General features: G+C 35.6%; 10 protein-coding genes and 1 long non-coding RNA gene across 22 annotated transcripts; 5 read left to right on the forward strand and 6 right to left on the reverse strand.

Moving 5' to 3' along the window:
• The first annotated feature begins 54,011 nt into the window (after positions 1 to 54,011).
• LOC124646058 lies at positions 54,012 to 54,606 on the forward strand. The gene is made up of 2 exons (XR_006986300.1): positions 54,012 to 54,139; positions 54,308 to 54,606. It is a non-coding gene; the product is annotated as an uncharacterized LOC124646058 (long non-coding RNA).
• A 24,255-nt stretch (positions 54,607 to 78,861) lies between these two features.
• Positions 78,862 to 115,468, forward strand: LOC124646241 (sodium/hydrogen exchanger 9B2-like). Of its 3 annotated transcripts, none has more exons than XM_047186351.1 (11): positions 78,862 to 80,117; positions 86,392 to 86,452; positions 86,580 to 86,683; positions 94,392 to 94,629; positions 95,883 to 96,052; positions 96,624 to 96,838; positions 97,255 to 97,426; positions 104,035 to 104,189; positions 105,589 to 105,753; positions 112,491 to 112,677; positions 114,294 to 115,317. In XM_047186351.1, exons 1-11 carry the CDS (start codon positions 80,093 to 80,095, stop codon positions 114,323 to 114,325), a joined length of 1,524 nt encoding a protein of 507 aa, XP_047042307.1. In that variant the 5' UTR covers positions 78,862 to 80,092; the 3' UTR covers positions 114,326 to 115,317. The 3 variants fall into 3 exon arrangements, with proteins under 3 accessions (XP_047042307.1, XP_047042306.1, XP_047042308.1); XM_047186350.1 differs by lacking the exon at positions 114,294 to 115,317 and adding an exon at positions 115,352 to 115,468 and having other exon boundaries at positions 78,865 to 80,117; XM_047186352.1 differs by lacking the exon at positions 114,294 to 115,317 and adding an exon at positions 115,352 to 115,468 and having other exon boundaries at positions 78,869 to 80,117; positions 86,392 to 86,456.
• A 4,119-nt stretch (positions 115,469 to 119,587) lies between these two features.
• Positions 119,588 to 137,429, forward strand: LOC124646331 (putative SLC9B1-like protein SLC9B1P1). 2 transcript variants are annotated; one of them, XM_047186454.1, is made up of 11 exons: positions 119,588 to 120,034; positions 124,807 to 124,870; positions 125,082 to 125,206; positions 126,748 to 126,976; positions 127,271 to 127,440; positions 130,243 to 130,457; positions 130,861 to 131,032; positions 134,425 to 134,579; positions 135,371 to 135,529; positions 136,330 to 136,522; positions 136,774 to 137,429. In XM_047186454.1, exons 1-11 carry the CDS (start codon positions 120,025 to 120,027, stop codon positions 136,785 to 136,787), a joined length of 1,506 nt encoding a protein of 501 aa, XP_047042410.1. In that variant the 5' UTR covers positions 119,588 to 120,024; the 3' UTR covers positions 136,788 to 137,429. The 2 variants fall into 2 exon arrangements, with proteins under 2 accessions (XP_047042410.1, XP_047042411.1); XM_047186455.1 differs by lacking the exon at positions 119,588 to 120,034 and having other exon boundaries at positions 124,807 to 125,005.
• A 1,437-nt stretch (positions 137,430 to 138,866) lies between these two features.
• LOC124646212 (sodium/hydrogen exchanger 9B2-like) lies at positions 138,867 to 182,168 on the forward strand. Of its 6 annotated transcripts, none has more exons than XM_047186310.1 (13): positions 138,867 to 139,263; positions 161,729 to 161,970; positions 171,912 to 172,003; positions 172,504 to 172,603; positions 173,579 to 173,727; positions 173,913 to 174,144; positions 174,420 to 174,589; positions 175,278 to 175,492; positions 176,698 to 176,869; positions 177,428 to 177,582; positions 177,846 to 178,010; positions 178,305 to 178,509; positions 180,296 to 182,168. In XM_047186310.1, the coding sequence occupies exons 1-13, from the start codon at positions 139,030 to 139,032 to the stop codon at positions 180,472 to 180,474; spliced, it is 2,310 nt and encodes a 769-aa protein (XP_047042266.1). In that variant the 5' UTR covers positions 138,867 to 139,029; the 3' UTR covers positions 180,475 to 182,168. The 6 variants fall into 6 exon arrangements, with proteins under 6 accessions (XP_047042266.1, XP_047042267.1, XP_047042268.1 ...); XM_047186311.1 differs by lacking the exon at positions 138,867 to 139,263 and adding an exon at positions 152,014 to 152,133; XM_047186312.1 differs by lacking the exons at positions 138,867 to 139,263; positions 161,729 to 161,970 and adding an exon at positions 166,977 to 167,360.
• A 177-nt stretch (positions 182,169 to 182,345) lies between these two features.
• LOC124646213 (probable G-protein coupled receptor Mth-like 3) lies at positions 182,346 to 203,599 on the reverse strand. The gene is made up of 8 exons (XM_047186316.1): positions 202,104 to 203,599; positions 199,590 to 199,834; positions 197,225 to 197,408; positions 195,558 to 195,636; positions 191,713 to 191,897; positions 188,398 to 188,590; positions 185,313 to 185,503; positions 182,346 to 183,994 (listed from the first exon to the last, which is right to left on the reverse strand). Exons 1-8 carry the CDS (start codon positions 203,164 to 203,166, stop codon positions 183,861 to 183,863), a joined length of 2,274 nt encoding a protein of 757 aa, XP_047042272.1. The 5' UTR covers positions 203,167 to 203,599; the 3' UTR covers positions 182,346 to 183,860.
• A 4,365-nt stretch (positions 203,600 to 207,964) lies between these two features.
• On the reverse strand, positions 207,965 to 214,859 carry LOC124646178 (protein 60A). The gene is made up of 7 exons (XM_047186263.1): positions 214,154 to 214,859; positions 211,394 to 211,583; positions 210,729 to 210,883; positions 209,711 to 209,911; positions 208,875 to 208,948; positions 208,513 to 208,647; positions 207,965 to 208,255 (listed from the first exon to the last, which is right to left on the reverse strand). Exons 1-7 carry the CDS (start codon positions 214,524 to 214,526, stop codon positions 208,130 to 208,132), a joined length of 1,254 nt encoding a protein of 417 aa, XP_047042219.1. The 5' UTR covers positions 214,527 to 214,859; the 3' UTR covers positions 207,965 to 208,129.
• A 3,648-nt stretch (positions 214,860 to 218,507) lies between these two features.
• On the reverse strand, positions 218,508 to 220,575 carry LOC124646239 (protein CWC15 homolog). Its single transcript, XM_047186349.1, has 5 exons — positions 220,413 to 220,575; positions 220,098 to 220,242; positions 219,593 to 219,872; positions 219,338 to 219,442; positions 218,508 to 219,220 (listed from the first exon to the last, which is right to left on the reverse strand). The coding sequence occupies exons 2-5, from the start codon at positions 220,226 to 220,228 to the stop codon at positions 219,083 to 219,085; spliced, it is 654 nt and encodes a 217-aa protein (XP_047042305.1). The 5' UTR covers positions 220,229 to 220,242; positions 220,413 to 220,575; the 3' UTR covers positions 218,508 to 219,082.
• Positions 220,576 to 222,119: 1,544 nt separating this feature from the next.
• Positions 222,120 to 226,937, forward strand: LOC124645965 (RNA-binding protein 39). Its single transcript, XM_047185960.1, has 8 exons — positions 222,120 to 222,273; positions 223,260 to 223,314; positions 224,364 to 224,443; positions 224,767 to 225,445; positions 225,524 to 225,790; positions 225,880 to 226,095; positions 226,324 to 226,448; positions 226,536 to 226,937. Exons 2-8 carry the CDS (start codon positions 223,261 to 223,263, stop codon positions 226,822 to 226,824), a joined length of 1,710 nt encoding a protein of 569 aa, XP_047041916.1. The 5' UTR covers positions 222,120 to 222,273; position 223,260; the 3' UTR covers positions 226,825 to 226,937.
• Positions 226,938 to 228,768: 1,831 nt separating this feature from the next.
• Positions 228,769 to 237,398, reverse strand: LOC124645957. Of its 4 annotated transcripts, none has more exons than XM_047185949.1 (4): positions 237,112 to 237,398; positions 229,837 to 230,035; positions 229,196 to 229,547; positions 228,769 to 229,007 (listed from the first exon to the last, which is right to left on the reverse strand). In XM_047185949.1, the coding sequence occupies exons 2-4, from the start codon at positions 229,905 to 229,907 to the stop codon at positions 228,804 to 228,806; spliced, it is 627 nt and encodes a 208-aa protein (XP_047041905.1). In that variant the 5' UTR covers positions 229,908 to 230,035; positions 237,112 to 237,398; the 3' UTR covers positions 228,769 to 228,803. The 4 variants fall into 4 exon arrangements, with proteins under 4 accessions (XP_047041905.1, XP_047041906.1, XP_047041904.1 ...); XM_047185950.1 differs by lacking the exon at positions 237,112 to 237,398 and adding an exon at positions 230,151 to 230,173; XM_047185948.1 differs by lacking the exon at positions 229,837 to 230,035.
• An 868-nt stretch (positions 237,399 to 238,266) lies between these two features.
• LOC124645956 lies at positions 238,267 to 240,633 on the reverse strand. The gene is made up of 4 exons (XM_047185945.1): positions 240,452 to 240,633; positions 239,920 to 240,363; positions 239,021 to 239,186; positions 238,267 to 238,528 (listed from the first exon to the last, which is right to left on the reverse strand). The coding sequence occupies exons 1-4, from the start codon at positions 240,522 to 240,524 to the stop codon at positions 238,300 to 238,302; spliced, it is 912 nt and encodes a 303-aa protein (XP_047041901.1). The 5' UTR covers positions 240,525 to 240,633; the 3' UTR covers positions 238,267 to 238,299.
• A 923-nt stretch (positions 240,634 to 241,556) lies between these two features.
• On the reverse strand, positions 241,557 to 244,633 carry LOC124646224 (2',5'-phosphodiesterase 12). The gene is made up of 8 exons (XM_047186331.1): positions 243,854 to 244,633; positions 243,380 to 243,503; positions 242,992 to 243,131; positions 242,742 to 242,904; positions 242,359 to 242,647; positions 242,151 to 242,271; positions 241,810 to 241,961; positions 241,557 to 241,722 (listed from the first exon to the last, which is right to left on the reverse strand). Exons 1-8 carry the CDS (start codon positions 244,509 to 244,511, stop codon positions 241,615 to 241,617), a joined length of 1,755 nt encoding a protein of 584 aa, XP_047042287.1. The 5' UTR covers positions 244,512 to 244,633; the 3' UTR covers positions 241,557 to 241,614.
• Positions 244,634 to 246,533: the final 1,900 nt, after the last annotated feature.

Consider the following 246,533-nt stretch of genomic DNA (forward strand, 5'->3'; position numbering starts at 1 on the left):
TCGCGCCTGATGCGATCACACACTTTACGATCCGACGCCACCCGCACCTGATCGAACAATGTCATTTCATGTCTGTGACAGTATAAAAAATGTGATGACTCAACAGAAACCGACCTATACGACCTCTCCCTGATTTATCCAAACTAATATTATAAATGCGAAAGTAACTCTGTCTGTCTGTCTGTCTGTCTGTCTGTCTTTTCTTCACGCCTAAACTACTGAACCGATTTGTGTGAAATTTGGTACAGACATAGTTTGAAACTTGAGAAAGGACATAGGATAGTTTTTATTACAAAAAAAATAAAAATAAAATTATTCCGGACATATAGCGCCATCTATTGGTCAAATAAAAAATCTGCTGGTAGTCACTATTCCACGCGAACGAAGTTGCGGGCAAAAGCTAGTAGCAAAATAAATTAAGAGGATCATGTATTTTTTAAAGTGTTAAATATTTTAAATATAACATTATTTATCGTTAGTCGGTAGGTTTAGGTTCTAAAAATAAACGAGCCCTAATTAAATATTTGGATTACTCTATTATGAGTCTACTAAGCGTATAACTGTCAAAATATATAAATGAAAGATTACATTAAAATTAAAGCTTTAATTCAGAGCTTAATGTTTCTGTGGCTGAACTAGAGGGAGACTGAAAGATACCGTGCCAGGTAGAAGCAACATTCCCGAAGCTGATAAAAATGGAAACGCCTGATTTTCCGTGTAAGAAACTATAAGACCAATAAGTTCGATCTTTGGTTTATTAAGAAACTGTGCGTCGAAAATTTGCCTTTCTTGGAGTTGGCTTTAAAGCGTAAGAAGCATTACGTTCTATTACCGGACCTGCCTCGTTGGTCTAGCTGTCGCAAGTGCGGCTGCTGAGCACGAGGTCTCGGGTTCGATTCCCGAGTCGGGCCGAAATCGCTTTGTGGGTTTTAGAAGACTTTCACAAAGCAGCCCGGAGCCTGGAAGTTGGTGATTGATACACCCGTGCATCGGAGAGCACGTAAATGTCGGTCCTGCGCCTGATCTCTCTCCGGTCGTGTCGGATTACCGTCCCATCGGGCTATGAGAGTTAAGGAATAGTGAGTGCACCTGTGTCTGCGCAAATGCTCGTGCACTATAATATGTCCTGCGTAGTTGGCTAATCTCCTTACGTGAGAACAGCCGTCGTAGCCGATAATCGGCTAGGAGGACATCATCATCATCATTACCGGAACTCCTTTGATAGAGGAAAATAATAGCAATACCTAGTGAAATTATCATATTCACATAAAAGAAAGGCATTTTTAATTAAGCGTACACCTAGTTCCCAGTGCCTTATTGGAATTAAAAGACGAGACCATTCGATTCAAAGGGAATCCCTACACCTGAGAGCTTTGTGCAATCACCTCAAATGACTTTTAGACAAAGAATTTTATCATCGAATGAGAAAGAAAAAAGGGTTTGAATATTAATATGAGAGGTGTCGGAATTTAATATTTGACGCAGGACAAGAAAACAGGGGAGGAATTCCGTTCCTGAGTTTTGAGTATTTTTATGAATTGTATTTGGTACCTACTGAGGTGGGTGAGGTGCTTCTTTATGGGCACGAAGATAACAAGTTGACGATATGACGGCACATTACGTTAATAGCCTTCTAACTTGCTTATTACCCCATATGTTCATTTTATCTCCCGATAAGCTAAGTATCTCAACCAACTGGTAACAAAGTATCTTGCTATTAACAGCCAACTGAAATGTTCCTGTTGTTGTAAAGAACATACATTTAGAGTGAGAACACGTTATTTATACATTTGTGCCCCACAATAAAGATAATAAATATAGAAGTTGTAAGTTGTTAAGAGCGTTATTGTGGCTCTCTCACAACAGGTGAGGCTATTCTTTACTCAAGTATCTACTCACCGTAAGTAACCTTTTACGTGGCCACCATTCGTTCTTATTACACCTAGCCATACGTTTGGCCGTCCGCGCGAACTTTAAAATTCTATTCGAGTATAAGTTCGAAAACAAAACACAATTTGGTTGATGTGAAACAGAGAGAATGTGTCGTGAAGTTGGCGAGTTGTTCCTTTACAATGTAAGATATCATATTAATTCCACGTTTTCAACTTTGCTAAGAATGTAAACAGTACTGGGACTGCGACAACAAACCATTAGTGTGGTCGTTTCTCATCGCAAAGTGCGGAGGACATTAACTAGGTAGGTCTGAGTGGCGATGTTGGCGCGTCTCAACCAAATCGCTCGCTCTCTAATTTACGTTCCAACTTTGGTGACACGTGTGTTCTATTGATTTGGTCTACTCGTGGGTAGAAGCCCTGTTAAGTGCTTTGCTTTTGATTGTCATCCAATTTTGGACGTGATCTAGCTTAGTTTGGAGATAAATTTTATTTCATTCAGCGATGGATCACTTAAACTTTGACATAAAATTGCTATAAAGACCTATTCCTTCCCACACATCAGTGCCGTCTCAGGAACGGAACAGGACTACTCTAAAATATTTTTTCGTGCATTTGATTTAAGTAAATTGCTAACCCAGTTAGTTGCTAACACTTTCTTTATCCAATTGTCACCATCGAATGTAACAAAATAATAATTAAAAGAAACTTTTTACATAAAAACATGTGAAGTGACTGTACTAACTTGTAATACTTTGTTTGTATCTTATTTTGTTGTTGAAGTATCTAGATATAAATATCGCGAAGTTCTTGGAAAGAAATATCGTTTTAAGTCGTTCCAAGAACACTGAGTGGTTGACATATTTTGGTTCCGGTAGGCACGCTAGCTGTTTATATGAATATTCTTTTGTTACTACATATATCTTGGCAAGTTATTTTATGCTGTGTAACAAAATAACTCTTGAACTACATAAACTTCTGCAGCAAATGTATTTTATTTAGAACAAATATTTTAGCAGCTCTACTTGACAACCAATCACATATACCTATCAAGTGTGAGTGGGATAGGGTTGGTAACTTCGATCTATTTGAATCAGACTCAACATTTATACTTTAATAACATTAAGGTACACTTATATTGTTCTTATTAGTTTATGAAATCATTAGCATATGTCATTTCTCAGGCTCTTGGCTATGCTATGTACCAAATATTGTTCTGGCGTGAATGGTAACAAACGAGAATTTTTTCGTCTTTACAGGTACCTAATATTAGTAAAGATAGTAGGGATTTTCAATAGAATAGGGATAATTTAGGATAATACTAATAGGATAATCAATTAGGGGAAAAATGTATTGTCTATCGCCCGAAGACCCGGAAAATATAAGCATAAACTTTATAAGGTAAACTACCTAAGTACGGTGAGGCTTTACCAGATATAATTTTGGCCCAAGGCTAAGCCATTTACCATTATGATATGGCAGTATTGCCAGGGCGTTGGGTACATTTTATGTTGTCATCGAAAACAAATACGTGCGTTTTTCTTAAAACAACTGTTAATTATGAATTCACGTTCCATTTTCAAAGTAAGCAAGTTAAGTAGGTACCTTGATCTTAAATGTTGGAACCAGAATTAAAGCTTTAAGGTATAATACATGAAATTGAATGACAGTCTATCAGAATGTCTGTCAAATGACTGGGTCTGGTATTCGCGGCAGCCGTGCGTGACTTGCAATCAAACCAATTCTAAAACCTTGTCATTTAAATTTCGTACCATGCACGATACTGAAAATTAAATCTGCCGAGTTAAACCGAATAATTTTAAGTTCAAATTGTTACATTAATCTAAAATGAAATTATCAAGGTGTTCTCAATCAAATATTAGACTGCTGATTGAAAAAAAAATTGTTTATTTTAAGATTCAGCACAAATTCTTATTATTCATGCAGAGGACATAAATACTGCAATTACTTTTAAGCTTTAATAAAATTCGGTAAAGCTTCACAAACATTTTGAATAATTATAGAATGGTGCATAAAATGATTTTTTGTAGATTGATATATTTTTTTATGACACAGAATCGAATATTATAAGATCGCCATATTGTATCTGTTATAAAGTCAAAAGTCAAAATTGCCAAAAGGCTAATAACATAAACTTCGAGTATACCATTTACATTATAGAGGAACTAATTAAGTTTTTGGCCCCTCCGGCTTCGGTAAGTTAGGTGTCGCACTGGCAATGAATTACCCGCGGGACCAGAAAAACTGTGGGTATCGAAACGCCATCCAATCAACTAGGAGTACATTTAGCTACGGACTCAGAAATTAAATTGCTCCCCAGTGTGTATGTTTTAATTATGACTAATTAGTTAAGTACGGGTATAAATCGTAAGGTGCTTGAAGAGCTTTTAAAATGAGAATCTCATAAGACGGTGCTTGTTGTGCAACGGGGTGGTAAATGTTGTTTTAATGAAGATGATAGGTATAGAAAGCATTTCAGTTATGTATAACTATTCTTAAGTATAAATCTTATATGGGTATGAATATTTAAAATAAACATTAGATATCTTGGTGTAAAATAAGAACCTGCTAACTACATACATCAAATATAAAAACACATTACATTTTCGAAAGTCGGTACAGAGTACAAACGCAAGAAATAAAAATAAAGTTAAACAAAAATTAACTAGAAAGCGTAGAGATAAAATAGCGTTTCAATTTGGCATAATCCTCTATCAGTGCCTGTACTGAAGCAGGCTACCTCCAACAAATATGTTTGCATTTTATTTGTAGGAAATTAAGATTCGCGGCGAACCAACCCTGTGTGCATCGTTCAAGCCAGCACCCGTTACCTCAACAGCGGTGCAATTTCCATCCGCTGCAGATAAGCAGAGCAATATTTCACATTACATATGACGTTATTTCCCGAGATAAACTGTACTAACTTCTGTACATTCTGTTGCTGGTCATTGCGTACTTACAGTTCTTAGATCTGGGTTAAGATAGTGTTGAACTTGTTTCGTTTTTTTGCTAGCTTTTCTGATTATCCTTTTTTGTGTTTCGTTTTTTATCTGAGTAGTTTTATATAGCTGAGGGGTTTGTTTATTTATTGTTAGCTAATTTAAAGTACTACTAGACTGATTTGAAATATTTCAGCATAAGATAGATCATTTATCAAGGAAGGCTACCGTCTACTTTTTATCGGAGTGTGCGGTGTAGTTCTCACGGGACGTAGTTGACACAGCTGTCGGAAGCTAGTTCATAAACATTAAACATTGTTCGCAAAATAACGAAACAGAAAATTAAACTTATTAGAATTCAAAATAAAAGACAAATCACAATCCGATTGATTAGGGAATGAGCCGGATAATCCACTTTTCACGGAAATACGATTATTTATTATAAATCAACAGGATAATACTAAAAATAGCTGCAAATATAACAGAACCGTTCTTTTACTCATTTTACGACAAAATTACAAGAAAATTAAGTGCATATTATTGTGTTACACAGTCGTCATGACAGCAGAAGACGGGGACGAAAGAATTTGACATTAAGTTGTCAGTTGCCTTTGTAAGTAATGTCATGGACAGACTTGTCACCCCACACACACTATTTCCACGTAGAAATGTCGTCACTCCTCTCGCACGAGCGCTCCTCATACAAAAGACAATCGGCTAAGGTATCTGTTACGTGTCAGAGAGAAACAAAAAAAACTGAAAATGATTCACTATTGTCGCTGTACTTGAATTCAAGCGGAAAAGATTGTTGTATATACTCCTTTGTTTGTTATGAAAAACGGTTGACTTTATACATAAACTTATTAGACTTACGGATACTGTTTTGTACATTTGTGTGTAGTACCTACTGTACCTAGCAAGATTATTAAATGCAGCAACGACCAAGATCCGAATGACCAATGTAAATAACATAATGATGGATATTAATTTATTTTGTGAATGTTGGTTAACCTATAATTGGCGATTGTGTAAGTCCTAGTCATAACAAAAACTGTATTTTAAGCTTTTTCTACACAGAAGCTGTTGATAAACCTTAATAAATAAATAAATAAATATTGATTTGACAATGATAGTCATTTATGACATCGTTATTGGTATATATGGTACTTGCTGAAGTAGGTATCTTTCCTGATGATGATCTGCAGGTATTTTTCCTGAGATTGAGTGTTTGTGTTTTTCGAATGTACAAACACTCACTTAAGTGTTTGTAATCCCACTCAAGATAGAATTCAGGAGAAATACTTATAAATAAAATTAAATATAAGCTCAGAACTTTCATGGTTTCTCTTTATCGATACACATAATTGTAAATAGGTACTTCGACAGAGTTTGTCTTACCTTTTAATTCAATGTTCCGTATAATGGATAATTAATCGCTAAATATGAGCTGAATAAGCAATCTCAAAGTTTGTTATTTGATGTTTGCAAAACGTCAAATTAATTCGTGTAACTTAGCTTCAACTATAGACTTAACTTCTTAAACGACTCTGAAAGAACACGAATAAACCATTTAAGCAGTGCGAAGGTTACTCCACGCTCGTATTTTACAGTTTACGTCCCATCGATCACTATTAATTTAATTCAGACCCTTTCTCGGTGAAACCTAAGACCTACAAACATACATATGTAGACCACACACCTCTATCAAAACCCTTCACACTTCTAGCAGATAAATAACCCTGTGGTTTTATTGTAACAAACTAAAATTGAGAAAATAACGGGTGAATACTGAAACTCGTCTCTTTTTAAAGACTTCTCAAATATTATTTTATCTCTGTTACAATTACCTACATGAATTTATGAAATACTTTTAAGTGAAACTTAATGTAAACTAACGTTTGAGTATTTCTAAATTAATAAGATTCCAAAACAAGTACTCTTGTTGAACGTGATTAAAACAATTTGGGTAAAGTGTACGCCTTCAAGTTTTTACGTCGTATTCCGGACCTAATTCTGACAAAAACCACTAGTACCTACCCTTCTTTTAGGGCTTCGTAGACAAATTAGGAAAACTTACTTGAGTACACTTTTTCGGTAGGTAATACAAGAATAATTAGTTTTTTCCTTGTTATAAAAAACGTGTTAGTTTATATAACTTCTAATAATGAAAACCCTTCGAAGTAAATAAATCTAAGATTATACTTTACAACCGTTATAGATCATATACAAAACTTATAAAATAAGGTATAAATTAAATGCTAGCTCAAGTCTTCTGTGTAGGTAGCAAGAGTAGTACAATACGTATGTATAGGTAGAATTATCAGTACATTGTACAAATCTGACAGAAGAGCAGAGTTTAGATAAACTAATAATGCTGAGCACGCATAGACGGCACACAATTTTAGCTATACAAATATCGTCGTGTGTTCGAATAATAGATAGGTGCTGCGTTATTTTATACCTACGTATTCGATGTTAAATTCACACATTGTGTGAATAGAGAACGCTACTATGTGAAAACCGGTGATATAACATTAGAGTTTGAATGCAATATTGTATTAATTTTAACTCTGGGTTAGAATTTATAATATAAATATATGTCATATTTTAAACACGTTTAAGCTGATTTTATCTGGGAAAATTATAACATTGGAATGAATGACACAAAAATAAAAACGGGGAAAGGCTTCATGAGACAGCTGCTTCAAATAAACAAAAGAAACGTTTAACTTCATAACGACTGCGAGTATATTGTTTTAAAATCGTAAAAAATAAAAACATTTATAAAATTAAACTGTGCATACACAATTGGGATTAATGCTCCGTCAATTACAGAAGAGCCCGCAGCGATACAAAATGTGAAAAATTATTGGTTAATGGGCCGCAATCACCGAGTATTTTGTTTCACTTCTCAATGGTAATAAATAAACACTTTCCCGAGAACTTTGCAGTTTGCAGCCAAGGACAGCAAACAGTTGTGAAGCAGTTTTTTAATTAGACACTTATTATCTCTTATCTCTTTTACCTTTGTTTATTAAATTTATTAACAGCGTGTATTCATAAAGTATTCATTCAGATAAATACAAAATGTATTTTTTTTATTCTTTAGCAGCTAATTTTATTCAGGATTTATTCAGCATTTTAATTTGTGTGGGCATTGGGATACGTAGGGATTTGTTACAACACCTACGCCTAAGGATTGTTTATAGGGTATACCGTTTCCAAAAATATGATTCCTAACTTCTATTATACGTTTCATATCACATCCTCGTGTATAGAATTGGAAATACAAAGTACTAATACAGGATCATTTTCCACTATCAATTGATACGAGATCCACTTCTTTTTATGGCAGGGCTAAAATATATGGGAAACCTAAATTATTATTCAAAAAGTTCTTAACAAATTATGAGTATTATCAAATCCTGTTAGTTTGCTTCAAACAATTTCAATGAAAATCTTTATTATTTGTTTTTGCGTACGAGTCTACGTTATTAGGAAGTTCTGTAGAGATATTTGTCCTCATATGAATATGTAGATGAATTAATTATGAAGTTTAGCCAGCTCATGATGATATCAGGAGGCTGTGCATGGAACTAAACTCATAACAAACACGCATATCGCTATAATCCCGTCGCTAGCCGACAGTAATGAATGTTGTCGTTAAATCTGTTCGTGGTTTCATTTAGTTAACTCGACTATCATTGGATACTGGTTTGTAGTTTTAGGTCTATTTTTGATTAAATTCAAATAATCTAAAAAAATATATTGAAAAAAAGGATACTTTCATAATCTTCATTCAAAGGATCCTGCTTAATTGATCAGTAGTCATAAGCTACAAGCTATAAGTTTGTACAATGGTGGCCAGTCACAGGTTCACACAAACAGCCAGTATCATCAGATCTGATCATAATCTGGCAGATATGTAGACATATAAAAATGTAATTCGTTCGTTTTTGCTTACCAAATAGACCAATGAAGAACAAGCAATTACCAATTACCTAACGAAGTCACCTATTAATTTTATTTGCTGTCATAAAATAAAATTGGAATTAATGATGTAATTACATTCATCGGGATAAGAACTGTTTGTTTTCGATACCTTGAGAAAATTTAGCGTCGCCAATAAACTAGAGCAGTTAATGAATGAATAAGATATAGTTTTATTATTCTCGGGCAGACCGTAACTCCTTAGCGATAACGAGACCTCTGTCTCATCGCTATGTTATTTACGCACTTGATTGATAGTGATGAATATTCAGACTGGCGGCGCGTCGACAAATCTACTGGTTCGTCTATAGTTCGCAGTTTCACTCACACCTTCTTGGATTGCAACATAAATCTTTGTCGAAAATGGATACTTTGGTTCGCATCATTGCCCTTGTAGTCATAAATAATACCCTGTAACAGTATTACGTTGCCGGATTAATCATTAATCTCCAGCCTTAGTGATCCCGATCCGGACAGATGGCGTTGCTGTTTAATTGTATTTTGGAATTGCCAATATACACAGTCAACCACTTTTTATTTCGATTTATTAGCGTCGTTTATTATGCTGATTTGTTATTTATTTATTTAGATGTTAAGCTGGGAATTGGATAAAAACAAATGGGCGTCATTATATGTATGTATATTGGTTGGTTGCAGGCTTCACAGATTGTATGTAAGATTGTCAAGTAAAGTTATCTTCACAATTGCAAGTTGTGCAAGGTCCTACGATGAACTAAATTGATTACTCTTGTAGGATACGAATCGAGGGATGGACGGAATTCGTGGACCATTGAGCAGCATTGTGCACCATTGCGCACCATTATGTAGGTACAGCGTAACGTAATTCCCCGTATAATGTAATGCAAATTGTTCGCTTGCACGCCGATAAGGGCGGTGTATTTAATGTTTGCGCCAAACTTGCGCTGACCATCAGATGGTTTTTGTTTGTCCATAATGGCGTACGTAATGTAAGTAACGTTTATGGCTTGGCTTTTATCCGTATTTTACAGGGTGGTAGACTTAACTGGCCGAAAAACTCAATATTGGCTATCATTGTATTAATGTTAAAGTACGTTTTTATTGTAAAATTATTTTAACTTGACACTGGTATTAAAGTGTATCTACTGTAGACACAATTCACATATTATGTGTGAAAATGTATGTCTAAACTGAATAGGTTAGATGCATGCGCGTTCACAGTGAAGTTGAAACATTTCTAAACTTTGGCCAAAAGTCGATTACGGTAGAGTCACAAGTCACCGTCACCTCGCACTATATCCTCGGCATTTAGCTCACTGTCAGGTCGACATCATAAATTAACTCCAGAGAGACTAGAGAACGTTGGCAAGGACTCCACTTGGAATCCTACCAAATTTAAATATCCTTTTCGTAATCATAAAGATCAAATTACGTATGACAAAGGATACTGCATCGTTTACTTTGTGCATTATAAGTAAAACAACAGAATACTCATTCAAGAAAATTAAAATAAATAGTTGTTGGTAAGCAACATTTCCATAATGTAATGAAGGAAGGGAGCTAACACTTGACAGCATCGTTGCGTGTATATTTTATGTATCCACAGTAAGTTACCGCTCCAAGTTTAGAAAATATTCACAGTAAGTAAGTTGAATGGTCATTCAGTGCAGACAATACCGAGTCTTGGGACCCCAAACTCGGTTTAGAAGTGTATACTCCAGATGCAAAATACGGCAACAAGAGATTGGAGGCAGCCTTTGCGGTTTAAGGCGTTTTCTCATAACGTTTTATGTCGACAATTCACCGAGGTTTAGCCGGAGGGATCTGCACAACAATTTGTTTGAACTCCCGCTTTCTGGGCATCGTAAATAAGACCCAACATAGAACAAGGCAAAACTATCTGACACGTACGTTCGGTGCAGCATTGCTGTAATAAAATATTTTATTACGATTTTATATTCACTTGGAATTACAGTGCCTAGTAAAGCAACTTTCTCATTAGGGAGCATTTTTGTGTTCCACGAACTTGGCGGGTTAATACAAAAAGGAATGCCTAGTTTTATACCTATCATAAAATATCTGATTGAAAACTTTGCTGTGCCAAGACATTGTTCGATGTGTTTTCTTTACGTGTAGATTCTATGGAAATTCATTGGTTGGCAGTCGCGTATCGCGTAGTAACAATGTAGAAGCATTAATGAGTTTTCTTGGCAATAGTGGATAACATGTGCTTCGTCTTGTCGCCACCCCAAATGCACCGTGGGGAGCGGTATGGGCTGCGAGCTTGGCTCGTATATTTCTATATTGCGGAGTCAATCCAATTTGCGGTGACAGCTGAGTGGCCGCTACACCCGGCTTGATTTGTTCAACGTGTTTCTCACTGAACGAAGAGATCCAATATAGCCAACTTTGTACCCTATTATATCTTAGGCAATTTAACGCTATAACTTATCATACAGACAAAATTATATCAGTATATGAAGCGAATAAATGTTAGAAATTGTTTCCCAACTTGAAAACAAATCATGATAACTCTCAACTTGAAAACCGTAAAATTAGAATTCGTGCTTGAAACTTCAATGAGCGATGGGTACGTAGCGAGTTTCATTACAATCAGTTGTATTTTCATTAGCTTTATGACGAAACGCTGTTGGTGTTTGTCTTTGTGAATCTCGTTTTGTTTTTCATAAAGTTTGGATCTTCTCTCGTTACTTCAAAAGATCAGTCAAACACGATTATTAGTTTGTACTTAATAAACAGTAGTATTGAAGTTTAAATCAATGTTTATTTTGTTAAGTTGTTAACTATACATAATACGTATGTGTTTCGTACCAAGTACTTAAAATCCATTTCAATAACATTTTTTAGGACACGAGTTTGTTTTTTCGTTACCTAGAGATCCAAACAAAAGGTCGATATTACTAATTTGTATTTTGTTTTGTGCTGGAGCAGACCGCTATTACTGAAAAATACAGAATAAAATAATGTAGGATTTTGTAACTAATTATTCTTTATAATGTTTGCCTACCCTTGTAAACAGACTATTAGAAAAATACGAAAATAATTTTCCTTGTAAGGGAAAGCAGTAAATAAGGATAATAAACTCATATTTTAAAATTAAATCTCGATCTTAGCGAAGTGAGTATAGGGTGAGGTAGTTAAAAAGTTTTATCTTGGAAAATAAAGAGTTGAGGAGGTTCAGCCCGGTCGGTGGCTGGCGGGTCTCTGGGGCCTGCTTCCGAACCGGCACCACTTCTGAAAGCTATCCGAACAAAATTGCACTTTCTTACGAATTGTGTAGTTGATACATTTTAACAGTACTTTTACGAAGCGGTTATGCCTTTTGTTCATAATGTATAATATTACTATAATATTACTGGCTCGCTGTTCTTCTAATATTCACAATGGTGACTACTAAGCATTTGTATATTATATCTTCTGTATTTTAATACCTAATAGTCTGAAATCAACAACCCGAATTAAGCAAGCGTTGTGATTAACGCTCAGTCCTTCTCCGTGTGAGAGGAGGCCTGTGACCAGCAGTGGGACAATAAAAGCTCTAACTATTTTAAAACCTATACAAATAAAATAGCAAACATTTTTGGACCACATAGAATGCTATAGGCTTCCTTCGAAAATAGATAACATTGTTCCAAATAACTTGCTTGCCTCATAGTTGGATGGAACAGAAAGACGGCAGCGATGCCCCAGGGCTAATGATGTGACAAAAACTGGCGACTTGCCTTAGGAAATAGTCTGCCCTTGCGGTTATATATTGTTTGAACTTATTGACTTTCTTTTCTTGTTCAAACAGCTTTTTGAGGTCCGCATCTGGGTCCAACCTTTTTGTATGAAAACCTATCTCGGGATATTAATACACTCTATGAATTCTGCCTATTGAATTAAAAATGGATTTCTATCAACTTTACTTAGGTAAACCGAATTCGCGTTGGTGGATTGGAATAAAAATTATGTAACTCAAATCGAAGCAAGCTTTGAAAAGTTACATATCCAATATGAAGCATAAATGTCTTTTTAGGATAGCGATAGTAAAATATTTAAAACCGATTTACATTGTCCCGCACTACGTAACTACGTAATGTAATGTCATTAATGTCAAAAGCATTTTCGCGAATTAAATCGATATGGATAATTTAATACACACCACACACCTACGTGAATACATTCCTCCACCGTACTACATGATCCACTTACAACTTTACATGAAAACGATTAATTAAAAATTTAACGCTGAAATCGTAAATTCATAATTATCGTTTTCATTAATTTGTATTCTGAAAGCGAATAATCAAGAGCAGTCCCGCTGTTCCAATTATTACAATAATCACGTTCAGGCACGCCACGGCTCTGTGACGAACCTTTATCAAAATTTAATTCGATCCAACCATTGACATTGGATCTTCAATAATTGTGTACCTTTATGTTGTCACAGCATGCGATCGCGTAAAGTCTGCTACCACCTTTCCAAAAATAGAACTAAACATCCGAACGTGTACAAAATTAGTTCTGTTACGATATATTTGGTTATATATAAGCTGAGAGAAAAACCAATCAAAGCAATACTTTTGGTCTAGGTTATATGAAAAGTTATTGATGTTGCTACTTGAATTTATGCTTATACTAGCTGGTGCCCGCGACTTCGTCTGCGCAGGTTTAGTATTTCGAACAATATGTTTACAAATTGTAGCCTATGTGTTATTCTGATGTATAGGCTATATTATTGTAAAGTTTCATTAAAATCCATTCAGTAGTTTTTGCGTGAAAGAGTAACAAACATCCATACATCCATACATACAAACTTTCGCGTTTATAATATTAGTAGGATTATGGAATTGACTGTCATTTTGATATGTTCATCGGAGATGTGCCCATTTCCTTCACATAGAGTGTACCTAAATTGAACAAAAATGTTTAACAAACAAAAACCTTTGCTAAACCATTGAGTTTAAAACGAGCATATGCGTAGAATCTCAGTTACGCACTTGAGACAAGATGTTCCGGCTTATAATTTGCATAGCTATCACATTAGACTGATGATATGGAAGGCGAACAGTTTATTCATTGAACAGGCTCAGGATACAAAGAAAATCGTTTTCACCGCATAAAGGGCCGTTAAGGTGCTTTAAAAATACTGACGTAAGAAAGGTGAAGGATTTTGGGTCCTGATGGCATACCACATAGGGGCTATAATATCAATGTTACATGAGCCCCTTATTACTTGCGATGTTCAAGTACTGCTTGCGTGTTCTAACATTATGTTGAGATATCGATTGATTTATATTAGGAGACCAATTGAAGTATGTTTCTTTATTACAAAAGCTCTTAACTTATCTGTGCTTAGTGTTATAAAGTTGCAGAGTTAGTTGGTTTGCTTGATTGCGCAAATCTTAGGTACTTCATTTATCGAAACAGGCTTCTTTTTATCTGGTTGAGCAAAAGAGATACCTCCCAAAGCGGTCGAAACCTCTGGTGGAAGGTAATTAAAGTATATAATCAGCCCACCTGATAATGAGCCTCTCTCGCATTCTTTCTTCAGCGTCATTTCCACTAGCAAAATACTGACTGGTTCCAAAATTATTATATGTTAAATTCTCTTTAATTTTTCGATATCAGAAAATGTTATTATGAGTTTACTGATGTGTTTATTCATGACCTAAACCTGTAGGTAGTTCAACTGTTTGAGTATACTAAAGAAAATCAAACTGTAGTATAGGTTCAAGTCGCCTTGAGCGGATATTATCTAAAGCTGTCAGATTGACATTTCAAAGGAAACTGAGTTGAAACAACAATAACGATAGCCTTTTGTTTCCCATTTTTACGATTTCCACTTCAATTCTACATCAACGATAGTTCAGGTCCCTTTATGGATAAATCGTAGGAACATTTGTTCCAATATTGATATTGTAAGACAGATTTACGACAAACTGTCGGGGTAACATAGTTCAAAATTGGATATCAATCAAATTATAGGATCCTGTTTAATGTTTGGACATTTGCTGAAACTATTCGTCGTTTGTGTCCATATTCGCTTTAAAATCAAAGGTGTGCTGGCAGTTTGAGATACAGCCATGGATATGCAAATCACAGGAAGTGAGGCGACCGAGTTTCGGCTCCCGAGGTTTATCTGACACAATATGCTCACCCTTTCGTCTGAGGTAAGCCTTCGTATAGCTAGGTATGTATAAAGCCAGATAAAGTGCTGGTAATGTTAACAATGTAAGTTGAATGCGATATAGACATTACAGTAAGTTATAGATTTTTTTGGTACAAATATAGTAACAGCATTTTGATAGTTGTCCAAAAAAACCTAGTGATGTTTGTCCTGTGTTTAATATGTCCATGGATATTGCGTAAGAGGCAGCACATGTATACAAACAAACGCTGGAATTATTACGGTCCGGACCTCGATTTCCATAAAGCTACGTTAATACATTATATACGGTAGGCACCTGAATAATTTCATATTTGCATGGGCCTATAATTCCTATTCTGATTGAATTTTGTTGTGGCTGCAATAACGTTGTTTTTAAGTCTATGAAATAAGGATTTTTGAATATAATTTGAAATGCGTGGGTCTTTACATTGTCTATACCTTTATGCTTCTTTAGCGTGATGGCCTTTATAAGACCCTGTAGGTGTTATAGTTCCATAGATCAAAGCTTTCATAGAACTAAATTAAAATTTGAATCTATATGTACTTAAAGGAACACAGTATGTAGAACTTACGTTTTCAATAAGGCCGGCTTGAGAGAATTTCGTAGTAATTTAAAACAATTATGTAAATAAGACATTATAGCGAAAAATGCAGGCACTCTCAGTAACATTTGCAGGCGTTAACGACACATTATCCACCATGGGCCGAAGGTCGTTATGGCGTGAAATGGTCACTTTTATGAGGGTATAAAATAAAGAAAATCTTCTCATACTTCAAGCAGATCCCCTCATGACACTAATAAGAAATGATAACTATTGTAAGATCCATTCCAGACTACATACGGATACTATAATAGAAATGGTTATGTTAACGTAAACAAGCTTTCGACGATTCAATAGTGTAAAGTGTGATGATAACACTTTTTGTAGTTAAGGAAGACGTAGCTGCGAAGGTTTCGTGATGAGAAATGTGGTATGAACGCTGCAGATACTTTTTATGGAAATTTTCTATATTTCATAGTCTTCAAGATTTTTACGACAAAAGCTACACTTTCAAGTATAAATGTACACATTACAATGCATTAATAAACCTTATTAATTACAATGAATTTTAAGAATTATACACTGGTATGGTTTGTAAGAAAATAGATCTCAGTGGCGTGCACTTGGAGAGGCCTATGTCCAGCAGTGGACTGCGATAGGCTGATGATGATGATGATGATGATGGTTTGTAAGTGTTCGTTTAAATAAAATCAGTCTCGACATAAATGCTGGTTCCTGAAACAGAGACCGCGTCTGCCCGCCATCATTGTTTTATATTACACAAAGAGGAACAATATGGAATTAAGAGTTCCACGAATGGTTGCGGAGCCCCATTAAAAAGAACATACCTTATAAAAAAGCTGTTGTTTTTTAAACACAATTGAAGCGCTCTGTGGCTTATTTTGGAAACCTTTGAAATAAACTTTCAATTGTAAGATTATCTTTGAATCATTCGATAAGCTTCGTCATCGCTTTCCCTGCGTCAATAAATTAAAATTCAGAGAAAACTGAATCTCAATTTTCTTGAAACCAATTAACGTTTAACTGAACTGAAAAAAAAAGATTTTTATTTTTAATTCAATAAGCAGTGTGGTGTTGCATTATAATTTAACTTAACAGCTGTGAAAAGGCAAAGTCTTGGTAAAATTATATTTATGCTCCTTGGTAGCATTAAGTTAAAAATATGGGGGGTGACCTAAGTAATAGTGAGACGGGCTAATTACTCTCTTGAGTGTTTTTATTCCATCAAGCTGCGAAAGGAGAAGCCATATAAGCTTTGTATAATACACCGAATTTGTCTGCGGTTCGTTCACCAGGAAGTTTTCCAAATTGGAAAAGTTGTATTATTTGTACAAACGTTTTATGTTAACTAAAAGTTTATTCATTTTGTTTATCGACGAACCATGAACATAAATTAAAAGGTAAGCTTTTACCTTTTGTGAACGGTACATAGAGTTGGTGACATTTGCGTTTGATCCTTTATGCAGTATGATGACCTTTCTTTGCTAAAATATACCCAATTGGGCTTAAAGCCTCCACCTGGTTGCACTACAATAAACCTCTTGACATAAGTAATTTGTGCTGATAATTTTTCATTTTCGTTTTTATTTTTACTTATTAATAATTTGACATTTAATTTAAAATTCGTCAGCATAACCTTTGGAAAACATACAATGGCATACGTAGGCGTGTCGTCGGTATTGTGATAAATATTCGCGGGGCATTGCCTTCCTCAAAATCAATTTATCTTCCGGTTATTAAGCTGCCAATCTTTTCACTTGACAAATACATTATTAGCCGTTTTTCTCATGCGTGATTTAAGCGTTTTTCCCTTCAATTTGGGAACATATGTTACTGTAAATACGCGAGTATTTTTGGTAACATTCCCTGTAAATAACTCCAATTTATTTCTTGCCTTTAAATCTGAGTTATTTTAAATAATTGGCACAAGTACTTTTCTGGGTTTTATTTAAAAGTTCTGTAGTAGTAGTGCGTAACAAATATATCAGAAGAAAAGTTTGCCAAAACAAAAATAAGATCACATTTTATTATATACATAGTACATTGTTAGTAAAAAAGTAAATCATATTTGTTATTTTGAATATACGCCTAGATACGTTTAAATAAAAAAAAATGTAGGTACTTAAGTAGTGTGTTCAAGTATTTATTCATCTTAGCTCATAGAAGTCTGCAGAGGAAAAAACAGGCTCGTAAAGTGGGGCACCAAAATGCTATTTGTTAGTGTAAGATGCATACGTAGTTTCGCGTCGTGTCAAAATTAGCGCTTCCAAAGAAAGCTGGCATCGGTTACCCGTGCAAATGTGACCCGGTTACCACTGTCCCAATTGACGACGTTTCCCCGAAAGAAACCGGTTTACTGACCCAACTTGGCAAGCTGTTTCGTACTCCATACTTATTGGACTCGGGCGAATTAACGACGCCGCCCACCGTACCGAGAAATGGGTTTTAAACGTCTCGTGTTGTAATTTCCGAGAAAAATGTTTAGAGGTTATGGGATAGGACGTAGATTGGTCCAAAACAACTAAACATAACTTGCGAGTGTCTTTTCGTTGTTAAATAACAGTGATGCAATATTTAGGTCCGTAACTTAGTTGTACTCGCGTCAAAACGACCTGTAGGTACCTTTACTACCTCTACATTAATCGTTCGAAATACGTCATCACGAACATCTTTCAAAGAGGCCTAGCTTTGTTCCAACATGAAACCAGTTAAGCCAGCGAAGCACAAAAGCAAATTTTGAAAAGACAATTATTTGACAAGGAGCGACCCAAGCCCCAAGGCCAGCGAGGATACTTCCGAAGCGATGCAAACTTGAGCGTTTAAATCATTTTAATGCAAATGGGTAATTTTGTTTTTCCTAATTATAAGCCGAAGGTGAATCTCATTACGGTACTTAGATTAATAATGACGGTCGGCCTGTCCCAACTTTCTCTGTTAGTAAACTCTCAGTGAGTAAAATTAATTGAGAAAATTTTCACTAAATTTGTGTAGGCAAAACGTGATAAATTTCTAAAAGTTTGAAGTACCTATTTCAGCCAAATATCAACTACCTATCGGTAAGTTCAGATATGTGTGCTTGATTTGTCCAGAGAGCTCGTCACAGTGTTGACAATTCGCGAAGCATTTACTTACATTATGACAACAAAAGAACTCGATAATATCAGGTGGCATCGCTCGATACTTTAAAAGTTTCGTTCACACATGTGACCCCGGTGTGACTCGTACGTGACTCAAGTGTCCGACTCTTAACTCGACGTAAAAATATTTGATTATTATCGTTAAGTTTCTCGAGATCGTACAACTCGTTCGGAAGTCGGATAGTCTCTTAACCAGCTCTTTTCTCGTTGTTAATTAGTTTATAAAGTCAATCAAAACAATTTCGCTTGGCCTGCAGCAGTTTTAGACAGTGTAATTACTGAGCTGATTAAAATAAAATGGCAGTGTTTATTAACTATCGGTAACGATGGTTTAATTGATTTTTGTTTGTGGATCTTCTTGTTTCTCTAGTATGTTTTCTCTTATTTTATATCCAGTTGATAAATATTGCCTGAGATAACTCAATTTCCCGCGATCAACATACACGGTTCGAAATAGGGCAAGCTCTAAATCAGGTTAGCTCGGTAAAATAGGTACAATTACGCAAGCAAAATATACCTATACTGAATGTCTAAGTCAATTTCAAGCTGTTCACCGAAAATCCAATTGATAGGATTTAAGCGTTTAGACATAGATTTGGAGTGAGATTTCCACGTGAGTAGACAGCGAGGTCGGAGATACGTCGCCTCGGGTCCTTGCAGGTGCTACCTCGTAACAGCGCGCCTGCGACCCTTTGACCTTTATGGAGCACGGTGTTACGTTTTATGGTTCGCCTTGAAAATGTATCTACAACAGTGTATCCGAGTACATCAATAAATTACTATTAACTGTAGGATGTACGACACAGGATTTGCTATCATTATTGTTTTTTTTTTTAAATAAGCAAGTTTATTAGTTGGGCATAATCGAGGTTTTATTACGCTTTTTTATTAAATATTGTATACATAACACACAATGTAGTTACAAAACCACATAACTATTTTAAAGCAATTTCCAATAAATTAACTTCGTCTACTATCAGCACCAATAAATTATCTTCGTCTACAGATTCCATTGAAAAATTTCAAACTATCTTCACCTGTAAAGCGACAGATAACGTTCATTAGTTACATTTAACAAAGTTTATTATGTGTTATCTGAGCTTAACTTACCCGCCTGATCAGACTGTTGTAAACCTTATTCATCCGTACAGTTTGTAAAGTCGTTTCAGACGAAAACGCTACATAAAGGTTTGTTCACCTCAAAAGAGTAAAGCAAAGTAAATGTAACTTTCACAGCAATTACTCACAAGTATTCAAATAAATACAAATGTCGTCTGTGGGTACATAAAAAGCTTAACGTCCCACCGAATATGTAATTCCAGCGGAAAAATGTTATCCGTGGAGAAAATGTTCATAGCCGCTAAAACTTCTTATATTAAAAGGTTTTTTTAATCTATTCAGAGAGAATTTAGAGGGCCGTTAGTGTCAAAGCTCGCCTTCACTCCTTTCAAGTCTTTTCTTGTGACGCCGAGAATGTTATCGGAATTTTTTGGGTATCACCACATTTCATGCGTGATAACAATCACTTTATACAAGTACTTTGTACTAGAACGATATTAAATTTTCATAGTTTATTTCGTTTATGTTATAGACGTAAATCATTTTTATAGCGGTCTCTGGGTTGTAAGGTTACAAAAAATGTGTTTAAGAGTGTTTTTCTATCAGATACCTTTGTAGCTGTGTACGTAGGCATAGCTTTTCAAATAATCTGTACAATATTGAGAGGTGTTCTATAATAATAAGAAGGAAGATTCCACAAGTACGGTTATCGGACTGAAATCTAATAGCAGTTTGTTGACATAATATTAGGTACATATATGTTAATGACTATAGATAGATGTTATCTCTGTTTTCCCAACTCAGATTCATTTCGGTGATGTTTGTACTAAAATATCACAATCTTGAATCTATCATCATGTTATTATTAGGTACGTAACGTCCACTACCGATCATAAAAACGAATTATCTTTTAATCGGAAAACTTTTTATGAAGCAAGTATGCTTTAATGGCGTTTATTTATCGTAAATAAATAACAGTGCGCGTGTGGGTTAGCTAATAAACTTAAAAAGTAGGTAAGAACGTACGGAATGAGACTAGTGTGGATTTAATTAAACTAATAAATGACCACGGTCGGTGTGGAAGCACTTATCTGTCGGGTGCGCAAGTCGCAAAGTGAATCCTCTTAATTGCACCCAGAAGTAATTGGAAATCTTCGCCACATAATATCGAATCTTCTCAAAGAAACTAACCATGATCCGTTCATTAAGATTTCAACTTCTGATTAAATTAAAAGTTCTATTTTTAACTTTCTCTTTTTTTTGCTTCTTTCTTGTTAAAGAAGTGTCTTCTAAAGAAAAACTTCGATCTATGGACAATTCTTTTTAATGTAAAGCGCGTTCAAGCCGAAAATCAATTTAAAACAACTTGTAAGTAAGTAACTCCAAAGCATGTTGTCTAATTATTTTTTGTAAAGAACATACGTTACAAGTAACTGGAAACAACAAACAAAAAGATAAACAAACAGTTTCGCTAGTAAAGAGGGTCACCCAATGACGCCCATTCCCAACTCAACGTTTTAAACTAGGGTATCATTTATTTCGATGGCCAACAGTTTCTAGAGATGGTGTAGCCGGATATCGGCTTATAAATCAGGGTCTGCATCCGGGCGCGATGTACACAGCACGACGCGGCGCGGCGAGGCGCGGTGCGGTGCGGCACGACACTGCACGGTCATGCCGTGCACCCGCCAGATCCCGTGTTGACATCTTACCTGCAGTCCAACCAATTGTTTGTTCATACACTTCTGAAAAAGCAATACTAACTTACATCGCACATTACGTTACACCTACATTATGAAACAAATTCAATTATGATGTTATCTGCAACAAACAATCAAAACATTTTCACATGATGTATTAATTAAATTTTAATCCCGTTAAAATATTTTAATCAGCAATAGATGAATAACATCAAATGGACAAGTGCCAACCAAACTGGTTAGTTCAAAATTATAATTGTGTAAAGTTAACAGACAGGATTGTTCATTTCGAACTGATGGCTTCTATTTCAATAGACCTTTTAAATGAGCTTCACATTGTTTTCAGTTGAATGCTAATTAGACCTTGTTTTCAATTCGCATGTTCTATAGAAAATCCGCAAACGAGCATTCATTCAAAGGAAAAGATATGAAATTATGTAGTAACAATGCTATGTAATTGACACTAGTTTGTTTTGAATATGGATGTAGAAAAAATGGATACGGCTTCATATTGAGCGATGGTGAGTGAGAAATGCAAAATAAGTTAACAAAGAAAAGCGGGCACCATGAAATATGCAGACGTGCGCAACACAAATTGCGCTAACTTGAGAATGAAATGCAAAACTTGAACGTTGCGGAGGCCAAGCGCGAGTCAAGTGAGCGCCGGCTCTGTAAATAGGACGGACAGACTTGGGCGAGTGCGCGCCGCTAACTCGCCTACAATATTATTGTGTGCTGCTAACTAACTTGTTTGTCATTTCAGACACAGGCATGACTAGTGTGCCACGGTCCGCACGGAATGCCTCGAGGAGCTATTCGGTCGGTTTGCTCGAGCTCGCTATCCTTGTGGAATACAATGTAAATCACTTTGATTTATGTGCTTTAAACGATAGTGTGACGGTGAGAGTTGGATCTTTTCTTTGGGGGCGGACCTTTGTCCTGCAATTTTTCTTTTAAGTTGAATAAATTGCTCCATTGAAAATTCCTTTTTTTAGTATCTCCGTCTAATTGCCTGCATGGTTATAAAATTGTTTTTAATTCACTTTCTCTACAACCCTCTTTTTCATTTACAATATTTTATAGAAACATCTATTCAAATGAAACCAGAATTAATAAATTCCTCTCTCACCTAGTACACGTTAAATAATAAAAAGGAGCTCTCGTATACCGGCCTCCACAGATACGGACGGGTGCAGACACATAATTGAAAAGTTCAAACATCTTTCATAATATCTGTGGCACTCGTCGTCGGTCATATTTCAGCAATCTTGTTGTTCATTGCAGTGCAAGGAAATCTTTTCAGACGCGAGCGTGTCCCACTTTTTTAACGTTGTAGTAATGGCGTCGACTTGAGAGACTTTTATTGGAGTCCATTCGGTTAGGGTTTAGGGGCTGTTAGCGTCATATAACAGCAATTTTGCCGTTCCGCGTGCGTCACCGCAATGTTTTCAAATAATGTTAAAATTACCACATTTCATACGTTACGACCCGCTCACGCTGTTATTGTCGGGGAGTTTCCGCTCTGAACTCTTCATATTACTTGATAGATTTATTAATAAAGCACTTACATTAGAATTTACCGACCGCTGCTCAAATTATATACCTATATTTCAACTACTCAGGCAAAACAAATCTGGCAGGAAATGTAGGTGATGCTAAGCATTCAAATTGATATAAACTGCATAGATTTTCTATGAGTGCAGATCTAACTGCAATACCTAGTACATATCGTGAGAACTCTGCCATTGCCGGTCCCAAGCCCGGATGAAAAAAGAGGAGGGTTTGCTGAGAACAGCGAAGTCTTACCTACTAACATCTTGGAGAAAGTCAGCTGTAAAATGAAATCGCTAACGCCGAGTCATGGGCGGCGGTAAATAACCCATTAATATGGCCTGCCAATGACCATGAGTGACTAAATATCCTCAAAAATATTGGGTATACGCGTCTGGGAAGCGTGTATTACTACCTTCCCACCCCCCTTTTTTATGAATATGGAAAATGAAGAATGCTATTTGTCCTGCGATCCGGCTAACCCCCGGCGCCATGAGGTACCCGGGCCTTGTGGTGTGAAATCTGTTACCGAAGACTGTCCAGAGGTGGGTAACCAGGCCTCTGCTTCAGTAAATGCTACTGGAAGACGAATATTTGTTCAACAGGCGTTCCATCCTAGCTTCTTCACAAGAACTAGAAGTTCATCACTCGGAAATATTTCTCAGATAGAACCAAGACAAACAATACTAGGCAAAAATCTAGAAATAATGACCCTTAAACCACCAGACTGGCAAAGAGTCCCAGTTCCTAGAAACCACAAACGGAAAAAAATATCACAGTCTCCATCTCCGGAAGGCTTAAAAACCCACAACCGCTTTAAGGATTTACCTATGGACGAAAAAGAGGATACCAGTGAACCAAAAACAAAGCAACCTAGTAAACCACCACCAATCATCCTATATGGCGTTGAGGATGTTAACAGACTCACAGAACTACTGGAACCTGCTGCTGACCCAGACCTATTTACATACAAAATTGTAAACAAGAATCAACTGAGAGTCTCCTGTAAGGACATTACCACCTACAAAAAAATTATAACCATTGTAAGAGAGAACGGACTTATAGGTCACACTTTCAATATTAAGGACCAACGTTGCTACAGGATAGTAATAAAAAACCTCCACCACACCACTCCTCACAGTGCGATCACAAAGGAAATTGAACAAACTGGGAATAATGTGTATGGTGAGATCATCAACGCTAAGTATGGGCCAGAAAAAAAACCTACATCTACCTTTTTCGTAAATATCGCCCCTGGACCCAACAACAAGGCAGTCAAGGACATTAAGTACATATATCACCAGTCTGTGGTAATTGAGGACCCCAAAAAGAGGACTACACTGCCCCAGTGCCAGAGATGCCAACAATACGGTCACTCAAAAAATTACTGCATGCGACCATATCGATGCGTAAAATGCGCCCAAGGCCATAAAACTGCTGATTGCCCGAAAAAAGATAGGACCACACCGGCACAATGCGCTCTCTGTGAAGGTGCACATCCTGCAAACTATAAAGGTTGCGAGGTATATAGGGAGATCCTTGCTAGAAAAATGCCACAGAGGGCAATACAAAAAAACATAAATAGAGCACCTCAGGATACCAAGAAGGCCATACAAAAAGAGCCTGAAATTCTCAGTGGAAATAAAGCTCAAGACACGTATGCTGAAAGGTTAAAAAAGAAAACTAACGAATCACAACCAGAAACAGGAACATATAATAAACTAGAAGAACTGATATCTAAACAGTCTGAAAAATATGACCTTATCCTACAACAAATGAGTACCCTCATGTCACACCTTATCCTACAACAAATGAGGTCTCATAACAACACTGCTAAACAAGCTTTCAAAATGAATACTCTGAGGCTAGCCACGTGGAACATTAATGGTCTAGCCCCACATAAATCGGAGCTGGAGACACTCATTGCAGATAACAAACTTGATGTTGTGCTCATATCTGAAGCGCATTGCACAGAAAAAAGCAACATAAAAATCAAAGGGTGTTATACCTATGTTACCTGCCATCAGGATGGTACTGGCCATGCTGGTACTGCGATAGCTGTACGAATGTCCATAAAGCACCAAGTCTTGCCCGAGTACAAAACAAACCATATCCAGGCAACTTCAATCGTAGTTGAAAGTAAAGATGGGCCTTTAAATATATCTGCGGTATACTGTCCGCCAAGGTATACCATAGACAGCTCGAAATTCTCGGAATTCCTTCTTACTTTGGGTAACAAATTCATTGCTGGTGGTGATTGGAATGCCAAGCACACTTACTGGGGATCCAGATTAATAACAACAAGAGGCAGACAGCTTAAGGCGAGCATCGATGCTAACGGTATGCACTCGATCTCATCCTGTGAACCGACATACTGGCCTGCGGACCCAAACAAAAAGCCTGACCTGCTGGACTTTTTCATCTTCGGAGGACTCTCGAGACACTATTTGAAGGCCGAATCCTGTCATGACAGTAGTTCCGATCACACCCCTGTAATTCTGACCATAAGCACGACTCTGATATGCTATGAAGAACCCGAATCTCTATATAACAAATCAACGGACTGGGAGGAATTCAGAGATCGTCTGGAGGAAACTGTACATCTGGAAGTATCTCTAAAAACATCAGAGGAAGTAGAGGAGGCTGCTAACTACATAACTGCCTTAATACAGACTACATGCTGGATATGCACCCCAACCAAAAAGAAAAGGGCCTCAACTGGAAACATACCTCTTGAAATCAAAGAGAAAGTGCTAGAAAAGAGGAGACTTAGAAGGGTCTGGCACCAATCTAGGCACAAATCTGATAAGACAGCCCTTAATAAAGCTATCAAGGAATTGAAAGAAATGCTGGATGATATAAATAATGAAACACTACAAAATAAATTGCAAAATTTAACCGCTACTGCCGCCTCTGGATATGCTCTCTGGAAATTCACGAAACAATTCAACAGACCCCAACAGTTTAAGTCTGCGATAAGAACAGATTGCGGAGGCTGGGCTAGAACAGGAAGAGAAAAGGCAGAAACATTCGCCAAACACCTGGCTAACGTATTTAAGCCTAATGACAGTGAATGCCAAGAATTCGAAATAAGAATAGACGACCACCTATGTCAAGACCTACAATTATCACTCCCACCTAGACCAGTAACAGTGCGTGAGCTTGTATGGGCTATCAAGAATATGAAAAACAACAAAGCCCCCGGTTTTGACTTAATTAGTAAAGAAGTTCTTGTACAACTTCCTAGAAAAGCTTTAGTATTCATTACTACGCTTTTCAACTCAATCCTGAGGGTGCAACATTTCCCAAGTATATGGAAAGTATCTATTATCTCCATGATCCACAAGCCAGGAAAACCCCCGGACCATGTAACTTCATACAGGCCAATAAGTCTTCTCCCTATCCTGTCCAAAGTGTTCGAAAGAATTCTATTGAACAGGATGATTCCGCTGTTGGAGAAAAATGAAGCAATCCCCAGACACCAATTCGGTTTTAGGAAATACCACTCTACTATCGAACAGGTTCACCGTGTCTGCGATAAAATACGACATTCACTCGAAGCTAAAGAATACTGCTCTGCTGTCTTTCTCGACATTCAGCAGGCGTTTGACAAGGTGTGGCATAAGGGCTTACTCTCAAAAATAAAGGCGCTGCTACCGCACTCTTATTATAACCTTATGACATCCTACCTGTCAGACCGCATGTTCCAGGTACGAGAAAGTGGAGACACGTCAGGGTTCTATGATATTCGGGCAGGAGTGCCCCAGGGCTCAGTGCTCGCGCCAACTCTATACAATCTCTACACTGCAGATCTCCCCCTATCATCTCAAGTAATGAATGCCACATTTGCCGACGACACTGCATTGTTGACAAGTAGCACCGATCCACAAATTGCCTCAAACATCCTGCAAGAGAGCCTCAATAAAGTAGATGACTGGCTAAAGAAATGGCGCATTAAGGCCAGTGCATCGAAATCCTCTCACATCACATTCACGCTTAGAAAGGGCAACTGTCCACCTGTGCAACTGGGAACCAACACCCTTCCCCAAAGCGACTCAGTCAAATACCTCGGTATACATCTGGATAGGAGACTGACATGGAAAAAGCACATAAAAACTAAGCGTGATGAAATAAGCATCCGGTTCCGGAACATGTACTGGCTGATGGCACGTAACTCAAAACTTTCAACGGACAACAAGCTACTTATATACAAAATGGTCCTGAAACCTGTGTGGCGGTACGGAATACAACTCTGGGGTAGTGCTTGTAACTCCAGTATTGCCATCATACAAAGGCTACAAAATGGCATATTGCGTACACTATCAAACGCTCCATGGTTCCTGACCAACTCGGAAATCCATGAAGTACTGAAAATTGAAACAGTGAAGGAAGAGATACAACAGTCATACACCAACTACAGAAACCGGCTCGACAATCACCCAAATGAACTGGCTGCCGATCTGAAAAATATAAAATATAATAGACGCCTCAAACGTTACGACATCCAGAGACTGGATGCACGATGGTGAAAGGAAAGGAGTGTCTCCCGATGGGGAGACCCCTTGCAAAGATGAACACCACACAACCAATTTGCTTATAGTCCTGGGACTGATTGTAAATACAATTATATAAAAAAAAAAAAAAAAATATCGTGAGAAATTCGCGGAAATGGAGTGGATGTTACTATAATGTTCAGATAATAAATCCTTATGGCGGCTCCTCGGCCGACCTCGACCTCGGTATTACCTTGTTCCATCTGCCTTTAAAATACATGAGGGTTCTCAGTTAATTAAAAATCCTACATTTTCTTTTACATAGCGGTTTATCTGATTACGTATGTGAGATATGAATGTAACTTCGACGTAGATGCTTATAATCTTGTGGCAGTAGTTCATCAACACAGTCTTCCGAAGTAACCTCATGTAGAAGCTCTTCGCGACATTATCCAAGCATCATATTCGCATTGTGACGTCATCCGCCCCCCGTCAAATCTCGCCGCCGCCGTGCCGCTCATTGTACCCGTCCCACTTTTTAATCTGGAGACGTCGAATAAAAAAGCACAATACTAAGATACATCTTGCTCGGCATTTGTTCCTCTTTTAATCAGCAAGTACTCAAATGTTTATTTCATAAAACATATTTTTGAATCATATTTTATGTCAACCAGCCCTTCTATTGGGTTGTCATAGCCGATACATATCTTAGTGGGGAGCACATAATAAATGACGTTTGGTGGAAGAAAAATATTACACGTCCAATATTAGCGGCGAAATATTAATCTCAGGACGAGGCAGCGTGGTGCGTCGACAACACGTCTTCTGGTGTAGGATTGTCTGCGACGGGGGGATAAATCATAGCCATATTACCAAGTCAGTATGTGGCGGCTCGTAATATATCAAGAGGCATAAAGGAGCAGGCTCGCGGCCCGAGTGCTGCTGGAGTTCCCACCTCGTCGTGCCGCGTGACGGGAATGCGCTGCTGTCGCGAGCCCGCCGCTCACACAATTGAGATGAATGTTGCAGGGATCCGGCCCGCCACTGAGCGCCATATACTTATATATTTCAGTCCGTATTCTTACATTGTCTCTACAGTCACGAGCCTCAGTTTCATGTCCACAAACGTCGATTGCGACCATCCGCAGTGACACACAGCCGAGTTGTTAACATGTAGGTAAGAGGAACTGCGATGAGACAAAGTTTTTGCAAAAGCATCTGTATGTGAGCGAGCGCTTTGTATTAGCAACAAAGCCACACCGGGACTTGCATCGCTGGAGCTTTTAGGCGGGCAGTTATCGTGCCAGCCACAAATGCGAATTTACGCTTTGCATTTTGAAAAATTAAAAGCGACATTTTCAATGCAATTGCGAGCGTTCTTTCCGCAGTCGGCGCGGGTAATGGCCACTCCAATCCGAAATTGCGCGGTCTTTTTTGTTGCCGACGCTTTCGTAAACACTCATTTGTACCTACTATTTACAGAACTCTCCACTTTTACTAAATTACAAGTAAATCACTCCATTTTCAATCAATCACTCCGTAATGTTTAAGTCTTTGAAGGTATTCGTTTTAACTTTTAATGGTGAGGCAATCAAACTTTGTGTAATTTTATTAACAAACTAATGACAAGATTGCTTTTTTGAGTAGGTATATACTTGTGTAGATTAGTGAAATTCAAAGATGCAGATTCCACAATTCTCCGTTCATTAATCGTATTTTGTTGCCCGAAGAGTGATGGCAAACATTAATGGACCTGAATTATTAATTAACATAATGTAAACAGAATTTTACTACGATTTTTAACCGTTATTTGTATAATAAAATTAAAGTACAATCCATTTGGAGGCACCCTTTCAATAGCAACAGTGTAATGATGGCAATCAGCTTAAATACTCCATTTAAATAGCCAGCTGTCGGTCGGAGTGTGCGTCGGCGACGGTTCGCAGCCGCCGGGCGGAGCAGTGCGCGCTGCCAGCCGCGGGATTCACGTGCGACTGCCGCCGAGACCTACAGCCTCCTTAATAGCCACTAATAATAAAAGCAAACGAGCGAACGACTTGTAACAAATTGCATTATCTGCCGAAATGGCCCTTGGAAAGCATTCATGTCGCCGCTCCGTTACGTTAACTCTTTCCCGTTTTGATCTTCGCAAAATTGAGTTTGGAAAAGCGGATCAAGCCGCTGTGTTTCTAAGAAAATTAAGTAAATTCATCTTGTTACTTATTGGATTAACATTTCAGTAGAGTTTTCCGCCACGCACACCAGCGATATTTCACACAAATGCTTCATTAGTGCCACTAAGGAAGTTAATGTATTTAAGAGTAAAACTACTGACTATTTTCCGCTTGTGACAATTAAAAACTACTCAGCTGTTTTTATAGTAGGACATTAAATTTATCTTCTTAATTTTTTTGCAAAGTGGAAACCTTCAGTGGAGCAAGAGATTAAATTAAAAAATGGTATAAAAAGTTGACTTTCCGGGCGAGGCTGCATTGCAAGATTGCAACGACATTCATTCAAAAGTCGCCGCCTAGAGCAAATTGTCAAGCTGAGTGCAGACACGCTGCGCCTTATTCCTCGCCAAGTTTAGAAAGCTAGATAATGTAGGTGGCAGTCTGAACATTACTTTATGTTCCACATTAATATGAAGTAATAAGCCAAAGTAATATGTGGCGCCGAGTCGAGCACTCAAATAATTGTGTTCATACTTGTATGCAGTGTATACTGATATTGGCACTTTAAATTCTGCAGTATAATTCTACACAACAAATAGGTAAGTAATAGAGCAATAAATAAAACTAACAAGGTGGGAATGTATCAATATTTTGTTCATTATTATCGGCGGTGTACGTTGCGACTTGGCAAATACTTGCATTATGATGTCGTGCAACGACACAATAACTGTTTTGTTACGAGTTCTTAATTCTTGCAGCGAATTGTAGTTCACTACTGGCTTCAAGGGAACGTTGTGTAAATAAAAAATAGAAAAATTACAATAACAACATATAATAAAATATTTCATTGAATTGTAAAAGTGTTTCCTCTTCATAATTAACTCTTTTGATCTCTTTAGCAACTCTTTCCTTATATATTTTTAGCGTTAACTATAATAGGTACACTTGTTTAAATAAATAACAAAAATCATTTATGTCCATTGATCCATTGCTTACATTCGACAGTTACTTCTCAATAGATATTTTACAGTTGAGATAACCTTTTGTATAACGGTCATTGGTCATTCTTGTGACTATTTTTAACCCACGACATTCATAAGCGGGTCCGCTATGAGAGTACGGTAAAGAGGCACTTTGTTCTCGTTTGATTGTTGCAAGAACACGGCTTGAATATAATGTATCTTTTATGTATTTTAAGAACGAGGAAAAACGTTGAATCGTTGCAAAGGAAGTTAAAGAAGTGCGCCTTTTTCTGGCCGGATAATCTCATTAACTTAATCTGTAAAGAACCTTCATTGGCTACAGTCGGAGAATTCAAGTTTTTACTACCTCAAAGAACTGTATAGTGGCTGAAAACTCTTTTGTTTAGGATTCTTATTGATTTTTCAGTTAAAACGGTTTATTCGGAGATATTGCACAGTATTACAATAAGTGTATGGTCGCTACTGTTTTAATGATTTTAAGTATGACGTCGGAATGATTGAAAATTGTAAACGCAAAACAATCTGTATGTCACGTCGTTATAACTGAGGCCTTATAAAAAAAGATACAACCAGATTTCTGTTGGCTTCAAAACGTAGTGGAATTTCCTCAGGTTAGATAACTCGTTTTATTTCTACATTCCAAAAGGAAGTAAAAGCAAGAAACATTGCCGGTGCTTATCAGGAAATCTAGTTATTGTCGCGCTCTGCTCTATAACTATATTTTATGTTCCACTATTTCTTTTGCGGAATTATATGGCAACACTATTTTTTAGGTCAGTGTTCTTGTCAAGCCAAATATACATTCACATATTGAGTAATCCATGTTGTTCTTGCTTCACATTTTATGTAGAATTCATGCAATTTAATGTGTTTGCAAATTGAATTTTATGTACTAAGCGAAAGGTTCAAATTACAATAAAGTAAAAATAGGTGAGTATATCTATCTAATACAAAGCACGGTAACAATATGGTGAAATAAAAAAGCCGCTAAAAGCGTGTGAAATCCCTGCGTGCTGCGTTAGTTTTATTTTTGGGCAACTATCGTAGCTCGTAGCGCGTAGCCCGTAGTAACCGTAGCACCTGTAGCAATCGTAGTACATTATTCATTCGGAATGTTTGACGTTTGTCGTTGAGCTCCCATTTTTATTTAAACAGAATTAATAAAACTAGGAAATTATAAAAAAAACGCTTTAAACTGTTGTGCATTGTGGTGTGGTAAACTTCTGGGATAATAAGTAATTTTGTTTTTACCCAAACTCAAATAACATCAAATTATTGTGTATTGTAGAAAAAATAATTAGTTTTTTTTTTAATTAATTAAAATACCACGCACAGCATCCTGCAGGTCGACGAATCCCGGTTAATGCCTCTCTATATAGCATAGCGCAGATCAGGTCGGAACCGCTCGGGCCACAAGAAATGGTAGCGTACTTAGCAGCGTCTTACCCACCTACCGGCTTACTGGGGCTAAACTTTACCGACGGGATCCACCGGATTACGATGCATACTGATGCTACCTGCTATTCTGCATATAAGTGTGATTACGTCGCTGGATGAAATTTGCCTCATAATTAAATAAAAAAATCATAATATAATTTGCACATATACATATAATGTCATAAAAGAATATTGTATTGATGCCAAAAAGGAGTCTATTTTTTTTAAAGACAAACAAAATATATACAGTTTTGACTCAAAATACTTTACATAATACAATATTAATATGTAATTCTCAGTAATATCAAAAATGCAGAAATCAATTTATTTCACGTCCTTTCAATGCCACGCTTACCCATATTCGAATTTGGTCACACACACATGGACGTACGGAAACTTAAAGGACACTTTTCATTTTCATACAGATGAAACTGTGAAAACTGACAGTATTGCTTCATAACAATCAATACCGAACTACTTAATTATGAATAGTGATTTCACGTAACTGTAAGGCTTTGCGCGCACTATATTTTTTTATCGTGCGACCATTTTATACCAGGCTTCGTATGAGTTGGTATGGGAGCGCGCACATTGTAATTTGTGTGCTTATAGAGCGCGATTGTAAAATCGTGTCGCGCGACTAAATGTTATAGTGTGTGCCTAGCCTAATTGTAAATCTGTCGGTGAGCTGTCATGATTGGACGTGTCATCGAACAGTCACGGGTTTTGCGGATAAAGCGATGATCGCGATCATGTAATTGCTTAATTAATTAACACTTTCGGTAATGCGTAGCTCGTTTGACGTTCCTGTGATGATGTGGTACATGGCTCTTGATGTAGGTGCGAAAACATGTAAGGTGAATTGTCACATTTAATTTAAAAGCTGTTTTGAGTAAAAAAATAAAAATATTTTTAATTTCGTTCAATTTGAAATAATTTAGTTTTAGTGGTAGAAAAATCATTTAGTTAAATTTACGTTAAATAACAAGCAACAAATTACTTTATAGGTATTAAACCTATTCAGGGCTATTCGAATTCAATTAAATAATGGTAGCATTTAGAGTTACAATTTCAGAATGCATTGCAGAATTCATTTTCAGACAAATAAAGTTATTTCCACATCTCAGTTTGAAACTGCTAAATGATGTTATGATAAAGTATGTTACATTGCGTAGCCATAAATTAATTTGGCAAGGTTCCAACAGGCCTTACATCGAACCTCCTATAATAGCAGCTTTCATTTTAATTCAAATCCAACCTCAAATATTGAGGGAAAGTTGAATAGTATGGTTATATGGCACGTATATTTCCGAAATTAATGTATTATTTTCCTGGAGAAAGCGGACTTCTTTTATTCCTCGTTCTTAAATTATTTAACCAGTTCAAAATACATTTATTTATCCTTATTCTTGTATAATACAATTAAACTTCCGCAATACGGTTTTTCTATTTATAATATTTACGTAATTAAAAAAAAAACTGATGATTAAAGTTACGGTGTATCTTTTCTGTAAGACGCTTTTAGTAAATAAAATTTTATTTCGAATTCTTGAATATTTTACTGTCTAATAAAATGGGTTAGTGGAGGTGATTGAAATCTTATTCTAGATAAAATCTTTTATATATCCTCCAGTATATCACTTGCGGTAATTCTTGAACAGTAAGCAAATAGAAAAGCTCTCACGACAAAATTAAATTCCATACTTGTCGCCAGCATTCAGCTGCAACATCTGAACCGCTTTCGGCGCGCATAAATCTCATAAATCTCTTCTAATAAAAACATTCTCATTCCACTTCGCATTGCAAGAGAAATATTAAAGTATTAGCAATATTAGAATTGTGTTGTGGTTTTCATGCTCCGAAACTTTCAATATCTCGATAGCAAAATTACATAATAATACATTCAATAAAAAATCCACTAAAGAGTAAAGTAGAGAAACTCATAAATCAGAAGATTATGTCGAAAAAATAAAAGATATTTTAAAGACAATATTTCAAAAATATTGAAAACAACAGATCTACTGCGTTTACTCGATACTTAGAGCTTTTAGATCATTGAATATAAGTTATTGCTAGATGTAACTCGATTTCTAAACCGTTCGCATATCAATTTGTCACAGTCGCACCGTGACAAATGGAGATAAAACTCAATTAGATATAAATAATGTGAAATCAAACGAGAATATTTGTCAGCTCATTGCATTATTCGGTAAGTTAAATTTAAAATGGCGAACCATTTGTCCCAAACCCTCGTTAGTAGTAAATTAGACTAATTAACCCCAGTGAGAGTAATAACTGTTTACCAACTCCAATTACAGTATTCGGTTCAAATTATTGAATCGGTAACATATTAAGCGGATACAATTGTTTTGATCGTTTACTTAAACGGCCGATGCGATTGTCGGCCATTAGATGTTTTGGTTGGGGAAGAATACATTTTACGTAAATATTTGGGTTGCTTTAGTTATAACACAGGTTTGCTAATTTAATTTAAAGCTTAGACTGGCTTGCTTAGGTACATGCATATCAATGGGTACATGTTAACCACTAGCACTCATCTGCAACCAATTATACAGGAACCCAACTCCAACATTTTTGGAAAAAGACAAGTTTGTTTACAGTTATATATTGGTTTGAATAACGAACACAACGTTTAAATATTAAAATAAGTGAATTGTGAATAAACATCTCGTTGCATAAATAATATTTTACAGCTAAATAAGGAGCGCTAAACAAATAGCATTTAAAATAAAATCTATTAGCATTTCCATAACTCTGTTGTACGCGGTAGTTTCTAATTAAGAATTTACGAACAGTTTTGCATATTCATAAAAAATGCTTGGTACTGAAATATTGCTGTGTGACTGGCGTCAATCACGGCTGGACAGGTCTAAAATACTCGGTGAAACAGTGAGATTAATTGAATTCTATTGCCGCTAAAAATATCTGACGACCTATAAATAAATATTCAGTTATATTTTTGACTGACCGAAGCGACCCGATGTTCAAAACACGGCTGTTAATTTTTGTTACACACAATCAGTGTAAAAATAGAAATGAAATAGGAATATTCGGTGTTAAGTGGTTGCAGTTTGCTAAAGTGTCAGCAGATTAGTGAGCAGGGCTAGTTCGGTTCCCAGGTTGAGGTGCATGGCATGTAGGTAGTACCTTAGTTATTCAATCAGAAATTTCTCAGAAGCAGCTCGGATCCCGCCCGTTGATGGCATTAAGCTCGCCTCCTGTGAGATGTGAGTTTAACGTAAGTGATACGATATGCATTCCTGCATACTACTACAAATAATATCTATAGTGCTGTATAACGTTTTGACGTAAACACATTACGTTTCGATGGAATTCATACTTCCAATTATAAATTATTATGAATTAATAAACTGATTTTATGTTAACTAGAATTTGAATCAGTGCAATTATTTTAACAGTTTAACGGAACCAGTTTATTCAAAATATTATGCGGTTACCTGAATTTTGGATACAAAATAATTGATAATGGTTTGCAATATCTGCAATTAGAGTAACTTGTAGTAACGTTTATATACTGTATCCCTTAGAGTGTGTCCCGAGTGTCCCGAGTGTCGGCGGCATTTGGGTTCAGTACATTCATGGCAGCATACTTAACGACACTTCTGCTGTTGGTAACAAAACATCACCCAACAGTACTTAGGTCTGTTGTTATAAAATCTAATTTGCATTACGAACGTAACAACCTGTTTTCAGCCGTTTCGCTCGGTGACGTCACAAAGAACTCGACTAATTACTTTATAGTTTTATGTAAATTGCTACGTTACTTCCAGAAGTGCTATAGTTAGTCATGAATTTAACACTTATTTTACAGAACGTTTCAAGTATAATCGGTAAAGTTTTGTTAGCAAAAAGCCTTTTGGTGGCTTCAAATAACCGGGGCTACGCTTGTTTAAGTTTTGATAAAAAATAATTGAGCAGACTTGAAACTTTTGATAGCAAATAAAATTATTATCAAAAGATGATATATTAGGGGTGGGTTCTTGTACTTATAATATAGCGATGATGGAGTAGTTTTTATTGTTACATTTTGGAAAGTTTGCATATTTATAAAGTGTTAAAGACATTACAGATTTATTGAAAAAAAATACAAAAGTTAAACTGTTGAATATTACCTACTTTCAAAAACCTACTAAGCGTTTAAACATCTCTCTCAAAATATGTTAATCTAATAATAATCCTATGAATCCTTGCTTAGGTATTATCTTTCGCGAACATGACAGCAGCTGTCACACTCAACCTGAAATATGATTAAGATAGATTAATGGGTGCGCGGGCGAGGTATTACTCATTGATGCTGGATTGCTGGCCACCGACCGATGTTTCATAAAAGTCAAGTTCGACTGACCATAAAGTTCGAACAGAGAGTGATAGACAAAGATGTATAGAGAGAGCAGAATTCTTAATAAACCTGCACAGGTGTACGGATAACGTTGTCTCATATTTTTAGGTAATTGATATTCTGTTGTTTTTGATAGGTACTTTAAACTGTTGTTTACTTATATTCTTTACCGAGTGAGTTTCTGGTGAATGGAATGGGTTTTTTTCGGAATAATTCGATTGTACTTCCACTATCTGTAACTATATAGAACGACAGTAATTTCTTCATTAGACGTCTTAATTCATATTTATAAAGGATGTGTAAATATTCTAGAAAAAAATACCTACATAATATCTCCATTTCGGTTAGCAATACTGAAATACCTTTTTCCCTGCAATTCGATATTATACACGTCCCTACTTTGCATTAAACGGACAATAGACATACATATAGGTACATACGCAGACGCCATTTTCCTTCCTACCCTTTTTGTTTTTCCTGAAGAAGTGGAGTAAGTTAGGGTTCGCTTTTGGCCTTCGGTAGTGTCTCCCGTGAAAGAAATATGGCGGAAAGATTTTTGTGAAAAAGTGGATGAGATTGGATTTTTTTATCACTTGGATTGGTATTTTCTGTTGATGCAAAAATGTTAAATGAACTATTTTTCAGAAACTCGATAATATTAAAACAAATAGTAGACACATATATATGAAAAACGAATAAAAGCAATCGTAAGTACAATGCGCAACTCAAATGTCTGCCAAATCGTAATATTACGTCGCCAAGAGGTTTTAATAGTATTATAAAAACGGATTTCAGCACCAGACCCAATTGAATTTTGCATACGGCTAATTAAAAGATCCTGGAGATAGTCGGTGGCCAAAATCGGGTTTATTAATATTAGGCCGGTTTTACGAGAAGGGGTTATTGTATGAAACGATCTAGTTGGCTATCTTTTCGTGCAAAATGGTTTACTTCTCGGCTCTATTGAGAGAGGATCGTGGAGGCAACGTCTTTACAAATTTTGTGTATCGCCGAGGGACGGAACAGTTCCCGATGTATCCCGGCCGGGCTTTCCGAATACGAAACTCCGAACTTGAATAGAAGATCCAGTTTGTGAATATACGATAGACTTGACTATCCGTTGTATACTTGCCATTCGTATGGTTATCGACATCCATGGTCCGCGCTTAGTTTTTGTACTTACTTTGATATTATACATAGGTGTGTCATAAGCACGATAGGTCTAACCCAATCTAAAATAATTTTTCAAATTGGACCCGTGGTTCCGAAGTTCAGCGTGTAACAGTTACAGTTACAGCCTTTTTATCGTCCCACTGCTGGGCTGCGGCCTCCTCTCACACGGAGAAGGATTGAGCATTAATCACCACGCTTGCTCAATGCGGGTTGGTGATTTCAGACTATGTAGTCCAGGTTTCCTCAAGATGTTTTCCTTCACCTTTATATCAGCCATTGGTGTCTAAGATATACTTAGAAAGTACATACAAACTTAGAAAAGTTGCATTGGTACTTGCCTGACCTGGATTCGAACCCGCGCCCTCGTCGTGTAGCCACACATACAAACTCTTCAACTTTATCAAGAAAGAAAATAATGTAAATATATAATTTTAGTGATTTTCATACAACGCTTAGCTATGTAAGGAATCAGGAATCAATCAAACTGAAAAGGAAGCAAATTTATATAAAAAATTGCCGAAGCTCGATATTTTCATGTTCGAAAAGCCAATTAGCATAAATTTTCGCCAATACCTATGAATTAAACTTGTATAGCTTTAATATTATCGAGGTGGATGCTGGGCACTGGACCCGCTATCATCTCGTACGCACAAATAGTTGGTAATTATAACTTCTGAACTAGCGATTACCCTAAAGTAGTTAAGTCTAATTTGTGTTTAAACGGTGTTACTATGTCGATGGAGAAATAACATACACACGACTATATGATACACTCAGTTCTAAACTTTGGCCACGCTCTATAGATAGTTGTTTCGAAGTATATTTTGAACACATTAAACTAGGCAAAAGGGTGCTTATTTATTCCCAAACATAACAAATTGCAAATATTTTTTTCATAAAAATACTGTAGAATTTCTCTGAGCATAAAATATTGAAATAAAAATCTGCTAATAAAATATACGTCATATTCATCCAATGACATATTCGTTTGCTTTTTTGTTAATTCAGCTGGTTGCATAAGCCCAGTGGATGAAATTCTGGGAACTAGCCACAAAAAAATCGTACAGCCAGAGGCAAAAAAATCTGCGACTGATGTTTTGAGCTCATGTGAAAAGGAATACCATGGTATACATATCAGTCGAATTTTTAATCAAAACCATCGGAGGATCATGCTTTTATGTCTGGTTAATTTAAAGTTGCCGTTCATTCATAAAATATTGCTCTAACCTACAAAGTTTCATTAATATTCATCGTAAAAAGGCCGAATTTCATTTTTGACATTGATTTACGAGTATGCGCAAAGTAACGCATGCACCACTGTGCCCACATTATAGATCTAACAGATTTGTTCTAAGCGTTACGCATACATAAGAGTTATCAAAGTTGCAGCATTATCATTAATCATTTCAAATTCACGTACTTTCATACTCAATCATAAAATACGATTTTTTATGGAAATAAACTAGCAAACGAAAAAGAATATAAATTGCTGACTATGGTCACTTAACAAAGTGTGTGGAAGTAATTACCCGTAACATTTATCTTTTTTCTGCAATAAATACAGACAATAAAAAAAATCTAGATACAATGGGGGTTTTATTGGAAAATGCATCGCTTTTTTATAGTTAGTCGCTGGCTGTCCGTGTATTTTTAACTGAACATTTTTATGTAATGTTTTCATTTGCTTTATATAAAAGTCTTTTTGTAATCAGATTGGGTATTGTATCAATATCGATACTTTTTTAAACAATTGCAATTCTAATTACTGATGTGCTTAAATAAAAGTTTTTCTTACTGTTAAATTTTTTGATTCATTGGAAAGTTCTCATTTAAGTTCCTCATTTGAAGATCACTATAAGTACTCATTAAACCGTATTTAACTTACTTTATGACACACCTGCCCATAAATCGCACTTAATTACCAAACTCTTTGCAGTAAATAGAGTCGGCAATCAAGTTGAACTTAAGATTGCCGCTAGTAGTTGAACTAATGTAAATTGTGTGTGTCTCCGAACGCACGGAGGTAGTAAATTTTCCCGTATGCGACTTACGTTTCCTTTGAATGATTCGCCAAGTTGGCTCATAAATACACGAGACCGTCTCGAAACTACTCGGGGCTTATGAAATACTGTTACACGTTCAAACTAATGTCATGACGTCGCGGTTGCTTTCATGTTTGTGGACAACTTGCCCATGTAATTGGGTACGTGATTAAACTATTTATATGAAAGTTTTTTGTGAAAAGACTGGGTCGTTACTTTGATTTGCATGAGATAGGTCTCTCGTTTTTTCAGAGTATTTATATTGCGTGAAGCGTTACGAGAATTTTAATAATGTTATTTTACGTAGAAATACTATTATTTTTTGTACTGGGTTTTAAAGTGCGTAGACGTGGTCACGTAGCATAAAATACGCTTATTTCAAAATGTCTTTTATATTATGATATCAGGGATAAAGTAAAATGTATTCGTTTGTTAAAGGACTATAGACAAAGGCAGAGAGTACTCTCATAAAAAAAGGAATGACAATATTGATAGTTGTGTCTGTATACTTTCAGTTTTTGTATTCCATTAACTATAAACTATTTTAATATACAGGGTTACTGGTAAGTAGACCGCATCCTTTCATGAGGTGATAGTATAGGTCAATACGGACAAATTTGACCATGGGATACACTGGGCAAAAGTTAACCCGTTTCAAGATAATCGAATTCCAAGATCAGTCGTCTAGGTACACGTATAAATTTTCATTATTAGTCAAAAGTCTCGTTTTTGTGGATTTTTGTGTGTTTTTGGATAGAAGATGAATCACTTCATAATAACACACCATAAAACAGAGGAAATTATAGCGAACAGCAATTACTTTTTTAGCTATTTTCTCAAAAATTTACTCTTCATTTTTTTGTGCAGAATACTTAAAAAACATCAACATTTATCTAGCTATCCAAAACGGCACAAAACACACAAAAATCCGCAAAAACGAGACTTTTAACTAATAATAAAAATGTATACGTGTACCTAGACGACTTGTAAAGAAAAGATCTTGAAATTCGATTATCTTGAAACGGGTTAACTTTTGCCCAGTGTATCCCATGGTCAAATTTGTCCGTATTGACCTATACTATCACCTCATGAAAGGATGCGGTCTACTTACCAGTAACCCTGTATGTATATGTTAAGAAAATGATGCAATCTTTACACAACATTTAGTAAAAGATGGCCTCCCATAACTCAATACTATTTATTTAGGTATCATACAATCAGCCAACGAGAAAACAAAATCGATAAGCGGTTGGGATACGTAAAAGCGATATCATAAACATACCTTGACTATTAGTTATTCAACATATTTTGATTTCCGTAAATATAGAGGAAACTGTAATGAGATCACTCGTTTTCCTGTCATAGTTGATTTTCTATAGCTTGATAAGGGTATTCCGCATCTCTACGTTTACAAATATTACAACCACGTTTCAACAGGTTTCAGTAAAAAATAGACTGATCGGGGGAAGTTATTGAGAATGTTTTTAAATAAGTACATCTTTTCTTTGTTTTACCATTAAATAAAAGTAACTGTGTACCCATCATAACACTTGTCACTTTAATTATATTTTGTCGTGTTATGGTGTTGTCATAGTCATCAGTGTCAGTCATTCATAGTCTGGATTGGCCTTCAAAACCTGTCGCGATATTGAGTGAAAAAAATAGACTATTTGTCTTAGTCTGCATCTGTTCTTGCATCTTATGCTACTGACAATATCAAAGTGCTTGTGTAACAGAATAAATATTAGTAAACAGCGGTACATTTATAAGAACAGTGTAATAAGTTTCTAGTTAGTTAATTTCATAGTCACGATGGTCACTCCGGTGTCAAACGCTAACTGCAATTTAGTTTAATTACAGAAGTAACTACTTGTAAGTTATTTAAACTGTCGCTTCTTCGAACGATACTAAAAGTTCGTGTCGAAGAAAATTGTTACTCTTTTAATGAATACAGAAAAGGTATATTTATGTAATGTTAAAGTCCTTTTTTTAAGTTTTACGAAGTTGAAGTTAGCAGTTCATGCATAATAATAAACGTTAAGTACGGATTGTGTTATTTATTTAATGATGTACATTAAAAGATACACAACAAATACTTTGTACATATGTTTACAAACGGCAGTATTTTCGTCAGAAGTTTTTTTTACACCAATTTTCAATTAAATTTTTATCCTATGGAAGTGTCTATAATGTGATGGTCTACGGTGATAGTTTAGTTAAATAAATTATATTTTTGCTATAGAAAAATACTACGCGTTTATTGACAGGTATATCTACATTCCTTATTCACTACAATATTTCTCGGCATTTCTATATTCCTTATTGTAGTCCACTACTTTTACCGTACAACGATCAAAGGTCCGATTAATATTAAGCAAACAATTATTGGAAAGAAACATCCAAATAATGGAATACACACCAATCTACTGTTGATACAAGAAAAATAACAACATAAATAATATTAATAAAACAGAAACGAGAAACAAAGCATAGAAGGTATATATTAGCTCGGCAATTTGTAAGAGTCAACCGAAGTAAATGAATTACAGGGGTGCTCTCATAGGATGGTAAGTAACTACTATTTTCGACTTTATCATAGCGTTTTCCCGTTTATTGAGAGTAAAAGGTTTCCTTAAACCAGTCCCCATAATTACCGAACCGTTGTTATTGTACGGGTCATTGACGATTGACATTTATGAACGATACTTACTCAGGTATTTTCTAGACTGTAAATATTATGTAAGTGGGTGTCTGGGTAGTTACACCACAATATTTTCTCTTTAGTTTGTAGTGGAGGAAACGTAACATTCTATTTTAAGAAACGTCTTAAATTTTAGACTCCGAAAATAAGTAGTATTTTTTTTAATTACTTGTTTTAATAGTTCCCAGTGAATTATATTTTTCAATGTGTAATTCAAAACTTGTGTAAACGAACTCTAGAGTTTGACAGTGGTTTTTTAATCATGTAAAGCAATGTATAATGAACTTTAATATAACATGGCCGAGGACCCGTTTTCCAAAAACGAGGTGCTACGTACAGGGAACGCCGCGGGCCAACCTGTCTGTTTTAAATACAAATTGGAGCGAGTAATGCTGACTGAAGCTTTTCTGGAAACTTCATTAACAGAGTGCCAACTATTGGTTCAAATTTAGTTAAAATCACGTTTAAGTATGTTGGGTTACACTAGATTTTTTCCGAGTAGTTTCAGCAGAAATCTGCATAAAATGCTAATTTTCTCCCAAAAACGGTCCCATCTAATCCAATTTTTACAACTAATTCACTTTTTATTTACTGTCAAAGTGTAACAAATGAAGTAACACTTTAACACTAAGTATCTGATTTCAGTCGCTCGTATCAAATCTAAGCCTGTATGCGTTGCACAGTTTGAGCGATCATAATCTCGATTATGATCTCTCGATTAGTTTACAATTATTTGCATGTGTCAATGGTGTCTAAGTATATCTTAGACACCATTGACTGTGTTTCGGATGGCACGTTAAACTGTAGGTCCCGGCTGTCATTGAACATCCTTGGCAGTCGTTACGGGTAGTCAGAAGCCAGTAAGTCTGACACCAGTCTAACCAAGGGGTATCGGGTTGCCCGGGTAACTGGGTTGAGGAGGTCAGATAGGCAGTCGCTTCTTGTAAAGCACTGGTACTCAGCTGAATCCGGATAGACTGGAAGCCGACCCCAACAGGATTGGGAAAAAGGCTCGGAGGATGATATTGCATCATACGAAATTTCTTGGAAAAAGTGAGCGAAAAATCCGCTGGTGTGAAAATACTCTTAATATGTTTACTTGTCGGTGTTAGGTAGGTACAAACATCAGGAAACTTCTAAGAAAGACATGAAAATGCCACTTAGCTTTGAAAGCTGAATTCAACGAAGTAATTGGAAAAATAGATTTCCAAAAATAATATCCTGGAAATAGACCTTATTTTTAAAGGGAATTGTTTATTTGACGACTTAGAAATACTAGGTAACGTCGTCTGATTTTGAAGACAGCTAAGAGGTATAATAAAAATTTCCTCTCATTCTCAGAGTCTACGATCTCACATCGCAATTTTCTGGCAATAAATTTTTCATACTTACAGTTTTTATATTACTTTTCAGGTTGACTACTTACGACATAAGGTGCTCCTTAATGCCCTAGCTCTTAATCGATTCCGATCGTTAATAGCACTTATAAAATGCAAACTTCTCACAAACGCTCGTAACGAAACGAAAAATCGATTATAAAACACTTAATGTTAGGAAGTAGTTGAAAGTTCTAGCATTACTCAGACTACGCCGGTCACTTCACTACACATTTATTTTAACGATTAAACTCCAATTATAAAAACTCCCTTTGTAAAAGTCTCGTACAGCGCAGTGTTTGATTTTCACGTTTCGAGTAGTTCGCGGTGCATTAATTATAAACGAAAAACCCCAGGTAAAAGTTTAATCGCGAAAAAAACCAGTTTAACAATATTTCAGCTTTATGAATTATATTTTCAATCTGTGCTTATGCGCGCCCGTTTGCAAAGCACTTAGCATTCAGCCGGCCCGACCGGTTACTTTATAGACAAATATTTCACTCTAACATACGAGCAACGCAAATAAAGCCCAGCATTTTTTCTCCACATTTATTATTTTCCCTGTCCTTTGAAGTTGGCAGTTTATTTAATGCCGTTTTAGTTCTTATTTTTCCACTCCGCAGTACAATAGACACCTTTAAACTTTACGTACTTAAATTGAAATGATTGTCGTACGTGGCCACTTTGAGCGTATTCTACACTTTCAACTCAAGTCGTTACGTTTCATTTGTGCGTCGAAGTAGTGGCACTCCTAGAAGGCTAAATAAGACTTAAACTCTCTTATAATAGACACCGCTATTTGTCTCAGCACTAAACAAGCACAATTTAGCGTTCGACTTACAACTTAGTCCGCGAGTTAATATTCTAACAAAAACAAAGACGTAATTTCCTCGTCTTTGACTGGCTGAGAACTTAAGTACAACAGCGAACCACCCGCCACACGAAATACTCGCTCCCAGTTAAATTGACTGATTTAAATGTGATGATAATGAAATGCTTATTTATTTCATTAAAGGTGGAAGATCATGTAAGGGCAGTGTTATGATTTATCAAATGCATTTGCACGCTATTGTAGATTAGATTGCGGTCATTTAAAGTACAAATACTCACCGATTACATAATAAAAATGTTACGCGTATTCAATCACAGTCCTTTACTTACGACATTACTTTTACGTTATAAGTCACTCTACGACTAAGCTTTAACAATAATTAATAATCTCGACTAGAACAGTCGTGTCGAATGAGTGGCTCCGGCACAAGTGTCGTTGTTATCGCTCATTATAAACACAATGATACGACAAGCATAATTATGAGCATCTGTCTATGAGGGATGATGTTATGTACTGTCGAGTGGATGCTCTACCGACTGCCGAGAACCCTCCACCATTTACACAGAACATTATTCGGTGATGCTCAGACTACTTGTCTCGAACCACTTAGTACCAACCGCAATTGAGAGAAAGAGAATTCAAATGTATTTAATGCTCAATACTACCGGCTTTTAAGAGATAATTTGTGAACAAAAATGTTCAGTCACACTAAATGATAGCTGTTACTTGCCAGCCATTAAGTGTTTTTCGCTTTCCCAAATTATTTCGCTGGAGTTCTTTTCCGATTTAAAAATGCGAAATGAATGTACTTATAGTTTATCTTTCTCATTTATTCTCTTTATACAGCTAGTTAATATAATTATTTTCTACGTCGTTGGCTGAATAAACAACTTGTAATTAATTTATGAATCAGTATTGGTTTGTTCATAATTCCAACTACGAGAAATATTAATTTATGGTTGGCAATATCAGTAGGTAATACAGTTGAGACTGCTCGGTTAAAGCTCATTATCTACGAATGAGATGTTTCTCATAGGTATAATGAGTTCTAACCACCAATATATTGTGTAAATATTAATAATAGTCCTTAAAATTGAATTTAATTAAAAATACGACAGGCCATGGTTTACGCCGTGTGCAATGTTCGAGGTTTTTGCTAGGCCTGCAGGCGGGGGTAGTCAATCCGTAACCGCAAGCATTGTAACGGACCCGGCAAAATAAACACAAATAAAAGAGGAATAATATTTTGTTTCGGCGTTGACAGTGCAGCCAAATAAACTTTGGTTGGTAGGTGATGCTTGATGTTCACATATATATCTGGATGATGTAAAAACCCTGTACTGTAACAAAATGACTATTTCGATGAAAATCTCACTACACCTATCGTCAGCTATTTTACAGACAGGAATGAAATTGACAACCTGTGACGATGCTTTCGTGAATTTAGAATGTTTGTGTCAACAGCAATGGATTCGAGCAACTCTTGTAGTAGTCAAAAGTGTATGTACCTGTAAAGTGGAACAATTTCATAGCGCATAAAAGCACATATGTAGTCATTGCACAAAATAAATTCTACAGGGATAATATTACGAAAAAACATTTAACAAAGAACTGACACACTATGCTTTATTATGGAACTGATATAACAGATTCCAAACACTTATTATAACTTCGTGCCAATTCTATTCGAGATACTTACTCGTTGTTTAGAAATGCTTGAGGCTCACAACATTGTGGACACGCCTTTTTGCCGTACCCTTGATACACGGCACCCCCTGACACCGTAAATAATAGTAAGTGTTCATATAAATATCCGCAATCATTGAGACACACTCCAAGATATGTTTTTCAACTTCACCATTAAGCAAACAGGAAAATTTGTCGATTTACTTTCCGAATAGTTTTAATTTGTATTTGCCTTGCTCTTGGTGAGTGAACGATCAAATAACAAAGAAGAAAATAGGTTAGAAAAACACAAAGGAAGCGATTCGAATGAACAATTTGACGTATTACGGGTGTTTGAAGGTAAATTGATTGTAACAGCACATTTGTAGCGGTGGTCGAGTTAATGTAAGACCTATCATCATTTTGGTATTAAAACCTTCATGAAATGTTTTGTTGATTTTTGATAACTGATGCATTGTACGAAATAACTTGTGCAACTGGAAAACATACTTTTGATGTACCTACTATCTACATTCATAACGTTTATCGTTTAGTTCAACAAAATCAAATATCCTGTTATTTGGATAGGTAATAAATATAAAAATAACAAAGAACTGACACACTATGCTTTATTATGGAACTGATATAACAGATTCCAAACACTTATTTTTTATATTTTTAAATGTTTTTTATTTTTATATTTAATATTTAAAAATGTAAATTATATGCTTGAAAATAAACTAATAATAAAAATAAAAGTTATAATTTCATTGTTCTGAAAATGGGCGCTTAACATTACAGTTTTTAGGTACATTACATTTTAAATGTTCTGCTGTAAATTTTATAAATTCATAGCTCATATCCGTGTACAAAATTCAAAATCATTGCCAGAAAAATATTCATGTTAAAAAAATAACTTTTGAGCTTTTATTGCAGGTAAACCAAAATGTAATGGACTGAAAAATAAAATATGAAACTCTTTTTTATAAAACGTTTGGAACAAACAAAATAGTCTAACGTATTTCAACTATAAAAATAGTCACTACAAAGTCCCTTGGTTTAGTAAATAAAGCCACCTTTTATAGTTTCGTGCCCTTTGTTTAATTGGAAAGGTACCCACACCTAGGTATATTTACTTACTCGTCGATGTTTCTTTATTTACGTGGCCTCCACCTTCTATCACAACAGTGAAGTTCTAACAAGCGAAAGGTGATTTAATTAGTGTTGTTAGCACAGTTGTGCGGTGCTTGCAAATAATCTCCGTTTAGTTCGGAGCAAAGAGGTTGCCACGGTGCGCTCAAACGCCTGCCTTTTCTTGATTTCTAACACACAGTGTCTTGCCAACTCTTGAATAGAGATTTTGAGATGCAGTAATTATAACATAGTTTAGTCAATTTTAATGACGATTAAGATACCGTACATACCTTGATACTTGACAACAGAATAATAGATATGGCAAATTAATGTAGAAATGGAACTTATGTAAATGTTCTTTCATAAGACGGTATGCTAAAAGAAAAATATTTCAAAAGTAACGACATACGAGAATTGCGCAATAAATTAATTAATTACTCTAAAACCATTCATTAACACGTTTGTCGTCATCTCGAAATTGAGAGTCTGTGAATAAACTTTAATAATATGCCTCTTTAAATTACCGTTTTCAACACTTACTGCTCTTGCTCAACGGAGGCTTGGCAACCCTTTCAAGCAGTAAACTTCCTAGCACCCTGAATACAATAAGTATCGCAGCTTTTCCCTCAGTTGGAATTTAAAACACCTGATAACAGCGGCTTTGAGAATAAAGTAACTTTATCGATAATAACCGCATTTCCTACTTTTACCTTGCAAGCCACTCTAGTTAAGTAGACATTTATGACAATGGCACCGGCGTAATACCTACTCCTCTGTCATATTACGTTTTCACTTCATGAAATATATCTGCAACCCTACTGGGTACACATCTACTTCCTTAGAGAGCATTTTATGTGTATATCTAGATGTAGGTACTGCACCAAAGATACTACATTCATTTCAAAAAGTTTTCAATTAACACTCACATTGCGTCTACCTCAATCATTCATTATATTAATACAGACACCTCTTTATGCTCGCTGATAATTTAAAGAAGGAATCAAATAAAAAACGGAGCCTCCCAGAAATAATCTATTTGAAAAAATCTGAAAATAATTTATTGTGTTTTTTCCTCCGGTTTATCTCGACGGCTATAACAGTGTTATCTTTGACATTTCTTGAATGACAAAGCGGGGCGGCTCAATAACCATCCAATTTGCATAACCTAATTTCTCGTGGCTGCGTCAAATTGCTGACAGATCTCAGAGCCCGCACTCCGATCATAATGGATGGGACGTCGATTCCGATAAGACCGTAAACTGACAAGAATATATCTGGTCATTAACGCACGCTCAGACGTATCTATCGATATCGCTTACTGGTCAAACTGCCTCCTTATAATATGAGGCTAATTTTACCTATAAAATAATTCATAAGAATCTCGTTTATACTGGACTCAGAATTGGTAGATATTGACCGTAGAGTTTGCTGTACAAGTTTGCTTTGTAAGAAGGGGTGAAGTGACTTTAAAAGGCTCAAACAAAAATATTGTAATAAGGTGCATAGTTATTGGTATTCAAGTTCACACTCATCAAAAACAAAATTGTGAGTTCTTTAATTATTTCGGTTTTGTTGACCGATTTATACATACTATATGAAAAATTGGAGCATTCACCGTGACCACATTCCACTTAACTTTCCTGTCACGGCTGCGCGTCCTACTTTACATGCAATTTTTAAATACATTGTGGCAAAATATACCTACACTTATTTGCAATTCTATATGCCATATATTTTATTTTTAATCAAGTTAACCACGTATACGTAGTAGGTTTGTGGAACGGGAAATAGGTATACCTATAAAATGTGTCGGTAGCAATATCAATTTTGTAAACTTATCTGTGAATCCAGATCGATGTAATCTAAACTTCTTGTTGATAACCAAGTACATGCTTGGTTTTTAATATTTAGGTAAGTAAGCAAACAATTTATCATCACGAGAAATCCTGGGCGTAACGTTTAATAGCATCATTAGCATACGGCTAATGTATGGGGCTAATGCATGTATGTATCCCGCCGCTCCTATATGTTTTCTGATTGCGACAATCATATAAGATGATCCTTTCTAAAAAAAAATCCAAAGAATTTTCACTTTGCCTCCTAAAGCCCTTTTATAACAACTGTTTACTGAGAAAATTGAAAGTAAAAATTATATTATCGGTGAATTTGAGACAAAAATTATAATAGAGAAAGTATGAAGAGAAGTTTAAAGTTTGTGTACTTAAAAAATAACATTTTTACTACACATAAGCGCAAAAAGAAGGGCTGCTGTGGACCGATCTCTTTTTGTTGTGCTCCCGAGATATTTTCGCGAAAGCAGACTGATGGCTTCCACGATGTCATTCCAACTTTGAAAAAGTGAATGTAGGAAAGTGCATCCTTACTGAGAAAAATGCGAGTCACAATAGAATTTTTGAAAGTAGTTGTCCAATACTTCGTATACTTTGAAGAGTTCTCTGAATCGGGTGACGACAAATTGTTAAGGTTCACTTCCTGTTAGCACATACTTGAGATGTCAGTGTTTATTTAATGTGTACTTCTGTATTATAACTATATTATATGCTAAGATATTGTTTATGGTTATAGTTTATAATTGCTTTTTACCAGTCTGAAATAGACGGATATATTGATTGTATAGACTCATTTGCAACAGTTTGCTAGTTTCATGAGTCATAAGCAAACAGACGCGAGGCAGTTCAATGGCACGACAATAACAAAGTCAAAGAACCAAAAAATCTGCTCTCTCCATTGTTTCTAAATCACTCATCAACGTTTGTTCTCCTTTGATGTTTCAAGCACTTTGTGTCGTTTCACGCCTGTTTCATTTCTTAACCCAAATAATTTGTCGTTTGTAGCCCTGTTTTGCTTTTACGTGTACATACATAGTTATTTCCTATTAGTGAGAGACAAGGCATTATTGTTAATTGCTGGGTCCTCGCAATATGATTTAATCCAGTGTGTCACCAAATTGCTCGTAGAAATGGACGGTACAGGTGGATTATTATCCCTTTAGCTCCCTCTATCACTTTACGATATGCCTGTACGATACCACTACAATCGCTTGATAACATGGTGTGCTTGGTTCCAATTGAAGCCTATGCAGGGGTCTTAGAATCTGTATACCAATTTTGGATTCTCAAAAATCAATTTTGGTAGTAGTGAATTCGTTTCAACTAAGTGAACTGTAGGAACACTGGTGTCCAACTTTTTTGGGCGAAAATATTGGCATGTAGGCGTACGGTTGTGCAAATAAGCAAGCAAAAGGTAAAACTATGATATGTGCGTCCCAATCTATGGCTAGCAATATCGCTTGAAGGATCGCAAAAACAAATGAAAGGGACAACGTTTGAAATTGCATGCATCAGAGATTACAGTGCCGTGAACATGCGCATAGTGCACAATCGTACATGTGGCTCGAGCTATTTCGGTAACAATAGTGCTATAAAAACAATAGGTGGTAGTAGTGTATATAGTGAGTGGTTGTAGGTGTGTAAAAGGCAGATATGGTAGCTTCGGTAGAAAAGATTATGACGCAACATAACATCATGCAAGTTATTTTCCTTAGGGGTGAGTAGAGAATATATTTAAATCAAGTCGAGCAGCTTATGAGAAATTAATATCCGAGAAAAGTTTTCTTTGATTTTACATTTACGTTTGTCAAACATAATTATCATAAACGCTATTTCAGTGAAGTCAAATATAATTATAGTCGTAATCTGTTAAAACAATAAGAGAATGTATTCGAAAAAAAGCTGTTTTCTTAAGTTTTCTTCGGTTCTCTTTTAATTTGAAGAAAACATTTCAACGCGATTGAAACTTCTCATGTTTGCACAGTTTGAACGATTTTCTTCTGGTTGCGGATAATGGATTTGATTCTTGAACGAATGAATCGAAAGTAAGTATTGTAAAATTTTGGCTACTTCTTAACCATAAATGCATGAAATAAAATTATAGTTATTAAAACTTTATTTATTTAAAAAAATCTGGATTAAGTTTACGACAAAATGTTCTATATTTTTGAGAAAAAATATATATTTTCGCATTCTGAAGCTATAACGTGAAAACTATTTTCTCTAACAGATATTCAGCTGCGAGAATGTCTCACAGGTCGTATCACTGAAGTAGGTGCAAGTCTTGAAAAGGATTTACTTTTAAATTCAGTTTCTGTTCAATCTTCATGTTTGCACTAAACTGTTGCCAGGGAGATTTGATGCATTCGCAAAATTGTATACTTGCGAGTAAATAATTTTGACAAAAAATATTTTCCTTGATATCATTTCAAACTCAAACTCAAACTCAAATTTATTTATTGCAAACATAGGTAATAAGTACATAAGACATGATGAAGCATACATAATATAAGTCCGCTATGTTTCGCCTGTCGGCATGCAATTTAGAAATTAATTAATTATTATAAATTAATGTCAAACATTATACTTGTCCAGTCTATAGTCACTTTACATTTATGTTAACATTGTCTTTTGTCCATAATAGTACCATAGTATTTCGAATAATATACAACTTTATTTATAACAAAAATAAAAAATACGGATTAAAACATAAACTTATAATAACAATAATATTGTGCATAAATATAATTAAGTAGGTATGGTATGATTCTTTGCTAGATGGATTTATCATGTAGATACTCACCAACACTATAATAGGCCTTGTTTAGCATTATATCTTTAATCTTGCGTTTAAATAAGTCATTATTCTTAATCTCTAATATGTGCTTTGGTAGGTGATTATAAATTCGTGGTCCCATGCAGAATATACTTTTATTGAACATCATTGTGCTATGCGCAGGACAATTGATTTTGTTAAATTGACGCTTACTTTTGTAATTTTTATACTTATTTAAATTCGTCCTGATGTAGTTTATTACCTCATAAATATATAGACTAGGAAGTGTTAAGATTTTTAGATTGATAAAATGGGGCTTACAGCTGTCAGTCTGACTTATTTTGCAAATACTCCTTACGCACTTTTTCTGCGCCAGAAACACTCGTTGCTTATCCGTCGAGTTACCCCAGAAAAGGATACCATATCTGAGTATAGAGCCCACGTATCCGTGGTAGGCCGTAAGTACCGTTGACTGACTAGCTACTCTTGAGAGCATGCGCAAGGCATAGGATTGTTGATAAAGTTTCTGGCAAAGGTTGTCAATGTGGGCTTTCCAATTCAAGCTACAATCTATCGTCAGTCCTAAAAATTTTGTTGTGTCAACTTCTGTAATTTTAGTTCCCATATGGTCAATATTAAGATTAGTAATAATTGGTTTTAAATTTCTAAACGTCATTAGGTGTGTTTTGTTCAAATTTATCTTTAAATTATTGGATGTCAACCATTGTATTATATTATTAAGAGTATTTTTCATGTCAAGTATAAGTGAGCTTGTATCCTTATTAGCAAAAATAAATGTACTGTCATCTGCAAACAATATGCTTGGTTGAGTGGATATTTTTGGTAAATCGTTTATATATACATTAAATAGTAGCGGTCCTAACACACTACCTTGTGGAATACCCACTTTAACTTCTCTGTAAGTTGATGAGTGTTGTTTTTCTATTCTAAAATTCCGGTTTAAACGGTTTATTCTAGTGCATTGTTTCCGTTTACTAAGATAGGATTTGATGAGGTTGAGTACGTTTCCTCTCACGCCGCATGCATGTAGTTTATTTAAGAGTATTTGATGATCTACACAATCGAAAGCTTTTGTGAGATCCATATAAAGTGCACAAACGGGTGTCTTCTTATCAATATTGCTAATAATGGTTTCGAGGAAGTTATAAATAGCTGTATTTATGGATTTATTCTTCCTGAAACCATATTGCTCTTCAGAAAGTATGTTATTTTTTTCAAAGAAAGTGTAGAGTCTGTCATGTATAGCCTTCTCAAAGATCTTAGAAATAGTGGGAATCAACGCAATTGGTCTATAACAGGTCATTGATGACTTATCATCTTTCTTAAAGAGAGGCTTTATAATCGTTATTTTTAATTTATCAGGAAAAACCCCATTTGTAATACATAAATTGATTATATGGCTCAGTATATACGATATTTTATGCGATACGTGTTTAAGTATCATTGTGGATACGTCATCATAACCGGTACTGTTAGTGTTCTTTAGGTTGCTAATTATGTCAAATATTTCCTTTGGAAATGTAGCTGACATATATAATGAATTTGGGATACTTGGAGGATAAACAATTTTATTATTAGAATTAATATGTGTTACCTGGTCAATAAAAAAGTCATTAAAAGAATTTGCTATAGTCTTGGGATTAGTTATAGTAAGTGAATTGTCAATTTTTATGTCAGTTATTTGATTTCTGGGTGCGTTGCACTGCGTACTGTTGATAACCCTCCAAGTCGCTTTGCACTTGTTGCTAGAGTTGCGTATGAATTCATCATTTTGGGATTTTTTCGTAGATTTTATTATCCAATTTAACCTGGCCGCTAAGGTTTTAAATTTTATTTTGTTTGTTGAAGTTCGTGACCTTCGATATTGATACAAGTATTCTCGTTTACGTTTGCAGCACAGTTTAATACCTTTTGTTATCCACTTTGGACGTTTTTGAGCTTCGAGTGCATTCGGGGCCGAGACGCAGGAGACGACCAAATTGCATCAGACGTGACGGCTGTGTCACACGTTTTTTTACTTGACCTTCAGTATTGCGTACCTGTCTAATTTCTACTTATTTGTGCTAGACAAATTATAATCGGAAATCCCGCTGGGGTAAGTTTCCATGCATTGCTTATGTTCTATTGTAAGGTGTTCTTCTTGCTAAATTTCTATCTAAAGCAGCTGTTCTTTGTTCACTTTGTTTGCTGGGACACTGTGACCTTTGGACCCGGCAACGTGGCCCAAGCTCTGCTAATGCTAGCCTTGTCTCTGCGCTTCCAGGATTTATTTCTACGTTGGATTTCTACGTTGGATTTTCTACGTTCGAGTTTTTACATTCTACTTTAAACCCTCGCTACGCAACGTTCTACCTGGCGGCGAGTGAAAGACCAGACCTGATCCTGTCTGGAACTACCTGGGTCCTGCTGGAGACCTGGAAGTGCAACCTGGGAAGGAGCTGGGCCGTCGTCGGAGCTACACCACGGTTCAGGCCAGTGTTCCCAGTGTACCTTCTACCTCGAGATCTATTCGTGGTTAGGGCAACAGAAGTTGGCTTAAATAAAGTCTCAATTTCTACCAAATTGTGTACTTTATTTGGACCCCTACCTACCTACCTGTCGGCCAGCCTGACTACCAGGTATACCTACGGCCGCAGTGGCATTTCTCACATGAAATATTAAATTATTATCAAACACACACTAAACTTCTGTTTTAGAAGCATTACAGGCTGCTTTTTACAAAATTGACCAACCTATGAGTTATGTATCTGGATTCCTTTTCATCAATTAAGTTTATGACTCATTGAAGATTAAGTCACAATAAATCCGACATCCGTTCAGACTAGTGTTAAAAATCGTCTAATTCCAAACTATAGTGAACAGGAAACCTCAGCCCCAGTTGAGATTGCGACCACTAACGAGGTGTCAGTGCTAACCCTTATAACAAACTTGCAGGAATGGGCGTGCCGTGCAACTAACTGGAGTAATAGCTTCCGATTACTTCACCTGAACTGCAATGTATTAATAACTATTCTATCCTGTTTGAGCGGTTGAGGATTATGGCTTCTATGTTTGAAAAGGACCCAGGATATAAAAAGGTCGATGATGGTGAATGATATTACACACATAGGTATCGCCTTACAACAGTTATTTAATTTTTCTACAGTTTAATAATGCAACTTTAGAAACTGCTTTTTCTGCATAGCATATGTTCATGCATGTCGGATTTACTTTATTTTTAGAACTAACTTTGCTCAGCGATTTAGAATTTTATTTGGTATGCCTAAAAACAACAATCCCTAGGTACATACTTACGCGTCCTAAATAGATGCTGGTATGTGGATATACCATACGCAAATAAACTGTTTTCCCAAATCAATTCATGTTTGTAATTCGATATACCAGATTCTTTTGGGACCTTCAAAATATTTAAACACCGCTTGGATTTTTAGAAGATTGTAGCCCACAATCATGTCTTAAAAACCTACCTTTAACATAAAATGAAAATTGTGTGAAAAGCATTTAGTTTGGATTTGATGCGGTATTATCATACATTTCAATAGTCATAATTTGGCACATTGCGGTTGGACGGACCACGGATTACACGCAGTGATTCCTCTCTGAAATGAAGCCATCAATTGCTATTGATTTCCCACATTTATAACACGTACTAATGTCGGACATTTAAATGCAGAATTATTATCTCTAAAATCCTTTGAATTCCGTTCATTGCGACATATTAATGTGGTGTAATTTAATTTAAGATTTGTGGGAAACTGTGTTTTGCCTATCAGGTACATTTTATGTAGTTACCTACCTATGTACCTAAAATATAAAATCTAAGTAATAGGCGTTTCTGATATGTGCTTGATATTACGATACAAACTGCGTAAGCGTCTTTCATCACCTATGTCTAATAGGTGATGAAAGAAACATCTCCAAATCTACCAAAGAAAAAAATATTATGTACCTAGAACTTTAGTAAATAAATACGACATTTCTCATTCTATTCATCTGTACAAAAATATGGGACAATCGCCTCGGCTCTATTGAATATCGTCGTACAAGAAATCTGTATTCATGGGTCAGCTAGCCGTAAATTGAATACGTCGTGACTCCGCGGCCACTGTCAGGAATCCGATGGAAAAATTAAATTCCTTGAGACGACCAGCGCGCCCAATGCATGCACTCACGTGCTCTGTACACAGCGACCACAGATCAATTAGTGGTGAGATGTGACAATAATATAAGTATCATAACGTTTTATTTATTAAAATATTAAGTACAGTTTTAATAATTAAGATTGAATATGACTAAAAGTATTAGTATTATGTAGGTAGCACAATTACAAAACAAACCACGAGCATTTCAGCACTGGATCTGTAGCGAACGTTCCAAGAAATAGGGTAATAAGCTAAAAAGGTAATCTATTAACTTGGCCAGTACCAGATAAGTAGATGAAGAATTTAAAAGACTGAAATCTTTAGCAAAGTGAGCAATATGAGGAGAGGCTCAAGGCGACTCATTGTAATCCGGCTTCGTTGTGCAGACACTTCATAATATTCTTTTTGTAATGCAGTCAAAGTGGGGCGGCGGCTTAGCGTCCGCTGTAAGTTGTAAGGCGCTGAACAAAATTAATGGCTTTCCTGCAGGCTTCTTGCGCGCCTGCAGGCTTAATCCCGCCAACACGTGATGCACTGCCCGCCTTCGATCACGGTGGAAAAAAACTTCTACAAGTTTGCCGTAAGAACTTCGTGAACTCTCAAGTTTTAAGCGAAAAAGGCAAGTCTTACGTCACCGAACTATTCATTCGTTTTTTGATCGGTGGCGGTGAAAGTATGCAATTTTTTTGGTTCTGCGGCGCTTCTTTGCAACATTTTAAAGTCAGAAATAATTAAAGTCTTTCGAGCATCTTACATAATTATAATTTAGTTGAAGACTCACAGTGTTTGCTACAGTCCAGTTTCACACCAAGAGGATTCACAAGGAATTATCGTTTAAAATGGAAGCTCCTTGCGTTACACGGTTTTATCCCTCTTTTATTCAAACATTGGGATTTAGAATACGTAATGGCGAAGGAATACTAATTTAGTTCCCAACATTTTACTTACGAACGTGCGGGCACTTTAGCGTCCAAGTTTTAATAGACCTTAGACGTATAAATCTATGCAGGCACATACATTGCCCGCGTACGCTCACTAACTCTGCAGTGGATTGTAAACACGTAAACACTATTATTCATTTCGTTCCAACTCTGGTTTACATGTCATATGGTACGATGCACGTACTTTTAGTAAAGGTTTAGGCAAATATAAAAAGCTAACCTAAATGATACTAATTTATTTAATAGTCAGATAATAAAAAATGAATTGTTTAAACCTCAAGATTTGAACTTGAATAAGAAATGAAACACTCTTGTGCAACATAAACTTTTCGAAAAATAAAGTAGTGCCTATTTAAATACATAAGATTCATAATTTAAATACATTATATTATTTAAAGACTAGCTGTTGCCCGCAACTTCGTCTGCGTGGGCAATATAGAATCGTCAAAATACTACTTATCCCGTAGGTGCATTCTTTCACGTGACAGTATAATTAGGATTAGCACTTAGCAGTCGCATAGATTCCTTGATCAAGGTTGTGTTGTGGATGTGACCATTTATCTAAACAAAAGAAGTAAAGTTTGTGACGTTGTTCAGCCAATTTGGAAAATTATTACGTATGGTGGGTAAGTAATTTTCACAGGAAACAGCTATAATCTATGTCTACATGCTTTGAGTCTGACAAAGCTGTCATTTGTACATTTTCTGCAGCTGCTGCGACTAATCAGAAGCCAGAAAGTCTGTCAGTCTTGTGTAGTTGACTGGATTGAAGATAGGTAGATAGGTAGTCGCTCCAAGCAAAATATTGGTACTCAAACAGATTCGGTGACTGGAAGCCAACACCAACATAGTTGGGGAATAGCTGGATGGATGATAAAATGGGTCATCATCATCAGCAGGCGCATAGGGTAGGATAGTTTCACTTACTCACTATGGTAAGGCTGACCCCACATTAGGCGTGCGCGATCCTCGGGCGTGTGAGTAGCGCGGGCGTCGCGAGCGCGCTGCGTGAACGTCGCGTTTTGCTGCCCTGCGGCACGTGTGAAGAGTGCAAGCGACGCGCTCGCGGCGAGCACGCGGCGCTCGAGTTGCGTTCTTACCCCTTCGCCCGCTATCCCCACCGCCCGCTATCCCCACCGCCCGCTAAACGCCTTAGCAGTTAAACGTCAAGGAGAGCGGCGCGTGCGCGCCGCGAGCGCGCTGCAAATGCCACAGGGCAGCAAAACGCGACGCTCACGCAACGCGCTCGCGACGCACGCGCGGCGCGCGCGCTACTCACACGCCCGAGGATCGCGCACGCCTAATGTGGGGGAGGCCTAAGCCGGGACTCCACCGAAATGTTTGCATTAGTTCACGAATAGGCAAAATGTACGTATCTGTGAGACTCCACTTCATGTGTTCGTACTTGAAACCTGCAGTTTTGCCAAGATTTTCTTGGTGGAGCCAGCAAATCAAAAGAAACATAAGTGTTGTATACTGTGCGTCACTACCGCACACCGGGAAAATTTCGCTCTTGCGGAGGACGTTTATATACCATATTTTGTGTCACACGTAAACAGGACGACAGTAAGTATCCACCGAAACACTTTCAAAGATCTGATGAACGAACAAATCAGACCTGACTTGGTCACCTGGGGCCAATCAGAGCTCTATGAAGCGATAATACGCTTTGGCTCCTACTGTTATTGTGGTTTCTGAAAATTTATTCACCTCATTCAACGATGAATGTAATTCTGATCATACTATTAAGAACACTTGCTTAGCGCAGAAGCTGACGTTGGCAGGTCAACTGTTTTGACTTCTCGAATAGGATACCATTGGTTTTTGTGCAATGCACACCTGCAATGCATTCTGGATTAGGATAGGATATAGGTGGATAGGATTTGCAACAGAGAACAATTCTGTCTTTGTGATTAAATGACATCAAACGTAGTTTTATATAAAAGGTGTTTTCTAGGGTTTTTAGACTTGGCTCGGGTCTTACTGAGACTGTTCGTAATCGTGAACAGTGTATTTGCGATCAGAAGTTGAAAGTAAGCATGTCTCTGGTATGCGGCGCGTAATTTGTACGTTTTCAGACGCATAAAGCATTTTACGTGTGTATGGTATTAAATAGAGAGAGCTCCCATTTCTTATCTGCACTTTGTGTCTGGGCTTGTTTTTAAAGCTACAGAATCCTACATTACCTACCTCACGCTTAGCAGCGCTTGCGAGAGATAGATCCTCATTTCTTCTAGGATTAAGTTTACATATTTTGCATCAGAAAAAATAATTAAGGTCTACTTAATACTACTCACTTAAAGTAATTTGTTTTAAGGCCACCACATTAGTGGAAGATAAGCTAAACTATGTTTATGAAAAAATCCTGATATGAACTCCATCTGTAACTTTAAATGATAATTAATTATTCCACTAAAGTCATCATTTTTGACATAATGTTCAAAAAATAATTTAGATGGCACCGTTTTAAATTTGGCTGAGAACTATTAATTTTCTTTTCATCAAGGTAATAATTATAGTTGGATTTTGATGTGGCACGGCAAACTGACAAACACTATTGAAATGTCTATCGAAAAATTACACTACGTGTTAAAATATGGTGAATTACGGAAAATACACAACTCCATCTGTTGAAATAATAATCCTCTATAAAGAATGTATGGTAATATTGTCATTTACCACCTCGCTCCTTTGACAAATTTGATGTATTTTATTTACCACAGATGGAGCTACTTTAACCTTGGCTAAACAAAATTGTCATATTTTTTTTTTCTTCCGAAGTTACTTATAAAGGTGTGATTTTCTGTGTAAAGATTAATAATAGGGCGATCAACTACTATAAGTACAACATTCAAATGTACAGTTTTGACAAATAGATTGCGTGTCGTAATATTTTACATCTTGAATTCACAAAGTTAATCATATCTTTTGATAGAGTGAATCGATTTCGATGAAACAAAAACTAAGTAATACCCCAAGTTCCGTAGAATTTTTGTATATAAGCATTGTCTGCATTGAATTCGTAGATTTTACGTGAATCGCGAACAAACAAACAGATAAACAGACAAACAGACAAACAGACAAAAATGACAAAAATGATGGAAATGGGTTCTGTTAGTTATCCTTTAAAATGCTGGCTATTTTTTTGTCAATTTCTTCAATGTACAAAAATTACTTTTCTACAGATTTATTATATGTATAGATAGATATAGATAATTTCAATCCAACATTAAATTGTACGGACAGGACAATATTACAATGCACAATTATCGACAACGTTCAATCAGTGAACAAGTGACTCTCGAAACATTACTGTTCGTGAATCTTATGTGCTTATTTATTTAAATCAATTTATTAAATGCCCAACGAATATTATAAAATCAGTTATGTATTTTCAATGCTGATTAATCAGTTGCACAATTATTGCTGTATAATCAAATTATGTATCTGAATAAACGTTTAAGCTGCTCTTTCGTTGAGCATGGTCACGCTTGCTACGTGGCTACGCGTGCTGGTTACGTCATCCTATTTGCACTTAGGGTTGCCCACTAAAGCTGCTGTCCGAAACTATGTGGAAAGTCTTTATTCGTCTAAAGATTTATGAGGGCTGGTATAGTGCACGCTTTGCACGCAATACAGGCTTAGTTTCTGTCGCAAGTGACGTTATAAAACCACGCGGCGGTGCGTGGGAGGCAGCTGCGGAGCTGTGGCTTTACACTAATTACGCACAGAGGCGACGAACGTGAACATTCTGTTTCTTTATTCTAAGTATAAATAACGTAGAAAATTACGTTAAGAAATGCTGGGACTGTTGCTGAACTAACTTTCCACTCGTAATGAGTAATTTCGCAAGAAATATGTAGGTGTAACTCCATTTTCATTAGGAGAATATTTATAACGAAATGCTCCTATTTTGTGTAATTAATAAACATAGGATAACTTTATTTAATTAAGGACTGCTAAAATGAATACCTGCTTATTATCTTGGGGAAGTTAAAATTAGTATTTATGAGATAGTTGTGCCGCAGCATACTAAAATGATAAGCCAACAATAGTTGACCGGTCATAATAACAATAATGTTTTTTGTTTGTCCACCTGCGAGACAATATGATTTAAAACACTATTTCCTTTTGTTGTTTGTCGCGCATGTGCCATCATTTTAAACTGGATGACATTGCTTTATAAAAAGGTACCTACTACAGGCAATTTTGAGTCAGTGTCCTATACGCAGAGGTAAGTTTCAATAGTGTACGTGCTTGCCTGACCACTACGGCGGCATTGTGACTGACAAGTCTGGATAAAGGACCAATCTGTTCTGCATACTGATCGTCTCTTCTCGTATCGTTTCCAACTGAGAAAATGCTGGTATAGTTCGGCCATTCAGAGAATGCGTTCCTGACACGTCGCGATTGAACTGACGACGTAATAACATTCATTGATTATTGATATAATAATGTTGTTTTAATGCTCCTCAATTGTTAAAACGGTAAACAACCAGCAAAAATATTTTTATCGTAACTGCAACGCCATTGCAAAGTTACGTCGTCAGTTCAATCGCGACGTGTCAGGAACGCATTCTCTGAATGGCCGAACTATAGTATCTTTATTGTATGTGAACATAGAATTTATTTCAAATAACTTATAAACCATTTCGTCTTTGAATGTCTTAGGATCCGTAGGCGAAAGATTTTATCACCAGTTTAAATGGAAGAAACTTACGAGTATATACTATGTTATATGTTGAAATCAAAACATTTTATAACGCGTCTATGTTCGTCTGTTTGTAATAAACTCAAGACTACTGCGCCGATTTTATAGCGATTTTCAACACGCTCCGAGAGCGTGATTCTAAAGGAAGATTTAAGTATATAATTTATGTCATTTACCAACTCGCGGTCGACCGCTAGTGTAAAAAAAAGTACTGCGTTACTATCATATTGTATAAATTACTATTAAACGCATGATCTTCAATTGTGATGAGGAAGAACCAATTGGCACTGTATAAGATAGGCTAAAGACTAATGTTGACATTGAAAACGTAATATCTACACTTGCACGTGCACCTGATCAATGCGTGTTTGGGTAATATAACCATTCATTTTGGCGTTAGTATGGCTCATTGTCTTACTTATCTGGAAAATACCGGTTTCTGATACTGAGGAAGGAGTACGGAGATTATAAACACATGGTCCTTCCTGGTTTTATAGTTAGCACATGTATAGACAATTGCTATGAGAATTGATGCTATTATTGTACTAAACTTCATTAAGGGTATTCATATCATATATTTTCTTTCCACAAGTTTTTACAGGTGTTACGTTTGGCTTAAAGCTATGAACAATTGTGCACTCTGTCAAGGCGCTGGGCCACTCTTAAGTGTAGGTATGACACGTTGCTGATATCAACAAACAAAAATTCCCGCCTTTGAGACATACAGAAAATAACTAGCAATATTCGAATAAATACTTAATAATACTTAATCTATCTTATTTTACGTATCCTGTTAAAATTAATTGCAACCTTTAAGTGCAACATTCGCCGAAAAGCCATATTTTTCTCGGTACTTACCTAATAATAATATTTGTTTTGTAATAAAGCATTTCTCATAATAATATTCAGTAAGCGGGTTCTTCAAGCACAATCCGAGCTACAATTAATAAAGCATCGAAGCTATTCCGAGACGCCGAGATGTTCTGGGAATATTTCCTGATTGTCGTCATCGCGAATGTCGTAAGACATCTCAAGATTATGACAAATGCAGCCGTGATATCAGTTTCGTGGAACAATAATAATGACGAGTTGACTTATGTAGATTGTCTGATCATGACCAGCTTAGTATATAGTTAGAAATAGTTTTTAAATATTGCAAAGTTTGAATTCTGGTTTGGATATGCAGGTCTATGTATCTATACTAATTAATAAAGGGTTTTTGTCGTTTTTACGCCCTAAAAGCTCCGAAAGTACTAAACCGATTTGGACATTTTTTCACTGTTTCACTGGTAACATAATAGTCTGTATTATATCCGGGTCAGGGTAAAAATCCCCAGGACGCGAGTGAAACCGCCGGCAAACAGCTAGCAGTATATTCGTAATATCTTAGTGAATAAATAATACTTTTAGTGGTCCAACCATTGAAAATGAGTTCCTTTAGGATCTGACTCATATTACAACGTCCTTCTAATTTTAATCCTAACAGCAGCAACTTCAGCGGCAGACAGCGCCATCTGTCTCATATGATATGAATTACAGGGACGCGCGACGCCTGTATGAGACCGCGTAGATTTACATTCAATTAAAACATCCTTCTACCCGGTTAGGGATTAAACACGGATGATGTAAAACCTAACCTATTATTACTTTAGGTACAAACGTGGTCTGTTTTCCTAATTCCTATTTGAAATTCAGACCCTTTTTGCTGCTACAAATTATTAGGCATTAGACGTAAGTAGTTAAAAGACAACATGATTTTGTAGTACCTAAGTAGATTTTGCAATAACATCAAAAAAGGCAGCATCAAAAGATTAAGTTAAATAATTCAAATGTTTCGATGATCGACGTTTATAATGACTTTCCTCAATGGATTCTCGATTTCTCGGATTAAATTTTCCGCTGTAACGCTTTTCATGTAAAAAGTTGTCCTTTAATACTGATTTTCCTGGACGTGTCATAACTGAAACGTAACTTACAAACTGTCCACTTCATAAATAAATAACTCATTTGTTACAAAAGATATACATATATAAAATGTATTTGCTGCATAATTCATATTGACAGAACAACCTTCCAGTAAATAATGTAGCCGATATAAAACTCAGTTTCTTACTAAAGACAGAGCATCAACTTAAAGCCACGTACAACGGTAATGTATTGTGCTGGGTTGAAAGTCACCGTCCCGCACGTCCGTACTACCGTGCTATCCGTTCCTCCCAGTTGGCTTCACAACTTGCTACTCTATTTCGAATTAAAACACGTTTCGCCTTACTTCGCAGAGGTATGAAACTACTTATGTGAACTTAAAACCTATTCAGTTTGAACAAACTAGGTCTGTTCGAACAATGTTTTCTGAATTCCTGCTTTTCGGATCTAAAGTTAGAGGTCAAAATTGTACACTTATGCTCCTACAATTTGACTGGTTAAAATTCGGTTAAAGTATATCTATTCCTTATAAACTATATGTATTCTATAGACGACTTTATAAAGGTCGCCGGAAGACGCTGGAAGCAGGTCGCCTCCAACAGGTATCTGTGGAGATCTAAGGGGGAGGCCTAGGCAACAGTGGACGTCCTATGGCTGAGATGATGATATCTTTTCCAGACAAGCAATCGATACCCAAAACATTATATTATAATCCGATACCGACCGATACCTCTTATTTGCTGCAAAATCCATTTAGGTACTCCTGTGTATCTACAAACCAATCAAATATAAACCTTTCTGAAATTAGGTATGATGAACGTTCTTTTTCTCATCTATGAAACGCGGAATTAAATCCATTCAGTATTGGCTCCGAGCTTCAGGGAGGACGTCACTACGCCAAGGAGATTTGATTTATTACATCAGGAAATATAAAATGGCTCTCATCGTAATGTTAAAAAGCTTTTTCATCGCTGAAATGCGACACATAAATGCAGACATGGCTTCTCAAATCTTTCTCCATAATTGATTCTGTCCTGCGATGTATTTTATTCCACTATTACGAAACTCTGGGGAGCCGATTTGTTTCCCTAATTTTTGTTTTGCGACGAAACTTGCTTATATAGTTATTACAATAAATCAACTATACTGCGAGAATTATTGCGTGTAACTTGTGTAGGTGTTCCGTAACATTGCGAGTTTATTATAGTTCCGTAATTCTTATAATTAATCGGAGTTGGAAATTGATGTGCGGGTATTTGTTAGTTCATGTTTTGGCGACTTTTTAATGGCACTTGTCCTTCTCATCGGGGAAATACTAAAGTGAAAAGCCTGAAACAGATAACTTCTTTGTAATTTGCTTGATGGTTATGGCTGCCCGCACATATCTGACTCTTTGTTAGGACGGATAGTCGGGCCGATTTTTGTAGGACTTTCTGACCAACTTTTAGTAGGACGTGTGCGTTGCACTATTGTTATCAGTGTGTTCTACCTTTCACCTACAAAAAACAGGTCACCGATTAACTGACATGGCCGGGCAGCTTAAATCGTCATGGTCACTGCTTTTCAAAATCGTTCCCAATACTTAGTTGTTTATCAGCTATGTTCTGAAAGGAATCTTCAAACACTGTTTCGCCGCAATATTAATACAGACAAAATGAGCAAGCCACAATTATGACATCCCAATAGTTCCTAATAGCGGCAAATACAAGCAAAGTCGTTCTAAGGCGTGCGGGTGTTAGCCAACTTCTACCGTTAAGTTCTATTGGAACATTCGATTACTTAGTTTCAGTGGTTCTGGCTGTTTGAACTATGACTTACTGACTCCTTATTTTTGAAAGTGTTTGTACGTAGAAGGTCGAAACATTATGATAAAATTTTAAACAATCCTGGTGAACTTACAAAACAGCTTTGTTTGCACGTTTGTCCTACATTTCTGGTATTACAGAGAAGGTTAATGGATTGCACCAACCAAACAGAGTAATCTCTTAGACGATTTTCAATTGTTTGTTGGTGTAGGCTTCAAACGAAAGGTTTAGCTAATCGGTGAATACACATCTACCATATAATCCTGGAGAATAGTTACAAGAATTATGTGGAACTTTTCCGTTTTTTTTTTTTTTAGAGCGTACAGCCATAACACCTAAGGAAACGGTCACCAATATACGCTTTCAGGAAAATTGAATCTGGACCATAGAGTCCATAACCCGCAGCACAGCCAGCTTACCGCTTATATAAAAGCTGGTAGAAATTTGATAAATATTAATGCATCGAATATTTCATTTTGTGACAAATCTGTTATATAAAGGGACCGAGGAAACCGCCGTCCGGGTCCCACCCACGCGTTCGAATTCGGTTTCAGTGGTATTTATGGGCGATGATAAATAAAACCGCTCAGAAATAATAACTACTTCACCGAGCCTGAACGAAATGACTTTTATTAATTTCGGACCACGTATTTATGACAATTTTAACCACAATGTCCATAAACATTTCAACCGGTTTTTAGCCGCGCTTTAAATAATTTTATAGTATTAATCGTAGATCAGAAACTCGGTTGCAAACAAGCACTTTTACGCTATTGCAGTGCTATTTTGTAAAAACTCCCTATCCAGCTATTCGTATCTGCATTGAAAGCAGAGTTTTTAAACTGACAATGACAGCGCGGACACAAAAGGGAGTTTTTAACAAAATAGCTTAGTAAATGCGATTCGATATAAAACATTTGAACGCTGGGGTCAGAATCGTAAAGCCTTATAATATATAACCAGATCATGGTGGCGGTCGGACAATTCAGTGGTCCATAAATTAAAAATAAAACATTGTGAGTACAAACAAACGTCACGTTTTGGTACATTTGTAAAATAGTGAGTTTGAACGTGAAGTGCGCGGGTTTACGATGCGCCCGCCGCGACAGATCAGGCCGCCCGTAAATTACGCCGGTTCGGAACGACGGACGTGCCCTGTGCCGTGTGAATAATTATGTGTACTCGTACCTGCGTGCGCTGCACCCTGCCTTATTCACAATCACTAGCTGTAAGCCCCTAAATATCTAAGGAATGCCTAACAATGGATTCCTTTATAATTGTTCTCACTAACAATGTATTAGGTACATTGTTCTAATAAACTAAAACATGTTTTCAATTGAGAATGTAACACTATTTGAACCTACGCGCAAAACACAATTGATGACTCGATCCGGTTCTTCACAGTCATTTGATATTTCACCAACAATATAAATACGCAATGCAACTTGAAAACAGCTTTAAAAGTTTTGAAGTCTTAACAAAATTTAGAATGGAGCAGTAAAATATTTTTGTATTTTCATCGGCATTGTACTTACAACGTAAACCGTTTGAGTAAACTCCGTAAGCTAGATCTGCGTGAAAGTTTGCGGTAATAGGGCAACTCTTTCCTCGTGTTACACGATTTCGTCCGCTCACAGTTTTTGAACTCACTTTGGTAAAGCAGTTCCGAATTACTCTTGTAACTTTCATTATTCTACTCAGAATAGGTGCGGACTTCGAATCGTGTAATGAAGACATAACTAAATTAATGAAATATAACGATTATCTCGGCTTAGTCCGTATTTGAATTGTCTACCGAGGCAGATTTATTAAATTAATTCGGTTCCCGGCCACTAATTGTCTTTTGTATCAATTCAATTGGAGGATTAAATTTGAATATTATTGCAAAATAGTTCTAAGGGCATATTGACCGCTGTTTCCCACAGATATGAAACATGAATGTGGCGATTACATATTCATAAAGTATGCGTGATAACAATGAGAATCGGTAAAAGGGAATTCATTAGCGGTATGTAAAATAGATAACATAGTTCTTTCATTGCAAACTGTGGAATCGATAAACAACATGGAGCGTTGTTCACGAGTAATTGCTATACCTAGTCGTTACAGGAGTTAGTTCGACTGCTCGTTAAATTTACGCAAGTGCTTTGTTGTACGGAGAAAACTAAGTCTGACTTAGGGTTGCTTCTAGGTGCTTGACTCAGAGGCCTCAAATATCCGAGTAAACTTGAGAGCTACTCGAGAATACCGCAGTGCAGTGACTTTAACTTGTAAACATATGAATATGACAAGATAAATATTTTATTACAGGCGTCTAACGGAAACTTATTTCTTTGTTGTTCTGAACATTAAGATCATGTGTATTCGAACATTACATTTCTGAGAATAAAGTTTATATGGTTATGGAAACACGAGGGAATCATGTGGGTGGGCATTGAAGAATCGTGATTGTCTGATCAACAAACAGTTACAATGTCTCAAGCAATATAATGCATTCAAGAGTCTAAGTCGCTCTTAACTTAATACCTTACCAACAAATTAATTAATTATTGTCTGTCGCCAAGCAAGTTCATAATAACTAGTTCGAGTCTGACGTCCGAGATTGCATGTAACTTGCCTTTCAGAAGTTGTGTAACAAACTGACCGCTTATAGTTGCTTCTTTTATATATTTTTATATGTTTTATGTACTCGGGCGTAGTGCCCAGTTTGTTTTAAACGTGGACTTAGATTTATAACTGCAGTTATGTCGTTTTGACTGACTTTGTACGAGTATATGTTGGATTCAAGTATTTTTCGTAACTTTTATCATTCTAAAGATAAACGTGGTACTTTAAAATGAATATTTGTAGGAGTTGGTGTTTAGTAGTTGAAGTAATTTGAGTTCGTCCAGCATTCCCTGAGCGTTGAGCGTCGCTTCCAACTTTACTTACCTACCAAGTATCTAATGATTTTACGGCGACTAAGCCATTTTCACAAATCATAATGAATAAAGCAATGACTGTTGTGAGAGTGGTAGTACGTTTTGTTTATTTTATAAACTATCAAGCAAATTTTCCAACATAACGTATGATTCATCGGATACATTGAGACAAGCCTACCTAATTCTGTGACACTGTATAGTACTTTAACATGATTTTAACTGAAGTTGATTAGTTACTTAAAATAGAATTCTAATATTAGTAACCTTATGTCAAAGGATAGAGTCCCTTTAACGTAAATGTCAAGTGATTAAATTGACATCGCTCTAGCAAAGTAAAATATCAATATTTAACTGATTAATAGTTACCTCTACAAAGTAAAAAAAAACTTTTACCTCTTTAAGCAAAGCATTAAAATCCATTTCGTAATCTTTCGGTGCTCGTCAAAGTCGTCTCCCGCAAATTATCTTAGTTTTAATTAGTACGAAAGCAATCAAAATGTTCCAGCTACCCAGACTTAACTACATTGAAGATAATTTATATCTCCAATGTAGTTATGAAGGACACTCGGGTTCTTTTACTCAGACTGTATTATTATTATTAATATTTAGACACACCCCAAAATTACTTCGGTTTTAATAAAAACAACGAATAAGATGTGATAAAATTGCCTTGTCTCGCGCGATACTTTTATAAATGTAATAAATAATTGGTTATTTATCTAGAAATCTAGAATTTCTGTGTGAATTTCTTATTTTGCGATTTCAGCCGAAACTTCAGATCCAAAAAAAAAGAGAGGGTATCTGTTTAATATTGAATGAAATTTCGGTTTTGATACAATTGATTGTTGACATATCTATTCATAAATAACGGCGACTGTTTAATAAAACAGTAAAAAGTATAGAATGAAATGTATGGTTTCAATTCGATCAAAATTTTGAATCCGAAAATTATACGTAGTTGTTTTTTCAGCATGTAAAGGGATCGGCTTCTGAAGAAAGAAATAAACAAAAGAATTTTCGTATAAAATAGGCTTAAAACTGAGGCCATCTTTTATTTGTGAATCCGTGACTTTCTTAAAACAAAGTTCGATAGGGCCATTAGAGCGACTTATGGCGTAATGTACCGTAAGCTTTCGAGTATTGGCCCAACGATTTTAAAACAAAGAAAAATACATAAGGGTATTTGACAAGATGCCCTTTTAAAAAAATCTAAGGATTTATTTTGCATTATAGTCTTTTATCGTCTGTGTATCTTAACCCCATCCTAAGAATTAGATCGGCTTTTATCTCTCTAGGTATTTGGTTTAAAATAAATCTTTCATCTTTCGCTTCTCTAAAAAAATCTTTAAGTGATTGTTTCGTCATGGCACCTTCGTTTTACATCTATACTAATATTATAAAGCTGAAGAGTTTGTTTGTTTGAACGCGCTAATCTCAGGAACTACTGTTCCGATTTGAAAATTTCTTTCAGTGTTAGATAGCCCATTTATCGAGGAAGGCTATATGCTACTTTTTATCCCGGTACGGGAAGTAGTTCCCACGGGATGCGGGCGAAACCGCTGGCAGAAGCTAGTAATAAATGTATTTTCTATTTCTCATGGAAATCATTCCCCCAATAGGCATATAAGTAGCGCAATTATTAAGATGCAATCCTAGCTAAGCTGTGTAACTCCGATTACCATGTCTCTAGTTGGTTGTAAAAAAGTCTAACAAAGGATAAAGTGCTAATCGATAAAAAGTTTTGTATTAACCTTTACTGCCCCATTCTCACCGGCTGGGCGAAGAGCTTTATTTATGTGTTGCACTTACTACACTCACTTTATGTTTACTTATAGACTTTACTGACTTATGTGAACAACTTTGTGTTTATATCGCTGCTCTGTAATGTTTATTGTCGGTCTAGGTATATTTTTTTTAGTTTTTGGTTCAAAAATTAAGTAGCGTAAGTTGTAAACTCTCTAGTTTCTGTCGGTAAGTACAGTAGTGTCTATGCTTCAAACTCTAGGTCATCTTATTTTTTAAAATAATATTTCATTAGCATCCCTAAGTAACAGTAAAGTATACGCGAAGAAAATAGACACCCTCCCGATCATATACCTACACTTAATAAATCTGCATAAAGATCTAAACCGTGGTGGGCGGGTAACATAAGGTACTATTCTGCTTAGAGAAAAATGAAGATGTTGTGTTTTGTGAAAGAATACCTAGTTAACATTGCAATACTTGCATCGTGTAAGTCGCTTACGGTTCGTTAGGCACGACTTTGCTCTAAGGACCAATTGCTCTGCGCGCCACACTACCACGCCACGGTGTAATGCTGCTAAGATAAAATGCACCTCCGTAAGTAGCAGGGTTAAGACGTAAGTCTTGTAAGCTTCTTATATTTCTTAATCTGTTTGTAATTTTAAATGAGTGACTTTTTTGCACTTCTTTTGTGTTTCGTTAGACGAAATATAGCCTTAAATCCTGACATATAAACGCATTTCAGCATTTACATAATGTATTATTTAGTTCTACGTAGTATTGGGAGTATCTTGCTGCTTCTATTATGTTCTAAGAATTTTAAAATAAAATATCAAAATCTCTAAAAGCACATACTCTGTGTGTCGTGTAATAGTACATAAGTAAAGTAAATTGAATTTTGTTGAAATCGGATTCTTTTATAACCAATTTTCCGCTATAAAAGGTCTTGACTCTTTTAAGTTTTGTTATCATAAGTTTCAAGGTTTTGTCTAGAGGGCAATTGAATCACATTTTGTTTCAGAGACTTAGAGAAAATATTTAAATCGCAGCTTAACTTGAGATTTCAATAACAAAATTTTAAATAAAAAATTTCAAGAGATAATGGTTTAGGATCAAGAATAATGAATCACAAGAGGATAAACTTACCTGAATTTAACCTGTTAGTTCTACCTAACTACCCAAAAAAAAAAACAGTTTTTTTTTTACTAACGTTACAAAACATCTCACCTATATTCCCGGGAGGAGTTCCTAGTCAAAGGTGTTCCAATATGCGCTTCAATATTAAAAGTTCACATGTAACAGAGACGAGCTCACTGTACTCATTCGCTCAGCACAGCAATTTAGAAGAATCCAGGTTCCTCCTGAGATCAAAACAATTTTTTAAAAGAAATCATACTTTGAAAGCACAGATAGAAAAAATAAAAATAAAGCTTATAAAATAGTATACAAAATCAGATTTATCTTAAACTGAAAATAATTGGCAACTAGAGAGGTACTGATTAATAGTTATGAAGTACCTTTGACCAGGAGTTATAGCCGAAAGCACTATCGAGTGAAACTTAGGTCAAATTCCTAGATGCTCCCGATGGACCCTCGTTGTTAGTCGTCGCTTATTCTTGAAGACTTACCGAAGACACCGTTATTATTTCACATTTGTGTTGAAGTTACTGCAATAATGTAGGATGACATGTTTATTGGTCTTTGTTTTTTGTTTGAATCAAGTTTGTCGTTTTGGAAGGTTAAAAATGGAATTATATTCAATATCTTTAGAGGCTATTATGAAGAACACCTATATGCAATAGAAAATTGGAGTACTTACCAGGAAAATACATTTATAATCAAATCTTCTGATCATACATAATATCCCCTTATTGTATTGCAAAACCATAAAGCTACTACGATGCTATGATTGCTACGAAATGCTAAGTTTAGCCGTATTAATTTCCAAGAAAATTTAAGAAAGGTCATTAAAAACACATTAAGCACGTGTAACATCTAGCCGAATATTCATTCCCTACAGCTGACGTCACCGTATGAATACTTATTGTTTCAAGGCTTTAGAGAACACAGGACAATTTTATTCTCGTTGTCTCAGACGAGGTTAGACTTAATTTATCTTTACTGTACACAATTTGACCTAGTACTGTCATCATAATAAAATAACAGCCTTTCATATATGAAACTTCACATTTGAACTCCTACATTTAACGCTTATATCCTAAAGGGGGATTTTATTCTTGCAATGTGTAAATTAATATATTTACTTTGTCATGATGGGCACACGAGCGGTGCTCGTGCTTCTAGCTGGCATCAGGTGGGCCTAAACAAAATGTAAATAGGCCAGATTCCGCTCTCGACATTTTGTATTCATTAAAGTCAGCGGAATAAAACGCTAAGTACGTTTTACGCTTAATTTCACTACTTTGTGAACAGTCGTGTGACAACAAATGTGATGTATTTTGTATTTGTCTTTACGTGTGCGATCCCATTTCAGTAAGTAATAGGAGGAGACATGTGAGACTACATAATTTACAATGTACGAATTTCACATAATAACTATATTACCTACTCGTGTTTCTTTGTATACCAACTAACTTTTAAAGAACAACCAAAAGGGGAATAATTAAAATTTCGAGTATTTAAGATCATCACACGTTGGTTTGTCAAATACATAAATTGGAAGCCATATACTGAGAGGCTAGATACGCACTTGCATTGCTATGAAAAGTAAAAACACAACACCTAGAACATTCCGTGTCATATAATAAGGTTACAATTAATTTAGTCTAGCTTTATTTTAATTTAGTCGACTAAACATTTACATTCCTATTCTAAGCCAACGAAACCAAAACCTGAACTTTTGGACTTAAAGCATAATAAGTTCTTAACAAAATTAGCATAATAATATAGGGACCGAGAGGAGATTCCAACAATATAGTTTATTTCAGTAATGTTATTCTTTAAGTTTAAAAGAGGCGTGTAGGCCTGAATTAGATAGTCTTGAATTAATTCATTAGCCTAGGAAAGCGTCTGCTGCTTATTTAAATGGTAATTTCTAGAAACGTCTGGGTCTTGCCAAAACTGCTTGTAATATTGATGAGTTTTTCAATATTGCTAAATAATAGCCATTTTCTTTTATTTATTACATGATTTATTACCTACACCGAAACCGAGCTTGTTACTTATTTTTACAATTAATAGCAAGTGGGTGTTTTTTAGAAGACAATAAAAAAAACAATACCGAGTCAAAAGTCTACTAAGTAAAAACATCACATAATCTTTAGCTTACGTTTATATAATAGTTTTATTGCAAACGTTTGATATACCGAATGAATTTCCAGTTTCAAATAAACTGGTAACATAAATGCAATACTGACAAATAGCCCTCTCATAAAAATAAAATATTATTTTACGAGTTCGTCCGTAAGTATTTCTTGGGCTGTTTCCCCAGCTTTTATTTGTTGGATAGTGTACGAGTGAATGGGAAGGCGGTTTAGTGCACTGAAACATCGGGTGAATAGGGTGGATGCACCTGTAATTGGCAGGTTCCTCGCACCCACGCCAACGCCCGCATCCTGTGACTTATCAGTAACTAGCCCCGCCACCTTTATTAAATAAACTTCTAAAAGCGCCCGTAATTATTTTGAAAGCACGTCCTGTAATATCTAATTCAGCTTCTGAACTAAAAGATTGCGTTTAGATAAACGCGTTTTCTGTTTTTAACTGAAATGTATGGTATTTTGTGTTATGAAACATTTTCTAAACATAAGAGTATTAGAACGACTGCACATTAATATGAAAAGATAATACTTCATTTCCCTTCAAGCGGCATATTTATGAAGTAAACAAGTATAATAAAAGTTACTTACATACATATTTATGACGCTGCAGATGTATTAGATTTCCGTCTTTAGTTAACACCTTACTGTTATGTACGGTACGGTATGTATGAATCACGAATACTTACCTTGTAAAATAAATTGTATCTTCACCTGAGTGCCTACTTTGTCTTGAATTATACGAACCTATCTTAACTGTTATAGTTACATAAGCATAGTGCGCCAGTTGAGCTTAGACTAACTTAACGAGATAGTTTACATAAAAACGGAAGTCTTTTAATAAATTGAGGTAAAAATTCAATAATATTGAAATAGTTAATTAATGCAAGTCTCACGCACATTTTTTAAATCATAATATTTTAATTTATTTTACTTTAATTTGTATGCAAAGTTGTGCAGGTGTTACAATTCTCAGGTATTGCCAATTGGCTTCTTGGTACTGACTATCTATACGTGCCTATAGTGTAATTTATACTTGAACAAGTAAACCTATACCTACCAAATTACTATCTAAATATCAATCCTACACTTTAGTTTTCCTAGAGTCTAAAAAACCTCAATAAAAGAACCTCCTAGCTGAAAACCGTCAAGATTAACTACCGGTGTGCCTCTAGAATATCGGGATTGGTCTTGCTCTCTCTGTGATTTGCATGGCCATTCAAACCGCTTCCCAGTTGCAGTTCCGAACGGCATACGGAACCAATATTTGTAAGTAAAGGCTCGGCAATCGAGCCAATTCCTTTGACAACTATCGTCATTCATTGTAGTGAGATTATCCTGTGATTGATTGATAGCCATATTGACGAAAAACCATTCCTAAAACACCGCTGCGATGCATTGCAGTTAATATTGATGTTAACATTTTATTCGAAAAATTAAATCAAGAAGTTATTAATACGTAAGGAACGTACTTATAAATATTGAGAGTACATTAGGGAGAACGCAATGGTAACCTTTTTGATGATTCCACCTAAAAAAAGGTGGCAAGATATTTAACTAACGACATCCGTAGTACCTAACTAAAGTACTACAGCCACTTTTAAGTTACCATTCGTTTCCCGCACTAAATCACAAGTTTTATCATCACTTTTACTGATTTGATATTCATTAGGGTTGTCCACCCCTTCCTACGTCTGCCCTCATACATAAACTGAGTCACTCAACAAGGCATACAGAACAATGTTCAAACTTCTCCTAACTAATAAAATACGGGGAGGGAAAATTGGTGAAAGAAAGTTACCGTCATAGCTCAAAGAATTAGTTAAGCCACATTGCTTGTAGAACCGATAACAGCTGTGAAAGAAAAGTTCTGCATGTCGACCAGAAGCGGAAAAATATTACGTACCTACTTACATAGTTCTAGAACAAAAACTGTAGGGAGAGCTGTTTTATTAGGGGGAGCCAAAGGGAGAGTAGGTACTATTCAGATCCGTATGCCCAGGTGTTACTTAATAAGCTGGGACATCAATTAGAACCGTAATGTGATTTTTTGCAACTAATTGTCTTTATTATGTAAAAAATATTGCAAACGCTATTTTAGTAGCCCCAATAACAAATTAAGTATGTTTGAATAGGCAGACTATGTTTAGCTTTTAAATTTTAATCTAGGTACCCAAGAAATTAAAAACTCAGAATATCAATCCATTCCAAACCGCAATCAGCGCTGTAAAATCCTACAACATATTTCAAAACCGAAGCGGATACTATTTTCAAAATCAATAACTATTCATACGGCCCGCTCGGTGCCTATACAAACATTATTCGAGAGCTGAACTCTTTGATAAATAAGAATATTCTTCAAGTCGACGTCGCGATGTCTTTACGTACCGCAAGAAAATCCGTCGGAACAAATCGAGGACCGACCGCGCTTCTATTATACAACCCTTGTAAAATGGTTTAGCTCACTCAAACGTGCCGGTTACTTCACAAAACTTAGGAAGGGTCTAATCGAAATTATCTTATAAGAAGCTTACGTCATTACGTCTATTGAAATAAAGGTGATAGCTGAACTGTGAAGCTGATTTAAGTATGCACATTTATTTTGGGATTGACCCAGTCTTTGACTTTGCGCCATAAAGGACGTGGCACATTACAGCAGCACCGCAACAGCACGGCTCCACACCAGCATTTAAGTTGTCATTCAATTTAGAGCATTAAATCGTGTATATTATAATATATTTCGTAATGTCAATATGAAAAAGCCAACGGCGAGCAGTCAGCGTGCTTGCCGCTTCCACACAACTCGACTCGCCGCCCGCGTGCTGCAAGCGAGCGGTCCTCATGCGTACAGCGCGCCGACGGCGTGCTAATTGCCCGCCGACTCCGAGCCGGCAGCGAAACAACGTCATTACGTCGTGTTCAATCATAACATCAATCATAATCGTCTTAAAATAATATTGAGTTTGCGGTGACAGCAAGCTTACACCTCGCGGCCGGCGCGCGGACGGCGCGCCGACGGCGAGCGGACGGCGCGCCGACGGCGAGCGGACAGCGCGTGGTTGGCGCGCTGTCCGCTCGCCGTAGTCTTAATTCGAGGCGACGCCGTGCTGCAGCCGTGCTGTTGCCGTGCTGCTATAATGTGCCACAAGCTTTAATCAGGATAATTTCGTGAAGTTTTTATAAATCAATGATTTTTGCACTTTTTCAACACAAAAGGCAATCTAAAGGCAAATATCTTAAGAAAACATTCATGTGCGCTTTTAAAAAGGTGAGTATCGTCGAGGGTATTTGCAACTCTTGATACAAAAATACAAATAAAATGTTCGCAAAGGGATCCATTACTGTCAAAGCTAGAAAGTCATCTAACACCTGCATGAACTCGTGCATATTTTACGCGGTACACTTCTGGTTTTCCATTCCAGAAATGAATAGCAAACATGATCGACATTTCCTGTGGTTTACTAAAGGCTATTCAGTGAGATGAGTTGAAAAATGTAAACAAGTTGTCTTTCAGAAGGGTTTGAAGCAAGCGTGAACCTGTAAGAGTATGTCCACTCAGCTTGAACGGTGTTTGATGTTTCATGCTAGGGCAGCACCGGACCCACGTTACCGGTTTTTTTGAAAAAAGAACGATAGTGAGGGAAGATATGAATAACCATTTACCAATAGCCGGTAGAAATGTAAACGGAATTCATTCTGAGGTAAAACAAATTAAACTAAACTAACTTCTTTATTGGCGTTGTAAATATATTTTTATGCTAAATGTATAAGTAAAAATTAATATCTCATTTTGATCTACTCTATTTTGGTATAAGGAATCTATTTTGTAGTGCATAGAACTCGGAAAATGCTTATCTTTGATCATGAACCACGGAAGGGTCAAACGGACTACGTTGTTGTTTCAGAGACAGCCATGTTTGTGCCATTCAAACGTAGGTACTATCATTTGGTGTGGCATCGAATTGAGATCAGTAAAGGCTTTTAATCCGCTTCGTAGGCCTATTTATTGTCTAAATATACCGGCATTTCGTAAATCGTCGTGACTACGAAAGCTTGCATAATTTGGTACGCAACTGTACTGTTTACAATAGGTATGTACTGTTTTGTAAAAATAAACCTCATAGGTATGCAAAATTCTGCTCCATGGGGTCAATATAATGAAAGTTATCTCACTAGCCATAAAAGGGATCAACTGACCGCCTTACAAAATAGTTACGTACTTTTTATATTAACTAGTTTAACATTTCTTGTGGCTCACAAACGTCGTAATTTGAAGATCTGATTAGCCGCAAGCACTCCATCGGGTGACGTGAGACGCATTTGTAACCAAAGAGTTCATGCATGTTAAATATGCTAAGGAGGTCCACAGTCGCCGAGATAAACGACCCCCTTTTTTCTTGTAGAAAACCTTATTTTTGTGTTTGGATGCAGATTTAAACGAACAACGCATTTTTGTACCCAAAAAGATCATCTACCTTACATTTCTGCCTTATTGAATCTAAAATGTAAAATGTCCTAACAAAAGCTGATCGTTATATGTAGCATCCCTGAGGTAAAGATGTAATGTTTGTGTCGCTTTACAATTTCATTCTTGGCTACATAGCTACAGCCGAGACTCGTTGGTAAACCAAGCTCTTTGCATCTTATAGAGACCTGTAGATTTCAAAGCGTGTTGCCCTCGGCCTGTCTTTCAAAAGTTCACAACTCCTTTCATATCTCCGCTTCAATTTCGTAGCGCAATTTATATGCACTTTGTAGCGGTGGTCGCTCAAAAGCACCTCACCGCACCGTTTATTCGTAGAGAGTGCTACTGTTAAACGGCGTTTTTTCTCCCGAAGAAGAGTCGTTGATGACGGCGTTCATAGTTAATGAGCAGCTAGTATCCGGCGGGTGTTACTGCGCAAATTGCCCGCTCTCTAAGGCTCGCCGTTTGCCAACTCGACGGGGGCCGTCTAGCGTGAAAGACGTTTCCGACCCTACGTTATTGTTTACCGCCGGAATGACTTCCTTTTGCTAGCGCATCTAACCAACACAGAGATTGCAAGTTGTTGCAGCTGCACAAACATATCTTTTTTGCGTACCATAAACAAAATATAGTCATCAATGCGGAGCTTTCCGCGTTAATAGCTCGTTTTGTGTGGCCAAATAGCTTCAGGCTTTGAATACGTGACGTTTTGCCAAGGCACACTATTTTATTGTTGGGTAGGGAGCATCGTTTCCTAGTTATTACGTTGCTGTGCAGAGAAGTAACTTCTTAACATTTTATTTTTGTTTAGTTAATTGCTAAATTAACTCATACCGTTCATGAAACACATTTGTAACGGCTCGGAAAAACTAAAAATAAAATTCTATTGAATTTGTGCCAAGTCAGTTGAACTAACATGGTTGATAATCTTTTTGTAACAAGGACAGTATATATAAAAAACACGTATAGTGTGTTGAGGTATACCGAAAGTTAATTACTTAATTAACACAAAAATGTTTGTAAGAAACAAATATCAGTAACGCTAATGTCTTTTAAACAATACGTGTACATTTTATGTAAATAAAGGGCCCCGCGTGATGAATGGGTTTCGGTTAATTAATTATGAAATAATTGACATGAAGCTATATAATCGAACTATGAAGTGCAGCCCCGTTTTAACTCACTATCGACGAGTTGAAGTCCCAGTAAGCAATAAAATATATTTTAATTTTCCTTTATGTTTTATGCTTTTCAGATAATACGGAATAGAAACATAAAAAGTAATGTATATGGCAAGTGCTAAAACATCGATTGTGCGTTCAAATTATTTTAAAAACAAACCCTGAAAATAATAGACATTATTCGTGAGTGCACGTGTTCTCAGTTCTCACACATTGAAAGAATAGTTAAAATGTTTTCATTTTGTGTCTTGTTATCAAAGTGTGTCAAGTTTATTGTATCTGTCTAGGAATGCGAATGTTTTCAAATTGCTTGCCCTTAACATTTGCATATTATTACATTATAGTCCACATTAATTTCTTTGAGAACCTACTTCCGATACACCTAATAATTATTTCAATAAACCTAATTAAAATACATAAAGTTTTCTTTAAACTTTGGTTGTTGAGCCAAATTCCACTGAAGCAACGAAACGGCAAAGAATGTAAAATATGTAAATGTATTGGGTACTAAAATAAATCAACGTCCACTCATGAGAGTCTAGTAGGTACGAGTACAGTGACGCTGAAGCATCGTCATCTGTACGAGTGGCGCACACGTTTCTTGTTGAATAACTACTACGGGCTTATTTTCAAACTGAGACGATTGTGTGCCCACATACTTGTAGCATCGACATATTTCAACGTCCAGTGATTAATGTATTTTCTATTATGGCAATTGATCGTAGTGCGCATGCGACGAATTGTATTATTAGAGGGACGCTAAACGTGATCACACGGGTTCGTCGGTTGGGCCGACTCACGAGTTAAGTGCTCGCCGTGCTTTCAATGCAAACTATGTGCTGTCTACGCTAAAGCGCTTCAGTTCCATGTGTTCTTTTTTACGTAAATAAGAAAATAAAAGTGTATGTTTGAGTTGTGAAAAAAGTGACGGAAAGATGACCCCCAATAACTGTGATATTGGTAAGTTTGTTTCATTAATTTAATATTTTTAACAAACAAAAAAAAAAGTTATATGGTATATATCGGGTGTGTCGTTCATAATCACATTAAATGAAATGCGTTAATGTACTGGTTGATATATGTCGATTAACACAAAGAAAAAAGAAAAATACGTAAAAATAAAAAAATGCATTTTTCAAACAAAGTAAATAGAATAAACATGTGCGAAAATTAGAACACCATATAGAAGTCAGTCATTACAAACAGCTGAAATTCTCCCTTGAAAACTGACAGCTGTCAACTGATCAAAACATTCGATACTCCTAACTTTATCTCTGCTTTACACATGATGTTGTAAATTATGAAAACGAAAAATGAGTCCTGTGACTAAACCACTGAATGGATTATGTTATTTTTTTTACAATTCGCTATAGAATATCATGAAGTACATGTGATAGAATTTAATGTGATTATGAACGACACACCCGATATGTAAATTAATATACACAAATGTATAAATTAAATTAAACATTATTGTACATACATTCATAAACATTGTCGTAAAAATTAGTATCATACGAAACATCACAACGAAAACGCGCGCACTTTTCCGTATTGTTTACAATTAAAAATTATATTAGAAAATATGAACTACCAATTTACATACAAAATAACCCTTGACGACATTGTTCCTAAGTTATAAGAAACATAGGGAACAGGAAAAAACCGGGAAGTAGTAATATTTTGGAATAGTATTGTAATCATAATTGGGTTGGCATTGTTCCTCTACCGGTTGCCCAAATTATTATAGAGCGTCCTATGTTTTTGTTTTATTAGATAACAATGGTCAGTAGTAGTAGATTGTCTCGACGAACCGTAGTTAATTATGGGTAATAATTGAATTCAGCTTCATGCTTATCAAAACTCAATGTTTTCACTGATTGTTTTGGATTAAGAATAAAAAATAGTGATTAACGTAGTTTGATGATTACAAATCCATTCACTATACAGCTCGTTATTTTACGCAACTCTTTAAATAAGTATTGAATTACAAACCGTTTTCTTACCTACTGTTGTTATTTCATTGTTGATAAGCCACTGAAAAGTAACTGTTTTGGTTTGTATGTATTGCGAAAGAAAATTGTATGACGATAAAGGAACGCGGAATGAACAGCTGCTTTCAAAACTGCTACTTACTACCTTCAATACATGTAGGTAATTAGTGCCTACAATCACTCACTCCTGTTTAAATACGGAAGCAGGTAGATCATTACGCACTCTAATTGTTCTTTGATTGGAATTTAAACGGTGTATTTAGTAGGTAGGTGTCGCATGGCTTAACCTTACATAAACTAAAAGAAAAACGTATGAAATACGTTTTCTATACTTGCTCGAATAGGTACTCGAAACGTAAAAATGAATAGAAAAACACTACTTATATATTTTCAAGTAATAAAAAGAAACCTTAACTGACTCAAATTCTTATTCACTTACAATTGTGTGTTAATATAATTAAAATAAAAAATAAGAATCGATTCTGAAAAGACAAATAAAATAAAAACAATAATGAACATGAATAGATACTTATTTATTTTACACCGTGAATTTTTAGCCCTAAAACTGTGCGATCAAAACATCGATGAAATTAGCATGAATGCTCAATTTTATTCAAGTATATTTTTAGTTGCCCTCATTAGATTGCGAATCTTAATATGACCCTGATAAATACGCTCATTACGTAAATTGAAATAATGAATTAAAATTTCACGAATTTAAATACTTGATTAGCGTTTTACTGTTGTCATGAGAATTTAGTCTTTTAAAAATAACTTAATTCAAAATCAGGCTGAAAATCAGCACTTTATAAACGTCAAAAAATATGCGAAAAGAACACCCTTTCAAATAAAAAAATAACATCCTATTATACCTACATATTTCATCAAAATAAAGAACAACGTAAAGCACTTACAATTCAAATAAAAGTAAGTATTAAATACCAAGTGAGTACTATAAGTAACATTTAACACTAAAACAAAAGTGTATTGAACCAACAAATCAGGTTAAATTACATGCGTAAACAATAATTCTGCACATCGCCTTTATCCAGTCACATGTCTATGTGACTCGAAGCATTTTCATGTAGGTATAATGATCATGCTAATTGGTCACCTAAAACAATAGTCAACGAAGTTATGATCAATTTCCACACGACCCTATCTCCGCACGACCCCATAATATAGGTAATATATAAGTATCATGAAAATCGTTTTGTAAACCCAAAGTTCGTCAAATACAGGATAGTACACCTGAGTGTTAATTTTTGGAAATATAAGCATTACTAAGTTCTAATAAAATAAAGTGTTAATTAGTCAGTCTGCAGAAGTGCTTAACCTAATATAAATTCGTCAATAAAACAATTGATGAATACACTCGTAAACGGATTTCAAGCGCAATCCGGGGATAAATCCATCATCGAAGTCAATTTCGGAGTGAAGTGTTATCCATAATGCCATTTATCATGTATATGATGCTGCTTATTGAAGGTACTATTTGTAAACTTTATTTTTGAAACCAAAACGAGCTTCACCAGATTTTTTATCACCTAAAAATTATTTAAAATCAGTGTGCATTTTCTCACTGTGAGAATATTTGAAGCCATTCTAACGGAAGCACCGAAAATATTGTTAGATCCAAAAAGATATGATCCTACTGCTAAGAACTGCTCCATGCCGCCTCAGAGACGCGACACACTGGTCCTTTGCCAACTTTATCCTGATCCTCTAAAGAATTCAATTCACCGTATATAGCTACAATATATTTTGTCATGAAACTTTTAATGTATTATTTTTATGGTAGTCTTATAACATAAATCAACTTGAAGTCCCACGGTTTCAGCCTATTTCGGCTTTTTCCGGATTTTTTGTCATTGTGTCACCTTGTGGATACAACACGATGTACACGTGTTGTCTGCTCGCTTCTAACACAAGTCGTAAGTAACATGTAGACATATGCCCACCATATGTAACATGTCCTTTCGTAATAGGTCCGAGGCTGGAATTAATATGTTTTCAGGCAAATATATGTTAAAATAATCCCACGCAAAATGTCTGATATTTATATAACTTTTCGGCATCAATGTCACAAGCTAAAAAAGTGTCCCTTTATTTTATAAGAAACAAACTGTCAGTCTTATACCTACTTTTAAGGTGCAATAAGACGTAATAACTATTGATCAGACAGACTTCACATGCAAGATAAGCTACATCATAATTAACTTTGAGTAGTAGTGGACGAAAACCACTTAAAATATGACATGTGAATACTTAAACAACAATATATACACGTTTGTCTCATATTACTACGAGCAATAAAAGTTAACGTGATGCACGAATGATAGATAAATATTTTAGAGTGTCTGCACATGATCTGCTTAGATATTAATAGCCCACGAAACAATTTAGGAACTCTTCAATTGTAGTCGACACCAGAAGTCAATTGAATTGATACTCTCAGAACAAATCCCCATTTTAGTTTTGTATAGCAACAGTAACTAGTTAGGTCATATAAAAGAAAAATCGATTAAATCTCTGTATTCAAATGTTGTAAAAGTACAACATACCAGTAAATTGAGATTATAAGGGTGAAACATTTTTTATTTCAATTTAGGGAAATGATCTTTTATAAAAATCTCGGTCCCTAATTATTTGCAAACTTTCCTTGTCATCACCTCGACGGAGTTAACACCTAATGTAATTAACAATACTTTTAAATGGTCGTTACGTTGATGCCGCGTAATGACTTTTGTTTTGTTTTCTTAAATAAGTCGACAGAATTAATTTGTTGTACACGTAATCTGGGACTCATGTAATGAAAATATATTACTCTAACTTTTCTCCAAATAAACATCGCCTATTTACTCCAGTAATCGCTAACTCTATTTTTATACTATTAAGAAGAAGTTATATGTCAGTGTTTCCGGTGTCTTAAAAGCTGATGCAGGAAAAATTGTATTTGAAACATCTACTACAAACTGTGTTAAGTTACCATTGTATGTCCTGCAAATGCAAGTGCGTTGATTTACAATACACCCTTGTATTGTAAATCAACGCACTTGCTACTTCGTTGTTTTTAAAAAAACTCTAATTTTTTTAAAAAAAACGAAGTTACATATGGATATGGAATCTTTTTTTTATTTTTAAATAGTGTATAGATTGAAATTAACGAAAATTAAGTTGGAACGCCAAAAATATAGCTGGAATAATAAATAACTGAATACATAATGGAAAAAGCTATGTGATCACTTCCAGAATGTGACTCTATTGAGTATGATATTAACAAAAAACTACACAAAATAGGTATTATTAATATTTTTATTACTAATTAAAGAAAGCAATCTTGTCAAAAGGAAAAAACACAAAACACGACAATTCTTTGAACGTTTTATAACAAAAATCAAACTTCAATTTCAATTATGTGACTTTTGATGCACATCGGATATTAATTTTTAAAATATTAAGTTATAATAAAAATATATTTCTGCAGTGATCCCTAGTTATGAATCAAAATTAAATTCCTGTCCATCGAGCGAAAACAGAACAAAACAGTATTTTATAAAGAATTTTAAATATTTTAATGTTTAAAATAAAAAACAGGGACAGTCACACCACTGAACGCCTGAAAAGGATAAAGCTTCATCTACATGGACGCTATTATTATTATTATGTAATATTCCAGATCAACATTTAATAATAATCAAGAAATACTATATAATACTATATCTTTTTAAAAATGGAACAAATAATAACAAAAAAATATTGTACCTCGTTTACATAAAGATTGTAGACATGAATAAAATAAAATTGATCCCCACAGAAAACTATTATTCTGAATTTCTGAAACAACATCACTGTTTTCCATTTAAACTTAACTTTATAGGATCAATCATGTTGTGACTTTGAGCTCAGCCCGTATGTGACCATAGATTTGGTCACAAAACGGAAGTGACATTTTCATACTTGCCGATTAAAAAAAAATTTGAAAAAAATATTTGTGGTTCTTTTCCATTTGATGTCATTTTAAACAGTAACTTAAAGAAATGGCGGTTTCTAGAAATAAACAGCAATCCTAATATTTGGTTACGCTGTAGTAAAATTCAAACACATATCTGAACATAAATTCTGTTCTTGTACGGGGCCAGCAACAAAACGTCTACGTTCCTCAAAGTCCTTTTGACTTTAATAGTAAAGTAAAGTAAAACGCAGTAGTATGTTTAAGTAGTGCCTGTTTCAAAGTATTAGGACCCAAAAATTGTGGCTTAAAGTACTATAAAATGCGGTCACAATACTGAAAGTTCAGGGTGGATCAAAATTTCATCATCGTAATTTTATACGTTTTTTTATGTAAATAAGCCAGAATATTACAAATGAATTGATGAATAATATTAAATGATGACATTTAGAAACTAAACCCCTTAAAAAAAGTATATCGTCCGCAGAAAAATCGCTAAATATTCTTGATCCAATCATACAAATTCAGCTGGGGACAAGCAAAAAAAGCCTACTCCTGTTTATTCAAATGCTGTTAAAACAAAATAATGAATAATTAGAACAGAAACTAATATTATAAATTAAAATTAAATGTATTTTCTTTGGTCCAGTATCTTTAAAAACTCAAATAGTTAATGGGTTTAAGAATGAAATTAGTTCAAATCCGGGGGACAAGCAAAAAACGCACCTTACACAAATAAAAAAAAAAGCTCATATACAGTTGTGAACGCACTTTGTGCTAAACAAAGTGACTTCTTTACTTAAGCGCCATAGACCTACAATAGCATTGTGCAATATTACAATTAAAATAATTTGCAATTAATATTCCGGTCACTAAAAATCATCGTCAAAAGGGAGCACCTAATGATAGCCCTATACCAAGAACGATAAAAGAGATCCAATCAAAGAGTATCTTACCTCCGAGACACTTTATATACAGCATTCCTGGAATATGTTCCAGGAATGCTGTACATGAGGTATGCCTCATGTTCCAAATTCGAAAACCGCGCCATGGATTTGATTTTCATTGTTCGAAAGTTCAAAACTTCAAGGTTCTTTTTTTGAAAGTAATGACCACATTTCCATGCATTTGAGAAAAATATTTTTATTTATTCTCCAAGGCTTGAAAAGTTAGACAAAGTCCTCTAATTAAAATATAAGTTCAAAATAATAACAATCAGTCATACTTTATTTAGAAGAAATATGATTGTAGAAATACGATTATTAATATACATTTTGTTGAATTTCAGATAAAAATGAAAACCTAAGGGCAACAAATGTAACCACCTTCGAACTAGGATCCGCCAAAACGTGAGTAAGTACTTGTATGTGTATATAATATTTCCATTCAATCCCTACCTTCCTAATCTTGTAGTTTGTTACAACAGTAAGCTTTTGAGGACAAGTTTTATATGCCATCTTACATTCTCTGTTTCAGTACTCATCCTGAGAAAAATGAAAAGAAAATATTTCTTCGAAAGTTGTTGCAGACACTTCCCTCTGTGTCCGAATTAAAACAATACGTCGGCGTCTTTCTTTGTGGTAAGTATACGAACAACAATGATGACAATATCTCCGCGAACAATAGACTATCTTATTCCAGATTAGAAACTCCCACACACCTTGACCGAAGTAGGGATTCCAATATTGAGGATTGCAAATGTTTGACAGAATATCTAACGCAATATTATCATAGATCAAAGACAATATATATACTACGCAAAGTGCGTATATCATTATAGGTATAAACAAAGACCAGCACCTGCCTTAGCTGTATACAAAACAATATTAATCGCCTTTATTAATACAGTGTTTTCCAAATAACGTTATTATTTCTTTTGTATCTAATTAATTAGCGATCATGTTGCCGTCACCGAAAGTGCCGTCCCCGATCGAACGGCTGGAACATTTTTATTAAATATTCCGTTGATCCGTGTAATTGATCTCTGGCATGTAGTTTATGTCTAGGGTTGCCACCTCTGAGAAGAGATTATCCCGGCTGAGCGGACAGTAGCACTGGCCTGTGAACTAATAACGTTACTGAGAGATCACCAAGCTAACAGACAAGCGTGATGATGTCTGCAAAGACGGATCATGCCTTGCAACAATGCATGTGTCTGATAGTTTATTTAGGTACCTTTAGGAGAACTGTTATACAAATAAACATTTGGAATTAAACTATGCACCCAACTACAAAACAAAGATTAATGCGAGGCACAAAAAGTTCAGAGATTTAGACATTTTCCATAGATTTTTACCATTGATACCTACTGCAAGCATTTTTAATTGTTTCGATCTCAATTAACTGTAACATTCACTTTATAATTTGGGCTATGTTACAGCGCCTGTGATAGCACCTTTTAGCACTCATGTGATGAACTAATGACATTTACTATTAAGTGGCCTCTTTATGCACTTCCTGTTTGAAAGGAAACCTTTTTGAAAGTAAAATGCAGGTAATGATGAACTAAATACAAGACAAACGTATCTTCAGTTAATAAAAACAACAATATTAATGCATACAGTTTTACATTTCAATTAACAATTACTTTAAGATAGAAAGATGTTCTTCCCATTTCCAATTTGTTTTCGATTACTTCTTTACTGAAAGGTTCATACTCCAACTGACATACAAATATTCAGTAAGTACACAAAAAAACATCGTGCATTATGTAATGTCCAACACCCAGCTATTTCGCTGAACATCAATTTTTCACACTTGGCAGACATATATATCATAAAATTAACAAAGACCTAAAAATTTTACAACTAAACACCAACGCGGTTAAAAATAAAGTAACAGAGTGGCTACTAGAAAGGGACTATGCCTACACGGAGTCTCTACTTACATACATCTCCTAAATTCTAGCGCACTTCAATTTCTTTAACTTTCACACACTGAAATATAAGCGCACGCACCCCCCGCACGCTTCACCTTGTCATACACACACACTGTCTCTCAAAATACTTACCTTACACACCATTCCACATACACCATACACACACACGCACACCATACACACACACCCCATCATACAGATAAAATATACACCTTACACAATTTTGGAACACATACATATTGTAGCTGAGGTTAGACGACACCGTCCATCAATTGTTGTAAAATAGCATTAGAGTTCTGAGGCTTTTCACTGTTCCTCAAAATACAGGTTACAACCTAGTTTGAGGGACAGGGCTGTAAAAATATTTAGTACAGTTTTACAACATTACTATATATCTTAGAATTGTGATATTGTAAACCTATTCTATATCCTTGTGCTTCTTTATGTATCTGTACATTTTTGGTTGAATAAACATATTATTGTACATTTACAAACCCATAATTCAAAATGAAGTTTTATGACATTAATCCCATTTAAGTAATACTGGCAATAAACTATAGGGCTACACCGCCAGCCAATTAAGGGCACAGAACCTTGTCATAATATTTGACGTGCATATTAATTAGTTCTACCTCAGTGCAGCCGTGACTTAGAACATACTAGTTTGTATTGCCGAGCCCACAAGATAAACTCAATTCCAAGTAGCACTAAAGTAAGCTTTGAACACATACGAACACAAACATCAGGTTAACGATGGTAATAGGTAGGTAGCAACCTCATGCAGCCACCTCATTATACAGAACGTTACAGCAACCACACGGTTAAACAGTGGTTACACTTTGTCACATTTGTACCAGTATGTTTTCTCTAAATGAACATAAGATTTTTGTACAAAAGCGCTTTACAGTTTGCAGGCGTAACTGTGCCTTAAGCGTTTTATGTTTAGCATATTATGAGCATTTAATGTAATAAAAAAAAAACAATAGTGCACCTGAAAACGTGCACAATGTACGTTGTAGGATTTATTGTGACTTTTTTGCATTTTTGTCATTATTGACAGTGAAAAAATGCAATGGGTTTTTCCGATCATGACATGTTGACAGAGGGTACTGAATTTGAAAAATAAGGAAGATGCCTTCAGTAAAGTTATTCCTCTTAAAACCATCTTCATATTCTCCGTCCATTTATCGATGACTTAATGTAAGTAGCCAGTATGTATTACTGTCGTTCTACTTGGTATCCAGAGCATTACTAATTATCCCTTCATAAGAAAAAGAACTTTCGACCCACATTCTCACAAAGGGGTGCGTCGTGTGGGCCTCGTCGGGACAGTAATGTCTTTTATTTTGACTATCTGCGCATAAGAGGAATACATTTTATAACATGATTGAGCTGTGTCATCACTTGATTAAGCTATAGCGACATTGTTTAGTATTTACTTTCTTACGATTACGCTTAGTCTGATTCCATATTCAAACTTCTTGATGCAAGCAAGGTTTAAAGATAGATCTGTCCAAGTAGCTGTATGTCCAAGTAGCTGACATACAGCTACTTGGACAGATCTATCTTTAAGTCTAACAACAAACAAACAAAGGTGTAATGTCAATTGTTGCTATACTTCAGCCAATTGTGATAATTACACTACATCTTAGGCTCATCGTTATCAACACGAACTATAAATCAACATTAAATTAAAAATAATTAAAGTCTCGTGCTCTCAATAACATAAGGTACATTTTGTCGTTTAGCAAATTAATTGTAACAAGCAAGAAAGTTATTTCAAAGACTTCAGAGACAATAAACAGAGTTCGAAGAACTTATGTTTCTAAGTGTAAGTTCAATTGAGACCTTAGAAAATAAAGGCCACTTCCTCACTTTTAATTACCTTTGAGCATAACTTCGCAAATTGATTCCGTATTTTGCGAATAAATTGATAATAGAAAATAGTTCTTGTCCTGCGCTGTGATAATTACGTTTCAGTCATCAGTTCCTTGAATGCCTGCTTCAAAAGAACACAATTAATTTTAAGGGTTCGCAGGAAGTTTTCCTAAGAATAAATTACCAAATCACAAAATATCATTGTAATTAGTCACTCAACTGAATCATTATTGTTTGATTCTATCTAGCTAGAACTAGCTTCTTCTTGCATAATCTCACACATGTAAGCACTCGTATGTAATCACTATACTGTGTCACTAGACAAGATAAAAATCTCTTACTTTTATGTTCACACCGTTTTATGCTAATAAGTGATCACCATATTCATGACGTTTTAATATCATAAATGAGAAAATATTGACGACTTGCACTAAAATAAGCTATTATAAAGTCAAGTGAATTTAAAATAAACATACAATCAGAAAGTTGTAAAATGGCGAAGTTCTTTAAAGTTACAAATAAAATGCAAACAGTTTAAAGGACGGTGAGAAGTGTTGAGAAACTGCTACGGGGTTAAAAAGGAGCGGGAAACGGTCAAGTTTACAATAATTAAGTAGGTATTACAACTTTGTTTCGGAGTCGATTTTGTAATTTGTTACTGAATAACCTTTATAGGTATTACTCCGATTTTTACTAAAAAGGAAAATGAGTAACTACATTGCACGTATTTTGTAGATACTAGAGAACATATTAAATTATCACTTTTCGTGAAAAAATACTAAGCTCTGCTGAATTTGAGAAAAAAATAGCTTCTGGTCAACGGTTCGTCTTTTAAAACAACGGCAACAGATAAAACAAAACACACTACATATACTACAGGGTCAAGTTGTTATAGTAAGCCATTATGAGCTAATAGCATTGTCTAGGAAGAAAACGACCATGACTCCCCGTTGTTTACAAAAAGACTTAAAGAGGTATTTCAAAGCAATTGTCGATCTACAGCTGCAAGGATTTTGTTTTAATAATGTTGAGTCTAACCATTGTTGTTACTGCACATTTAATTAAGTTCTAAGTACATTTTTTATTCTGAATTCATTCTTTCTGAACAGTCGCTATAGCTGTGAAAAAACAGCAGATACTATTTTGGGCTCTATTCGGGTCCTCCGAGAGTAAACAAGCCTAACCTAAAAATATCCAAATTGGTATGTATAGATGTAGATGGGATATCTAAACTGAATCAATTTGAATAACTGGATGTTACATTCGCTTCGGGCGCTATCACGTTGGCGTATGCAGAACGCAGGCGTTCGCCGTAAATATCCACAGTGTAGACGCTAGGCAAACAGTGCGCGGGTGTGTCCCATACCTAATATAGCATCGTGTCCACACAGCAGCCTAAAAACCAATAAAAATGTTTTTTTGATGGCGAAAGTTCATTCACTAGAATATTCACTTTTTCACCGAGGAAGCAATTTATTCGGCAGTAATATGCAGGCATTTTTATGGGAACGCTTTGCTAAGTAAATAAAAATCGTTCGTCGAGATTTTCAAACGGGATTAAATGTGCATATCAGGTACTTTAGAAGTAAAAATGTAATTTCAAAAATAGCAAAAATAAAACTTTTTATGCGAGTTCACTTCTTCGCCAATCGAACTCATTAAAGTCATGACCATATATTATCTTCGTCTGGGCCAATAACCAGCGGAAATCGTAGTAAATACGTGGAACTACGTCACGAGTCCAACAATAGCCCAATTGAAGTCAATGTCCACGTGATAATTGTAATGTCCAGGCGCCGCAGAAACACTCGTATCAGAGAATATTTCGCTTCTGAATCGAACACAATAGGTAATTTACACTTTAACGAGCCTTTCATTAACGATAACAGATGCATGTGGTGGCTCATACATAGTTGTATGTGTCCTGAGCCGTAATATAACGTGCCTAGTGATAGTAGTCCATAACAATATCTGCCTTTTCCCGACTATGTTGGGGTCGGCTGCCAGGGTCACCCGATGCACCTAAGTACCAGTGTTTACAAGGAGAGACTGCCTATTTGACCTCCTCAACCCAATTATCTGAGCAACCTGATACCCTGACTGATTTTCATTGCCATGTGATTACTTTCGATAACGATAAAATATACAAACAGTCCGAAAAATATGATTGGCAGCCAAAACAATTTCATTGCCAATTGGCCTCGTTGTCAACCGTGTATTGTTATTGTGAATCAGTGCTCATGAATTATTTCGAATTGCTTCCACATTGTCTTGTCAAGTCGTAAACGCAGAACAGACGCTGTCATAATATGGCTACTAGACAATAATTTTATAGCTATTAATAGAAACACTACAGATGTAGTTAAAACTTTACATTACGTAGGGACTTACCCAGTTACATACTTCTAAAATAAACCCCGCTTACCATCTTCATACTATAATAGGAAAATCTTGGGCATCACATTACCTACTTCACTTTTATTATTTCTCGCCCCTATTCCATGAAATTGTCCTATTGCTGAAATATTCTTTCAAGCAAGACTCGAGACATAGGCGTGGGTTATAAAATCGGGGTTCGGGTTTTATTATAATGTTTCTATACCTGCTAACATAAAATGTCTAGCTACATTACAGACTGAAAAAACGAATATCAAAGGATTTCCGGTTTGGGTGTTTCAATCAACCAATCAAACTAGACCAGATTCATAGTTTTGTGTGGACGTGATTAATTCAATTGGTCTATGCTATTGGGATTGATATGCTCGATATCAAAGCTGTTTTTTGTAATGTATTAGATACAAACCAAAAATATGTAGGTACATGACATAAATGTGAAATGAACTAATTGAACATTTTGTAGGAGATTTTGTTCTTACTAAACCAACAACGATTTTTTTTTTTCATAAAAACATACAAATAATTTAAATTCTACAGTGGACTGCCATACTTTTGGGAATACATAAATCTTTCCCCATATCGTCTGATTGATAAAAATATTATACTTACAGGCGTACTAACTTTGCAGGAGATAAGACAGACAAGAATAGTGGATGAGACAAGAATCCTTGATTTTATTCCTCTAAACAAATATTTTCGAGATCTATGTCACGGCTATTATCACTCTAACAAAAACACAATCTTGCACAAATGAATTCTCATCATTTTCTTTTATTCAAAATTGATCTGCTTCTCCCACTTTGTATGGATAATGGATGGGGTGACGGTGGCTTAGTTTGTCATTTGACAGCCAGACGATTGTAACAATTCCTCACAGAAAACATTATAAGGCCCATTTGAACAGATAACAAGCTAAGATTATGAGCACAGTCGGTAACTTCGCTCCATATTTTATTTGAGAGATTAATAATATTTCTTGGTTGTTTTCATGTCGCCATAAATTACTTTTCCGACAATAAATTTGGGAGTCCGCAAATGGCATCAGACAACAGCTGGTTATTATGACCCTTGCTTCTAAATCGTGATATTACTGGACCTTATTCTGAAAAGCTTGGTTTATTTAAATGAATTATGTTAGTACTTGCCTACTTAATTAACTAACGAAACCATTAATGTTTGTTGTTATGCGAACTGAATTTAATAGTGCTTTTAGTTTTCTATTTCGAATTCTGTTTAGGTTATCTATACATTGAACTTAATATGTATTAAGTGTAAACAAAAAAGTACTAAATGTGCAGGATACATTATAACTTATATGAACTTCTTCTTGAATACTTTGAAGGTCTTAAAGTCGCGAAAATAAAATAATATAAAGTAAATAAGCAGATACAGGTAAACTGTGTTACTAAGATGTGGAATTATACAGACTAAATGTTTATGTAACAGCGCTCCTTTCTATATTCTCGGTAGAAATTAATTATATAGTATTAGAGCGTTAATAACGTTATTATTACCTAGGTAAAGCTTTGGTTACGAAAGTAATAATAAATTACTAACGTTTAATAAATAAATTAGAATGACTTGCATAGGATTGTAAAGACCTGGACAAACAGATACATGAAAAAAGCTATTAACTATATGGGAAGTTTTTATCAAGGTGTGTAGTGATTTTTAAAGAAAAGTAAAACAGACTGATGACACTATTTCTATACCTACGTAAACGTCGAAAAATCCTCCAGCTCAGTCTATACATATCCATCAACAATGGAGACTTATTTTTTTATGTCTCAAATTTTCCTCACGAGATTTTCTGGCACCTTTAGTCAAAGGCGTCCTAAATAAACTGGTAAAGTATCTCATATGATATTTTAGGCACATTTTACTTAGTTTTTGAATCGCTTTTCTAGTGATTTAGTATGAGCCTGATTTAGCCAAATTACGACGATATTTTCACGTTAGTCGGAATAAAACAAATATTGTTACCTACCATTACGACATGTTACTATTATAGAAAATGACTATGTATAAACAGTGATATCTCTATCTTATTAGCTTATAAAATAAGGAAGGTTTTTACCCATATTTGCTTACTACATATTGTGTAAGACTTTAAAATATTTCTTCCTTTTTTTCAGGAGTAACGCTATGGGGTTCATCATGGTTCTTATTAAAAGACTCCGTGCTCCCAGACGGATACTTATTCAAAATGGCCGGAGTAGTCATAGCAGGGTATATGTTTGGTCAAACACTAGAACGATACACCACAATCAATCCAGTCGTCGGGATGACGTTAACTGGAGCGCTTTATAGATATTTTGGACCACCGAACTTTCTAGAAAGTCCCACAGCTGATCTCATTGATTTTCATTTAAGGTGAGTTTTCTATAATGATATAAAAGTTGATATGTAATGAAGTATGAGACAGGGGTAAACATTCGGTATAGGTTCGCTTTGAGAGTGCGATCATAACATCATAGTTTTGAAACAAGTCGTATGACACTGCTAGGGAAACCAAGGATAATGAACCATTTGAAGTAAAAAAAACTGAACACCATAACTTCATAACGACGTAAACACCTGTACACAAAACTTTGGTAGTTAATTAAACAAATTGTTTAAGCCTCAGCTTTCTTAATGACGTAATAAATGAGTCTGCTTAATTGATTCGGATCTTGCCACATCGTAATTTTGTAACTTAATTATGTGTATGGGTACTTATAACGAGTTGCCGACTCATAGGATGGCTGATAATTTAATGGGGGACTTACGTCAATTTTACTAATAGTAGTAGGTACTACATGATGCTAGGGCTGGGGACCCATTAAATTAATTACCGAGCGTCAACGCGCTCATCATCCTCACCTGCCTTTTCAGAGAAAAATATACCCATATAAACTTTGAAATATTTTTAAAATATTATTTTACTTAAAAATAATTTCACTTTTCGAAACATTATTGGGCATTACTCACTTTAAAAAGATAACATTTTCGCATTAAACCTGCGATGCTTTTTGGTTATTATTTAAATATGAAATATTGAAATAATATTTAAAGTGATTCAGAATACCATTTAAATGTAGACACGCGGAGTAATTGTAAACCTATTTATTTATCGGCAAATGCAAATACTCGCAGCTCTACGTAATTTTATTAAAGGGCCATAGTGTTGGATTATGCATGTCAATATGGATGAATTCACATAAAATCCCTTTTATAGTAATGTGAAAGTTTCAAAAGCAAAACTTATTGTAAGACCAAAGTGCAACGGAAATTCTAAGAAACAAACATATTGTATAGTGATACAATCCTAAAGGCTGGATTATGTGAAAAACAACATGGCTACATGATTACTTGTTAGACGACGGCCTATACGAGTAGAAGAGTGTGTAAGAAGAAGATATGCTTCATCAAACCCAAATAGCATTGAGATAATACCTACCGAGTTTCCAACATTTCCCAAAAGATTTTCATTCGTCCTCATAAAAGACATTGTCTTCAAAGAGCTCACAAAACTACAAAGCATAAAAGTATGAATTATCCCAAGATATCCACCAGACTTCCCAATAATTGAAGTTAGTTGAAATTTCATTAGCTACACTTGAATGACCAAGTTTTTATTCTTTCAGGCGAATCTACCCCGTCATTATCCTGACGAAGGGCCCGCTCACTTGGAACTGGGAATATATAAAAAATAATTCAGTAAAAGTTTTCTCATTGGCCACACTGCCTTGGACCGTCGAGTGTTTATCTACCGCCTTCTTCGCCCACATACTACTCGAGTTTCCTTGGTACTGGGGTAAGTAATACAAACTTTCAATCTCTCTAATGAACTATAATGACTTGTAGCTTGTTTACCCGTACTACAGTTTTTAGCGAAGTTATTTTCCGTGATAGGGTATTTTATAGTCATTCGAGTTTTGGCAAACATGCAGGCAGGCCCTCATGCGTGCTGCGGATTTATCAGATATTTCTGGCCATACTGTGGCGCGTGTGACGCCCATAACTAAATATATATAAAAAATACATGTAATATACAATGACTATGTTGGCAGCCCGCATGCGTGCCTACCCTGCATGCGGTCTCAAACACGCAGAACAATAAAGAGACCCATAGTCCCTGTTAAACCTCTCGCTGCTAACAAACGGTAAAGCTCAAGATGAAAACGTGCACCGGTTATTGCTTGAAAACGGCTCAGTGACTTCATTCACACAAATCCGCATTCATCTGACGACAATTGAGCCTTGTGTGAGTCAAGTATGTTGAATAACACAAAGCTGAATATTTCAAAGAAAGCACCTATGCATGTAGCGTACCAATATTTCAATCGATTATCCTGTTATTGAGAGATATTTGCTTGTGTTCGCAGGCTTGCATCTGGGATCCATCTTAGCATCAGTGTCGCCAGCAGTAGTTGTGCCAACAGTGAACGGTTTCTCTGCAAGAGGTCTAGGAACCAAAAACCAAATAGCACTCCTTGTAGCGAATGCCGGAGGTCTTGACACTGCATTCACAGAAGGCGTGTGTGGAGTCATTAATAGTGCCATATTTTATCCAGCGCCACTTGTTTACAGGATTGTAAAGGTAATTCAAAGTTATCAAACAATTTTTATTTCAATAAATTTCAACAAAAGCAATAAATATTTACAACGCAATTGTTACGATTTATGTGGCATCATTTATTTTTTATCACTCAAGCTATTAATGCTAATGGACTTGCTAAATTCAGTTTCAACGCGTAAAACCATTATAAAACCTAAATATTACAGCAACATGCTTTATAAATAGGCACGTCCATCTCTAAAACATTTCTATTTTATCGAAATGTATTTTTATCTTCAAAAATAAATTTAAATTTCGGAATCCGGCCGTACTTATCCACACTTGAGATCGTTTCAAAGAAACACTCGCAACTACGTATTCTTTAAAATCAAACCGCTTTCTCTCAAGGTTCAATTTAGATATAGGGCGCTATACCTTTTTGTTCGTAATTTTGGCAGGGTTTGCTGGCTATATTCGTCGGTATCGTCGTCGGAATATTCTGGGGAGTGTTATCAGACAGTCTGCCGGATCACAGTGACATATACGCGCCAACTATACGAAGCCTGCTCATTTTTGGTGGCGGTGTATTGTTGACTTACGCCGGTGGATATCTCGGATGGGGTGGTACCTGTAAGTACTTGCGAGTTTATTAACAGTTTACATAAGAGAATTATCCCTGAACGTATTTTAAGAGCAATGTATCGTATCTACACTAAGAACATTATAATTCATCAGTTGGCTGAAATCTAAAACAAACACTCTTCGCATGAGAATTTGCCCTATCAAATGTAGATTCAGCTGCAAGTATGTATTTAATCATAAAATGACTATACCTGAAAGAGAACCCTATTCTGTGAAAGATAAAAAGAAATGTGATAACGGGCATGATTATTTGTAATCTGTTGACCGAACTGCTTACATTACATAAAACTACAAACTTAGGGGAGCAGTGCAAATAACATATCGATAACTAGCATACTAGAAACATTGTGGATGTAAGATTACGTCGCCAGGTAAGTATACCTATTCAACTCGATGAAACGCATACCAGGTGTCAGTTTCGGTCATTGTATATTACAGCACATTAATAAGTATACACCTACCTACATAATTATTGGCATGTTTACGACATTTGGTCTAGATATGTATCTTACTAGAAATTCTCAAAAAAAGTAAGAATTAGATAGTTATCTTCTATTCCTAGAAATTCTCTAAAAAAAGTAATAAGAATTAAATTGGTTTAAGGCTATGCGAATCAAGTGGCAACATTTTTTATTTATTTAAACATCATCCAAATACTACCTACTTGTGCTACATGAAGACATAAGCATATACAAAAAATATATATGCCGAAAAAAAAACTGCTGTACTTTAAAACTACTATCAACTGCAATAATAAAAAGAGAGCTGCATTAGCACTTCAATGCGTATCACTTACTTTTCCGCTTACAAATAATAAAGATAATTGTGTTCACAATGCAAAAGAATCGTCTTTATTATAAATAGCTACTGTATGATATTAGTTTACCTGAGTAAACACGGTAATACGAGAATGTGCGATAAGAAAATGTAAATGTGTATGTATAATGTGTGTGTGTACGTCATCATGGGAAATAGATGGCAGCTCGAGATAATGAATTGTTCCCTCGGGTTACGTAATCATTCTCGAATTGTCACAGGAGCGTTTTGTCATAGAACTTCTTATTTTTACAACACAAGGGGGAACAAATCAGAGTTCATTAAAAAACAAAATCTGCCAAAGCCACAATATATTTTTTTATTAATATGGTACTGGCCAGTTTCCACGTTTATTTACATTTAATTTTATGGTTAATTTTTATGTACATATTTATTTACCTATTTATGGTGTTTAAATTCGTGCACAAAATGAAGCAAATAGAATATTATAACAAAGTATTTAAATTTGAAGTCATCATCATCATCATCATCATCTCAGCCATAGGACGTCCACTGCTGAACATAGGCCTCCCCCTTTGATCTCCACAGATACCTGTTGGAAGCGACCTGCATCCAGCGTCTTCCGGCAAATTTGAAGTACAAACGCAAAATTGTGTTAGCTGTGAAAATAGAAATAAAAGAACGCTGCATTAAATTAAAAAACTTTTGTATAAAATTGGACTTTACTAGTTAGTCGATGACATAAGCACATAATACATGTAGCTAAATGCGATTGGTGAGTTCATCTTCTTTTAGGTACCTTAGAATTTTAAATTTTCTCAGAAATTAAGTTAAGCAGATGATAAACCTATAGATAACAATAGCGATCATTAATCAGTCAAAGTCAAGTGTAGCTGAGTCAGACGTGACAATAAAATAAAATGACTGATAGGTATACTGAATATCTTGTACGCAGTGCGATAGAATTACGTTAACACGTGTTGAACTTAAACATACGTCGTGTTTGATTAGTCAAGCTGATAGCAAATAATAATTGTGTACTTTTGTTGGGGTAGCAAACATACTTAACAGTGTACCAATGCTTGTGGGCTAATATACTTTTAAATAGTAAAACAATTCTTTCCAAAATCTATTTTTTCTTTTCAGTACAATGCACAATAATTTTAAATATAAAGCAATTAAGTTAGTTACGAACCGGGTTAACTAGTTTAACTTTAAACGACTTTCGAATAAAAAAACAGCATTTTAATTTACATTTTGATTTAATTTAAGCATCATGCTCGGTTTGTTTTATATAAAGATTTGAACAGAATTTTCAAGTTTGAAGAAAATCTTAAACGAGTACATTCAGAATCGAAGTTCACTTTCGTTTACGTTTCGGTGCATCAAATGGCTAAGGATTCGCTTGTGCACTACATAGGTACGAGAACATGACTACTCTTTATGTCAAGCAATGCACAGCTTGGACACTGCAAAGCGTATACGTTCACCACGAACGTCCAGGTTCAACCTCAGTCAGTACAAGACTACACATGGATGACCGTTTTATTAACATATCGGGTGGTTTCGATATATTGGTTGAGACATGTCACGGAGGACCACAAAATGCCTGTCCTGCGGTCCTCCTACCCTGTCGTAGCCGATAGGTGTCACATCGGACAATGCTAGTGTGAAATAGAGGGTACCCCTGTATTTGGATAGAACCCCTTAAAAGCGTAAGGGTATTTCTGGGCTTAACTGCTGTAAACTGAGATGTGGTTTCCAAAAGGGTTATAGTTTCAACTGGATATAAAATTGTGGGTCGATTATGAACATATATCGGACTGCTTACAATATTAAGATGATTAATGTATTAATCTAAGTCGGGCCCACTTATAAATCCAGTCACGTATTAAGAAATCCTCTGCTTTCCTACCGAAGCAAATTGTAATCAAATAAAGTTACTTAATTGGCAATACTCAAGTTTCCTAAGTATTTAATATAATTAATGAACGACACAGCAAATTGTACAACAAATAAACGGTTACTTCGTACCAAATATTTATTTAGCGAATTAGACAAGTAAGAAAAGTTGCACGTTAGAAAATCTAGATAAATAAAATTCATATTAAAATACAAATGTCTTCCAAAATAAAAGTATTACAAGACTTTTTGTTAACAAACGTATTCAAGAGGTATTTTCCGTAGTAATAAGATACGGTTGTAATTCCACGCCTACGATCAATGGTTCTGTTTATAAGGAAAACTATTTTTAGCTATGGAAGTTTACAGCTTGAAAGAGGTAAATCATAGGTACCTACTACCTGAACTTCTAAAATATATACATAGTTCTAGGTAGAAAAAGGATACCATAGAAGTTAACCTTATTTTTTTTTAATGCTCCTTTCCGCTGCCAATAATGTTGTAAGGAACGGGTTCGTAATATACCACCAAATGTGTACAACGCGGCAACGTAACAATTATTAGGAGTCTCTGCACGATTCCGCCCATCCATCCTCAGTTTGACAGCAGCTGCCGCAGTTTAGTTGTCATCGAAAGATTTTTATGTCTATTCCTGAGCAAGTTTATTTTCATAAACTAAGATTAGCGACACCTATTGTCGAAGGTAACCTTACCTAGACTAATAATGAAATTACGAGAACACAAAAGCAGCCAAAGTGAATCTTTGTCTAAAACCCTTCCTCAAATTATTTTTGGGTTCGGCAGTTATGAAGCGACGCGAGGATTTGGCTCTAGCGGGTTATGAGCCTGACTCAAGTAAATGCGTATAAAAAAGGAATTTCACTCATCGTTCTTATGCACGAAGGTTGACGTTAAGAAGACCCAGGAATTCCGTCGTGAAATATTACCGAAGACATTCGCCGTGAACACGTCGAATTTTTTAGAGTATTTGTAACTTATATCAGTTATTTAGTGCCCTTCACCATATTAAAATATGCCTACTGTTTAGCAAACTAAATAAATAAAATTCATATTAAAATACAAATGTCTTCCAAAATAAAAGTATTACAAGACTTTTTGTTAACAAACGTATTCAAGAGGTATTTTCCGTAGTAATAAGATACGGTTGTAATTCCACGCCTACGATCAATGGTTCTGTTTATAAGGAAAACTATTTTTAGCTATGGAAGTTTACAGCTTGAAAGAGGTAAATCATAGGTACCTACTACCTGAACTTCTAAAATATATACATAGTTCTAGGTAGAAAAAGGATACCATAGAAGTTAACCTTATTTTTTTTTAATGCTCCTTTCCGCTGCCAATAATGTTGTAAGGAACGGGTTCGTAATATACCACCAAATGTGTACAACGCGGCAACGTAACAATTATTAGGAGTCTCTGCACGATTCCGCCCATCCATCCTCAGTTTGACAGCAGCTGCCGCAGTTTAGTTGTCATCGAAAGATTTTTATGTCTATTCCTGAGCAAGTTTATTTTCATAAACTAAGATTAGCGACACCTATTGTCGAAGGTAACCTTACCTAGACTAATAATGAAATTACGAGAACACAAAAGCAGCCAAAGTGAATCTTTGTCTAAAACCCTTCCTCAAATTATTTTTGGGTTCGGCAGTTATGAAGCGACGCGAGGATTTGGCTCCAGCGGGTTATGAGCCTGACTCAAGTAAATGCGTATAAAAAAGGAATTTCACTCATCGTTCTTATGCACGAAGGTTGACGTTAAGAAGACCCAGGAATTCCGTCGTGAAATATTACCGAAGACATTCGCCGTGAACACGTCGAATTTTTTAGAGTATTTGTAACTTATATCAGTTATTTAGTGCCCTTCACCATATTAAAATATGCCTATTGTTTAGCAAACTAAATAAAACAAAAAACTCTAAAAAGCTGTTAACAATATTTAAACTATGTAATAACAAAACACACAGTCACTGAAGTATTGTTATGCTAAACCTAAATGTTTTAATAACCAGCGATTCATATTCTATAAACTTTCAATGTTTTTAGAAAAGCGGAAACATTAATTACAACTTAAAATTCAATCTATCATTCATATTTATCATTATATCATTCATACTTTAGTAAATCTTCTATGCTATGCAAACATTTATAGCAGTTCAATTGTTTTTGTATGAAAAAGCGGCAGACAGACAGACTAAGATTAAGTCCACATAACTGCAATTCTTATCTAGTTTTCCAACTCTGTGTAACAATCCTTAAAATAAATTCGGTTGGTACTAGTGATTACTGATTACTTTTATTACGTTAATAATTGTAAAATTAATTTTGAATGTTCATTTATTGCCAGTATTTATTATTTCATGACACGTAGTGAAAACTTCATCCATTAATGATACCTCGTATTTTTTATATGAATGCAACTAGGTATATGTATTAACTTTGACTTAATGATAGATGATTTATGTCACTGATTATCCTATCGTCCTATTGCTGGGCTTTGTTCGAAGTGACACCTTTTTTCATCTAAAACGTATATTTCAACTACTATGATCACCGTTGTTGGTAGTAGATAATGGAAGAAGACATATTTATTTTTTGTATTGTGTAACTTTTATATCTTGTACAAAGACTTTAAAATACTGCAAAGTCATGTTTGGTGTTTTTACCGTCCATACCTATAACATTACATAAAAAATGACAGCGTCAATACTTTACTTGGTTTCATCAATCAACCAATTGGTTATAATAATTATTTACTCAAAAGATATCAAGGAAAGTTTGAGTTCAAATAGATTGCATTTATACCTCTATAGGTAGATAACGATCATTGTACCTATCTGCTTGAAAACTGAATGTTTCAAATCAACTTACTCGATCTCCTACTCCTATCACCAATAGGTGCTATTATAATTGCAATTTCACAATAAGTAAACATAAAATTCACTACGTACCAACAGAACACAAGCACACTCGAAGTTCACGTCATCACATTAATTAATTCTCGCTTATGTTAACCTTCCTTCCATTTAACCTCAATCAAACACAATAATTTTGTTCGAGTTTCTCATGATGCGATTTAATTTTTGGAATTCCTAACGACTGGTCAAGAGAAGCCATTGTATTGGTGTACTTATTAATTATGTCACGTCATTTTTTTAATCAATGTCTGAAAATTATAGTTGGCTGTAGGTAGGTAGGTAGGTAAGGATAGACTGTATTATTTTATCCTGTTGAGATTTCTTGTATTGTCAAAATGAAAGATTGGCTTGAGTTTTCTCGATTCAAGCATACGAGTTATATTTCTCAATGTATAACGAGAAATAAGCAAAATGCCACTTTGTTTATTTTTGATGATTAGCTACAAAAATATCAATTATCGTAACACCTTATATCTTCTGAAGAATCTAGACACACGGCAGTGTGTCCGCCAAGTTCGAGCAAAAAAAGCGACACACCGGCCGTGGGTTATATTACACGAACCATTTCGGGCCAAATTCGACCCCCCTGTAACTCAAAATCTATTTTATTTACGCATATCAAGTTACTTTTTAATAGTTACTTTTTAATGATGTTACTTGGCAAGTTTTAATAGAAAATTAAATACTTGATTCATTGCGTTTAGTAGGTTTATAACAAGGTGTATGAAAACTTTCCAAGTAACATCATTAAAAAGTAACAATTTTTAACTGAGGTATGTGTATGGAACTTGGTACTTATTCAGATCTCACTTCTTTTATAGGCGAAGCATTCCCATATTATCGAACTTGGCAGTCTTTCACATTTTTGTTTTGGGTGGGTAAGATTTATACCATACCATAGACCTTACCATTTAAGAACAGCAACATTCTTTTTATACAGTTCAAGTATGTAGATTCTATGTGTTTCTTTTTGTTCTAGCGGGTGTCGCAATCATGGTGTGCGCAGGCGCCGCGGCCACACGATGGGCCCGAAGAGACTGGCCGATCGCCGATAACCCCGTCTGGGAGGTCTACAAGCTGCTATGGAGGATATTCGAGCCCATGCTCTTCACCCTGAGCGGGTATTTCTTAGATGTACATATCGCTTTTTATAATATTTTAGCTCATTCCCGTAACACGACTTTTTCTAAGAACTGTAGTTTCCAAGAGCGAATATGGTTATGAAAGTGAGTAGGTCTGTAAAGATGACTGCAATAATGGGCAGCCAATAATTTTCTAAAATCATGATAAGCCTCCCAATAACTTGCAACTAAGCTTAGTAACTAAATGTCTCAAGAAACGCGTCTTAAATGCACCTGAATAAGTATTCTTAAAGCATTTCTACAAAGCGTCTAGACAGAAAGATTTAACTAATTCGTTCTAAAGCTTGCATCATGATTGATTGACAAAGGTTACGAGGACTACTGGGAACAATTTTAAACTTGGTTTTATTTCACTGTCTGGAAGAACGTTGGAACTGGTTCTTACACTCCCGAAGGTCAACAGTCTTTTGTTTTTATACAATGCACAATGTTCCATATGTCACCTTAGGTCTGAGATAAGCTTGCGATTTATCATTTGTCGAAATATTTTAGTTTTTTAATAGGCTTGCGATACTTTTTAGATGGGTGTACTATGCCAAATCGAATAACAAATAATCGAATATCAATTGATCGACCACTATAAATCGAAATTCTAAATTCTCGAACATTCATAATATCGAATGGTTATTAAATCGAACATTCAATACATCGCGCAGCCTATACATCGAGTGTTCAAAATATCGAATGTTCGTTTGATCGAGCGTTAAATGCATCGTATATTCATCCTATCGAAAAATCTATATTTTTTATGAATACAAGAAAAACTCAAAATTTATGAATAAATCATATTTTAATGTAGTTTTTATTATTATTTAACATTTTTTCTATCGCATTATCATCCCTTTTGCCTCTTTTTTGTAAAGTAGGTCTTCCCAATTCCGCGTTTGCCTTTTCAATTCACACAAAATTTTAAAATGTACCTTTAAAAGAAAAGAATTAAAGATTAAAATGTGATTTATTAGTAAATTTTGAGTTTTTCTTGTATTCATAAAAAATAAGGATTTTTCGATAGGATGAATATGTTTTGCATTTAACGCTCGATCAAACGAACATTCGATATTTTGAACACTCGATGTATAGACTGCGCGATGTATTGAATGTTCGATTTAATAACCATTCGATATTATGAATGTTCGAGTATTTAGAATTTCGATTTATAGTGGTCGATCAATTGATATTCGATTATTTGTTATTCGATTTGGCATAGTACACCCTTTTTATAGATAAGTACCTAAGTAATTTCACAGGTATTTTAGGTAGAAGTCAGACCAAAATTTTGCAATAACTCCTGTCCAAAAATCTCTTCACTGCTCTACTCGCCTTCCAAAACCAGTAATAACCAGTTTATTCCAGCTTAAACCTCAACCATACTAAAGACTACATTTCTCTAGGTTTCACAAATAAACGTGAAGGAGCTATGCCTAATCCTGGGATGTATCTCCGCGGCACTAGTGCTGCGGCTGCTGACAGCATTCCTGGTAGCACTGGCTAACGAGCTGTCGATCAAAGAGAGTCTTTTTATCGCCGTCACTTGGATACCTAAGGCTATTGTAGAGGTATGCTTTTTTATTTTTATGTACTATTGTTTGTGGATGCTCCAGGTTGTGGGAGACTGGGAACGTTATTGATTGTTGTTGCGATCTGTTGCTCTAGTCGGTTTTATTTTTATGTTGACGAGTTTCTTCTAGTTTGAATTATAAATGCATTTTCATAAAATTAATTTCGTAAGAGTGGCGAATGAAATTAATAATTATCTTTTCTCAACCTGTCAGGGAAGATTAAGTAGATATTAAGTTTATATTTATTGGCCACTAAATTTTCTATAATTTGCACATTTTTTAGTTTTAACCAAAATGGAAATCTATCTTTAATGATGTTATCAATAAACAAAATGGCTAACATTTTACAGTCCGGTATCAATTACCGAATCCAAACATTTACCTTCTAATTGAAAATGTAAAAGCGACATACATTTCACTCACAAAAAGGGTTTACCTACACGTGGACAGCGTGACAGTTATTATTAATAACGACTCTCGATCATAATCCATCATCAGTATACCATTGGGACCTTGAGACCGCGTTTGTGACAACTTCCTAATTCTTCAATCACGTGCTCGGTACGTCACTGTTAATAACAAAGGTTTAATCATGACACGCAGTCATTTGTTTTCGTTCTAATTTTGAAATGTGACGAGTAGAACACATAACGTTGTCTGTGGTAATGACCTTTTATATCATTGCATATCACCTTTTTTGTGACTATAAATTGAAGAGCCGACATAAATAAATACTCTATAAAAAGATAAAACATTCTTTATAAAATGAAAATACTCCGTAAACGATTCAGTTAATAATTACCATTTAAAGTGACAATGCGGCGATCCTTTGGGAATTTCAACAGTTGACAGCGATGGTAATGCGTCTTTTTCCTCATATAGGTACTGAGAGTGGGGAACGCTATTTGTTTCCCAAAGGTATCAAGGAATAATATAAATATAAGAATCTGAAGCTACCTTCCAGGTTGTCATTACAAGATAATTGACTATGGCTACGGGTTTTCAGAAGCCAGCATGTCTGAAAATCAGAAATCTGAATCTATAAAATAAATATATCGTAGTTCAGCTTAACGGCCTTTTGCAGGCAATGCAATCTGTATCTAACCTGTATCCTTTTGAGTTTGAGTTTAGTCCATAAATTTGTTCGAAATGTTAAGGTCAAACAAGTCAATATTGGTTGTCAGTTCCAAAACCTGAATCAATCACAAAACGGCAGCGATAAGTCAGGTAGGTTAACTATTCACTTATAAAACTAGTGATGAGTTTTGCCAGCTGTAACACATAAAGTGGACTCACCGTACCGTAGGCCACCGTCCCCGATACTACTTATACAAGTTTAAAGTGATCTTTTCATTAACGACCAGAAGCTACACCAGCACTCGGCCAACAGACTCCAGTTTAATTCACTTTGAGTCGTCCAGTACCAGTTTAGTAATTTAAGACTTGTTTACATCGGAGCTGTGGCAAATATACCTCGGTCTTCTTTGTAGAAGAATTAGTAATTATGTCGCACCTTCGTTCAGTGCAGAAGATTTAAATAGTCCTATTGGGTACCTGTATAGAATTGCATTAGTTCGTTTATATTTAAATTAGCGTTTATTTATATTTATTTTCATATTTGACATATAAAATACTTTATATAAACGTTAACGCTCGATTATTAATGCTCAAGAAGCTATGTACAAAATATAGCTACGTATATAGCTTAAAGCTCTATGTGCATAAAACAATGTAAACCCAAAATAGCATTTTTTTATCTCAGGTAACATTGATTCACATAAAATTCCGCACCAAACAGGAAAAAAGTCCACATTAAAATACTCCCTCACCGCTGTCAACGGGTAACGCAAAAAATAAAGCAAAATACAGAAGATTGGCAGAATTGCGAAGTTAAAAATATTTTTAGCATGGCAAGTCTGTCAATCTCCTGCCACTTTTTACTTTTTTATTGGCTTGCGTAGCACGCGAAAATGTAGCCCTGTAACTTTATACTTTATTAATTTCAGAAGAACACCTGTTTTCAGTTTAATTGATTATTAATATATTCTGAACGTCTTTGTTCATTTAGGTAATAACCTAAAAGCCCACAGGCCTACCACGGCCGTAATGAAAATGAATGATTTACGTCAAACAATTGAGAATCGTATTTCCGCTCACGGGAACGGAGCATAAACCGTTCGATATCATTAACTCGCCTGCAGACAGTCGAGTGAGATAGTCAAGTCAATGCCGACAATACCGGTATTGTTCTTCGAGAAAAAACCTTTGCTTTACTGTTCAGGTTCGTTGGGAACTTTTGAAAAGTTCTCATTGAGTGCAATGAAGTATCAATTTTGTTAACGTTTGCATCTTTGTTTTTTCAAATCCTATTATTATGACTAACTTCCGATGATTTTTCCGCACTTGTGATATACTAATATATATAATAGTCTGATGTATTTCTAAAGTTCAGTGACCTCATACCGCATCTAGTGTAAATTATTTGAATTTCTAACAAAAGCGTTAATGTATAAAATTATGTTTGCCTATGAAAAGCACCTATGGTGGCCCTCATACCGTGATGTCAGCCTGTTTCCTTCATCAGCGTAAAATCGCTTACGTAGCAAAACTGAACGGGTTCACCGCGATTAATACGCGTTACTGCTGAGCTGCCATAAATCCTGGCTTCATCATTATGACAGATTTTAAGAAAACTATCAGACACTTTCAAAGAACATTCATTTTACCGCGATAAAATCCGTAAAAGTAGTTTTATTTAAATGTCTAATATTCGCGTAAGTGTCAGAAATCAACACATATTTTATTAGAACAGACATAGTTGTAACTATGCCATTAAAAACTACAGAAATCTATAAAATTACAATCTATAAAGTACAAATTGGATTTCAATAATTATATAATGACGAATTTTGACAGAGAGGAATGGAAGAAGAAGACATGTTGCGCCGACCCCATATGACTTGGGAACAGGGCAGGAAGATGATGATAATGACGAATTTTGGAAACACGACAAAACATTAATATTTAATTAAACCTCTAATAATGCTATCAACAAGAATGAAAATTAAGAAATTAAGTATTTTGTATAAGTAGCTCCTCGTGAATAAACACCTACTCGTGCCTAAATATATTGTTTTGAGAATATTGTGTGGGATGAAGGTACAAATATATTAATCGGATTAATCGTACCTCATACTAATAACATACTCAGTAAGTATATTATCACGGATATTTACGAGTATATGGAAAATTTTGGAAACCAGATATTTGTTAATTTAGGCTTATGATCCAAATGTAGAACCATGACGATTTTTTGGAAAAAAAAACATAATTATGTATTCATACAATAAATATGTAATACCTGAGTATTTGTCCATGTTTCTGACCAAACAATTCGATAGATGAGATACAGTGCAAAGACACAGGTGCTCTCTATTCCCTAACTCTCTTAGTCCGGAGGGATGGCAATGCAATACAAATGGGGTGAGATTAGGCTCAGGAATGACGGCTTTGTATGTGTGGGGTTAGCCAAGGAAAGCGGTCACCTATTTAATGACAGTTCCGAGCTAAATCAGTTGACCAAACTTGTCCCTAACATGCTAAAAGTGCAAGTTGATTCATATTATGGGTAGCTACTACAACTTATATTGACAACTTCAAGATCAAGGCATCTTTCTCTCATCATTGTCTTGTCTACGTATGGAGATCCTTCCGACTTTACTTTGTAAACATATTACGTGTCGCAGCGTGCCAATGTTGCTGACAGGTTGCTCACTTGCTATCATAATCACATCAGATGATCGTCGCTAGCGCTTGTTTTGAAGGGAGAGTAAGTCTGGCAGTGTGAGCTTCCGAGAAATGTCCGTGCTTTCAAACATTGATCCACTTTGAAACATTGTAATTATTGAAGTACAAAAACCGTATTTTTGTGTCCTAAAAAGATTGTAACGTCTTTTGGTACTCTTTATATGCTTCTTAGTAGGTACATGGTCCTTTCTTAACTGCTCTAATACCTACCAAACACTAGCACGTATCTACATAACCTCATACACGTTTACAATTTAGTAGATAGCTTAACAATTTATGTAAGTACCTTTAAGGGCGCAACCACGGACAATAAATGGCTGAAGGTAAAAGCCACTTACAGACTAACCGACTGACTTATAACCTTATCTTACTAACCTTAGCCCTTAGATCTTGGCACTTGACAGTATTGCGGCTTTAAATTACACTGGACTGCAATAAACTAGGGTCAGAACTTCTGAATGACAAAAACAATTAAATTAGGTACGGTAGGCAGTTAACGAAAAAAAATAGTAAGCTATACAGTCCGAATATTCAATACGACTGGCTATTTACCCTTAACTAAGTTACATATTGGATTCTTGTATTATTGCGGGTTAGTTTTAGATAGTCACAGCCTTTTTGTCCTCCCACTGCTGGGCACAGGCCTCCTCTCACACGGAGAAAGACTGAGAGTTAATCACCCCGCTTGCTCAATGTGGGTTGGTAATTTCAGATCAATTTTCTATTCAATTTAATTTAAATCGGAATTGGAGTAGGTCAGTAAAAATTTAAATAAACCTCCCTACTTACTTAGATCATAAGTACTATTCAGTACAAAAAAAATAGGGTCATATCCTTGAGATCACGTAAGAACTAAGTATTGACAAAGATACAAAAAACAACTATATTTGGAGAAAAAAATAAGAAAAGTTTCTTAATATCTTAAAAAGCTACTAAGTAATTGTGACATTCCGACTGCCCCAGTGAAATAACGAAAGTGCAAAGTGCTCTCCTCACTTTAAGAGCAGATTTAAGTAAAATTCTTGCTTTCAGAACATTTTTATACTGCCTTAGATTGTTTATTTTTTCTAAGATTTTAGTCTATTGATGACAGAGAGTTGAATTCCGTTCTTGAGTTTTATAAAATGAGTGCTCTAGATTTGTTTAGTTTGGAAAAAGGCGTTGAAAAAAATTATCTTTATTTTTACAATTTATGTAGTAATAATGATAAGCTCAAGTATTGAAGAAAAAACTTTAATATCGTTACATGATTATATTACGAAATTCTTGTTCACTATTATAATTTAACGTAATCCATTTTCCTAAATCTCTTGACAAGAAGACATAGATATCATTATTTCGTTATAGAAATCAATTTCATTTGATATCGTTATTATTAAATCTTTTATACTCAAGTTTGTTTTTCTAAACGTCTGTATAAATCAGGAAGCGATCATCGTTTAGTGAACGTATCCAATTTCTTTCAATAAATGCTTTTTGCCGTCCTTCAATGTGATATTATATTATGGCAAGAAACATATACACAATGATCAGTATTTCTTTTTGCAAAGGAACTGATTGTATTGTATAAACCACTTCACAATATTGTCGATTGTTGATTTTTTTCCAATGATAGTTTTTATGGTACTTACCAACACAATTATCAATTATTTTACTAACCGATACAATGTGGACTCTTTACTATATCCTGCACAGTATATATGCACAGTTTACTATATCCTATCACAGAGACTAGCTGATATTCAAAGGTCTTTGTAAAGGACGGAGCACACCACATAGATCCACTAAATATTCGCAAACGGTCCGACATTTAATATTCGAAAATGTCATTTGGACGTCGACGATGCCGTCAGCTTCGACGTGGTCAAGCCGAGTCGATAACTCGATAGGTGCCTAATTGATTTAACGGTACCGAGGCAAACTACACACTGCACCAAGGCTGTCCAGCGTCTTCAGACAAAGCATATTCTGTGGTTGAGCTGACCCGTCCGTTAATCGTCGTTTACGGTTTAATCGGCCGTGCTCCCCGGGCAGGTTATCGCAGACCGTCATACGTTGTAATGGCATGCGGTTGTATAATCACTTGATTGGAACCGCAGCTGAGCAGCATTGATTGATGTTGTATCAGGAACTATTGAGCCCTCGGGACTTCATTTCCGTGTGCACACACTACGTATATGACTGGTTTACCCTGCAGAATAACTAGATACCATAATAAAACGATAACGTGCCATTTTACGTTGTATGTGTTGATAATCACGTCGTAATTCAGATGTTATTCACTCTTCCTTCTTTGTTAAGTCTATTCTTCTCTGGAATGAGCTACCGTTGGAGATCAGGATGGTTAACAGTCGTTATTCCTTCAAAAAGAAATTACGCGACCACATCCATAGGGAATTGACAGAATCGCAACTGTAGACAGTTTTTTTGTTGTTTTTTTCTCTTCATTTTTTTTTTGTTAATTTTTTCTTGGCCTCTCCTGGCAGATTTAATATGTATGTATTTAAGTATGTATGTATACTGTATATAATTTATTTTTATTCATATATTGTATATATATATATTTGTGTTCTTTGTTGACAATATTTTAACAAAAACTTTGCACCTACCACAGCTATTTCTCCGCCACCCAAAGGTAGACTGGCAGAAAACGCCTATGGCGTTAAGTCCGCCTTGTACGAAATGTGCAGAAGCATTAAATAAATAAATAATTTAAGCTGTTATTGTCATATTAACTTCTCGTTAATTAACAACAAATTGTTTATCCACAACGTCCGGTAAGGCAAACGGTATGTTACCTACAATGGAATAACACTTTACTAATTTAAACATTTTTTAATTAACCCCTTAGAGTATAAGCCGGCTCTAAGCTGTAATAATGAGATGATAATAATTAAAAACTCATTAAATAAAAACGTTAATTTCAGGCAGTCCTCGTGCGGGTTGCAATGGATTCCCTGTGGGTGGACGCTACTTCAAAAGACAGGCGGATAGCTACGCAGCACTCGAATATAATCGTTATTGCAATACTGATAACGTCTACTTTAGGGTCTGTGCTGACGACGGCGTTAGGACCTGTCCTTCTCTCGCACGACTCAAGGGTCGCCCCTGAAGGTATGTACTTTGTCTATGGGTTTGGCGGTGTGGGATATAAAGGCGCAGATATACTTTCAATTAACAAAGTGCTTGGCTTGGGCATTTAAGAATCGGAATGTTAGCCAATAACCTCACCTTTATTTCAATGTTTTATTCATTTACCTGCAGATTCAAACGTTTAGAGGTGTATTTATCACTCCCTTTAAGCACTGGACATATACTTTAAATAAATTATCCCCTTTGACCCCTAATTTTTGCTCTCTTATTCCTGTTGATTTAACATACTATTTTGCTGGTGAAAATTATTAAGTGTTCTTAGAACCAACGACGTACATTCAAAGCCATGCAGAGACTTTTGATACGATATAACGTATACCTCTGAAAAATAAACCTGTTTAACTATTAAACAACTGTTAATATCTTTCTCAAATAGAAAAGTACAAATACATTATTTTTATAATTTTAACAAAATTATGATCTCATGTATCATACAATGAAGTCATCATTTACAGAAGATAAACTTGATAATTTATTGTTATTTATGAACCAATTTAATCTTGAACTTAATTTTTGTCTTATCGATGTATATCTATTTCCGCTACAAAATCCACACACCAATAAAAAGTATGTTTTTGTATCATCCGACTTTATCAGAAGGCAATTAGGGCATTCTGAGAACGTCAGAAGCATTTGACCATGTCACATACTTATGTAATTCATTAACTCAATCCATAAATAGTTTATAAGTATTTTCATTATATATCTGCATTGTTTTTAATTCATTCAGTAAAAAAATTCTTAATCAGACTAGACATTTACGCTACAAATCTATATATCTTTTTAAAATGATCTCTAGAACTATGTTTATTGTCGCAGTATTAATAACGAACGTACACAAATTACAAACACATGCCATAGAACCCGCATCTCGTGCTAAATTATAACAGTTTCACCATGCAAACACGTGCATATTCATAACTGTGATAGCCGATAGGGACAAACTAATTTTAGTACAGCATTCACATTTTGTAGTTATAATACCAGTATTAGTTACCAAGTACCCTTTGTCAATGTCAATGTCATTGGTCTAGATATGGGGAGGTTGATAAAAAGGGTGATAAATATGATTGACTTCTTTTGAAAGAAATGGGTTCAATGTGCTTTTCAAAATTCAAACAGGTGAATTTAACAGTGGTGGAAAAAAGCTCGGGGGATTTTTCAGTACAGAAAATTCTCAGAAAGAGCTGTAGTTTGTAGCCAGTGTGTGTAGCCAGAGCTAATAAATAAATCACCAATCTCTGTAAACGTTTTCCTGATCATAATCATGTTACCCGAGCTACTTCCTATTACCCAATACAACAACTTTACGACCTTTCTACATCGACATGATCACCCGGCTATCGGCCGAGTGAACAAGTCAAAACTCAATGGATTACATCACATAAATAGTATTTAATATTTATCTCAATTCAAAGAATCGCCTTATTGCTTTATTTATAAAGATTGTCTTAAATCCTCTTTGCTGTAATCCGAATTATTATCAGATAAGTTTAATTGCCCAGCCAATTATGATAACAGTATAAATAGGTATGAGTATGATCTTTCTAAAGATATTTAATGATTTATATTTATAGCCTTATTGGAGCTCGTGTCGTCACGTTACTAAGTTTGATATACGATAAGGCGTGTTGATACTATACCGCGGAGACACTGTGGAAAATACTCGCAAAGTACATTAATTTTGCACAGCGTAGTCTTTATACCTATATAATACTATTTTCTACTAAATTATACCCGAGCTTCTGTACTAAAAATGTACTCCTAAACTGCGGATTTGAAATACAATAGGTACTCAATAAATTGTAGCTGTTTCCCCCAGTTCTTCTTACTCTCGTACCCTTCACGAAATCGGTTTCTAAACACTGAAATCCCACACTCCCTTTAGAACCCACAGCGCTAGGGATATTATGATGATTTCCCATAGAATCGTATGCTTTTATAGGTATCCCATTTTCGTCTCGTTTAGTTGCGTTCAATGAACTAACTTATTTCAATTTATCTCACTTTATTTCATCAACGTGTTTTTTTTTTCAACCAGTTCATAATCAACTAACTGTTTGACTGTTCTTGTTGTGATTTTTTTAAACAAATACGACTCTGTATTGAAACCCTGACCTGAGATAAAAAGCGTTACGATTATATCACTTTAAAGTAGCAAGAAAAAAAATGAAACCTGATTTCTTAGTCTTTTTTGTACCAATCATTCAGTTATGTTTGGCGGCCTTTCATAGGTAATGACTATGTAACGTACTTATTACAGCTTTCATAACGTTTTTTTTTTTCGATGGTCTACACTTATGACCTATTTTTGATCAGAATTCAATTATTATCATCGGAAAGAAAAAATCGTGGCCAGACGTTTTCTTTATTTGCCGGATTGGGTCATAATCATGTTTGTAACGTCTTCCCATTCAAGTATTTCGTGAAAAGAAAATCCCAATTGGGATAAATATCTGTGTTTCGAAAACAAATTAAAGTAAGCTATTTAATAGTAAGCTAAATATAAACCTGTCAGGTTCACACTTATTTTCCCCCTCACAGACTTTTTCAAGATAAAGTCATAATTTATTTACATCTTCTATCTGTGCGTACGAGTATGTATAAGTATGTCAACATTTGTCTTGTTTCGCAGATTTCTACCGCACGCAGACGATATCACCGCCCGTGTCATCGAACCGCGTCCGCCGAAACAATACCTCAAACTCACTCCACTGTATAAATGTTCAATAAATTATGTATTATGCTAAAATATGCTTTTATTTCACATGACCCGTCTGCACTTCAACCTAGTTCACCTTGTAGACAACCTAAGGGATAACCAATGAATATGGAAAAAGCCAACTTCGCTCAATCGAGGATTTGATCGAAAGGCTATTTATTAAAAAAGTTTGGCCCTATTTGAATTTAGAACACAAAAAAGCTAGCATTGATTGGCTTCCACTCTTAAAATCCCCAGTAGTATCAGTGAATTGAATTTTCAGAAAACTATGAAATTCAGTTTTGCACGATACTCCCATTTTAGATTTGAGTCATGAGATTTAAGCAAACTGAAAATCATATGACTTGCCAAGTTTTATTATCATAGGTCTTATGAAAGATTAATTCGAAGGTCAATGAACATGTGCAAACTTTAGCCAACTGCTAATCTTATGAAGTATATTAACTGACTTGCATACCTAAACTAAATGAAAAAAAACGATTGGCATAATTATCAGATTTAATAGGCACTCATTTGGTTTAGAGCAGTCAACAATAACTCAACTACGTATTTTTTCTAATACCTAAAATTCGACCTGAGTCCCAAATTTTGAAAGCCTTAGAAATTCTGGCTAGAGTCCAAAATGTTCACCTGCCCACATGCATACATGATGGCTGATACTCAAATATTTAAATTTTGTGTTAACCTGGTGCTATGAAATCCGATTTTAATCTAAAACGCTACTGTAAGCTGATTGTAATCGCTTCTACTGATAAGAGGTCGACTACTTGATCCTCAGAGCATGATTTGTGTGCCGACATAAGGCAGGTACTTACTACATACTAGCTTCTGCCCGCGACTTCGTACGCGGATCCTGTCCCTTATGCCAGCGACTACGGGGTCAGCAAAATCAAATATCTGAATAGTCGCAATAGACGTGAACATAGGGATAAAAGAAGTGATTCTAATTAGTCCGCATTTAAGTTGTGTGTGGCAAAAATATTACGTAAAAAAACATTAAATAGATGACAAAGTCGTGGTGACTTAGTGGAATTCGTGGTGGTTTAGTGGGTAGAGAACCAATCTCTTAAGCATGAGCGTGCGTCTTTAATTCCAGGTCTGGCAAGTGCCTGCCAATGCAACTTTTCTAAGTTCGTATGTACTTTCTACGTATATTTTGGATACCAATGACCGTTATTTGGAGGGGATGTTAAACTGTAGGTTCCGACTGTCATTGAACATTTCATTCTTGGCAGTCGTTACGGGTAGTCAGAAGCCAGTAAGTCTTACCAAGGGGTGTTGGGTTGAGCGGGTAACTGGGTTGTGGAGGTCAGATAGGCAGTCGCTCCTTGTAAAACACTGGTACTCAGTTGCATCGTGACTGGAAGTCGACCCTAACATAATTGGGACAAAGGCTCTTGAGATAATAACGACAATAATAATGAGATATAGGCACCGCAGGACATCTGAGGCTGATGACGGGGAGTAGCGACCCCGCGGGGCTATATATACTGAGTTTTCCAGGGAGTGTATACTGTCCCCCATCTCCGGCCGGTCGGAGTGAACCATGACGGGGGTAGGTCTCACGCCTCTGGCTTGGCTTGGCCGTCCAGAGTGGAGTCGCTAGAGCAGGATTAGTAGCCCTGCTCGGAGGGTAGGTGCCTCATGCTAAGCACAGGGAGCGCGTAATCTGCGTTTAAAGTCCGCCGAGGTATCCTCACCCTTCAGCCGCTCATGTCCCTGTTGCCCTCTTGTTGCTATTCAGTGACTGGTTCCCGGGGGCCCAGTAAGTGAGGTGGCGAGTCTCCACCTGCCGTTTTTACATGTACCTAATACATTGTCATCCACTAACATCCCATCACAATAGCCCAAGTAGTTTTCCTCCATAGTTAGCAATAGTTTAGCACAGAACCGGGGATTGTCTTTTTTTTAACGACGTCCACCGGGGATTGTCCTTGGATTCATTTCTATAGTGTATAAAGGGATAATCGTCGGTTTTGTGTCACCATTTCATTAAAGTTGTCTCAAAAGGACTTCAGCGTGTTGGCTTCGGCCCCACGTTTGCCTCACAAAAATTCGGAACTCTGTAGTCCCGAGGTCTGGAAGAGACATAGAAAATAATAATGAGATATAACGCAACAAAGTTAGAGAGTGGGGGCTCGTGGGGCACGTCTAGGTATGTAAAATTTGTACTAAGCAGTGACTTAACACGAAAATCAAGCGTTGTTGTATCTTCGTTATTATTTGTTTGTGTGAGAGAGAAAAGAAAAATGCGTCAATAGAGAGTGCTTATCAGATTGAACCACTTTTGCTAAAACGTCATATCTTCATATGCTTCATATAGTCTAGCAGGGCTCCTGGAGTTCCACATCAGGTGTTTTACATCTTTAATTTTTATAAGTCAACAGAGAGTGCTTATCAGATTGAACAACTTTTGCTAAAACGTCATACCTCTATATGCTATAGTCTGGCTGGGCCCCTGGAGTTCCACATCAGATGTTTTAGATCTTCAATTTGTATAAGTCAATAGAAAGTGCTTATCAAATTGAACAACTTTTGCTAAAACGTCATACCTGTATATGGTACAGAGAAGCTGGGCTCTTGGGGTTCCACATCAGGTGTTCCAGATCTTAAAATTTATTATCTCAGCTGAAAATGCTCATCAAATGAAACAATTTTTGCCACGGCACCATATTTGTATCTCTTATAGTTTTATTGGTCTGTTGGAGTTCTGCGTCAGGTCTTCAAGTTTCGAAGATAAATTATAGCCTATATGTTGACCAGGCTTAATACTAATACAACAAAGAAAAAATCATTGAAATCCGTTCAGTAGTTCGGAAGATTAGCGTGTACAAACAAACAGACATACAGACATACAGACATACAGACAGAATTTTTTTTTTGGATTTGTGCTCCATTACTGTTTCTAAACCCCACCCAATTATTATTTTTTTAATATATTCAATGTACAGACAGTTTTTTTACAGATTTATTATATGTATAGATACACAGGTACAGTTCACAAGAAACTCGATACATGAAACGAAGTTAATAAGCTGCGATTCTACGATGATTAAAACCTACCATTTGTAACTTCTTAGGGTGTAATTCAATGATAGGTAGTTGAGTTGGTATCAGGCAGTAAAATGATAACTTTTTTTCTATTCAGTATTTCCATGGAGGCAACGTTGTTCTGGTAGAAAAATTATTTATATTATATTTATTGGAGGTTTAATTGACAATATTCCGCAATGAGTAGGTCGAACTCGTCACTGACGTAACAATATTATTTACTAACCTAAACCTGATACTTTATTTATTATAGGAGTCATTTTTGTGGAATTTTCCTCATTTATTAAGATTTATCATTTTGATTTCATAATATTTTATATATTATGAAATGAAATGAAATACGTTTAATCACTCACGCGTGTGACACTGCCATACAAAAAATAAATAAAAATAAAAATTACAGTCGTTAGAATAAGAAAAAAAAAGACGAATTACAATTAAAAATACAGTAATGGGAAATATGTGTGAAATCTCGTATCTTTAAAACATGAGTGACTAGCAATTACATTTTTTTTACTGTTACGTAAAACTGCTGTCCGGAGGGTAAAAAGAGGTTAGTTTTCAGTTTTTCGTTAGTTAATTTCAACAGAGTGGATTCAGCATCTAGAAGTGACAATTTAGCATTGATCACTTCTGCGTGTGAGGGTGAATCCACACATTTACACTAACATATATTCGGTACATAGAGATTTTTACTGGAGATGCAGTGTCCGAACATATGTTAGTGTCACAATGCTCCTTAATTCCAGCATTAATTAATCATTCGAGCTAAATACATCTTTATCTGATTTGTGAGTATTAAACCACAAGTATCAAAACAGCTTTATATTCTGAAAAATATTTTGCATGGATAAGATAGACCACGCCCCCCAAAAACCGATACCTACCTAGCACCCTCAAAAATGCTTTACGAATTTTTAATAACAATCGATTATTCTTGAATACTAGATCACCTATTAGCTACCAATAGCAAGCACGTAAAAACGATTAGTTAACATACATACATGGTGTTTGTCGAATGTCACTGATTGGGTACCACTCAATTATGAACTTACGCACTATTAGTATGTTCTGCGGACCTAGCGCTATACTTGTTCGTTGCTCTCTCAGACACTGACGTACTCATTGGGGATAATATAGGATCTTTTAGTAAGAAAATAACCAAAATATAGCACCATTTAATTCTGAATGTGTATAGGTAGATGTGAGATTTTATGGCAGTGATAAAGTGACATGAATCTTTGAATTTTGTGCATTTTATCGGACGGTTCGGAATATCAGTTGCAATCTTTATGAAGCAGTGAAAATTACGTTGCTAATTGATAATAATGAGTATTTATTGGTGGTGTATGTGACGTGCTCGCAGGCAGCACGGTCCGTGACAGACAACGCTCGCCTCGGTAAACTCGACCAGCCAATACAACAGCTACCATGTTCCTGCTCACCATCGGCTGTGATTACTGAACGACAGTTCGTTCAGAGTTTTTATTTTTTGGAAAATATAAGTGATCAACGCTTTCATTTTCGAACCGAAAATGACAGAAAGTAAGTTATTTTTTAATTATTTTGAAATAACTTTCAGCTTCCTTAGTTATCAATTAGACTTTCAAACATCCAAGTATAACAACCATGTAAATAAATTCCTCTAACAACCAATATACCTCAAACCTCATTTAAAATAACAAACATTTGAAATATTAATTTCAATGTTGTCATGTCTCACTCCGTAGTCTTGAATTTTGTACAGTTCTGGTTATAAATGAAGACGCCGCAGTAATTAATTGTCTTGTCGCCTATAAGTGTGCGCTAGTAGAAGTAGTTATTTCGAACAATAATAATAAACGAGACGACTTACATATGTACCACGCAATTCTGAATCAATGTGTCTCAATGCTACTTACATTGAAACGAGTCTAATAACAAAATACGGTACAATACAAAAAGTAAATTCTTTCTTTTAATATGAAGCTTATGATTTGGTAGAACAATCGATTAATCTACAATATTTTCGTCAACTTCTCATAATTCAAGGCCATGAAGCGATTTATCTACTGAATTGAAGTTCAATATCGTCACATCACAGCCTCTGTCATGGTTACGCTCTAATTACAATGTATTTAATAATAATGCACACAAAAACAACTATTGATTTATATGATATGATTAATAAATAAGTCTACATCTTATTGTCTCATTTAGAACTTCATCCAACTAATTCTTGTCGATATTTTAATTGTACCTCTAATTTACATATAATAATTACAACAATACATCAGTCTCAATCAAGGCATAAAATGATATGACCAGCCATTGTTTATAGCATAGCGTGCAAACTGTTGATATTTTCTCATGAGCTGTCCTCGCCATGACCCGACATAAATATCAAGTATGTTCATCATTTCAATTCATCAATCGTAGTTGGCAAAAACTAGATGCTCGTACAAAACTAGCATTCTAGTACTCCGTAGTCATTAAGTCTTATCTTATCATTGTGATTTTAATGCGATTCTACATGCGTCGATCGTAGATCTCAGATTAACGCGCTGAAGCAAACAAACGAACAAAATCTTCAACTCTTTAACCAGATACAAGTGTGGGTTAAAGGAACTTTTTATGAAAATTCATGTAACTTTTTATAAGCCATTCAAAATTTCGAATTTTACCTAAACCACAAATGCTCCACCGTTGGAAAATATGGCCAATTAAAAGAAGTCCGAACTTCATCATCTCAAATTGTTGTTAAAAAACACCATGATCATTTACGACTGTCTTTTCTCACGACTGCGTTCAGTCGTGATACAGATAATAATGCTACTGGTAACGACCAATGTACCTTTGTGAGTTACCTATCCTTGCCAAGTACAATACAAGAACCAGGTCCTGACCACGGAAGAGAAAGAACGAAGTTTTGGCTCAATTAAAGTTAGGTACCTATCTTATTAGCTATCTTATTCAGAAAAAAAATGAATCGCATAAATAATTACGCAATTTCGTTCTGAACGAAAATCTATATCAGTTTTATCAATATTAAAACTTAACGACCCGATGTGATGATAATTTTGAATAATATGTCAAACTATTACTTATGGATTTCTATGTAGGTATGTTATCATATATCTTTGACACTACAGAAAGGTATGGTTATTATGGCTTTTCTTATTTCCATAATAGTCCAAGAGGTCCACGGATTTACATAAGCTTTTCCATGGATTTCCATAACGAAAGGCTCTCTGACATTACCGTAGGTTTTTGGAAAACCGAGACGCCTTGTGTTTTCAAATCATCCTTTTCCAAAAGGTAATAGTTTTGGAACGAAGTATCCATCACTAGCCGTCAACTGTTTTATATTCCAATTTCAAATATGTATTTCGAACCTTCGTTCAAAACATTAATTTGCATTTTGTTCGAAATCCAATTTATGCCACGAAGGGATAATTGTCAAAAATACGTTGTAATCCCTGTAGGCTGATATATGCCCCGATGTATCGATGGCAGATTGAGGGGCGATGGCTTGCTACCGTTTGTTAACTTTGTGGTAGATCAATAGAGTTATAGCTGTACTATGAATATCTTGACCACCTTGCGTAGGTATTTACTTGGTACGAATTAAAATGTTACCGAACAATTCATCGAGCTGGATTACGTAGGCTATCCAATACCTATACAGTTTTCCTGCAGAGACAATGTAAATTTAAGTGCTCATCTTGATTGGGTCAAGTACAGTTACTTCTCATTAACACACAGATATGCATAATAAGCACTAAGCACCAAGTAAAATTAAATCACTCATGTAATAAAACTTGGCCAAAAAACATATTTCTGGTTAACCAAAATATATGTATTTCCGTTATATTAAGCTTCTTTTGACAACATTCTATAATATAAAAGTGAGATGGTGTAGGCCCGCGTTTGGTAAAAGTTCAAACGCTTGCCAAAATTAATTGTCGGGCTCAGAAAGCCATTTTCATTGTATAAAAACTTAATAAAACCAGTCAAATGCAAGCGTTGGTTATTTTTAATTCACAAATTATTTCTGTGGTAAAGTTATTTGAAATTACATTCCACCACCATATTATACAATATTATTATAGAATTCTATAACACTATGTGATAACACTATTTTATCCACTCCCGAATAAAAATCCCAGAATGGTGCTAAACCAACAGATAAGTAGTCACGTTCACATATCGATTAGACAATAGGTTGTTAGTATTTTTTTACAATGTTGTTTTCAAGTAACCATATTGAAAATTATTGCGTTATTATCCTACATACTGACCTATTTTTTTATTAGACTCACAGACTTTTTATTTAGTGGTTTTTAGCTGGTCATGGTGTGTTGAAGTCGGTTGCTCAGCAGCAAATTAAGACTTCGCTTCGATCTTTACTTAAGAAAAGTAAACTTTTGTGATGCAAATGATGATGATAATAAAGGGTATTATCATTTGCATATACAGCAAATCCATATACAAAGAAACACTTTAAGGGCGATAAGATTGTATACGATGGAGTTAAAATACCACATAGTATAACTTTGTATTTCTTTTTATTTCTTCTTGGGATAACGATTATTTTTAATAAAAAATATTAACTTGTCATCCATAAATTATCATTTCATTTTCATCTCGTTTCGCGTCCCATGGGAATTCGCTCTATCAAATAAATCTTATAGCCTTCTTTGCTCAATGGGCTATCTTACAATGAAATAATTTTCCAAAGCATACCATTCGTTCAAGCAATCAAAGAAACAAACTTTTCGCTTTAGACTATTCGTATGGATTCATTCGTTATTTGGATCTGCAATATAATAACAGTACCCTCAGTCAATCAGTACATTTCAAACTCGTGCGTAGGTTTCTAACATGGGCCTTTTATTGTTCACATTTAATTACTCTGAAATTAGTTTCCGAATTCAACCTGCTCCTGTCATATTATTCTACAATTACAAACAAAAGTTATCTTTGACAAATTGTTAAGAAACGAGGAATATTATTTTCCTCAAAGATTATTGTGTCAGTATTGTTATAAATAATGTATTTGTATTTTGATAAACAATTTATTTTACAAAATAGGCTCTAAAATTGGGCTCAAAAACATACTACTACGTGATACAATAAATACCTAACAGGATTATTGGTATTGCATCCCGCATAAATGCGTCACCCATAACAATAACTCTATTCATGCCAAGACCGGGATGTTTAGCCATTATTGAGAAATGCTAACGTTCAAGATTGGAAGGCAATAAGCTGACTGATACGATAATGATGATGATTAGAGTTATGACTTAACACCCTTTTTTGCTTTCAAGCTACTAGTGCGGCTACCGCACAAATATTAAGCGCAATAATACAAAACTCGAAAATTACGTACAAATCATTCCATACAAATATTGGTCCAGGCTTCCACTTAGGCAATAGTAATTAATCTGTTTATTTCAGCCATAGCTCTGGTTTAAATTCGGTAGTATTTGCTTAACAATTTTTATCCCTAAATACGCGATGATAAGCTCTTATTTACATTGACGCAAATTGTACTTGTTTGACAAATATTTTTTTTCGGTAGCAAGAGAGTAAACTCGTGTTATTTGCTATGTGTTATCTTAGATAAAGAAGTAATTGTAAAGGTTCGTTTATACACGGTATATGGAGACCAATTAAAGCGATCTTTGTCAACTGTTGATTGATGTATTCGACAATCTCTGTATCTGCTACCCTTACGTAACATGTAGATAAACTAATACTGAAGGATGTTTGTATTCTGCAATGATATTAGGTAGATAATAAACTGGTGTTCTTTCTATGAGGTTTAACAAGTCTTTATGTTTTTTTTGCTAAGCTACACGCAGTGATATCTGTTAAATCAGTAATTGTTTTTTTTTTTAATATACTGCAATTGTCTTAAACAAAATTAAAAATGATACGATTATTCTTTGATTTGCCATTATTCTACATGCTTGACGACGAATTCCTATAGGTTAATACACGATTGTATATTCTAGAACTGTTACGTCTAGAATATTTGAGTGTAGAAGATGCAATCTCTGTATTCTAGACTGAATTTAAGAACAATTAGCAAACCAGTTCAAACCACAAATAAAGTAGCAGCGTTTTGTAGAACGGAAGTTAGGTTCACCTAGTGAAAAAGTACAAAAACCTCATAATAAAATCATTATATCCGTTTCAATCTTTCTCAACCTTCAACTGAAATAAAAAATAGTCTTGAAATGTTATACAGTTGCTTTCATTTGTACACGGAAGAAAATGTAAAATAAGCAAAAGTGATCTTGAGAATACATGGCATGATTAATTTTCAGATAAAAACGCAACCACAGCCTTAGATAAGGGTGTCTATATTATACACAACGAAGACTTTAAAAGGTAAGTAAGTACATGTTAGTGTGCGTATGCCTCATTAGATTGCATTATTCTATTTAACAGTATGAACGAAGACGACACGTTATTAGTAACAGTAACGAGTCGTCAAAATACAATTATGCGAGTGAGAGAATCTGTGTGAGTGCTGTTTTCAATTTAATTGGAACTATCAATTATGTACGATTGAACGTTGTTGTTTTCCGTTTAATTTCAGAACGCCCGAATTAACGTTCAATTATAGTTCTGAAAAGAATGTTGGTGAAGCGGAGGAAAAGGAAAATGCTGCTTGCATTGCAGCTACGACAACTTTCCTCCACTATTTTGTTTTAATTATATTAGGTAAGTACCGCTTTGATTAATGATTTGCAATTTAAAGGGGATATTTTTATATTTTTTTAATTGAGTAATTTATAAAGCCATGACTATTTCACACGGTGGCATGGCACAAAATAATTTTTGTGCTTCACTTTTTGCACATTTCTTTATTATATAATTTTCAATATTTGATTATTGTAGAATATATTATTTTGCACACACTAGTGAACTGTATATGCGTTTGTAGAAGGAAATAAAATCAGTTTTAAAGTTGTAAAAAATCAACGGGAACAGGGCAGGCGATTTTTATGATAATTATTTGTTATCTACATGCAATAATTGTTTATTTTTTTATTAATATTATTAAGTATATCTAGAGATGACGTACCGCAGTGAGTTATTGTCTTATTTTTTCTCAAATCAATATATTTTGTTCTAAATCAATATATTAAAAAAAAATTGTTAATCGCTAGACATCTGATTAAAAAAAACCTTACCTTTATTTTACATGTAGGTACTGTGAGACATAGGCCTCTAGATAATCTTGCCACACTCTTTTGTCTACAAACATCGTTTACGGGGTTCACCTAATACTTTCCCATCAATCATAACGTGAGAATGCTAATATTATAACGGCATTGAACTTGAACTTGCGTCACAATGTCTAAAGCCTAGATAAATATCTATTTGTTAACTTCTCACATGACTTCTTGTAAACTTAATATTAGTCACACAATGAAAATTTTCGATAGCGATCTAATGAGATATAACTATGTAATAAATACTATAATAATCTGCATATGCAATAAGTATATTTAAATAAGTAAATAATCTATGTAAATAACGTTTATGTATTAAATAAACTACTTATCAAATAAAGCGCATGACCGGATTAAGAAAAAATATAAATAACCATTAATGTAGTCCCAATACAATATGCTTTTTACTCTTTATGAGGATATGGAATGGTATAAAAAAGTAAATATTCAACATGAACACGGACTTTTCCCAGAATATTTTGAAAATCCCTACCTATTACTGGTCAGTCGTGTTTTCCGCTAGTCTGTGACAAAGCCGCTGTAACAAAGATTAAAACTTTTTAATTCATGGATAATGGCAGGACGCTGGATGTAAATGGACGAACCGTCCATAGTAGGTTTATAAACATATTTTGACCGAGTTTTACATTTTAGAATATGAAGAATATTTGAATAACACACAATTTGACAAAATGAATACATAGGTACTGGATATATTTTATGATATGGATATAGTAAATGACCGAAATTATGTATAGGTACTCATACATAATTTCCTATTCTATCCTATCGACCTATCGGGTCGGGTCCTATCGACAATACCAGCCAGTAAGATTATCCAGTAAGAAGTCAGAATATAAATTGAATGCAGTTTTAACCATCGTGTCTTGTAGTGTCTGCTTTTGTATAAGAATTTCTAATATTGTAAAACGCCATTTGCAAAATTAGTTTCACTTTTCCAAAAAAGCAACAATTCGGCCGCAGCGTTGAAAAACAGTTCGTAATGATTCCTATTGCCCTTCATAGGATTAGCATCATGGAGTTTACTATGGTGTGCATTCGGCGAGGAGTGGAGTTGGAACGGCCGCTGGTTCAGGCCTGCAGTGGTAGCAGCCATAGCCTGGGTCGCCGGGGAAATACTTCAGATGACGACGACGCTCCCGCCTCTTTTAGCAGCTTTAATAACCGGCATTGCAGCACGAAATATAGGATATCTTGATATGCGACATTATACTGCAATTGACGGGTTTATGAGGTGGGCATAATTCATATTTTAACCAGTTATCGCCTGTGACATTGTAATGATTGTAATCATCCCGATCGAAAAAGTAGCCTATTTTACCTCTATAACGTATTTCTATCACATGGGTATTTCTATCGGTCTACAAACATGCAAATTCACTTTCGTATCTAAAATATTAAAATCTCTTTAGAATAATTTGGATTAATTATTCTAACTTATTGTTTATTTCAATCTAATGACTCTACAAGTTGTGTCATTTCAACCGACAAATAATTCATTGAAAATCCTTTTTTTTTTTCTTCGTAGGAAAATCTACCCAGTATTGATTCTGGGGAAAGGTTCCCTAGGCTGGAATTTGACCTATATGAGACAGAACTGGAAACAGGTGGCGTCTCTTGGAGTGCTACCCTGGACTGCTGAAGTAGTCACGCTGGCTGTCTGCATGAACCTGTTGCTTGGATATCCTTGGATTTGGGGTACGACAAACTTTTATTTGATGAAAATCAGTGTTTTGACATTTTATTTATATTTAGGGCACTACTAGAGCTTTTAGCAAAGCCATGTTTTTAGGTGTCCCGAGCATATTTCAGACAGTGCCACTAATGTTTTTGACAATGCAATTTTTAGCTATAAATAAAAACAAAACAATACCATGTCTGAGTTCAATAAAGCTCAATCCTAGCTAAATGGTAATGTATTTTAAACTGTTCTATCAATAGCAAAACGTGTCACACATTAGTTTTGATTTATCAAATGTCTCATAGACTACGCGCATTGAGGCTTGCAATATGTCTGGCAAAGGCAGTGCAAAAAAAATAGTAAAACCTCCGTCAGCCCGCAAAAACCGCGGACTAACATTCGATAAAACGCGAAACACCTCAGACCATGTAATAAAATAAAAATTGTCACGAACGCTGAACACAATGGAGCGCGGTGTATGCGCTGTACAAAGCCAATTCAATAAATTCTGGTGCGGAACTCGTATTGCAAAAGATTTGAATGCATTTTCGCCGCATGACGTGGAGAGTGGAGCGTGGCGCGCTATTGAGACGCGCCGCTGCCGCCGCGAGCCCGCAGCCGCCACGCCGCCGCGCCGCACGCCCGCCGCTGCGTGCGCACACCTGTAATTACGAGTACCTACACGGCCCGATTTTCCGGACAAAGCATCAAAGCGAAAAAGTTTCCAGCGACGACTTTTTGTTTTACTTTCACGCTCTTATTTACCAACCCGTATGTATTTCCGCCCGTTGATAGTGTAATGATTTAATTAAATTGGATTTTTATTGTACATGCAACAGCGCAAAATATGAAATGGTTAATATTCTGTCAATTTGTGTAAGCAAAATTATATTTGCTGAATAATATTAACTGTGTTCACTGAAGCCTGACGTCGCTCGGTAGAGGTTTACGCTTCCATGCAATTATTTGTCAATGCAAAGATAGTGTCAAGGTACAGTTCAATGATACCTGTACAATCTTTTAAACAAAGTACAAAAAACATTGTAACGCTGAACGAAACTAACTTACAAACGCAATTCATTCATACGCATTTTTTATAATATTGATCGCTACACTATTTGGATACAAAAAAATAGACATATACAAATAAGTATGTAGGTATAACATACGCTAAGCATAAGCTATTCATCCACATACGGTTGGTGCACATACTGGAATAAATATAAATTTTAGTTTCGATACGTCTGTATCTATCCTCTATTCTTGTATGGAAAACTAATCATGAATAATGGACCGGAAAATTCAAAGCATAAAGCTAGAACGCCACCTTATTATTTTCCGAAACAAGAGGATAGTGACTTTGTGAATAGTTTATAACTTATAATACCTACTCATCAAAGATTCTTTTGACAGTTCAATTATGATTGTGAGACAGAGCAAATTGGTAAATTCTGTGTAAATCTTGATAAATTACCAAATTCTGATAAAAACTTTATTGCAAAAACATAAAACGACTTCAATAGTGTACCTAAGTCAGACAAACATTTTTGACAAACGTGAGATAATCGCACACAAGGCTCTATATGGGGGTCGTGCGGGCGATGGCGCTCTACGCCGCGCCAGTGTGGGCGAACACCCTGACGGCCCGCAATCTTGCAGTGCTGCGAAGACCTCAGCGAGCGATGGCCATCAGGGTCATAAGGGGATACCGTAGGATCTCCTTTGAAGCGGCATGCCTCCTAGCCGGATTCCCACCATGGGACCTAGACGGGAAAGTCCTCGCGTCACTCTATACATGGCGCGAGGAAGCAGTGCAGCGGGGTGAGTGCCTCGTGCCTCGACAAGTTGAGGCGCGCAGGGCACAGCTCCGCCAGGTGTTAATGGTGGAATGGGAGCAGCGACTTGCGCGACCCACGGCAGGGCACGCCGTTGTCGCGGCAATTAGGCCCGTTATGAAGGAGTGGCTGGAGAGAAGCCACGGCGCCCTCAGCTTCCGCCTGACACAGGTTCTTACCGGGCATGGGTGTTTCGGAAAGTTCCTGTGTCGCATAGGCCGGGAGCCCACGCCCGAATGCCACCACTGTGGGATCTGCAGCGAGGACTCGGCGCTGCACACGTTGGTGGAATGCCCAGCATGGGCAACGCAGCGCCGTAACCTAGCGGCAGCGGTAGATGCTGCGGGAAGTCTTTCGCTGCCGGCTGTCGTGTCCTGCATGGTCGGCAGCGAAGAAGGGTGGAACGCCGTCGCCTCCTTTTGTGAGGATGTGATGGTTTTAAAGGAGGCGGCGGAAAGGGAGAGAGAAACTGCTTCCTCTCTCCCCGCCCGCAGCAGACGTGGTGGGCGTCGCAGGGTGGCTGATCTCCGGCCACCATAGGGCGCGGCCTGCGGGCGACAGACTAGGGGCGTCTATCGTCCGATCAGAAACAGGCCTCGAGACGGTGGCATTGTGTTGCGCGCGCCTCTCTTAGTAGAGTTTGCTGTGGCCGCTGGGTGACGGCCACAGAGGTTGACGGGGCCCGCCTTTGAACATCTGGCGGGCCAATACCTGTCGGGGGTGCAGAAGAATGCTTTGGCGATACCTGTGCCCTCGACAATAGGTAATAGAAGGCAACACTGGGTGGGTTTTTAGCCGGTAAGAGTCCGGCACACCCCCTCCACCGACCCCAGGTGGAGGGAAGTCCATGAGGATTTTCCCCCTGTCAAAAAAAAAAAAAAAAAAGATAATCGCACACAAACTCGCATACATACATACAGGACAAAGCTACTTTTTTAAGTCTGTAAAAAGAACTATTTTCTAAAATCTGGTATTTCTTCACAGGTTTCCTTCTCGGCTCAATCTACGCATCAGTATCATGTCCCATCTTAATGCCAACGGTAGTCAAACTGACCGCCGGTAAGAACCTGGGTCAGAACTGGCCGCAACTGATTTGTACGTCAGGCGGTACGGACACAGCGCTCAGTGTCACCGCGTTCGGAATCATACATAGCTTCATTATGTACGATGGCGATGATACCGTGTATAGGTATACTAGGGTAAGTTATAAATTTGCCAAAAACGACTTGTGCTATTAGGTATATCCAGTTTTGAAATACACATCAATAGTTTATATTTCTGTGTAAAATAAAATGTTTCTTAATAATAAATTAATTACTAGAATTCATTCACGCTACAATGCCATTCTAGCTAAGTCCTTTTGGTAAACTGCTGCTTTTGTAGCAGTAGTATAGCGTCCGTTTAAACTTTAAAGCACACTACTGTCGCTTAAAAAAAATATCAGCCTAAATAATTCCGAACAATATTATCTACTCATCTTTGGAAAACACGTCAGCTAACAAATAGGCCATAATCCTAACATGTTTACAATGCACTGAAGGGCGCAAACTTGTTGTGTAGTAACTTGGGCAAAATGTCGGTTCTAAGTTAGCCGTGTTGCAGGCGGCCTGTGCGCTGTTCTTGGGCACAGTTGCGGGCGTCATCTGGGGTACGCTTGCCAAGTTTGTGCCGCACGCCCGAGATGCTTACGTCACCGAGCTGAGGGTGCTTTTCGTGCTCGTCGGCGGGTTGTGTGCTCTCTTCATTACTTCGCACTTCGGCTGGGGTGGGGCAGGTTTGTATTTTTTATATTGTCTGGTTTTTTTTACATAACTATATATGTAATACTGGTATACAAATACTTACATATTACTTATATTTACTTAATTTGGTATATGCTACGCGTAGATAAGACACGATTGATTTTCTATTGTTTCATAAAACTGCCGGTATTCGAGAAATCAATAACATTGTTATATTCGGAGAAAAATCAGTAGTCTGTGCAAACTATAAACTCATTTTCACGCATTTTTTACTGCACTTTTGATGTCCATTCGAAAAAACCACACACACGCAAACCTGTTGCTATTTACAAACTATGTTGCCAAAATCTAATGAAAAAGTCACACGGAATCCCCTGCATTCAATACTGGTCACTTGAGCAACAAAACGGTTTTGCACGATCATAACAATACTGCCACGTGCACTACGTAACGAGGCTCTAAATACTTGTAAATAGATAAAGATTTGGTAATATTTATACGTACCTAACTAATAATATATTGAATTTTCTTTCATAAATTGTTTTCTACAAAAGGTTTTACACAAATGTAACATAGTAACAATGAAGTTTAAAACATTCATGAAGCAAAAGGCAAAAAGGCTATGACAATGAATTCTTTTCTATTCTAAATCTACTTAAAACGTATCTATGAACGTATCTACATAAGTACATCTTGATCATAAACAAAGTCTGCCATAGCTCATCATATTACATTAAATACTCATTTTGTTAATCGACATAATGGTTAATATATACCTATTATGTCGATAAACACAAAGAATAAATAAAAATACGCAAAATTTAAAAAACACTAAAATGACGTTACAATTATGAATGAGTAGAAAACAGCGTTTAAAACATAAGTATAATAGTGCCAAATTCGATATCTAAAGGGTTAGGTTGGCAGCAATGACCCCGTTGACACAATAAACAATTTCTTTTCTTTTCGCACATGACGTGAACGTATGACTATAATGCCTTGTCAATTTTTTTTTAGTTTTTGCTAACTTTTATTTTGATCGCTAGCCGGGGTCATTGACACTTACGTACTTTATCTCTGCTTTACAATTGTTGTTCTAAATTATGAAAACGAAAAATAATTCCTGTGGCTAAACCATTGAATGGAGTGGAATTCGTTATAGAATACCTTAAAGTATATGTGATAGAATTTAATGTGTATGGCACACCCGATATTATTAAGTACATCGCATTGTATGAAACGTGGTTACAACGGATTCCACTGAATGACTAACAATCGAATTGGGTAACTGTAGGTATTATAAAATTAATTGACGAAAATAGCAAAAATTATTTGTAAATACCAATTGAAATACAAATATACATAATATCTTATTTCGCGTACTAAAAGTACCAAAGTTTTGTATTATCAGATTTACTGTTTATAACCATAATGTATGTTTAGACATAATATGTCATGGTAGACCTAGTACCAATCGCAATGTTCCAAATTCCAAGTCTACCGGGATTTTGAGACACAAAGTCCCACTATAAAATCCTAAGATTTTCTCATGCCATAGTGTAGCTTTAAACAGTAAGAAAATTGAAGACGTGAGTGTGATTTTCTCAGTAATTATTTTTTAGTTTCGTTGTAGGATCTTCGTAGGATGAATAAATGTTGCAATCAAAAACACCACAATTTATATTTATTTTCTAGCGAGTAATGTACATTTAACAGTAGTATTTATTACTTATCAACAATGTAACGTTATGTTATGATCAAACATTCTTACCTATATGTCAAAATTATATCATACTCCGAGCCTTTTCCCAATCATGTTGGGGTCGGCTTCCAGTCTAACCGGATGAGTACCAGTGCTTTACAAGAAGCGACTGCCTATCTGACCTCCTCAACCTAGTTACCCGGGCAACCCGATACCCCTTGGTTAGACTGGTGTCAGACTTACTGGCTTCTGACTACCCGTAACGACTGCCAAGGATGTTCAATGACAGCTGGGACCTACAGTTTAACGTGCCATCCGAAACACAGTCCATGGTGTCTAAGATATACTTAGAAAGTACATACAAACTTAGAAAAGTTGCATTGGTACTTGCCTGACCTGGGATCGAACCCGCGCCCTCATACTTGAGAGGTTGGTCCTTTACCCACTAGGCCACCACGACTTTTATATAAAGTTACATAAAGTATCGGAATTTTTGTCAAAATTATATAAAGTTACATAAAGTATCGGAATTTTTGTACCAGAAAAAATAGCAAGAAGTCTTAAAATAGGTCCCTCCCGTGTTTCTTGTCAAAAGATAGGTGGTGTTCCGAAACTTGTTACTTTTCAATCATGTTCTATACATAGGTACATCAATATCCTAAAATTCTTTACCAATTTCGGGACCTAAAACACACATTTTATTTATTTTCATTGTAAACTTTCATAACCACTAAATATATTGAAAATAAACTCATTGAATAAATATAGGTGTTTATTTAATATTCATCATTTACCTATATTGTTAACATTTTGCATTTAATTGGGTATTATAATTTCAGTTTCGAATAGCTTTTTAAATTACTTTATATTTGAGCAGAAAAGCTGATTATGGTCATGATTTATGTATTAATGCTATCGTGGAAATATGTATGAAACAAAAAGTAGAATGGGAGTATTTTATTAAAATTGGTTTGAGTTGCTTTACTGCGTTATTTGTCTGTGGTACGAACAGCTGACTTTTCCCATGCACTGCCGGGTCTTTGCAACATCTTTCATTTCAGTGATTTGCTATCTCGAGAAAACATAACATTTCTGAAAAGCACCCTGCAAATTTTCAAGTATGTAGGTACATTTAATGCAAATTTTCAAGTATGTAGGTAAAATAAAGTAAATGTGCATTTTTTATTACTCGAAGATTAAATGTAAACAGATATAGCATTTTTGTTAGCGAAGTATGAAATCGCATGTTTATGAAAAAATTCACCTGAGTGTGAGTCATCACAGTAGCAATTACTGGGCCACTATGATAATAATATCATTGCAAATATTTGCAACTAATATGTGTACCTCTTTACTTTGGTGATAAATAAAATTTTATAGTGTTTGATATTCAAATAAAGTGGATTTTTATTTTATTTCATGATACACGTTCATTTATAAAATTCAGTAAGATACATAAACAAGATTCCATGAAACTGGATATACAAATATAAAGGTGCGTCCTATATGAGCGATCCGGATTCGAACGCGAAAAACACAAACAGTCGATACCTGTAGAAGGATTTTAAGTGACATACGTGACGTGTAATAAATGCCGCAGCGCGACGCCTAGGATTGTTGCGCGTTCGCGTTGATTTGTCAACGCTTGCGTCCACAAGTATGTCATCAAAATAAGAGAATTATTTGAAATAATTAAAAAGTACATAATTATTATTATTCCAGGAGGTGTAGCAGTGTTAGCCTGCAACGCTACCGCGGCGCACCACTGGGCGAAAGCTGGCTGGAAGCTGAATAACAACCCTGCGTCCACCGCATACCGCATCATGTGGTCATCGGTCGAGCCGATCCTCTTCGCGTACACTGGGACCTTTTTCGTGGTAACCTTATTGATTATTTACGGTTCCCAATTAAATGAACTTGGGTTAATAGATACGTTATACGGTTATACAATACGGACTTCATTATGTGAGAGACACCGTTTTGTGAATGTTATGATATGACGATGGTAAAGAAAACAAATCGATAGAGAAGTTTACTTTTTTGTATGTTTTTTATTCCTATTTTTTTATCAGCTAGTGCAATAAGTACCAAAGCTCTTATTGCACGCCACAAAAAGAAACCATTAACCAAGATGATATGATACAATTCAACCCAGTCACAAATTAATAAAATAAAATGATAAAATTGATTAAGTCGTAAATAAAGCACTTTATTGGCACAATTTATCACAATACCGTTACCAAAAATAGCAGCAAAATGGACGTTGTACCTTTTTATGATAGAAAAAATTATGTCAGACGGTTATAAAATGACAAGATTTTAGTGCAAAGCAATAATATGACGTGTTTTATTAACACGATGTTATTAGGTCGACCAATATGTACTTAGCTAACTATCTATGTAATTAACTAATTTAAACATCTGCCAAGCATCGTAGCGTCATGAAAATTTCAAACTGTATGCAGTTCTACTACTTCTACTACTAATATGGTACAATCGAACTGATCTGATGATGAGTAGAACATCGTATCATAGCCGTGTTTGGCCTTGTTAGAAAAGTCTTGTAACAATCTCTGACCGATTAGGCTTTCGGATTTTACGTGCATCTATAAAAGCGTAATTTTTTAAAGGCGTGTTTTTCAAGTTTTTTCTAAATATTTTGTTACAGATACATCCGTCGCTATCGAGAGTGATGCTCGTAGGGTTTGGTGTGCTGGTCGTCTGTTTGGCAGTAAGACTGATCACCGCCTTCCTCGTGTGTCCAAGCCTGTCAATAAGAGAAAGGTTGTTCGTTTGCTGCGCTTGGGTGCCCAAGTCTATTGTAGAGGTGTGTATCGAAACCCATATACCATAGTAATATATACTCACTTCTTTTGTATTCCCTACGTAATTTATCTTGTTTTGTATCTATGCTAAAAAGGAATGGGTTAATTCGATTTTGACAAATTAAGTTAATATAACATTTTTAACCAGAAATAAATTTTCCTAAGCAGTTACTTAACTATTTCTACTATGTACGAGTACTTCTACATAAGAAGCTACACATTTTAGAAGGGCCGAAGGGCCCCAAAATTCAGGTACCAATAGGCGTTAATGGTGATCAGGACCCGACAGCCAAAGTCTAAATCCGATTAACCTATTGTTTCGAATAATGAACGGAGCGTGGTGACATCGCTTCTAGCTGATCTTTCCACCCAGTGTATTGACAACCCCAAACCAAAGTTCACAATCGGACGCTGACCTTTAAACTTATCTTTGCAAATTATTCACGGCTAAAGTTAGGTCTTTAAATTCGAGAGACTTGAATTTACATGACTTTAGCGTATTATCTTTAGTTTATGCGTTGTCTTATAATCCAGACTTTAGACAAACTATATTAAGTACATTTGTAAAACCATTAGGTAAGTCGAAAAGCTTGATAAACAATAACGTGCATAAAAGTCGATTTTCGCATTGCATGTGCATTGTAATAAAATCGAATGATGATAACTGATAAGACAATGTATAATGCATATGAATACATACCATATGAGCCCACCATAAAACAATAATCTTATTACTCTTATACAATGTATTATAGAAAATTAAATGCTTCCTTATTTTCTTTAACACTATTTATCTTTTCAGGCGGTGCTGTGCCCAATAGCAATAACAGCGTTTATTTCTACCGGTAGACATGATAAGGAGCAAATGGAGTGCGCAGAAACGCTCATGAGGATAATAGTGCAAGCTATATTGATCACTACGCCTATAGGCTTCCTACTCACCAAGCATTTGGGCCCGATACTGTTGAGAGAGAAGCATAAGAAGTGTCAAAACGGTAAATGATTCCTCTGTTATTATAATTAATTTGTTAAATACATACAGTGGTTTATTGTATAACTATTGAAAACATATAAGACGTGTACATATATTAATATTTCATGTTTTTTATTCATATAGAGAGACCTACAATTATTTTTCTGGTAATCTCATCGACTAAGAATTTCCAAGTAACGGCGTTGCACTATACCTTTTTACATTTACTATGAAAATGTATCCAAAGTAATCAAACATGTTTTTTTGTTACAGAATCCGAAATTTAATAGAAAAAATGCAACAAAAGGATCTCATTAACGAATAATTATTTATTATAAGAGAATAAGTACCTCTTGCTTATAAAATATATCCATACAGTCCTCGGCCTCTGACAGGCCTTCTCTCAATCATAAAAGACAATGGGGACATTTGTAAGATAGAAAGAAAACATTAGATTGATAATTCTACGCTGAGCCTAATTTATGAAAACTTAAAAGAATCTTTGCTTAGTCATTTCTATTGTTCGAATGTCAAGCGAAACCACGTAACATAAGCAATTAATATCAATTAATTATTATAACACTGACAATATGACTTGTTTTGTTGGTTTTATAAATATCTTTTTCTAGAGACGAGGCTGACAAAATGCGAGAGTATTGTGAATATTTTAATAAGTTGAGATTATCACTGTATATATTATCTATAAGTTCACGAACAAAAATGTAAGTACAATCGATGTGTAAGTAATTTACGCTGAAAAACGTGAAGCATTCTCAAAGTGATTTATCGTAGTCAATGATCTTCTATAGTCTGTTACTGTTACTTTTAAGAACTGTATATAATAAGTTTCTTATTTTAACGTAAGTGTATGTGCCAACTTAAACAATTAAAGTAAGTAGGAAATAAAGAAAATAACTTATGCCAATTAAGTGTTCGAGTTTTCTTTCATTTTAGTCCTTAACCTATAGAAATCGAAGTGACCCTACATCAAACGTAGTCAAAATCTCCTTCTTGCAACAAAAGGAAATATTTCTAGAGGAATTTTCAAAATTAAATTGGTAAGGGTAGATTAACTCTTCTTAAAATCCCGTTTTAACACTTCATAATGAAAGTGATATAATATAACAATGGCTCTTGTATCTTGATGTCTCAAAATGAATATATACACATAAATATCTAAACAATGTTGTATCCAGGCAATGCAGAAATAACTCATTGTATGATTACCTTACGCAAGTACAGATTATTATACATATGTAGGTATAGTTCATTAATTATTATTAAATGAGATATTATACAATGGAAATATTTAAGAAAACCATTAATTAATACCAATTTTATGAAAACTGTTTTTGAATTCTACTATAATGTACTTTACGCGCTCACTTAAAAGTTCTCATTTGCGCACCGCCTTACCTTAAGTAAGTTGGTTAACCACAGTCTACGACCACGGCATTAAGTGAAACCATCGCTATCTCGTGCAAATTCATGTTACTAAGTGTAAAAACACCTCGCAACAACATTCAAAGTAAGGCAACGTAAAACTTCTTAGGAAAAGTATGAACACGTCAACGCCATCTCTTAGAATTTTCCTAAACTAAGTGGACAGTTTCCACTTGAAGCCGTAGCTAGTGTTCGCTGAAGGCTACAGTCACTTAATACTCGCAAGACACTCCAATTAGATGGCGACACTGTCACTCTAATATTATATCATGATGAATTATACTTTTAAATGTAAATAAAACAAGTTTACATGGCTAATATAAGATTGGATTGATATTTACAATATTCAATCAGTGTACTAAGTGCAATCTTATATTCGGCTTCGAACCTACTCGTACTGCTTAGGTTATATACATATCTTTCTAATTAAGTAGAGTGATTTCCTTCTTCGTAATTAAGTAGAGTGATAAAAATATAATTTAAAAAAACCCTACAAACAGTGAGTGCGTTTAACAGCTTAGCACCTCATTTTTTTTACTTTTGACTGTATTTAAAGCGGAAAATTATTGAACTGTGTTTCTCGGTCAAAAACAATAATTACTGTGCTGTGCATTAGCGTTAATGACGTTGTGATAGCGTCTCATCTAATAGTGTCATATGAGATCCCTTCAATTAACAAAGTACGGAGATCAAACAAGCGGCACAGGAGTGCGGCGCGCGCTCGCTGCGCCCGCGCCATTCCGAGCGGACCCCGGCGCACGCCCGTACACCGCCACGCGCCACCACTCCATCGCGACAATCGTAAATACTGAAACACACGTCCGCAAGTCAACGCCGCGCTGTAAACACGCTCCCGCGCCGGTTCAAGGGCTCTACGTGACCACCTCGAGGTGCTAACATAAAGGGCCATTTCTGTCACGTATACGACCACCTGATTTGTGTATTATTTTTTATCTAAGCTCTTTTACCTTCAACACACAAATATCTTATCTCAATTCAGCTTCCGATTGAATTGTGTTCGGCAGTAGCGAGCCTATCGGTCAATGTTTGAGTGAAACGTTAGAAGAATGAACTTTAAAATCTAAGATGAAGACGCGTGATCGGCGAGCTAAGCAGGATTTTCGTGGGAAGCAGGACAAAAAGGGAGTCAAACAGGATATATCCCACGCGAGGAGTGGGAAAAGGCACGCACACTCGACTAGTTCCGCGGAGTCGGCTGCTGCGGCCCGCGAGCGTACCAAGCGGTCTGGCGTGGAGGCCGTCAAGCTACACCTGAAGGTGACCGGCGACCCTGGGAGGACATCACGATCTGCTACATCAGTAAGTACACAAGATTTTTTTCACACATAATGTTCATAAAAAACATTAGTCTTAGATATATAACAATAAATTCGCTTACATGGTAGCACATACCATTAATAAATACGAATGAACCATTTAAAAGTTTAAATTAATTCTTAAGGAAATAGGTACATGCATTAGTTAAGGCAACGATTGTGGACGGTCCTCGTGATTCTAACGTACCTATGCGTTCGAGACAAAACAATCAAATTAGCGTTTCCATGTAATACAAGACTACACGCGCATTGATGTTCCACAAATTATAATACAATCGTACATGGTATGTACAATTGGCAAATATTATGTCCCACTAAAAAACTAACTTGTATAGTATACGAGTAGTTTTGTGCCGCTTGTTCACTGATTTTGTTGTAAATACTCACATAGATGTAAAAGATAAACCTCAGTATATCGTATTTTTTCTTAACGTGGCAAAAACAACTTAAATGTTAATTGGCATACTTCTAGACTACTCTACTACTACTCTGCAACAATGAATTTGAAACCATACCCTTATTTAAAAAAAACTTAGCCATGTAACAAAGTGCCTCTTATAGTTCATCATATACATATTTTTAAGACAAGGTAATAGAATATTTAAGACAAAAACATAATTTAATCTTCACCATAATTTAAATGTCCTGACCGTATTTTATCTTAACACCTTAGATAAATGATAAATGCATTTGCTGTGACTTTGACGAGAAAACCATGTGATCCGTTTATCACATTTACAGATCGTGACAAACAGAGATTACCAGCCGATGCTAGGGCTTACTGATCTTATCACACTCAAATGACAGAACATACTTTTGCATTTTTATGTAAATCTCGGTCACTTGGTTGGCAACAAGGAACATAAGATATATCTTCTCTGATGACTCCATTTATTTACGGCTTATGTTTAACTGATCACCAGATATAGTAACAAACAGCAGACAAAAATAGTAAATGATCACCAAAATGAAACTCGCATTTTAATGTAAAACTATCACCAAAGTTTTAACACTTTGCTATCCTATTTAAGTGAAATTACTCCAAAATAAATCATGCGTAAGCCAAAAATAGTAAATGATCACCAAAATTAAACCACCATTTTAAAGTAAGATTATAACCGAAGTTTTTAAATTCTGCTATCCTATTTAAGCAAAATGAGTCCAAAAAAATCATTGTTATCCCAAAAGTAGTAAATGATCACCAAAAGTAGTAAATGATCATCAAAAAAGTTTTTACATCTTGCTATCCTGTTTAAGTAAACTGACTCCAAAAAAATAAGTTCGGCCTGATAAAATAAATGTAATAACATTATGGGGACCCTTTTCCTGCACTAGCGTGGAAAATTGTCTATTGCATGCCTCTAAACAGTGCGATAAGAGTGTATTGAGAAACACATTCTTCTTCTTCTTTCTCCTGCCCTGTTCCCAATTTTACTTGGCGTCGGCGCAATATGTCATTTTCTTCCATTTTCCCCTGTCACTCGTCATACTGACACTCACGCATGCATTGCAAGCCGGACACATAACTTAATATGGCATCATAATACTTTATTTGGTAATAAGCCTACATTTTATGGCAATCACAGTGACTTATTTAGGCAAAAATAATACATTAATTTGGTCGTCAATAGTTGGTGATCATTTACTAAATTTGGTGGTCGAATACAATTTAAAGTGAAGTCGTGACTAAAATAGCTGGTACTATTACATTTTTAGACTTTATTTTTCTGGTGTTCAGTAGATATTTCTGGTTGCAAAACTTAGGGTATCAAAGCATTTTATGGTGGTCATTATATTTGTTCCCTTTATTTACAGCTCCAACACGCAGAGTCAGAACTCTCCCAAATCCTGTTCTGACAGGGATTTGTTTCACCAGGCTAGCAATTAAGCTGCTGACCGCTATTGAGCCTTGAGGCAAGCCTTTTGACAACTTCTTCTATTTAAACCACACACTTCTAGGCATCAGTTCCCCAAAAAAAATATTACCTACGGAAAATTATTCCACAAATCCATTGCGACCAGTCCAGAAAATCGCAATTCTTGTTAACTTATTTAAGGCATACCAAGTACGATACTAGGTTCAATATTAAGATTTTTTTAGTCTTCAAGTAAAAATTATAATTAAGAAGTTAAACAATAAAAACAAATAATGCAGTACATCATCCATGTAGTACTTTATAGATATATCAACAAATAAAAACAAGAAATATCAAAACAACAATACTTTTTACTCGACAGTTAACAATGAGGAGTAATTATTGACTATTGACGACAAACACAGGTGACAATGGCTGTGAAAATACATCTCTTGGAATTGCCAACAATAGATAGTAATGAACTAAGTAATTGTGGTTAATCGGGCCCAATTTCACTTGTTATCAATTTGTCTAGAAGAACTTACGTAAAGCATATAGATTGCTTTAGCCATATTTATGCAAATACACATTGAACTGCTTTTGTTTCCCAAATCAAAATAAACTTCTGCTGATTACATTAAAAATATTATGAATATAAAAGCTTATAGTTGAACTAAAAAATATGTACACCCCGGTTTCCAAGGACATCGAAGAGTCTCGTCGTGCTTGTAAGTACTTGAAGGTTAATTGTCTTTATTGCCTCATTAACTCATTGATAAACGCAAGTTTGCTACTGATGGATTCAATTGATTACCGCATCCTCGCATTTTACTTTTACTTCACCTACGTTCATCTTATGATGGATTCTAAATGTTATGTACTCAATATTAGTTTGCAATCGCAGTGCATTTAATGATACCATACTAGAGAAAGAAAGTAGTGAAACCTGCCTAGCAAGCTATCCAATAAGCCTGACGGTAGAAACTCGTTGGGTAACTCAGGATTACTATTATTTATTCCGTCCGATTACTCGCGATTTTTCCATCGTTTACATAAGATAGTACACAGATAATTTCTTCATATAAAGGTAATTTTCTGTCGGCTATAAGTGATCTATCTAACGAGCCGGCAAATTACTAAAGAGCCCATTGATATAATTGAATTACGAACCTTTCAAGTTGTACTTATCAGTTCGGTAACAAACGCATTATTATGCACTCATCGTTGAGTACAACTACCGTGTCTGTGTTTGTCGTCTGTTAGAAACAGAGTCAGGAGCTGGACGGCAGTGGAGTTCAACTGGACTTCAGTTTATTTTTTACGAAGCCCTAAGATACGTGAGCGATGTTCACTTCCCAAACATAATGTGCTGTGTCCTCTTTAATCGAGACAAGAATGTTTAATTGACAATTATTGCGAGACTGCCATGGAATCTCATTGTTGATTGAGGAGAACTATTACTTTGATGACACATATTGCATTTAATTATTTTGTGTATCTGTTGGCTCAGTGTCTAGTACAAACTTAAGGTTTTTCTTGGTTTAATCGACTAGTTAATGTAGCAAGCGTAAACTATTTTTTTTACTAGCTTCTACATTATCTAATACAAGAAACATGGATTTAATATAATTATATAATTGATAAAACGGTGAAATAAATATTCCGTGAAAATTCCAGGATTATATAATTTGCCCTTTGCGATTTTCTCTTAAATGACAAACTAATAATATAATTTAAGAGAAAATCATGAAGCAAATTTTTAATAGAAGTCTTTCCTATACGACGAATAAGGTACATAAAAATGCAATTTACCTTATTTTTATAACTTTCTAGTCAAAACAGGAATCTTAACTGTGAAGATAGTCGGCCCAGTCTCTTCAATAGATAAAATGTCTCGTGGTCATATTTAATACGAGTGATAACTATCAGTAGAGTGCCCTGACACTCCATCCGAGAGCGCGCTTTCTTTCATCGACGGGACACTTCAGATAAACCTAGTACATTTCCTAATGAGGTTGGGAAAATTTGTCGGAAAAGCAGTAGGCATTTACTTAAATTCCTATTGAAACAGCAAGTTCTTTAAAAATAAGTGTAAAGAATAAATGGGAAGACCTTGAAAATAAAACAAATAAAATATCTTGAAAGATTTTCCAATTTCCTATTATAAAACTGTAGGACTTTTTCCCTCCAATACAATAATTTACCTCAGGAACAGTTTCAACTATATTCATAAGTTCACGAAAACTAAAAACATTTCACGGCCCGGGTTCAACACTTGAGATCACCTATAACGTATTATTGACATAATGTGAAAATATATGTAGCATACATTGAACTTTAAGATCTCTGGCAAATTACCACAAAAGACTTTCATTGCGAAAAAAAATACTATTTGACTGTCATCTGCTTAGCCTCTTCCCAGCTATGTTGGGGTCGGCTTCCAGTCTAACTGGATGCAGTAGAGTACCAGTGTTTTACAAGGAGCGACTGCCTATCTGACCTCCTCAACTCAGTTACTTGTGAAACCCAATACCCCTCGGTAAAAGTGATTGTCAGACTTTCTGGCTTCTTGTACCCGTTACAATTGCCAAAGATGTTCAATGGCAGCGTTACTATTTGACTGTATTTAATGAATATTTTGAAACAGAAATAAACAAACGCAATCAAAATGAAAAGGTATTTGAAACGGCATTCAAGTGCTTATCATCCATGCGGGTCATAAAACTCGGAAGTAGCGGACATTTCATGACGCAGGTTTTCAGGTTTATAATTGTACTTGATTTCAAGAAAATGATTGATGATTTTAATCGATATTGCTTTAGTCCGTTTTGTTGTAACACAAAAAAGCGACCCACAATTGGGAGAATATAATTCGCATTTTAATATATGTACAACTAAAAAAAACGTTATTTGTTTCTCACTAATATCAAAAAATAAACCAGGCAAGCTCTATATTATTGACAAATACCTAAAGATTTATAAATAAGGACACGATAGCATTTTGAGATGAAAAAAAAAAAAAAAACTCTGTGCAATACCTAGAAAATTGCTTTAACTCTCGCGAAAGGTCACATTTACCGGGCCGTTTGAGTTTGCCGCAACATATTCTATAATAATACGCGTCATATTTACCTAGGTTAACGTCATTTTGGTCCTTTAGATTATAATTTGGATACGTCATTTTACATGAAGCCTAACCTCAAGATCTAAATATCGTCATTGGTAGTAAACAAACACAATTTGATAAGACAGTGAGCTCACGTGATAATTTCCAATGTGACAAGCGGCGACTGCTTTAATCTGTCCAGTCAGAAAAATATCAATTTATCTGATCTGATCTTATTTAGTTATATAAAACTATCATTCAATCATGAGTTACAGTTTAGTCAAGTGTCCATCTTTCTACGAGTTGTAAAAAATAAGTCACTAAGCAAATAAGTGTGCAAATAATTTAACGTAACATTATTATGAATTAGTTCAAGCAATTTTCTCACTGCTAATTGTTTATAGCTAATTAGCGGCGGTGGTGTTAATAGGGTAATTTGTACTCGTCCAGCCTCCTGGATTATACTAATTTTCTCAGTAAAGGTATGTAAAGTTGTTAGCAAATATGTTATGTGTAATATTTAACTTTTCTGAGATGTTTATATTTACAAAAACAAAAATAATAATTCTGCTGTGCTGTGACTAGAAAGCATACAATTTTATTTTGTAATAAGTGCTATAGTGCCTATTTTGTTTTAAGTTCATTAAGATCAGTATTGTTTTCTAGACATAAAGAAATATACTTACATAGTCGCAGCGTTTTTGTCTCAGAGTGACAATTATTTTCAGTCGCCTTAAAATTTAACGTGTAGCTATACTAAGGTGCTATACTAAGGTACGACAAACGGATGTAAAATTATATGAGATCGCCATTTCTAGTTGTATCAAGATTCATGACGTTAGCAACATTAACTATCTAAACAATGCAAATTGAATTTATACAAACTAATTGTTTACTTGTTCCCTAGGTGGTAATCACATCACGACACAACTTCACTAAAACGTGTAAATGGATTTAGTAAAACGTCGCGTTGGCTATTGTTCATACTAATAAGCTGAACGTGTTCCTTTTATTAGGATACGGAACTAACAACTTGTATATACCTGACTTAATCTTGGAACATTAATTGTTTATAGAAAGATATCGTCCACTTACTTTTAAGTCTGAATCGACAGGACACTTACGAACACTCGGTGTCTAGCGATAGTGTTGTCTGTCACCCAAGAATAGTGAAGTATCGACGTATGTCTTACATAACTAATGAGTAAATGCAATATGAACAAAGCAATTATTTTTTACGACACAGACGATAAAGACACATCATTTTTACTAGATTATTAAGAACTGTGAAATATTGCAAATTGCACCATAATGCCGCAATCAAGTTTTAAGGCCGGTTTACCAAATGCTTCTAGTATTTATTCTATTCTAACACACAGTGCTCTACTAATTGTACATATTTTTTAGATAACCCAAAACGACAATTAGGTCGGGGTTCCATAAAGACGTTAAATGAACCAAAATTCCAATAATTCCCAAAATGTGACGCCGAACCTTACCGTCTTGTGATGATTGAGATGAGTTTGATTTAATTCCGTCACATGACACACACGTCACAGAACATTCTTACCTAATTCACATACAACAAAAATTAAAACAAGACCAAAATAAAATTGAAATAATGCATAAGACTCAGCATTTAATAAGCAAAATTAATTACATCTACATTGGTTGCATCATCAGTTGTTCCTTCGCAAGTGAACTCCCTACTGCTTTCATTAAATCATCGTGCAATCAGGGACCTCCCTAATGGCTATTGCATTCCTGTCGTAATCCTTCTTATGTCACATCGATACGTCGAGACATAACAACATGTGATGACACTATCAGGAGGAAAGATATAGGACTCTCTTGACTGATAACACAGACTGAAAATCTACTTAAGCCGCAAGGATTACGTATCACAAACAGTAGTTAAACTGACTTAGATATCAAAGTTTGGGGAAAATTCTAAGATAAATAAGAACAAAAGCCTTGCAAATAATATGTGTGTATCTAGTTGAGCTCCTTGTGAAATAATTGGTGGGGGATGTAATGCCTATTTCTGTCAGAAAATAACGTAACTTTTGATGTTGGATTGTGCTGAACGAAATTTCGCTACACAGTTAACTAGTTTCGCTTCATAGCTAGCTAGTTTAAGCGACTACCTAGTTTAGTTACCGTTCGCAATTTTCGAGAACAGAAAGGAAAATATAGCTACAATCTTCATCCAAATTATCTAGTAGCAGTAAATTTCCATGCTCGTAATGTACGTAAAGTAGATAGTTGGTAACTCGGAGACACGTAAGCTTAATAGTTCGCCTCACAATCGGAGCACGTGATGGCTCCTTAATTTTCCTCCTTCCGCTTTACATATTATTAAAGTCGTTGTCATCATGTGATCGTTTGATTGCTCCTGATCTAAGATCTCAATCAAAATGTCGAAGCATCTTCGTATATTTGTGTTAGTCGTTGTTATCATTGAATCTGTGTGCGATCACTTTACGGTGCATTGAAATATGAACATTTCTTTATTACTTCGGTCTAGAATAAATCACGAAAGAAAACTGTAAATCGCCGGCGATCTATTAGACTTTTATGTGTTTGTAATGAATTAAACATGGTCGGTTCCTGAACACTTCTAAGTCTTTCTTCATTTAGGTATATAATTAACGTAGGACAGAAGATTAATGTAACATTTATTTATTATCAATAAACGTATAAACAAACGACGTAGCTTAGGATGAACAAAGCAAAGAAACAAGGCTCATATCAAAAAGAATTTTGGAAGATGTTGATCAATTAATTTACGTATTTTAAATTAATTTAATTATCGATAAGATTGACACTTTTAGAAGTAACATGCTAGTGCATGTCCTTCTACCAGGCATTGTAATAATATAAGCAGCGGTATTTTTCATGACCTAATCAATGAAGTACAGTTGACATTCAGAACGCGTTAGCCTATAGATAATGTACTGAGATTACGACTTAGAGGAAACAACTAGCTAGCCTCGGCATAACACTACAATTTATTCCATGTAAAATTAAGGAAAACCTATGGAAACAATTAAAAAAACAGCAACAATGACTTCTTGTTATGGTACTCAAAATAGAGATTAAATCAGATTTTTATAACTAGTTATTTTATTTGGCAAATGTCAAGAGCACCTGTTATTGCGTAGCTAGTACATAAGCATGTAATTTAAAAGCAACAGTTGTACACATTGTTTCATAAAGAAGTCACATTCACGCCAAAAACCTACTAGACTGCCATTGATTGCATATCAATGTTGACTGCGTTGAATGTTAGAATTCAATTCTTGCAGTTATGGGCATACAGAAAACCCCTAAACACAGCGTAAAAAAATAAATGCCACAAAGTTTGATAGCAACGTTATCGTAGTCAAGTAACCATGTCGTCTAAAGTCCCTGTTCAGTAATATCGAGAGCGAGTTTAATATTTCATGAATACTTAGTAATTTCATTTGGCTCTCACTCAGGGAATTTCATATGTTCAAACGATGAGGGCGACGCCCGTTATACGCCTCCTAATGTACCCTCGTAATATCACAAGACGAGATTATAAACGACGTAAATATGATTTTATGTGAATAGAATAATCTTAGAAACATCAGAAGAACTCAATCTATGTAAATACGACAATAGAATATCACATGTTAACAGATTGGAAAAAGTTGTTACCACGTAATAACAAGCATCATGCGACGATACAAGAAAACGAACCATTACACTATCAAGGGCCTGACTACTTGAAAATTATAGTCCGACTATGTAAATAATAGTCATATTTACCATAACAGCCATATTAAACGCTAACGCAGCGCTGAGCTTCATTTCTATTGTTTACATGAGTTCTGTATAAAACCAATGGTAGCGGTGGAAATGCAGCAGTAGTGTCCAAGCTTCCATGTTTCCAACTCGTTTTCCGGGTGCTAATCGGCCACCATCTCGTGACAACACAGAATTAACACTAACCTCATAATCAGTGAAACAAAGACAATCCTTATATGATGTATGGAACTGACGTAAGCTTCTGAGCGTCATTGTGAACTGATTGCCATATCAGAACGTGTGAAAGCAGGGTAGCAAGCACGTGTTCCCTAAAAAAGGTCGATTCCGAAGTGCAGACGTGAATTATTGTCGAGTGCCCTTAGTCGGGGCGATCACGTAGCCAGTCAGCTGACAGCCAAGATCCCGCCGCTGTGCCGCCGCGGCAGTCCGGCCCGTCCTCACCCGCGCTGAGCTCTCGTCTCGCCTGAGCCCTTATCGCCAAAGGTATGGCCTCGTAATTCGGAGATCACACCTGTCGACTCACGCGAGATAGCATGCTATCAATCGTTTGGATCAAATGTTTATTGTGGCTGTTCATTATGTTTATTGTTATAAGTATATCTGTGATGTAATTTACGATGTTCGCCGTTATATAGAAAAGCGTTTCGTAAAACATAATTTATTTTCAAGTTGTAGTACGTTGGATGACAATGTGCCCGACCAGCATATCCGTGAAAACGGGTGGTATGTAGAACTTTTTTAAAATTTTGTATTTTATTCTGCATTTTGCGCCTTCTTTTCGTGAGTTAGTGATTGTGAATTATATTATTTTACGTAACAATAGTGAATGTGAAATATAAGCGATTGTGTACCCGCCTTTCTTTAAAAGTTCGTTTCAGTGCATATGACTTAGTGTAAGTTTTCGCAATTCATTTCAAGCAAATATTTCCTTCGACTAAACAAAAACAACCTTCACCGTATCCGTAAAAGAAATACACATTCGTGTTTAGAAAGACTTTTAACTAAACCTATTATTTTTTCGTACTTCAGTAATTTATTTATTACATGATCAAAAATCTTTTTTATGTTGATAAGATCAGCTATAAACAATGTATTTTTTTACTTTTCATAACAACTACTAAACAATATTTTAACTATACCATGAATTTAAACAAAACAAAGATTTAATGGTTATAGCTCTCAAATTGCATATACAAAATTTCCATAAGTATTGACATAAAATCTCTCGGAATGTGTCATAAAATGTAGTAGCCTACCGAGAAGGAAACTGTAAGTATACCTACATAACTTACTCGTTTACTAAGACTATTAAAATGTGTCTATATCATATTTATATACCTTAACATCTCAATGGATATTGTCATGTTTCATTTACAGAATTTATTTTCTTCATTAAAAAAAAGTCTATTATTGTGTTTAATAATAATTTACATAAGTACCCAAATAAAAATAATTGAAAATGAAGAACAAACTTAGTATGCAAATAAGCTTTGTATTATCTACTATCATGTTACAAGAACTAATTTACAACGCTAAGTACTGTTAATGGTCATTATTATTATAATATCGGCACTATTAAATTGTCAATGGATTATTTTAATATATGGCCGTAGATGATATCTACACTATAATTCCTGGCATTTATTTTGATTGTTTTAAGGCTGTATTTATCGGTACAAGTAAAACAATGATAAGCAATATCACTATGTAAATTTATTTAGTCGATCAATAATTTCATGTTTGTAGCTATATGTAGTTTACCTCAAAGGTAGAATTCGTAAAAACATTTTCTTTAGTTTTATTAAGTAAAAGTAATTTTGAAATATTGCTTACATACTGAGGGTGATTTTTGACACCATCGGTACCATTTAACTCTAACGATAACCGAACCATATTCAACTGTCAAAGCGCCGATTCAATCAATGGGCAGCAATTTCCCAGCTTATTATAGTTTAGTTGTCTTTAATAGAGCAACTAACCCTTCATAAATTTATTTTTACGTACTTATATATTATAGTAAAAAAACTTTCATTGTCGATGCAACCATCCTTAAACGTTCTACAAATGACATAACCATAACTTCGATACAATCGCCAAGTGTAGGCGGATACAAACTCACTTAGCATTCAAAGTTAAGTCACGCGGCATAAGTTATCATAATTTTAATAAAATTAACATTGATGAGTTAATAGGAAAAACACTACTCGTGGATTATTAGCAAGACATTATAAGAAAATTGACATATTAGATATTACATTAAACGTCACTTTAGATTCTTGCCATAAAGGTAAGTCATTTTACTGAGCTTTATATTCCAGTACATAACATAATTAAAGCAGCCTTATTTATAAGCTTGCTGAAGTCCATTGAATTTAACTTGATGCCTGAAGTCTCTATGTTTTTCTTGCCTCATTAAATACTTTAAAATAAAAGCAGTCTCCCAAATAAGTGGACAGTCATATGTCGCCGGCATTTGATAACGTCACATGGATAGTTTAAATACGTCAGGAAAGGCAGTGACGTTTCGCATACGTCGGTAACGTAATCAATAGGTCCAACGGGATTAAGTCTATGCGTCTGTCGACCCATACGTTAAAGCTAAGCAGAGACGGATAGTGATTCGAATCCCAATTCCAGTCGGTAATTTTCACCACTTCATAAAAAACAATTGAACGTATAGTATTGCCTACTGATTATACGAAAAGACGAATTTGTCTAGACTGCAAGTTATTTTAATATACATGTGTGACAACATAGCATTTAGTGGTAAACTTTATTGGACTTTTTTCAAAAAAACTTCTTGTACCTTACTGATTATAGTCAAATACCGATTGACAGCCCGCGCAAACTGCAAACTTTTAATCGGCCGATAGTTTAACTGGGTCCAAAAATCAGGTGAATGGCAGTGCACATACCTATTCCAAAGATCAGGTTTTCGCCCGGGATAAAATCGACTGAAAAGTTTCTTAGGGTTCACTTTACCTTCAAAATAACCTGTCAGCTAGCCATCTTCCCAAACTTTGGTAAACAGTATTTTCTACAATGTGCCGGGGCTCTAAATAAATATTCTGAATAATAAATACAAATATAACAAACCCCATGAAACAATTTTATACTCAATATTTCATAAGTCTAAATGATATTACCTTGGCTCGGCCGTCATACAAAGTTACGTATCTCTAAACGGAATAGGAATATTAATTACAAAGGAAAAGTACAAACGTGTCGTCTGTTTCTCATTACTGTCTGCTGAGACTAAACAATGTATGTCTCATGTCACTGGATATCGTCAGAAAATCTAATCGGGATGGTAAGAACTGTAATCCCTGATAACGCTGGTCAAATTCATAGACCCTTTTCCGGGCAAAGGCAATCAGCTACAGTTTCTATTAGAGTTTTAGATTACGTTATTTCAGGTATTTCCTGTGTACGCTCTTACATTGTATTTTCCCTTAATGAGAAATAAATAACCTATCCCTAAAATCAAAGATTGCACACACTGTCGCATATAATCTCCAGTTACTGATTCAATATTACCTAAAATATAACAATTGATAAAATTAATTAATTCTCGCTAAGTTAACCCTTGTATTAGTAACGACACTAATTAATTATTAAAGATATATAAATAATACTGATTAATGACATATCTTACCATTCAAACATACGAAACATCCTTTACCTGCTTTCAAATAACTTAACCCGTAAGAAGGTCGTTGCAGGAGTCACCTCGACCTCATTCCATACGCAAATTATCGACGATAATGTTGGTTATACACAAATATAATATTCAAACCCTAAATAATATGTATTGCAAATAAATTGACACATGTTTGTGAGGTCGTATTGTTAAATTGTTAACGTTACTGTGATCCAATTGGCATGGATAGGACGAAGCGGGCCAGTGCAACGACCAAGTGGCTGGTCGTCAGTGTCCCCGCGTAGTAGTGTGATCACATAGCTACTCGACAGGACGCGCCACCGGCCTCATGGCAATCGTCACGTTCAATTAATTGTTGCTCATCAGACTCTATGAATATCTCGAACTGAAAGTAGTTCGCCCTAGTGACAGTGAAACTAATCAAGCATCACAATGGTCTGTATTATTTTGTCTATTGCGCTCCGTTTTGTGATTTTTACACTATCTATGTATTGTGGTTCGTGGAACGGGACGTTCAATCGGGACTCGCACGCATAAATGTGAAGGCAAATTAAAACAAATTGATGTACCGTACTGTAAATGTTCTGTTATTGGTGTGTGAAGTGTAAACAACTTCCAAAGACAATCATTTACGCTATGTTTTGTTTTTAACAATATAAGAAGTAGTGCGTACTTATGTCAAAATAATGGAAAATAACTGATTCTGAGGAAGTTCTTGACATTTAGCACACCAGTTCGTACACAGGCTTGGATAATCAAATAAAAAAAGATCCCAGGAAGAAAACATCCACAATTAATTGAACCTTTGAGACATCACTTTTTGTGGCGGGAACACTAATTTCGGTCCATAATCTCGCACTTACTTTTCTGTACACTCTCCACTTTAAATGTGATAATTTAAGAATCCAAATAAATAAATAAATAGATAAGTAGATAAAACTTTTATTAAATGAATGTTAACTTCAAAACACGTGACAATAAAATCACATTGTTTCCATTACTTTTCATTTAAAAGCCGTTTCATGCGGCACCAAATCACAACAAATATCCGTAGATTCTAAATTGAGTGGAAGTAATACGTCCGCGAGGTTTATTTTCAATCCAATCTAGTATACAAAGCTTTTATCACATTGGAACCTGACACAGTGCACTCTCTTGAGTGTATTTCACGTTTCACAGTGTTTGTCATAAATCTCTTATGGGACACTATACATAGAATCTTATTTCTTAACATATCTCTTAACTCACTTGACCTATTATCAGACTTAACTATCTAAATTCTATGAAAAATAACCAGCTAACTAATGCTTAATTATCTACCGGAATAAATGATGATTCGCAAAATCCGAATTTTCCTTTCATAGAATGAAGTGTAAAACAATATTAAGTATTTTGATATTAAGATTGCTAGACATTTGGGCAAAATCTTATGCGTGACAATTCGACCGAAAATGGATCGCGTCTGACAAGAAACACCCAATTACTCTTCTTTTAAAGAGTCTAAATCATAATTGTTTTGATTAGGTTCCAACGTTTGCAGTTACAATGAAGTAAACTGGACTTTTCTTTAAATTGTTCATGACAGCATTTTTGCTTTGCTGTGATTGTTTTCTAAATATTCGATTCTGCTTCAAGGCTTCTCGATAAAACAACAAAATGTTTAATCAAGGAATAAAACAATAAGTGTACATAAGAATACATTTATTTTCACAGTTTTCCCCAAAGTAAAACATTGTTCTTATTTGAACCTGGAGAAAATAACAAATATGGCTGATTGGTATACTTAGGCAGTAAATATGAGTTTATCATAGGTCAAAACAATCGATTGTTAAATTGTGTTATAATGTTATTATTTATCGACTTATTTGAATCCGTAAACAATGGAGAACAATGCTTTTAAAAATAGTTTATAGAGAACGCCTCATTTGTCTATTCATTTGTTTTTATTCAAAATATTGTTGAGAACTAATGCAATTTATTCTGATCACGGGGTCAATGACTGCGACAGTTAATTTAGAAGCAATTAGTATTTAGGTGTCATTGTAACTTATCAAAGCCTAAGTATTTGCTAAATAATTCCATTCTCTAATAGGTGTGGATCATATCGTTTTCGTCCATAATTTCAAATATAGGTACCTTTGTACTATATTTCTTTAGACCAGTGAATAGCTTAGATATAATTATCTCATTTTATTGGCACTAGTTACATCTGCACTGGGCATATTTTTATTTGTTTTTGTCGCCTAATCCTAAATAACGATTGGCAGGTGAGATAGCAAAAACCGTAAATTTTATACGTGACATAAATAATCTATAATATCATCGTTGTTAAATAGTTACACGAACTGATTAGGTGCTTAAACCATAGGTATATCTAAAATATCAAGTCATAACAATAAAGTTGTTGATTGTTCAATTATAGCCCAATATTTGATATCTTAATACTAATTATCGACAGAAGCAAGCACTTTACTCGCTCATTATCATATTATTAGAGCAATACAAATAAAACTTTAGTACTAAACAAATATGATGATTATACGCTTAACAGATTAGCGGACAGGCATTGCTGTTTCACTTAAAACAATTAATTTTAATGGACACTTAGTACAACGGTACATTTCTAATACTTATTTATTGAATATATTTATATTTGTCATTGTTGGTCGTTTGTGTACTGTTCGTGATGATAGAGTTATCCTGTGCCCTCAAGCCGACGCAGTGCTAATCATTTTGATGACTCGGTAAACACGGGGGGACTCAGACCTTTATTTACGGCCTTCTGTCACATGAAAGACATTAGTACCACGTATAATGCTCACATTGACACTATCAATACACAATGGTTTCTTTTCAGAGGATATCGTTGTGAAAACATATTTGTAGTATATTTGTAGATTGTTGCTAAATACAGAGCGATAGAACTTTAACTTAATATTTTTTAACATACCACCATATTTTCCCGCCTTCCTCGATAAATGGGACATATATTTAAAACTGTTTTTTTTTAATAATAATTGGTATTGTAGTCACTGGGAACAGAGCAAAAAACACAATCAAAACGTCGTTACTTTTTATAACATAGTATGGTCTAGATTCCGGAAATCTCAGATTTGAAGAAATTATTAGAAGAATAATCGGGCTATTCGGAGGTTTTTATCCCATACAGGATTCTTAGGTACTGAAAGTTAAAACGAGTTCACGATCGATTTAATTATTTATAGATCGCCTGTAGGTATAAAACTCATGAAGCACTTTTATGTTAAACACAGTTTGTCAAATTCTGCCTTCAAGCAGTGAAAACTTAATTATAACTCTGTACACTTAACAATTCCGAACAATGTAATTTATGTTTTCAATTTGTTTTGATTTTAAAATCAGTCCAATACTTGCGACTCGTGCAAAAATGGATAACTGCCGTTGTTAGCGTGTTACCATGTCATCTATACATATAATAAATCTGTAAAAAAACTGTGTCTGTACATTGAATATATTAAAAAAATTATAATTGGGTGGGGTTTAGAAACAGTAATGGAGCACAAATCCAAAAAAAAAATTCTGTCTGTATGTCTGTATGTCTGTATGTCTGTTTGTTTGTACACGCTAATCTTCCGAACTACTGAACGGATTTCAATGATTTTTTCTTTGTTGTATCAGTATTAAGCCTGGTCAACATATAGGCTATAATTTATCTTCGAAACTTGAAGACCTGATGCAGAACTCCAACAGACCAATAAAACTATAAGAGATACAAATATGGTGCCGTGGCAAAATTTGTTTCATTTGATGAGCATTTTCAGCTGAGATAATAAATTTTAAGATCTGGAACACCTGATGTGGAACCCCAAGAGCCCAGCTTCTCTGTACCATATACAGGTATGACGTTTTAGCAAAAGTTGTTCAATTTGATAAGCACTTTCTATTGACTTATACAAATTGAAGATCTAAAACATCTGATGTGGAACTCCAGGGGCCCAGCTAGACTATAGCATATAGAGGTATGACGTTTTAGCAAAAGTTGTTCAATCTGATAAGCACTCTCTGTTGACTTATAAAAATTGAAGATGTAAAACACCTGATGTGGAACTCCAGGAGCCCTGCTAGACTATATGAAGCATATGAAGATAAGACGTTTTAACAAAAGTGGTTCAATCTGATAAGCACTCTCTATTGGCGCATTTTTCTTTTCTCTCTCACACAAACACATAATAACGAAGATACAACAACGCTTGAATTTCGTGTTAAGTCACTGCTTAGTACAAATTTTACATACCTAGACGTGGCGTCACGAGCCCCCACTTTCTAACTTTGTTGCGTTATATCTCATTATTATTTTGTATGTCTCTTCCAGACCTCGGGACTACAGAGTTCCGAATTTTTGGGAGGCAAACGTGGGGCCGAAGCCAACACGCTGAAGTCCTTTTGAGACAACTTTAATGAAATGGTGACACAAAACCGACGATTATCCCTTTATACACTATAGAAATGAATCCAAGGACAATCCCCGGTTCTGTGCTAAACTATTGCTAACTATGGAGGAAAACTACTTGGGCTATTGTGATGGGATGTTAGTGGATGACAATGTATTAGGTACATGTAAAAACGGCAGGTGGAGACTCGCCACCTCACTTACTGGGCCCCCGGGAACCAGTCACTGAATAGCAACAAGAGGGCAACAGGGACATGAGCGGCTGAAGGGTGAGGATACCTCGGCGGACTTTAAACGCAGATTACGCGCTCCCTGTGCTTACCATGAGGCACCTACCCTCCGAGCAGGGCTACTAATCCTGCTCTAGCGACTCCACTCTGGGCGGCCAAGCCAAGGCGTGAGACCTACCCCCGTCATGGTTCACTCCGACTGGCCGGAGATGGGGGACAGTATACACTCCCTGGAGAACTCAGTATATAAGCCCCGCGGGGTCGCTACTCCCCGTCATCAGCCTCAGATATCCTGCGGTGCCTATATCTCATTATTATTGTCGTTATTATCTCAAGAGCCTTTGTCCCAATTATGTTAGGGTCGACTTCCAGTCACGATGCAACTGAGTATCAGTGTTTTACAAGGAGCGACTGCCTATCTGACCTCCACAACCCGGTTACCCGCTCAACCCAACACCCCTTGGTAAGACTTACTGGCTTCTGACTACCCATAACGACTGCCAAGAATGGAATGTTCAATGACAGTCGGAACCTACAGTTTAACATCCCCTCCAAATAACGGTCATTGGTATCCAAAATATACGTAGAAAGTACATATGAACTTAGAAAAGTTGCATTGGCAGGCACTTGCCAGACAACAAATCAAAGACGCACGCTCATACTTAAGAGATTGGTTCTCTACCCACTAAACCACCACGAATTCCACTAAGTCACCACGACTTTGTCATCTATTTAATGTTTTTTTACGTAATATTTTTGCCACACACAACTTAAATGCGGACTAATTAGAATCACTACTTTTATCCCTATGTTCACGTCTATTGCGACTATTCAGATCTTTGATTTTGCTGACCCCGTAGTCGCTGGCATAAGGGACAGGATCCGCGTACGAAGTCGCGGGCAGAAGCTAGTCCTAAATAAAAAAATCCTTGACAGGGAAATCATTTGAATTGTAAATACTTTCAGACTTACAGCATTTTCACACTAGCGGATTTTCGGATCGATTTTTCCGTTCGACACACTCGGAAAAATAAAACTTCAAGAATAACTTGAAGGCACAAATGATAACATCACACTTCATATCCAATCAGCTTAGGTAAAATATTAAAAAATCCTTTCATATTACGATTTTCCGCTCCAGTTGGAACTTCAATCTTAACGAGCAATTTAGCAATTCGGAAAAGGTCTTTGCAAACAATCAATTATCATCAGCCCGTACTAAATCCATATTTAAAAAGGCTCGAAAGGTTTTTCTGATTAGGTGTTCTCACGATATGCACATATTTACCCGTTATTAACCGACTTCATATTTTGTGAGTAATCATAAACATGCACAGTCAAACAAGACATCTTAACCTAGGCAAAGAAACAAGTAGGTAATATGTGTTCAATCAAACATCAGTTAGGTATTAATTTCTGTTATTGTCACTTATAAGCTTACTTAAACTTTTTATACCAAACGAGTAGAAATATATTTAACGTATGTAATAAGTGTTCATTACTAATTGATTTGTTTTATAAGAACGCAAATGAAAATAAAGATACTTTGTTTCGCTCAACGAAGTAAGCATTTTCTAACTCAAGAGTATTGGTAATGACTTGAGTTTTATTTCAGACAATGACTGCAATATGTACACATTTACTGCTTCTTTTAATGAGCCATTAGCGAAAAAAGCACCTTTGTTTCTTTACAAATTGAACATCCTCAAAACTCATTACTTTTGTCTCGGCGTGAATGCAGCAACACGTCTCAATAATGTATATTTATCGTTTTAATATATGAGACAAAACATATTTTTTTATCTTTGTATTTATCATAAGCTGTCTAGATAGCCTACATTGATATTAACAAAAGGACAGGAAAATTTCTAAGATCAAGCCGTGCGTGGTAAGCTAAAGGCAGCTATCATGATCTTTGAAGCGTAAAATTTAAACGTTTCCGAAACTCTACAGCTCAACAATTTTTGTATATGACAAAAAATCTAAAGACTCGAGTTCTCATTGACTAAACCAACGTCCATTTATGTCTAAGGAAAATATCAAGCCTTCATTATGATTCATATTCAACACAGGAAACTCATAAATAATATTTTAAAAAATTAAACGGAATACTTTGCCTTGTTGGCCTATAGCGTACCAAGGGCCACTCGCCATGCTCATGGCTAGTCCACAAAGGCCATTGTCCTTTACCTTTTAATTAAGATCTCATAACACATACGTCACGAGTATGATTGGGTGAGCAATCTTTTTAATTGTTTGGAAGCGATAAGCGTTGCGAGAGCGCATGTCGACGCATACGTTTGTATGGAACATGATTGGGAACTCGTGGTCGCCTTCTCGTGAGTGATCATGTGACTGTGATGAGACCACTTAAGCAAATAAACGCCGCTGCTGACACCCGCCACTGTTGCTCCCGCCGACAATTAACTTAAGACACACTCACCTAAATAATTCAATGGGACAAGATTGAACCATGTTAACTTAATCTGCGCTAACAACACTACTGTGGTAGTCATTCGCGAGATTTCATTGTACGAAGAAATGTGGATTTGCTAATCTGTCGACATTCAAGTTATAAAGAACATAATAGTATCATTTAACGTGTGTTATCATGCATCCATGTGACTTTAAGCAAATCTTGTAAAGTAAATATGGATATTTTAGGAAATGCTATTTACTCGACTAATGTTGGAAAGATACAGATTAATTTTGATTTGGATATTTCCTTGACAACAAGTACATGGGTATTATGATTGATCGTTACAGGAAAATATTTATCTCGGTATAGATTATCTGGAAACACTCATATATTTGATTTAACAGCTAAAGGTACACTCAAGTATAAAAATAAGTACACAGATGGCAAAGTTCAAAATCAACTTATTATCGTTAAAAGTCTAAATAAACTTTCACGGCATGCGATGAATGATAATGTGTGAACAATAATCTATGTCTAATTATAATTCCATTGAACTGTCTGTTTATATTGAAGAAAAAAACATAAGTTTTATTGTTCTGCCTAGTTTTGTGATCGCAAAGCTTCAAAGTTTATTAGAATGTGTAATATGATGGCCTTGAAATCATGCGCTAATCTAATCTGAATAAATATACTATTCCCACTAAAATATATTTGTCGGGATAGATTGCAGAACACGTTCATAATTTTTCACACACAATGATTTCTTTTGTGGACTTGAATAGATATACGCATATCAAGAAATTAGATTTATTATACTTAGTTGTTAATATCATATTTGATTAGGTTTTTAGGTGACAGTATATTATAATATAATTTACAGTAACATTATCTCAACATCAACCAGAATTTTAATCTCAAAATTTTCATCAAGTACGCCTGTCATTTTTATACACAACTGTACTCGTTGACTATTGATATTGATATCATTTCTATGTTGACTGTAACTCACATGATTACTATCTTATGAGATCTCATTCCTGAAGGTTATGTTGAAGGTGTTTTTATTTACTTTTTTTATTTTCATTATCAATATTTTGAAGCAGGTCAATACTCTAATACTTAATTCGGATCCGGTTTTACCTATCAGTTAACTTGAACGGTAATGTTTGCGTAAAAAATACCCACTGAACTAATTAAATACGAAACCTTGCAACGTATAAGAATAATTAAACTGTTTATACTTAATGGCACGGTAAATAGAAATGTTCCTATCGTAACTGCAGTAGCCTGACAATTGCAAATATAGAGCAGCTTGACCAAATGCACTTTTTATTTACACACCATTTTGCTTATCTTCACCGATAACCAACAATCAATATTATTACGCTTTTCGCTATTTTAGTGTTTGAAAGTTTCAAACCATTTTTTGCATCTCCTAACGTCTAAATGCGGAATATCTCTTAACATAGACAGCAACTAAAAATCAAGACTATTCCGAGAAATTTGAGCTGAAACTATCTTATTTTTAAATCATAATATTTACACATACGGATTAAAAATAGCCTCAGAAAAAGATATAATGGTATCGAGGTCGAATTGAATAAGTAAACTTTTTAAGCAGATGTGGACAATAAACCCGGTTAGTATCCACAATCCACATATCTTTGGGGAAACCCAAATACCCTGCAATAGAGTTATCACGACTCGGGACACAAAACGCCTAAGAAAATATTCACATGATTTTTATTTACTCTAAATATTTAAAAATGCACCATGCTACAAAGTTACAATTATCACCCGGGGTTAAATTAATCTTAAAGATATATCAATCAATACCGTCCCAAACCATCCGAGATTATATCCATAGTCCAAGCTCAAAGCCGTTCTTACTTCAACTGGCCATTTTGCGGCACAATCGAGTTTTATCACACATCATTCAACAAATGCATGTGCACTGTACACAACAGTGCACCTTCTTCAAAGAATAAAAACTAATTGAAGACAATATCAGCGCGAGAAAAGCACAATACAAACAATAAGCACCTTTTATATTATCCTATTTGCGATAATGTAAGATATTTGTGATGAAACAAGTGATTAGCGTCATTCAGTACACAATGTCCCCACTGGTTGTTGAGCCATCACTTAGAACTTATCTGTTAAGTCGCCAGGCTTCTTTGCTGAATCCCTGAAGCTGAAACACTCGGCCGCGTGATTGTTCAGTCCAGTGTCAGACATAGGCCGGCGCGGGCGCAGCTTTTTATCCGATAATCGCGCGCTTTCTAAGGTTTTCGTATCGAGAACGATAACGATTGTCATCAACATGTGTCGGACTAACCATCGACTTATTACAGGGTGTGTGTGAAAAACAAACAATAATTTCTGAAATTATTTTTTTATCTATATGTGTGCTAATATTTTGGATATCGCGATATCGGATATTTTAATACAGTATATTAGGAACAAATGTGTGGGTCATAATTTTGTTTTTCAATGCAGGGCTACATATTATAAATCTAATATTTTTATTATTTTTAATACCTACACTGAATGCTGACAAGTCAGCAATTTGACAATCTTATATTACGATTGCCTACTTTCGTAATTCCATATATCTTGCAAAATGCTTGCTTGTTATGTACGTAGTTCAAACTTTCGTTCTACCAACATACTGTATAGGTTTCGAATGTCCTGATCCTTACAATAAATTGATGTGGTCTAATTGTCATCCCATTATATTCCATACCGATATTTTAGAGGTTTACCCGAAGTAATTATCCTTATTTCCTTGCATGAATATCACATCTTTTCCCAGATAGAATACGCTCAAAGCTGCGATTTTCTTTTTTAACTAACTCCCAAAAAAAAGGAGGAGGTTCTCAATTTGGATGTTTTTATTTTTTCCTAAATGTCAATTCAACTTAATTAATGCAAACAATAATTATCTTCCAGGTTCGTAAGACGAGCATCCGAATGACTGCTATAAAGGAATATCCCTTCGACTTGAGCGATTTACAAAATCAGCCGAGCGTCGTGAGCGAATCGCGGCCTGCACCAGCGCCCGCGCCGAACCCGCCTGCGTCTGCAATCAAACAGCGCGTGTCCGTCCCCTCGCTAGAAGGAAAGAGGAAAGTCTCCATCATGGCCGACGAATCCAGCAAGGATAGGGAAAACATGCCCTCAGATAGGGACAGGTATGTACTTACTGAATATGTTGGTATTATTACTCACCTAATACACATAGGTATATACTTATCTAATACACTTTAGATTAGTGTGTTACCTACCTGTGGTTCACGACCCGCTGAGAGATCGTGAAGCCTTTGTAGGTGGGCCGCGAAACCCCTCTGGGAAAACTACTTACATCATAAAAATATTTTCGGAATTAATGGAATGCATTTTTATAAGTATTTAACAGAAAAAAATGTCGCGTTATCTTTCTTCACGAAATATTTTTTTTTTCAAATACCTACCTTAATTATGTAGCAAGTGACTTAAAATTAATAACCGTAACAAGAAAATCAATTCCTAAAGTTAATCATTACTTACTTATATAAAAAATACGGACAGCTAGTTTCGAAACAAAAAAACATTCTGCTAATAAACCTTTAAAAAATTACTTTGGAAATAAACCAATATTAAGAGTGTTAAATGATAGAACTATGCAACTGTAAAAAATGTGTGAAATCCTGAAGTTACGCAAACTAGCGCCACCTGTGGTCTCACTTCTGTACTAAGCACGGCACTAAAGCGCACTGCAAGTATTGGGGTATTGAGCATTCACACAAGTAATTGATATTCGAGAAGTACAGTGAACTTTACTGTAATCGTTCGTAGATGGCGCTTGCTATTTACTTTGTCTGAATGTTTTTTATCACTTTACATTATACAAATGTTGAAATAAAGTTGTTTTTGGTTGCAGTTGCAGTTGATTTTTGGAAAACTCTAAATTAAACTAAGAATGAAATAAAAAAATATCTCATATCTATTTGCGACTTAAATCAAAAACGCAACAACTTTATCTTCATATATCAACCTTTATTTTAACAATTAGATAATAATAAAAAAGTATTTAATTACGCGTTTAGTATTTTACTGAAAATAATATTCAATAATAAAAAAATCGCAATAAATATAAGTAAGTTCATTTTTTTTTTTAGTCTTCTGATCAGAGTTTTTCTCTTTCGTATCGAATGTTAGTTAGTAGTATATTTCGTGTATATTATAGTTCGTGGTGGCCTAGTGGAGTTCGTGGTGGCCTAGTGGAGTTCGTGGTGGCCTAGTGGAGTTCGTGGTGGCCTAGTGGTTAAAAGAACCAACCTCTCGAGTATGTGGGTGTGGGTTCGATTCCAGGTCAGGCAAGTACCAATGCAACTTTTCTAAGTTTGTATGTACTTTCTAAGTATATCTTGGACACCAATGGCTGATAAAAAGGTGAAGGAAAACATCTTGAGGAAACCTGGACTATAGTCTGAAATCACCAACCCGCATTGAGCAAGCGTGGTGATTAATGCTCAAGCCTTCTCCATGTGAGAGGAGGCCTGTGCCCAGCAGTGGGACGATAAAAAGGCAGTAACAGTATCGAATGTACCTACGAGTACATATTACAATAGTAATTATCGATCCAAACACATTTCAATTCTAACAACTAAATTTAATTCGATAATTGTCAAATCATTTTAGATGTTTTTTTTATTAATTGAATTAAATTATTTTTTTCTGGAATTCAGAATTTTAGTTTAGAATATTTGATTATGAAATCCACACAAAAAACCATACTATCTCAACAACATTATTAAAATGTTTACATGTTTCAAAGCGAGCGTTGAAGTCTTTTATTCTTGACCTATTTAATGTTTAGATGTGACATTCTTGTGCCAAGCTCACAATGCGAAACTATCAGTTTATATTGTTGAACACAAATAGTAAAACTGACATCGACAGATAACTGCTCAATAAACACGAGTACTGTAAATCGTTGTAACAGGATCTTGTCCCGTTAATCCTAAATAAGTATTTTAACAACATTTGTCTCACAGGCGACAGTCGATCATAAAGCTTAGCACACAACGAGTGCTATGATCCGAGTACTTGTAACTACTGCGTACCTTTCACTGAGCGACGACGGCGCATACTGCATACTCATCTCAATACATGTATGTATGTATATGAAGTACAGTTTCCTACGCCCGTCACGTGACGACTGTTTGTGAAAGGCTTAGACGTGCCCAGTCACTAGAGAACCCTGCTGACTCATAACATATCCCTTTGTTGTCTGTTAGTAACAGTCACTGGGGGGGATAATAGAGGTCATGTCAATTGGTTACTTCGAAGACGTAGGTATCACATGACCGGCGTCCAAACAATATTGTATTGCAATTATATGATAGATAGGCGCGCTTATACGCATCACGTGCTTCGACTCTCAATTAATTGTAATGGCGATTACATTTTTGTACGATCCCGTTATCGTGTTTATTTTTAGATCAGAAATGTTGCAGTCCGTTTAAGCCGCATGTTTAAGATCAAATTAATTTAAGCTTTATGACTTAATTATATATAAGTACTTTTTAATTATTTTATTTACAAGACACCTAAATTAACTTTAGAAAGGGGACAAGTTGATATTTTCGAATTGAAAGAAATAGTAGTCTGTAAATGTAAACAGTAAACAATGTTCAGCGCCTGTTCACCTTGCCGTCGCAGCCTGCGAAATGGCAACCGCATTCATTTTCCCGCTTCCACACGCAAACTAATTACTAACTACCGCAGGCGATGATACATTTGCATAACATCTTTTCATAAAGGCCTACAGACGTAATCATAAAGAGGCTAAATTAATCTTACTTATTTTTCTTCAGTAAAAATACTTTTCACAATAAATCAAACAATCGAAATTCAATGTCAAAGTCGCGACGAATTTATGTAAATGAGTGTTCAGCGTTTTTGTTGCCTCTGTGGAAAATGGCAATGAACTTTGCGGGGGTACTGTTTGTCATATTTTCAATAGTAAAACATGTTTTAGCGATATTTTTATTTTAAAAGTTCGATAAAAATGTTATCGGTAGCTATTTACATTTAATAACAACACGCATGCCTATTGTGTACTGAACGTTATTACGACTTGCACACAATACCGCACATTAGTCACAGCTCAATAGTCGTTGGTAAACTAGTAAGTACTCGTACATCTGTGTCGGTTTTTTTTGTTAGGAATGGAGCGACGTTCTAGGGTGTGGAAGTAGACGAGTGAGGGACGTGGTCCACAGTCAGTGTGCCCGTGGCCCAGAGGCCCGTTAAGGCTGAGGACACATGACTTTATGACTCATACATTCTTCGACTAAGCTGGGCCCATAAATCCAAGCTCATTCTAAACTCGGCCCAACATCCGATGTCTTAGAGATTAGAATACTGAAAGATTTATCTCAACCGTCAAGGTTTGCTGTGAGGCGTAATCTAATTGCAGGTGATTTTTACGATTAATCTTGAAACTCGAGACTAATTTAAACTAATTGCGCAAGATTTATTAAGGACCGCGTCGACGTCTTGTTGTTAGCCTCGGAGAAATTAATCATAAGCAGCGACTCTATTTAAATGCTTCTGAAAAATATGATTAACATTTTATAAATACCTACTTAAGTATATGTATTACTTTAGTAATGCTCAGCCCATTTAAAATTTACACTATGTCTGTATTGTAATTCCACGTTTCGTAAATATATCTAAAACTTTACAGATAGTATGTACCATGTATCAACTTACAAATTACACACATACATATATATTAATACAAATTTTAAATTACATTTTAATCATCATCATCATCATCATCTCAGCCATAGGACGTCCACTGCTGAACATAGGCCTCCCCCTTTGATCTCCACAGATACCTGTATACATATTAATAATCGAGCATAAAATTGTACAATAATTTAATACTTCATCATCTGCAAACAAATTAATTACTTTCCAATGGATAAACATTAGTATCCTCAATGATATGTTGACATGCAAAATATTTAATTAGAACGGAACATTAAATATTTCATAACCAATATTTAGTTATTTTTTCCTATAGTTTCGCGTGACTAATACCTAAATATTTTTAATCGTTATACGATTAGTTTCAACAACTCAATCTAAACCAAACTGTGCTTCCACTATGCGTATCTTATCTCTTCTATTTAATAATTTCAATAAATTGTAAAATATTAAAAAAGACGACCCATTATTATTTTATCAAATTTCTTCCACGTTATATTTATAGTAAACAGGATACAACGCAATTTCCTCGTTGCGGCTAAAATAGGTATTTTCCTTGTTTTTATCACATCGGTAGCACATGGATGTCCGTAAATAGGCATTGGTATTTAGCCATACATTTCCACAATGCGTTTGTGCCAAGTTACGACAATTTTAAACAATTAACAAACCGCTACGACTAAGACGTTGAATATAATAAAGAATCTTGCTCACAATATCTCCAATAGAAACCAAATACTTCTAACAATAGGATTAAATTTTAACCTATGTCGTACCTACCAAGTGAAACAATTCGTTTCACTCACATATTCGCTACGGTTTCTATTTACATTGGGAATTTATTATTGTAATGTGTTAACGCACGAAATATATCGGTTCATACTGATGTTACAAACCTGCTCAAGTAAATTCAATACATATTTCTTAGTGCCAATGTTCGCTGCTAATTAATAATTTTCAAAATGACTGACTTCTTCTACGTCCAATATGTAATACCACGTAAATTGATACATATACGTAACTAATTAAAATAACAAAGGTGGATATTTAGTGAAGCGTATAATTAATTTATTATAATGAACAGTGAAATGACGAGCAACCGTTGTGTCGCTACGAGACGGAGCCTAACGCAAGTAATAATTAGTTAGCGAGCGGGCGGTTTGTGTACCCACGTAGTTCTGAGTATTCATCACATGCCTATGTAGTTATCGTTAACAGACGACATATAAAACCACATGGAACAAATCACTTGGCTGTTTTTAATCGCGATTGCACACATTGTATCGATGCGTGCGGAAGAATCGGAGGCAGCGGGCTGTGCGGGCGGCGCGGGCGCCGCTGTTATACGAGCGTTGTTTGCAGTGAATAGTATAAACACGGCTGCGACGCCTCGGGCTCATTTAGTCACTCATCACCGAGTCTGCGCCCCGTGCAATAGTTCGCAACGCATTTTTATGGCAGTGGGCCTACAGTTGTACTTTAGGAAAATTTTTGCACGTCGGCCAATGACCGGCCAGCCGGCCGGCGAAACTGAACGTACAGAGGCAGTCACGTGCCCGGGGTGAGGCGCGGCGGCCGACTCGTTCGCAGCCGAACCTTCTCTTATAAGATGCACATTCGCCGCGGCATAGGTGTGGAGCGTGCTGAGCCGAGCGGCATGCCCCCGCGTAAACCAGTCCTCCAATTCGCTCGCTAATCTAGTTATAGTGAACAAGACTCTCTGAGTACCATGTAGAATGTCTCACAGCAGCTTAAGTTGTCACTACGACAGCTACCTACCGTCAGATTCATCTCTCGAAACAGACGCACTCAACCGTCATTGGTAAGTTTAAACATATCCATATAAAATAATAAAAATTCAACAAACTCAAAATATAAATAATTATTTTTATTTAAACATCGTGCAAAATTCGACTGTAAATATTGATCGATTGTTATTTTCAACTAAACAACGCCTTAACGCTTCCAACGGTTTTAAGTTTTCCTGAAATATCGTTATCACCCTCCAATTACGAAAAATAAATAAACGTTTAATTTGCTTTATATTATTTAAATTAGTTTTTTCTCGTTAACAACTGCACTAATCGTCAAGGAATGTCTCGAAGCTTAATATTTTATTATTCGTATACTTATATTGTGTTAAATTGTAACTCCCGTCGGTGGTGTAACTGAACGCGCGTAATAACGGCAGCTATCCTTAGTGGCACGTTTCAGTGCGAGAACGCTTTCGTCGATAACTTGTAGGTACAAGGCAGATATGCTAACAGTCGCGCGTACCGAACACCTGTGTAAATTTCTACTGAAAAATTCAGCAACATGTGGACCCGAGCCGCCTACGCTATCAAACATCTTTACTATCTATACACATGAATAAATTCTCTTTAACATGTGCTATTTAAAATCGAAGCCATGGCTAAGGTCGTCGTGGACGCATATTTCTAGTTATATGACCCACATTTACTATCAACAATCCATCGTATAAAGATTGCTTGACATCTTGGCGGACAACACGTCATATAATGCACAGACCGTACTACCGACATGTTTTATCCATATAAGAATCGGTATGACTCCCTAGAGAGGACGGTCATCATGAGACCGCCATTATCTTTTCAAAACACAATAGCTTCATGTTTTCGGTACGGCTTATTATTAATATCTGCCACAATATAGTTCTAAAGAATAATTTACTACCGATCCTTTTTAATCTGTCACAGTTTCGTGAAATTACTCTCTGAAATTGTAATTTCATTGAAAATTCGTATAGTACGAATTAATTAACAGTAATGCCTGCTTAATTTCATTAATTACACCACAAACGTGAAGGTGTTTTAATTAAAAGAACATGTGAACACGTTTCACTTATTACTTCTGACTCAGTCGCCAAATTTGAATGTCTTTAGGGATAATATGATAAATTGCCTTGATTATGTCACGCACATGCGATTCGGAGAAAATCTCGTTAAGTTGACCGTAACCTTAAGACGTTAAATAAATATTTAGCACTTCATATAAACAATTACAGCATTTCGAAGAAGGAAAACGTATATTAATAACAGTAGTTACAGTAATATTTACTATTTATTAATCACGCTTAAGATTAATTACGTTCGGATATCGCGGTTAACGTGAGCGTTTATAAAGGTAAACATTGGTCGCGTCAAGAATAAGTTTCCAACAATTGGCTGTTACATTTAAGTGACTAAACATTGACCCACTGCACTGCACGTAATTTGCTGTCGATAAAGCCTTTACCATGAACTCACCTTGCGCCATGGATTGATTAAACAATACGTTGAATACTGAATAATTTCTGGTCTAACAGTAACACGTGGCTTGTAACAAACAATATGGCGGCATTATTACATGTTGCATGTTACAGGCGTTCTATTGTCTCGCACCTGTAAACTGTTCTGGAAAATCACACTATTGACCATAAAATTTGCCTGTAAAATAAAAATGCCTGAAATAAGTACATATATTTACAAATTATGTACATTTATTTTAAAAGATATTTATACTAAAACAATATTTATTTTAAATTAATCATCATAAAGTCGTACCTACTATAGGTATGTTATTGAATCTGTAATTTACCACTCCTTGAATGAAACCACTTGTGCCTACAACGATTTCTTAACATACTATGAATTATGACTTTACCTTTACACATTATGTATGTACGTAGATTATTTTTCTTTAAAAACCAGCGTCCCGAGGGAACATCTTCCCTTGTCCGGACAAAATAAAGTCTATGTCAGGGATGGCGAACCAATGGCACGCGTGCCCGTAGTGGCACGCTGCTAAATAATTTGGGCACGCCATTATTTTTCAAGTTTTCAACTGAAATTATGTACCATAAATGTTTTTCGTGGATTCTTCCCATATTCAGAATAGAGCCTATTTTATTAAGAGATCTAAGCATTAATGTAAATTTGAGAATCAAAAGCAAGTCCCTTTGTCATAATCTCTTTCCTTTTCATGTTAACTATTTGCCATAAAGGCACGCCTCTATAATTATGACTGTGTTTTCTATTTAATTTGGCACGTAAATCAATAAAGGTTCACCATCCCTGGTCTATGTCATTCGGGGATAGTCTAGCTGGGGAGTTTGTTGCACCACTTCTTTTTCCCAGCAAAAACACATGGGAAGTGGTGAAGGGCGGGCATTTTGGGGGCTGTCTTTTGTTTTTGACGTTTGAAAAGTGCTGATTTATCAGCCTAATTTGAATAAACGTTTTTGAGATGAGCTCCCCAACAGGGAAAGAACGTTTCAAATCGGTTCATAGTTTCTGGGGCTTTAGGGTAAAAACAAACAAGCCAATAAAAAAATGTTTCCTCTTTATTATATTAGTTTAGAAAAGCTGTACAAGCCAGTATATTTGCATGTATGTAACATAAATGATATTACCTTCGAGGCATGTGTTAAAATATAACGCGACGTCTTTGACTTGCTGTTATGAATAGTAAGTGCTATAGAGATCTTTATAACTTAGTATCGTTTACAATGACAATAAATTCTTACATATTATGTTTGGCATATGTATCTTTTTGTATTCATATAAAATCAATAGGTAAATAAATCACATTTATGTTAGTACTATGAAATATAATATTTTTATATTTTTTTCGGAACAAAGCATGACTAATCAAAAGTACTCGTATTTATTTAATCTCAGATGTAAGATAGTTTTCGATCTCAGCTATCTATTATTTACATTATACTTGGTTTTCAGACTAAAACCTTGAGATCTATTTTTAATTCATAAATAAAACATCTCGAGTTGTATTCTGTAAACATGAATTACTCTTCATTGATGGTTTTCAATACTGGAACAAAGAACTTGTTGTCAACGAGAAGATGCGTATTCTTGGAAATCGTAAACGGAGTGCAGCTACATAACTGCATGCTCTTGCGCACACACATGCAAACCGTGGGAAACTTACTATTTCTAGATATAAGGAAATTAAACTTTACAGAGATTTAATAGTCAACTAGTATATTGACCTTTCAAAACAGTATTTTTATACAAGAACTCGTTATATTGTGCAAAAATTGCTCGAAGCGAAATTAAATTGATTCAATTAGTGTTTCACTTTCATTTTTATAATATGCTGAGTGGCCTAGAGTTGGCGAAATATTTATTTATAAAAATATAATAAATTTCGATATAACATCATACCAGCATTTTCAGCTAAGTTATTTGAATACTCACTTAATTTAAATGCTTTGCTTTTTGTAATAAATAAGAGACGACCATATTGGTCATGTTTTTTACAACCGCGAAGGAGTCTTCGCGGTTAGTTAAAGTTAACTAAAATGTAAATAAATGAAGAGAAAACATATAGAATATAGGTTCCTCTATGTATTCTAACACGAGTTACACATTCGAACGATGTGTGAAGCACGTGTTGAGCATATGGCCACGAAGCACAAAAGATATTCTAAGAAATAAATTGTCATCACTTTTTGCATTGGCACAATCAGCACGTGATCACGGTCCTGTGACAAAATTAATGGCTATAAAATCCGCGCCGTGAAAATACAGTTTATGTAACTTAGCTATGTCAATTGTTCATGTTGTATGTGACTAATGGTTCTATTATAACAAATAATTCGTCAAGGTGACACGCGCTTATACAGATACATAAGTCCATATAGATAATAGGACAAACCCGTAACGGCCATAACTTAAGTAGGGTATGTGTCACGTGGCGCAGTCATTGTTATTCAGACCGCCAGAAGCTCTTCTTTTAATAATAAATACCGATGTATATGATTACAGGCAAACCACAAAACAATGGCGAACCTAATCCATAACCCATACTATTATTATTGTTAATCAGTTTACTGAAATGACAGGCAAATTATTGTTTTTGTCCTATTTATTTTTTCCTCGAACGGTAAACGGTTGAATATTTTCTATACATTTTCAGATCTTTCGATGAAACCGTCTTATTTTTAACTTAAGTATAAAAGGTATTTTAACCAAGCCGGTAGCTTTCCTGTACGAAAGGTTACCGGGTAAAGCTTATTTTAATAATAAAAATACTTTTCCTAGATAAAAAAAATGCTCAAACACCTTATCATACCGACGTTGGTGACAATCTACCGCTACGGCAAAGTAAACACTTCGTAACAGACAGAACTCAAACGCATGTAAGGATTCCATTATTCTTTAATCGCGCATTGTAACACAATCCGTTCTCTGTAACCGAGAGTTAAAACTTGCGGCGACAGTTTACACACACGATCGACACGTGTTCCAAACCAGTTGCTTTCATATGCAGGAACATTTGCATTAAGAATTAATTCAACAGCACGATAGTAACTTTAAAACCTGATGTAAATAAATTGTGTTTCTATTTGCAGGAATGGAAGCGTATCAGCAAAAGCAGAAGGGCCTTCGCGCCGCAAAAGCAACCTTCACAATGCCATGGCAGCAGATATGGACACATCTTGGGGTAATTTTCCATTTCAAGTTATTCACGACTGCTTCAATGCCATTTACTTTAATTTTAAATACAATTACTTAAGTCCTTTGACAGGAACGTGACTATTGTAATTTATGCCTTGAGAGACAATTTTATCTCTCTTCCAATATCTATGAATTAAAATTTTCCACTCATTCAAACTGCATAGCACGGTAGCTTATGACACAGTTTTAGAAATTATTTTAATCCAAAAAAACACAATGTTGAATGCCAGCTATTGACCGGAACCATTATAACCCAGATTGCGGGAAGGCTCTAGACCTTGTTATAATTTTCCATAAACCTTTTTGCGATTTATTCTATAAACACAGTAAATGAAAGCAATTGCAAGGTCAGTTGACAGACCGTAATAAATGTACGATGTAGAAAGAACAGGTGTCTTGTACATACTGGCTGTTGATTCCCACAATTTGATCGATCGCCATGCTGACTGACATTTGCCTTCTAACGCTCGACTGGTCACCACACAGATCGCCAGGCACACATCGAGGGCAGGTTTAAGAAATATTCCACGACATCCTCCGTGTACTCCAAGAAGGCATTATCACAACAAAGCGAATACGTTGAAAGGTATGATTGCATGCTTTTGATTAACAACACTTATCAAATTACCCGAAATTCTAGTTATTTTCGAAAGTTTTTGGGAAACTCCATAGAAAGTTGTACTTTCAACACAGAGAATAAGGTAATTGGTTGAAGTCCAAAAAATCACGAAAGCTCCATGTTTGTTGTAGAGCTAGATTTTAGAACACAATTTTATTGCACTGACTGCTAAGACATTGGTGAGTCCAACAGTTTGGTATATATACTGGCAGTATAAGGAAGTGAAGTAGTTCGTCGGAATATCCAGCCTAAAACTGCACATCACTGTGCCTCACGAACGGATATACATTATGCTTATCTCGTAGTTCTCAGTAATTTGAACTACATGTCACCTAGTTCGAACCAGTATCGCAGCCATTAAAAAAATATGATTTAAAGCTGTAACATAAATAGTAGCAATACGTGAGAAGTTAATAGCAGACACACATATGTGATTAAAAGTTATCTAGGCCATTCTAAGTGGGTCAAACCTATATATTTTCAGCGTACAGCAGCAATCTTGTCATAGCATAAGCCTCACTTTACGTGCCCTTAAGTGAAGTGTTAATAGGAACTCCATTACTTGATGGTTTAAAGTGGAAGTTAAGGTACCTAGGTGCTAAGATGTACATACATGCAATTAGTGAAGTCTACTACAAAACTTTTAAGGCTCTAATTCACCGACAATAAGAACGTCAGTTTTTTTAAAACAACTGTTTACTATGTTTTCTACGTTCTACAGACGTTTATGTTGTGATTGAAAATGGTTATAAATAATCAAATAAGACTGATTTAGTTTTCACACGTTTGTACAATAAATAATGATGAAGTTCTATTTCTATACGATGTAGCAAAAATTATTCACGTATTATAAAGTTCGAAACGAATTTATCATTCCCTGATTCGCTTACTATTGTGTCATAACAAACAAACATGTTTGTAAACTTGACTTCGTCTATTCAGATCTTGGTGGTTCGCGTGTTGCCAGAAGTGTCATTCAGAGGACGCCGGCATTCCCTCGTGGGAACCACCGAACTGGCAGAAGGTCTGCCCCTTCCCATTATGCCCTTCATATCGGCAATTCGCACAAAACGTCGCAGTATTAATCATTGGTAAGTAGTTTTATTGATATATTTTATCATTGTGGTAATTTTGAAGTCATTATTTAAGTTTACCCGGTGTTTTGTATAAAAATGAGAAAGGGAAAAAATATTTTCTATTACCCACAGTTACTATGAATATTTTTGTTCTTATGTTTATGATTTAATTGATTCATTGATTTATTTTTATTGAATAGGTTTATTGGTATGGATGACACTATGGATAGTGATGGGCGACACGGTCGCGCCCGGAGGCCAGCTGTTCTCGTTCGCCGTGCTCACCATCGTCGCCTACTTCGGAGGCTGGCTCATGCAAAAGATCACAACCTTGCCAGCACTCATTGGAATGCTAATAATGGGCATAGTCATGAAGAACGTCGGTCTCGTCAACTTTGACGACACATTTCAAACTGTTGCGTCTTATATAAGGTGGTTATGCTTTGAGTACATTCAATGTAGTCTAAACATGCATAATGTTTTTCTAGAATGTCCCTCCTTAAATAATAATCAATAGTTCATTTAACACGTCAGTGAAAACAAGTATTTAAAATATCAATTAAACTAACATACAACTGTCATTCGATTTTCATGTCAAGTTTAAAATGAATTTAACAATAAGTGCAAGCTTTATATGCGGAATCGAAAACTAAATGAATTTCATGAATATTACAAATAATATTAACATGATCATTAAAATATTTCAGAAAAATTGCTCTAACGATCATCTTAACGCGAGCCGGTCTGGACTTGGACCCGAGCGCCATGAAGAAGTACTTCTTGACCGTCATCAAGCTGGCCCTCGTACCCTGGACCTTCGAGTGTATTCTCTGTGCCATCCTTGCTTACTTTTTCTTGGGATTGCCCTGGAATTGGGGTAAGTTGACCTTACGATTAATTAAAATAAAAAGTCACTTTGGAAATAACGAGTATCCCTAGCAGTAATAGCATAAATAACAGTGCACAGTGCAGCTGTCTGATTTTGTAACTTCGTTGGGTTAATATGCGTATTGTCAAGTTTCAAATCCTTGTCTTTGTCAGTAATAAATCAGTCCTAAGATAATAGAGTGTCCAATTGTCGCTGTGACTTACACAATAGATTTATATGATATGCTGACTCAGATCATGTTACGGTTCGTAAAATTTATACAATGAATGAATCTAGCGTCCGTGATATTGCTGTAGGGCCTCAATACGTATTTAGTATTATGTATTTCGTTAACACAGTATTTCAGTCTTATATAAGCTTAAACAAATATTTATGAAATATTGACTACATTATAATCTTTGAAGGTACCCAAAAGAACGGGGAAGGACAATTCAGATAGGTTCAAATTACAAACAAACCAAATGAAGTACTTATGAAGGAAATACATATTTGGCGTCAGTGAGGCTATATGAATAATTTGATAGGATAAATGGTGTGTCACCAGGCCAACTGAACTCGTCATAATAAAAGAAGACATTTTCAGGATAACGATACAGGATATGCTAAGCAACATCATCTTCTAAGAAATACATACCCTTTTTAAAACGTGTCTAATTATTGAATCTCTTATTTCCAGCGTTCCTTCTATCATCAATAATCGCAGCGGTGTCGCCGGCAGTGATCGTGCCGTGTCTGTTCCGACTTCGCGCGAAGGGCTACGGAGTGTCCAAAGGGATCCCGACACTAGTTCTCGCGGTGTCCGGAGTGGACGACGCGGCTAGTGTCGCCGTCTTCGGAACCATTGTCTCCATCATGTTCTCTAACGCGTCGCTTACTATGAATATTATTCAAGTAAGTATTTTTATTAACAAGGATATTGTATATGGATAGGGTATGGATGTTTGATTCTGTTTAACGCAAATCCCAAGTGAGACTAGATGGATTTTGAAACTTGGCAGTAATAACGCTTACACATCAGAATAAGTCTGCCTCGGGAAGCCGGTGAAACTGCTTGCGGAAACTAGTTCTCTATAAAGTAAAACATATTAAGGAAAAGTCGTGTTTAAAAATATTTGTTAGACAAGTATCCGTAAAAAGCTAAAGTATCAGTAAACCAAATTATAAAAATAATGAATTTGCATAACATTGTTGTCAGATTAATGGATCAGAATTTTGAGCAATGAAACAAGTCCAATCGAGTTTAAAACGAGTTCTCCAATCCAGATGTATCTGACGCTGTAATTGACATTTCAAAAAGAAATTAACATAATATCTTTTACAGAAAGAATAGTATAAACAGTAATTAATTTACATATTTCACAATAAAATTGCAAAATATTTATTGAATAGGTAAGTTAAAATTCAAAACCGATTATTGCCAAAACACAAACCACAAATCCAGTAAATTATATATATAATAACTTGTCTTGAGGAGTGGTTTTCAAAGTACATAATATAAGATACTGAAGGGTACTTTATCGTCACACTTTGTTGTTTTAACGATGCGACTGTAAGTACCTAGTTAGGACACTGTATGCACAACAATAGCATAAGCCGCTGTGATTAGCGAACAAAAGGACATCCTGTTTCATCGTAACACTATTGAATCCACGACAGTACATAGCGTACTAATTAGTACATTCCTTTGATGTGATGAATTCTACTCAACAATTACAGACAAGTTATCATACATAGCTGTTTTATAAAGCGATTGCTAGAAATGAACTGAGTATATGGCCTCTGATTGCACTGTGGTATATAGAACATCATTAAGCTAGTGTGACACCCACAACCTGCGTGCATGACAATCGAAATTAATTGTGTAACCTTCATGAAAGATTGATTTGAGCTTAGTTTGTGTGGGTCGTAATAAATGCTTAGTAATAGATATGAAATATCTGATGGATCTAACCAAAGCTTTTGAGCCCCTTATGAAAGATTTGGCCATGATTAGGCCTTCATTGATCAACTTAAGCTTTTTTAGACTATGAAGGTTGTATTCATGAATTAAATCTCTAGAGTTTCGAATGTCAAAGTTCTTTTTTTGAAATTTCCAGGGTCCTCTCAGTGTGGTCGGTGGCATTGTACTAGGAGTTTTATGCGGGTACCTGGTGAAGTTCGTTCCTGAGCGCAATGACGCCTTCTTGGTGCCTCTGCGAGTGCTAATGCTGTTGATGGGAGGACTCATGATGGTCATGGGCTCTGAGGAGATCGGCTGGGCTGGTGCCGGTACGTATTTTTTCTTATATTAAGGATTACTTGTAATAAGGAATCAGACAGAGTCAGTATTTTTTCACTTATTTTCTTCCTTAGTATGTACTAGTATTGATTAAAATTATAATTCATTACAATATTTGAAAAAATGGAAACAATCTCTTAAGCCTTAACTCAATATTCTGTAGAATTTACAAACACAAACGTAACGGCGAGCACGTTGGTCTTATTAACTGAGTAAGTGTAAAAACTGTAGTCAACAAGCACGGATGATTGTTTTCCGCGTGTAGTGGTTAGCTTTCACCGAACAATGCCTTGTTATAAGTCAATGACTGTGTTGACAACCGATAAAGTCAAGGAAACAATGTGAATTGCAAAAGGTATCATACGCATGGATTAATTTCCCACTAAGGGATATTTTGGGAATATACAATGTGATACTTGAAATTAATAGTTATTATGTAGTAAGTAGGTAATGATGAGTACTACATAGATAATACATTTTAAAGAGCATCAATATCTATGTCTTATGTTTTGATGAACATATGCTCAAAGAACATTTTCTCTTTTCAGGACCATTGGCCGTCATCGCGTTTGCTTTCGTAGCGTGCAAGAATTGGACAGAAATGGGTTGGGAGCTGGAGGACAACCCAGTAGCGACCGCTTTTGAAGTCTTCTGGATGTTCTTCGAGCCTATGCTGTTTGCAGTGACTGGTGCTCAAGTCGTTGTAAGTATAAGTATAAGCTCAATATATACAACAAACCTCTTTTATTTAAAAAAGCATCAGCGTCATAGGTATCCAAGAAAAATTAATAAACTAACAAAGTGATCATACAAACCATAGAGGATGGAAAGATGATGCACATACTGTCATTTTGAGACCAAAGATACTTCACTCTTCTTTCAAAGCACCATTGACCAACAACGTCAACAAAAGAAAGTCGAAAACCTATTCCAATTACAAATATTATTTTAAAAAATCCTTCTCAGATTGCAGAGCTGGAGCCTCGCTTGGTAATGATCGGAGGTGGTATTCTGATCACGTGTGTGATATTACGTTCCATTGTGACGAGTGTGTGTGCGGTGCGCAGCAACCTTAATATGAGGGAGAAGATATTCGTCGGCCTCGCCTGGATGGCCAAAGCTACAGTGCAGGTGATTAATTTAGAATACTTACTTTAGGATAGTTATTGAATTGAGTCTTGGAGTACTTAAAGTAAAATAAAAATCTGTAAACATTTAGAACATTTCTGATTTGAATCGATTTGAAAAAGTAGCTATTATTGCAAAATATCGAGCATAGTGGTTTATAAAAGAATACCTGATCCATCTAAGAAAGACAGGCGTCTCTTTGATCACAGCCAGAACAGCTTGACTGACTGATCCTCTTAAAAATAACTATCTATTTTTCTTAAATGCTTGTATACTTAAATGTTGGTATTTTCACAGGCTGCTCTAGGCCCAGTGGCTTTGGATCAAGTGCGTTACATGCTCGTCGACGGGAAGCCAGATCCTTTGATGATACAATACGCAGAGACTGTTGTCACGGTGTGCATCCTGTCCATCGTAATCACAGCGCCGATTGGAGCGATCGTTATAACGTTAACAGGGCCGAAGCTGCTATCAAGAACGACTAAACCACCCGTGTTGGAAGGTAAGATCATCATTATTCAATACCATCCAAAACTAACCTATAGCCATATTAATTTCTTCACATTATTTTATCAAGAAAATTGACAAAAAAAGCAATCTATTAGGTAGTTTAGCAAAGTTCTAACGTAAACTATGCTATTTTGACTTCATTTTTTCATATTAAAACAACTGCGTCGAATATTGTTCATCGTTTAATTATAATATAAATTCATAAGTTCATTGTTAATTTATTCAATGCACGTTTAAAACGTAGTAGCATGATAATAAACCGCAAACAACATTATTACTTTTGTACAAAGATAAAATTCTAACAATCGTTGCTATAAAAAAACACAATTAATGATAAGAAAAGTGTTGTGGTGGAACTCGTCGCGGATCATATGCTTGGCCCTGATTCTGTGAGGGATAGTTGGGGATACTAGGATTGTAAGCATTTGAACCATTTGACGCAGGATAATTTGAATTGAAATTAGTATTGCTAGGATACGGTCGGTAAGGAGAACCATATGGTGATGTTGTATTGTGAGATCCTTGAGATCCATAAGGATTGTACGGAGATGGTTGAACTTCAGGATAGTTGGGATACCGAGAATTAGTGGAACCAGGCCAGTGTGATGGATTAGGACGAGAATTATTAAAAGAAGGATACTGATTTGGATTGAAGTAAGGTGGTCTTTGGCTAGTTGAATTTAACACTTGAAAAGGATACTTGTTGCCAGATGAAGGAGGATAATTATAAGGTGGATGGCCTGGGAAGGATGGCATAGGCGTATTGTAACTGGACTCATTTGGCGGTCGGTAGCCACCTGTATTTGGTGGATAGTTAAAGGTCTGATTTTGCAGAGGATTATACGGGCTTTGATTAGGATTATGAAAACCAGTATTAGGATTGAAATTGTTCGTTGGATAACTAGGTTGTGAGGAGTTGTAGCGGTTTGAATTCCACTGTTGAGGCCGCTGGGTGTAAGGTGATTGACCAGATTGATTATAGCCAGGTTGATGGTAATTAGAGTTTGGACCATATGGATTAAAACTAGGTTGCTGTTGATTGGGATTTTGACCTGAAGGATTGTATGACGGTTGCTGCTGATACGGGTTTTGGCTGTAAGGATTATTACTTGGTTGTGGCTGATATGGGTTTTGACCGTATGGATTTGTATTGGGTTGTGGTTGGTATGGATTATACGGAGGTCCCGACGGCAGCTTTGGATACAGTGGTGAATACGAGTTAGTTGCTTGCCGCTTTGTCCGGGGTTTGACGTCGTCAACAGCTTCACCTCCAAGAATTATACCGATAACTTCATTTTCTAAATCTTCGTTTTGTACGAGTTCTGCGTCGTTTGTAACAAATGACACGTGTGTCTCGTCAGGAGGTATGACTTCAACATTATTTTCGTTTAAATTTAATGATTTCAGGGGTACATCACTATTAGTTTTCACATTGTTGGATAGTAACTGATCATTCACTGAATCTCCATAGTTTATTCTTACACCAAGGATTCCACTGCATGATATTAGTACTAATATAGCTTTAAAACCGAGTGTTGTACTCAACATTTTAAAAACGAATAAACATCAGTCACACAACGCTCACAAAATAATGTTATCAAATAAACTTTGACCTAACTTATCTCACAATTCACAGTATGCGCGATAGACACGAGTGATCACGTCCCAACCTTGTTTATAATAACCAATGTATCTACAAATGTCTTAGTTTTATAGTTGTTATTTTCCTGTTGAATGTTCATGGAAAACGTGTGTTTATTGTGAATGACTTTGTTCAGGTTGGCGACAAACCCACCGGCCGTCTATTCGAGACATTTCGATCATCGACGAGGAGGAAGTAGCGGAGCGCGACGCGGAGGCGGAGGGCTCGCGGCCGGGCAGCCCGCGCCCGCGCACCGCCGCCTCCAGCCCGCCCGCGCCCATCACCGTGCAGCCCCCGCACAACCCTCCGCAATAACCAGCCACCTACTGCGACTAGTGATGCCATTCCATTTGCTACTTTACTCGAACCGACTTACTTTCTTGTGTGCTGTTTTTAATGATGGCCTTGTACAAGTCATTTTATACAGGGATTTAATAGAAAGTTTCAACCAGGAAGCCTTTCTGCAAATTATGCGCTACTAAACGATCGAAAAAAGATTTGACTACCGCAAATATGAAACTGTGTAGTCGGGTCTCAACACGAGATTGGTACAGAAAACATATTCGAATACCTTAAATCGTTACAAATAAATAATAGCTTAACTTTACAGACATTAATTTTAATGATGTTGAAATGTTTTATATGATTAGCTTGCAATCAAATGATCACAAATAACTATTTAAGTTATTCTAGATTTTAACAGACAAGCACATCTTAATTTCATCAATTTACTTGAATTACATAATGAAAAAGCCACGTCATCATCATCATCAGCCTATGACAGTCCACTGCTGGACAAAAGCCACGTCTGAAATTTCGCTTTTCATTCCAAGTATAAGCATATAGCATACTGGTAGATGCTTAGCGGATACGAAGAAGCAACGCCGTTCTGAAAGGATTCCTTACATTGTAATTTAAAAATTCCTGAGATGTCTGTTCTATTTAGTGAAATCGCCCTAAAATCTTTTTATTTTAAGTTTCTTAATATTTATTTAAAGTAAAAGTTTGAACCAGTAAAATTATTTCTAAAAGAAATTACATTCGTTTCGAAAGAGATTGTAACTAAAATATGATTTAGGTACTTAGAGGGTTTAGTGTAAGATATTTTTATTATTTTAATTATTGTTCATGTGATAAAGGTGTATACTTATTAATATTTGGTGTCTTAAAACCTCGCTAGTGAAGTTTACTTATTTTATTATGAAATATTACCGCTGTAAGAACATATTTAACTCATAAGTACCTTCGTTTGTCAACTATATTCCTATAAGTTTTATTTTGCATAGTGGTCATCAGTATTGCTATTATTTATGAAAACAATTTAGTTTAGGTAACAGAGCCGTACTATAATATACTATTGCCATCACTGATCCAGCGTGAGAGAGATGAAGCTATGTCAGACAAATAGCACCATGCCTTCTTCACACATGAACAGTCTTGATGTTAATTAATATTATAGTGAGGTCCTAGCACGAATATTTTTAATATTATTCGGTACAAAAAAAAATACTATTTAAAATAAGGATCGATGCAGCATATCCTTTGCTCATTGTTGATAATTATGTATGTTAGTTAAGTAGTCTGTATATTATGTGTAAAAAAGTTTCTTCAGTTTAACGTATCGTACGTTTATCACTACGTATCAACTTATTAATTTTTGTATAACATATTCCATTTGTAAATAACTTCCCCAAGTCACATAGTTAATGTAAGTACTTATTATGCATCATGAAATTCAAATATTTTAGAGTGAACTGTGGGACCAATTTATTTTAAAATATTACCACGATTTAATAAAATGAATTTGTAATTAATGTAATATTTCAGCAGACATCGCCTATCCGAAGAGTATTATTAAATAATATTTTAAGATCATCACTGTCTGTTTTCAATATTGTTTCAATCTTTATCAGTTTAAAGAACGTCGTTTTATATGAAAAGATGTGTAAAATATCATGATGAATTATCGAAAAAAGTATAAAAGCAATAAAATATTTACAAAGATATTACATTGTTGTCCGTTTATTTCATATATCCTGCAAAACCCCTATCAAATCCCAAAAAATGTTGTTCTTACCATTTACATATACAGGGTGTTACAAAAGTACCCATAAAGCCGAAAGGGGAAAGCCTAATTTCAACCATAAAATTTATTTTTTAGGGTTGATAAATTAATACAACATAAATGGAATGAAGAATGTTTTATTTTTTTCGTCTTTTTCTCTTTCCTTTTCTTTATATTCTAATTAAAAATCAGATTCGTGAAGGCATTATCTTACGTGTATTATAATACAAAAGTAAATACAATATTTTTATTAAAAATACTTAATCGTGCTCATTGTAGGTACTTAATGAATAAAGAATACATTTACTCGTAGGTAATATAAATCTAGTGTCATCGCAAAAAAAGTAGATATCTTCGTCATAGACAATATATTTTAGAGGACGTACGAAAACTATGGTTACAAATATGTAACGCCTCTAAGCTACTATAATTTTTATAGCTAGCTATTTAGTCTTACGTTACTGTAAAAAATTATAGAAAGAGGTGGAAGCCTTTTAAGGTATACAAAATCTATATGGCACCCTTCTCCGTTCAACGTATAATATATCTCATAGTTTTATAACTATGCATAACAGTTACGGTATCTATAAGAACACTTATATTGTGATTAAAGTCTATCAGTGCAGGTGTGCATTCACAACTTGTCAGTCTACATCCCAGAAACGAAGATGCATTAATATGCACCCTTTTATAATACTTTGAATAAAAAAATACTTCTTTTAAATACCACAGATTCGAAAAGAATACTTATTTCGCATCTTTTCATTTCTATAGCATCTAGCATCCACAGAAATTAGTTTTCTCGAGTTTTTTTTTTTCGAATTCTAGAGTATTTCAACAAAACCTCAAAGAATAATCCTCATTATGAACAATTAAAACACACATTGTCTATAAAAATAAAGGCAAATGAGAGACCAAGATTAAAATCAATACTGTTTCAAAGATTTCGGTTGAATCAATACTTAAGTTGTGTTAAAACACATTCTCAAACCTTCATAAAATAATTGGAATAACACTTACGCTTAAAAACTAGACAGGTTACATACAATAGAAACATTATTCATTCTATAAAGCCTCCGTGAACTCATCATAGCCACATAGTGCTAACAGGCAATTCATTAATACCTAATTATGTGTTAGAAACTAGCATTCATACAACAAAGCATCGTAGCTCAATCTAAACAAGTGCTAAAACATAATGAATTATGACACTTTATTAATCACTTAATCTATGACTAGACCAATATTAAAATTTAGAAAAGTTATCCAAATGAAAACGATGATTTTGACTGCATACAAGAACATGCGTGAAGCGTGTTATTTTGTCGAGAACTTGACACTGGAAACCTTGACACCAATGGAAACACCATAATTATTCAATTTTTTAAGAACTAATATTATTAGTTGTGGTGGTACATAAACATAAGTAAATATTACTCCTCTCCTCAAAGGGACACCATTTTATAAATGCACATATTTCACTTGGGATAATTTCGACCACTGCTTATACTTTTCTCATTTAAATGCTTATCACCTTAAAAATCGAAAATACCAATTAAATGTTTTGCTAGCGTTAGAATAATTAAAGGTGATTTTTTGCCAGATTATCTGCTGAATTCAATGGAGTGTGTTCCATTTAAGGCTGTTTGATGTTGAGCGACATGCGCGCATTGTTCCGCTCGTCCGTGCTGAGCGCGCGAGACAGGAATGTGGATGACGTCCGCGCGGACGACGATGTGCCATTCTTCTGAGCGTCCGGCTTCTCCAGCCCTGTCGTATATTAGTGTCATATTAGTCACATTGCATACACATAAGAGGGTCAAAATAATCCAAAAAATACTATGGAATGAAAAAAAACTTTTATGGTGCTGAAAAATATTGGTCAAATTATGAAGGGAGTTCAAAATCATGTGCCAATTTTTAACTTTTAACTCTATTCTCTATATATACAAATAACTGTTTTTACTAAGGACGGTATTGCACAAGATAGGTGTGGTAACAAGTAAAAGCTCAGGAAGTATGAAACTACTATTTACAACAGTTTTTTTTTTCTGAAGTTCTTTGACCCACCGAAGAAAACATTGAGGATTCTATCATTCACATGGCGTTAGTAACTTTGTACAAAATCTCGAACTCATTATACTCGAGAAGTTTTTTAATAAATCTAGAAATACAGAATTTTATTAACCAGCCAAGAAGAGATTTCAGGTCAAAGTTCCAATAAATTCATTTCCAAAGGCATTTATGCTGTAGTAATTCAGCTTCTTTGCAGAGCTTTTTCTTTCGGAGAACATACTTTGATTTGGCATTACACTAAAAACGCTATGTGAATGAAATATTTTGTAAAACTAGAGATGTCATATCAACAACATTGAGGGTGCATTTAGAAACATTCATTACACGTGTGAGAAGTATTAGGCAGATAACGGTATCTAAATTAATTAATTCATAATTTAACATTGCCGGGATACCGAATCCGACATTGAAAGTTAGCTTTGTTTGTTAATCAAGCGAATCGTTCATTACGAGCTAGGCGAGCCACGTTCAAAGTGGCATTTGCTAGTTAATTTGTAATTAGAAATGAGACAACAGACAATACAACGTTCAAAAATTAATATTTTCACTAATATATACTTGATTCAATCGGTATCCTTGAACAACCTGAAAACAATAAATACATCTCTCACATAATTGTGAAAAACAATGATAAAATAAAGTCGGTTTATCGAATATGAGTCATACTCTTGAGACAAGTAATTCCGTGAACAAAAGTACACCTACACAGTACACTAGTACTAACAATATGAATATATTTGGCATTCATCATTCGTCCTATACTTATCTAAAGATTGCGAGAGATACACCTATAAGCACATAATTATTGCCTTCAACGACTAATTTGGGTTTAATACAGTAATTTGTATTTTATTTGTTTGTTTGTGACAATGCATGAATTGTATCAATGAATAGATCTATTACCTATTTTACTTCCAGTCGTAAATCTAGTGTCGTAAAATGGCTTTATTGATGAAACCGAAATTGGGACTATGACTAGAACTACGAACGTAGATGCTCTTGACAGTCTTACCTAGCCTCTTTCGTATCAGGTAATACAGCTTAGGTTTGATAACTAGTATGAGGAAGATGAAGACTCCTTGGAGTTCGTTGGTAAGGTCGATGATGGACCAAAGCCACAGAGGTTCCGACACGATGGTGGACAGCAACTCGGAGATCCAGCCAGCACCCATCACTACCCAGAGTTTTCCCGTCAACACGTACCTGCGAACACATTTACCGTAGTTATTTTAGTTGGTTCCATAGAGCGCTCTATTCTGTTTTGGTAACATCAGTATTCTCTTATCTGACGAGTTACCTGTGCAACAGTGTAAAATATCTGATGCAGCAAGGAAAATTCCAGCAATAATTAGGATGCCGTCGAATATTCAACGTTTTCCAAGAGGCATCCTGTTCTATGAAAAACTTATTCACTTGAAGACAGAAAGTTCTATAGTTTATCCTGTTTACCACGAGGAAATTGTTAACCAAACTGATGTCACGCCGCTTAAAAAGGCTCCTTTTTAATAGCTCTTTCGGCGGCATAGAAGCGAATGTTAAAACGGTTTAATGATAACTACTAAACAATTTAATAGCCCCGAACTGGGTGTACTGCATGTAAAGTGCCCATTAAGTGCTGATTATGAATTAACTCCATGACATAGGCTTCTATTAAAATATCGCCACTGTTGAGGAACATAGAAAATGCAAAATAGATGGCCAAGTAATTTATTCATCATCATCATCATCATCATCATCATCATCATCAGCCTATCCCAGTCCACTGCTGGACATAGGCCTCTCCAAGTAATTTATTACATCAGTAATATACCAGTCTTTTCCTGATATTGTTTTAGAATTGCAAATTGGTAGACCTACTTCATGTAAGAAATACGAATAAACAATCGTTTCTTACTAACTTTAAAATTAGCACTGATCTGAAAAAAAATCTGATATTGCTTCGCTCCACACGTTAAAGTTCACTCAACCTGCGCTGGCAAACTAAAGTTACATTCTTTATTCCGCAAGTGCCAAGAAGGGTTTGGTTCTTTGATATTTTTTTAAATACCGAAACTTTTCTATTTAACTTTTTATGTTTTTGACACTTGAAACTTAATTAGCTAAATGGTCTACTATCATTAGGTAAATACAATCACTTAACCCTATATATTACGAACCCAAGACTGATAAAATAGGAGCATTTTATCCAAGGTTTAAAAATAAACAGTAACATGTTATTGAACGTCGTTCTTGATAGTGACTAAAGACTAATTTTAACGCATGTTGACATATCGAATATTTAATTTGATTCAATTGGAAAGTTTTGTTAAATAATTGGCAACACAGATCTACTGTACCTACCGCTACCACGAAAAGGTAAAACTTGTTAATCGTGACATAAAAAAGCAAATATATTTAATTACATTTCGTATGTATATCATTATGAAGCATTCTAACAAGGTATATATTTCCCTCGGGCCCTAAAAAAGCCACATGCCAGTCTAACACGAGTATGCTTTAGTAAAGTTCATGCAGAGTTCATGCCGAATCATTGCTTTTAATTAAACAAAACACTCGTAGGTATAATGTTTGATAAATTACAGGAACTACGTAATTCCACAAATGTGTAAGCGTCCTTTAGCATTATCAAAATGATAGTATTATGATGATTATAAACAAGTGAGCAACGTAAATCTGTCACTAATGTGTATTATAATGTAATGATTCACCAGCTTGCCCTTTTGATATCTTGTTATCTAAAGTGCGCACTCCTAAACTAATAAATCAAGGACTCATTATTTGGACTAGGATGTATCTATGGCTTTTTCCTTAAAATCTCATAAGCCGGAACATTCAGGCTGTTATAGTTTTAGTACGCAGAAAATCAATAACTTAATAATCGTCAATAAGCCAATTAGTCAGCTCAGCAATGAATATCAGTCCTATCATCAGTCCAGTCACCAAAACATCAAAGAGGGAACATTTTTTTATTTGTTTGCTAAGGAATTTGTCTTGTGCCTACAATATTAATATGATCTACATGCGGATATTATGCGTTTAAGCGTGATTAACAAATGACCACGTCCACGGACTTTATTAATGAATGGAGTGGACGGTTGTGTGACGTCACGAACGGCAATTACTCGTCCTCGTTGGGTAATCACTTGAGTGTAACTTAGTAGGATTACTGAACATGAATGGCGCGTCCTTAACTCAGCCAGTGGGTCAGTCAATATTTTTGATGACCAGCTGTTTCCTGCGGTTTCGCCCGCGTCCCGCGGAAACTACTTTCCGTAACAAAACAAAATATAGCTTATGTCATTCTGAGCTTCCCAATAGAGATATAAAGATACATAATGCGGATATATTGCGAAGGGTTAATCTAGTCGTTCCCGATAGGTACGTGGGTCGTCGTCGTCAGCCACGGTTGCTGGCGGAACCGCGTGCACGAACTAACTTGCTTCGAGAAGCGCCGCTCACGAGAGGACTCCGCACTCTCAACCTCATTGCGGGTGACATATTCTGTTGCTCTTTGGGTGAATTTACAAAAGCAGCTCCCCACAGGATTTGTTATGGTACTTAACAACAGTGAAATACTTATTTTTAAAAGTATATTTATACATTTTATGTTTACTACAATATCGCATTGGGTGTAACCTGTGAAGATATTTATATGTTTGGAGAGTAAATAAATAAATAAATTTTCAAATTAGTTCAGTAAAATATATTGAATATTTACATCTTTATAAATCCCTCAATTAACAAAAGGAACCATATAACTTCTGAAAACATCCCGCTTATTACCACTGGTATAGCCTTGGTCACTGCCCAGTAGCGTGAAATTGATATCCGAATGTTTTGCCAAAATGTAAAGGTCATTTTCATTTACCAACTGATTATCAATTAGCAAACAATAAAAAATACGCGGCTTTTGCTTAGGTATAACCGCAAATCTATTCTCCTAATTGCCGGTACAAACATAGATTTTTTGTTCGGGTACTTTCCAGAATTCTGTGAGCAATAACAGATATACAATGATAATTGGTAAGTACGTGCCTACTATCTTGACAGACAACCGTTCGGCAACGGTATTAAATAAAAAAATAATGAGTACTCACTTAGCTCTGTCGACGCGGAAACGTCGTTTAGCCCGATCACCAACGGAGCCTGCTTGGAGCCGATGAACCTCAGACTTGACCCTCGCACAGTGACGAGCAGTCAGCACCCACAACACGAAGTTGGTACAAGTCACCAGCCCCATAGGGATGACGAAGTAAATGTAATGCGGCCAGTCTGATCCTGAGTTCTGCACTGTAAAAATAATTCGACATGACTTAGCAAAATAATGATGAGATCACAATTGGTAAAAAACCGCTTTATTTTAAAGTCAACAATGCATTGCAGAGCCTCTGTCTGGGTGGTCAATATAGGTATCATAGCCAGTGGATCTACAATCTATATTCAGCACTATCTATATATCTACCAATGATCATATCATAAATAAACACGTATATTTAAAAAGTTGGGAATTAAAACGTAAATAGAAACAAAGACTACTTGGAACTGTGTAAGAACTAAGTAAGACATGTAAAAATAATAAAACAAAACGTTAAACTAAATCAAATTGATATTGACGTGATAAAAATCAACTTGAAACTCCATAAAAACTATTCACAAAAGGCTGCCATTATTAATTTGCAATACAGCACTAATTACGTCATTCATAAGGTGAACGGTATAACTATTGTGCGAAATAAGAGATTGATTGTTTTTCAAACAGATATGGGTTTGGGGATTTCAGTGAAGAAGTTTTCTATGAGGTTCTAACTAATTTCGAGGAAGTGATAAAAAATTCTATTGCATCATCCGCTTACAATGTGCAGTTTCTTAACCATTTAAAACCGCATAAATTATGCACAATATGGCTGACATTGACGACCTCATTAATTTTGGTTTTATTTAGGACATTTACTATAACGATCATACAATGTATCATTCACTGTAATCTATCAGCAATCTTGAAAAGTATAAATTTTTATAACTAGATACTGTTAGTTTTCCGGGATTACCTACGTATACCTACAGTGGGACATAAGTATTAGCCAATGTTCTTGAAACTTTTACGAGGACTACGTTCTGTGACGTGTATCGCCTTACTTTATCGTAGACAATGACTCAACACATACGTACGTGTAGACATATTTATCAATTAGACAGATATGTGTACCAATTATTAGGAGACGGGTCGCGCGTCGTCTGGCCGCCCCATTTTCTAAGCGTCCAAATATTTGTCCTTAATACTATCCCTCCAAAGGGTATCTACGGATTAAATGTGTCCATAGTCTAGTGTACACAGTAATTATTGTGTATTATAAAACCACACTATATTCAAAAAAATACTCACAGCATCAATTAGTATACCTGTGTTTATCCCATAAAAAGAATGCATTGCATACCCAATACTTAACAGCCTGGTTCATGTACAAAAAATATATCAATCTGGTGCTCCGTTTCCATGTTATAAGGGTTTATTGAGCTCTAAGAATATAAAAATACTTAAATCTACGTTGAAGACAATGTAAACTGTCTAATATTGTGGTTATTAGTGGCGAGGAGACGGTGAAATTATAATTAGTAAACGGCGCATAATGCTCTGTAGCAGGATGTAGGTAATGTTTGTTCTAAGCGAACTGTTATCCAAAATATTTTGTTCGTACTACGTGTTTAAAAGATATTGTTGAAACTCGCCTAAAAAGCAAAACTCACATTTGATAATTACCAAAACATACGATAACATGTTTTACAAACGTTATCGTTTATTATATTGTTACGGACACTTCTGCATTGTAAAATCATAATTAAAAGAACTTTTATAATTTCGAACTTAGTGATTTAAGAAATGAATAAAATTAGGCCCTGTTTTCGATTGAAGTTAGTTTAATATGTGACCAAATTCTTTATGTTCAACAATTTCGAAGATGTTTTAACTAACGCATATCTATTAAATTACAATACGACCGCGCAATGTATTACTGCATGTTTGCATAGACAGTCCGTCATGTTTGTGACCTCTGTTAGCCTCAAAGTGGAGTTTCCACGTCCTTGTTATCTACATTCATATACTTATATAGTTACGGAATTCCCAAAACAAAACTATTAATTTGTGTTTATTATTGGTGTGTACAAATCATACCAACAACTCAGAAACATTACAATTGAAATGAATTGAATAAAGACATCAAAGCAATGAACGCATAAACCATGATTCTCGAAAGTTGTAGTTTTAAGAAAAAATCACGACCACAGTCCGTTTATTATTTTTATTGTAGGTACGCAGAATTTGACCGAGAATTTACTTTAAAAGCGCGGGCGTTTACGGAAACTGTATTTGTATCAGCTATGAAACATTCTCATGAAAGAAATATTCATATTATATGGTATACGTATGTATTTGTATCTGCCTATATATTCCATTGTGACTCATTGTAGTTGAGAACAGAAGCTTCCAAAGTTTGTACTCTGAATATTTATGAAGATGTTATCATAAATCTTCACAATATTTTTATTCCACACGCTCGACTAAGATTTGACACGGAAAATAAATTTCACGTCCACAGCTCTTTAAGTTTTTGTTAACTTTAACCAAATGTTCAATATTTTACGTGATATATGTCCGTGACTAGTTGTATAATATTTGTACTTTGCCGACGTAACACAGCATTTTTATTAAAAACTTGGGTATTTCGATCGTGTACGCACAACTAACAAATGAAAGATAAAATTGGATTAATAGAAACAAAGCTGTGTTGGTTAGAACTGATTTCGTAATAGAAATTTATTATAATCAGAGTTGATGGGAAGTACACTAGTTGATGTAATCAGTAGATTACGTACGCACATCCTACGTGAACAATTACTATAGTTGGTAAATATAACGTCATCGATATCCATTGAAGGTCTAACCAGGAAGCCTCGAAAAGTGTGCGTACGAATTATGTGATTCGTCGTTGTGTTTGTATAGGTCATTTATTATCTCCTCTCCAATGGAAGACATCCAATATTTATAAAATTCAATAACTTTATTATGATAAATAGTCTATAAGGGTTCAACCAAACAAAAATCGGTGCGCAAAATTATCTCGAAGATGAATTTTATTTGTAAATAGCTTTCGCCCGCGACGAGTTTCCAAGAGAACTCTTCAAAAGTCCGGGATAAAAACTATCCTACGTTTTTTCTCAAGGTCAACTCTATCTGTACCAACTTTTATTATAATCAGTTCAGATGTGAAAGTGTAAGAGACAGACAGACAGAGTTACTTTCGCATTCAAAATAGTAGTAGGGATTTAAGTCCCTGTTCCAGTTCCAATCAATAAACACATCCATTCATCCGCAACCTTTCACATTATCAAAGTAATATAAAAAAATTACTTACCCGTTCCAAACCAGCACATTCCCTCTCCCATGTTGGCGTCTAAGAACGGAGCTACAGGATACTTGTCGAACAGAAACATGACGAGAGTGAGGAAGATGGCCGTACTCCAAGCGTATAAGGAGTACCAGAGGAACCGTCGCAGCTCAGCGTCAGCTTTGCGCATCGGCTGCACGGTACGAACACTCCTGGGGGACAAAGTGACTTTGTGATTATTAATGTTGACACCGAAGTGAGAAAACGTACGACCCTAAATAACTTGGGAACATGGCAGGAAGAAGAAGAAGTGATAAAAAACGAAGGCTTATACGGTGTTACGAAAAAAAGTTTAAACACGTTTGATATAATGCTTGAGATTTTATATGGGTTTTTTTTTTTTGTTGCGTGTTTCAAAACTTTTGTAGTTACATCATTATTAACTAGGTAATGAGTAAGATGAGAGCTTTTTCTTTCCCGACATTAGATATGTTCATGCTTGACCTCAACGCTGCCGGTAGCTGGCAGCTTTGAAAAGATCCCGAGGAAAGGCCATAGCACTATCTTGACCTAATTATTAAGCCAGACCACATTTACAAGAATAGAGTTCCTAAAGATAGTAGAAATCATACATTTTGTAAGTTGACTGGAAACAAGAACAAGGTAAACCCAGCACATAGTCATCATGTATAAATAGACACACTAATGACAAAAATAAATACTTCCACAAAAGTAAACAGCAAATTGTCACATCTTAGAAATCCCCAAAAGTTCATATTCACTAAAGAAAAAATTGACGTCTCCTTCGGAATTATTTTAATATGTTATGAAGAGCAGATTAAACACCTAACGTGATTAAGAATAAGTGAGTCCGCACATTATTTGTTTTGTTGAAATAATAATGCTTCTGCCCATTTCGTTTATGGCGATTACGGTAAACATAGAAGTCGTAACGGCACGTGACGTGAGCTAATAACACGTACCTATGGGGTCTTTATTGGTTTTTACTGCTCCCATTAAGTCGCCGGGTCATGGGGATTGACTCGCTAATCACGAGGATAAAGTACTGTGACAAAATATACGATAACAAGCACCCGGCTTCAGATAAACATTAAGCCGTAGATAACTAAAGCTTCGAACATAATAAGTTCATTATAGCGCACAGATACCCCGGGCATGCTTCCTATCGCGTAACCATGTATACTTCAGCTGAACTATGAAATTGTAAACACAACTGTAGACGTGTTAACATTTACCATACGGATGGTTTATGAATGTTATCTTACTCAACCATAATTTAAATAAAATATAGTCAAGTACATGATGAGCTGGCCCGTGAAGGGTTCCGTACCGAAAAGTGGTCATATCACAAATAATGTCTACAATTGAGGACGACAACTCACAACATTTTTAAAGTCACGTTGTTGGTAACGTCATTGACATTTTTTTTTTGTATGTCCATATCGGGTCTCATCTTAGACGAACACAAAACAGTTACTCTCGGTATTTTTAACACGTACGTACAGTACCCTAATTTATTAAAGTAAACTGAACGTCCTCAGACTGTTTATAATACGTGTAATTTTTATTCTATATTGTAATTATTCGTGGTATTGTGTCGGAGCGGCCGGTGACGGTCTTAATTAGTGCCCCGCCCACGCAGTGCCACAACATAAAGTGCGTTTTCCTATAATGTCGGTTTTCATTAGCGCCTAATCGTGACCCGCACGCTCGGACTTTTCTATTACACATTAGACACCATCAAATTAACAACTAGCACTAACATCGTTCTTTAATAAACACTAATTAATAAAAATTGTGGAAAATAATCGTAACTCTTGCTAATTCTGTTTTCACAAACTGTCCGAGCCTAATAATATTATCAAATATTTGTTTCGCGATGTAAAATTAAACACTCACGGTCGTGAAAACTAGCCAAATAGTTTTGATATAATACTCGTTTTAAGAAAACTTTGCAACATAGGTATTACTGTGAATATTAATATAATATTTTACTTCATATATGTGGGAGTTGACCTTATCTGCTAGGTCACTTTAGAGTTCTTACGCAAAACAATACTTTAGGAACATGTCTTTACGATAAAAAAATATATATTCTTAGAAAAATATACCTCATAACTAAATAACCCAATACCTACGCGCAAATTCGCGAGAACAATAGCAACGATAAAAAATTACGGAACTAGGTTTTTTGTCCTATTCACTATTCACGTAAAAATATTTCTGGATTTTCTTCAATGCATCAAATTTTCATGACCACGTCATCCCTTTTCTAGCCAAACCTACGTTCAGCAAAGCACGTCGTCACTAACACTGTAGAGGATATTAGGTAACGGTCTACGGGGTTTCCCAGAAGATGCCCTCTATGAGTTTACGATCTATGTAGGTATCAAATATTTCTGTATAGTCCAGTTACTTCTCCGTGTGAAAGGAGGCCTGTGCCCAGCAGTGGGACGATATAAAAGCTGTAACGAGTCAAGTTACTTTGACCTTTAAGTGAAAAGTTTCACTTACTATCGAACTTCTGTGACGATAACATTTAATTAACAAATGCATGCATACCATGATAATAGTGCAGCCAACTTATATTACATTGTTCTAGGTCAAGACCTAGTGCAACACATTAGTTATATCATATGTACTAGGAAAAGCAAATATTTATGGAGTACTTATGTATGATTCACACAATGTAAATAACACATCATACCTATATCCTCTCACGATAATAAATGTTTTATCACATTTATCATTCATCCCTATTATATAACATGAATCCTTTATCCAATAAAATTAGAACAACTCATAATTCTACATAAGTGTAACAAAAATTTTTGCTATTATTACCTCACATATTTAAACCTACATTAGATCATTGCGGTATTTAATATATTTGTATATTTATTTTAAACGTCTTAACGCGGCCCCGGGGTTTCTTGCCATGTGCAAATATCAAAGAGCCGGTGTGTAAACTCATCGATAACTAAGACAAAACAAACATTTACCCACATTGCGACAAACGGTTCGAGCACCACTCTACGGATGTGTCTAATCAATTATGACATTACTGAACCAGCAAATCATTTTATTTGTAAACCTAGACTTTCAATCATAAATGTTCGGAAACTGTTGTTTGTATTCTCGAAAGAGGAGCTGTTAGTCACAAATTGTAGCAACGCCTGTATTCCTGGCCAAACCGCGGCTAGCTCAGATACCACATTACGCATCCGTAAAATCCGGTTGTGTAGGCCGTCGGATTGACTTGTTATCACTCCCTAATATATGATTTGCTCGTATTTTGCAGAATACTACCCAAATTATAACATCAGTTTTGTAGTATAAACATTTTCATTCAATGATCACATAGTTTCGAGAAAAACTGCTAGTTTTACAAAATATGAGATTTCAGGAATAAGAACAGAATTTTTGCTATGCTAACCACAATACCGAATGAACTTGATTTTGATACACTTCGGTATATAGTTCAAGACTGAATGCATCGCAGAGTCTGGCGCATTACACGGCCGAATATTTTCTTTAACGTTATGATGTAAACAATCTCTCGCTATGTGAGCCCGAGATGTGTACTCAATCTGAGATTAGGAGTGCGGAGTATAGATTTCAGTGGCAGGAAATTATTTGTTTAACGTTTGCAATTGTAATAACACTCCAGATGCGTGTGATCACACTACAAATGGTAGCAGGCCGTCATCCTGTGTAACTGGGTTGGATACGCGATAAATGTGCATAACTGTCAGGGCGTGATAACACACATTATGTAGGAATCTTCAATTCACACGTCATTTGCATAGTAGCCAGTGTAAATGTTTGTGTTGATTGTTAACAAAACTTACCCAAATGTCCACCAGATGTCGAAGCACATGACGTTGAGCCAGGCGAACGCGGCGACGAAGCCGAAGTAGATCCCGTACCCTGTGCAAACAATCAGTGTTCATGTAATGGATCAACTATGACTGGCGAACCTACCTTACTCATCAAGTTAAACTTTTTGCGGTTTATATTATTCAATATTTCAATCAAAGCTTACAATAACCAAACCTTATTATTTTTCATAAAACCGCGTAGGCCCTGGTTGATTCACCGGAACCTATTCTTAGACCCAATTTAGAATGGATTGTTTAGGCAATGTATTCCTTCGATGACGTAATTAACACTGAAATAGCATGTCTTGATTACACAGGTATGTTATGATGGAGCAAAATACCATAACAAAAACATATAATTATCATAACACTTACATACACGCATGTATTTTATACAGTATTGAGATTTACGTCTTCTCTTGCCATATAAAAGACAACAAAGCTTCGAATGCTTCGAATGCCTTCCTCCAGACACAACAATGCAAAAACAATTATTTCAAGGCTACCGGCTATCGTGCCTACAAAACTTAAATATCACGGTCATTAAAATAAGTAAATCCATGTCTTTGTTAAATTAGAGTGATCTAGAATGACTTCAAATCTAAGTTGATCATAAATCTAGCGGTTGATTGCTTTTTGCATAGAAACATCTCAACGCGTCTTATTTAGTTAGAAATCATTCATAATTAATAGTTCTACGATATTTCCTTTACGGTTCAGAAAATATTTTATTTATTTTTAAATTACGATGTGGTTAATATTTCCAGAAATTGTTCATGCTTTATTACATTTTTTCATACCTTAAAACTAATTTGAAACGATTCAGCAATCACAATCAGCCAGACAAAAAAATGAGATACAGGTTACATGAGCTAAATCACGTCAATTAGTTTGCATTAATTATTTTGAACTGATTTTATTAGTTAAATCGAATGGTATTTGAATCGAGAATATTTGTATAACGTGCCAATCTCAGCTGTAACTAAATGACTATTGTTGAGTGTAAATATAGTGATCTACGTAACTTTGATGCAGTATTATCTAGTCTTCATAAACCGCATACAAGTGCATCATATTTACTACGCCATTCATTTTATAATACGCCCTAAAATATGATTTAGATAATATCGCCACTTGTATCTTCGATTTTTATTGCGACCAGATGTTATCAAGTACTCTTCGATAAAGTTAATTCTATACATAATATCACTTATCGTTTCGTTTATTAATTTCCCTTTAGCGCTTATTAATAAATCGAAACCCACGCTACAGCGAAGTACATTTACGCAATCGAGAGATGGATTTTTCAGGAATCAATTAAACTGGTAGATATATCTACTCACTTCTGTACGTACTTTGCTCTCGTACGCGATACATGTTCTATTTCTCAACCCATTTGCTTTTCTGGGACATTTCTCTCCGAAACCTAAATTAAGACCTACCCCGACTGATTTGAACTCTTATCCTAGTGTCCATCCTACTTGCGACTTCAAAAAACTACATTATTTTTGTATCCATTTCATTTTCATGCCTTAATTTTTCGTAAAATAATCGAAAACCACCAGTAGAGGTATGTGTTAGATACGCATATTTGTGCTTGCAATTTAGTTGGTACTGCAAACAGTGAAAAGACTCACCCAGCAGAGTGCAGGCAGTGTCGTCGGGGACTCGGCTGTACTGCACGCGAGCGAGGCAGCTGAACGCCAGCAGCATCATGCTCACGTGACAGATGAGGGTGCGTCCATGCAGGTTGCGTAGCTCCGGCAGCGCTATGTACACCACCAGGGTCAACGCCAGGCATACGCTCGATATGCTGATCAGCTGCCACCAAAAAATAACAAATAATTAAGTTCCTTGAAACGTGAGCACTCATATTACATCATTCTCGGCTCCATGCTATCCCAATCAATAGGCCCATGCTATATCCCTATTTATATTTCCACGTTTATTTTAGCAAGAACTGAAATAGTTCAAATAAAAGCAAGGGTGATGACTATATCCTTATCCTCATGCACCACTGATAAACATTGCCATCTAAATCGCCATTGTGAAAATTTTGACTCACCAAGCGATAACGCTTTTCTTGACCAGTGAACCATTTTTTGACATTAACTTTCAGTCATTTTTTGCGATTTCCTCACAGTCTCAACGACTATTAAAACTTTAGTTTTCAACAATTAGTTTACAGTCCAAAAATTTAAAACATATTTACATTTTCTTATAAATGCTATGCTTTACCAGAATGAGAAGATTGGTTAAGGTATTATTAGCTTTTTCTCTTGAAAATTACTCCAGCAAACAAAGTTCAAAAAGATTGAGTTTATCGATTTGAGCAACACAAATGTTGAACTTATTCCTGACGAAAACCGGTTTTTTGCCTTTAGTATCCAGACAGACAAAAATTCGGCTACATGATTACGTCATCGGTCTGAAGGGAACTCACGCGCTTTGTTTTAATCTGCGAAACACACTCAAGACCTCTTCTAGCCCCCCAGCGGGGCCCAGCAGGGCCAAGGCCTGCCGGGGCTGCGGGTTGTTCGAAAGAGATACCGCGGCCCTGGTACATAAAAGGCCTATGACGGAACACGACGGTTTTTAGTCAGTAAGAGTCTGACACTCCCTCACCGCTGCTAACCCACAGCGGGAGGGGTCATTTGATGATTTTTGACGTTGGAAAAAAAAAAAAAAAAAAAAAAAAAAAAAAGACCTCTTCTAGCCCCATCAACATTAGTTTTAGTTCATAGATAACCTATTTCGATATTTATGTATTCATAAGCTTACTTTGTGAACGTGCTTTTATTTTAATTTCGTTTCTCACATGCTATCGGCCTAAATATCTTTATTTATGTCAGTGAAGGTATTACAAGCTTGATAAACATTTCAAATGCTCTTATTTGAAGTCAGAACAATCGCATTGGCATTCGCTTAATCTATGTCGATGACTTTGGTTTCGGTTTTTTGTCTCTTATCTAATTTATCACACAAAGGAACTGAAGTCGACAGCGCACTTGTAAATTGTGATGAATTGAAGCCAGATAAAGTATTTATAAAATTATACCCAGTTACGCACAATAAAGTCACATAGATATTTTATTTCTTTCTAAAAATAAATCATTTCAAATGCAATACCAAAATAACAAATTCATTTTGAGTGACGATTACTTAACTATCTACGAATAAAATTCTGCATGTCGTTACGTTATGTTACTTTGACTAATCTGTTACACACTCTTTATATTTGAATTGGACAAGTACTTTTGGCACGATATGTTTTTTTATGTGGTGGTCGAGCGAAATGAAAATATGTACCTAAGTAATATATTTTTTTTTAATACTACTTAACATGAATATATTTATTAATATTAAATATGTATGATTTTGATAAGGGAGGCTTTTGTTCTTAATTTGACATACCATTAGCTCCCTGCTTTGACAACTCCGATCATATTTCAGTGTGTGAACAATGAATTAATTAACGGAGGGTTATGATTACCGCTATGTGATGACGTCAGTCTCGGCTTATATTTTCACTTTATTTGTTTATGTTTTGCATGATGGTTTCCTTAAGGCCCACTTCTCCGATTATAAACTAAACATGGTCTTAAAAAACAACGAGAAAGTTAGACGTCAGTGTAGGAAGTCCTGACACAAATAACACAGATAACAATTACTGGCTACTGAGAATTTGTAGGTGGTGTAAACCAAAATCTATTTATATACGTTTTATAATCACTTCTTAAGTAATTTCCCGGAAACGAGATACGTCTGAGTCACTAGATGGTTTGTTTATCAGTATACGAATCAATCCATTCATGTGATCTATTGACTCGCAGACCTATCTAAACAAACTTAAAAAAATGTATCGCATTTAAAAAACATCTATTTCCGTCGTTAAATCTCAACAACTTTCAATCCATCATCAATTATTCCTTTGAAGATATATCATCGTAAAAATCAATCAAGTGTTGTAATAATCGTGTAGTAAAATGACTTTTGACTTACGACGAATGATATTTGGAAGTTTTTCACATCTTTGACCTTCACGAAGCAGTTGACGGCAGTAATGAGGATGTCGCCATCAGGACACCAGCGACTGTCGAAGGCTTCGAAGCAATAGGAGTCTCCGACCCCGACCGGCGAGATGAGGCGCCCGTCCTGTGTCAGTTGATGTCGGTCGCGCTCCACTGACTTGTTCAGCACAATACGACCCTCAGGGCAATGCAAATCGGTGCGGATTGCAATGATATCTAAAATAAATCATACACAAAGTTATTCTTTTTTTTCTCCAGGAAGTCAAAAATATTTTTGACGTCACTTAAGTAAAGTTAATAAGTAAAGGAATGTTCCATTAAGCCTTATGTTTTCCGTCTTAAGTTCAGGGTCATCCATTATTTTTGGTCGTGTCGTCAACAGTTTTTGTATGAGTCCAGAAAATACCTAATATAACAGGATAGTTTTCATGTTGATATTATATACATATATGTTTTTTATATTATATAAAAAAATAATTTTAACAAAAAACAAGTGAACAGTGAATATATAGTTTAATTTTGTTTATTTCCCGGGATTTATGGTAGTCGATGGATAGGCAAATACACTTCAAAGCATCTTATTATCGCATCATCATATAGCGAGCCTTTTTCCCCAACATAGTTGGGATTGACTTCCAGTCTAACGAGATGCAGCTGAGTACCAGTGTTTTACAAGAAGCGGCTGCCTATCTGACCTCCTCAACCCAGTTACCCGGGCAACCCAACACGGAAAAATGACAAGATGTCACCCATCCACAAAGCGACCGCGCCAAGGATTGCTTAACTTTATGATCGATCGATGTCAAAAAAAACTCAAATTGCGTCATCGGCTATGCCAAAAATGCATTTGCCACTTATCACACATGTTCGTCATTATCATAAAGTGATTAATATTCAAAAGTGTGTGCAGTTTTTTTCTTCCATGACCTTACTCAATTAATTATGATTAACCTATCAATTTCCCTAGTTTTTCAATGGATTTTCCTGAGTGTGAAGACATTACGCAATATGAAACGATTGACCGGATTTCGCAATTCCTATTTATTTCCTTTGTGTGAATAATCTATGTCATACTGATCTATAGGTCCTAATATAATAAAGATTAAACAATATTTTTGTTTGCTTGTACGGTTATAGGCTGCGAAACTACAGAAACGGTTTAAAAAAATCTTTCAGTGTTAGAAAGCGACGCTATCCCTGACAAACAGGCTATGTTTTATCCCTTTACGGGTCGTAGTTCCCACACAAAATAGCTAGTCGTCTATATCGTCGTCTACACTTTCTTTCGGGTTTAATTAATGATCCAATTTGATAGCCATTATTCATACCCTTTTATTAGTTTTATCTCTTCAGGCTACATTTGTGTATCAATATGACATGATATTTTTGTAAAAAACCAATAGAGCTTGATCATTGTTTGAAGTTTTATGGCTGTTAGTAAGAACTTCAAACTTCGTTCAAGTATAATGGTGAGTAATCTTTATTATTTTGTAAGTACACAATAATGAAATAAAATGGTCGATAATAGCGTACAACTGCATTGTTCATAATCATTGAGGTAACTACATTACAAACACTTTCAAATCATCAACTTGACAGTTTGTCCACACGTCAAATTGTTTGTAAACGTTATACTTTGCTAACAATTTGCACTTCGAAAATGGTAGGAAAATTAAACGTAATGACATCAAATATACCATTTACTCTTGAGTGTTCCGTAGTCAACGGATTGCTTCCTTATCTGTACTAATATGATAAAGAGAAAACATTTTTCGTATGTTTATTTTTACCCTAAAGGCTACGAAAGTACTGAACGGATTGGATTTTTTTTCTCTGTTGGAAAGGTACCTACACTATTCGCGAGTAACCTAGGCTATATTTTATCCGGGTACGGGAACAAGTAACCCCGGGGCGGGGGTGAAACCGCGGGAAGACATCTAATGTACTACATATTTTGAAGTGGCATATAGAATTGCTAAACTACAGCAATACTTTTCAATAACTTATCCATGTACTTGCGTAGGTCATGGTACTAGTCATGGTACAAGCATTGTTTGAAAATATTTCAAAAGGTTTTCGATTTCTGGTTAATCACAGACAAATAAGAGAAAATCGATTTTAATTCACCGAACTGTGTCAAATATTTTTATAAAAATAAGTAGGTAGTACCCTGCACACTTAACCGCGGTCTTTAACAACACTAGCACATCAATTTATAAGCAACAATATATTGTAGTTGGTAGAGGTCGAGCAGGACTTCATTGTGTAATGATTACTCAACAATAAACTAGAGCAATAAAAAATGTGTCTGAGCAATAGGAATATAAAGAATCAACCAAGAAACTTACGATTGCAATTTTTACGAGGGAATTGTGCATAATTGGGTAAATAAGTTCCGAATTCTACTATGTGATATCAAGTGTCTGATAATTATTTGTCGAGTTGTTCCTACGTTAAAGGTAAAGGTTATAAATAAAAAGCTTACCTGCGATATCAGGATCTTTACGCTGCAGAGGCTCCAAATAGTCTGTTATGTTGAATAATACGTCGTCCGAGTTTGGTGTACATTTGCTTACAAAACTTCCACATCGTCTAGGCTTATAATGATATCCGATGGGACAGCATTTCCTGACACTTAATGCTCCATACTTAGAGTTATCATGAGTACACACGCGAGCGATCAGCTCTTTCCTGGAATACTCTCCGTCCAAGCACCACTCGCCTGGCAGTGCCACTCCGCCACCCTTTCCGTTTCTGCTTGTAACTTTCAAATTACTGCCCTCAACTTCTAATGAAAAATATTCCTCTCTTAGCTCCACACCGAACTGATCCATTTTGCAATTCAATCCATGATCGATGTCATAAATATCATGATCGCTCATATTCAACTGCTGCAAAAGCCAGTCTTCTGTATTATTAACATCAGTATCTCTACACAAATGGAAATTAGTATCGTAGCTCTTTCCCCTCGGACAACATTTTCGATAATGCTGTATAGTAAGTTTCTGTTGAGATGTCTTCGCAGATTCATTTTTAATACACCCTAGCTCTACTATTTCAGGAATGTTTTGTTTCAGGGTACCGTTTAGAACTTCAAGATCAAGTCTGTCATGACAATTTTCTGAATCTTGAAACCGGTCATCTAGTTCAGAGGATATGATCTGCATCATTTGCACCGCATCACACTCTGAAGGCATACCATACTGCACCGGTACATTATCACCAATCAAAAGCGGTGAAATACTAATATTATAACTCTTCTGAGCACTTTCGCGATCTATGCACTGAAAGGAGGTTGCAAAGTCTTCACCATCTGACACTTTCATTAAACTTTGACTGTTCGGACAACACTTATTAAACACCTTGTCTTCCTGGACGCTACCGGCACTGGCATAAACAATTGCACTCACAACAATTAAAAGCCGCATTGTTAATAAAATACCCGGAGCTCGGGGCACCAATACCAACATCGAGAGCATTGAACGTTCACAACAGGTGGTGAGTGTCGATCGGCGTGCTGGGCATTGTTTATTTTTGAAGCCAGACATGCGAAACGTGTGTTGTGGCAAAGCGTCGGCGGCGCAATGGTGCGGCTTCGCGTCGAGCTCCACTCTGATCAGCGCCGGCCGGTGGAGGCTGCTGCGCCCTTGAAGCCGTCCGTCGATGACGCGCCCAGAGCTTTCGTCAAACTTGCTGCTTCCTTTCCTTTATTTTTCAAGAAACGGTACAATTTTTCAATAAACAGAGCAATTTTTCACTTAAACTGCACGTTCATTTTTTACGACCACTGATTGAGCACATCACAAACAATAACAAAAGAAATTGTTACAAATTGTTATTTTTGTGATATTGCTGTGAATCAGCCTTCGTTCCCTGCCCCAACACTAATCGACTTGATGTCACGAATCACCCGAAGGTATTGTACAAAGACGTCGACTCAAAATTCTTATCAGATATCAACTGATAAAAACATGAAACGACTGATTGTGTACTAAGAATTTAAAGTGTAAACAAATATTCAATTTGCTACACTGATATGATATAGGTAATTGATAACTCATTTGATTTCGGCTGAATGAAATGATGGAATGAAAACAAGTGACGATTGTCAAGAGTTTTATAGAGGTTTTAGCGTGACAGAGACAATTCGTCTTCTGCATATTAATTCGGATAATTGAAGCTACTTTTGTATAAGGTGTTTTAATACGCCATTACATTGGTATTCAATTGCATGCATATTGCAAATCCGTAGAGACTGCAAATGAATTAGTCTACCAAAGTTTTCATTAAGTGCAATTCGTAGTAAGAATATCACTAACATCGATCAAGTAGTTTGAATAACAATGAACAAAATATTATAGTAACAAGCAGTTTTCAATGGTTTTGCCCGAGTTTAGAGGAAAATACTTCTGAAACCCATATTGAAAGTATCTTACATCTCTCTCTCTCTCTCTCTCTCTCTAGAATTTTTACCATTTTCATTCTACAAAAACTCACATAAATCGGTAATTTGCACCTCGCAAGCGAAATGATGAAATGAAACCATCATCCATATCAGGAAATGTATCTATACAACATATTATTTTACATAAAAAAATGAGATGCCGATTGATTTAATAAATTATATTACAATTGTTATTACGTACTTTTTTTTGTACAAAAGTATAAGACTTAATTTAAGTCATAATTCGAGAATTACATAATTTCGAATGAAACAAGCTTACCTCGACGAAACCAGAACAATATACCTTTTACTGATTATTTTTGTTACCTACTTTCTGTAACCCAAATACATATTTTACGTAGGCATTTTTATATGCAATCCAATTCTTTCGCGTCTCACCTAATAAAAGTAGCGTTCACATATCGCATTGTTATCCTATTATAGGCTTTTCTAGACTAAAGCAAAAGTTTTCAAATCGCGGTTTTCTGGTGGAAAATCAAATAAGCAGAATACACATAAGTACCTAGTACTTAATAAACATACGTTAACGCCTGATAAAAGTACATTTTCCCCAATTTTTCTGTGCAGGCAGACATTCATGTATGTATAGCATTGTGGATGAGAAATGTATATCTACCTTGAATTCAGGACCTCGGTTTCGACCCTTTATTTGTAGCGAACAAATAGTTTCACAATTGAATTTGTTTGATACCCTTCAAGGACCTTCGTCAAATACCTACAAAACATGGAAGAGAAAAAGGTAAAATACACTTATCCATCTAGTTTTCTCTGCCATTTTAAATGAAGACGTTTTGCGTTGCGAGGACCTAGGTCGAGTGCCAGGCCTAGGAAGCATTAGAGTACCTAATGATTCACACAACTTGCTAGGGATGTGGGTAAAGTACCCAATCAGCACCAATCATAGGTACTGCAATGCACTTAATAAAAAGGATATTTTATAAGTATGTATGTATCTACTAGATCGAGAGTCAGCGAGTGCTAGTGCTAGACAAAATTTCAGCTTTTATAAAATAACGAAGATCTGGCAGTCGCTGGCTCAAGGAGTATCAAGTTAAACAGGCTATTCAATTAAAATTTTACTTCGAATATTTTTACAATTTGATTTTTTATTTCACATAACTGTACTGAATTCGCATAATTTCCGAATATTTATAAAGTTCCATGTGTAAATATTTCACTCAGGCACAAGGCAGATTAAGGACAGGTTACAGAGCATCTTTATTTATTTATTTATTTGGCGGGTTATCTATTTAGTATCCTATAAGCCGCCGACGAAGGTACTCAAAAACCTATTACTGGTTAAATACTGAGGCAAAGGTAAAAACTAAATGATCCTTAACTAAATCAGCCTCTATATTTTTCGCAAAAATCAGTTGCCAGTTTGACAGAAATCTGCACAAACGAAGATAAATAAAGCACACAATAGGCCTCGTTATTGAATAAAACCCCTTGCTATTATTTTGTACAATAATTCCTGATATTATAGGAACCAAAGTCCCTACTATACTTAGTGTAGGGACTTTATAAGTTCATTGACTTAATAAATACACAAGCCGACCCTACATAAAGAATAATGCAACAGGGTACAGTAAATATCTTTCATGTACCTAAGTATTCTCCGATGAGCCAATTGTTTACTTTCTGCAATAACTTATTAGCTATCTTACGTTGTTTACGCTATGCAGTTATCGTCGCAAGCCTTGCAACGGCAGAGTTGTTGTAAATGACAACAAACAATTATATTGATACTCTTATCTATAAACTGATTTACTACCAACACAAATGTTAAATACTGGATTCCTAGAAGTCATGTTACATGAAGCAAACCGTCTAATATAAAGAAAGTAAGTGTTAGATATTAAATGTGAGCGTAAATAAGCAAAAACATACAATACGACCATTGTTAAATATTTTTAAAGAACTCATTATGTCAGAAGTCGAATGAAAATGGTCGTATTAATATGGCTATGAATTACCTAACTTAACTGTGGATTCTACAAAATTACCTGTACATGTTATTTGTGCGTTTTGCTCGACAAACTAAAAATATCATAAAAAATAGACAGGGATAAATTACAATCATCTAGATATACAGACTCATTTAATATATTGCTCTATATTATAGGTATATGTATATTGATGATACATGTTTACCGGCCATAAAAACAAAGAATGATTTAATAATATATATGGTAATGATTGAACAACTAAAGTACATAACAACACGTGTAGAACGGAACTGATCTTCTGAATATTAAAATCAAGCATAACAAAGAGACCGCTGCTATGGCAGTTTCATTAGCAATTGCACAGACGTTCGAGACTCTCGGGGCGGCATTAGTAACGTGCCGTGCTAATCGAATATATATCAAAGCTATAAAGTTCATCGACTACATTATAAAACGGGCAAATGCGGACTCTCCCAGCTGAGGGCCACAGGCCCAAGGGTTCTGTGAGTAGGTTCGTTATAAAAGGCTTGTAATTATATTAGAAAGTACCTGTTTTTCTAAGAGCCGGTCAAGCGAGAGTTCGACTCAGCCAACAAGAAATCTCTGTAGAATTATCCAAATTTCTGTATCCTTATCCAAAACTACTGAACTGATTTGAAAAATTATTTTACAGTGTTGAAGCTAGTATCATATATTTTATCTGGGTACGGAAAGAAGTTCCCCCCATAATTCAAAAACCATTCCTTTTTCCCATTCACAATTAAAAGAACGACCTAAAACTTAGAAACTAAACGTCAATCGTCAGAACTTATGTAGGTATATCAATCACCACTGAAGAATCTCTACCTCATCCTCCGAGCCATTTTCCCAACTATGTTGGGGTCGGCTTCCAGTCTAAACGGATGTAGCTGAGTAGGTACCAGTGCTTTACAAGGAGCGACTGCCCTATCTGACCCCCTCAACACAGTTACCCGGGCAACCCAATACCCTTTGGTTAGTTAGACTGGTGTCAGACTTACTGGCTTCTGACTACCCGTAACGACTACCAAGGATGTTCAATGACAGCCGGGACCTACAGTTTAACGTGCCATCCGAAATACAGTCATTGGTGTCTAAGATATACTTAGAGAGTACATACAAACTTAGAAAAAGTTGCATGGGTACTTGCCTGACCTGGAATCGAAACCGCGCCCTCATACTCGAGAGGTTGGTTCTTTGCCCACTAGGCCACCGCGACTTTTCACCTAAAGAATCTCTACCTACTATATACTTAACATTTTAAAAGCGTAAGTTCTCTATTCTGTCTCTCCGATTTTGAAGATAAAGCTTCTGACAATTCTATCTAATAAGTCATCAGGATTCTTAAGTTCCTAAATCTTCTCAATCCTAAAAATGAAGTAATACACGTAACTGTTTCTTACAGAGTGAACAAAACATCACATTTACATTCTTTCGAATGAACGAGCGAATGAATGACGCAGTTATAAAAATGTTAATTTTGTCACCAGCCCAAAAGGGGATCTTAAGTTTCGTTTTACAATTAGTAATAGCTTTTTTTGTGACAGTAGGTAAGTATTTTATTTGATCCAGTTAGGTAGTTCAGTTATATAATAAAACGTTTTATATGATTCTAGCGCCCCACGGTTTCACCCGCGTCCGGTGTAAGTTCTTTCACGTTCTCGGACGAAATATGGAATATGTTACTCTGGGGTAGTTCAACTTTCCAACAGTCATATTCTTTTCAAATCGTTTATTATATAAGTATAGATAGACTGCTTCATAATATAAAAACCTCAAACATGAAAAAAACTTACTTGTATTATATACTCATATTCATTTAAATCCTGGTAATTTCTTTTCTGGTTACTTTTATATGCTAACTTGATTACGGGAAAGGTCCTATTATTTTTGGGGACGCAAAAAAAAAAATACTTTTTATAAAATTGTATTTCTTCATTTATTTATAAAAATCAGATCAGACAGGCATTTACTTAATAATACACAAACTTAATACTAATTATGAGTAAAGCTTCGTATATTTGTGTGAAGCGTAAAGTATTGTTGGGGGACTAGTGTTTTGAATACGTCGTGTGGCGATCAATGACAGCCGCAGCTTTTCACCACCATGTTCTTATATTTACGAAGGATGACGTTGGAGTCATCTGTGTAGTACAGCACTGATATCGGCGACAACTTGATCGGCGCACACGATGGTTTTGGCACCTGAAATAAGTAAAATGATTGCTATTAATAATTTGTGCGGTAGCCCCGTTAGTAGCAACCGTACTTCTAACACTCATTTTAAACGAAAAAAGAACTCTGCTTAGTCGAGTATACTTTTTTTACCATTTGTTGGGCCATGGAATGTCAAAACCCCAATTGCGATACTTAATTTTGTAGCCAATGATTCAGAAGTTAACTCAAAACAAATATTGATATAGGTATACCTATATATCGTCAAGTTTACGAATAGCTCTCACCTTAGTTGGATTAAGTAGATGTACAAGTGTTTGCACTATGGCATGGTTTGTGGCGTTCTTGTGCGCATTCAGAGGGAAATTGCATTCGCCACTGCAATAAAACGCTCCATACCCATCTGGAGCTATGATCCAATCCTGTAACATATCCAATACTTACATACGACTTATAAGAACTTTTAAATATGAAATACTGAAAATCATAATTATGAATCATTGAACTATGATTTCTTATCCTATGATGAATGTATGTTCCATATTGCAAAAACTGATGCAATTATTTAAAAAATCTACCAATATTTTCTACAAATAAGAAAATCAGATGATAAAAAAGTACCTCAATACAAAAACAAGTGAAAACTGACCTGCCATTCCAAATCCTTAAAACTAACGTAAAGAGTTTGTATCTCACAGCTTCTCGTCGTCCAGTGCGACGTATCTGAAACGGCCATAAAACATTAGGATATAGGTGTAAATATATTATCTTTATAGATATTTCTCAATTATATTTTTAAACATATGAGTAACAATAGTCCAGCGCTAGTCACTCATGATAAGACGGATAACGGAACCAAATGTACGCATCATTCGCATCAGATTAGTTTGATATAGGTACCTATTCCTAATATTAGTCATCCGTTCCGCGTAACTGTAGGAGCTTGTTATCAATGGTCACGTAGCGAAGATGACGTGAGGAAAATTAACGGGAAAACTAGGATTTCGTAAATTCATAAAGATTCATGAAACTACGGAATTAATACCTGTTATTTTATCTATTTCATGTTCTTGCTCATAAATCAAGTTTCGCTCGCAAGATCGCCGAACACTAGACCAGACTCCGATCATCAAAGCTACAGCAAGGCTTTATTCAAGTAGTTAACTAGGATAATATTTTCATCTTTTACCATGTCGCGTATGTGGGCACGGCAATGCCCCGCCAAGATGAGCCAAGCAAAGCGCAAGGACAATACATTTTCCCAAAGCACTTCGTTGTATTTCCTACATAAATCTATTCTCCGAAATCAACTAAAATAAGTACAGGACTTTAACTGTTATAAATAAACTGCCTCATCATTTAAAAACATCGCCATCGGGACACAAAAATTAAAATGGGATAGGTATCGTAAAGTTTTGTAACTTGTAAGCGACTTAAGAGAAGATCGTAAACGGCTAATGTGATTTAAACAGAATTAAAACTAACCTGTGAGTGGATTCCTGAGATAGTTCTCAGAATATCCGTGTGAGCGCCAGCGCCTCGCTTCTCGTTTTCGCCTCGCGCCTGCGTCTGCGCCCCCGAGCTTGGGACCGTTCTTGAAAAATGCCACTAAAAATGGCTGCTTCCCCTCTACAATAACCCCTCTAGGTTCTTCCAAACCTATCTCTTCAGGCTTCACGTGGCGTTCTAGAAATAATTTAATAATTTCTTTAATATTCTATATATTTTAATAAATAATCGACGAAGTTGATCATAAAAACTAAAACAAGCTTTATACAAATCCAATGATAACATTCTGAATGAGTTCTTACTTATTTTATAAATGTTCACTTACTTGAGTTAACAGACTTTAATTAAAAACAATCAGAGATTTAGTTTCTCGCCACAACAACGATTTCAAAGTCGTGGGCTTCTCGATGGGCTTAGCAATTTGTTTGTTCTCTTGTTAATCTGAACCTACATCAACATTTTCTTAGATACGTACTCACTGTCTAATTATAGCGAATTAATTTTGATATTACCGATCCAATTGCTCAAATACTTATACACCATGTGTTATTCAAGGGGGTTTTCGAAAAATTATGTTACTTACATATTTTGGGAAAAAGTCGTGGTGGCCTAGTAGGCAAAGAACCAACCTCTCGAGTATGAGGGCGCGGGTTCGATTCCAAGGTTTGTATGTACTTTCTAAGTGACACTAATGACTGTGTTTCGCATGGCACGTTAAACTGTAGGTCCCGGCTGTCATTGAACATCCTTGGCAGTCGTTACGGGTAGTCAGAAGCCAGTTAGTCTGACAGCAGTCTAACCAAGGGGCATTAGGTTGCCCGGATAACTGGGTTGAGGGGTTGAGATAGGGCAGTCGCTCCTTGTAAGGCACTGGTACTCAGCTACATCCGGTTACACTGGAAGCCGACCCCAACATAGTTTGGGAAAAAGGCTCGGAGGAAGAGGATATTTAGGGAAAAAAGTGGCTTTATCAATTACTAAGTCAAAATATTACCAGGCTGTGAGTGAGGATGTAGCGTAATAAAAAATCCTCTGTTATCAGCGGGTGAAGAGAGCCACACCCCCAGTGCGCTCGTGACGTTCAATTCCAACCAGCCCTCTGCGCCTGCGCTTGTGTTTACCGCCGCTACTTTCTCCATTTGCAAGCTCCTGGAAGCCAAAACAAAAAGGTTTTTTATAGATGCGGATGAGGTTACAAGCTACACAAAACTTTATAGCATCTTGGCGCCGCCACACCGCTTCTTCATTTCTTAAAATTTTAAACAGGTTTTAGAATTTTAACAAAAGGTGTATTCAAAATTAAAGGAAGCCTTTTAAGCAATGTGGTTATGCAGGGCCAATAACAATAGATCTAAAGTACAGTAAAAATACACTTCTGGCAAAACTACGGTTGGGAACATAATTTCTGAGATAAGAAGATTTCCATATGTATTTTTCCATAGGTACCTAAAATTAAGCCCCGTATTCGTGGTAAACATGAGCTCGGCAACATTGTTCATGAGCAAAAATAATGTTGGTGGAAGCGAGTACTTTCCCTATTATTATTTACCCTGCAACACGCAGTATTGTCAGCAACATATTGCCAGCAACTCAGCAACATGTTGATGCAACTTTGTTTATAAACGGAAGTTTACCACGAATACGGGGTTTCAGACTTACCCCATATTGTCGACACTAATGACTCTGTGTGCGACCACAGTATAGAGTGCAGTGGGGTCTTCTGTATGCGTAGGCGCCTGGTGCAGACGCAGCTCAGCCGTCATCAGCGCGGACGCATCTCCCGGGGCGCCGGTCACCTCGAACCAGACGTGTCGCCCGTGACCGTGGCGAAGTGCACCCAGGTGATGTCCTGGAATTATATAATGAAGAATTGTTATCGGTACTTGGTACAATTTAAATATGTAGGTTCCCTTGTAGAACTTAAATTGCACTATAATGAATTCGACCCATACGACATAGTTGGGAAAAGGCTGTGGAGATGATGATATAATGACCGTACTCTTAGGTGTAATGAGCATTGAGATATTAGGTATACTTTGTACCACGTAATTTTTTACGGAACTATCCATGCCCGATCACAAAACTACCTAACATACCTGTCTACTTAATTATGGACTAGACATTTTGTCATGCGCATGTCGCATGTCTTAGTAGTAAGTAGCTTAATTTAGGAAATTTAAAATATAAAATAATTAGGGCAATTTGATTGTTTTTGAACGTAATTATTAGGTCCGCTGCTACGAGGCGCTACGGCTGGCTACGAAATATGATAACAACAGATAAAACTATGTTAAACAACTTGCGGAAATTAAAAATTTAGAGCTTTTTTTATTTATCTCCGAATCTAGATAATTAGACTAGATAGTATTGAACTATACATAGGTAGATTTAACATTCATACAGTGAAAACAGAAAAAGTATAAAGAGATAAATCAGGTCCTTTCGCAAATCGATAAGTCATAGGTACTTGCAAGTATTTATTAATAGGCTGCAATTTCCTTTTTTGTAAATTGTCATTAAGAAGTGTGCATGTGGCATATGGAATCAAAAGGTAAAAATATAATTATATGCATCCACACCTAAACTGACGTAACGACATAAAAATATATTTTTCTATAAGATAATTACTATTTAAAAAGGATTGTGAACAGGTGTTCCAATATTCCGGTTGTAATTTGACTCCAACTACAGGTGTATGTAATAAATAAGAAATATTAACTTTATTAACGTTAGCAGCATTATGTATAATGCATAAGCCATTATGAAATTATGATTATTCATGAGATTTAAACAAATACAATCACATGAACATCGAAGAATCTGGTGGCGTCGTAGAAAATATCGGCATAATATTATTAGAACTGTCTTCAATAATATTATGAGTATTTCCATTGGAGGTAGGAACGCAGTAAGAAGAATTTTCACCGACTTATAGTTTACTAACTGTGCGGTTATTTTTTAGTGAAATGGCTTAATGGTACAACTCACTCTAGTAATAGTAGGCAAGTCAACTGCTCGCGTGGAAATACCAATAGTATCATATATTTACAATTGTGTAATTACTGTATTGCACCCGTCAATGATTTCGAGAAAGATTAACAAGGATACAGTTGTAACAAAATATAAGGACATTTAGACAAAAACTATTAATGCGTGAATATAGAGTAATAAAATAAGGAGGAAACTTTTTTAATTTATACCCTAAATGCTCTGACACTATTGAACCGATTTAATTTTTTTTTCACTGATGGAAAGCTACATTATTCGGTACAGGATGTTCTCCCCGGATGCCAGTGAAACCGCGGGAAATAAATACTACTCTATAATTAGATGAATGCAAAAAACAAAGCTACTGCAAAGATCTAGCTAAATTGTATTTACATAATGAGTAGATAAACTTATGTAACTTAAAACAATATTGTTTATGTACGAGCCATTCATTATTTTCCTTGAATAGATAGCACTGCATTGCATTCCAGAAAGAACCGGTAGCCAGCAGACACGTATATTATGTTACAATTTACAATATTATATTCTCACATCAATCTTCGTGTTATCTCATGAAAATTAACATTTCCCATATTATTGAAAGTTAAAAACAATAAATCGTCTTTAACGGTTCATTAAACTTTTTTTTATGTATTAAATAAATATTACACATATCATTTAAATACATCTATTTATTTCGCTTAGCTGTGTCTCTAAACCCTGTAAGTAACTAGTACGTACCTACATACCGATATTGCGACTTTCTGAAAATTATGATTAGGTAAACGAGCCTAAAAACTGCTTGAATTTCCATAAATGTACCTAAGTAAGTAGATAAATACCCATATTTTCACGAGTTATTTGTAAAATGAATAAACAACGTAGTTTTGTGTTCCAGAGCCGACGCCGATCAAATCACACTCCAGACAATTAAATTGTCAATACCACAGTACCAAGAATGTTTAAAAAATTGATGACTCAACAATTTTGTCTACTAATCTTTTACCTGAACCTCCAGGTAGTTTGTATGGAATGTTCTTGTATCCTTCTCTAAAACAAAAGGTTTACGGAGGACATAAAAGGGCCAACATTCACAGCATGTGTCATTAAGTTAAAACAATTTATTTCACCGGCACTGTCTCGTTAAGCGATTAAACGAATCATTAGTTATTTGATGGCTGCGTATCCTCTGCACTCAAGAGAACGAAACTATGTTCAACAGGAGAAAATTATAATTCTAAGTCATAAGTAACACCTAAATTAAAAACAACTTTCGTGAGAAAAATAGGCACATAAGTAGGTAAACACAACGGGATTTTAATTATACATCGTATTCCAACACGACAGCTAAAATATGCTCCATTATCATCCAGTACAAATGAAGTTGAGCAAATATCAAAAAACGACTAAATATTAGCTAATTAAACTCACTCTTGCTCTGAAAGGTCATGATGAGGTCGCTCTCGTCGATGGCATGTTGCTCATCACCACTGAGAGCCATCTCGGAGCTGCGAGTAGGACGGGCCTGCTCGTGTTCCTCAGCCAGTTGCTTGTATACGTCCAACAAGAAACTAGGCGCCGAACGGTCCAGTGGAGGCGCTCCAGCTCGCCGTGGTCGCTCTCCGAGACCTAAAAGCTCCAGGATTTCATGTTCAACAACCATCCGTTCGTGTCGTGTCATCGAGTGATGAATAACAGTCTGATCAACGCCATTATCGATGTACAATCCAGAGAGAGTGGCCTCAATGGCAACAGTAAACAAAATGAAACACGCGCACAAACATGCCGTCTTCTGGCCAGCCATGTTCGCTGTCGGAGCGCTCACTCGACTGGCGAGAACTGAGCGTAGAGGCGCGCGGCGAGCCCAGCCGGTGAACCTGCCCACTCAAGGTAGGCCGCCGCCGCCGGCGCCGCACTTGCCACATTCCTCCCCGCCTTCGCCTTACACACATCGTCCGTTTTAATAACGTAAACACTAAACATTGAGCCGGACACGTCCAGCCAGCCTGACTGCATATATAAGTTCATACTCCGCACCGAAGTACGATGCAAACAAGAACACGTCACTCGCTAAGGTATTATACAACGATTTGCATAGATATGATAATACCTCTTAGGAAAACGACTTGAACCTTAAAGTGACCCACAAGAACTAAGTAGTGTCTAACATTTTCCGTGGTTTCAAAAAGTGGGTCCTACGGAAAATAGCTGAGAATTTCTGAAGATGCCTTTTTTACCACGCTGTATAAACGGGTTATGTTTTATTAGATTGTTCGTCATCACATTCGCAGGCGGGTAGGTGTAACAATTTGACCACCATCATAATAAGGGCATGATTTTTCTAGTTGATCTATATTTGTTTGGTGCACTAATTCCTTCGTAACAGCTTAACCTACTCAATTAAAAGGGTGGTGTGCCACATTCCATCACAGATCTATTTTTAATTTAAAGTTTTCCTGTTGTTTAGTAAATTTGTAGTTATCCTTAGGACTACCTGCTTACGTAGGTTTGCTTATTTAGGTAACTGCTATCAGACAAATTACAGAATACTACTTATGGTATTATGAAATTTATACCTCTATAAAAAATACCTACTAATTAATAGATACTTAAACATCTTTGTCTTGATAGACAATAAGTATCTTGCAACATTACCTACAATACCTACTTATTCCACATGGAATTGGCCCAATTAAGTATTATTGAATAAAGGACACCTCATAGCTATTTGGCTGCTGTACCCAGTAGTTGCCTCTGTGATGAAATGAGTAAACAGATATGCATAGGTACTTACTTAACAAAAATATTCCGTAAATTTCGGTGGCATTTGCAACATGCCACCGGGGCCAAGCCTGTGTGCGGCACACACAGGTGATAGTGAAAAATTGGCGCTCTTATCTGCCTTGCCGTTGCGGCAGGAAAGGGGTATAATAGCAATGGTTATAACGCCATAAATAAAGTGCCTATAAAAACAATGACCAAAAGCCTAGGCGCTCCCACTGGATTTCCGCATCGCTGTCACCGGAACCGTGGTCTTTAATGCAGCAAGAGTGCAGATCGCATAGCACGATACGCCAGTATTAATGACATTATCCGTCGTGCGGTTGTCACCGCCGGAGTGCCAGCCGTTTTAGAACCCAAAGACTTAGCACGTTACGATGGCAAGAGACCAGACGGGATGTCCATAATGCCTTGGAAGATGAGAAGGTCTTTGGTGTCGGACGCAACCTACGTCGACACCCTTACACCTTCCCACCTTCCCAGTAGGTACGGCAAGCTGAGTCGGTGCAGCTGCTGCAGCCGGGGAAAACCTCAAACGGCGCAAATATGTAAATAGGCAATTATGTGCGTTTGGGGTTGAAACCGTGGGACCCTGGGGCCCAAGTGTGCACAGGCTCTTTCGAGAAATCAGCAAGCGTTGAGTGGAGTCCATTCGTGACCAAAAGGCTGGCCTATACTTCTCCTTAATGTTCATCATTTACATTAATGATATCTGTAGCTGTTTTAAGAATTGTAACTTTCTGTTATATGCTGATGACCTAAAGATATTTAAAAAAATTACATCCATCAATGACTGCTACCTTCTTCAAGATGATCTTAATAGGTTATCTAACTACTGTACTGAAAATAAGCTAGAATTAAGCATCACAAAATGTAAACATGTACCTTTCACCAAAACCAAACAAACTATCAACTATAATTATAATCTTTGTGGTGAACTACTTCAAAAGGAAACTCAAATTTGTGACCTGGGGGTGTTTTAGACAGCAAACTCCACCTTAATTTACACATCGAAAAAATTATAGCCAAAGCCTTTCAAATATAAAATCTTGTTATGAGGTCCTCTACGAATTTCAAACGACCAGCCACATATCTACATCTTTTCAACTTTTTGATACGGCCACAAGTAGAGTATGCGTGTATGATATGGGACCCGTATTACGCAAAATACGACCAAGCATTGGAAAGAATTCAGCGCAAGTTTCTGAAAGCTGTACAGTTTAAGTGTCGGTTGGGGCGTCTGCCGTATGATGAGTCACTGCAGAAATTTAAATTATTAACGCTACACTCCAGGCGTCTCTTACTTCAAGCCATGATGCTCCGTGGACTGATACATAACAGGTTTGATTGCCCTGAACTTGTAAATAATTTGTGTTATGTCGTGCCTCGAACAGTAATAAGACGAGGAATACGCGCTTACCCGGTCTTTGCTACGACTACCTGTCGTACAAATGCGGGTGAGCGGGCGCCTCTACATAGATTAGTTAAGTTGTATAACCAACATTTTGTAAATATAGATATTTTTGCTCTATCTCATACTGTATTTAAAAAAGAATTAGTTAACACACTCGCACCATATAAATTAGTATAAAGTTTGTTCATCCATACTTGTATGCATGTCCTAATCCGACTGTAATATGTGGACACGTCGTTGACTGTATGTTAACCTAATTTTATTGTAAACCTAGATATAAGAAACAATGTACAGTTGTTTGTTTTTCCCTAACATAATAAAATAAAATAAAAATAAAAATACTTCGGTCAAATAATATGCATTGCCATTCAGCGTGACAATGCAGCCAGCCTTTTGGACACGATCCCCGCTGACAACGATGCGGATGAGTTTTTTGGTACATAATTTTTATTTCCTTTTTTAATTTTGGAAATATGTAGATTAGGTAGGATAATGAAGTTTGTTACTAGAATAGTTTTTAATTTTAATTGTAAAAATAATTAAAATACTTTTTAAATGGTAAAAAAATATAAAAATAACATTTGATTTTCAACAATAATTTTCAAAATTGTATAAAAAAATATATTACATGATCAGTTATTTTGATAAAAATTAACGTAAAGATTCGAATAACACATTTAAGAATTAAAATTCCAGCAGCGTCAGAGAAATATTTGAAACCAGCTTCTGCCAGCGACTTCGTCCGCGTTAGATTTGGACTTTGTGGAAAGAGAGGCTATCGAGAGTTAAACGTGTTATTGTGAGCCAACCATAAAAGATAGACATATACTGTCATGGTATATTTTTTACATAATTTCCGTCATACATTGTTTCTGTGTAGCTCTTACCATTAAGGCTGCACACGCGACAGAAGTATAAAAAATGGAGTAATTTCTCCCGTTTCCCCAACATTTACCTTCACTGCTCTGCTCCTATTGATCGTAGCGTGATGAAAAAGTACGAAGAATCATTGTACCAAGTTTCGTTGAAATCCGTCAAGTAGTTTTCGACAGACAGACAAAAAATTTACTGATTGTATTTTTGGCATCAGTATCGATCACTAATCACCCCCTAATAGTCATTTTGGAAATACATATATTAAATGTACAGAATTGACCTCTCTACAGATTTATTATAAGTATAGATTGCCTAACTAATATCCTAAAATGTAATTCTCGGTAAATAGTAGTTCGCCAACTTAATTTTACTCATTTAGATTTTTCTATTTTCTATCCTGTCATTCACGCCGTAATGAGTAATCAATAGACGCGTCTTTTATTGAAATTGATACGTTCAGTCTAAATTTAAGACCAATGTGTGGATGTCTAACTAACATAAACACATACATAATACCCATGGGCTGATAAAGATATTACCCACCCCTGCACTGCGCGTAGTCGGGAAAAAAATAGGCGCTTCATAGGTTTCGCCTAGACGCTTCGGGGGCTCGGCTCCGGCCTGCGTAAGCAAATGTCTTTAGGCTGAAACTCTTCATCTAAAGACCATTAATTTATTGGTATTAAATTGCGAAAGTAAAATGAAAGAGAAAGATTAGCTTAAGAATTGTTTTTATTATGGAACTTATTTTAATACTTACTTACTAATACTTATTACATAAATCTTATAAAAGTACTTATTTCGTAGAAAGTTACAAAAACAAAAAGAAGTACAATAATTATAATTGCAACACATTTTGCTTTATGACCTATATGTATTTAACATACAAAAGTTGTTGTGTTGTTTTTACAACAAATAAAACCAGTCAAAAGTTCTAGAAAGTTATTTAAATTATAAAAAGGATGTCTATGATTTGGATACAATATTGGACAAGTTCTATGATATTCTGCATAGCAGCAATGCAACATCAGCACGCTTAGTATTCACATTGAAACATACTGTAGCACTAACCACATCAACCAGGATTTCTCCATATGTGCTTGGTAAGCTTAGCCCCATGTAATGTTAATTAGACGCAATGTAATTTAAAATAATAAAAAAAACAAAATATTTTCACACCTAGCTAGCCAATTAAAATACCTCAAAATGAACAGCTATGATTAACACGTGTACTGTAATCATCTGAATAAAATTAATATTGTACAAATTGACATTGTAATTGGCTGACACTACTTTACATACTTTTCCATGAATTTCTTATGGAATTCTGATCTTAAAGAATCATTTATGAATGTGTTGCCTTTCTTCTCAGGCTCTGATCGGGCACAGTTTTTAAACACTACATCATCATCCCATCGCCTTTTCACCTGTAATGATAAAATTATTAATTAATTTAATTTTCTTTTTTTGTCATTAAAGTCTCAAAGTAGGTTGCATAGGTGAACATGAACTATGCCAACCTTAAGACAATAAAAATCCCTAACCTTTAAATCATTTTTTTGTCCTGCTGATGAATAATTCAGTAAGGGATTTCCAGACAGAATATTCTCCATACGAATTCTTTCTTCCTCCTGCTTTCTTTCAGCCTCCTAAAAAATAAATATTATGATAAATTAGTAAACAATAAACTGACTTATATTACATAAAACTGCCTTATTAAAAAAAGATTATTATCATAAACATCGAGGCTTTTGGCAAATCTGCAGTATTATCAGTATGTAGGTGTATGAAGGGCATACCTTTTTCGCTTGTTCAATAGCTCTTTCCTTTTTAATTTTATTCAACTCTGCTAGCAATGCTGCAGTGTCATCATCAGAGTCGTCCGAGTCTGACGAGTCTCCTTCCAATGGATCGTCAGCATCCAAGCTGGCTGCGGGCACCTGGTCAATTTTAGGTCTCTTAGTTAGAGGTTCAGTAGTTCTTCTTGTGCTCGAGCTTTTGCCTTCCTTTTCCCTATCGTCTAACTCTTTACGGAAATCCCTTGAACGTAATTCATCAGTGGTGCCCTGTCCTTGTTCCCTGGGAGAAATGAATGCTTTGTTAATTAAAAATACTTAATAGAACAACTAACTACTTAATAAATTATTATCAGGTATTACAATTTTATTGATTTTTTAAGTCTTAATATCAGAGTGTCAAAACAATTGACAGTTAATGGTCATAGGTTCATTCTTAACAGTAGGATTTATGAAACAAAATAGCGAACTCCAAAATCAGTCTGTTAAAGTTGAATATAACAAATACCTGTATTTGAGCTTAGTGTGTCCTGGTAGATCTCGACTGGAGTATTGACGAGATATTGCGCTCAGGTCTTTTTCACCACGACCCGTCCCTCCCCTCGCTGGGTCGAAAGTAGGCCTTGCTGCTGTTGTCATATTTGCGGATTAATCTAAAACCAAAACACATTTAGCTTAAGAAAACAATCATGTTATTAAAATGCTAAATTTAAAGATTAATGAAAGTTTATGCGTCTCGATAACGAGAAGGCAACATGCTAGGTATTGTAATGCATCAAGCAACCGAATAACATACATAACTTAACATAACTTTACATCGTACCTTCGAAACTTAAATTGGTCAATTACTGCAAAAGTGAGAGAATTGCAAAATTGATCACAATATTCACTCACAAACTCCAAGAATCACAATATTCCTCAAAATGGAATGAAAATATTAAGACGAATCACGGACGGGACAGGAAAATAAGAAATTATAATTTGACAGTGACAGTTTTTTTAGTTTGACAACATTACAGGAACGAAGGACTTATGGAACCAGCATAAAGTAAATAACCAGGAACCACCTCCATGCCACCTCCGCTCGCTCCGACGCGAACCAACATCCTTGACAACGATCGATTTCTCAAAAAAACATTTAAAAAATCCTGAACTACAGAGACTGTTTACAGTGCGTGCTGAATTTCAATCTAATGTGAGGTTTCTGAGAACAAAAAATATAGTTTCCTAGAAAACGATAAATGGCATTGTTGCTTACGACGCGACGTTTCTGGGCTTATGCAAATGCTAACACCAAAAAAAAAATGCCAAGTCTTTGGGACATTCGTCTTATGAACATAGACATAATATAGTAAACAGGACTGCGCACCTCCCAAAAAACGAGGCCGAGTGAAACAGTTAGTACCGAGGCCGTCTGTCCCTTTCTAATAGGGTGACTATGAGATTAAGCTATGTGAGACAAATCCGAATTTGCTGAGATTATTAAACACAGATTGGCATTGAAATTTTAACTTACGCAGTTTGTGACCTTAAAATAGGCTTTTAATAATTAGCGGGAATTAGCAGTATAAAAGCAGGAAGATTCGAAGTGAAGACTGTTTTTTTTGTATTTTTGCTTCACATATAGACTGCTGAGCCATTTATGTCGCCTTTCTTCATGTTTTGGGAAGCTATAACAATAGTACAACAGTTTTAAAATCCATCACCCATATTTTGACTCATTACAAGAATTCATGGGCACCCTAGTTGTTTGATTTACGAAAATGTTATTATTAGCTAACCTATGGAACGATATATTGCAAACACCATAGGATTCACTTCTACAAATAAACGCAACACTTTTTCACCATTTTAATAGTTTAAATTGATTTAGTACAAAAAATATATACAAAATTTTAAATGCTGATTACGCGTATATTACGCGCCAAGAATGTTCAGGGTTACCGCTAGAAAATAAAAAAAGCAAAATAAAAAATTATGTTATTTATGTTTTAAGAATAAATACAAATAAATTAATGCGATTGTTATTAATTTGTTAACTTACAATTGTTAAAATAAGATAAAAATATAAGTGATTCAGTGATTTTATGTATTAGTTTTAAGTTGTATATATATATATAAGTTTATTTTATTTTATTTTCAATTAATGTAAATATATTGTGAATAAATAAACTGTAAATAGTGATTCAATTGTTTTTTTGGGAAGACAAAACTGTTGATCACAACATTTTTTTATGCTGGCAAGGTGTTAGAAAGAGACAAACGGCCTCCGTTCTAACTATCCCTCTCGGCTCGGATTTGCCTCTGTGTATTATGCAACCAATTTAGTACCTCATTGCGTTGGAATAGAGTTTATTTTCGTATTTTCGTAAATATATATTTTGACCGTGCGAAATCTTGTTTAGTATATTACATGTATGCTTATGAATCTGACTGACTTTTTTTTACTTTCTATTTTTTAAATACACGTACATGCAGCAGCTAGGACAAGAAATAATAATAAAAAAAAACCTTCATTCGTTCAAGAAAAATATTTATCTGCAGTGGTAACACCACGTGCGATTTTGCTTCTGCTTGTCCAATGCCTAGCGCCAGGACAAGAAATAAAATAACAATTATCCCCAAAAGAATTGTGTATTTGTGCCGTGCTCCTTAAAATAATTGATATCTATCAAAAATACAAGGTAGGTGTATTAACATAACCATAATTGATCAAATTATTATTGTTAAACTGAAACCAACCTCTCGACGAGGCGCGTCAAACAAACCATATTGAGAGACGCCATTTTGTACCTCTCATGTGCTCATTTTAAATTTTCCTTCATCACTTTCACTCAAGTTACATAAATAAGGTATATATGTACCGCTGTAATTTGTAACCTGGATAGCGGCGTAAATTACTAGTTTAAAAGTAAGAATACGACCGATTGGTTAAATCATTGAAGTCCATCTCGGTTTTGTATCTTTTCCCGGCAAAGCCTGATAAAATTCAAGTAACTTGAAGCTTTTGCACTAGATGAATGTTCTAGAATATTCAGTAAGGCCAGCAATTGTTACAGTACAAGCTAACTGCTTCAGTTTTTACTTTTTACAAAATATTATAAATGGTCCACAAATTATTTTCGGAACTGCTGTAGCTACTACTGTTTTTACCGATTACTTATTGCTCATAGGAGCAAAGAAATTATATCGATAATAATGAAGCACTAGACATACATGAAGACAACTCCGGTTCCTTTTACATAATAACAGGCAATTTTCTGTGTCAACAGTTAATTTCTAGGAAACAAGGTTTCGCATCACAATTTGGATAATACAACAGACCACAACATGCATATGTCTTAGACAGTCGAAAACTTAGGGATTCTAGGCCTAACTAATACATGAGATTCAGTCATTATTGTACTTACATAAAATATCGTTAGACCAACCACTTGGTTATTAGACGTTTCCACCCGCGGCCCGCGGGAACTTCGAACTACTACTATACCAGGATTAAATATGGTCTAAGTTAGGTACCTGGGAAGAGTGAAGTTTTTCAAATGAAGAATTTTTGAGTACGCTCAATAGTTTCCTTACCTTTACGGTACAAACAATCAAATCCTTTCTCTTTATGTATTAGTATAGATTATAAAAAGATTTTATTGAATTTTTCTTACTTTAATTTCAGCATGGCAGAAGATTTAGATGTGGAAGCGATGTTGGAGGCGCCTTATAATAAATCGGTAAGTTTACATTTTTATTGTTCATCCTATCTTGTTAGTCAATTAAACAGCTCATGTCAATATCTAGGTGACTTCTTATTAAACGTTCAGTAACAATTAATGAAATCCTTTTACTGACATTGTTGAGTTTCTAATGTAAATTTAAATCTCCAATACACTGCAGAAAACTTTAGCAAATTGATTGTTCCCAGTACCTAATCATTTGATTTATAAAATATTGTGTAATATTACTCACCAATTTTACTTCAATTTATAATGATGTGTAAATACCATGTTACATGCTATTCATTTTTCTTATAATGTGTATGAAGTTATATAATGTAAAAAAGTTGTATTGTAAAAACAAGCAAGTATAAGTCACTTTAGGCTTGTCTCTGTTTAAAGATGTTATAAACTATATTTTTGGGAGATTTAAATCTCTGTAGTTCAGAACTAGTTAATTACATCTTTGAACAGCATCTGGTAAGAATAATAAAGCAAAATTACATTTGAGAATCATTTCTTGTATTTATAGAACTTTGTGGTAATAGTCGAGCATACTTCACCGACCTGAACAGACAGAGAGGTATCCACTACTATACTTACCTAATTTTTTATTATTTGCAAATTCAACACATCCTAACATTTTGAATTGAATCACTTTAAATTACAATGTCAAAAATAAGATATCCATAGAGCGTAATTTTTAAAAAAGACCATGAGCTGATGGGTCGTAAATCTTTTGCAGAAGTATCCCTGTGTGATGTTAGCGCTGTGTGCATCCTTTGTCAGTGGTTTTAAGAACGGTAAGTGTAGAAAGGGCAGCGAGACTACCATGACATGGATGAACATTGGCTGGTTAATATACCAGCTGTCAACAGTAGCCTAGGCAAAGTAAAAACCATCAGCATTTGTGTTGTTTCATCAGTGACATTTTAACCAAAATGCCATTGTTGAAATACTGCAAATGTTCTCCATGTTGATGTTATGAAATAACTAATGCAATTTTTATTTATTCACTCGGCGTGTGTTGCTGTGGCGCTGCTTCTACCTTGTGCTTTGTGTGACAGGATAACACTTCCTCTTCAAAGCATCGATCGGACAAGTATTCTGATAAGCACAAAGACAGAGAACGCGACGGGAGCCGAAGGTAAGACAACATTATTTTGTACAGTAGATATTGATAGATTTCAATTTTTAGCTGTTCTAGAAAATAATTTGCTGTTCAATATGACTCTGTAGTCGATTAGGACCTTACTTATACTATTCTTAGCACAAGTATCATAATAAATTGTTGATGAAAATTGTATTTTGACAAAATGTAATTACTGCTATTACAGAGAACCCAAAGTTTTGTAAACATATCTAAATAAATGTTATGTACATTTTAAAATCGTCACTTAGATAATACATAATTATTAGCTGTATTTTTTTTTTATATCATTCTTATCATAGTACATTTTTTATTTCTAGACGTAGCCGATCACGAGACAGGAGAAGATCAAAAGATCGAGACGTACGTCGGTCTAAAGATAGAGATGACAGAAAAGACAAGGATCGTGAAAGGGACAAAGACCGGAAGGAACGGGATCGGGACCGCGACCGTGATCGTGATCGCGGTGGTGAGCGGGAACGTGATCGTGATCGTGGCGACCGCGACCGTGACCGTGGCGATCGCGACCGGGAGCGCGATCGCGGAGAGCGCGAGCGGGATCGGGACAAGGATAACAACAAAGATAAGGATCGAACTCATAATAGGGATAAAGATCGGGATAAGGACAAAGAACGTGAGCGCGACAAAGATAAACGAAGGAGTAGGGATAAAGAACGTAGTCGGGAACGTGATCGAAGCAGTCGCGATCGCACCTCCAACAGCAAAAGAGAAAAGACTATTGAAAGAGACCCCGCCAAAGAATACCGATCAAAGTCTAGAGGTCTCGAGCCTAAGTTAGATGACTTGCCTCCAGAAGAAAGGGATCTTCGCACTGTTTTTTGTATGCAATTGTCACAGAGGATTCGAGCTAAAGATCTTGAAGAATTTTTCTCATCAGTAGGCAAAGTGAGGGATGTAAGGTTAATCACTTGCAACAAAACCAGAAGATTTAAAGGCATAGCTTATATCGAATTCAAGGACGCAGAATCAGTACCTTTGGTAAGCAAATCTTAATGAAGTACAGGTTCTTTTTTTATTTAATTAACTATTTGCTTATTAAAATCATTTTATTTACAGGCCCTTGGTTTGACTGGACAAAAATTGCTTGGAGTTCCTATCATAGTGCAACATACACAAGCAGAAAAGAACAGGGTAGGCAATACATTGCCGAATTTAGCACCAAAGACCAGTAACGGACCGACAAGATTATATGTTGGTTCATTGCATTTTAACATTACAGAAGACATGCTCCGCGGCATATTCGAACCTTTCGGAAAAATTGATCATATTCAACTTATGACTGACCCTGAAACAGGCAAAAGCAAAGGTTATGGATTTCTTACGGTAAGTTTAGTCTTAAACTAGTCCATTCCAATAAGCTTGATAGTTCAGAAGATTATTTAATTATTAAATTCTCAACATTAACCTTACAGTTCCATCATGCTGCTGATGCGAAAAAAGCTATGGAACAATTAAATGGTTTTGAATTAGCTGGACGACCTATGAAAGTCGGTAATGTGACGGAACGGACTGACGGCGGTTCAAGTACTAGATTCGATGCAGATGAGTTGGACCGTGCTGGTATTGACCTAGGTGCAACAGGACGCTTACAGCTAATGTTCAAACTCGCAGAAGGCACTGGATTACAGGTATAAACTAGATCATTTCATGTTATTTAAGCTGTTTCCCATGGTTTCACCCGCGTCTCAGGGGAGCTCTCTCTCCGAACCTGGAGAAAACTCATATAGCCGACAATATAGTGAGAAAAGAAATATTTTTGTCCTTTTAACTTACAATTAAGGTCACATATGTGCATTATTATAACTATATTTTCAAATAATAGTTAAAAAGGGTATTATAATTCACTTTAATTTCAGATACCTCCTGCTGCAGCATCAGTGTTGATGGGCGCGGGTTCCGCAATGGTAACTCCGCAACCACAAGTGGCGCCACCAATAGCTACCCAATGTTTTATGCTCAATAACATGTTTGATCCGGCCTCGTAAGTGTCTCCTATTATATTTGTAGATACATATTTGTCATTTCAAGATCTTGTGGAGAGTGATAATAAATATGACTTTTTTTTCAGAGAAACAAATCCAACCTGGGATATTGAAATTAGGGATGATGTTATCAGTGAATGTAATAAGCATGGTGGCGTGTTGCATGTGTATGTAGACAAAGCATCTCCACAAGGAAATGTGTACTGTAAATGTCCAACGATAGCGACAGCAGTTGCTTCGGTGAACACGCTGCACGGGCGGTGGTTCGCAGGCCGTGTCATTACAGCCGCGTACGTGCCGCTTGTCAACTACCACTCTCTATTTCCTGATGCTATGACAGCACTTACCCTGTTGTTGCCGTCCCGACAACGATAAACTACAGCAATAAGCATTTATTTTAATTTTGGTCGTGAGTGTATACTGATTATAATATCTAGTGATGACCTAATTCTATGCTAGATAATAAAGTTATTATTATTATATAAAGATTTAATGAGTTTAATTTATTTACTGCATTTTAAAAAAGTCAAAAAAAGTCAAAAAAGTCAAATCATTTATTTCATTTAGGCTTTCACAAGCACTTATGAACGTCAAAAAATATAAATAAAGTTGATTCTAGTTGCCCATTCCAAAAGTAGCTTCCTATGGAGAAGAACGGGCAAGAAACTCCATGGTTACTCTTTTTAAAAATAATAGGTATTACAGCTTGTATGTATTGATACATACTATAATAACATGCGAAGATCATGTAGAATCACAATAGACAAAGAATATGAGAATAAATAATAATAAAAAAGATTAAAATGCTACATGGTGTTCACATTTACAAATCAGTTTATATTTTTGTACAAAGTTACAAACAAACAATCAAAAGAATAACACAATCTTACTAGCGGGTGTAATTTTAAATTCGCTAAAATTTGATACTGTCAGTGCGTCCTATGGAGCAGGACCAGCATGTTTCCAAGCATTTTTATCTTGAATATAATCTTCTAATTTATAATATGCGTTTTTACAAAGTGTGGCTTTTATATGAGCTTTAAACCGCATGTCATTACTATTAGTTACTAGCTTCCGCCAATAGTTTCGCCCGTTTCCTGAGATAACTACTACCCGCACACAGATGAAAAGTACCTAGCCTATTATGTTACTCTGATGTATAAGCTACATATTATATTATGTTTCGATCAAAATCCGTTCAGTCTCTTGCGCATGCAGAAGTACGTGCAAAGTGAAGCAAAGACATTACACTATCTCAATTAGAACGTTTTCCGTACCGCGTCCCCCTTGAACTACTGCCCGTACCGGGATAAAATATATCCTGTTATTCGGGAAGAGTAGCTTTCCAAACAGTGAAAAAAATTTCAAATCTGTTCAGTAGTTTCGCAGCCTTTAGGGTGGTACCTACAAACAAAAAATCGTTTCCTCATTATTAGTATATATTTATTAGAAAAGAACCTACTCCAGCTTCGCACGGGTGCCTTTTTCATTTACTCGGTAATTAGGTACATATTCCGGATGGTGAAAAAAAAAGCAAAGCAATCTGTCCAGATTAGACCTGCTAGCTTTGGTTTGATGAAGAAAGTGAGCTATGCCTGTCAAATTAATGTTCAATAGGTACTCCTAATGGCGCATTACGAAACAGAGTAACAGTGATTATTAACAATTACTCATATACTTACGAGGGGTGATCCAAAAGTAATGATAAGAGGGTATTTCTAGACTTCATAAAAATCCAAAAAATTTGTTTAGTTTCTTTATATGCCTACTAGTTCAGGATAAATAAATCATATAAATAGGTCATCATTCCTTGGAGATACAATCATTTGAATAGCGACGGTCGACAATAATTCATCAAACTGCGAGCAGGTGTGTTGTTCCATCAAGACAACGCTCCGTCTCAGAAAGCCGCAGTTGCGATGACTGCCATCCAAGAATCCGGGTTCGAAATACTCGAACACCCACCCTATTCCCCAGATTTGGCCCCCAGTGACTTCTATCTCTTTCCTCGGCTCAAAGAACACCTGCGAGGCAAGAAATTTGGAGACAACAACAAAGTGATGGCTGCAGTTGAAGAATTTTCGGAGAGAGTAAAGATTTTTTTTTGAAAGGAATTCTTGGTTTAGCAAAAAGATGGACCAAGTGTATTGACTTATTAGGAGACTATGTTGAAAAATATATTTTTATAATACCATTATTCACATTGTTTATTATCAATTATCATTACTTTTGGATCACCCCTCGTAAGATCTAAATAGGTACGATATAAATATACATACATGCACTTGGACATGTCTGTATATTGAAATACAATAGAAGTAATAGTAACTTTTTTATTATTACACTTTAACAGATTAAACTGCTCGTATCCAATCAATTTCTAGCGTTGCTGGACCTTTTTGCTTTACTGGTTGATACACCCCGCCATACATTTGTATTCCAATACTTGTAATCTGAGACAAGTCTAATACCTCATTGTTAGTTACTCTTTTACCTCTGTAGTAAGCCTTAAAATCGGAAAAATTTAGATTCCGGATTGCGAATTCGTCCTTTGGCGCCTGAAAAACGGTAATTAAATTAATATCTTCCACCACTAACTTTTCAACATGAAAGTATTCTTTAAATTTGTTCAGTAGTTTTGGAGATTTTAATGTTGAAGCAAAAAGTTTCCTCTTTATACTAATACTAGTACATACACTAACGTGTCTATTTATTTATGCAACGTTAGCTTTATAACAAAAATTACCTGGAAATATTGTTCAAATGAGTAGTTAGGTTCATCATTTAATCCCTTGTGCCGTAAAGTAACTTTGAAACCATTAAACTGTCCTTGCCCTCTACACTTAATCTGAAGTTTAGTGTGATCAGTTAGATTCCATGTCTGAATAGCTCTTATGCCAGCAAATCCCGCACCGTTCAGTTGGGGATTTAGCAGAGCAAAGAATATAGCTCTCCTGAAGCCAATATTTTTGTGAATCACAAATATGGCCTTGGACATGCCTACATCGCGCACCGTATCAGACTGTTCTTGCCAAACGTCTACGTCATCATTCTTTGTGAAATCAAACAGGTACACAGCGTCATCTTGTTGGCTAGTGCTGTAAATAAAAAAGAAAATAAATTAATTAAGTAGCTTTTATGCTTAGGTACCTACCTACCTATAGATGTGACTGTTTAGGTACTGCATTTAAAGATAACTTCTATGTTTTTATTATACTTAAGTACCTACAGATAGATATATATGTAGATTTAGGTAGGTAGGTAGATAAAATAATAAGAAGTTCTAATTGAAAAAAAATGCTATGCTAATTACAAAACTGGATAAATTGAACTACATATTAATAATTACTATCTAATTGTCTTTCATTGTTGTATTATGGTACTTAACTTTCATCATTGGAGATATCGTTTAGATCTATCTCACTTACTCCGCACGTGTTACTTTCGATAGCAGCCATTTTGACACTCAGAGGTTAACTTATCAACTGTGTGTTATGTACTAATTCATATGATAGCAAATCAGGTCACAAAATGAGTTGGTAGTTAGGTATCAGGCTGTCGTATCGTGTAGCCAAAGGGTGCTTAACTAAAAATATCAAAAAAATAAGGTGAGTTTAATTTCGTCTAAAACACACAATTAGGTGAGTACTTAGGTACTTCTATACCAACAATAACCCACTTAAAAATAAATATTTAGGTACCTTTAACTCTACATAGATAAGTACCTAATATGTATAAAAAAAACTGAGCTAATAGAGCCCTATAAGCATAGACTATAGGTGGTCTATACAGACCTTCAAAAATATTATAATTATGTGCCTCTGAAGTAGACAGGAGGAGCATGCGCTGTTAGTAACACTGAACGACGCATGTTGGAAGTCGTTTGTTCAGCCCGTTCAATGACCTACCTTCTTACCTATAAAGTGGCGTTGACATTCAACATTGTTCGTTTTGTTAAATGAAATGCTAAAATGTTAAATTTTCATGATGCCATCTGCCAATAAGCCAAAAAATTCTGGCGATTGGGTTAAACCGAGTTTGGTTTCGCTCTACTAAAATAGATAGGTACTAGATTAGATGGACTGCGGTCTATTATGCATTAGGTCTTAGGTAATTACACCGACAAAGTCACAGTTCTTCAAAGCTGGGGTGCTTACGTAAATGGAGAAACTATCCCAAGTAGCATTTTGTTCCATTTCAGAGTACACATTTAGTTCCAAGGTGAACTTAAAGCATTACTACAGTTCACTCGTGATGTATTATATAGCTGCATTACCGCAATTAATTACACCTATACCTGTCTAAGGGACTTATAGGAGTGTAGAGTAATACTTTTATACGGTTATGGGTGTTATAATACTCTAACTACTATCCTTTAGTCAGCTTTCTGACTAAGAGCATTATAGGAGGGTAGAGATACGGCAACCGCTGTTTAACGACCTACTTGTTCGATGTTATAGAGCTAGCATTTTAATAGAACACTTCTGGTCATTTATAAAGCCAAAGGCTATTATGTTTAGTCGTCTTAGACTGTTATACAGCCAGTAGCTGTATTAGGACTTGTTTGTGATACTTAAGATAACCTTTTTTTTACTATCTGTACAGAAGTGTTTAAATGATTCACATGTGGACTGTAAGCTGTTAGAAGGGCTATATAACATTTCACATTGTATTCCGTATTTCATTTCCACCATTTTGTTCTACGTAACCTAAAATATTTACCAAATAAATCTACAAGATTAATGCAGATTTATCACAAAATACGCAGATAGAGCGAATAAGTTTTGGTTTCATGTTAAAATTAATTACCGTAGTAGGTATAATTATAACGCCAATAAAATATCAAAAACTGAAAATGTAAATAAAGCGTTTTTACAGAGGCGCGTGAAAATTTTAGTTGTCAATATGTATATGTTACCGTAAGATTACAAACATCGTTAGATTACAATCTGTCTCGAGAGATTGTAAACTGTCGAATTATTGTGAACCGTAACATCTGATTGCAATTTAACGCATTATTTTTCGCTATATTATAATCTATCGATGAGAAATTGTCAAATTGTCAACTGTCCGAAAGCTCTCTCTGATTGGTCAGTCTTTTTGTAAGATCGACCAATCACGACCAGCCGTTCTGTTCCCATGGAGTTCCCGTAGAGTTAGGAATGAAATAGAGGTGTCAGTTAAATAAAATAAATGCTCTTCAAAAATTCTTCAAGTATTAAATTTATATAAAAATAACTCTTATAAAAATACAGTTAGGTATTTTGTCTTCAAATACAAACTAATATTTAAAAATAAAATAAAAGGGGTGCTAATTAAACAGGCTTCTTTTTAATATCATTATTCGCCCCCAAAAATGTATGTTGCCTTCTAAATCACTAAGTCAGCCACAATTAATAAAGCGTCGAGCATCTAAATAATACTATCTTAGCCACGAGTTATCTTCCACTCTAAATATAACTCAGCATGATGGTTATTTTTTTGCATCTAAATTTGTAGCATGCATTCTAACAGTAAACTTCTTAAATACTATTAAATGACATCATAAAAATATTTATTTACCTTCTAATTTTTTAACTCGTACCTACTGAGTTTTTTGTTTAAAATATAACACATCCCATATTAATTGACCCAGCATGGAAGTAAGCATGCAACATGCAGCAAGCATAACTTCTGTCACGGCTCCGGCGCTGCGGGGCTCCGGCGGTCCCATGCGAGCTTATCGTCGCAGATGGTTTTCACGCTCACCACCGCAGCTTCGGCTTGCTGGCCGGCGGAGCCGGCCAGCCTCAGCCGCGGCGGCGAGCGCTGAAACTACCTGCGCCTCAGCTCGCAGGCCGCCTCGCCCCTCCGCGCCTACGCGGTTTTGAATTGCACTTTAGGGGTAGGGCAGACAAGACTACGTGGAGTCGGTTTTGCAGCGATTCGTTTTCGTCACTAACTTCAATTTTTAATACAATTTTTAATTGTGTGTAATTTGAGTCTTAAAAATTAAGTACAATTTTTGATTTTATAAAAAATTAAACCGTCACTTATTTTTGCACGTCAAAGAGCTGTGACACCGGGAGTTGCAAAGAACATTGTCTTTTTTGACGTTCTACCAATCAGCGCGCAAGATGCATTCCGTTCTACGCCAGTTGACAATTTGACCGCTCTACATCGCTCTCGATCTTACAAAAAGACTGACCAATCAGGGAGAGCTTTCGGACAGTTGACAATTTGACAATTTCTCATCGATAGATTATAATATAGCGAAAAATAATGCGTTAAATTGCAATCAGGTGTTACGGTTTACAATAATTCGACAGTTTACAATCTCTCGAGATACATTGTAATCTAACGATGTTTGTTATCTTACGGTGACATATACATTTCACGATAAAGTTGCATTCCCATGGCATTAACATAATATAGTATATAAAACCGGTACTACCGAGTGTTATATTATAATAATAATCCGCCGGAGTTAGTTTGCCCCAAATCCGTGCACTCCGTACAATTGTCAAACTAATATATTAAAATGTGGAAATAATTTAGGACACAAGTGAATTTAAGGTAGCTTACTGGAGTACTTTTGTCCGATTTTAACTGTGAAGGCTGTGTATTTAGCCACTTATTACTCTTTATTACACTCATGTCCGTTGTATGGTTCATACTGCGTTCCATATAGTGGCGTAAGTCAGCCTTAAGTCCGATGTTACTACTTAAACTGCTATTATAATGCTATTGTACTTCTAATGTACAGCCACAGTGAACTTAAGGCTGTCTAATTTGTGCCCAAACTGGTTCAATAAAAGCATTATAGCAAGCTATACTTACAGCTCATATACAGCTGACATACACAGCTTGTAGAGTACATGTGAACGACTAGACATCTTATATAGAACCCCGAATGCTACTTGGGATATTAAATAACAAGACCTCAGATCAAAAACAAGACTACCTTTTAATAAGTAGGTGGTACTTATTCGGTAAAGATTTGCGATACCGTGGTCCGAATTAAACTACATAGGGTAGTTCATAAAGTGTACATAAGGAAATACATAGGGGATTACAAAGAGTGTACATAGGGGAGTTCATAAATGTATACATAAAGAAAACATAGTTGGAGTAGGTACACGAAGTGTACTTAAGGAAAAACATAGGTAGCGGAGTTCATAGAGCGTACATAAGGAAATATAGGGGAGTTCATATAGCGTAGATAAGGAAATAATAGAGGGAGTACATAAGGAAATACATAGGAGAGTAGATAGAGTGTACATAGGGAGTTCGTAAAGTGTACATAAGGAAATACATAGGGGACTTCCTATTACAGTGTACCTACATAAGAAAATACATAGGGGAGTTCACACTCGCTACGCTCGTGTTTCGATTTTAGAATCCTTCGCTTGCTCGGTCATCAAAATTGAGCCCGCGGTTAAAAAGCAACTTTGCACTCTTGTGTAACAAATAACTATTAATTTTGTTGTAGATTATATACTTGTGACGAATGTAAGTATTTATTCGGATAAGGATTAATATCATGTTTATAAAAAACACCTCGCAAATAATGCATTTTTTGAGAACAAAGATAAGCATAAAAAAGGTTATAGTGAGCTAACCCTAAGAGATAGACAAATGCTGTCAAGGACATTTTTTTAGAACTTATAAGGGGAAACAATTCAATACATCATTTTTGCGAAACTACACGCAGCAGATAGGTACTCTCAATAGAACAAAAAATCCCCCAATTTTGAAACATTATTAAATTACTGCACTGCTCCTATTAGTCTTAGAGCAGTGGTTCTTAACCTTTTTGACATGAGGGACCACTTTAACTAAATTTTGTCTTGCCGGGGACCACCTCATCGGTTTACCTAAATTAGCACTCATTTCTTTATTATTTATCAAAAAAAAAACTGAATTTTTGGGTCAGTTCTACTCAAAGCTAAACGCACGTCGGCAGTTGTGTAGGTAAGCAAACGCAAATAAAGAAAAAGTTGCCTATGTAGTTTCCAAATGCGCGAGCGAAGCGAGCGCGAAATTTTTATCGGACTCAAACCAAATATTACGTAAAATGTAGCCCAAACGTACTTAACTTTTTGTTTGTTGACAAATGCAAAAATAAGGGGCATATAAGTAGTTTCTGAATACGCGAGCGAAGCGAGCGCAAAATTTTTATCGGACTTAAAACAAAAATTTCGTAAAATTTAGCCCAAACGTACTTAACGTTTTGATTGTTGAGAAATGCAAAAATAAGGGCCATAATATAGTTTCTAAATACGCGAGCGAAGCGAGCGCGAATTTTTATCGGACTTCAACCAAATATTACGTAAAATTTAGGCCAAACGTACTTAGCTTTTTGTTTGTTGACAAATGCAGAAGTAAGGGCATACAGTTTCTGAATACGCGAGCGAAGCGAGCGCGAAATTTTAATTATTTTTTAAGACTCAAAACCAAAATTACGTAAAATGTAGCCCAAACATACATTTTCATGAATGGGGGGACTAGGTACGACACACCCGATATACGTCCACGTGAAAACCCCCGCTCACAATTATAAGTCGTTAAAAATTAAGTTAGATAACGTATAGCAACGTCGCGAAGCTAAGCTTCGCGGACCACTTGGAATGCCTCCAGGGACCACCAGTGGTCCGCGGACCACCGGTTAAGAACCACTGTCTTAGAGTGATGATACATATAGCCTATATAGTGCCTTCCTCGATAAATGGGCTATCTAACACTGAAATAATTTTCAATTATTACATATATTACAATTAACAAATCGGATCAGTAGTTCCTGAGATTAGCGTGTTCAAACAAACAAACTTCAGTTTCAACTACCCAGTTAAAACTGGTGGGTACCTTCTATGTGATGTTTTATGTACCTATCGCAATTATCTAAGGCGCCCAAAGGACAATGGGCACTTTGTATGGGATTTGGTACCCGCTCCAACAGTAACGTATGATATATCATTAGAAAGGTATTTACATGAAGAATAATAAAAACTATGGGGCTTGCCTCAATTAGCTGTCCGATCCGAGTAACGATAAAAATTGAATCGACATAGAAACAAGTATGTTATCCATATATGCAAATTCATTAAGATGCATATGTCGTCAGTGTAATAATTTTAAACTCAGTTATTAGACATCTTACATTGTTTGAGATACACTCTATTATAATCTAGAAGTTGTGATAGTCTATGGAGTCATACTACGGAAACACAATCGTCATCTGATTTGACAAAAGTTCAAAACATTTCTATTCATCTTTTTTTAAGAAGAAATTCATCATTATCTCAGCACCTCTTGAGGAGCAAGATTAAGTCGTAATATGATAAATAAAGAAGTGTTTGTTCATGACAAAAACTTCGCTGACTGCAAAAAATCTGTAGTTGAATGGATTAAAAATCTCTCCTATGACGAAACTGAAATGTTTATAAAATAACCAGCTCAACACATCATACAAACACACTCACACCACACCAACACGCAGACGCGCGCACACACACACACACACACACACACACACACACACACACACGCACACGCACACGCACACGCACACGCACACGCACACGCACACGCACACGCACACGCACACTCACACACACACACACACACACACACACACACACACACACACACTCACACACACACACACACACACACACACTCATTGCATGTACACAAATAATAACGTAGATTAAGCTCTGTTTGAAAATTATGTAATTAAATTTATAAAATTTAAATTTCTATGTCTAATGTTTTCGTTTTTCTTAGTTATGGAAGAGCGGAGTCTTCTACTACAGGCTCTTATCTGCCTAAAAGAAGGCTCCAATCACAATATTTTTGTATTTTTGGTAACGAAATAAACATTTTTGTATTTTTGTATTTTTTTGTATTTGTATGTACTATGTTAACATCATCCCCTGACTTTGCAACCTTAATTGATTGTAAATACTGAAAGACTTTCATCAAATACATAATCTAGTTCTGCGTGAACTGCAAAGGATTGCGCACAGTCTTTTTTTAAAGCAGTCGGCAGGCAAACATTTTAAGAAGGCCAAATTCCTGTTTTTTTGTTGCTTTACCAGTTTTTATTCAATACAGTTGGATTTAAGAACTACATCTACGTTGACGATTTATGAACATTACACATTCTGTTAGTCGATATCACGTGAAATGGACAAGGATTTGGAACTAGTCCTCATAGTAATTTTTTTTTGCTTTGCCAAGACCTACGCAACGGTAGAATCAGCACTGTTGGACAGGGTACCAAAACGCCCATCGTCCTTTGCGAACCTTGGCGGACGCCTTTGTCCAGCAGTGGACATATTTCGGATGACACGACGTTAAAATAAACATTTGACAAGACAATCAATTAAAAACGTCGGTAAATGGGATTTATTACGCGTACGAATCGTTCTCCGCGATTACAAACTACTGGCCCTGGATACAAGAGACACAAGTTTCATGAACATACAAGGAAACTTAGAATCTAACAAGCTATCCAGGTGGCAGTATGAGGTATCGGTCCCCATGTATCCAAGTACCAAGAGAGCTTTAAAAATTCAGCTAAAGCAGTTTAGTGAGTTTAGTAGGTAGCTAGATAGTGACGGACAGACGTTCTTACAAAATAATTAAGTACCTAACTTATCCTTGTGATACTATACTAACCTGTTATCACAAACACCACACATGAGGGTATAGCACAGAAATATGTACACACATGCCAATTTAACACTAAGCATTTTTTTAAAATATTTGTAATAACTCCAATAAGCACAACTTATTTAGGCACTATTACTTCGACTACACTGTATCAAACACTAACTAATAAGTACTCATAGATATGAATTATCTGGAATACATTTATTTGAATAAACAAAATGAATTTATGAAGTAATAATGAACATTTGACACTGTTATCGTGTCATTATGTTATTGACGTCTTTACTCTTGAGATGGGCTGTACCAATAATTGACCGTTAGCTACATTCATAACCAATGACCTAGCTACTTACCAACATACTTAAACCTGTGTCTAGTTTCTCGTGCTCTGTGGTTAATTGCATAAAAATGCGGTTACCTGCCATACACCTGCTTATATGTAAAATAACAACGGGTAGGTAAACAGTACCTAGTAGTTAAGTACTATGTTAAGGTATGTAGGTAGGTACTTAAATACAAATCTCTAACTGAATGGTACTCGTAGCATACCTACTATTAAAGTTACCATAAGTAAGACGCAATCAAGATAACCAATCATAATACATAATTAACTTATGACGACATCGTAACGCTATCATGCCTCTAAATTCTGAAGTAACTGTTTTGTGAATATGGAGGTCAAAGTCAAACGAGGTTTTTTATATAATTCAAGAATACAGAGAATACTGTCCAGCAGAGTTTGTAATAAATATAATATTAATTACAAAAGAAATAGAGCACTCGTCACTCACTCTAATCAAGCACTTAGCAAGCAAGAACGTCATTTTTCTAAGGTGTCTCTGTTGATCTATAAGGTTCAGTTTAGGTACTTACTTAAAAGCAACATCGATTCATTTAGCCAAAGCTATATGATACAGAAAACAACAGGTCACTGAGACAATAATGGATCGTAACACTAGCCAAGGGGTCGACGACTTACACGAAGTCCCAGCACAACGTATAAAGTTAATTGCGTCTTTTACCTGTCCTGATTCAAGATTGTTACAATATCAAAAAAAACACCAATTGAGGCCGCAGTGCCGTGACCACATTGCGTACTTACATAAGTATTTATAAGGTTTTATGTTTTACAGGAATGGTGGAAAAATAAAATTGCTGTTATATTTATAAGAATACTTTATTTTATGTTAACATTTATTTCCCTCCACCAGTAGTAGTAACACTACGCTTTAAAAACCCAATATTCCTTAAATATCGCACAATGAAAGGTGTAGCCGTCAGTGTTATTGCTATCCTGAAAGGAGCAAAGAATTTGTGGACCGTATATGCTACGACAAAGGTGCCAGCATTCGATCCTGCAGCCTTCAAAATTGTGCCTTCACTTATGTTTAAATACTTTAGCACCGCCACCAAATCTAAGCCACTGAAAAGAAAATACACATCACTGTAATATCCTCATATAACTATTAACTTTAAAGGGCTTTCAAACGAACAGATTTCATGAGCGGGTTTTCTAGAGGCAACAACAACTACCAATTCCAGTCTGGACAGCTGACAACTATCAATTCTAGCAATAACAGCGGAACGGGAGTATATGCAAGAGAAAATCTGCTAGACTTCGTGCACTCTTAGTAGACTTTACATTGTTATAATATCTGTTTCTTTTATACTAGCCGTTTTCCCGCAGTTTCACCCGCGTCCCGTGGGAACTACTGCCCGTACAGAGATAAAATGTGTTACTGTGGAAGAGTGTAGATTTCTAAAAGTGAAATAATTTTTTAAATCGGTTCAGTAGTTCTGCAGCCAGGGTACAAAGAAACAAACAAAAAAATGTTTCCTCTTTATTATATTAGTATAGATGACTTATCAAGATTAATGAATGTATGATATGAGGTTGTTATAGCACGCAACATACCTAGATATTAGAAGATAGCAGGTTCCCAATGACATCAGGGAAATGCAAACATGAAATACAATCACTGTTGAACCATATTCTTTGATAGCCTTTTTCAACTTTTCTTTTGAACTCAGTGGAGGCTGTGCACTCTTTGTATCTGTACTCATAAATCTTGTGCCAACAGCTATGCTTTGAAAAAAGTTTTAAGAAATAATTAGCATTCTGGATATAAGCAATTGTTAAAAAATACTGCCAGTTTTCACATAGTGTTTAATTAAGCCAATTTAAGATTACAAACCGCTAAAACAAGTAATGTCATGATTTTAATAAAAACAAAATGATAAGATCATGACGTGGAATATTTTAAGTTGTGGGAAATAAAAGTTTTTTTTTCAAGCAAAGTGAAATTGTTGCTCTTTTAAACCTCGACACAGGTTTTTAATCTTAAAATCCTTTTTGGTAAACAAAATAAAAATGCAGTGTTGGCATAGTAAAGTACAAATATCATCTTGCTTGATCCTCAAAAATAATATGTTATTTTTATTAAATAAAAGCAATGTGGAATGTAATGTTAGCCAGTTATTATTTTAATGCTATACATGGAATTAGCCAGCTTTCAATCTTATTGCAATCTTTAGAAATTATAATTTAAGAAAAAAAAACTACAATTATCCCTTAGACACCACACCCAACTTATTTTGTTCCTTACCTTTAAAAATGGGTTGTGCTGGCTATGCCCATGCTTCATGCTTTTCTGTGACATGCATTATTGACAAACCATTAACCAGACATACCACATTTTGTTATCAATAAAAGATAACATGCATCCATAAGGCTAAGAGGAATATTGCCTGTATGTTAATGTTCTAGAGTCAGTAGTGTTAGTGAACAAACTAGGTATCACTATGTGTACATACCGTCTTTCATTGCTCTTGCTCGATACTCATTCCTGAGAGTCAAGTAATGAGCGCTGTGAAGATGATCAGACAAATATTTATGCCCTTGCCCCCATTGTGATCCAGGCATATTGAGATGAGTGTGGTTGCCACTGAATGGACTTGGCACATTACTTTGCATGGAAGAAGACAAACTGACTGCCCCACGGCAATCATATTTGTTCACGTGAGGGTCGGATTGAACAGTTATATCAATTTTTCCCAAGTCAATCTGTTTTTTGTAGCAAGAACTGATTACTGGACCAGAAATGTCTCGTTCGCGTAGCGGTGAAAATCTACCCATTTCTGAAGCATTTATGTCGACTACATTTGTCGGCAATTTCAATGCTGCGGCCGGAGGAAATTTTAGACTATTTGTGACATGTATACGGTTTACGTCCTGACCAATATTATTATTAAATCCACCTGCAACGTCGAACAAAAGCAAGTTATGAATTTTGTCCCTTTGTGTACAATATAAACAATTTTCAAGGTCATGTTCAAATCTACTTACCAAACACTGGATTTGCCAAATAATGTTGTTTACCACTAAAATAGGTGTTCGATCTGGTATATATTTTGTACATTTTAGAATGTCGATTAATTATTTCCAATGAAAAATATATGGAAATTTCCCGTTATTACACGTAACTATAGCTGCTCATATTTTGACAAGTGAGTGACGTAAATAAATATTTTTTATGACGGAATTTTGACAATGACACTGACAGAATAGACAAAAAGTTTGTCTTTCAACAAAAATTAAATCGTCGGCCCCTAGCTAGACATGAGCTAGACCTACAATAATATTGTGAAATGGATTTGCTTTTTTTTTTTCATTTAAATTATATTCCTGGCTGCTGGCTACATAGCGCTGTTATTAGTATATCGTTACGTTACTGCGAGGAATAGATCTTATCAACATCGCATAATTTTGAGGTAGTATAACGAAAAGGCCCCAGTACACGTTGGCCCAACTGCGGCCAATACACGCCATCACCAATGTGTACACGGGGTATTGGTGCAGGTTGGCGGACATTTGTCAAGGTTGGCGCGCATTCGGCGAGTTGTCGGTTTTTTGGGCACACATCAAAAGAATCGTGGCCCAGCTTGGCGTGTGGTGTTTACACATTCGGCCAATGTTTAGTTCGTCACCGGCCGCTGAGGATAGTACACTTTTGTGTTGCGTATAACAATAAATAAAGTAGTAAATATAGTAGTGTAGTATAATATAAATATATATAGTGGTGTAGTATAATAAAAATATGTAGTGTACAAATAAATAGCCGAAGCCTACTGTGGCCTTTAGAAAATATAGATTAAGGAGCAGTCCCTAGTGATTTTGAAATCAATTTGTGCACAACTTTATTGAACCATGCCACATATTATAAAAGTTCAGCGCATTTTTTTTAGCACTGGCATTTTGGCGAATGCCCAGTAACGTAGTAGGTACAATGCCATCTATCGAGTTTATGGAAACATTTTTTTTTTTAATTTTCAAATGAAAACTTTAATAACAGGGTTCCGTTTTACCCTTTGTCTACAGAACCCTAAAAAAACGTACGACGACGTTCAGGGAAATGCAAAGGAAGCATCAGGTAAGGCTAAATAATAAATGATTAACATTTGCATATTTTATTCCATAGAATGTAACATAAATAAAAAATATTAACTGTTCTACTTAAACCGTAAATCAGTTACCAAAGCTATATGGTCAGAAGGAAATACAACACTCGGCAAAGCTGTATGTAATTTTAATTCATCTACAGATGGAAGAGGAACAACCTGCAAACAATAATATGTTGTTGAAAACCACATTTATTAAAAATATTTATTTTGTATCTGGCATTGAGGAATACTTATTGAATTTACCTGTTCCACCTCTAAATTTAACTTTTCATAGTATATGTAATCCAGGCAATCTGCAAACTCTGCAGTATAATTAGTATAGGGTGGGGTTCCACATGCACTGCCTAAGGAAATGGTTTGTTCCAAACTTAAACCATTTACAGCTTCATCTATATCTGAAATGGAAAAGAGCTTTATTAGAGCTATTAGTCCTCAATTGGCCCAAAATTAAGCTGGGACCCTGTAACTTTTTGATATTGTTGAAAAACTGACAACTGTTCTATGAAAAACTGGTACCTCTTAAAAAATTGAATAACTTGTTTTGGAATACAAACTATCATGTTATTTTTATTATGTGTACTTACTTGATTTCCAGTCTGGCAAAGTGCTTGGTGATGAACCGGTTGTGTACAACTGGTATATACCACATGAAGGAACACTGTTGAAATCACCACAAAGTATAAGGCTTACTCTTTTGTCGGGAAACTGAAATATAAATTATAAAGACTATTATGGACTTAATTCTTAAACATTGCCCTTAATCAAACTAACATGAGCTTGCATATTTCCTACCTTTGAAATTATAGTTTTGTGAATATCCATTAACCAGTATATGACAATACCTCCTTGTAGCAATCTTATGTGGTCAGCATCAGGGTGAAAATATAAATGAGTGTTGCCAACTATTAGAATCTCATTAGGGTTGTCAATGGACTCAAGGAATGTGGCACTTGACACTGTTGATCTATCTAATAATCGTTTAGTTAGGGGCTCATTATCTTTGATTTTTGCCCAAATTGATTGAAGACATTTTTTAGTAGTCAAAGCTTCAGATAATACTATCGCTTTATCTCCAAAGCATCTGGAAGAAAAACATTTTATGTTGTACATAGGTAATAGGTATATCAGATTTAAATACAATGTATAAAGCCAAAAATAGACTTTACCACACATACTTAAATCTGTCTTTATTGTAAAAACATGCCAAGCCTTCAGCAACTTCTTTTCCTTTTTTATAAAATAAACCATTTAGCCCAGCTGAATTCATTATTGGTGTTAGACAGCTTTTGAATATTTTACGGTCCACTTCTTGAAGACATATTATATCACTGTTATATCCTGAAAATTGAAGCACAATTTGTTAATTTAACATCACCATAATTAGCCTTTTGTAGTATTGATTCAAATTAAAGTTAGGGTTCTTACCAAGCAACTCTTTTAAAATAAGTTGTTTTCTATAATCAATGTGTAATGCATATGGGGGGCAGTATGGATACAGAACTGTTCTTGTGTGGTCAGAGTCACAGTACAAATCAGCCAGAATGTTGTAGGATACACACCTGAAGCTAAAAAGAGACAAAATGGTTTTATTCATATCACATTGAAGATTGACAACTGAGTGAATGGAAAATTTTAAAAATACAACAGCTTAACCAGGGTTTTAACCCATGTCTCATAGGAACTACTTTGCACATCTTGATAATACTATAGGGCCTTCAAATTGGACCAGTAACCAGTAGTTCCTTGAATTAGCGCATTCAAACCAAGTTTTCAGCATTATAATATATTATTCAGTTCATAAATAAATTGTAACCTCTTTTCTTTCAGTTTCTGTGTTGTAAACATATGCCTAGTTTCAAATGGACAGTTCCCAGGTCCAGCTTCTATAAGATTCTTAGATATTGTTTCAACAGCAGGGCCAACTGTCTCATCATTTCCTGTAATAGAAAAGTATTTTTAAAAATAATTGAATCATGAATTAAAAGAAGTATCTGCCTGCATGTAGTGCATTATTAGTTAAACTAAAATTAATTTAAACGTTGAAATCCAGTTAAGTAAATAGCTTGATATGTTTGGTATAATGACTACATACTTATACATATACTGTTATTAACAGTGCCACCAGCCTTTGATTTCAGGGTTACTAAGTACACAGGTCTACCACAGAAGCAATCACATTCATACATACTGTGGGACCATTCCTATACCTGGATTTATCATCTAGTTCATAAGCAAAACATACAGAGAATGAAATCCACTTAATATTATTGTAAATAGAGAAACTTACCTGGTATGCATTCTAGTTTTAACTTCATACCAACTTCTTGTGCATGAGGTGTGTAAGTAAAATTGTTTCCAGTTAGTTCCCACTGGATATTTTGCTCATTCACTGGCTTCCCCTTATCATCTAATGGTAATCCTTTGTACCAATTGAATGTACACTTCTCTGGTTTAGCATATTGAGTCTCAAACTGCAGTGGATACACGGGGAAACCAGCTAAAATACTTTGAGGCAAATTCATACTTATCACCCATGGAGAATTAAAAACAACTTCATAAAGATTATCAGACATTTTTAATTTAACTGGGCCATTCATAGCAAAAAGGTCATTGCAAGTGATATTGGCATCAATAGGAGTATTCTTAGAATCACAAAATTCTAGGAGAACATTTGTATTGCTTTCACTATTTTTCTTTTTTTTATTCCCCTTGTCTATTGCTTTTACAATGTTGGTTTTCATGCGACCGAGTAAGACTTCTAGAGTTTCTGTTGGTTTTCGGCTAAAATTGAATTGCCTAGGAGAACCTTTAACATCAAATAAAAAAGAAATGTCTACTTTATCTTCATGTTGTATGTATCTGAAATAGCATTTATTGATGTTCATGATGTTTGATGGTGAAATAACTGTGGCGTAAAATCTTATGTTCAGAAATCGAAATAGCATAATATATTAAATAAACTGTAAGTATAAACGTAAATAGGTAGAATTAACGTAAATATTCAGAAAAACATAACCTATAGCCCGCTTGCCTGATGATGTTTGTCTGACACATTGACATTTGACAAAAGTCAGCTGAGATATGTAGGCATAGATATAATATTACTAAACAAGATTTCGCACGCTCAAAATATATATTTACGAAAATGAACTCTATTCTAACGCAATAAGGTACTAAATTGGTTGCATAATACACAGAGGCAAATCCGAGCCGAGAGGGATAGTTCGAACGGAGGCTGTTTGTCTCTTTCTAACACCTTGCCAGCATAAAAAAATGTTGTGATCAAAAGTTTTGTCTTCCCAAAAAACAATTGAATCACTTATATTTTTATCTTATTTTAACAATTGTAAGTCAACAAATTAATAAAAATCGCATTAATTTATTCGTATTTATTATTAAAACATAAACAACATAAATTTTTATTTTGCTTTTTTTTATTTTCTAGCGGTAACCCTGAACATTCTTGGCGCGTAATCAGCATTTAAAATTTTGTTTATATTTTTTTGTATTAAATCAATTTAAACTATTAAAATGGTGAAAAAGTGTTGCGTTTCTACTTGCAAAAGTGAATCCTATGGTGGTTGCAATATATCGTTCCACAGGTTAGCTAATAATAACATTTTCGTAAATCAAACAACTAGGGTGCCCATGAATTCTTGTAATGAGTCAAAATAAGGGTGATGGATTTTAAAACTGTTGTACTATTGTTATAGCTTCCCAAAAAATGAAGAAAGGCGACATAAACGGCTCAGCAGTCTATGTGTGAAGCAAAAATACAAAATAAAACAGTCTTCACTTCGAATCTTCCTGCTTTTATACTGCTAATTCCCGCTAATTATTAAAAGCCTATATTAGTATTTTAAGGTCAAAAACTGCATAAGTTTAAATATCAATACCAATCTGTGTTTAATAATCGTAGCAAATTCGGATTTGTCTCACATAGCTTAATCTCATAGTCACCCTATTAGAAAGGGACAGACGGCCTCCGTACTAACTGTTTCACTCGGCTCGTTTTTTGGGTAAAGGTGCGCAGTCCTGTTTACTATATTATGTCTATGTATGTAGGTCACTCATTGACTTATTCTAAGCTCGATGAGGCCACTAGAATAAAGGATTCAGACTGGAGTGGACCGTGAAAAGTCACAGCTATTACCTGATTGTTGTCAGGTAAAAAGCAACGACTTTAAAGTAGGATAATTCTCCTTTATTCATGACAACACTTCCAGATACCCGAAGTTCATTTGCAGTGGCGGATTAAGAGTATCCGAGGCCCTAAGCACAGAGCCTGTGTAGACCCTCTATTGCTTAAATGTAAATGGAAGGAATGGAATGGAAGGTTGAAGAAGTTAACCGAGCGAAGCGACCGTGATGCCTATGTAGTTACAAATGCGACATTTTTTTCGGACTCATACGGTGGTAAAATTTATCCCAAATGTACTTAATTTTTTGTTCTGAATACGCCAGAGAAGCGAGCGCGAAATTTTAATTATTTTTAAGACTCAGAACCAAAATTACGTTCAATGTAGCCCAAACGTAGGTACTTAACTTTTTATTTGTTGGCAAATGTAAAAACGAGGACATAGGTCAGTCACGCCGCGCGCGCGTATGCGTACGGTTGGATATTGTGCGTGACGGTGTGGTATTACGGATTTAAAAATGTCCTCTGTGGTTAAATGTGCAAACTGCAATGTAGTGATCAACGAAGTTTTGGCCTTCGTCCATAATAAGATTGCTGTTATGGACGATGAAAGTATTAGCAGAATCTGTGTGAGCGCTTTCTCTGAGAGTGAAATAGTAGCGGCGAAGAATCTGTTGTTCGAATCGTTGCCGACAAAGAAACGTAAGATAACGAGGAGGAAGGCCGGTAAAAGTGTTCGAAACATAGACGACATCATCTGTGTTATTCGCGATACCGACTCCGAGGATATCCCCGTCTTCGTGGCCCGCGATCTTGAGAAGTTACCCCC

This window comes from Helicoverpa zea, chromosome 3 (assembly GCF_022581195.2).
Source record: "Helicoverpa zea isolate HzStark_Cry1AcR chromosome 3, ilHelZeax1.1, whole genome shotgun sequence".
Classification (NCBI taxonomy): Eukaryota; Metazoa; Arthropoda; class Insecta; order Lepidoptera; family Noctuidae; genus Helicoverpa; species Helicoverpa zea.

Excerpts from the sequence above, each read along its gene's own strand:
- LOC124646213 (XM_047186316.1), bottom strand. The coding sequence starts at position 203,166 with ATGTCTGGCTTCAAAAATAAACAATGCCCAGCACGCCGATCGACACTC. Across the intron at positions 191,898-195,557 it reads GACATCTGGTGGACATTTGG|GAGTGTTCGTACCGTGCAGC; the intron begins GTAAGTTTTGTT and ends TTTGTCCCCCAG. Across the intron at positions 188,591-191,712 it reads AATGTGCTGGTTTGGAACGG|TGCAGAACTCAGGATCAGAC; the intron begins GTAAGTAATTTT and ends TTATTTTTACAG.
- LOC124646331 (XM_047186454.1), top strand. Across the intron at positions 124,871-125,081 it reads CACAACGAAGACTTTAAAAG|AACGCCCGAATTAACGTTCA; the intron begins GTAAGTAAGTAC and ends GTTTAATTTCAG. Across the intron at positions 131,033-134,424 it reads CTTCGGCTGGGGTGGGGCAG|GAGGTGTAGCAGTGTTAGCC; the intron begins GTTTGTATTTTT and ends TTATTATTCCAG.
- LOC124645956 (XM_047185945.1), bottom strand. The coding sequence starts at position 240,524 with ATGTACAAAATATATACCAGATCGAACACCTATTTTAGTGGTAAACAA. Across the intron at positions 240,364-240,451 it reads TTTGGCAAATCCAGTGTTTG|GTGGATTTAATAATAATATT; the intron begins GTAAGTAGATTT and ends TCGACGTTGCAG. Across the intron at positions 238,529-239,020 it reads TGCTATCTTCTAATATCTAG|TGGCTTAGATTTGGTGGCGG; the intron begins GTATGTTGCGTG and ends TTTTCTTTTCAG.
- LOC124645957 (XM_047185947.1), bottom strand. The coding sequence starts at position 237,185 with ATGCTTAGTGTTAAATTGGCATGTGTGTACATATTTCTGTGCTATACC. Across the intron at positions 229,548-237,102 it reads TGTGATAACAGGTTAGTATA|CACTAGCCAACAAGATGACG; the intron begins GTATCACAAGGA and ends TTTTATTTACAG. Across the intron at positions 229,008-229,195 it reads CATTTGAACAATATTTCCAG|GCGCCAAAGGACGAATTCGC; the intron begins GTAATTTTTGTT and ends ACCGTTTTTCAG.
- LOC124646178 (XM_047186263.1), bottom strand. The coding sequence starts at position 214,526 with ATGGCTGGCCAGAAGACGGCATGTTTGTGCGCGTGTTTCATTTTGTTT. Across the intron at positions 208,949-209,710 it reads TCTCAGGAATCCACTCACAG|ATACGTCGCACTGGACGACG; the intron begins GTTAGTTTTAAT and ends TGGCCGTTTCAG. Across the intron at positions 208,256-208,512 it reads ATCTACTTAATCCAACTAAG|GTGCCAAAACCATCGTGTGC; the intron begins GTGAGAGCTATT and ends TACTTATTTCAG.
- LOC124646239 (XM_047186349.1), bottom strand. The coding sequence starts at position 220,228 with ATGACAACAGCAGCAAGGCCTACTTTCGACCCAGCGAGGGGAGGGACG. Across the intron at positions 219,443-219,592 it reads CTATTGAACAAGCGAAAAAG|GAGGCTGAAAGAAAGCAGGA; the intron begins GTATGCCCTTCA and ends TTTATTTTTTAG. Across the intron at positions 219,221-219,337 it reads GACAAAAAAATGATTTAAAG|GTGAAAAGGCGATGGGATGA; the intron begins GTTAGGGATTTT and ends TTATCATTACAG.
- LOC124646241 (XM_047186350.1), top strand. The coding sequence starts at position 80,093 with ATGACCCCCAATAACTGTGATATTG. Across the intron at positions 96,839-97,254 it reads TTGTTTACAGGATTGTAAAG|GGTTTGCTGGCTATATTCGT; the intron begins GTAATTCAAAGT and ends TAATTTTGGCAG. Across the intron at positions 104,190-105,588 it reads TGAGCGGGTATTTCTTAGAT|GTTTCACAAATAAACGTGAA; the intron begins GTACATATCGCT and ends ACATTTCTCTAG.
- LOC124645965 (XM_047185960.1), top strand. The coding sequence starts at position 223,261 with ATGGCAGAAGATTTAGATGTGGAAGCGATGTTGGAGGCGCCTTATAAT. Across the intron at positions 225,791-225,879 it reads AAGGTTATGGATTTCTTACG|TTCCATCATGCTGCTGATGC; the intron begins GTAAGTTTAGTC and ends TTAACCTTACAG. Across the intron at positions 226,449-226,535 it reads AACATGTTTGATCCGGCCTC|AGAAACAAATCCAACCTGGG; the intron begins GTAAGTGTCTCC and ends CTTTTTTTTCAG.
- LOC124646224 (XM_047186331.1), bottom strand. The coding sequence starts at position 244,511 with ATGCTATTTCGATTTCTGAACATAAGATTTTACGCCACAGTTATTTCA. Across the intron at positions 243,132-243,379 it reads CAGAAACTGAAAGAAAAGAG|CTTCAGGTGTGTATCCTACA; the intron begins GTTACAATTTAT and ends GTCTCTTTTTAG. Across the intron at positions 242,905-242,991 it reads TATTTTAAAAGAGTTGCTTG|GATATAACAGTGATATAATA; the intron begins GTAAGAACCCTA and ends TTCAATTTTCAG.
- LOC124646212 (XM_047186310.1), top strand. The coding sequence starts at position 139,030 with ATGAAGACGCGTGATCGGCGAGCTAAGCAGGATTTTCGTGGGAAGCAG. Across the intron at positions 172,004-172,503 it reads AGATATGGACACATCTTGGG|ATCGCCAGGCACACATCGAG; the intron begins GTAATTTTCCAT and ends GTCACCACACAG. Across the intron at positions 177,583-177,845 it reads TGACTGGTGCTCAAGTCGTT|ATTGCAGAGCTGGAGCCTCG; the intron begins GTAAGTATAAGT and ends AATCCTTCTCAG.